Raw genomic sequence first — 267,302 nt, 5'->3', positions numbered from 1 at the left:
TTTGCTGACAAAGGGAAATGAACCAGGCCATACTTCAAAATCTCTTGTGTTTTCCTTTATCTTGCAGCCCTAGCTACCTTTCTTTAGCAGGGTGTGCTTCACTGCACTCTTTTTGAGCATTTAGACAACACAGGGGCATTGTGAGTACAGCTGCTAGCTGACAAATGATTTAAACGAAATTGTTCCAGCCATATCAACCCCTGTAAATACAACAGTCATAACAAAGCCTTGGCCTCTTTTAGGCAATAGAGAAAACCCAGGGGTTAACTAGGTAAAGGTTCTGTTCGGGATCTGTGTGGATGTACACAGGGAAAAGAAAATGGGAGTACACAAAGCACCTGAGTAATCCTGCATCCTGGGCAGAGCACGGGTGGAGTTAAATCCTGTGTCCTGATTAACATTCCCACAGCTCCTGAAATGTGCTGTGAGCTTGTGCTGGTTTTGAAAACATTCCTCACGCCTGCAAAGAGGCAAGGTGAATGTGACAGTTCCATCTCTGCTTGAGGTAATTTAGGAATGTTTAACAGTTTGGACAAATCAAAACACCGCATAACTTCTAGAGAATGGGAGTTTGCCTTTGGCATTACCTTTCAGAGCAGAGCTTTGTTTGCTCAGCCTTTTATTTGCAAAAGACAGATAAGGATAATAATTATCTGGGAAAAAGAAAAAAAAAGACTGGAGAACTAAATGCACACTTGAATTTGCTGACTGGTTGAACCCCTTCTGTTAACAGAACAGAATATCCAATCTCAGGGAAAGTCACCAAAGTGTTTTCAGTGTAAACTAGCTGGTGGGCTCCTCAGTGCCATGGGAGCTGAGCAGTGCCAAGTGCTATCTGACATGCCGCATCCTCATCAGGAGGAGAACATCTCCATTTTCTCCTCTCTTTTCTCCCTGGAAAATCTAAAAGTAGCCAGAAACACAGCAGTGTCTGTTCTGTAAATCCTCTGGGAAAATACAGGAAAACTCACAAGTAAAACTAGAGTGCAAGAACTTCAAAATAAACAAAAGGGGGTGGGGGGAGGTGGAAAGAGAAAAACAGGCAAAATGTATTGACTGCACTCTTTGCCTGTGTATTAGGTGGCAAGAAGCATTTCCAGTTTAGTTCCAAGGAAAGCTGGACAAACCTCTGTAATTTCAGTCTAACCAGGTCTTCACAACACCAGGAACAGCGTGGAAAAGACAGCCAATTTTTACTTCATAGCTGTATACAAGAGAGACACAGTTGGAGGCTGGGAGGAAGAGGTGAGTGCCTTTGGCACCCCTCTGTTCCTCCTGCACCTTAGCATGTCAGGGAAGGAGCATCTGTTGGCAATTTGCAATGCACAGATGAGGTCTGTCAGCATTGCTTTCACCCAGGGGCAGGTGTCCAAGGTGTCTTCCTTCATTCAGGAAGTAAAACTGAATATTTTAATATGAATTCAGGTTGTTACAGGTCATAGTAAACAGTTTCTTTCATTAAAGATGTCACATATTTTTAAAATATGTGTTAATTGCACGAGCAACTGCATTTGTCAGAGCTGATGACTGGTAGTTTGGAAGGGTGAGCAGGTAAAGGGCCCCAGGTGACTTCTCAGAAAACCCTGGGAGGTTATTATGTATGTTTTCATCTCAGGATACAATGTCCTGGCTATTTACATTTCTGTGTAAGTGGATTCTTATGTGTAATTCAGTCGATTAAAATGTAGGCCGTTCAATATAAATACAAAAGACGTAAATGCTCTCACACTTGAGATGGTGGTTCTCAGGTGGTTAGTACACTGGGTGTTCAGTTTCTCTCCCCACGCTTAATTATGAAAAATTAAATGCAAAAATCAGGTTTGATATCGACTACAAGCATTCACTTTACGCATCTTTTCAGACAGAACACTTGTGTTTACATCATGTTGGTATTAGCTGTTTCCCCACCGATTACACACATCACATGTAATGGGTAAAGTTCTGCATGAAAAAACGTCCAAGGGCATTGACTTAAGTCAGCCAACGACTTAACGAGGCCAGAAGTTCATTTACTACACATTGCTTTGTTGGCAAACTCTGCGTATGAATGTGATGTCATTACACTGTCTCTGTGTCATGTGGTTGTGTTAAAATAACTCACAGCTTGTCAGCATCACCTCCTAGAGTTCTGTGACTGTTGAGTATTTCAGTTTAGTGCCTTGATACTCCCTAAAATGATTTTACAGTTTTGCAATTAATTTCTGAGAACAACAAATCCCAAACTCTTTGGGTTTAAAACTGTTTGGGAATTACCACTGCAGAGTTTCCAAATGTACCCATCATAGCTGCCAATGTAGTCCTGCCAGTACAATTTATCTGTTACTTGTCTGAATAAAGAATAGCTTGCTCATATGTTTGCAAAAGAACAATTCTAACTGGCTCAAGGTTTAGCAGCTTATGTTCAGAGACAGAGAAAGAACAGGAACATTTGCTGGGACTTTAGCAGTAGTTGCTTACCAAACTCCAATATGATGTTCCTTTCAGGATCAACCTGTTTTCTTTCCAAGGAGGCTTACTCTAGATAAGCACCACTTATTTCCTTATCATGTGAATTATGTACTGGAAATTGAAGTGTAAGTCATTTTATCTGCATCCTTTCACTTAGTGTTATGTGCACAGATACAATTCCCTGATTTTGACATCTGTGAAATTATCTTTGTATTTTTTCCTTCCTCTTTCTCTCCAGTAGACTACATGAATGCCAGTTTTGACTACACCTAATTTTTGTAATATTCTGACTTTTCCACAGGCCTTCTGTATTCCAACAGCTTTGTTCGAGTTAGAAAGAAATCAGACATTATGTTTTAAAGCAAGAGCTCTTACTTAAATTCTTCCTGTTTCATTACAATTGGTAAGTAGTTTCCTTTTTTGTGTTATCAGACAAGATGTTACTTACGGAAGATCAATGGTTTTGTCTTTCCCCCCTGGCAACGTGTGACCCATTCTGAAACACACTGGTTTTTGACTGGGAGTGGGTCTCTTGGGGTATCCCCCATTTTTCTATTCCCTTTCTTTAAAGGATAATTTAATTAAGCAAATAGATTATTTTGAATTGTGGGTAGTTCCAGAGAAATAGGCTTGTGTAAATAACAGCATGAAAGGATGTAAAAGGAATACTGAACTTAATTTATAATGAACTGAATTTATAATCCTGCTGAAGTCCATTGCTTTTGTTTTACTTTTGTGAGCAGATTCATTCTCTGAACCCAAATGGTGAGGGCAGGAAAATGAGATTGCAGCTACTAGAATAGCTGGAAGATATTCCTGGAGTCATCCCAATATTTGAAGACAGATAGATTTCATTCCTGGTGCAACATGCCCCATGTCTCTAGGGAAAGGATTTGCTTTTGTTTCTGCTGAAGCTTCTCTCTGGCAAAGATAACACAGGCCCACTCTCATGCATATTAAAAGTAGAATGGGCCCCACTGGTTTAGCTATTTCATCTGGAGAAGAGGGGGTGGCTGTACTGTAGGATGAGAACCCAGCACAAGCTACACAGATAATACACAATGGAAAAAACCTATGGTAATTAAGTTTTGCTTCTTGCCTTCACCACCCTCCCCCACCCATCCCCTCACCCCCCCTCCCCCCGAGCTGCACACTGTGATCACCTTTTTGGTGACAAGCAGCTATTGTCCATAAAGTAACTGCAGGCTCATCTGAAAAAAAGAAAGTAACCTGCAATAAATAGGTGGCTTATGGGTGTCAGGGACAGAGCTGTTCTTCCTTCATGGAGCAGAAGCTACTCATCTGCAGTTCAGTGAACTTCAGTATGGGTCTGGTAGATCACAGTGCTGATGGCTTCTCACACTTCTTAGAGAAGTGGAGACATTTCTTAGTGAATTCTGTGAAGATATTAATCAATTTTTAAACCTTTCTGTAAAGGCCACAGCTCACCTAGAATGTTCCTTAACAATCGTGCCGGGTTGAACATACTGTGAGGACTGCTTTTCTATTCCATTTCAGACATTTTGGTTTAGACATTTTTAGCTTCAGCATTTGAGCTAATCTCGGGAAAGAAAAGTTAAGAGGAATGAGTGATCCCCTTCAAAGGCTGACACACCTTTGGGCAGGGACCAGAGGAGGTCTGGCAGTAATCTAATTCACAAAATATGTGCCTCTCCTACACTTTCACATTGATGCAAGAAGCAAGTTAAAAATATATAGTCTTGATTAAAGGCAGTGTGAGGAACACACTGGTAGGCTGAAAAGGAAGATTGCTAATGCTGCTAAAACAAGAATGAAATCCTGCAAAGCTCTTGCAGGCACCTCTCTGCTGTCTAGCCCTCCCATATCACTGTGGGGTTATTATCCAGAACAGAAACAGTTTAATTTACATTGATGGTTGAACAAATCCACTCTCAAAGATGCAAATTCTGTCATTGATATCCATCTGGGCAAACTGCTCAATGAACTTGCCTGGGAACCCTTGCTGTATGAAGGAAGAGTAATACTTTGCCAGAAATGTAGGTTGCCAGGGTGGCATCACGTTCAGTTTCCTTTGCAGTGCAGTTACACGTGCACTTGAACACTATCAAAAGCACAGACAAGCTAAACTTGCCTCCCCATACCCTCCCCATACGTGTACAACCTTAGATGACCTCGAACCTCATGCTGAGTGCTTTCCTGCTAGTGAGCAGCCCTTGACTTGGGATTTACACCCACACTTAAATTCCTCCACCAGTTCTTCAGCCCCTTGTGGTAGGACTTTAAGTACAAGATAAGGCAATCCTCAATGAGAAGGCAAATACCCAGTGCAGCATGGTATGCTCTCCTGGTATGCTTATTTGGCCCTGGGAGTGACAAATTGTCCAGTTCCGACTCAGTTACTAAATCTGCTAATAATCCAAATCACTTATCTGTTCACAGTTCTAGTAATGGGAACCAGGTGGGAAAGACTAGAGATAGCCTATTAGTTTAGTTAATTCCTTGTGAAACCACATATCTGAAACAGATGAAGAATGACATCTCAGATGTTGATATTCAATGCAAATACTAGTAAATGGGGATGTTTTCTTGGCATAAATAATCAATCCTCATGGATTCAGAATGCTCTTCTTAGCAATGTCAACTTCTCAGACAAATAAGGATAAACTTTGTGGCTAAAACTAAGTTTGGAATCAAAATACGTTTCCTCCCCTGAACACAGGGGATTTCTGACTACATAAATAGCAATTTAGTGTCACATTGGCTGAAAAATGGGAGGACTGTGAATAGTTTGGTGTACACAGGACACAAACTGGAGCATGTCATATGAACAAAAAGCAGAAATCATTAATACGTCACAAAAGTTAATACATTTGACAGGTTCTACTTTAAAGCTTGCCTGTTTTCCCTGAACAGCTGCAGCCAAGTCATGTTTCTGTTCTAAAGGTAAAGTCACGAATTCCTGGTAACAGCAGTTTTGACACTTTCTAACCAATTTATAAATGCTTTTTACTAGACTCTAAGGTTGCTTATATAATTAATGTTTATAAAGTTAGTACCTGAAAACTTCTCTGATGAACAAAATACCCAAATTATTCTAGAAAAATAGCAGGTATCAAAAATTGCTCTGTTTTTCTTTCAGTAGCTTGTAACACCTTCACTAACCTTTAGCTGCTCAGTTAAAATGGTCCAAATGAGGCATGTGCTGTAAATTGACTGCTGGCTAAAGTGTTTCTGCTCAGGATGTTAAAGAACAGTAACACTGATCAAGTGCTGCAAGAAAGTTTCCGACAGACTTGTAGCATAGATTTGAATTCAATAAGCAATTTGCCTTGTATGCCAGAGATGTGCCTTTGCCATCAGTCTTTCAATGTCACCAACTGAGCCAAGCTGCAAGCTTCTGATGAGTGTTACTGATGGGCTGGCCTCAACCCCTGTGGCTTCACTCTCAGTCAGCACACCAGTAACTGCAGCACCCGCTGCAGTACTGCCCAGGATTTGGTTTGCAGCTGCCTACACCTCCCAGGTTTGTCTCACCAAGCACAGGAATCAAGAGCAAGCTCACACAAACACAGAGTGGTTGGGGTGGGCAGGGACCTCTGGAGGTCATCTGGTCCACCCCCTGCTCCAGCAAGGTCCCCCAGAGCCAGTTACCCAGCACCATATCCAGATGGCTTTTGAGTATTTCCAAGGAAGGAGATTCCACAGGCTCGCTGAGCAAAATGAAAGCATTTGAAATAGACAATGTCCCTGTGAAAAAAGGAATGTCCTTTGACTGAGAGGACTTTCTTGCTTCACACAGGTAACTGAGAAACAGGGATGCAAGTTAGACCCGGACATCAGGGTGACTGCTGCATCTGAGTTCATTAATTATATGTGAAAGCCTGAGAAGAACTGAGACTAGAACGAAGAGCTCACAAAAATGATTGTGGAGTAAGGTGTGAGCAAAAAAGCACTAAGAAATTCAGTTAGGGGGCACTGTCATGGCACAACAAAGGCCTGGTTTCCCTGGGCAAAAAAAAAGCAGCTCTATCACTTCCTAATTATATATTGTATCACAAGCTGCCCATACAAACACATTCAGCATATTAATCCAGGCAAGCATTGCTTCTGGAACCTAAATATCCATTTGCAGTGTAAAGAGTTACTGCAGATTTTGTCTGAAGTCTGAAAACTTCAGTGATCTTGTAGGATGGGAGGAAGCTGTGCAACTTCTCATGGCCTTTTACTGCCCTTTTGTAACATGGACAGATACTATGACAATGTTGTTTACAAAACAGTTTAGGTTTCAGAACCAAGGAACATTTAAGAAACATATTCCATTTGTTTGCATTCCAGTGCAACTTATGTCCTATTTAGTGTAATTTTCTGTGAGAAAATTGTCATGCTTTTAATATTGTTCCTTTGGGATTAGCCTGTCTGATCTTCTTTTATTACCAAACTGATACACTGTCTGGCATATTACTGATGTATAGTATGAAATAAATTTCCAGGCTTGAAGCTACAGAATATGCAGTTTGCTAGAGCTAACCTAGTTTTCAGCCTGCTGCATAAATAATGCACCCATCCTAGACCTTCAAATTCGCAAGCATTTCCTGAGAGTTCCTATGGGGCTGGAGCACCTCTCCTATGAAAAAAGGCTGAGAGAGTTGTTCAGCCTGGAGAACAGAAGGCTCCAGTGACAACTTAGAGCAGCTTCCACTGCCTAAAGGGGCCTACAAGAAATCTGGAGAGGGGCTTTTTACAAGGGAGTGCAGGGACAGGACAAGGGGGAATGGCTTTAAATTGACAAAGGATTTAGATTACATATTAGGAAGAAGCTCTTTACTGTGAGGGTGGTGAGGCACTGGCACAGGTTGCCCAGAGAAGCTGTGGCTGCCCCATCTCTGGCAGTGCTCAAGGCTGGGTTGGATGGAGCTTTGATCAACCTGGTCTAGTGGAAGGTGTCCCTGCCCATGACAGGAGGGTTGGAACGGGATAATCTTTAAGGTCACTTCCAACCCAAACCATTCTGTGATCACTGTTGTAGGTTTGGTCCAACAGTTAACAGTGTCTCTATCCATGCTACCACTGCACTCCTCCGTAAATACATGTAGAGGTAAGGGAAGCACAACGGTAATTTTCAGAAATTTGAGTTAGGAAGAACAAACCTCATGTAAACAGGCAGTGTCAAAGAGTTTGATTTAAAACCTGTTGTATTTAGTAGACAACAGGCAAAGCAGTTTGTAGTTAACAGTTTGCACACCACTGCTGTGAGTTGGCATCAGTATATTTAGTATGTATATATTTAGCTGTCATCAGTATGTGCAAAAGTAAACCAAGTTCCTGAACTTTCAAATATGGTTAAACAGATAGTTTTGTGTAAACAGTTGATAAATTTCACCAAGTTAAAACACAGGAAAATTAACATGCTTGAATTTCTGGATTAAAGACCAGAGCCAAAGCAGACTCCGAACCCAGGAAGCTCCTGCTGGCTGGAGCAGGGTGCTCCCCCTTAAGTGGACTCCTTGCTGCCTACAGAAAAAGTACTCAGCTGAAACAAATCAGTCTGGCTTCCATTAACCTCACAGGTATTGAGACAGCTTATATATAATAAAAGAGAATCTCATCCTGAAGATAGACTTTTTAAATACTATCTACATCTACGATATTGGGCAAACAGGCACATATACTACCTGGATTTGACTATTCCGTTAAAGTAAACCATTTATTTTTAAAGCACATACAGCTTTTTGTTTGGTTGGTTTTTGTGGGTTTTTTTTTTCCTTTTCCCAGCTGCTGGTTTTTTTTTTATACACAAGAATCTTTTGTTTAAAAGTGTTCCTCCCTCCCCTGAGTTAGTTACCATTACACACTGATGATTACTTTGGGTAAAGTCATACCCAAAGAACTCTCAAGAGAATCTAATCACAAAACCCAACAAAATAAGGAGGCATGAAAAAGACAAAAAAAAAAAAACAAAACAAAAAAACAAGGGTCAGACAAGGTTCTTGTTCGCTAAAATATGGATACTTTTTAATCCATATAACCTTCTGTTCATACATATTCATATATGAATGTAGCTCATGTATCTTCTTAAATGTTTTCCATCACAAATAGTGCTGTTTACTCTCCTCCAGGAACATCAACTATGAGCTTCACAGGAAAAACAAGGTAAAAACTAAAAGGAAAGCAAGACCCAGCAAAGCAGCAGCCTGGCTGTTTGAATCTAGGTTGCGGCTGGTAGTTACTTGCACAGCTGAATAAAGAATCCCCTCGCTATGGTGTACATTACCAACTTTCCTTTTGTAACAGCAGGCTTGTCCAAGTCCACATGCAAATTTGGTAAAAGTAAGCAAAACCCAGCCTGTCAGAAAACTGCAAGAGGCCACAGCAGAGGTAACAGTCACTTCCCACTTTACATCCTCACTTGACCAGACTGGAGCCTATGAAACAGACATCTTTGGGCAGGTATGACTGACTTCAGCAGAAAGGAGTTGATTTAAAAATATGGTGGTGAAATAGCTGCTACCTCACCCCTCACATTTCAAAGTTGTACTTTGGAACATCAGTTCCCCTTTGATTTCCAGAGGTAGTGGCAAGTCAGAAGACTTGGGGAAGGGAAGCACCTTTGTGAACACAAGTCACTGCACACAGGTTCTTCAGGGGTACCGAGTACGCAGAACTTAAGACAGGCTGTTATAAAAAGTGCCATACTGAAATGAAATAATATCTTTTATCCAGACTCCAGCACCTCTCCTCATTGTGACCCCAAGAATGAGGACTCCAAAGAACAAGCACTGTTATAGCAGCTACTTCTGTTCATACATGCTAGACCACAAGTATCATTATCAGTGAAGGACAGTGTAAAGTTTCTAACCAGTGAGGAATGAAAATATATTCTATTTAAAAATCTGAGTAAAAAATTACAGTAAATTAGTAAAGAAACTGCTGCAGTTTGTTCATCAGAAAAGTCTAGTAGTTCACTCCAATCTCCAGAGGAACTACATCAAGAGAAATTAAAAATCATACATGTAATAGCTTCTTGTTCTACTTTACTCATTTGCTATGCAATACATGACCAACAAAAAAAAAAAAGAAGAAAAAAGAAAAAAACAGCATGGTTTTCTCATTATGGGGTAGTTTGCTTGATTTTTCACCTCTTTCTTGACTGTTTTGCAAAGTAAGATTCAACCTCAAAAAAATCAACATCACAGTTCTTATGTTTGAACTCTCTGGTCTTTACAGAGTGTGTTCAATTCCTTAAGCAAGAAAAACAGGAACGTCTCAAGGGACTACTTAGATGTCTCTTCTGCTTTTGCAGCTATCCAGCAGAAGTACATGCATTTTTTATGCTATGTGATATAAAACTTTAATAAGAATTCTTAACTGTTATTCTACCTAATGTGAAAAACAATCCGAAGAGATACATTTCATTAGGCAGCCATCTGATAGCTTACACTGCAGAATGCAGTCATACTACTCTTAAAGCATTTGTAATCTTAAAAAGCTTATAAAGGAACATACCACTTACACTTTCCTCAGTGTGTGTGTTGCCATATAATTATCAAACAAAACACCTCTATTCCCTACCCCACTAACTTCCACTGAATAAATGTGATTCAGAAAGGTCACTGGTGAAACTCCTTGCTAAGACTGCAAAACACTGTAGGGTAGCTGACCACTGCGTTAAGGACAAATACCTTACAAGCACACGCAGTAGTGAGCTTTTTAAAGATTTTAGTAAGGTTTTAAATAACTCATTCTTAATTCTGTGCATTTTTTTTATATTAATGTCACATTTTATTAAAAAAATAAATTTCCTGTATTTAACATATTAGCTTGCTGTATGTGACTGAAGATTTCAAGACCTTTAACATTAAATGATAATAAATCAAACGCTTTCTTCACAGCTTTGAAAAAGTGGAGGGAGGAAGAAGGAGAAGACAGGAAAGAGGAAGGAAATGCAGGAAGCACCAGGCATTCCTAGCAAGAGAACGTTCTACAGCATCAAATTATGAACCTGCATCACAAACGTTAGAAAATGTAAACCAAGCTATTGATCAAATCTAGATATATTCCATATAATTAGAACACACCATTGAGAAAGACTAGGCTTGGAAAGGATACATTCTATTTGCAATTGTCTCTGCTTGGTATTTCCAATAAATTCTTCTCCTTCCCTCTCTACAAGCCATAGCTGATTTACTTGCATTTGTATAAACTACTATTCCAGTAAATCAGTTGCACTGAAGTCAGATATACCAGAGCCTGCAGGGAAACCACACTATTTTATCACAGATTTTCCCCAGCAACAGCAACCATACTGGACAAATTTGATGGAGGAAACAACTTGGAGGTGTGTACATCACATATTTAATTTGTAATCCAGAAGACTGCAATTAGAAACCCATGTAGGTGCCATCTCTAACATAATGTATGCATGTGGTGCTTACATATTCTCCATGGGGCCTAGGGTCTATGCAAGAGGAAAGAGATGCAGGAACAAACAACTCCCCTAAATCCCACAGGTTATCTGTACAAAAGCTTAGCAGCCTGTGCAATCTATGTGCAATCACTCTGCCTTGGGGAAGGAGCCCCCTTGTAAACAGAGGGTTTCACACAGCCAGTTGGCTATGCAGAAATGCCCTGGTAGTAACATCATTAGCAGCCATGTTTTCAGGGTTTAGTGAGAATGAAAACTCATGGAGAACCTGTATATGGGGTTAGACTTGATCTTGTGTAAAAAAATTGGTCTTCGGGGACACAAGAGATCAGCTAATGAATTCTCTGCTGCTTCTCCGTGGGAGAAGGAAATGACAAATCATGTTCCCAGCAGAAAAATCAGGAGAGAAAATACTTTCTGCAAGGAGGGGCAGAAGGTCCGTCCCTCTCTCCCTGACAGATTTCTTCCTGGGGAGAGACAGTTTCTGGTTCCTTTCAAAGATATCTGTATTAGAAGACTGTGTACGTATACCTCCTTGCACAAACCATCTTTTCCTTTCCTCATTTGAATACCAAAGCCTTTTTTTAACAAGGCAAAAAGGCTGTTTGCAGTTTAAGCAACGATGGCATTTCAGATTGTTGTAAAATCAAAATACACTGGAAATATCCAAGCAAATCCCAACATTAGTCTGACGCTACCTAAAGCCAAGAACAAATCAAGCAATGAACACTGGTATTCTGTTGTGGGTTTTTTTTTTTTTTGCGTGGATATTACAAAAAATATTAATCATACACTTTTTTCTTTTTAAATGTTCATTACTTAGATAAAGCACATATGAATGTAACATTCAGAATCGTAACATAGAAAATGTAATGTGGGCAATTTGCTATTCCAAGTACACTTACCAAAATACAATTTTATAATGAAGAAAGTCTCAAAATACACCTGTACAACAATTGGGATCCACAAAATATGATTTAATAGTATCACTCAAGATCACTTCATTGAAATCACTGTTATAATACTGTTTGAATAGTTATCTCTGGTCAAAGAGCATTCTCCCCCTTTCCCTAGCCCATCCCACTGAAGTGAGGGTGGAATTATTTTCATTGCAAGGCGTATCTTTTAAAACCCAAATCTGAAGCAGTCCTATTAACTATTACACTGCCTACACTTAAGATACTGGGAGGATAGGGATCACCCTCTCTGAGGCCATGGTACACTGAGACACCCACATTATCATTTGTAGCGCAAGCAGAATAATCTTGTAAAGGGCAACTAAATAGGGTCAAAATATGAATTAATTATCTCACTACCAAATAATTTCCTATGTGTTACTTAAGCCTGTGACATTACAACTTTACTGAAAAATAAAAAATTACCCATTTTATCCTATAAATATTTTCTTTATTTGCTTTATGTTTAGAAGTTGCTATTTAAGTTCTATTAACAGAAATACATAACAAAAGCTCCCTAACAAGTGGAAAAAAAGTAATTACAAATGCTGAAAAAATTGGCCTCATTAACATATGTACAGACTCGCTTACTTAATACACATCTTTCTGGAAATTAAAATCATTTTATGACACACATTTATACAGGCATTAAACATTTCCAAGTGACTTTGAGGAGAGAATACGCCAAATCTTTAGTCTGGGTAGACAAAAATGTATATTTCAGTTTTGATTGTGGAGCAAACATGCAACAGATACAACACTCAGTCTGAGCTGCTGTTTGTAAGTTGTTCTGTTTTTTCCTGCAAAGATCTTTCCATTGAACTTGTGTCCTTCTGTCCCCTCTTTTCCTTGTTCTGCTGTTCCTGTAGCTTCAGGATTATTTTTCGTATTTCTTCTCTTTTGGTTTTCATTCTTGGGCGTGGAAACCAGTCTGTTAAGTTCATTGGTAGCTCAAAACTCAGAATGGGATTCTGAAAAGAAAGGTCATTTGGATATTACAGTAAGAAGTTACAACCTAGAAGACTGGAAAGAACTGTATTGGGGAAAAGCACATTCTTTCTCACCTCATTCTATCAGCATGGAACAAAATTTCTATGATTTGGGTACTTTGTACAGGTACAATCAAGGTAAAACCAATCAAGCTATCTAGAGTTGATTAGGAATCAGTGGCTAAAATGTCCTGTTCTTATAAATGACTTTTAAGACCATAACCAACTAGTAAAGTCAGTTTAACATTTCACCCTAAAAAGGAGGGCCTGTGAAAAGCCTCTGGCTACCACCAGCCCTTTCTGTACTTGCATTTTGTTTTCTTGCTAGAGGTTATTCATCCAAGGAATTAAGAGAATTATTATTATGAATCATTATCTATGCCACTTCTGTGACACCATACAACATTTCATCCTAACCAAACAACAGTTTGTGGAATAGCTTTTTCTCTCAAAGAAATTCCTCTCTTTGTGTATTCCAGTTTACATCGAGTGAATCATTCATTCACTGAGTTAACACTAACAAGACTACTTGCACGGGAACAAGTCAATAAATGCCATATACTGTACTAGAAGCATCATTTTACCTTCAAACAGAACATCAGCTAGATAAAATGGCAATAAAGTAACCCCTATGTTGCACTGACTTTGCCAAGGAAGCTACTTAACACCCGCAGTAAGTAGACTTCAGAAGAATGACACTAAAAATGCAGAAAACCATGTGTAAACCCCATTAAATAGGTCAGACAAAGGAGTAAGAACCCGAGTGTGTTAACACAATAGAAAGATATTTTACATTAATCTGAACACGTCCTTAACTAGGGCTTTTTGTTACTGCTCGTAGTGGGGAAGAAGCGCAGGGACATGGGGCAGAAGCCAGCAGTGCACGTAGTACTGGGCTGTCAGGTCTGTCCCCCGGAACTGACAGTGCCCGCAAACCCTGGCGCCTGACGCACGAGCTCTGTGACCTGCCGCCGGTTGTGTCCCTCCGCGTACAAGCACTGCCTCAGGCGGCACCACGGCGCCCCCTGGCGGCGGGAGCGGCGCCGCAGCAGCCCTCCTGACCCGGCCTCCCTCAGACCGCTGACAGGGAACTGCGGAGGGGACTGCTCTGGCAGGGCAGAGGTGTCCCTCCTGGGCCCAACGGCAAAGCTGAACAGGCATGGTGCTGCAGGAGTGCTGGCAAGTACTTGCTGTGAGAGCTGACAAGTAAACTCCTTGTTAAACTACCTACCCTGTCAAACAGTCATGGTTTTAAAAAATACACGTCATGATTTTAACCATTATTACTAAACCCAAGGTATTTTAAATAAATCGACAAACAAGAATAAGATGTGCCTGAATAGTCCACAAACATCAATTTAAGCACCCCTCCCCACACACTCCCATTCAGTTTCCACAGCTGCTGAAAACAATGAGACTTTGTGCAAGTTTTGAAATACATTAGCAGCTGAATAGCAGTACAATAACTGTATGACAGTGAAGGACCATGCAGCCACTGTGGGTTTTCCCTCCCCACCAGTGTTACTTCTGAGAATGCCCCGTGATCTGCTACCTGACACATCTAAATGCCATCCCTATGTGCTGACGGGCAATGCTGCCGCACACTGCAAAACTAGGCAGGAGGAGAGATTTGGCCTGACGTAATTCAGCAATCCATTTGCAAGAAGGAAGGGGATGGAAGGGGATAAGATTATTAAAACCTGGTTGCTCCTTGTATCTCCCAAGTACAAAAGAGGAAGGCGGATGGTTCTAATCTCTCAAGGACTCATTGGTAAAGCAAAAGCTTCTGGTTTTGATCTGCATGAATGCACTCTGCTGAAGCCTTTCTGCCCTCATATGAACGTGGGAAGGATGGAGGAACAGAGAAGAAACAGACACTTCTCCAGGAAAGGTTCAGTAATGGGACAGTTTAGGAACAGTGCTCTCAAGGGCCACGGACTTTAACAGAGTTTGTGTCCAGTACAGGCAACATCTCACTTGACTGTCACTTTCCCCTACACCTGACAGTGTCAACACCTCCACCACTTGTGAAAGACAGAGACAGTTAAAAGTCATTCAGTGTTTAATCAAATTCTCCAGTGAAATAAAGATCTGGCATTCATCTGTAATGACTCCACTTGCATGTTTTCTTGCAAATTAAAGAAAAACTACTTGTATCATATTAATGAATTTACTCAGAATCACAGTTCTTAGGGAGAAAAGAAACAGCTTTTTGTCCTATGTCTTTAGGTTAGATTTAGAACTCAAATTTGAACTCAGGTTCTTACTGGGTTATTTTAAAGACTATGCACAGTAAGAACACAAAAGAAAGACTCTGTATGTATTTTCTTACTCTCTTAGAAAAAAGCCTATTTCAAATTGGTTTCCAATTTCTGATACATATATAAAACTAAAAAGGCTAATCAGTTTATTTCCCCCAAAATATTACGCATGTTCATGTATACACTAGTTTATAATGCATACTCTAATAAATGGGTATAACAGCTACATTAGGAGCCTTTTATAGCTGTTATAATTTAGTAGTTCATCACTGATTGCTGCTGGATACCAAAAAAAAAACCAACAACAACAAACCAGAAAACCCACCTCCAATAGTTACACAAACAGATATACACACCACATACCTCAAAAAAGCTCTCCACATACTGCAGTATGTACACTCCACAATCACTGAAATTGTTTTGTTGTGGCACTTTTGGGTTCGAACCTTTCATGACTTCTTTGGAAAAGCTTCTTTTGTTGCCTTTTCTGACTTCCCACTCCACCTCTAAATATCTATGATAAAAGACCATGCAAATCAGAACTTTTTCTTCTTGAAGAGTTTTGCAGAAAACCAACCCCTCAAACCCAGACATGAAACTTACTCCCGTAGTATTTTCACAACATTTGACCGGGAAGGCCCTCTCAGGGAGTCCATAAGCAAAATGCAGGGCCTAAGAGAGAACACAACTTTTAAGTACACAGTATTTTACAGCAGTTTGGAAAGCAAAATGTTACACAACTGCTATGAAACAGTGGGGTGACCTTGAACAAAAGTAGGTCAATACTATGAAGTTTCACCAGCGCTGCTATAATCCTCTAACTGGGATAGATAAATGCAAGACTGTCGAGATTTAATCATACATTGAGCATACTGTCAGACTGAAAGCGTATGTTACAGGCAAAACTTAGTTGCTTAAAACCCTCTCAGATGTCTAGTACTCTAGTTCTAGATGCACAAGGCATATGGAACACTGGCAAGAGACTAGAAAGTAAGGGTTAGAACCCCAAAATATCCTTCTGCTGTAGCAACTGGAGGGCAGATGGGGCAGTCCATAGCACCTAAGATAACACTAGGTGTTGCATGTTTAATAAATTATTCCAGCCAATGAATCTAAAAATCTACCTGGTAGTTATGCACAAAACACATGTATTCCATTTGAAAAACTTTCAAAAAAATAACATATCCATAAACAAACATTTTCTAGACTACCAAGTTTGCCTGAAGACTTCACTACAAATCCTTACATCCTGTCCCTTGACCTAGAGCATACCACCTCTGCAGCAGCTATAAACAGAACAGTCATATCAGCTGCCTTATATGCCACAGCTGAATTTATACATCAAACCTAACTCATACCAGAGTTCAGAATCTCAGCATTAGGTGCAAGATGTATTTTGAGGGATAAATAGCATGTAAATTAATTTTCACAAAGCTCTGCTTTCTCCTTTCTAATACATTCAGACAAGGTATCCTTTATAGAAACTGGAAAATAGTAAATGCAGATAGAATATCTGCATGCACTTATGTCTAGGTTTGTTTGCATTTATAAATTCATTTACATGTATGCAATTTTTTAGGCATAAGCATATAATCACTTGAATAACATTCACTTTTACTTGTTTTAATTGCTGATTTTAAAAAAGCTATTATTTACATAGGCAATGCTTTTTAAAACGATCAATCCAGTACTTTGGGGGAAGGAGGCTGTTACATAGTAAAGCATTTAAGTGCCCTTAATCACTTTTGATACTTAAGTGCCAAATATCTCATGAAATTTCATCTTGGATTAAAATATTGTCTGGGGAAAGTATTATGTACAGATAATTTGTCAACAGAATGGGACAAATTTAGCCAACCTATAATCAGCAGCTCATAAATATTCTTAAAATTCACAACACAGAAAGATTTTTACCCCTTCATAAAAATGCATTAAGTCATACACATTCCATACCATGTATAAATATGTAATTTTATTCTTATGATGCACCATAAGCATGCATTGTGAAAGCCTTTCTCTTTCTAGCAACCCCTACATACACAAAGAAAATGGATAAATTGTGAAAAAAAAACAAAGGGAACAGTCAGACAGCAATACGAGTAACAATATTTCAGGATATGGAATCATAAAAAGTAAAACAAACAAACAAACAAACAAAAAAAAAACGGAAAAAGTAACTGAATTTAGTACTGTGGGGGTGGTTAAAAACTATATCCATTTTCCTGTACTCGTCTTGAGTAGTTACTAAGGTTTTCTTCAGCATTTAGTTAAGATATTAACCTGCTTTTTGATACAGAAAGCTACATTTGAATATGCTTCTGTACCTTCTTTTTGTAGGAATGTCGAGGAATGTAGGAATGTAGCTATCAAAGAAGAGCCTTATTTGAAGAAACAATCTTCACCTGCCTTGAAGCAGTAGAAGCTTAACAGAAACCCCAAATGCTTCCATATCAGTAGCAGTTTCACTCATGAAATTTTCTGCTCACTGAAGATGATACTACTAAGTATAAAATTCTCTCTCAAACACTAATAACATGCTGATTAAAGTGTTTGAACACTGATGTATGACCATTTCCCATAATTACCATCTTTGGCAATTTCATAAACTTTTATATGAAATCTCCATTTTAACGGTTTTAATACTTACTGTTTGCAGATGGTAGGCTTCAGGTGCCATTGTCCCATTTCTGAATTACAATTATCATCCAGAAGGCCACCATCATCACTACTGTCTTCCTACAGAAGGAAGATATTAACAGGTGTTTAAAAGCTAGTACTGTTTTTCAAACAGATACAAAAGAAATTATTGCTATACTTACCATTCTTATTCAAGACCAATAACACAAATTTAATAAAGAAGTGGTAGCTCTAATCTGAAACCATTCATAGTTTGTAAAGGTCGCATTACTAACTTTTAGTCACATGATTTCTCAAATCCTTGCTGGAATGACACAGAGTGAATGGTGCTATTTATTTAACAACCACTGAAACTAGAAAAAAAGCTGCAACTGACATTTTCAAATCATTGCTGGCTTCTGCATTAAATAATGCATCTCCATTATTTGATTATAATCCAAATTATACTTTCCCCTGCCAATGACTACTAGGAACCTCCTTGGCAGTTTTATGTATATTACATTCTAGATGAAAGGAGACAAAATCTGCCATGAACTCAGAATTAAAATTTTGATCTGTGCTCCAGAATGAACCAACTTGGTTTTCAGGGTGAGGGAAATTAAACCACTGTGAAATTATATATCACGGGTTGCAAAAACAGTCATGCCACAAACCTGGGAATATCCTTGACCTTTCAATTTCAATACTGATTGCTATGAAGGATATAGGAGTTTTATGAACAAAGCCACTAAATTATTGTATCTAAAAGCATCCCAATGATCCATAGTTTCTTTCCCTTCTATTTTCACTATTACTACTGCAGACCATTGTGTTACAGGGAATAAGATGCTTTCAAAAAATGGGAACAGCTGCATCAGCATAATTTGTGACACTTTTGGTGAGAATTGTGTACACATACTAACATGAAGGATCCTACAACGGAAATCTTCATGCTATGCCATGAAGGTGTTCTATTAGAAACTGCTGCCCATTCAGGGAACTCTTAATTGCTACAGAACAGACAGTGAGGCACCTCCACCAGATGAAAACCACAGGATGTTTAGGCAAGTGGCATGACAGGAGAGGTGGGTTCAGTCTGTACGAAAAACATCTTTAGATTTCAACATGAACTAGAGCTTTTGTGTGTGCAGACAATATACATACTATTTGGAAGACATTACAAATAGCTGCAGACTTTGGAAAATATTTTTTTGTTCTGGACTCAGAGGTGAAAACCAGGTAATTCCTAGATAGTATATCTGATAGCCTCCGATTCTTTATTTCAGACAACTTGGAGTCATACACCTGGAACATGAACAGGAGGCTCAATTAGGAAGAATATATGTGTAACTCCTTAGCTTGCTCACGTTGAACTTAAATTGTAGAAGCAACAGGGTGGTAGTATAATACCCTTAAACTCTGTAGTGAATCAGTAAAGGGCATTTTAATGATTAGTTGTTCCACAGGTCTAAAACTTCTTCCAATCTGAACAAGAACACTACTTGATTCATGCTGTTTAAATTTAATTAGAAGCATCAATCAAACAAAACAGCAAAGCAGCACCTACTTATAAATGCGTCTGTTTATGTCCAGGAAATAGAAGCTGAAAGATTAACTTGTTCTTGGGTTTGGTGGGTAAACATGGGAGTGGAAGAGATGAAAGGTAGGAATGTGTTGACTTTCAGAGTTCCCACTAAAATCATTGTCTAATGTTGTCACTTTGCAAAAGACTCACAAAATATTAAATGTCGGATTAGTACAGCAGTTTCCTATTATACAGTTTAAGGAATGAATGTACAATCGTTTCCTGCCAGCTAATATGCAAACTGTCTGTGTAGCCAGTGCTTTGGATTTGACACTTGTAAAGATAACTACTTTCAGACACATTTACAATGTGGACACAGCTTTTAAGCTGCCCATTCAAAATACAAATCAACAATTTACATTTCCCAAATAAAATTGCTGAATTCTTTACCTGATTATCTTGGTCTTCAGAAAAATCTATAAGCTCATCTTCATTTAGTTTACTGCCATCAGCTGAGTCTTCACTATAGTTTAGCCTGATTTTGTGCAATCCATCTGTATCAATCACAGATAGCAGTATATTTAAACATCAAATACTATGCCATCATTGAAGACCAAACCATGTTCAATACCTAAGATTTCTCCAGGATTGTTCACAATAACTGTAATAATGCTGACATACAATATTTTATTCATGCATATGAACAAAAGTGAAAAGTTTCTTCTAAGTAACACAGCAGAAACTGTTCCTTATTCTATGAAATGAGTAAAAATATTCTAAAGACAGACTAAAAACTACTATGAAATTACCCTATAGTTCCATGAAGCCTTTAAAACAGTATAAAATGCTACTGACATCAAAGGTGTCAGTCTCATTTGGATCCTCATATAAGCACTTATTCCTATTCCTTATTTCCCATGGTTCTTCCATGACATCAAATATATCCACACACAACAGACCACACTGAGAAAGACAGTCACAAGCTTGTTATTTTTTACTTGAATCATTTCCTTGATCAGATCCACTGTGCAGTGATATGAGGACTTGTGCTAGTAAGAGGAAAAGGCAGCTTGGGAACGCACTGCCAGGGAGGGTAGAATGCATGATCAGCTCTTCTGAGAGCAGCAGCTTAGAAATGTTTGTGAAACTTCACTGTTTGCTACAGAAAAAAAGTATTTGTAAATTCACTCCCTACCCTCTCTACATATTTAGTCACGTGGGAAACTGCAGCAGAAGATATAAAGTTTACTGAATGTTACAGCTATAACTGTGAAAGAAGCAGATACATAAAGCTACAGGCTCACTAGTCTTAGTATGCTACCATGCAAGACTACAGAATAGATTTTTGAGGTGAAAAATTGAAAAATATGTGGAAATAAGTAAAAAACCAGTAACTCATGGCAACAAACCCCAAAATCTTCGTAAGAAAACTCTTCTTAAAGGGCTCTGTAATATATCTAAACAATCACTAAAATAAAAAGTGTTGGTTACAGTGTCACTGGAGGACATATGTCTTCTTAAGGAAAACCAGGATTTCTGTAAGAACAGTAAATAGGGCAATGAATTAGCTAATGGAAAACATGGCAAAGACCTGATTTTGAAAACACTTAAACAGAGAAGTTAAAGAAACACTTTGGAAAGAGGTTGCCAGTGGAATTCCACAGGGACAAACTTGAGAATTAGCCTTACTCTGTATCTTTGAAAAGACCTTAGCACAAGAAGTAGGCCATACACTAATCTGACTTAGTACTACTCAACTGAACAGCCACTCTGTCTGCTTTAGCACAAGAAAAGGTGGTCTCTTGGTTTCACTGACTATGCTATCAAAGAGGCATCTGCTACCTTTTGAGATATCCTAGGGTATCAAGACATACCTATGGGTTTGGCAGGGTCAAGAATCAAAACCCACACCCTTCTGGAGCAACAGCTGAAGGCTGGGCAGAAAACCCAAGGCTTATATCCCCATCTTCCATCTAACTGAAATGTAAGTTTATATACACATGTAAACTTAGATGCCTGAACATTTATTAGTGTCAGTCTCAAACTGAATCTCACCCTTAAATCATAACAGTGACCTATATAAATGTCTACATTAATAAAAGGGTACATCATCTGCAATAGCTGAGCAAGGCAGTCTGAGGGGTTTAGTCAGACACTGAATGACCATCAGCCACCAATACAATCTGTACCTGAAAAGAATCCAAACCTTGCAGTGAACAGTGAAAACAATCTTTTCCTGTTTCCTTAATCTGCCTTTAAAAGTATGTCAGCTCACTTTGGTACAAATGCTGCTCCAGAGCACTGAAATCAGCCTCCACAGCAGTAATGCATGAAGAAAACCTCTCTAAATGTAACACAGAGGTCATGTGAGTGATTTTTTTTTTCTTCTTTTTACGTATCTTCTCTCAGGGCATTACAAAACCTAACAGTGTTGAAGCAAAACCTCAAATGCTGGAACACACTGGAATCAAGGTTCCTGACACAATCTTAATTCAGCTCCTCCATGCACAGACATGGGGATCCATAGTCAACTACTGTTCTTTCCTTAACAATTGCAGTCTTAAGTGATACAAAGTGGTATCTACAAAATTATTTGTGTGAACAAAGGTCACACAACTGAAAACTTAATCTGATTTAGGAAAACAGTTTTCCATCTCCAGCCCTTTGCCATGAAAGTTATGTCAACAACCACAAAAACACTTAATACGCAATGGCTATAAATTACTTATATTGCAAGTACTCAAATTTCAGCACGTACTGAACTTTCAAAGTATGAAGTTTACACAATTGCAGAAGTAGTAACAGATGTGAAATCTCAAAATTTTTAATTAAAATGTGTATATTTTTACAATTACATACCCATAGATTGGCTAGCAGTTGTGAATTCACCCTGTATACCATTCACGTCCAGAGTCCTATGGTCTAGTTTATGGCATGTTGATTCCACAGTGTTAGGTTCTTCCACATCACTGTCTATTTGATTTAGTTTTTTGAAAGCACTTTTTCCCCTACAAGGACTTCTTCTACAACATGAAGACTCACTGTCCTCTGTGTCAGTGTTTGGGTCAATTAAAGCTGTATTAAACTTTTTGGTCAACATTTTCTTTGCTGTGGATTTGGAAGGTGAGTTTTGTGCATCTAATTCATTTGGCAAAGGAGATGATGTGTTGCTCTCTCCATCTGAAGAGGGAGATTTTAGTTGTGTTGCAGCATTTTCATGATAGTGGGGATTTGGTTCATATTTGGGTTTTTCTAAACCAGGAAAACAGATGACAGCCAAAAACCAGTGGGCACTGAAAAGGAAAAAATACATTAAAAATAATTAATACATTAATGCTCATGTTAAATCTGGAGTTTGTAATAAATAAACAAAATACTGAGTGTCCCTTATGTGCACATACACACAAAAACCCAAACCTCCCATAGTTATCAAGGATAGATTGTAACAGCTGTTTACTTTTCTGGGAAGGTTTCACTCAAGCCTTCAGTCTTCTCTAAAGCTAAGATTACTCCATTCAACCAGTCACAAACTCATTAATATGATGCAGTTAGTTTATTTCAATTTGCTCATACTATTTGCATTCTTTTCCTTCTTTTAATTAAAGTTTGTTTAATCTTTAACATTTTCTTTATCACTGCATGAGACAGGGATTGTGGAGTTCATGTTTTATGGCTCTATAAAGTTTTCTGGTAGTTCAGCACTAGCAACACTAGTCAGATCTAATGGCATAGCTGAATTGCCCATATTCTTTTGCCTACGAGATCTTCCAATTGTATATGACACTTGACATTTTTAATGAAATCTTGTCAACAGTGAACTAAAAAAGGGGAGAATAGAGTATCTGTAATGCCATCACCACAACTCTGTTGTCCTTCCTTTGTTGTCCCTTTGACTGATCCTTTCAAAAAACTGACATTCTAGCCTGTTCAGGACCAAAAATAGTTATTTCTCCCAGAACAAAGTAAGTTTTACCCCAGTTTCCTTTTTATCTCCTCTTCAGACTTCACTGACTTGCCACTCCATCAGAAATGGAGCAGCAGCAAATTTAGGGACTGAGGCACTGCAAATAGATACTGACTGACCCGATTTAGAAATTTTCTGAAGGTTTTCTGATTCCCTATAGATTCCCTACAGCAAATAGCAAAACAGAACCTAGCTATGTATTATGCAGGTGAAGACTTATTTCAATGTGGTTTAGGAAAAGAAGAAAAACTGTATTTAAAAATGCATGTCTAACAGACATATTAAAAATTAGACGATTACAAAGCCTCAATTCTACTGAAATTCAAAGGCAGTTAAAGCGGCCTCTGAAAGCAGCATATGAAGTATGGAAGCATTTTTTCTTGAATGATTCGCCACAACTAATACATAAATATATAAGCATTGCCAAATGCTAGAATTTGTGTGCATTCTATTAATATAGGCTTTATGTACCAATTATGCAAATAGACTAGCAAACTAATCTGGATCTAAAGAGAAAAGAGCTTTTAACTTTTAAAAGAACAACCTATTTCCACTGGAGACATGAACAAAAAGGACTGTACTGTCAAAGGACATAGATGCAGTCACAGTTGTATCAGCCATATTCTTCTGAAGATAATTCTCCTCTAGACTCATTCTGCTCACCTCCAGTTACTGCAGTTTGGTAACTTGTTAGATGATGACCCTACACTCCCTAAACTAGTGGTTATGGGAGAGTCTGGAAAGACTTTCTGGAACCTAAAAAGGGGGAAAAAGGAAAACTAGGGAACTATAGGCTGGTCAGTCTCACCTTGGTGCCCAGCAAAATGATGGAGCAGATCCTCCTGAAAACTATGATAAGACACATGGAAAATAATGGGGTGCTGGGCTTTGTGTTCTTCTGTAGGTAGCTCCCCAGCCTCCTCTCTATCCTGTGATACCAGTTACAATACTAGGAGCATTTCACTGTTGAGTCACCAATTCTTTCCTAAATGTTAGTATCTCACCCAAAAAAAGTTCAGCTTTTTGTTCCTCAAAACTGAATGTTGAATTTTGGGGCATGGGGGAAGTGACATGTTCGAGGGGATACAGAATTGCAAGGTGCATCCAAACAAAAATATTAGCAGCTAGTAACATCAATAAATAAATAATTATAACAAAAAGATCTAATTTGTGCTTTCATTGCCAGAAGGCAGTTCAAAACCAATAAAAAACAAACCACCAGCACCACTATTTCCCAATCTCTCAAACCACAACTTTCTCATCTCCCTGGATACTTGTTTTTTTCTTCTCTGCAATACTGTACATATCAGGAAACCACTTTTGCAAAAGAATATCCTACTATCACCACTTACCAAGTTTCAGTTCACACTGAAGGACAGTTCCAGAAAGTGTGAATGGCATTGCTTCCAGAAGAAAGATGTACACCAAAAGTATGATGAATCTATGAGACCAAGCTAGTCCAAAGTAAAATCCCCAACTCAGACATGGTATGAACATCATGCCTTCAGCACAAACTTGCAAATTCACTTCTATGGACCTGCACTACTTGCTAAGGTAGACATTGCTTTAGTTCCTTATCAGTAAATGAACAAGACAGTGGAAATTACTGTGTTAAGATACTAGCAATATAACTAATTCTTGTAAAACCACAGAACTATTTTCATTTTCAGGTGACTTCTAAGTCACACTCTTATTTGCAGCATTACCAGTCTCATCTATCATTTCTCCTATGCAGATGTGTGAATGACACAAGAGAGGATGGTGGGAAGTAAACTATGCAACAAGCTTTAAAGCAACAAAAAATTAGGTGACAGAGACTTAAAAATTATTGTACTTAAAGCTTCAGAGGAGAGGGACAACAAGGATGAAGCCTGAAATGGACAGGGAGAATTATCTTGCAACTGAGTCATTTTTACCACCTAAGGGCTGGTTGACTTCCCATGGCTATGCAGCAATCATAGCATCTCAAAATTTGAAGTCCATACTTGTAAGCAGCTTTCTAAAGCACTTTCAACTTTACAACAGATCTGTGGTCACTTACCTCATAACTGCCTCTCTACAGCTAGTCTCAGAATTCAGACAAGGAGGAGAAATTTTCCTCCCACTGCACAATGGCACAGTATCTAGACACACTTCCTTTAAGACAGTCTAATTAAAAAAAATCCAAACTTCTTTAATTACTGAAAGTATCATTAGGTATGCCTATGATATGACAATTCTCTTGTCTCTGTCCTTTACTTATGTTTTTATTATATATATTTTAAATGCAGCAGTTTAACATTCCTAAATATTAAGGACAGCTTAGATTCTATTCATGAAACATAGAAATGTGTTTGTGACAACTTGTTCTGATCTTAAAGAATGCAAACACCATTAAAACTACTTAACAACTATTAGGATGCTACCTGTCTGCTTCCTGACCCAAGAAACTTATCAGGACAAATAAATATAAAGAAAAAGAATAAAGTTCTAAATATAGGGCAGTAAAGATTTTCACTTGCATTTTCTTCTGATGTAGGTCTAATATAACTACAGAATGATTGCATGTAAACCATACAGATCCCATCAGAACAAAAAGTAAGGGTCAAATAAATGTAAATCCAATTATCAGCAATAACTGCTTAGAAGAACAAATTTCAGAGAACCAGGTAAAACTGATTCTCTGAACTGGTTCAGAAGAAGTACTTAGAAAAGTTCATTTTTTCTCAGTCTTTATTCTGAATGATACTTCTTAGACTACAACAATGAACTTAAAGGTCTTACATAACTGTTTTTTTTAATCACCTGGAAAAGTATGTTTGTTTTCTTAATTTTTAGCTTAAATTCACACTAGTAACTTTCAGTTTCAGAATGAGAAGGCTTAAACCTTTACTGACTGAGATAGAAAGGTTCATTTACTTACGCTTCATTAAGGGGAACAAAAATGAAATCTTTCTGAAAAATGTCAACATGTCGTGTCCATGTTTTTACTCGCCCATGTCGTTTTTGCTGTATTCTGCAAGAAAAACACATGATTTGTAGGGTGGCTTATTTTAAGTGAAAGACTGCTTTTCCAGATATTTTCACCTTAACACCTTCTTAAGATTTTCAAGCTGTATTTTATGTTTGTTATAGGTCTGGATGCTTCCTAGAGTTCTGCTGGTAACACAATACTGTCTGTAAGACTTTTACTTCTGTAAAGCATCTCTTCTTGTAGTCTTCCCTCTACTTAGCTCTTAGTTAAACTGACTTATCAACAGACTTACGAAAGGTTTGAAGTTTCATGAATATTTCTCCTTTCCCTTTGATTAAGGCGTTTATAGAAGAAAGAACTGAACACATGTATTCTATCAGCATCTTCTTTTTTCAGTTTTTCAAGTACCAAATATCTAGTTAGTAAAAAAAAGGCAAAAAAAAAAAATTCATGGAGGTGAATTCATCAAAGTATTCATCACAAAAGTAAAATGGACTGCCAACAGTGCTACCTCCCCACCACATTGTTACAGCCTTTTGCAAGAGATAAAAGAGTATTAGAGCTAACTAACCACAGGAATTAATTAATGCAAAATCTGTGCCAACATTTTAAGATACTAAGTCCTCTGTTTAATCAACATATTGTTTTGCTTGCTGTTTATATCATGGCAGCAAGATAAATTTTCAATTAATATATTATATAAAAACATAAAGAATATATATAAAATCTAGGAAAGATTCACAGTCTGTAACAGCCACTAAATCTCCAAACACACCCAGAGTGATGCATTGATCTTCCTTTTACTTCTAAAATATTTTAGTAGACTGAAAATTATAAACGTGCTTTATGTGTAGCATAAACACAGCCACACATAAGTAGCTGTAGCATCAGTGACATAAAAAAAATAATGTATTATGTTAATCAGAACAAATGAAATTCCATGGAATACAAATATTCAGGAAAAAAACCTGAACTTAAAAAATGCCTTTTTTTCTTTTTTTCAGCTAAAATTCCTCTTCAGATGTTAAGAAATTCTAAAGAACTTTTCTGCCAAGTGAGAACAATGTCACTGTCAAGCAGGATAGCAGAGGAACCAAAATTTCTAGCAAACGCACAAAGCAACCTTTTAAATTAGAGCTATACATACTTGGAGACCAAGTGTTAACAACTGACTTAGGAATTTTTAGTGTAAGAATTTTTCAAGTTTCAAAGACAACTAAAAATTGATTTGAAATAAAACTTACTTTAAATAAAAATCAATAATAACATCATTTAAAAACTCTCCTTCATTTAGACAATGGAGGTCTTCATTGGTCACAGAAATGCCACCTTTAGCTGGAGGAGGTGGATAAACTATCAACCTGAAAAGAAAAAAACAAAATATAATCAAAGTATGGCAGGCTGAAAAAATCCTCAGAGAATCAATACAGGGCAAAGATAAGCATCTTACTTTTCAATAGGACCAATAAATACTGTATGTGGTTCTCCAATTTCTTCATCATCATCAAAATATGGTAACTGTTTATTTCTCTGCTGCATTTTGGATTCGGAAGCAACCTTAAAAGAATAAAGTAAAAATCAATTTGTATAGTGTGCTCAAATTTACGAAAGAGATAAGAAAGCTTTAAGAAGTCCAGCAGTGTAATACCCACTGCTTTTGCAAAGACTTGTTTGTTTGGTTTTCTCCTTTCCTAATTAATTTCTTACATTTAGGTCTGTTCTTATTCCTTGCAGAGTCACAAACCTTTCGCATTCTTTAAGAGGAAGTTTTGTTTAAAGAAAGCACTGATTAAATTTAACTACAACACTGCAACTTAATTTGTTTAAAATACTACCATTCTACCAGTAGATTAATTTGGAAACATTTTTGTTGTCTAATTATAGTAGAAATTTCTCATCTCTTAGTAATTTTTAAATTGCAACACTTCTTGTGGACCACACTAAAACGTATTGTGAACGTACAGAATATTTCCCATAGTTTCATAACCCACCATAATGCTTCTGAGAATCCTCATATAAAAGCCAGCAGAAATTGTTGGTAATTTTGGGGTGTTCTGGTGACTAGCACACTACCTTTAGTGTATTTGTAACCCAAATAATATAATGACTGACAAAAATGTAATTACATTTTTTGTTTTGTTTTCTCTGTGAGATGGGCTTCCTTTGGAATTGTCTTCCAAGCACTTGGTAAAAGCAACAAGCCTGCCATTGGCTTCTTCAAAGGAAATTTTCACAAAGAAGTCAGAAATATTATTTCTAATACCAATGTCAGTAATAATTTTTTCAAATATTGAGTTTGCATGAGGATCAAGACCAGTTTCAAAAATCAAAATTATATACTGTTCTTCTTGACCTACAAAAAAGCAGAGAAAATTATCATTTAGAAACAAAATACGTTGCAAGAATGAACAGATTTCAAAGGCTCATGGCCCAAAACTCGCATACACTGTTGACAATATATGCAAGCAGTAATACAGATAGAAGAATTAACTACCAAGTCCTTCTACCTATATTTGCAAAAGAAGTGCATTGAGCTTTTGCCCTAATCTAGAAATATTAATTATTACACCTGACAGACTTTTAAAAGACACTGAATGAAAGCCAAAACATATTCTGAAATAACAGCTTCTCTGCTTAATGACAGTAAGACTCTGCAATCAATACTTTTTCTATTTCTTTTTTTCTTTATTCTTTATTTAATATTATCTTCTTTATTTTTTCTTATTATAGTTGTTTTTCTATAACCCTACTGTTTCAATACAATTCCAGAAATTACGTATTCAGCATAATTTCCTCTCTATATACAGAAACACCATGCCCTAATTTCTCCTAGGTCAATGCTAAAAAGTCTAGAGCAACTCTCAAAAAAAACAAACAAAAAACCAAAAACCAAATCAATTTGTGATAGATATATATTCATCTGTGGAAATTTATTAGAAAAGGAGAACTGTATTAAGAACATAGAGGGGCTTATGTGGTCTGGCTTTCATATACATAACCCCTTCAACATCTACATGCTGTTTATTTTAAAATATTTCTGCCTGGTTATCTCCTACTTTCAAATAGATGTGATTACAAAAGGGAAAGAAAAAAGGGAGAACTAAGACAACATATGCTAAATAAAAGAAAAACAGCATATGAGACCACATGATTCAGGTAGATTCATGGTCTGCCCTGATCCTAGAAGGTCACATTATCGCATTTTGAAAATCTTACATATTAAAGTCACAGCATATAAGCCCAGAGGTCCCTAGCCTTTTAGCTAACACAGTCTACAAGAATCATTTTTACATGTATATACAGCACTGACATCTACATGTCAGCTCTTTCAGACAATAGAGATTGTGAGAAACAGTGACAGATTGAAAAAGATACTGCTTTAACTTGGGGCAGCTAGCAGGTAGGACACAAAACTCAAAACCACTGCTTAGAGACTAAATGGAATAGAATACTGAGGAGGGAAAAAAAGTACATTTTTGAGATGACTGTTTCCAGACTTAAATGGGAAAATAAGCATGATGTTTTTTGAAAAAGTGGATATAAACCATATAACACATTAGAGGCATCAAGTCCTAATAAAACTACTCTTAGTGATTCTAGGCACATGTTTTGGTTACAGAAGTACGTAAACCTGTAATGGAAATTTCATGAAAGAAAGTTCTTTTTCTCTGATCAGATTTCTGTCACCATAGAAACAGAAATCTCTTAAGGATCTCAAATCCACTAGCAACCAGTTTCATTTCTAAGAAGTAAGCATCTGAAGAAGGAAAAGAATTGAAAATGTCACAGTAATCAAAATCTTCATCTCCTTACACAGGTAAAGAGATCTCACCACCTAGAAAGAGCAAAGCCCTGCTTTCAGGTCCTGTAACAAACAACCAAAAACCTCTCTGCCCGTGGTGAACATTCTGTGAGCAGAATACCATATTCTCTCATGCTTACTCCTGGTAGCCGTAGTAAATCTGGCATATTTTTTGGTACAGTGGCTTCAACAGGTCACCCTACCCCTTTACCAAAAGTTGGAGAATGTGCATGAGATCAATCAGCTATTGTGTAAATATCACCTATTCACACAATCTGACAAATAAAAAAAAAAAGCAGTAAATTGCACTAGGAGGATTTAGACAGTTAGACACAGGAACAGGATTCAGGCTGCAAACCCGTCTCACATAGCTGGCTAACTCAGAGCAGCAGAGACCTGTTTTTCTGTAAGCCAAGAAGAGTCTCAGACATCTGCACAACCATTTCCTTTTGGTTATTTTTAACTTAGCATGCTAACTGTCCCAAAAAATAATTCTTCAGTAGCATATTTCCCAATTCACCAACTACAGGATTTAGGTGGATAACTGGGTTTTGAGAGGTCCTATTTTGGGAACACACAAATTGCCTACACAACTATGGATTCAGGCTTACAATAATTTCACTGCTTACAAAGCAGATCACAACAGTCTTATGACAAAGTACTCCTAAGCATCAAGTAAAATAAAGCAGTTGGGTATAAAACTAGCTCAGCACCACAGTCTCAGAGGGAAAAGCTAGGGAGAGAAAAAGGCAGAGAGATATGAAAGGATTTCTCTACCCAGACAACTCAGGAAGCTTTCTTTTTTCACTTGTGAACACCTGTGTTCGCCTGGGGTCTAATGCCTACTCCCGGGGTTGTCTCTAGCTTCCCAGCATGCTCTCTAATTACTTTGTAATTATAATACTCCTTACAGCTCATACTTTTTATAGGAAGTGGATGAGCTTATTATAATAATATTATGTGTTGGAAGCACACAATTCTGAGATTGTTGAAAGCATTCTTCCTCCATTTAAATGCAACATATAACTATGAAGCTGAGTGCAAGTATAAATAACCACAAAATTTAACCTAAAGAAAAGCCTATTTAAAGGGAAGAGAACTATGCTATCTTAGAAAAAAATAGTGTACATATGAACATGCTAGACTTTTGAGGAAAACTATGTTGAACTTAATGTTAAGATACCTGAAGACAACCTACTTAGTTTTCAAGCAGGCATTAGTCTACATCACAAAATCACTACAAGTATATGGGGAAAAACAACAAACTAGCTCGCATAGTTTCTACTTAAACTCAGGCCTGTAAGCAGAATAGCACAGAAAACAGATGGAAGTATAACCCAAAACTGTCCTATAAACATAAAGGCTCAAAAGCTAAAGAGACTTGCTTTCACATTCAGTACAAATATTAGTGGAAAAAAGTTATACTAAACTGACTAACTGCTGTAACTAGCATATATCTGGACAGACAGAAGACTACAGTTTTGCCAAGCTGTTCTGAACTGTACTCATCAGCCTGGGAAGGTGATAGTCTGGAAAAACATGACACCTGCCCCTCCCAACGATGCCAATTTCAGTGTTTTGTTCACTGTCATGATGCAAAACTTTAAAAAGCAATTTAAAGAGAACAGTAGACTAAAATTGTTTTACTTACTGTCTCCTTTACATTCGTACCAGACATTATCTTTACTCATTTTCAGTTGTTCTCTCAGGCTACTACAGGTTGATGGTACTGTTTGTAAGAAAACTACTGGTAATTTTCGTACACTACACCATTCACACTTGGTAAGTTCTGAAGTTTTCAAGTTAATTTCTCGGATATCACTTTCTGATTCTAGAAGAAAATAATGACATTATATTAAATTATAGTAAAAATACATAGGTTTGCTTTGCAATTTCTCCCTTGATTTTAACAAAGAATCAGTATGTGCTCATTAACTTTATAAAACACGTTCTAAAGTCTGAAATTAACCCATATTCAGGAAGCAATACCTATTAATACCTTAAAAGACAAACTGAACTCCACTCTCACCTGTCAGGAAAGTAATCAAAAACAAAGTGTTTTCTTCTCACCAACTTTAATCCAGTTTTAATTCCCGAGAAAAAAACACCATTTCCAGTGATGTAAATTCACAACTATTGCTGTGTTATATTTTACAACAATAGGTTTGTAAAACTTTCTTTGTAGACTTACCTTTGATCAAGCTCCCTTACGAAAAATAACTTCAAAATTAAAAGAATGATGATCATTAGAAAAAATGATTAATGGTAATCAGTTAAAACTTTATTTAGTAACAGCCTCCACCGCAGAGGCTATGTAGGAGCCAAACCATCAACAGGATAGAAAACAGGAGCCAACATAAAGTCCTTCTAATAAAAAAAAAATCAATGCAACATGTCTGCCTCCTCCTCCTTTCCCTGTAAAAGGGAAGAAACACTGTAGGGAAATCCTGAAAATACTTAGGCTTTTATTCAGTTAAATTTGTAAATATAACTTGGTCAGACAGATGGCAAGTGAAAATTAGTGGAACTATTACCACCTAATCTGCATCACCCTGAGCATAACTGCAGAAAACCATATGGTAAAAAAAAAGTCTATATATCCTCCCTTCTGTTGGCTACTGAATTCACCCCTGTGGCTCCCATAAAGGGAGTCTGCTGCTTGTACAACCAAGGAAAATAGTTAAACAGTTACCAAAAGCAAGTATTCACTGGCTGTAGACTGGAAGTGGCGGCCAACAGAGCTTCTGCACAGCAAAGCAGCCCTCCTTTCTTCTAAATCTCAAATACCTCTGGTCCCACTAACCGGGGAAGAAGCAGCCCAGCTCTAAGACAGGCTGCAGCAACAACATACTCCCTTCAAACCCACTGGGCAGCAGAAATATGGTACATTATCTAACTAGCCCATCTCCTTGCCCTGATTCTCCTTTCTCTCCCTAAGGACTTACATAGGAGAAAACAAAGGTAGTAAGTAAATGAAAATCTATAGATGACAATTCATTTATGAGTCTTTCCTTCCCTCTTTTGTGTTTAAAACAACAAAAAAATAGTTTTCCAAAGCTAGGCTGTAATACCTCAGTGCGTATCATAGTACTTCAATTTTTAATCACAGAATACCAGGTTGGAAGGGACCTCAAGTATCATCTGCTCAAACCTTTCTTGGCAACAATAGTGAAGACTACATGTCCAAGCACCCCATACAGCTGAATCTTAAAAGTGCTCAAAGTTGGGGAATCCACCACTTCCCTGTGGAGATTATTCTAATGGCTGATTGTACTCATTGTGAAAATTCTTCCCCTTGTGTCCAGTCAGAATCTCCCTGGGAGTAACTTGTGCCAATACCCCATGTCTTTTCCATGTGACTCCTTGTAAAAAGGGAGTTTCACCTACTTTGTACCAACCCTTCACTGGAACACGGTGATATGGTCTCCTCTGAGACTTTCTATTTAGGCTGAACAAACCCAGTTCTCTCAGCCTTTCCTCACATGTCAGGCTTCCCATCCTTCGATCATCTTTGTGGCCCTTCTCTGGATACTCTCCAGCTTCTCCACATTTTTTTTTTTGTATAGTGGTGACCAAAACTGAACACAGTATTCCAGGTGTGGCCTGAAAAGCACTATGCAGAGTTGGATAATAACATCTTTATCTCTGCTGGTGATGCATGTGTTGATGCAACCCAGCATCCTGTTGGTTTCCTCTGTCACAGCTGCATCCTGTTTACTCATATTGAGCTTGCTGTCTTGTCAGGACCCCAAAGTCTTGGTCAACAGATCTGCTCCCCAGCTGGGTAGATCCCACCCTGTGCTGCACACCTAGATTACATTTTCCCAGCTGTAAGACCTAATACTTCTCCTTGCTGAACTTCCTTCCAGTCTATCCAGGTAATCCTGCAGGGTGGCTCTCCTTTCCAAAGTGTCTACTTCCTCACACAGTTTGGTATCATTAGCAAACTTTGGCAGGGTACACTAAATGCCATCTTCCAGATCACTTATGAAGATACTAAGAAGCACTGGGACCAATATTGATCCCTGGAGGACACCACTTGTGACAGGTAGGCAGTTTGTGAAGGAGGTATTTACCACCATCTTCTGGGTACGGCCTGTCAGCCAGTTTTCTCCTTCCTAAATGAAAGCACTTAATTCACTTTACCTAATTTTTCACTTTCAAAAGCAGACTATAGTAATGACAATTCTAACTTAAACCCAGATTCAACTTATTTAACTGAAGCATATAGGTCCTTCTAACTGTGTCTAGATAGAGAACATTGCCAAAACATGACCTAGCCGGTCTCCTCGTGACTGTTTACACTGAGACGAAGCATACTCCATTTCCTGCGTGTGGAAGACTGCCTACTCTTCAGATGAAAATTTAAATTATATTTATTTTGCATGAAGACAAGCATAACATATTTTACCATAAATGCCTTAACCTGTGAACAGCATTTCCTGTAACACTGACGTAAGACAGACAATAGCACTTATCCATTAAAGGCAACAAGAACAGGGGTTTTAACACATTAGAAAGCTGTTGGGAGTTGCAGAAAACTGAGAAGAAATGTGAGGAAAATTTTGAGAACTTGACATAGATTTATTTATGTAAAAACAGGCTCAAGACAGGACAGTACTACTATTTCTACAGCTGTTCAAAGCATTTGCCTTTCTGTGAAAAAGCATGACCATTGTAATCATCCTGAAGAAAACACAGTAGGTGTCATTTTTATTTTGAGACCCTTACTTGTATTTAAACAAATCATGCTACGATTATGAAGTTAACCAAAATGGAGCTAGCTGGGAATACATCCATCTTCCTCCAGATGCAAAACTCAAAAAACCCCCAAACAGCAAATGTTCCAATAAATGCAAAAATGCAGCGTTTAATGAGTTGCCATTTTTATGCTATTGAGTGATCAAGTCCCATGGAAATAATTTCACCAAGCAGCTGTTCTGACTAAAAATTGTCAGATATTTACTATAAATTTTAATAAGCTTTTTAGTGGTTTGGGGTGGGTTTTTTTAATACATTTAATACATGAAAAGTGGTAGTTTCTATGCATCTCTATTTTAGACGCAACAGAAACTTAAACATTTCAGTTAGCAAAGTATACACTTATCTTTACAGGTTGTCAGACACCTTTTTGCATATAAGAATGTCAAAATGCAATAGCACTCTTTTACAAATACCAACATATAAAATTCAGTAGGACTGCATCTTCATGGAAACTTAAGATTAACAAAAGGAGGCAAAGCTTGTTTTCAGGCTCAAAGCAAAATCCTACAAGAGAAAACAAAGGAAATAGAGCAACAGTTGTAAGCTCACCATTTCCTAAACCATGTCACTGCATTTCTTCCAGTAACATGAAATATACTAAGTTCAGGCTAGAGAAGAAAAAATTTGCAAGGGAGATATAGACAGGAAAGATCTAACACAGCTGGGTGGGTTTTATAGCCTACTTAAGCATCTCAAAAGAAAGAACTAGAAAGTGTTAAAGAGGTAACACCTTTTATAGGAGGTTACATTTGCCTCTTGTTAATCATTTTCAAGAAAACCTTTGCCAATCATCACCACAATACCTACAGCTCTTCAACTATGATGAAGGGGAAAAACTAATAACCCAACTGGAAGCACACCACAAATTGCTAATTCCTGCTATCTGTGAATTTCTTTCTGTCAGTAGAAGGCAGAGATGACGCAAAATCATTTTGTTTAGGTCAAATTTATACTCCCCCTTTTTCCCACCCCTCCCCCCACCCCCTACATATTTGGGTACAGGCACCCAGTATAACTTATTATGTACACGACAAAGCAGTATCAACATTTCACTATGATTCACTCGATAACTCATTTCACTTGATAATTCCTTTTTAATAAGTTTCTTCATTCAGCATACATATAATGAGTATTAATAAGGAATGAAAGATGTGCTCACCTTCTTGACTTTCTAGGCGTATTTTGATATAATCCAGGCAAAACTGTGGAAGACAACACAACAGTAAGATTTCACACCTCCTCCAAACCAAAACTGGCTTAATGCCTTTTAGCTGTTAGCAAACATATTTCATTTGACTAAGTACTTAAGTAATGAAAAAATTAAAATAAAAATGTAAAGTTTAAAAAAGTTTGTATTTTAGCACAACTCAACAAGGCAAATAAATCTTTACTAACTATTCAGTGTCTCTTTCAGTCATAGTAACTGTGCAAACCTAAGATTTAAGTACTCCATTTTCAAAAAGGTTTAAAATACTCTGAGAAATGCCACAAATTATAAGGAGGAAAAAAAAAATCCTCAGAAGAGAATGTCACCTACCAGTATCAGTATTTAACCAAACCAAGCAAGAGGGTTTTGCAGAGAGGTGGAAAGAACGATCAATACCTCTCTGCTATTTATGTGATTACTCCAGCAAGAAGTATGCATTTTATCTTGCTTACTGAATACAGCTAACATTCAATGTCTCCTTGAAAGTGCCCATGTAACTTAGAAGGCTAACAAAAATATTATTCTATAGAAGTAAAATTATTCACCTGCAAACGTGTTTATATTCCTGTAGCTATTGTCTTCAATGTTCTTAAATGCACACTCATCCATAAGCCCCTCCCCAAGCACATAAACAGGGTTTTCAAGAGGTTTGAAAGCATAATGTTTCTATTAAACACCAGAACTAGATCATATGCATTAGTACGTAACAGTACTTGGGGATTCTTTGGGAGTCACAGCCTCTGAAGTTAGAGAAACTTACTAGTCCAGGAAAAGGCAAAATATGTTATTTAAGTATGAAAATAACAATGCCCACCAGAAACTGATCCTGATTTGTCAAATAACAAGTTTACTTACAATCACAGGTTCCACTACCATTCTTCGTAGTGTTCCTATTCGTATACTTCGACAGTTCAGAATGACACTTTCACAGGAATTTTGATAACTTAGTGGTACAGTCTCAGGTAGAATCTCTTGAGAAGTAACTTTACGACGTTTTATTGGAGTGTTAGACACAATGTTCCCAAACTGAAAAGTAAGTGTCAAAATTTCAGTATGTCTCCCTAAGATTTATTGCTAAAACAATCCTGTTAAAAATTAGTGACTTAATTTTCAGTACCTTCCTGCTGGTAAACAGAATTATTTACTATAGCAGCCACCTCAACCATATACAAAAGGCAAAAAAAATTCTTAAAAGACTTCTTGAACCACCTGAAGTTGTTCTTATTGCTAGATTTAAGAAAAAAAAAAGCAGCAGCAAGCTGGCCCTTGTAGACATTTTGTTAATAATTCCAAATCACAGACAGCACTTCTAAAATTGCCAAAACCAATTTAGTTTTTGTCATTTTGAAGCACTATGCAGCCTGACAAAACAAGGTTATTTTTAATATAATTTATTTGTTTATATACATACAAAACCCAACAATGCTGTAAAAGTACCATAATGATGGTGGCTTTATTTTTTTCTTTCAGTTTTTATTAGTCTAAGGTTTTGGTGACTGAAAACATTGAGTAATTACTGAAGTACAGTGCATAACATTAGCAGGAGTGCAATCTTGAAGGAACTTAAATAAATAAGCCCAATGAAAATCCTTAAAGCAACTCTACAGAACTATTGAGATGTTTTTAGGACAAATTCCAGGGCCAGAAGACTAAATGCTGAAAGAAGGTCACATGGAGTTTGGCTCCAGTTCAAGAAAGTCTCTAGATACTGACTGAAGCTCTACTTTCAATGAAGTCTTCTATTTGCCAGCAGAACAGTATTTTAAGAAAGTATTAAAATGAAGGCAAGCTGGGTGATAGCTGTCAGGTTAACGTATTTCTTGTATCGCTTATATTGCTCTATTTTGTTGAAGGATTGCCTATACACTAGTCTTTTCTTTGGTATTTCTTTCCAACCCTAACTATTCTATGATTCTATGATTTATATTGTTTCATACAGATGTCCATTAATAAACATTCTTTTGAATTACAAAAGACAAGCTCCCAAAAAAAATATTTTAAGGTATCTAATATTTTTATTAAGACTAAATCTTGACAATTGTGCTGAAGTCCCTAATCCCTATCTTGGCCATAATGCAAAATACACTTTTGGATGTTTCATCTAACTATAGTGGAGAAGGGAGAGATTCTAAACCCCTGTAAATTAAAATACTTTCCTAATACTCTCATTGAAGACAGCTTTTCATTTTTGTCTGCTGAACTAGCTAAATATTATTAGAAACTCAAAACTCAAATTACAGACAAACTGTAAACCAGAAAACATTAAAGTGTTTCTACATTAAAGCAGCCTCTTCAGGAAATAATTAATAAATATTTTGAGAGAAAAACAAATGGCTTCTTAAAGCCTTAAATCATTTTCTAATACATCTATTACATTTTCTATTAAATCAGCCAATAACTGAAATTTTTGGTAGTTTCCTTGAATCAATACAGAGTTTGTGTTAAATTTCACAAAAAAACCCCACCAAAACCCAAAAAACACACAAAAAAAAACCCAAAACCCAAAAATCCAAACCAAACCAAAAAACCCAAACACAAAACCAAAAACCAAAACAAACCTGTTTTCCAAAGCAAACTCTTGCCTATTTTTGACTATAATATGCAGTTAATTTCCAATTTTACAACTGGTTCTTGAAGACTAGTGAACAGGAACATATGGATATACACAAGAAATCATTCTATGAAACATTTGGGAGAATTTCAGAAGTCTTAGACACCAGTGCCTTCACAGTGTAACGTGTTCAATTAATCCAGCATATAAAGTCCGAACAACTGAAATTCGAAAGTAATTATCATCCAAGCTTTACTGCAGGCTAAGGGTTCAAAAGCTTTATATTGCTAGTGGTGACCAATTATATACCACATTATGAACATCCATAATGGCATCAATTACAGCACTAGAATGCTGACTTCTGAATCTCAATACAGTATGAAAGTTTTGGCATCATTACTTTAGCATTCTTAACTCAGGAAACACGAAGGATTTCAGACAGCAGGTGGAAATCTGATTAAAAACCAAACTTGAAATAGTGAAACTGGACAGGTGACCAAAACCTCGTTTCAATCAGCACTATTAATTCAACACTAGTTGCCACAGGGAATTTATTCTTCACAATGGCTTACTGTTGAAAGTGGATAAGATTTTAAAATACTGTGAAAGCTGTCCCCTTTGATGGCACTTAAGTTCATGGTGCATTTTTTGGCTTTGTTCAATTCTTGCAGTGGTACTCAACTAAAAAACAAAAGTCCCACAATGAAATCCCAAAACTAAGTGATATTAGTTGGGACAGTTGTTAAAGTATTTTGATTTTAAAGGGCCACTCTTGTTCCCAGTGTCTCTTTTTGTGTTTAACTCTGTAAGTCCAAAGTCTTACCAGGCAACAGCCTGTACTGACATTCTTCTGCAAACTATGTAAGGCCCTTGAGTTCCACAGAGATACCCCACCCCATTTCAAAGAGTGTACATTCAACACAGATGCGTTTATGTTAAAATTAAGAATGCTTGTAAAAATACAATGAACATATTTTCATGTTTCCAGTACTACGTAAGCAGAGATTAAACTTGATGAGCTACTAAATAATAGAAGCATCAAATATAGTCAACTTCTGACAACGTAAAACAAAGCTTTACATTTTCCATTTATGATCTGATTTTGGTTTTGTTTAAACAAAGCATTAAATAGTACCTGATCTTTCATTCTTGCTTTTCTTGGTAGTGTGACTGCAATTTCTGTATCTGTTGTTATACTACCTATTCTCTGTTCTATTCCACAACTGTTTTCCTTTAATGCTGCTTCCACCTTTCCTGTAGAAGGAGCTGGGGAGGAGCGGGCTGAATCTGCAGGACGAGGTGAAATGCTTTCCATTCTCCTAGTGCTGCCACTATCCTCCTCCTCATCATCATCACTAGACAAAACAACTAAACAGAAAATATTAAATTCTCAAACACTACATTTTTCTGTAACAGATATTTCAAGCAATAGCTTAAAAGTAATTTACGTAATTGTCCTGCAGTGCCAAAAACAAAAGTCCACATTTATCATTATATTATGCTTTTATTACTGTTTATTTGGAATCTACTCACAAGTGCTCTCTCCCTCATTTTTTATTTCTCACAACTGACTATACAAGAAATGGATATCATTAATTCGCCTCTAGACACAGAAGCAAAGCCATACATTTCTTGGTGCAATCAAGCATGGACAACAAATAATACAATTTCAGAGAAACTGACAAGAGAAATTATGAATGAAATTATGCAGATCAGTAAGACAACATGGTCTAGTAAACTAAGCATGGAACTAGAAACGTAAGTTCCCAAATTCTTGTTCCTTCCTGCTTATAAATTAATTAGAGTTTACACAGAGAAAGCAGAAAAAATGACATTTTACAAATTATGAAAGATGGAAAAATATAAAGACTCAAAGACTGCCCCTTTGAGAGAATGAATGATAGAATTCTGCTAAGAATGCTTTTTTAAAACTTATAAAGTATAAGTCTTTTTTAAAACAAAAAAGATTCATAAAATAATTTTTATTTTCCTCAATGTAGATCTTCCTCATAAAGTACCTCAGTATATAAAAAAGAAATTACAAAAAGGTTTGTCCCACCTTCCCGAGAACACATCCACAAAACAATTCCATATAAAATCAGTAATATATAAACCTGCAAGGACAGTTCCTTCATTACACAATATTTAGGGTTTCCAGTTTATGACTATAGTCATAAAAAGATACTTACTTGGATCATTTAGTTCAGATGGCCTTGTACTCCTCTGTCTTAAGCTTCCTGTAATTTTAGGATTTTTTGTCCCAGTTGTAAGACCAACTTTTCCATTCTGCCGCAACATAGAATGTCCTACAACTTCATTACTCAGTAGAATATCTGTTGGACCCTTCCCAACAGTAGAACTATAAAACTTCTTTGTGCTGAACCCTGTACCTGAAGATTTTTGCCCTGTTGAATTCTGATGTATTGAAGAACGTGATAAAGGTCCCACAGATTCACTTAATGACACAGTTTGTCTGGAGACTCTTTGCAGAGAAGCACTTTCACAATGTCGGCATTTGGTCTGCTTTTCATTCGCCCGCCCGCAATTTGGACAATTGGTAGAATAATCAGTTTGTTCCAAAAGCTAGAGAAAAACACACACAACATCAGTAACTGGGTAAGTATAGTGATACCATTTTCAAATTTTGCATTTCATTTCTATTCAGAATGAAGGCTGACAACACTATATTAGCATTTACGAGAATGAAAAATGTTCTAACACGAACAGATGTAATTTGTGACAAGTTTTTTAAAGTTACTAATGTTGGACAACTCAAATTTTCCTTCTTGCCTTTTGTCTTTCCATATGTAAAAGGCTGCACACTGTTCAGATACATATATACACCAGCAGGAAGGTCCAGTTATATCATTTCTGTAAAAACTGTTTCATTTGACAAAAATAACCTAAGAATACATACAGCAATGCTAAAGAGGACTAGAAGAAATGTCCCAGGTCATGAATTTAATTTATCCTCCCAAGATAACAGCCTGGGAAAGCATGTAGAAAAATCACTCCTCTAAGGAAAAAAAAACCCAAAAGCCAGGAGGGAGGGTGTGTGGAAATGAGAAATACATTGTTCGACTTGAGGAGGAGTTCCCAAAACTTTCAAGGGCCAAAGCAGGGTCCATAGTGGAAAATATGGACAGTGTATCCTACCATGGCAAAGGCATGATTTTCCAAAACACAGCCATCACCCCCAGCCATGAACTAACAGTTATCCAATAACGAGGACTTCCTTTGATGTGGGATCTTCAACCATTTAAGAAAACCCCAAACAAATGTAAACACATATAAGGAGTACATATTTTTTCTGCAGTTTAAAAAAGCTACACATACAATAGCAAAGCAGATGCAAAAAAAAGCCCCAAAGCCCCACTGTATAAAATGTATCAGACCTTCAGCCTTTAAAACCTGAGTGGTGAGATAAGATATGTAGGTAACATGAAAATCACTGTTGTACCTCAGTGCTCAGTTACAGGATGCAGTTTTTACAAAGATACTGCATTGAAGAATTTCAAATCAGACATTAAAATACTCAACAGAAGCTACCAATTGTACCTGAAGGATCTTAAGCACAGAATAAATGCACGCCTCTATTTCAACTACACCCCCAAAACTTAAAACCAACTTCCTTTCCACAGTTTGAGAGCCTACATCTTGATGGTAGGGGTAGCAGTGTTTAATTAAGAGGAGCATATTCTTTCTTTAGACTTTAACATAACTACTTAAATAGATCAGTTCTACCTAAATGTGAACGCCATATAACTTGTATCATACAGCATTTTTTTAAACTCTGAAACCTGTAAAACACAAGCACTATATGCCCTATAAAAATACTCTGCCCTACATCTAAATGTTTCAGAAACCAAAGATTTTGTTTTTCAACTTTTATTTTAGTAAGCACATATGATGAAGAAAATCCTCTTTCCTTTAAAAGTTATGTACACTTTTAGTCATTGAAAAGTGCAACCTGTTATAGCCTAATAAGATGAAAACCATTTGCATATTGCCTGGCAAGCAACTGGTTGTGTTTGTAATTCCTCTGGCACAAAACCACCGCTAACACTTTCCAATTGTTCAGAGGTTCCATAAACCTCCAATCAATCTTCTGCACACTTAAAACAACTCACGGCTCATGAAAATGCACACAGTTCCTGACAAAAAAAAAGAGTTGTGCTAGCGAATTCAGTCACAGCAAGATCTGTTCTATATCCAGAAGGTGTATCCTCAAACTATACAGTCTTATGGGATCATAACTACCCCACGGGACTGAAGGTTCATCTAGCCCTGTGCTGCACTTTCAGCAGTGGCCATTGGTAGATAGCTGGGAGCACAGTGAACACAGGAAGGACATATTTGATTTAATTACCAACTTAAACATTTCCTGAGTCAGTGGCTGAATTGAAATAAACCTGTTTAATGATGATGTAGCCTCACAATTTTTATCAATCCCTTCTCAAAATCTCATAATACATTGTGTGAAAAAGATGGAGGGTTACTTTTCTTCAGCTTACTGCTGGACAGCTTTACCACAGGCACTCAGCTCTAGGGGGTGAGAAAAAGTAACTGGTTCCCATTCACTGCTGCTGGTGTTCTCAACTTTACAGATTTCCAAGATATGCATGGGAAAAAGTACCAGATGTAATTGTTAAATACTGCTTACAAATGCAGTCTGTCTGACGGCTTTGCAAATTAAATCATGCCTCTGGAACAATGTAATCTAGTCTGACAGTTTTTTATCAGGGAGACACAGAACAGCTTGTTGTAGCAATGTGGTCAGCTACATGCAATCTAGCTCAAGGACACGAAGCTGCTGACGCTTCTACATGCAACTGTGGCCTCATTTTCCACATGTATACCATCAAGGAAGTAGTTCTGGCTTTGTAATAGTAAGGACTGTGCTCAAAGCACACCTTGCTCCAACATGTAAACGGTTTTCAAGTTAGAGCAAGGAGTTACTGCAAATGGCCTACACTGACCAAAATCCAGCCAGCAAATGATGGGACTGCCCCCATTCCTCTCATGCTAATTCACGTAATTATAAGGAAGACATAAAGGTGACATTTGTTAGGTCTTCAGACTCTTGTTTTTTAGTTTTGGTGTTTTTTTAATGCTCCATTTATTTTTAAATTGTTTTATTCAATTCTCATTTCAATCTAGAAGATTGATTTCTTCTTTTGTCCCGTACAAGAGAGAACATAAGTTAGGCTGTGCTGAATATTTTACTTTATCAAACAACATAAATGGAGTTATCAATGTAATGCTTAATACAAACTCCACAGAACTATGTCTGTTGCTTCTAACTGCTTTGTTATTTCATTACTTACCTTATATATTTCATATCTATATAGATATTGTTGTGGTTTAAGATCAAAACTTCAGCTACTCGAATTTCCAAATAACATCATATTAATTAACTAAGTATGTAATGGAAATGTGTAAGAGTACCACTAAGTGTTTCATCCTAACAAAGAAATACAATCAGACTTGGTTTCTAATACACAGGAGCAAACACAAGCTGATTATATGCAATAATCAAAGATCTACTTTTTTTTTAAACCAAGATCTCCTTACAGGAAGCTTTGCTTTCATAGACATGCAGTGTGACCTGCGTGTAGGCACTATGAATCTTCCACAGTAACCTGGGGAGATGGTAACAAATACAGAAAGCCTTATAGGAATTTTCAAAATATCTTACATCTGATGTTCGAAAAAGTTCCAGACAAAACATCCTGGTTGGCTGCATCCAGACCAGGGAATGCCATTTGGATACCTGTGCTAGTTTCACTGGGAAGGAAAGCAGCTTAGGAAGAAGTACTTGCATCTCTGCAGTACCTCTATTGTTATCAGTACCGAAAATCTTGACACTAAAAATGTGAAAGACACCAACATATGTCAAAGAGTAAAATCACTTCGCTATTTCAGACATTAAATCAAAATTATCAGTTGCTGGTTTACCAATCAGCCAATCAATTTAAATACAGGTTCTTTTGCTTTCCAGTGCAGCATGTTTGTCTAAAATCAGAAAAATCAACATACACACTTAAATATCTCCATCATGTTTTACATGTTTTTAAAAATCTAATTTACATGTTTTTAAAAATCTAATTTACATGTTTTTAAAATCTAACCCACCTTTAACTGAGTTAAGCATTTTTTCGTAGCAGAAGATAGAGTGAAGTCAGATTGATATGAATTACAGTGACGTTTCTGTTGCACCTTTCTCTTAATTTCAGGTTCCGATTCTGATTCTGACTCTTCTCTGTTTTCCATTATACTGTCTAGGAGGGAAAAAAATACAAAAATGTTAACAAGAAATTCTTACTCATATGCTGTTAAAATTATGATCAACTTAATTTTTAACATATACTAACTTGAATTACAAATAAACACATTTTTAAACATCCAACAAACTACATTGTTTCAAGTGTCTCATGATTTTGTTGTATGAATTAAAAAAAAAAATCCCTGAAGTAATGCTGGTTTATTAATACTATTTCAGTTTCTCTTGGTGACAATTTGTAGCTCAGTATCTTTGGAGGAGACTCTGGACTTTAAAATCTACATCTGCTACTGAAAGCAGAAGGGGATCTGCTGGATTATGCTGGTGGTAATTTTCACTAAAGGACTGCTGGTGGATGCACTTAGAGTAATTGGAAATGTTGTGTGCAGTTAGGATTTATTCCTTCAACACAAAGACTCTGGAGTACAGTGAACTATACCGCCACATTCTGTTTTATATTGGGGCATTCATTTAAATACTGGAAGAGTACAGGAACACAGAAACCCATAAATTAACAATGTACAGAGTGAGATTTTCTACATAACATTAACCTGAAAAGGCACAGAAGTGTAACTGGCCAATGCAGAGGGCTAAAGCAGCTGAACAGCAGGTTTACAGATTCTACCTGCACTGACAAGCTCAACCAAACACAGTTATTTTTCTCTTCCAATTTCGCAGTTTCCACACCTCAAAGCAAACAATATTTTCTCCCTTGTCTCTCCATCAACAGTCCACAACCAATGATACAAAAGCATGCTTCAGTAGAGGTACAGAGCAGTGCTGACACCAACTCTTCTACTCACTAACTCAGTCCATGAATATACTGGATACCAAGTGTTATTAACCATGAATGGCACATTTTGCACATACTAACAGTGCTAGAGGAGTTCCTCATGCATAATTCAAGAACAAGCTGGAGGCTTGGGCTCACATTAGATGATCTCCAGAGATCTGTTCCATCTCCAACAATTCTTTGATTTTGAATTTCCCAATTTAGTTGTTTCTAAAATAACTGAAGTTAACTTAAACCTCATTATAACATGACTGAATAGGTTGCAGAAATCACTCAAAAAGGGCAAAATCCTCCTTCAAGCACAAAATTGTACCAATCTAGAATAACATAAGGATACAAATAGATATACTGAAGGTTACACAACGATTGGTAACACACACTCCCAAAGCAAAAAAAAAAAATATTATTCTGCTTAAAAGAAATGAGAGCTCTAAACATAACTTACCCACTCTCTGAGACCGTGGTAATCTAATGTGGTCTGCTTCTACCTTCTGAAGCTCAGGGGGGTATTCTTTTCTGGAAAATGAATTAGGCAGACAGTTGTTCTTTTGACAGACACCATTAAAATTCAGCAACAATTATACATGGACAAAATAAACCTGAAATGCATCTTGAAAGCTACGAGTAACTTCTCCTCTTACATGCTATTTGTATACTTAAGTATAACCAGAATCTTAGGAACAGCTACTGTAAAGGTCTTAGAAGTGTTTGTGATCTAAATCCCTTTTGATTGTAATCAGTAGTTCAGGAATCTCTCACTTTCAGACCCAAGTCTTTGAAGGTTAAAGCCTGTATCTCCTCCTCACTCATTAAGCACAAGATAGATACTTTTAAAATACAAAAATAGAAACAACTATTATTTTAATATTAAAGTGGATTCCACAAGTTCCACAATTAAAAAAAACAGGAAGAGAACATGCAGAACAGAGGAAAGAGATCTGACATAAAAAACTGTTATGGCCAAAAATGTAAAAGAACACGGGAGAAGGGATAGCTCCTATGCATTTGTTTTTGAAAACATAAAAACATAGCCAAACTAGTGGATGATAAAGGTTTTGTTGGTATAATTTGTGTAATATACATATCACATTTTTGTGCAAATTAATGCACTATAAAACATCAAAGATCTGAGTCTCCTGAAAAATTTAAGTTTACAAACAAGTGTGTCAAATTGGCTGTTACTGAATTTAGACTCCTGAAGCTCACTGCATCTCAGCTACTGTTTGTGGCAATTCTCTCTCAGCTCTCTTACTCTGCTCTGCAGCTGAACATTATGGTTTCTGCTATAACAGAAGATGGCACACACCTGAAACACAGGAGGCCTTGCCAGCAACTTCAGCAGAAACTGTTTCTACTGGCAAATTAAGCCAGAACAATGGGCTGCAAATGGGTCACACATATCCCATACTGATACATCTGATTTACAAGCACATTAATCAACAACAAGGTGATAAAGCAAACAGCTGAAGGCAGTAACATCTCAAACTAACAGCTAAATTTTGATGACCCACCAGACAAAAATCTGGCTCTGACTGAAGCAAACTTCAGCAGTAGGCATAAATTTTTATTTCTTTCAGCACAGAATTTCCCAATACATCAGATTATAGTCTTTAAATTTTCTGCATTCCTAGGGTAGTATTTCTCAGGGTTTTCCCTGTTCTTTCAAACAAGATTAACCTACAGTGCTCTCTGGGATACTTCACCCAAACACAAACAAGTTTTACTGTCTTGAGAGGCTGCAGCATGAAGGAAAACTGGGGCAGAAAGAAAGACTGAGAAATAAACGAGGTCGGATTGCAACACAGAATGTAGAGACCCCACAGTACTTAACCCTGAGTGCCCACAAACATGTCACAGATGACGGATTAAGCACTTTATTTGTTACTAATTGTGTCAAACGTATTTCTGAAACAATGCTGCTCCCCCAAAGGATGATTTTTTTTTTTTAACTTCTGCACACAAAAATCCTGAACAAAAAATCAGAGGGGTAACATGAATGTTTGTTAACAAAGTATATGACTTTTTGGAACATTTTCTTAAAAAAAAAAAAAGAAATTCACAAGGGATTACTTTAAAAGCACAATTCATGGAAATGTAAGGCAGAGCTCAGATTAATCCCTACATAGTGAGAAGCTATTACTATCAAAACCAGTGATAATGACATTCTAAATGGTAGAAAAAAAACCTGTAACACCATTATAGGAGATTTAAAAATATATAAACTTTGCAGTAAGGATGTGTGAGCTGTTTTCTGACATGTTATAATTATCTCCCAGTAGTATTTAATAACATTGTCTTGTTTTGAACACAACCACTGTTTGAAAAAGTATTTTCTATAAAACATTATAAATAGAAAACATTTAATCAATATTTATGATAAAAAATATTACAACTACTTGACATTTAATTGAAAGCAATGAAAACAATATGGAGATTTAGAATACTAAAGTATCTTCTAAAAATAAGTTTGATGATTGAAGGTCTCTGGACATTTTAAAGTTATTATTTTTCTTCTAAAAATCATATAGGTTTGTGCTACATTTTTAACACATAACATGTATTTATTGTTTTAAGATGGTAATTTGCTTACCATATATCGCTGAAGAATTTTTTTACAATAAATCAGAATACAATAGCCGTATTTACCCTTGTCTGAATTTTGTGTTATCAATATAGACTTATTGACACTTACTAAATGGCAAAACACTTGCAAGAATACACAAGTGCTAGCATAAAATGAGTGTCTTTCTTCTCCCACAATATGCTTTCACTTGTGTGCTCACAATGAACCAGTGACACCCAAGCCCATGTTACAAAAAACAGCTCCAAGTCAACTGAGGCTTTCCAACACAGTTTAACTTGGTCAGCAATTCAAGGTCAGGTTTGAAGTTGCTCTGAGTTAGAAACAAAAGCAAAGACAACTTTTAAGATTACTTAATTGGAGATTTCATCTGAAAAAAATTGCTTTCTTGGAGATAGGGACAGCCCTCCCACAAAGGGGCAGCAACCTGAAATGCCTCCTACTAGTTTCCTATCCTGAAAAACCCACACAAAACCAAAAAGAGCCCAGAGCAGAGCCCAGCACCACAAAGTTTTTACAGATGACAAAATGAAGGCTCCCCTCTCAGCACAGTGTTCATTGACATTTGAACAGCTGCAGATCCATTAATACCTTCTACTTTACTAAGTACACTGAGTGGTTTAATTGTGTGAGTGCAGAAACAGGATGGAATGGAAACTCTAGTTTTTTTCTTAAATCAAACATGACACTATCTTTAAAGACTATCTAAAAAATAAAAAAAAATTTTATCAGAGAATAAAAAAAACCATGCAGCACTTCCAAACAAATGCCTTCTTGCTGTTAAATCCATTTCAAAATAAACAAATAAATGAGGGATCAAACAGCCAAACAAATTAAGATGCAAGACTACCTGACTACTGTGTTTAACAGAAAAAATACCACAAGAAATATAATACTGATCTCTGTTCCTACCATCCTAACAAATATTAAAAATACACTTTTTTTTTTTTTTTGGCCTGTTAGGTTTCCCAGAAATACTTATGTGATTTAGATTTTTGCTTGAAGAACAAGGTTTCATGCTCTGAGATTAAATCATTTTAGGCATCTCATCTCATCTCATCCATTATAAGCAGTTCTGCTTTTAATACCTTAAGTACAAGGGAGGTAGACCAGTATTTGATAAAAGCAATCTCAAGAAGTAGCAAAGCATCAAACAGCAAAAACATTAATTACAGTACCAAGACAGGTCAGGCTCTTCCTCCAGCATACATGACCAAAATACTAAGGCAGTCCGGACTGTGGAGAATCCTCAACTTTTGACACATCTTAACAACTAAACGGTAAGACATTCTTCATTAAACATATTCTGGCCCAAGAGAATAGTGTCACTGATTTAGTATCTTCAGCATATATTGAAAATTATTGCCCTATTCCTATGCTAATGGAATTGAACCTTAACTATCTTCATATTGGGCTGGTACACAGAGCCATGTGACACTCTCTAGTCAAAGTGAAATTTTCATCTAAAAAGTTATTCTCTACCAAAAAAGAAATAAGGGGGGTTTGAGGGCTGGGGCACTGAGAGGTGGTGAACACAACACAGAGGAATAATAATTTCTGTCTGTGTCAGAAAGGAATGAATGTAAAGAAAAAACTGCATCTAGGAATTTAGGATACAGTGCTGTCTTAGATCAGAGCTTTCAAAACTACCCACAATCTGGTACCATCAATTTGAGAGAGGCTGCCTTAGTCAGCTTTTCCTCACTCTGCCTCTGTATACTATTATTTGGAAGTGTAACACCACAGCCAAGCCGCTGGTTTCTCCATCACTACACAAAAACAGAGTGAAGCATGGTAAGATAGGAAGCACCAAGCTGCTGAGGTGAGATTTTCCTTCAGCATGCCTTGTAGGAAAAGCAGAGTACAATAGTCAAAAGCTGAAAGAGAGAAGCAGCAGCACAGAAATTTGGGGGTTTAGTACACAGGTAAGTAGCCCCATCTAGCCCAGAAAGTCAGGAGCTGCAATTGCACTTACCATGATGGCAATGATTAAAACTAAATTTAGGACCTTCTGCTTAAATCACATTCCCCCACTCGGACAGCAACAAAAAGGAAGGAAGGGAAAAAAAGAACATACCCAGTAGTACTGGACTAAAAAGCAACAGGTGTTCCCAAGGGAAAATTAAGATCATCAGCATGGAACTCAACCCTATTCTTTTATGACATTCACTGCCAAATTAAAAACATTAACTGCTGAATGGATAAATAATAACATAAATGCAGCACAAGTTTGAATGGGAAGAAGTACTCAAACTCAAAGCCCAGACAGCAAAAATACAATCAAATCCCTTCTTAGAGAGCCAACACTACTAACTGGTGAATATATCTGAGATTTCTTTTAAGAAATAACAAAAGGCAGTAAAACAAAAAAGGCTCAATTTTACTACTTAATCTAGAAAATCCTGAATTCACAAAGAACAGATCTACATGATATTCCTGCGTTATTTATATCTTTATTGGTTAAACATTATATACACTGTTTAAACAATTCAACATGATACCTAGAATATACTATCAAAACCACCTACATAGACACAATATTCATAAAACCTCAATGAATTCATTACTATCAACTTCTCCACTAATATGCAAGTTTAAACTATATAGGAAGAAAACCAAATATATTCCCTATCACTAATGAAATATTAACAGCAATAAAACAGATGCAAAATGTGAGAGAAATGAGCCTGAAATGAGCAATGAAAAACCAGTATGCCTGGTTTTGCTATACATTTTCTGTTAACTGCTTTAAGACATACAATTCATGAACAGAATATACACAGTAACCCAATAAAAATTTTCAATGCTATTCAAACCAAGCTGAGATGACAGACTGAAAGCTGTTAAGCACCCTAATGGGACATACTTCAGAACCATTCTATTGCACAAAGAATATGAAAAGAATTAGCAAATTCTTAAATTCTGGAGAAAGTTAAAATTTATCTATTTTCATATTGGTTAAATAAATAGGTAAATTACCAGCGGAAATGTACCCAAAGTTGACGTTAACATAGCATTTACAGATGCTTGGAAAGATCCTTTTTTGGTAAAAGGGAGTACGTGAATCACAAAAACAGAACAAAAACAACCAACCCCTATCACACATGAGCAGATATGACTGACTGGATTGAATATTCTTTAACTAGAATTATAAATCACTCAAGCAGTTAATTTTCTTAATGCTCATCGCCATGCTCATTTCATCAACAGTAAGCTTACCTTTCCTTTCGATCCAGATTGCTTAAAATATGAAAAAAGAAAAAAAAACATAAGATGCAAAGCCCCACGTGTTGCACATCACTAAATTCAAAAGTTATTCAATATAAACTATAACTGTTTCATTGTCTCTTGCGCTCACTTGACTAGTTTTCAAATGAGCATTACTATTTTTCACAGCATTTTTGTAACAGTAGTTATAAATACAATACCAAATATTACTTCACAGACAGCAATGGTCCAAATACTACACTGTCTTGCATCTTTTTCAACATGTAAAATGTGATTAATTCCAAATTCAACCTGGCAATCTCACATAATTTACTGCAATGTAGAACCTGACATGACAGAATCCTAATACTTGAATTAAGATCAAGCCTCAGTTTTAACCCCTGATTACCATGCAAAACATGATAAAAATATTTACGTGTTTCAATTGAGAGAAAAAAAAATAATCAGAAAGCACTACTTAAACAGTTAGGAGACCACATGCAATCAGCTAATGGACAGAGAAGGATAAACAGAAGCAACCAGCCTCCTGCAGAGGTTTTGGCTAAGAAGAACCTCCAAATATATTAAAGAATTAGGGCTACTAGTTTCAGGAGCGTCTCCATTAACATCAGTGCACAGAGCTGATACTCACAACTCAGGTCCTTTGTATACCAAGCCCGAGATAAAAATAGATCTAACTAAGCACAGCACAAAGGCAACTTGAGAACACTGTTGTTATCTCTCTTGCCTTTTCGAAAATTGCAATAAAGAATGCTGTAAGCTTTTAATCTATGTGGCTGCTCCTCCCAAATATCAAAAACCTAACAAACTTCTATCATATATGCATTACACTAACAGTATCCTAAAAAAGAACAAATTCAAACTGTTCCCTGTTTTACTGCAGTCAAATTAAACAGCGTGATGATATTACAGGGCAATATAAACTCATTCTCCTTTCCTTTTCACAAACAGAACACTCACAAGAATAAGGCAAACTGTTAACCAAAGGAACAATACTGAAAGTAGACCAGGTAAGAAGGCAATCCTGATAGTCCTTACAGACTGCAGTATAAAAACATACTTAATCTCCATGGTGCTCGGGGAAGAGAGTAAAAGGAATTCAAAACTGAATGTGACCATTGCAACTTTGACTGAGATGAGGGTGATCAGCTAATCAGCTAATGCTGCATGAAAATGGTGGAAAAATTGCTTCCAACTGGAGCTGGCCTTTACAAACAAAAAAACCTGTGTTTTTTGTAGGTCACATCTGAGTTTATAAATCCACTCTGATCCAAACCATGTCCAGATGGAGCCAGATCCAGTATCTTTGTATCCTTGGCACAGTTAATATGTAACTTGGATTAACTGTTTACAGGTGCTGTAAAAAGTCACACTGTTACGAACTGTAAACTTTAATGCTAAGAAAACTAACAGCAGGAAAAAATTCCAAAATGCCCAATACTGTACATTTTCATTACATTAGATGCCTCGCTTGTTTTAAAATTGCACATTAATAGAATGCATTTTAAAAAACTTTTACACCTCAGAAACTTTAAGAAATGAGAATCCTGGACAGACCCAGGAATTATAACAAGCAGTGTCCCTACAGATTGCTTCATGCAGCTCATGTCTTAAACATGTTGTACATACATGCCGTTCCAGTGCCAAGTCTTAAGAGAACAGTAAATCAACATCATAAGAAAAAACTATGCATCCATTAAATGAAGCAAAATAGTCTGAATCAACTACAACACTAGGCCAAGCCATATCTGAAAATCTGTTGTATCAGAAGTGAACAAATTTTAACGTCACCCCCAGACTGCATTAGAAAACCATTAATATTATTTATCAAATTATTTTGAAACGCCAGATTTTGTTTACTGTAAGCTTATATTTTACATATGAGTACAACAGATACTCAGACAAAATTTAATAATTAACATGCATGTGCAAAAATTTGAAGAGCTGAGAAATAATAAGAATAAGCTCCAAATTCAACTTGATAGAGATTATGACTGAATTTCATAATTAGTCTGCCCTGGGTGACATCATCCCCACACAAACAACCCAGTATAAATAACAGAATCTGTAATGGCAAAGACAGAGAGTCAATCTGCTCAGAGCTAATTTAGTAATGGTTTTATTTTCAGTTACCCATTCAATAATCCACTACAGATTCAGGAACAACATATTAGGTTAGTTAAAACTGTTTTCCCCATGTTGTTTCTGATCACCATACCTTAAAAAATTTTTATAAATGCAATTAATGTAAAATAACACATCTTTGGGTTGCTTGTAAATTCATATAGGAAAAAAACCCCAATACCTTAGAACTCGATTCCCATGCGACTAGCTTCACTTTGTCTTGTGTCTAATTGTCTAATCTTATTTATCTTTATATATACCTAAAATTTTACTCATGGTCTGCATCCCACATTTCCTGCTTATAGTCCTTTCTGAGAAGACATAACCAGAACTTACTTTTAAACTCACTACTGCGTAATGTCAGTAAAAATTAGCAAAAAAATTAGAGATAAAAAATCACGCATAACTACAACCAAAAAAATACATACCCACTTCATATACATTGGAATTTTGTGTTATGAACAATTTTCAATAGTTCTATTTTACTTATTTTTTCCTAACTACTGTCTTCTCATTAATAAATCTGTATTTTCCACATCAAGTAGCCCTGAGATCCCCCTTCTTTTTTAATTAAAAAAAACTCAAACCCAACAGTATTACAGGAGACCACGTTCTATTAATTTTCAAACCTCTACCTCAGAAACAGATTTAGAAGCCTTTAAAAAGTAGCCATTTGAGTCAACTGGCAAAAGATATGGGAATTAAATATCCTTTGCACAGTGCCCCTGTAAAGCTCACCCTCAGTCAATTAGATCATGCTGATTCTGACATCCTCCAGTAGCAAAGCATTGCTTGGAATTGTTATGACTATTTCCTGCCTTTGAAACTCCATAAATATTCTTAGTTAATTGTCTGTTGTTAATGTAAATGAACTACAATAACAACCCTAAAAGAAAACATAGAAATATTCGGGACAACTGATATCCAATTACTTCACACAGTATTCAGCTTACCTATATTATGCATTAGTGTTTCTTCTGCATGTCACATGGAGTTGCTGCTTCTGGGTTTCATTTGCACATTACATTGTAGGCTTACAAAGAAGCAAGTCCCATAGGTGAGACAGGCAAACAGGCATGTCTAGCATACCCTCAAAATTAAGACTCTCCAGAGCAGACTCTCTTGCATGCTGAAGAAGCCTACAGCACTTAACTAGACAAGATGAATCCATGCTGACCAGCTGTTTCAAAGAACCATCCCACAACAAAACTTAATCAAATGCACTACCATTACCGTATCTCTGAATGTTGACCCTAATAAAGAACAGTCTTTCTTTATTTGCTCACTTCAAACTGTTTTAGCTAGCACTACAGGTAAAGATTTATCCCTTACAACAACCAAATTGAAAAAAAAAAAAAAAAGAAAATTAAAGAGTATGAATGCTTGCAGATGTCCCATGCTTTCCCCAATCAACACTGAAGAAAAATATTTTGAAAAGGACTGTATGTAAGAAGGAAAGAGCACATCTGGTTCAGCCCAAACTACACTGGCAAGATAAACCTCTTCTTTCAGTTTAATTTGTGGGAAAAGCTCTGCCAAGCCTCCTTAGTCATCCCTGCCTTGCAGCGATGGGAAGAAATGTAAAGAACAGGGAGATCCCTACTATTGCATCTGCTATCACTAAGGGAAAGAAATGTACATGCTATTTTTCTGTTTACAGATGACAGTCCAGGTTGAAAGAGAAGGGTGCAACAATAGTGTAGGTTCTCAGGGACCGGACTGCAACATCCATTTTTCAGTCTGTTTCTTCAATGCCTGACTACCCTAACACATACTTGGATCATTTCATCCAAATTAGTATATGGGCTTTGTTTTTCAGAAGATAGCAAATCAAAGCGAGGAAAGTGGGATGAAAAAGTGAATAATGTCTACATATGATCCCACCTCAAAAGTCTACACTAAAAAAGCAGACAGGAAAAAAGAGGGTAGAAGGAAACTACAAAATGCTGACACAATGAAGCACTAATGCCCTGGTAGAAATTAATGAAATTCATAAAGAGAGATCTGAATGGACAAAATTTGAAAGAAAATTCCTTAAAGCTAATGCTCATATATTTTGACTCACAATGAATGTGAAAAGCCTGTAAAAAAATATAAACCCCTGCACTTTATAGAAGTCTGATGCAGTTCTAAGTTTTCAAATCAATTAACTCAGCATAGCTGAGTAAGATTCCCCAGTCATTCATTCTAATATTTATATAAATGAAAAACCCTGCTTCTGTTAGAAGCTCCAGTTTATATGTTTCGTGCTGTCTTTACAGACGACATATGATCAACAGATCTATAACTTAATCTTTAGACAGATCTTACACAAACTGGAGTTGCTGTGAATTAGTATTTGAAGATCATATTGTAAGGTATGTGAAATTCTACTGCCTACTACAGCTGTCCACTTCAAAGTATTTTCTACACATATTTACATTAGCAGGCCATCTCCTACTGAATATGTGCCATACTATGCCTTAAAATAAGTAAATTCTGAAATTAACTAATAGTAGTTCCTAAATGGTCTTATGAAACTTCAGTAATTAAGATCAAAGCTCGTGATCAAGAACACACCATGTAATTACTCATGTTTCCTTAAAACACTTTACAGCATAAGGAAAACTATTACATGCAAAACCAGAAAGGATTTCTGACACTAGGAACATCTGGAGAAACAAATGTACTTAGCCTTACCTTTGGGCTGCTGTTTTTACTACTGCTGTCTGTGCATGTGCATGGTGAAAACGTCTACCATGTACCACAGTTACAGGACAAGACATGTTCTGAGCATTTTCACTGCAAACATAGAGAAAAATGGTTTAAGAAAAGACAAAAGGACTCTGGCACATTTGTACTTGGTCTTAACTAAAAGTTTAGATGTTTTGCTTTTATAACACCAACCATACAAATCCAAATATCAACAAAGTATTTCTGAATCAGTAATTCAACTTGTTATGGTCTTTTGACAGGCATAAAAGCATTTAATCCTATATTAAAATAAAACAAGTAAGAAAATACACAATTCAATGATGATTCCACTACCCCCCAGAAGATAAAGTTTTTTTTTTCATTTTATTACCACCTAATGCATTGTGAGCCAGTTCTCCTTTTCCTCCTGTCACTGCAAAAAGACTCTGCCTTTTTAAATTATTACTTACATGCAATTAATAAAATGATATGTAATGCATATTTTATTATGTAAAATACATATTGTATGTTTATATAATTTTATTCATACTTTATTCATACTTCTTTCAGCAGAAGCTTTGCTTTTATTCTGTCATGAACAATGAAAAAAAATGAAGTACCAAAATTCCCCAAAAAGATGGCAACCAATTCCTAATCCTTCCTTTACACTCCCCAAAAAGATAAAAGTGAGCAAACTGCTAGCTTGTCTGTTAAGTTTTTTTCTATTTCAGTTTAGCACTACAAACCCTTTTGGAAGCCTTATGTTGAGTACCATAAGTCAGTATTAGAGCTTTTAGAGTATTTCTGACTGGTCATGACTGTTATGATCTGACATAGCTTAACCATGAACGTAACAGAACAAGATTATCAAAATCAACCAAATGGTAAAACTCTTTCCTAAAATATGAAGTTTAGAAACATCATAAATGTTCTGAGTTCAGTTTGATTTCCTCAAAACTAAACCAATAGCATCCAGTTCTCACACCAACCTCTTGAAAGTAACTCATCCTACATTACTTCTGAGTCAAGACTATGCAACTGCAGCTGGTCAGTCATCATCTAGACTATTGCAGTCAACTTTCTGTTTAGTGTTGTCACCTGAGAAACAAAAAGCTGACAGCTGCTTGCCCTAAATACTTCAGGGTATCCTCTCTGGCTTCCAATTTAATGTCTTTGAAAGAGACATTTTCTTAGAAAAGAAAACACAAGCAGACTGCAGGAATGCCTTCTCAACTACTGAAAACTTGAGGAGTTCAAACAAGCAACTAAGTCTATAAACACACCTATCTCATGTTTCATCATTTTATTTCTTGAATCTGAGCTTTGCCAAGCTATCGTGATTAGGAAACTCTAAGTTTTGTACACCCGAACACAAAAAAATGTTAGACAGCACTCTGCCTTCTGCCTCATGCTCAAGTAGTTAGAAATTCCCGTAGGTACTAGAATAGAATATCATAGCCTGGTGGGTGACCACATTTGAGTCAAAGCTGACTGTTCTAGACGGCACGCTTAAATGGTTCACATGGCGTCAGATATGCTTCCAAGTAGGGCAGCCGTAAAATACAATCTGCTCTATAATCCTGTTCTTTGAATAGATCATACCCAGTACAGACAGAACCAACAGAAAACTCAATCATTAAGTCCTAGCAAGTTGCAAAATGGGCACATACAAACTAAAATCTGGCTTTGCAAGTTTCAGCATAGTTTCAAGAAAATTGACATACAACACCAAAACCAGAGTGATATAATGGTCAGAAAATTTCTTGAAAGGACAAGTGTTCTGTAAGTCTCAAAGGCCTCAGAATATATTAACAATATACATCTCTTCTTGACATGACCTCAGAAACCACAGCATCATTTAAAGTCTAGGCTCCAAGGAAAATAAGTTTACACCATTACATTCTATCAGCTGATCCTAAGAACTTCCTAACACCACAGATTCAAAAGGCAAAGCAGAGTAATCTTGCACTGGTATTTTCAGGAACACAGAACACAACTACGGACCACATTAATTCTACCGTTCATTAAGAAATTTTTTTACAAAATATTACAAAGAAAAAATCTACAAGGAACTTAATAATGTGAGAAATTTTGATACAAGTTATTGAAAACCAGCAAAGAAAAAAGCAATTTAAAGAACAACTGATTAAAAAAAAAAAAAAAACAACAAAACTATTACAGTTAAGCTAGTTTCATACCAGATTTGCTTAACCAGATAACAGATGACAATTTTTGGGCTGGTTTAAGTTTTTGTACATTCAAGTGTATATGTAGAGGGAAAATTTCTTCTCACTGTCCTTGCATATCCCTTCTTCCTATCACTCATTTCCTGAATTTCAGGGAATACTGTACCACAGTACAGCAGCATTACAGTAGCAACAACTAAAAACCACTGGTGTTATCAACGTTGTTCCCAGGCTGAAAGTCAAAAACACAGCACTGCACCAGCTACTAAGACTGAGAAAAATGACGGCTACTGCTCAACCCAGGACACACAATAATAATAATTTGAGTCAAGCCCCACAAATCTGAAGAGTTTTTAACCCCTATGCCACAGACAAAGTAGAAAAAGAAGAGACTTCAACTTTATGATAAAAATCATCATGAACAGCTCACGAATCTCAAATATCTGATCATCTTGTACTTCACCTAGCAACTGATGGACCACCAGTCCAGACTGGAAATTCTGAATTTGTTCCCTGCACCCCCAGATCAAAGATGAGAACAGCAGGAGAGGGTACACATCACATAGGATTTATTTTCTCAAGTGACTCAGTGCTAAGACGGTCCCATTAACCAATAACAGGCCCAACTACATCTATCTTATTAATTTTTCCTTCCTGCAAAGGTAATCAAATTGAATGTACTTTAGCAACATGAAACACTCCCAGAGAAAGTTACATGAATGTACCACTTTTTATTACATAATAAAGAGATTAGTCTGTTACAAGCTAGGAGCAGTAGTAACAAGCAAGTACAGCACTGAATGCTTAAACACTGTTCCTGTCAGCTCTAAAGGCAACTGGCAATCTCAAGCTATTTTGCAGGAGTACATTTATTTCTGAATCTTTTAAAGGAACAGTCCATGACTCCTAAATCGAAGGCTATCTTGCAGTAAGGAAAACAGAAAATGCACATAGAGTTAATCCTGGCAATTCACAGTCATGGAAAGAAGAAATTCTTGATGGGGATGTTAGAAATATTTTTCTACCTGTTAAGAGCTGTATAGAGGAAGCAACAGCATATGCAGACAACACTGGTAAGCTGTATAGAGGAAGCAACAGCATATGCAGACAACACTGACAAGTATGCCAGTGACTGCTCTAACTCTATTTTAATAATCTTCTGCTATTTTAGTAATGTGCTATTTAACAGTTTGGAAGAGCAAAAACCTTAATCTAGTTTTCTACCTTTCTGTGCCCAGAAGCACAGAACAACATAGCTTCTTAAAATGCACAGCACATAATGTAAATATAGTACAAGTTCTGTTCATTTAGCATTGATTTATATCAATGACCAAATAAATAAGCAAATGTAAAACTAAAACCAGTACCTCAGTTTCTTATTATTTCCCATCATGTTGAGGCCAATTGAGTTCCCTTTAAGAAGTCTCAGGCCTCCAGCTTTGCCTCGCCTTGCGTATGTTTTTAAGGAATCACCACTTGTGCCAACAGCTCCAGGCCGACAACGAAGTGACTGTAACAAAAGAATTCACTTCTATTAAAACCCTTGTGTAAAAGGAAAAGATTACTTATAAAATATTTACATATTATTTTGGCTTCATTTTCAGACTGCTTTTGTACCAAATTTAATGTAAAATATACCCTGTCTATACCCTTACTCACTAGGATTCCTTACTTAACAAAATATGACTATTCTCAAAGTATTATGAAACATCTTACAGTTGTAAGCTATTTCAGCATACATTAAAACACAAAAAAGCATGAGTTTTGCTTATGTATCTTCTCCTTTTATATAGACATACACATACACACATGTATATATACATACAAAATTAGGAATCCCACAGTAAGCAATCACGGGACATAACGATTAAAATTAGTGATTAAAAAATATAATCCCATTATGACAACTGTTTAAACTTAGAACAACTTATTCATGTTTGTATTTTCAGAATACTACTCAAACACAACATCTATAGGAGTAAGAGGAACAAAAACATTAAGGGCAAGCAGAGAGCCTGAGCGTATGTTGCTAAATCCACACAGCAACTTTCATTTTGCAATACTGCACAGGTGACTATGCAACATTGTTTAATAACCTAGAAAGCTTTAAAGATTCATTTTTACCATGAGGTTAACAAAGTACTTGCCTTTCTTTCGTCACTGGTACTGAAAGGTCCATCACTGTCATCTATGCTGAGCAGATTTGCCTCGCTACATAGGTGTGGGAGAGAAAAGTAAATACTTCATAATGCAACAGAGCACCAGCAAAATATTTGAACACAAAAGGCTTTATTTTTTTCCTTCACTCTTTAAATTTAAATGCATCACATACACATTATATATATATATATATATATATATATATATATATATATATATATGCTTATAACAGCAGGGACATGTAAGTGGCAACACAGTGACCCAAAATATGATGCAGACTTGAACTTAAATGTACATCAAATTATTTCATAAAACTGAAAGGATGTTATTAGTTCAAAATAGAGAATACTGTTGAACTTTCAATATTGTTATGGCAATGTTATTGACATCATAAATGATTCTATACAATCCCATGTATAAACTGACTCAAGTACTAAATTAAGCTATACAATGCAGTCTAAGTTTGTGCATGTATATCAAGTATGTGGTTTAAAACTGCAAATTTCGTAGTGTTTTAGGAGAAGAACTTATGTATAACTAAATTTTATCCCATAGCAATTACTGCAAAAACATGTCTCCCTAAAAATAGCATATTCAGTTTGGCTCAACTGCTCATTAAAATGTGTATCTTTAGTACTTCTGTGTCTATAATCTTCAACTATTATAATGGGGAGGAAGCTACAGAAAAAGAAACCCAATCCATGATAACTGTGAAAACATACTCTTTTCAGTAATAGGCAATTATCCTCAAATAATCTCCAGTATCTAAATTAAAACCCCAAGAATACATTTTATACTGACAGCAGCTACATTAGGCTAATACATTCTTGCTTCCAGAAGCAACCTGCAGATAATCCCTTCTCATCAGTCCTGATAAGGTTAGTCCTCTCTTGGCTGTAACAAAATAATGTAACTTTCGGCCAACTTGTAATTGCATAGGTTTGGGGGTTTTAATTCAGGTCATTTAGACAAATTAGTTATACAAGCAGTTGTGCCAGGATTTCCAAGGGAACAGCTACACAAGAGAAAAAAAACATAGAGGTGATGGTCGAAATGTTTCTTAGCTACACATGTGACAGGTTGATTGCAATACACACGGTTATTTTAGCTCTTAATATATAAAGTAACCATTCATAGACCCAACCCAATTTCCTAAAAACATCTTCCAGGCACAAGATTTCCCTTAACGCAACAATAATTCCTCTACCTGATGCAATACAAATATCCTTATATCAAAAAAAAAAACAAACCCACAACAGAAAACAAAAACCAACCAAACAAAAAAAAAACCCACAGAAAAAAAAATATTCTTGGCTCATAGGGTAAGAATTGTAGACCCTGAAAATTCAGGAGATAAGATTGTACACACAGCCTTGATATTGGAAGAATGATGTAAATGTCAAGACGTAGCCAGTGACACTGTCATATTTTCCTTGCATTTACAGAGATACGTAATGGTAAAACAAACAATGCAGTGGATCACCACTGATTTCCAATATGAAGCGTCAAAAAGGCAAAATAGCTGTACTTCTATACAAACTATACATGGATATTAAATTTTTAAAATACTCTTAATTTTTTAACCTTTCTTTCAGGATAGATTATCCTTTCCAGGGAGGCTCACAGACTTTTCTTAACCCTTCATTTGAAGATACTGAGTTTAACAATTTCAGACATTTTCCACATCGTACAGAAAAAACAAAACCCTGCACTACAGACCTGAACAGCAACCTTACTGCACCTGTAGCTCTGGCATTTACATACTGTGTTGACCTAGCCAGACCATTTAATCTCTAGATATGTTTTCCTTCTTCAGCTCTAGCTTGCGTAAAAATCACAATGATTTTCAAAATGCGCTTGTACAGTGGCTATACGTTTAGGGCTTCCAGATGCCACAACATTGCAGCCATTTTAAAAAAGGGTGTTTGAATGGGTGAGAGAGAAGAGAAAGTAACAGACTGCAAATGAACATAACACTGAAAAATATCCTTTAATCAAACTCAACCAAAGTAACATGATAAAATTAAGATGACATGACTAGAAAAATATCTGCAAATTAGATATTGTTAAAGAACAATTTTTTTCATTTCAAGGAATGCAAAGTATATGTACCAGTACCAGAAATACTGTTTTTTCAGAGAGCTGAATACACAGCAACTGAGTAATGTCTATTTGCTCATGCATCACATGCCTACAGTTGCCTGATTAAAAGATGCAATTTACACAGACAGGGGGAAAAAACACTATCCCACACTCCCACATAACCAGACAATAACATTTTAACACTACAGAAATGAAATATCAGTGGCCTTGCTGGGAGAAGTCCATGCCTCCATACTTTGTCACGTTCAAGCAGGGAGCCAGGTAGAGAGATTTTCACACTAGAATGACAATTTCTAACTTTTTAATACTTTAATTAAAATTTTGTAACAAATGAAAAGCTAAAGCCTTTACCAAAATTGAGAAAAAAAAAGAGATTAAAAAAATTAGGTAAACAGAGTTCTTTACAAAGGAGAGTTCGTAACCGTGTATCCAAATTTAGGCATTGAAAAAGAAAAAAAAATCTGATTAGTATCTTTAATCACCATTTTTTTAATGTTTTAAAACATTAAACACTGTACAATAGCCAGACGCCTCTATTTAACAGACCATGGGTTTACTACTATCTACACGCAACCCAGGTTTTAAACCTCCCTCAATCACTGAAGTTACACTCCACTGAGCTCCAACCATATTTTAAACAACTACTTAAGTCACATTTCAAATGTAATTAGAATTTTTCTGAAAACTCTTACATATGAAAACAAGAGGCTAACATATTTCTCCTCTAAGTGCACTGTGGACATTCTTGACTTTAAATTACATGGTGGTAGGCAGCGCTTTAAAAAAAGCGCTGGTATCAGAGACACAAGAGAAGTAGTGGTCTTATTCAAGTCATGTACAATGCCATGCTGTTAAAAATAACCTTAACTAAAACTGCTAAAAATTAAGAACTCAGGCTTTGAACAAAAATGTATCAATTTAAAAGCTGTAGTGCCTTTCTAACACAGCCAAAAAGAAGCATAAAACATCTATTGAAATAAAGGTTTTTTTTTGAGAAAGGAATAAAAAGGAAGAAATTACTGGAAATAAAAGCTAAACAGAAATAAAAATAAAAAATAATAATAAAAAAAATCACTGATTTTACAGTCAGGAACACAAGGAAACAAGCAGATTATCCCCTAATTAAAGGAAATAAAAAAAAACCCAAACAAACCTTTTAAAAGAAAAATCTTGTTAAGAAAGCCACAGTGCAAATATTTACTTACCACCCATTTATTTGTACTCAGTTTCTAATAAAGCTATTAGTGAACACATCTCAGGGGAAGGCCTAAACCTGGATTCCTAAAACACCAGTACAACAACCAATACACTGGGCCCACCAGTTTACAAAACCACTGTAGGACACATAGAGACGCATTTCAAAAACATTTACCCAGATTTTAAAAATTAAGTAGATATAATTTCTTATATTATTTTGGCCATAAGTCTGCCATCCTTTCGTGTCTTCTGCTACATAAGAATCATTTAATCATTTATTCTGTGATAGTTTACAAAAGCTTCAGTGTGTTCCATTGACCAACTGGGTTTTTCACCATTGCTCTACATAAAGGTTCCTCTCCCATGGGATCTCCAAGTACAAAGCAAGAAAAGTCTCAAGACACTTGCTATCATGTTGATTGCTCTCCTGAATAATTAATTTTGTAAATCATCAAAAATGTTACTTTTTCAAGTGGACTAAAGATTATCTGTTGGCATTTACTTTGGGATAAGATACTTGTCCACTACCATTTTAAATGTCTGTAACACTAACCATGTCAAGTATCAAATATAGCAGCGTTTTAAAATGCATATATTGTGTTGTGTGATCCTTAATTTTTCCAAATCACCTCCAGTTTACAAATGTTCTTTACTCTTTTTGTGCTCATTACTGGAAACCTTACCATTACAACACAGCTCATGTGATTCCCCAAATAAGTTAACGACACACTGATTTTAAAATAATCTACCTATTCTAAAAATTGCTTTGGCAGAAAGTCACTGACCACATATTTTGTGTTCATCTCACTCAGGAAAGATAATCCAAGCAGACATCCGGTATTGACCCACAACATTATCAAAGGGCTCATGGAATAACACATGAATACAGCTAACTCTTTAAGTGCTGGAATGTTAATGTTATTCTTGGGCCAGCTCAAAACAAACTTATTGTGTGTCTGCCATTAAGAGGGCAAAAAGCTGTGATACTAAAATGCTAGTGCCTCAACAATGACAAGATGCATCCAGATGCTTGCTTCAGATTTACAGCTTTCTCCACACAGAAATGTAGTTAATTACAAGCACTGCAGCACTCCATAGTGAATGACAGTTTTCTTAAATTGCCATAATACATACTTATTATAATAAATTCAAAATACTGTGGGGATGCAAAACTTTATGCTGGAACAATTCTATGAACTAAAGCTTTGACAAAAGTTCTTACTGCTTACCTCACACTTCAGTGAACTCCTGAACTCATTTTTTAATGACTAAAACATCACATTTCCTAATGTTTTTATAAGATTACAGCATAACCTGCTGCTGCAGCCTAAGTGGTTATGTGTTTACTTTCCCATCTCCCTTCCAATGCACAATATTTGGCAAAAAAATTACAAGATACAAATTCATGTAACTATTTTGATTCTTTATAGAGGATTCAGTTTCTCCTTCCTAGAAAACCACAGCATCCTTTCTAAACTTTCAGGTCCTATCGTCCAAATATGTAAAACCAACAAATAAATGCAACACACATTCTTCATGCATGAAACTTGTTCTTCTAATGGGTCATTAGTCTTGTTTAAAATAAATACATTAGCAACAATAAAATATCACAAGGACAAAGTATGTATTCAAACTACACATTATAGGGTTTGAATTTTAGTCAAAATCAAGACATATGCAGTAAAGAAAAAAATGACCAGGGAACAAAACCATCCTTAACTCTACCCAGTGAGATAAGCACAAGAGAGAAATACCTAGTCTGTTAAGCTAAATTTAACTTATGCAGGCCTACAGGTACTGAAGTACCTTAACCATAACTGTGAGGTATTGAGTAGCAGCACCATTAAAGGAAAAGCTGAATCTGATTAGACACCTTACTTTTTAATTACCTTACTTTGCATGTTGGCATATTTCTGGCCTGTGTTCCTTAGACTCACATAGTAGCTCCAAAGACAATTGCAACACTTCTGAAATGTACTACTGTAAGCCCCACGTTGACAATCAAATTTACATTAAAATGCAATTTAAAATAATATTTTAAATAATTTAAAATAATCACTTCTTTGAAACCATTTTTATCACTGAACTTTTAAAATACTACAGATTATTTCTTATTAAGTTACAAAAATTATTTATTTATAAATAGACATTTATACTTTCAATAGCCTAGATAAAAGCATCCTTACTCTTTCTCTGCATCTCCTTCACTTTCTTCTTCATGATCAAAGCTCCAATTACTTTTAAAACCTCCATCTCTCTTGGACTGTGATCTATCCAAAGCTGAAATGAGAACAAGTTAAGATAAGTCTAGATTTCAAGCTGAGTTATTAATCAACACAAACTAGAGGAGTAAACCAGATGCATGTATTTTCCCCAAGTATTTATTTTGTTGATGCTAATGTTTAACCATCATTTAACAAAGTAAATTCATCAGTGCAGTGGTGATTTATTTTCCTAAATAAATACAAGTATCTGTCAACGTCTTGATTACTAATGCAACAAGTTAGCAACCTATTAAAAATTACGATGCAAAGTAGTTTTACAAGAATTTCAACTGCTTTGCTGACACCTGGAAGTTTAGGGGTTCCTTCTCTGATATGAACTATATGCCACACACAGAAAAGGTCCTAAAATTTATTATTTGTCTAATACCCAAACACGTTTAATTTTTCCATATAAAAGCAACAGTTCTGAGATGCCTCAAGAACAATTTCAACATAATATGCTTTTTTTTTAATTCAACATCTGACACTAACTGAAATTTCAGCACTGGCATCAATGAAGCAGAAACTACAGTCACACTACACTAAATTTATCTACTGCAATATCCAACAGTATGGAGATTTTCATATAACATGACAGCATGGTGGTATTCTTAACTGAAGGAGGTCCAGAGCACGGAGACGGCACTCATTAAAGCAAGGCACTGTTCACTCCAGGTCCTAATTATTGCAACTAAGAGCTGTCTCACACAAATTCTGTATGACAAACTATGCAGCAGCTTTGATTTTGTGTAATTTAAATGTCTTTTCTTACTATGTGTTTCTTCACATAGTTAGAAATGCATTTAGAAATAATGAATGCAACTTTATATTTTGATAGAAAAGAAAAAAAATAATCACAACTAACAGATGTCTAGGGTAAAGTACAAACAAGACACACAGAAATATTTATTGCATATTCAACCTCTGTATCAAGGACTTCCCGAGCCATGGGTAATACTTTTGTGTTTAACAGCCTTTGCTAGCCCTTGTCTCCCCACTTGCTTTTTTAATCAAGCCTACTTTAGAGAATCAACAACATCTTGCAGCGATAGTACCTCCGCTCAATTATACATTACATGAGTAAGTATTTCCTTCTGTTTGTCCTGATTTAATCTGGCATTTTTTGCTCCTACTTAGTGCTTTACTCCTCCAGTTTTTGTACTTTGGAAGACAGTAGTAAGTAATCCTTCCCTATTCACTCATGACTGCCTAGGTTTCTGATGTGCTCTTTCATGGTCATCCTTTTCCCAGGCAGAAAAAGAGTCTTCCTAGTTTTTCCTCACAGGCAAGTTGTTTCATGTCTTTAAATCACTCTCAATGCTTCTCTATGAAGCTCTTCTAGTCCACTGTACCTCTTTGAAATGAGAATACCAACACTCTAAGAAATATTCAAGATGCGTATGTGCCATGATTTTCTACAGAAGCAGCAGCATGTTGTTTCTGTTTTATTCTTTATTCCTTTTCTAATAACACTTGAGACTGAATTTGCTGTTTTCATTGGTATGGAGAACTGCACTGATCTTCATATACTAGATAATATCACTTTCCACTCAAGATTGGTACAAACCAGTTCAGAGCCAATAGTTTTCTACAAAAATTCTCTTTCCTACTTCTCATTCATTTAGACTACCTGGCATTAACCGACAGCAGATTTCAGATATAATTTTTAACCCACACAACCCAAAACCTGAGCATCGGCAATTTTCTTTAAATAGCTAGCCATTATACTAATGCAAGTAAAGTCTGCAGCATCTACAAACTCTGTCACCTTGGTACCAAACCCTTTTTCATCTACTTGTACACCAATGTTAATAAAGAACCTTGTGGAATTCAATCGTTTACACCTTCTTTTAACAAAACAAAGCATTTTTGCCTTCTCTTTCCACCCGTTACCAGCTGTTCCTTAGAAAACTTTCAGTTTCATCCAGAGTTGACTAGCCTCTCCAAAAGCCTTTGGTAAAGGCGTTTACAGAGTGAACAATGAAACTAATTCTGATATTCATTATCATTTCTATGATTTTGGGTTGTGTGGTCACAAAGCTCACTCATGTAGTTCCTCAAATACCACCACTGCATTTTAAAAAAGCTGGTATCATACTAGCTACCTTCTTTACCTGTAGCAGAAAGATTATTCTAACCAGCAAGTAATACGCTATAGCCATTAGCTCCTTTATTTCTGAGTTCCTCTTGCAACACTTGGATGAATGCCACTTGATCTTGCTGCCTTGTATATTGCTTGCTTAATGTACTACAGTTTTTCCACTGATGTTTTGTTTTGAGTCATAAACTATCACATTCCTTCTTTAGAAATATTCTGGCATGAAGACATCTGTATGTGTTGTTAAAGTGAATGCAAGCAATTCTGTTTTTCAGCTATGACCTTATATTCTCCAAAGCCACCTTTTACATCTGGGTTGTCTACTGACCCTACTGATACTCCAGAAACTTTTCTGCTGAGTTTGAAGAAACACTTAACAATAGTTTTTATGGCTGCTGGGAATTATTACACACACACCCCCTTTTTTTTTCCTGCCTCATTATGATTACAAGTTAAATACACTACCTTTTTCATTATTCTGTATTTTCATCATTCACACAAATGATGAAAATACAGAATACAGCTTTAGAAAGGAAGATGTTTTCATTCAGACATTTCACCTTACTCGCTGTTTATCCATGCCTTTTAAAGTCTATTTAAATAAGCAGCACGCATGTACAGCAAAACTCCAATATGGTGTCTTTAACTAACTCCCAAGCAGTCTGCAAATATTTTACACCCCAGCTCCATCTTTCAGTTCCTTTTCAAAAAGTTCCTTGAAATTTTTCTGTAGTCCTTTTTTGAATAAAGCTTTTCTGTGTTGAATGGTTTGTCCACCAATAGGGACCAGCTCAGTTGCCATGGAAGAGGAGTCTCAGTATCCCAGCTCTGCTCACTCAGCTCTGGATCAATTTTCTTTCTCTCTAGCATTCATGCAAAAAATGCAAATCTAGAACTATACCATCATGTTAGCAGGACTGCTCATCTGAGTCATTTGATCTGAACAGTCACGTGGGATCTGATTCTATACAGTTTTGTTTTTTTTTTTTTTTAACAAGGAAAGCAAGTGTCTGTCACACAAGCAAAGTTTCTCACTATTTTGTAGTAGCACATTTGGAATCTCTGTGCTGTAGCTTTTACTATGTATACTATCACAGCCATTTTAATCAGCAAGACACATTCACATCCAGAAGGTGAAGATATTCAAATAAGCAGAACTGGCCCTAAGACAGAAGCCAATGACTGATCCAAGTGCCCTTCCTGAGAAAGGCCTCCTCCCAAGAAAGGCAGCATGCTGGAGCAGGTTTCACTAACAATGACAAATCATTTTTCCTCCCACTACAAGCTCTCTTTGGTGAGGTTGTACCAAAGGAGACAAGCAATTCTGAGCCCAAGAAACTAGATGGAATTTTAAATAGACAACTTAAACAGGTAGATATCTAAGATATTCCCAAATGGGAAGAAAAAAGTTCACAGTGAATCTCCGTTGAAGAAGAAAAGTTGTGCATTTACAAAAGAAAAAAAAAAAAAACAAACAAACCAAAACCACAAAAAAAACATCCAAAAAGCCCCCACTAAACAAAAAAAACACTACACCACTTAAGTGACTGAAGTGACTGAAATGAGGAGTGACATAAACAGTATTTAGTAAACTGCTGTGCCCAACATAAGATACCATCTTAGAAGATATTTTTGTGTGTCTTTTACCTCATGCTCTAAGGCAAATCATTCCATATGAATCAGTATTATAGATTATAAGAAAAACATACCTATTCCTTTATTGATTTGAATGTGATGCTGTATTGGGTTTGTATGTCAAAGTTTTGGTAGTGGGGGTTAAGGAGGAGTGCTGCAGGGGTGGCTTCTCTGAGAAGATGCCAGAACCTGCCCCCCATCAGTGTTGGATGGAGCCAGTTCCAGTCAGCTTCAAAATGGGCTCACTGCTGGCCAAGGCTGAGCCCACCAGCAACACTGGTAGCACCACTGGGAAAACGACTTAAGGGAGAAAAAAATGCTGTGAAACAACAGCCAGTAGACAGAAGTGAGAATATGTGAAACAGGTCTACAGACACCAAGGTCAGTGCAGAAGGAGGGGAGGAGGTGCTCCAGGCACCAGAGCAGAGATTCCCTTGCAGCCCATGGTGCAGCTCATGGCGCAGCTCACAGTGAGGCAGGCTGTCCCCTGCAGCCCATGTAGATCCATGGCAAAGCAGCTATCCACCTGCAACCGATATGGGGCACCCCATACTGGAACAGGGGCATGGCCAAAGGAAGCTGTGATCTCATGGGAAGCCCACACTGGAGCAGGCTGCAGGCAGGACCTGTGCCCTCATGAAGAGAGGCGCCCATGCTGCAGCAGGTTTGCTGCAGGACTTATGATTCTGCAGGGGACCCATGCTGGAGCTGTCTGTTCCTGAAGGGACCCATGCTGAAGCAGGGGAAGAGTGCTGCTTTGACATGACAATAACTACTGAGTTATCTCCCTGTCCTTATCTCAACCAAATACTTTTGTCATATTTACTCTCCCCTGTCCAGCTGAGGAGGGCAGTGATAGGATAGCTTGGTGATTACCAGGTGACCAGCCAGGGTCAACCTAACACAGATGCTAGATGCCTTTACTGGCCACACAGAGACAGGCAGGGACACCTCACACTAAACCATGCCACCCAAGGCTCTCTCCAACCGGGCCTTGAACACCAAAAGGGATGAAGCATTCACAACTTCCTTGGCCAACCCATTCCAGTGCCTCATCACCCTATCAGTAAAGAGTTTCCTCCTTATATCCAATCTAAACTTCCCCTCTGTAAGTTTTAATCCATTACCCCTTGTCCTATCAGTACAGTCCCTAGTGAAGAGTCCCTTTCCAGCATCCCTATAACGCCCCTTCAGATACTGGAAGGCTGCTATGAGGTCTCCACTCAGCCTCCTCTTCTCCAGGCTGAATAGCCAGAGCTTTCTCAGCCTGTCTTCATATGGGAGGTGCTCCAGTCCCCTGATCATCCTCATGGCCCTCCTCTGGACTTGTTCCAACACTTCCATGTCCTTTTTATGCTGAGGACACCAGAACTGCACACAATACTCCAAGTGAGGTCTCACAAGAGCAGAATAGAAGGGCAGGATCACCACCTTTGACCTGCTGGTCACTTTCCTTTTGATGCAGCCCAGGATACGGTTGGCTTTCTGGGCTGTGAGTGCACACTGAAGCCAGTGTTATACTTCTTTTTGATAGAAATCTGACAGAGAAATAATTTTTTCAATTGTTTTACTTTCCCCATTATTTCATTAGTCTTTCAGACAGGCTTATTCAGGCATCTATGCAAATAGCTTTTTATCTTTCAGCTTTGATATCATCAGTTGTGGTACATCAATGTAGAACCACAGCTGAGACTGCATTTTCACATTCTGAGGCAACACTGTATAAAAAGGTTTACTCACCCCTCACACTTCCTAAAAGCTGGGGTTTCTTATTCCTGCCCTGCACCCCTCCTATGTCAGCACAACTAAGAGCAAACCTGGGAAATAAAACTAATTCAGGCAAAAATACCTGGAGCGGCAGGGAAGGGGCAAAGTTATTTTTCAACTCTATCAGTTCCCCCCTCTGCTTGACCACACTACCACAGCACAGCTGTGACAGCAGAGCAGAGAAAAGGGGCAGCTGGGAACTGGGATTGTTTTAGGCACCAAAGAAAGCTGCATGGAACCATAGCCTAATCTCCATTTATAAGTACAGATTTAAGAAATCTATTGCTTAAAAGATGCTTTAACTTTCCTCTCCCTAAATTAGCTGCAGATGCAAAAAACTGTCAAAGCCACTTCCAATAACAGGCAGCAAACATAAATGGATAGTGAGATACTACATGAAGACAGATTTCAGCAGTAAAGCTCTATGATGCCAATGCAACGAACACAAAGTATGGACAATCTTTCACATATGGAGGTAATTTAATTTCTCAGATTGCTAGTAAAAAAACCCTGCCCATTCAAGAACGTGATAACAACAGAAAAACAATGACAAATATAGGGCATCCACTCCTGAACAAAAAGTTTGCAAAGAAAAAAGGCAGAAAATCTACATGTTCTGATAAACGACTGGGGGTTTTCTTCAGGATTTTAATGCATGCTGGTTTGCTTATAGTGCAGAATATCATGTACAATGACTGGACTCAAACCCATCAAACTGCTTAAGTTTGCTCATTTGCTGAACTGTGCTTAACCTTTGCTAAGTATTACCAAGTAACAGAGGAGGATAAAGCTTTGAAGTACGTTAAACATTTTCTTCGCTATGTCTTCGAAAGTTTTTCTGGTAAGATTGTGGTGGTAACCACATAATGAACAACCAGCGTTTTATGACCTTTTCTACTGATTCTCCTAACAGAGATGTAGAGGTATTACCCAAGGATACTGCTCTTATGACAGCATCAGAAACCAATGCAGAAGTACTTCATGAGGGCTTCTTTATTTACACCAGCAGCAAAAGGAATGTTACAGAAAACATAGGCCCACTGCTCAATGAGACAGAAACCTAGTGATAAAAGACATGGAAAGCATTGAACTTTTTTTTTTTTTGCTACTCCAGTTTTCACTTGTAAATTCTGCCCTGACCTCCCAGTTCCCCAAGTCTACCAGCACAATATGTGGGAATGCAACACCACCATCGACAAGGAAGATATTATTAAGGAACCCATAAGCCAGTTGTACAAGCAGAAGTCCATAGGATCACAGGATCGGAGAGGATGTATTTTATGGTGCTAAGGAAACTTGCCAATGTCACTGCTGGGCCTCTCTACATTATCTTTGAGGAGTCATGGCATGAGAAAGGTTTCCAATGACCGAGAAAATATCATACCTATCTTCAAGCTGAGCAACATGATGATTTGGTGAACTACAGACCAGTCTGCTTCATCTCAACACCTGATAAAGTTATGTATCAAATCTTCAAGGAATCCATTCCCACCTACATGATGACAAGAAAGTGAACAGCCAGCATGGATTTGCCAAGGGCAAACCTGACTAACCCAAATGCATTCTACAGTGAGATGACTGGCTGTGTATGTAAAGGGAGAGCAATGGGTGTTGCAAGGCCTTTTACATGGTCTCTCACAGGGTTCTTATAGCCAGACTACAAAGACATGAACTGAGTAAATGAATGAGAATGTGAGAGGAAAACCAGCTGGACCACTGGGGTCAAAGGGTTATGACTACAAGTACAAACCCAGCTGCTGGCATCCCATAGTGATCAGTACTGGAGCCAGTACTGTTTAATATCTTCATCAATTATCTGGATACTGGGACCAAGTACATTCAACAAGTTTGTAGATGATGCCAAATTTGGGGAAACAGTTGACAGAGTGGAAGCCAGGGTTACAATTCAGAAGGACGTGACAGGCAAGTGAAATGCGTTGACAAGAACTATACATAGTTCACCAACAACAAATGCAAAGTCCTGCATCTTGACCAAATAAGCAAACTGATCTAGCTGGGCTCGGTTGGGACAGAAGGTTCCAATCCATGTGATTCCAACCAGCGATCAGGCAAAAACAGTGACTACTCTTAGGTACAAAGCATCACTTAAGGAAACTGCACTATCATCGCAAACACTCCCAAAATGAAGTACCTCAGTCACTTTTCTGTCTGTTATCCATTCAAACTTTCCACACAAGGGTCCAACAATAAACAAGAAGAAAAAAAAGAGAAAAAATAAGTAAACAAAAAGTTTGGGTTTTTTTTCTACTCTTTAGCACTATGACTTTATTTCTCTACTTATATAGGGCCTTTATTGCTAGACTGGAGACATACTAAAAAATTCAGAAAGTAAGGAGAAAGTTTAAGATTTTTATATGAAATATAAATATAGGAGAGTTATCTTCCTATTTTATAAGGAAAAATGGAAGATGGATAGGCTAGGGGCAACTTCTGAACTAAGAGTTTCCTCTCAAAATTTGAAAAAGTATATAAAGCTAACAAGCCATTTCAAGGAAGATGACATGCAAACAAGAACTCCAGAACACAATTTGTGTGGCAAATCAGTATGTGATGTTAATCACATATGATCTCAAATTCTAAACAGTGAAAGAGTTTTATAATATAAGCAAAACACAACAGGAAACATTACAGGATATTATACATCTGATTTACACACTTCTGATTTTAGACTCAGCCATACACCATGGGATCCACCTTCCTAAAGAAAAGCTAAACTTGTGCAACTGAAAATATAGCAACACTAAACAATCTATTTTTATAAAGTGCTGAAAGGCAAGGTAAGATTAATAACCTAGCCTAAGTACCTGGAAATTTGACAACCAACATTTAGGCTTCCAGGTTTGCTGCAATAACTAGAATGTCAGGTTGAAATAAAGCACTGTATCTACATACCAAAGGGAAGAAAGAACAAAAAATAAGAATTTGTATTATTTAACACTTTCTGCAAACTTGTAAAACTATAAAACCATACAGAAATTAAAGTCCAGAATGGTTCCATGACTTCTACAAGAAAATAACTCACAAATGTAGGACAAAAGAAAAAACTTTAAAATGTAATTAAAGCCAAAAAAAAGCAAGACACTTATTCGATGTTGCCAGCTGCTCAAAATCCATCTGAAATGGGCAGCAAAAAAAGCACATATAAAGAAAACCTCAATTAAAAAAAAAAATCAATAATTTGCCCAAACGAAAAAGACACACCTCAGAAAAATCTGAATAGGGAAAGGATGAAAGGAGTATGAAAGAGACAATTAAATTTTAAGTTGTGAGAAAAAAATCGCATTTGCTTTTCTGTAAAGGCCAAAGACCTGCTTTCCCCCCCCCCACACACACCATTCTTAGTGACACTGGCAAGCTTTCATACCCAAATGAGAGCAGTCAGCTGGATTAGAACGCTGATATGGCTGAAAAGTAATGCAGACTAGTTCCACCAACACTTCCCCTGAGGATTAGTTTTCTGCCAATTTAGTTCCTTCAGCCAACTCGCCATGAAGCCAGAGAAGTGCTGGTATTGACTCAAGCAAAGCTGTGAGCAAGTGCAGTGTCTCTGGGAGGGGCAGCAGGACTGTCACTCAGAGCAGCACAGAGCAGTTAAGGGGGCCTGGCTGCGTTGTAAATTGCTGGCACAATTACTTGCACGGCCATTCAATATACCCCCATATGTGGGGACTCTAAGAGTTAGAAAATGACCCTACAAGTAAATCATGTCTGGCTGGAAAAAAAAAAAAAAATACAAAACGAAAACAAACAAAACAAAAACCGGAGAAATGCAACACAAATAAGCAACAGCCTCCTGCTTATATCAGATACACTATACACTTCAATTTCCTCTGCAATTAGAGATCATCCATGCAACGAGACATGACGTAATACAACTACGTTACTGCATTAAAATCACAGTATTCTTTGTAATGGAAATATAAAAGTTCACCAGATGTAACAATGAGTTTAAGGAGCACTGACAACTATTAACTAAACTGCAGTATACTAAAATTCACTACGTAGGATTTATTCATAAAAAGCTAAAAAATAACTTTAACATCCCTGGAAAAACAAACATTTTCTTAGTAATTACTTGTAAAGGCAGTGAAGAAGTGATACCAATCCATTTTTAATATAACAAAATAACACATCAGCCTGTTGACTGCTAATAGTTACAAACCTACTTTTCCAGGTAACACTCAAAAGACAGCTGAAGCAAAACATCCAACTTAAGACACCAGCCTCCAACTAGAGACGAGTTTCAGCCACCTTCACCCAAAAATTAAATTATCCTTACCTTGATCTATCAGTTAGTTCGATCACAGTGCACACAGTAAGTAATTCTTCCAAGTATGGAACAGTGCCTTTCCCATCTAACAAAGGCTTTGTTAGATGACAAAGAACTTCTTTACTACACTAATAATAGGTTGCGGTTTTTTTGGTGGTATTCAACAGGTAAAGATTCAGCTATATATAAAATATATTTGCCTAATGGCAGAACTGGTAAGGTCAGTTAAAGGTTTAGTGCCCCACTGTGCCAGGTATATCCATCATCATAACCTGGACCAGAGCAGTCCAACAGAGTAAACTTTTGAAAGTTTATTTCCAGTTGTAAAGGATCCTTACATTACCTCTTGAACAGTAAGGCTTTCTAAAAATACAGTTACAATGGACTCTAGTAAATGTTTCTAGAAGTGACCCTCAGAAATTACAAAAGTAATTGTAAATATGAAAGCTAACATCGATTTCATAGTTAAGGTTCTCATCTAATAGGCTCTTGAATAATCTTTCTGTTAGACTGTTGTATTAAACTGTTATCAGGATATTCATATTTTGCTAAATAAGCCATAAAAATCGGACATGCCAAACAAACACGACACTGTAACCTACATCATTAATAAAAGTACTTCAGAAGAAGGAATTTTAGTGCAAGTGAAACAACTGTATAGCACTGGACAAAAACACTCTCACAAAAATATTTCTGCAGCAGTTTCTTACAAACATATACTTCAAAGATTACATAATATTAATCATATCATGTAGTATTATGCCAGCAAATATTATTGGTATATATCATTCCTAAACCAGCCTTGTGGCAAGTCTTATTAAAAAAAAAAATATTAAAAACTCCAAACAGGGAGACTTAGCTCCAGCTTATATGGTCTAAAAGCAAACAAATAAAATTCAGGAAGTCTTTGTACAGTTTCTGGACCATCACTGTTCTTTATTTACCATCACTAAAGATTGAGTCAGAGAAATATATCGTAGTCAGCAGCTTTCATTCCAAATTATTCTTTCATAGGAATTACTGGGACACTGATTCAGAAATGTTTTCTTGTCTCATGCAGCAGTTGGAGTGCTCACCCATTAACAAAAACTTTTTGAAGGCCTGCTGACCAACCCAGGAATAACCACAGCTTTTTAATTTATTCCCTCCTGTCTCCAGCCTGAAAACTTGTTCTGCACAGAAGTTAACCTGTTATTTAAAATAACTGCATTTCCCTGGGAAGAGTAAAGCTGCTGTTACACAAAATTATTTATTCTAAAGTTTAAGTCACATATTACAACTTAACCTGATTTAACAGGTCACCAATGAGAGATGAAAGTAGGAATACCCTTTTCTCACATGCAGTCTGTCTGCCCTCCTCAGTCCAAACCATTGTCCAGCCTCTCCCACTTATGGTTCAGTGAGCAAATTCAGAGGTTTGGCAAAGCGCCAATATGAGAAAACTGTACACAACGAGTTCAACCTCTCTAGCAATAAACTGGTAAGTCTCAGAGGCGGTAGGACAGTACAAGACACACACAAGACTGCAATCTGAAGCAGGGGGAAAAGGTGGGGGAGCATCGGGAGGAGAGAAGCAGGCATCTCTCCCCCACCTGTGCAGCACAGCTGCAATACATAACTCCCTCTTATTAGTCAATAATGTTCTGTTAGTCCCTATCCCCAAACCAATTAATAATTTTAAGTCTTGCAAAGAGAAACAATAAATAGTTGCCATTCAGCTTTGCATCCAAAATGGAGTTGCTGCATGATAAGATAAAAGCAGCAATGTCACAGTTTGCTGCTTTAGGGAATTCATACACATGATTTATTATTACCCTGTACAAGACAATAGCATCACACCTTAATCATTTTACTGTTCTTCAGTTTATTTTGAAAGCTTTATTTTCAAATTTGCTATCCATGCTGCAAATTGTTACCGTACATTAACTACACATAAGTACTCATGCATTTGCTACAATCCTTTTTAATAGTCAACTATCCTCATATATTAGAACATAATTCCTTCTACAGATTATTCAAAGTTATTTAAACAGCAGCAGTGCCAAAATGCTAATTCCTTAACTCACAGCAGACATTAAACCATAAATCAAAATAAAACATCTTCTCAAAAGTTATTTACTTTTAATCATCCCTGTTAGCTACAGTACCCAAATAACCATTAGCCATTCTGTATTCTGATTTATACTAGACTGTAATTTAGAGACTGAATTCCATTTGGCACAATCCCCAGGTCTGTGCATGCAGACTACACCATACAAGAAAATTCAATAAGTTTTCAGTACTTTTATGACATTCTGTTGAAAGTATTCAAAAGACATCTCAAAAATATGTCTATGTATTAATGAACTACTAAGCTCTCCTTATACCATGTTAGCAGTTCTCAAACGAAGCTTCCAATCTAAACGTGTCATTGAATTAGGCAGTGATTTAATTATTAAAAATACAGTTTGATTTTAACCTGTAATTGAACAACTGGTTATCTTTTCCACATTTTCTAAATGAAATTTTGTGGCCTCAGCAGCAAAAATAAGAGCATTTTTTTTTCATCTTATATTTGTGAGGGATCAAGGCAATAAAGATTTCCAGATAATTATTTCTGTGTCATGATATCCATCAATACAGGCTGCTGAGCACCCACTACTGAAGTGCCATTTACTCCTCTGAACACAACATTCATATGCAACTGACTTGGCCAACATAAGACACCAAATTTTACTTCACCTGAAAATATTATACCCAGTAGGTTGCTGAACACCATAAAAGGAAGTTTAATAATACATGCTTTTAAAAATTGTGTAAGATCAAATTACCACCAGATTTAATTCTACATACACAGTGAATAAGAACTGTAAACTTTTTGCTAGTGCTTTATTTTTCTTAAATGTAAGCACAAAGTAATCCAATACAGAGCATTAGACAAATTTCAACCTATGTAATATCTCAACCTCAAAAACCCTCTAAACTGAAACCAAATAGATGCTAAAACATGAGCCAAAAGAAATTAACTTTCCAAATTACTTCCCCCAATGAAAGTGCCTTTTAGTTTAGAACAACCAAGCTAAGAGAAAAACTACATTTGCTGGTTTACCTCCAAAAAGAATTTGTTGCCTTTATTTCTCCAAACTCCCCCACCACAACAGCTCAATTTTTGTTTATCTTGTTTTCTCAGTCTCCTGCAGCTATTCTGTACACTCTTCTACTCCTTTCTGCAAGATACACACAGATGGAGGCACACACTGTCCTGTGTACTCAGTGCTCTGGCTGTCCTGACCCCAGACTACTCTGCCAATCTATGAACTCATGTTAGAAGCAAACCAAACCATACTGAGGCAGCACTGAAACCTTTGCTTCAGGGACGCCGATTTTGACTTCCCTGTTTTATGGAAGTAAGCAAGTGTCTCAAAATTCCTAGATGTTTACCTGTGAGATCTCTACTCCTCTGCAAACAACAGGTTTAATAGCTGTTACCGGGAAGAGACAAAATTATGCATTATGACCTAAAACCCCCTCATATTCTTATAAAGCAGTATTTAAAAGTGGTCAGTTTAGTGATCAATCTCACAGCATAGGACCTGATACAACATAACACACCTTGGAACCCCTTAGTTCTCTCCAGGAAGAGACACAACTAAAACTCCATAAAAAGTCTGACACTGCACTGCAATCCACCCAGTCTTACAAAAACAACAGTAATAAAAGCAAAAGTTGTTGTTGAAGCCATTACAATAAATAATTTATTACATTTTATCCTTGAACACAAAACAAGAAGCAAAAGACTAAAACATCCAAATAGGATCATCATAAAAGGATCTGTGCAAACAGACATCTGCAAAATACTGGTTTATGCTTGTATCAAGCCACATATTGCTGTAATTACTTGTGTTATTACTATTACTTTTGTATTTCTACTTACATAAAGAAGAGTGTAAGGATCTCTTTTAGGAACATTCTCCCCCCTCCACTAAAATACAGTAGAATTTCTGTACTTTTTCTGAGGAAAGAGTGCCAGAAAATAATCAATGAGGCATCACATACGAGACAGTTACTCTTACACCTGAAGCTTCTATGTCCCACTTCGTGCAAAATTATTACAGTAGTAGCTGTTTAGGCAAAACTACCAAATAATAAATGCCTCCATAATGAAAACCAGAATATTGCACACAGATGCTTTCAAACAGAGAAAGCTGAGGACAAACCTGAGCTTCTAGAATCCTAAATCTCAAAATTAAAAAGAAGATGATGATGCAGAAGAGGACTTGGACACAGGCTATTATTTAAGAATGTGCTACCAAGCATATTACCACATGTGTTTTAGAGCATTAAGAAATAAGTTTATTTTTATCATTTTTCTACGTGTCTTAAGAAGTAGGGTGCCTTACTCAAAAGTCAGATAGGCACATATTAAAAAATAAGACAGAAAATAGTCTCACTTTGAGAAACAGTTCTCAGCAAGTGGATTTTGGTCCTAGAATATAATCTATCATTGAAGTTAATAAGATTTCTTAGTGTTAAAACTCTGGAAAGGACATCTGAACAAAGGTCTGAAAAGACACAGAGGTAGTGTTGAAAAGAAATTCTGAATGGGTCAGAGACTGGGAGACATAAGCAAACATGGAAAATTCACAAATTTCTCACTTTCCGATCAAAAACTACTCTAAAGAAAGACAGACGAAAGGAACAGAACACATCTGGACATTTACGGGACTGACACAAACCAAAGAATAATTCAACATCATAGAGCAGGAGCTTAGATTATGATAAAGACACAGAACAAAGTGAATGATACCTGAAATATCCCTTCCCCTCATTTTCAAGCTAATACTAATCTCCTCAGCCATAAACAAAGCAGCAGACTGCTCCAGGAATGGTTATAACAATTAATAACTAAATTTCACTGTTAAGGGAAAAATAGAGTCACAGAAGGTAGAAAATCCTCAAGTGTTCTACCTGAATATAAACTCCTCTCTGCCCTCCTAACTTGTATTACTCCTGTCAATGATTTCTCAATATGATCAAAAGACGGGGAGGGGAAGGAAGAAAAAGGCAAGAAAGGCTGATCACTTCAAATGGCAGCTCTGTGTCTATACACCAAGATATAAATTCTGTGTGTTTCTGTACCACTCCAGCATCTCAGCTACCTTTAAGAAAATACACAAGTCTACAACCCTTACTTTGTGAAGGCAATTCTTTACATGTGAGCTGAATGAAAAACAAAGCAGTCTTCTAAAGTCCTCTGACAGACAACTGTGAAGTTTCTGTTGCTGCTGTTAATAGGAAGTCCACACAGTTTTCTCTACTGTTATTAGGAAAGAGAAAGAAAACAGGATGAAAATTGAGCAAACTCCTGTCATGACTAAACTGAAATCTCTCAGCAGCTCTCAAGGTAGGGATCAGCAACATTCCTTAGGAAAGAGATCCTCAGAAAGAAAATTCAATACTGGTTCTCAGTATCACTACTGTAACCATCAGGAGACTGAAAAAAAAAAAAGGCAGGAAGGAACAAAATGCTTCTCCTTTCATCAGGAAAATAGATGCATATAGGAATACTTGAAAGTTTGTCTGTTATCAACTGCACAAACATGGGGAAGCTTTAAATGAAAGGCTGGTAAAGAGAAATTACAACTTCATTGCAACTTGGCAATACCCAAGGAGGCTGAATATAACACAAGTTCTCACAATTTTTCTCCAGGGGGAATGATTAGGAGTCTTCTCCATTCCCACATGCTGAACATCCCCCTGTTCTAAATCCAAAAAGATTTGCCTGTCACTGTTTCTTATTTTAGGTGTGACTATCAGTTCAAAAACACAGGAATTCCTTCAAGGGGGAATCACTAAATTCCTACTTCTCCAAGTCAGGAAAGAATTCGCATGCCACAGGGCTATTTGTTATTGTGAATTTCTGCATATTCTGCCTATAACTTAGAAACCTTACTTTAGGAAAGTAAGTTCAGAAAAGTTTTACTAATTCCACGTGCAAACTAGCTTAAATAACAAAAATAAGGTATTTTCCACACTTCCAAAGTCTAACAGTCCTGACACTTCATGAAAAGTAAACACACAGACCATGTATATCACTGTATACAACATATTGACTACTAGCACTACTCCAGAAGGGTAACAAATGCAGCTTTGGGAAAAAAAAAAAGTCAAACATTATAGTTCTAAGAATCTTTTTCACATTTTCCATTGAACAGTCTGTACAGCACAGATAAATAATGATGACACATTAGATATGCAAAACTGGACAAAAAACATGTACCAGTATGAATCACTGTATTCAACAACAGCATTACCAGAAAGGCAACAGATAAATGACTCAAGGAACACCCTTCCAGAAAGACTGTTTTATTTTTATTGGAGAAGAAAATAATAAAAATATTAAAAGGAAGCACTTTAACAGCAGAATGACAGCCACATTTCTTCATAGTAACGTTTGTTACACTAAATGAGTATCTTGCTAGACATGTGGAATCAAAACCAAAATTCTGAACAACCATCACACTTAAAAGCAATTTATTTAATTTACCTGTATGTTTATCTTAAGTCTGACTGATATTCAACATAAGCATGACAGGATCAGAATTTTGTGTATATATACGTATACACACATACACATGTAGGTACATATTTAAACAGCACTGTTTCCATTAGACTGAATTTAATCAGTGATGGATCTAACATCTATTTGGCACATAATTAGTTTTATGCTTTAACACCAGTGATGGACAAAAGAGTCCTCCCCTTCCTTTTTACCAGCCTTTAATATAACACTTCCAAAAACATCAAGTAAACAATTTTTGATTGTTGCTTACATAGAGTTCAACAGAGTTAATGAAATATACACAGACTACTTATAGATGTAACTATAGGTTCATGGATTAACCATCATCTTGCAATAGAAGTTGCCATATTTCCTACTCTATACACTTTTATCCCTGTTTTTGTCCGTGTTACATTTGTTTCACAAGTCTAGCACTCTTGCACTTGTCTCACCTTTGGATAATGGTGGTTCTAACATCTTTAGGTGCATCTAATGTGCTCTCAGCTCCAGATTACAGATTGCCAAAAAATCCTATAAATATATATATTCTGTGACTTTATATTTTCCTATAAAGTCAACATCCCTAATAAGTACATCTCATCCCTCTCAAACAACGTCAGAAAGCCTTATTTTTCCTTTGTTTCAAATCAGTACAAAGTTTACCAGCTCTTACTAGATCTGGTATAGTACTACCATCCCATTTGGACTTGGGCCATCCTCAGAATTTTTTTGTCACCATCCACATTAGTTTTGCTTCACACATGCATGCGCACTCACACACTATCAGATCATCAGTCCTAAAATTAACACACCCCCAAATACTGGGGAAACACAAAACCAGCTGATAACTCTATTCACCAGCCGTGGAATACCAAAGATTCTAATGGGGATGCTACACAGTGTTGTATTGGTCCTGCTCTTGGAAAGAGATCTCCTAAGTAGAAAACGTGGGTGACATGTATGAAATCTGCCTTAGCCACCTGTCCAAACAACAGATAGCCAAGGTGTACAACAGAAGACAGCGACTAGTCATCATCACCTTGACACTTTTAGTTGTCTGAGCAAAGCTCACTGTATTCTGTGGAGAGAGTTCAGGAAGAAACAGTGTCTGCATTTCACCACTTTAAAGGTAGAAGGGAAGTAACATAATAGCCATTGTTAAGCAGAAAGAGTTTCTGAACATCAGAATTTCAGATTAATTACACAAAACAAGCAATATTTTTGTTCACACAGTACCTCTATTCCAAAACATCTAGGAATAAAAAACAAAGCCCAACATACTGCAGCGAGAGAAAACCTGCAAGAGATGTGTGCTCTGTGTAATAAACATACTGCAAAATCTCCAATGCTAAACTTAACCCTGACTTGAAAAACTCTGCTTATGAGGAGTAATTTATTTCATTAACATGTATTTTTCTTTGTTATCATCATGGTAATTTAGCAGAATTTAACAGGCTATTGGCCTATGTCATCAGGATATGTGCTTATAGCAATTTTGTAAGACTACAATATCAGACTTTTTTTTGTATTGGTGAAACTGAAGTCTCAACAATTAAAGCATTCGAATTTCAGGAGACTTTCTACATTATAATTAATAGCTTTATAGCAAAAAAAAACCAAAAACAAAAACAAAAAACCAACACCCCCCTCCCCCAAAAAAAGCCAAACAAACCACCGAACCCTTACATCAAAAAAATTACTCTAGGCTTTATATACACTAAAGGTTTCTTTCACTTGCTACAGACAAATTCATCATCAGCCTCGTCTCATAAATGCAAGGATGATCCCCCCTCCCAAAATTAACCTCAGTCCCAAACACTTAAAACAGTATTTTAGAAGCACACGAGCCTCATTTTATGGTGGGGTGAAAGGGTACGCGCTAGGCCGGGGCCTGAGAGCCGGCTGAAGGCAAGGCAGTGCAGCGGGGAGGCGGCACAGCAATCCTGGCCTCCCCTCCTCACCTAGCGCTAACCTTGCCCGGCCGCTCACCAGCCCACCGACCAACCGACAGAAGATTCCTCCCGCTGCAAAACCGGCCCTGCTGCACCAAGCTCAGGCTACTCTCAGACCTCAGCCCCTACAAAGAAACCACTGCACTTCCAAAGCCCCGGAACATTAAAAGAAATAAAAGAAAAAGGAACAGAATCACCCTAACTAACCCCTCCCTCAAAAGCAGGTCTCTTTTCACCACATCAAACCACCCCTTAACGGCACCCACCCTTCCCCCACCACGAAGCCACCTCTCATTGTCGTCGTCCCCCGAAGGGGACCCATTCCTCCCCCTCTACCCCTCAGATGCATGCACACACATACACACGCCCGCCCGCCTCTCCCATTCCCCAGTCTGTACCGTGCCCCTTACTGGTTGCCAAAAGGGAAACGCAGCCCATGGGCCCCATTCCCCCCCTCTCAGCCATACACTCACCTTCCAGAAACAAGCTGTCTCTGCAACCACCGCCGCTGCCGCCACCGGCCATCTTCCTGCTGCCGAGCCTCGCTCCCTCACTCACTCCATCGCCCAGAGAGACGGCGGGGCCTGGCCCTTCCCCCGGCCTGCGCGCTCCGCCGCCCACCCCCACTGCGGAAGGCTGGCTGACCCGCAGCGGCGGCGGCGCCGCCGAGGCCCGGCCCTCTCTCGCTCCCAGTCCGCGCGCACGGCGGCCCGGGCCGCGCTGCCTTCCGGACCCCGTGCAGGAGGAAGCGGCGGTAGCGCGCCCGCTCCTCCCTCACCGAGCCTGCCACCAGCAGTCCCCCGAGCGGTTGCCGACTAGGTCTGGCCCAGCAGTCGCTGATGGCGCCCGGCGGGGGAGGCGGGCCTGGCCGGGTCGCCGCCGGCGGTACCTCAGAGCACGCGAGGAGGATAAGGGAACGATGCGCGTCGCGCTGCCGCCCCACTCCTCCATGAACGGCGCGGTGGGACCTCACCGGCACACCCTTGCCAGCACCCCCGGTTCGCCCGGCCCGGCACCCGCGCTGGGGGCCGCGGGGAAGCCGCGGCCCCTAGACGATAAAATGGCCGCAGTAAGGCTGCGCCCGGTAATGCCTCGGGCTCTCCCTCTCTCCCCTTGATCAGCTCGGAAGCGGCAGCTTTTGGGAGGTGAGGAGGTGGATCGGTCTGCGTAAAATGAATGGACTTTCAGGAGCGTGGAAGCCCATGGCGCAACTCTGGGGCCCGCTCGTCTATCACCGTGCTCACACTTGGGTTAGAGGCCACGCAGGTATTAGGAGTTCTTACAAATCATAAAACCTGTGGCCTAATCAAGGCGTATTTAAATGCAAAACTGGATTCTGCAAAACGAACAGCGTTGCCAAGCCAACTATACAGAAATTGCAAGTCATGCTCTCAGGTGGATTTGAATTTAAAAGCCCTTTTTTTAGTATGTGAGGTTTTACATTTTAAAAAGATTTCTTGTGAAGCCAAAGTATGAAAAATACTTCTAAAATCTGGGAGGTAAACTGTGACAGTCTTGAGGTAGGGAAAAGTAGATCCTCCTTTCTTGAATGGGTGCCTTCATCTGCATTCTCCTGACCCCATTTTTCCTCCAGAACTGGGGAATTTTTATGTCTAATTTAAAGTAGCTAGTTCCAAAAATTGCGAATGCTTGAAAAATGAGCTCCCAAAGATGCTTGAACTTGAGAGTGTGAAGACTTAAAGTCCTAAATTAGGTAAGTTCAAGTACCTAGTGCGTATGGAAATTAAAAACTGAATTTTCCTTATTGACACCAACCATAGTCATAAGCCAAAGTGTTTAAAAATACTGTAAGTAGGAATGCTCAGATTTTACACGAGCAAGAGGTACACAGAAGCAGATAAAAGAGTGCAGAACTGGCCTGGAAGAAAACACCATGAGACGTCAGGCTGCTCCCCAAATGCTACTTCACACCACCAGAACTGATGAGTGATTAGAAAGAATTCCAAAAGCTGGAACAGTACTGGCCAACATGCCCTGATCTTCAGAATCACCTTAGAAAAAAAGGCTTCTGAATAAAATATTTCATTTTAATAAAAAGAAAAAATAATAGGTAAAACTGGTGCAAGGTAATTATACAGAAACCACGAGACTTCAGTAGAAACCTAATTAAAAAAAACCAACAAATAACAAAACAAAATCCTAACAGCAACATAAACCAGCCCACAAACAAAAAACCCCAGAAAAATGGAAATCTAGAATCTAATTTTCAAAAAGTATCCTATTGTATCTCAGAACATTGTCTAGATGGAGTGTTTACTGCAGAGGTTACAGCATTAATTCACAAAACCAAGTTCTTATGTACAGTTGAGACCAGACTGCTTCATGTCTACTCAGTTATTCGCTATTTTTAAAAAAAACTAAGGATTATGAGTTTTGTGAATAAATGTGTGATACACAGTAGTGTGCTTTTGTTGATCCAAGTCAAGGCATCAAATATAGCTTATTTTTAGTGAGCTGATGCACAGTGTAGATTATGATACCTTCTAAACTAGAAATGGCAGGTAAAGTTACCAATATATATCTAGATGCATGGTTGATTTTAGACTTCTTGATTGGTAATCTTAACATCTACTTTTCTACAGAGAAGAGCTACCTCAAAATTACATCTGACTGCAGTAGTATTTTTTCATTTATTTTGAAGCTTTTGAAGGATGCAAGAGAATAGCGTGCAGTCAAATCTCTTGTTCATCTGTTTTTCATTAAGCTTTCATTAGTAGTCTATTCTCAGCCTTAGAGTGGCTTAAACTTTACATAGAACGAGAGGATTTTCTTCATGTTTAAGAAGTAACTGAGTCATCAATGACAAAGAGAAAATCAGCATACCCCCTTCCTGTTGGGGGAAGTCATACAGAATTTACTGAGTTTTCTTCCTGTTCTCAGCCAAACTGTTAATTGCATTCACGGGGTAAGATTCCAGGGATGAAATGCATCAGATCATTACTACCTGGCCTTTAGCAGCCACTACATGTTGACTGGTTCCTCTGTTCACAGGACACAGTCTGAGATCCTGAATTTTACAAACGCTTACATGTGCACAGCTCTTTTGGCTCAGCACTGCATAAAGTGAAAAGCTGATTAATTCATTAGGCAATGATGAAGTCTTTTTGTTTCACCCTAGAAATATATTTTTTTCCTTCCCACAATGAAAAAATCGTTATTAATGACTATGGCTTAGATTATTAAGTACTGAAATTACAGGGGAAAAAAAAGACTTTTTTTTTCTTTCTATTTACAATTCCAATTATTTCTTGCTTCCTCTAGATTTTTTAAGGTTTGTCAACAAAATGGGGTTGGCTACTCCATAGAAATTCCTGTTTGCTTGCAAAAGAAATAAAATGGAATTGGGATTGCACTTTTGCAATTTATATAATTGTGGTAGTGTACATAACTTTTTTTTTTTTTTTACTGCTACGTAAATTGCAGATGTTTAAGTTTAAGGGAATTTATAGGCATCTTGACTTTTTTTTTTTTGTTATTTACAAGCCCTGAACCCATTCCATAGACTATTAATCAGTGCTCTTTAACAGTCCTACCTTTCAGAAAATAACGGTTGTGGGCTAATTATTTTTCACTGTTTCCCACTGGTGTTCTTAGAACTGTCCCTTGAATGCATTGATGATGCACAATCTACATATGTCCTTTGTTAAAAAAAAAAACAAACCAAACTAGAAACCAATTTTGTTGCTGTCCTGATGACCTGATGCCTGATTTTTTGCTGTGCATTTTAAAGCGAAGTCAAATTTATCTCTTGTGCTTGCAACATCTTCTTGCTATTAAAGCTAATGTTTTAATTTTGGGGTGGGCGGGGTTACCTTATTTTATCCCAGGATAGCTCACATACTACAGTTAATTCTTTGGTAACATCCCAAATGGAAAAGTACCATTCATTTATGTGCCAGGACTTACAATACATCAGGATGTGGAAAAGTTTTATATTAAGTTTTGGTATCAAAGACAGCTTGTCAAGTAGGTAGCAGATAACTACAGATTACTTAAGATCACTGTGACTTTGTATAAAATTTTTTTGTAATTCCTTCCTTGAAGGAGGCCTGCTTTTTAAATCTGGTCAGCCTACCTCAAACTGCAATACTGGGTGTTGGAGAATAGCCATAATAAACAAATAACCTATTAGGTTCCCTGCTACTGTAATAAATATAAATTCATTGCTGTGACTGCCTCACTGCACTATCTCACTGCATTATAACCATTGAAAGAGAAACAGTTTTGCTTTAAATCTGCAACTTCTCTTGTTGGGCAGTGAGGTCAAGCAACTCTGGCTAAAAAAATTATGACTCATTAAGTATCAAAATGAGATTTACCGATATAAAGAGTGATGTGCTAGCACTGTTAGCCACAACACAGCATTAGTTATTGCTTTTGGAAATGAAACAGTTTTTTTGTGCAGGGTCTGGGCTACACCTGACCATTTTTTGGTGCGCAGCCCATAACCATTACATCAATGACCTCTCCTAAATAGAAGCATAATTATGATCCTAAGAAAAACTATAAAAGAGAGTAATTTAAAATATATGCATGGAATCATACTAAAGAAGAAATGACCAATTATAAATCAAATATAAAATATTCCATCTGAAAAAACTTGGACAATCTTTTATATTAATTTTCCTTAGTAATGTATGTCGAGTAATTACTTTATTACACATTTTGAGGCAAAATTGATCTTTAACTAAAGAAAAGCAAAACTGTTAATAGTTTTGTAAGTGTTAAAAGGGGAGGACATAAGATTCATGATTCTGTGAATATACTTCCCAGTGTATGATCAAAATTTCTATGTAAAAGATACTTCATTTAACTGTTGCTTTGTTTCACTGATATTTTGATGCACTTTATAATAGTTGCTGTAAGCTTCCTGAAGTAATTGATGGTAATCTGAAATAAACTTTTCTTTTTTTCTTAATATTTTTATGGTGATTCTGTAATGGAAATATATTTTTATATACAAACTGATGAAATACATTTATCAACTGCAGTCCAAGCTTTATGGTTAGGCAACAGTGTTGTTTTTCAGCATAGCTCTTTTAATAATTTCACTAATAAGAACAGAAGTTCTAAATGATTTAAAGGAGGAAAAACTAAAATCAAAGACTGTGTAATCAGGAAAATAAAAGATTATTTTTACTGCAATAAAAATAATAGCGCAGCAAGACTCAGACTGTTGCTTAAGGCATGCCAGGCATCCAAAAGCATCCAGCATATAAAACATACTATGCATATATGTACAGGGTCAGCCCCTGTCTCTAATCTCATGCTTTTCAAATCAATGGAAAATATGCCTAAGTCAACTTCTGAAGTAGTTTTAAGCACATTTAATAGATATTGAAACTTTTTTGGTATGAAATTATACAGAAATCACTCTCACAATCACATGGAAGGAAATGCATGTTCTTAATTGCCAGCTAGCAGAACTTGCAGATGGTCTTTATAATGGTCTCAAACCATCAGAAAAGGAAACTGTTTTGTAGCTGAAATCCTTACAGATACTTTGTCATTAATCGTTAGAATCAAGATCTTTATGTTGGTAGAGATGTCTAATTTAAACAAATACATGAAAGAAACAGAAAATACCTAATTGAAATTGTTTCTAAAGGGTGATGCATCTTAGAGGAGCACCTTTTCTCTGCCTATTTCATTAGATAACCAGTTTGTCTAAAGCTTTAAGAATGCTTGTGTTTCAGAGCAATTAAGGCAATCTTTTATCAAAAGTTATTACATGTTTCCTGTAGGAAACTTTTGTATATATCCACTCATGGTTATAAAAATAAATTACACCAAGGGCATGCAAACCAGCAGATATTAACCCATGTGCATACAGGCAAAAATACATACTAAAGCAAAGAAAGGTCAGGTTTATGTACAAGGGATTGTATCATAATCATAATGAAAGCAGAGGCAAAAAATCACTACATCTTACCTATAGACAGTGTGCATGACATACTCCCCTACTGCTCATGCTGCTGGCACAGGTATTGAGTGTGTTTCTTTAAAATTCCCCTTCTAATCAGAACTTCCAAAACCTTTTTCTCAATATACGAGGGAGATTAAAGATCTAGACGTGCTTCTGTTTGTGTACTTCAGTTGTTAAGTACAGTGGTGTACTTGGTGTCATCTGTGAAGTGGAACCAGTAAGAACATATATAGGAATGACAATACTGCAGAGAAGAGAATCTAACCAATACAGGCTTTGAAAGATGTAAAGGACACATTTAATTTGTTCTTCTGCATAGAGGTAAGTTGTAAAGATGTAAAATGTCATTGGCATATGACCTTAAAAATCTCAATTTAAGGTTGATCTTCAGTCACCACAATGCATTAGAAAGCTGGGAGTTTTTCCATATTAAGCTAAATAATATTTTCTAGAAATAAGTTTCTTCTGAGTTAGAGTTCACTTTGCACTTTTGAATAACTTTTCTATACTGGGATATTGCTGATGTGTTTCTCTGTCTTTTCTACAGTTCCTTCAGTCTTCCTTCATTTCTTATTTTTAATCTTTCTGGAGTCTCTTTAACTTGTCTGTATTTTAAAGTGGGATATTCAAAACAGGATGCAGTACTAATATAGGTCTCTCCAAAGCTGAATAAAGCAAAATTACTCTCTTCTGCTTCTGACATACTGCAATTCTCTTTAATAGATCCTAAAATACTTGTCAAAAAAAATCATAGTTGGATCGTGGTCATTTTGTAATCCTACATAAATCGCAGGTCCTTTTCTGTACTGTTTTTCCCTAACCATGAGCTATATCTCATTTTGGATTAGTTCAGTTGATTCCTCCTTCTGAAGTGCATGATTTTCTACTTGTCTTCATTGTGTACCATCTTGCTCATTTTAAATAATTTTTTTTCATTTATCCAGATCCCTGTGAACTCTAGTCCTGTCCTTAACCTCGGAAGACTGGAATACGATTCCCAAAGATGTGTAAGAAGACTTTCATATCTGTGTAAAAGTCCAAAGTTCTTCTTAGTCTTTTTCTTCTTTTCTACAAGATGAGGAACGTCATTCTGAGATATTACTTCCCCTGCTAGAAGGATGTGGATGTCCACTGCTATTTTTGAAGATGTCATTTACGTTCTTTAATGGAGGTGTATCCTAACAGCACCAATCCACATGAAACAGAGTAATTGTCAAATGGTGGAGTGCGTATTTAGAAGGCTCAATGCAACATGAAGTTTTCAATGCAAGATGAAGTTTTCTCGAGAATTATATGGATAGCCAAACTATGATTAGTAAGATTCCTATGAAATAAGAGCTAAGAAATACTCATGGAGTCATGGCCTCAGCCCTGATAATCTGTAGAAAACTTTGGATAAGCAGTAAGAGCCCTGAAAGAGGGGAGGTTAAAGAAATGGGAGTTGTCTTGTATAATACTGTATAAGGACATCTCAGCGGGAGGGGATGTTCTAACTCATAGTGATTTGTGAGTTCTGCAGGATTTGTTAACAAGCTGTCCCAGTTTATAAAGTGGCCTATCACAAGCATGTGTTGTAACTTTGAAGATTCTCTAAGTCTTTATGCTCTTTGATAAATGACAGTGTTATGTATTCTTTCTTTGATTCATTCCAGGCATATATAATCCTTATCATTAGCTACATGTATAAAAATTAGATTAATCTGGTTGTCATTGGTGTAGTATTCCTAATGGGTACCATCAGGTTGTAGCCTCTTTCAAGTAGTCACATGTAGCTGTTAAAACAAGGAGGCCAAGAGGCCTTGAGACAATGGGGTCAGGGAATAGCTGCTACCACGCCAAGTCCTGTCAGAAATCATTGCAGCCTCTATAATAACACACTCATGTCGCATAAAAATGTCTGTAGCATTGCTATTAATTTTGTCAAAAGCTAAGGAGATGTTAACTGCTCTGAACATAACCAGGGTATGATCGGCCTGTAGATTTTTACGGGAGTGGGTTAGACTGGTTTTAGTGCTTCACTCCTTTTTCTGTGAAAAATTCTTGAGAGTCACTTTGGTAGTTATTTGTCTTTTTTGGCTGCATGAGGTCTACAGGAGTTTTTAAACATATTGTGAACATATGTAAGCATATTACTCAGACTAGTGCTCAGAAAAAAGGTAGTCTTCCTTTTAATATTATGAAGACATTAATCACTATTTCTTTTTTTCAGAAAACCCTGTAATTTGTGATTAAGTTTGCTTGCTTTAATATATCGAATTATGTAAATTTCTCTAAAAGGTACTTAGATCACAAGCACTGTTTTCTTTAATTTTAAACAAAACAAAGATAGAAGCTATGAAAACTGATCAGTTTTCTGCCAGTTTGAAGATGTATGTACTTTGACTGAGGATTTATGGTTGCTAAAACAATGTGAAATTTTAGCAGCCTGTTTAAATTACAGTTACCGTATGAGGACATTTGAAATGGAGCTGACCTATTATTAATGTCTGTGCTGTTTGCTGCCTTGTAGTATTGAAGCTAAATGTATTGATTTTCAGCATAGAAAAGTTTTAAAGTGCTGTATCAGTTTTCATCATAAAAATTCCAGACTCTGTACCACCCACAAGGATGAATAGATTGTAATCATTCTAGGGAAAATTCAGCGAGTGAAATAGAATCTTCTTAAGAATAGATTGTATAATTTCAGGGAAGGAAAACTAAATCTTATTCATTACTCATAAGTAGTTTTCCAAGAGAAAAAATTGCCACTGAAATCATCATCATGACACTTGAAATATATTGGGAAGAAATTCGGTGTTGTGGAAGGTTTCCTTTATTACTACTTGAAACTCTGATCCTTTCATACAGTGGAAGATTCAAGGATGCCTTAGAACAATATATATGCTATTTATATTAAACTGTATTAAAGTGGTTTTGTGGTTTCTGATTTGCAGGATCTGATTAACAATGTTTTCATAGTTTTGAGATATTTTGAGTTCTGCTACTGTCCTCATCAGCTTATTTAATAGCAACCCATCAGCTACCATCTTCTCCTCCACCCCAGACAGACTTAACCTTGTTTTCATTCTCTATCCAGTACTGTCTCACTTCCCCCTGTGACTCCTGCACTAAATGCAATCCTTCAGCTTCTTGTCTGTCAATATTCAAGTTCTTCTCTTCTTTATCTCTGGCTCTTTTCCTTTTATTCAGTTTCTGTTTTCAGCTTCTTTCCTCCTACTCTTTCAGTAACAAAATCCCTCACATGCTCCAACAGAGATTTCTACAACCCTTTTCTTCCACAGTTGCCACCCCATTCCTGCCTTTTGTTTTGGTTCCCTCCCAGTGCTACTTTTACTGTATTAGTTAGGTTACATGATCCATATTCAGTAAGTTGAGGATACAGATAGCTGAAATTTAGCTAGATGAATAGAAAGAAAATCTCGTCCCTATTTCTTGAGTCTCTTCTAGTGTTGTAATTCAGTGTGGTAATAAACAGCATTCTTATTTTCTTGTATTAGCTAGCACATGTCATTTTGTTTTAAAAATGTTTCATACATACATGTAAGACTGAAATGGCAATCCAACAAATCTCATATTTAGTGCAAGAACCTCAAGAAAAATATAATTAATGCAACACAATATTTGAGATTTTAAGCCCAACAAAAGCCAGACCATTTAGAGCTAAGGTTCCCATAGCAACCTTACACTGTCTCCTCCTGTGTCTGTGTGATAGGGCCTTTTTTTTGCATGACCACATATTGCTATAGAACGTGCTGTATTATTCCATAAATAGAACATCAGTTTAATAGGTGATTTAACTACACAAGGATTTACAAAATTATATATGTGTTTTAAAGGAAATTGCATCAGTGTGGCTTGCAGAGGTACTGTACATGTATAAATACTAGAAGAAATTTTCATGTAAGCTTCAACATGATGTTATAACATCATTAACATCCTGCATTAACATTACACAAATGAATTTTTGGCATGTTTTTAGTTTCCAATTATCTATTTCCTTGTATATATACAAAATATAAAGGCTAAATAATTATGGGAGGAAAATCGTTGGTACTTCTTAAAAATAATACCAGGAGAGTTGAAATTTTACGTGATTATTTTCCAGAGTAGGGAGCTATGTAAAAGCATATGGAAACTCAAAAGAGGAAGGCTTTTGTCAGACTTCAGGGCCTGAAATCATCCCATTTAACTGTAAGTACTTAAATAAATGGGGAAGTTATATGTACCTTGTAATTTCTGTACAATTTAGGGAGGCAGAAGAGCATCTCCAGAGAAAAATTTAGTTCCCTGGAGATGTGAGTTCCCTTTTGCCTATCTTACTCTACTGAATATAAGGTAGGTCTGGAGAAACCAGTCAAGATTCTTCCCTAGCCCAGTTTAATGCTTAAAGTAGGATAAATCAGCTGCATTGTCTAAGAAAAAGGAATTTGATTTTCAGACAATTCTGAGTACTTTATGTGCCTTATGGGTTAGACACAGGAATCTCCCCAGCCTACACCGATGTCTGATCAATGTTTAAATACATAACTTCACCTTCACTTTGCAATATGGATGTGGCCTGAGTTCAACACAGACCATCTTTTTTGAGTAGCTACAGAACAGCACTGTGATTAGTCTGGGTTTACATTGACTGTAGAAAGACAAATTATACCTTATTTGACCAAATATTAAAATGATGCAGACAATATTACTTAATTTATACATAAAGAATGCTGGAAGAACTTCATTTTTTTGTGTGTATTTAAACCAGCAGAATGACTTAACATTGATTCAGCCCTTTACATTCTTCAGCTGAGACATTTTTCATAGAGGACTGTCTCAGAGAACCTGGGGATATATTTTTAGAGACATTGGATAAGGTACCTCAGCACCCAACTCATAAGTTTTGATTTCTGCTTCTGGATGCTGGGTTAGACACTGCAGCTGAAAAATAATTAAACTGTAAGTTTTTGTTGGATCTAGATCAAGGTGACAAAGTTGAGATCTCTGGTAATTTATCTATACCCTTGAATGTCTGTTTGGAATTGGAAGGGTTTTGCATGACACTGATACAAAACTCTGGCAAACCAGATGGCAATCAGTTAATTTGGAAAGGATTTTAAAACAAGAATAATACAATGAAGAAAACCAAGGAATAACACAAAGAATTACTCCTGACAAAAAAATGTCATCCACTTCCTCAGCTGGGCTGCAGAATACGTTTTCCATATTAGGTATATTTGTAATAATAACCTACAGAGAATACCTGGTGAATGTTCTGACAATTGTTAAAAGCTAAGCAAGTGGATACTGCTGGTATTCAACCACTGCTAGCTCTAAAGAAATCTGACACTCATCAATTAGATGACTGGCAGATTCATGAAGTATCTGCTTTCCCATAATAATATATAGAGAACAATGAGACAATGTATCCAAATGAAAGTGGGTAGCACTCTGAAATATTGAACGGTTCCCCAGAGAAATAATAATGAGGAACTATTCAACTATTATCATCTTTCTCACAGGGATATTAGAAAGCACTAACCGTATTGTGCTCTGCTGGATTAAACTTTGTTGGAACTACCACACTTAATTGTAAACCTTCATTTAAGATAGAGAAAGTTAAGGTTTGGGGTTTTTTTCACCCAAACAAAAAGCAAATGCATGAGATCCTAGAGGTCTGAATGCTCTAAATGAAAAGCTTTCATCCAGATACAGCTCACGGAGGCAAAGTGGGGAAATAGCTCAGCTGAAAACATTTAAACAACATAGAAACATAATGGGGAAAAAAGCTTGAGAGTTTGAAGAGTAAGAGTGTGTGACTGCTGTTAGATGTCAAGGCTTGTATGTCAGAGCGCAGGCTAAAATGGTTTCTGATGCTATGAACAGGGGAACTCTTTAACTAGATCCTGTTATGCCCAGGGAAGGAGAGCCTTCCAAATTCTCTTGTACAAGCAGTAGCAACAAGAATATTTGACCTCCTTACCAATTTGTCCTTAGCTGATACAGTTCACAGCTCTCTATAGTTTAACCTATGTTACAAAGTTCAGAGACAACAGCATTATTATTTCTTCTTCTAAGACGGAAGTTACTTCAGCTTCTCACTCACTAGGAGATCAGCATCCAACCACCAGCACTGGCCAGCATGTGAGGAATGCCATACACTTGGACTAACTGTACCCTGAGACAAGAAACAAGGTAGCCCTGAGGGTCCACAGGCAAAGTGTTGTTTTCTTACCAGGTTTTAAATTGGTTATTTTTAAAAAAACTTGTTCACACATGGTTACTTACAGGCCTGTAGCAACTGCCTGGAGGAAGCGGATTTTGAAAGAGGACAACAAAACATCTTTCCTGCGTTGCCAAGGCAAAGGCACACGTGTCGGTGAGGAAGGGAAAGCTTTCAAGAGCGGAAAGACCGAAGCAGAGGCTTCTGGTACAGAAACAAAAGTAACCTGTCGGGCCAGTCTCCAGCGGAGGTTTCCTGGGGCAGCTCCCTCTGCCGGAGCCCAGAGTAACGTCTGCAGCAGCCCGCGCAGTTGCCGGGACCCAACTAACGGTCTCTCCAACTGCCGCCACCAGCCACGGCCTCAGCGGCAGAGCTCGCCGCGGCCCGGCCCGGCCCGGCCCGGCCCTGCCCTGCCCTGCCCTGCCCAGCCCAGCCCAGCCCAGCCCAGCCTAGCCCAGCCTAGCCTAAGGGCTGTTCGCCCGGCTCTACTACTGCAAGGCATAGCCTCGCCTCATGAAGTAAATGCGGGTAGTGGAGCGGTCCCTCAAAGAAGGGTTTCTGACGCATTCGTGTCTATGTCATGAACAGCTACAGTTAAATATAGCCACTGCATTGCCGATTGCTGTGTAACTCTAAGAAAGCAATTTACAGTTCCAGTGAACATAAGCATTATTTTCAACTGGAAAAGTCACAAGCCTTTTAATTTTTTTGTTTGTTTGCTTGTTTTCAGGCAGTGGGTCAAACTGGTGCTGTTTTGCTCCAACTATTTGTTGCAGACTTCATAAACATCTACATTATTCACCATGTACCATATTTGTAAGTATACTGGTCATAACACTTAGGTTAATATATTAGTCTTGCAACACTGAGATTGATATATATATATATGATGCCACCACTGCAACTAATAAATGTAATATTTAAATTTCTGTAAAACAGTAGTAACCCATAATCAAAAACTGTACTAAAGTGTATGTTGAGTTACCCATAGTCTATGTGTATATGTAAGAACAGCCTGCCACCAAGGGTAAGCACAAAGAGATAAAGTTAGTTTTGTCATCAACATTTGCCTTTCTTGGGTCATGAAGGTTTTCTTGATGCTTTTACACTTCACGTGTATCATCTGCAAGATGTCTGCAAGCCATAATGCCATGGGATGTGTCAACATGTAAGAAACCATAGAACCATTTTGAAACAGTGTAATGGCATTCTGATATAAGTTTCTCTCTGGTTTAAGAAATAACCACCACTACTGTCTAAGTTAGAAAACTTAGATGAACTCACAAACTGGAAACTTGTATTTCAGAGGTAAAAATTTGTGAACATCTTTCTGCAGCAGAGATAGTGTTATTTTGTTGGAGATCTGCTATCTACTGATTGTCTTTGGCATGCCTAATTCTTAATTGTAACTTCTGGTTTGATAATTACTATTGTATTTGCAGCAATATCATAACTTGTTTTCTCATAGATCCAAACAGCAAAGGCTAGCAACGAAGTAGCAGTGCTGCAAGGTACATTAACCTAGCTGAATGAGATAAATTAACACTTAGATTACTACTATTTTGTTTTGATGCACCATTAACAAAGTTAAGAACCAGCAGTCAGGTGGGGAGAGGGAAACCGTTTTACTCTTGTTCAATTTTGAATTGATCACTTACACAAAATCTTGAAAGAAGCTGATAAAGGTAATTCATTCAGGTTTTAGACAGACGCTGTTTAAGAGCAGCCCTTTCAGTTATGGAAGCAAGGAATCTGAAGTGCTGAAAATAGTAGAGCTCAAGCTGAGAGGGGAAAGGTACTGAGGATGAGGCTACATGAGGGGGAACAAATCAAGCTTTTAAATCCATCAAGCAGGATCAGCTGGTGAATATTTTGGAGAATTGGTCAATTTCCTTGAGCAATTAAATATGAAATCAGAAAATTAGCCCTTGATCTTAACTTGTATTTTAGGAAACAGCTACATAATACAGACAATGCAGACAGATTATTTAAAACATGCAGATTAAGCAGGTATTATTAAGCACAAAAATATCTCACATATATGTAATCTCAAATAACCTAACCTCAGAGGTAAGAATTCTTTTATAAATGCTGTTACAAAAATAAATTTCTGTTACAGTTACCTGCCCCATGAAAAGTTAATGTTTGAACTATTCGCTGTTTGTAATGCCTTACAGTTCTCCTAATGAGTTAATAAATAGTTATCCTTGTTTAAAGGTACATAGACACAGAGAGTGGGATTCATCTTGTCTTTAGATGAATGTAGAACTATAGTCTCCATCTGAGATAGAGGTCTGGCATTCTGTTATGTTTAATGGAGAGGAATAGGCACTTTTAAGGTATGACTCATTTGAGATATTTTTAGATATTTACATTAAAATGAGGTGAATTGCTCCCTCAAATATACTGTTTCTTCCCATTAACCATAAAGGGTATCTAGATGTCTAGCTTAGACATACATTTCTGTAATATAGGAGTCCCTTTTGACTTGATGAATTATATCTTGAGAGACTTACCGGAAAGTACATGCTGGATATTTGAGTTCCAGAATCACACATACATCCCTGCTCTTAAAGAGGAAAATACTGGATAACGTTACATTTCAATGCCCTGTCCATGTGTCTCAAGATTATTTTTTTAATTTCCTTCTGATTTTTCTTGCCTTCTCTAACGTTTCTGGACCCCAATTTATGTTCAGAATATCCCTACATGTTGTGCTGTGAGTAGACACAGTCTTTCTGTGCTGGTGCTGAATGCAACCCCACACTGCAAGTGTTCTGAGCTAACCAAGAGTGTGTGCACTCTGTGCCTGACCCTGGCTGATTAACCATGCCGCATAGCAAGCTTGTTAGCTTTGGCATGGTGTGACATTTACCGCACTCACGTGTCTCTTAATCAGCACAGAACATAGGCAGGGTGATCTGGGGCCTGTCAGAAGTAACCGAGTAGACAGAGCTGCAGAAGAGTTATAGCCCTTCCATCTGCTTTTTTGTAGCTGTGTATTCTGCTTGTCATCTGATTAGGATTATGATTATGTAATAATCACAGAGAAGACTGTTGCATATAAGTAAAATAAAAAATTGGTGAATTATAGCTTCTTTCTTCTGTGTTACCTGATTGAATAGACAGCTCTAAAGATTACCCAGTCTTCTAAACAGGAAGAACCAAAATTCAGTGTTGCACTGGTGTAAATGACACATAACTAGCAAGAACTATTTTTAAACTTGCAGTCAGAGTAATTAACATCAGAGGACGTCCTATCCTGAACAAAGAATATGATGTACAGTCATTGAGGTGTAGGTAAGACTGAGATTCTCAGTGAGATCTCCTTTACTAAAATTATGTGTTAATCTCTTCAGGAAATTCAGGCGGCAATTTAACCTCATGCAGTCTGCATCTGTAATCATTGCATCCACAGTATTATTCTCCCCTTTTCTTAGCTTCATCACTTAATGTGGAAACAGCTATATGACACTTTTCCCTTAACTGTTGTGTTATCTCCTAGGAACAAGGAACTTTAGAGAAAATTCTTTTTTATCCTCTCTCACACAGATGTCATTTTACTTGTGCAAGCAGCACCTTTAATCAGTTTTAGTTAGGACTTCTCTCTTCTGTAATTTCTGGAATGAAAATTTCTTCACAACTTTTTTATCTCATGTAATTAGGTTGTTATGGCAATGTTTGATGAATATAAATACTAGTTTTAAGCAAGCATAGGAATTTATAGACCTCTTGTCCATGCTTCAAAGTAAAGTGTAACACTGTCCTTCTACAAGTCATTTTCAAAGTAAATAAAAGAATTATGTTTTCATTCTCTTATGAAGTTGAAACTGAATAATTACTCTTTTTAAGTTCTTGAAGGAGTGTTCTAATTAGTGAGCTGAAGAACAGAACCTATAAATGTCAATAGCTAGGCAATCTTGGCTTTTTAAACTGCATACGTGTGGTAATAAAAGAGCAGGTATCCTTTAAAATTACTTTGTCACCTTTTCAAATCAAACTTTTAAAACTATACTTTCACTCAGATGGATTGCAGTTGAAAATATTTCATCTTTATGAAGCTAGTCTTGACCAGACTTTGTGCCATTAACATACCTGTTGTTTATAAAACAATAAAGAGTCCCTGTCTTGACAGTCTTAAAAATAGGCTAAACTAACTATGAAAGTATGAACATTTCACTCTTCAGAGGAATTTACAAATATTGTAAAGTACCCTGCTGTATCGCTGAACACAGAGTGAGATAAGGAACCACAATGTTAGGGTAAAAGTAGTCCAAATTGGTAGAAGACATCAAGAGGTATAGCACTATTTTAAGACACCTCTTCCATGACTGTCATTTAGCAAACACATTCTAGTGGACTTCTAGAGGACTGCATTTAGTGATGCTGTATTCTCCCAACAGCATCAAGAAGCTGTCATACAGGCAGCCCTTTGATTTCAGTTTCACTTACTGAACTCTCAATTAATTTTTTAGTGTAAAGATTTTATTAGTGTCGAGATTTTATTGATGTAACATTTTTTCTTAGTCTGTCACAAGGGGGCAGATTAGTACTGTTGAAGTTTATAGCGTTTTTTTTCCAGCCATCAGCACTAGCAATCTGCATGAGAAGACACATGTGCAGACTTATCATTTGAGAAATTTTGAAATATATTGTTGCCTACAGTTTGTTTTTCTTATAAGTGTTGAATAATGAGGTTTTTATTTGACTGTTTCAGTCACAGAATGAACGTTTGTTCTGGGGAATTGTATTTGTAACTTTTTAATGCAAGAAATAAAATTAAACAATATAACATAGTGGATTTTTCATTCTACTTGTCTCACAGCTCACACAGTGTTCAGTCAGACACTGTAAATGATTAGCTATTGCCACTTTTGTAACTTCTGTAGCTTATAAATGCAAATGAGACAGATTTGATTTCTAACTCTTTCACAGATTCGGGTAATCATGTGATAACACCCTGTAGTACTCCTTAAAAAAAATTATTTATGAAGGCAAATTAAACCAGTAGAAATTTAGTTCCATAAATACACACCTTTCCTAAAAAGCAAACATTTTTTCTCTTTTACCCTTTATTCTTCAAACAGTATATTTTTACCTGAAACTGCATCCCTCCTTGTTTATTTGCTACAAGCATAACTCAGTAGTCCACCCAGTTGAAGGACCTGTAAAAGCAACCCACCTTTAGAACTATCAGGCCCCTTATGTAAGACAAGACACACCAAAACACTGAAACCAACATCTTAGTTTTAGCAGAGTTGCAATCGGTCTTTACTAGGAGATGGCAAGAAAATTTTGCTGAAATAAAATGTCTCAAACCAAATTAAAATAAACTGAGCCTGAATATGAGATCACGTATTGGATAGGGCTTAGAGCAGCCTGGTATAGTGAAAGGTGTTTCTGCTTTGTCTTAGGACAGTGGGGTTTGGAACAAGATGATCTTAAAGTCCTTGCAAACCCAAACCATTCAGTGATTCTATGCTATAGAAAATTTCAGCTCAGATGTTTAAAGTATGAGAAAACTATAGGAAACAGATTCTATCTAGTAATTTTTCATGCTATATATATGTACATATATTTTTGTATAAATATATATGTATGTATCATGATAAAAGCTCTGTCGAAGGAAATGGCATTTGACTAAAATATTTGACTAAAATATTTGACTTAACTTATTTGACATGTTTAATGTTAAAATTAAATGTTAAATAAATTCTAAAAATAAAAAAAATTATGCCAAATTCAAATACAATATATTTAAATTGATTGTATGTTTTCATATGTATATATAAATGCATTTTCAGATGCCAGGCTTTGTTACAAATAAGCAAATGCTTTCGATAATCTGTTCTCAGTCTGCAGGTTACGTGTGTGTGGGATGAAGTACAAAGTGGTGATTGTTCCATGATCTAAAGACAGGCGTTTAAAAGCCTCGCTGTTGAAATTTTTCTCTGTTTTTAAAAGAAAAGATGACAACTTGCCTTTGCTTTTTTCTATGTCAAAACAGTGTTATTTAAATTTCTATAATTACTGTGTATACTTCTTGTGATTTTGAGTGTCCCATGGTAGTAGTTAATGAGAGAAACAGAAATGTATTTATTATGCCAAATATTTATTCCATGCTGCCATTACTCCTACTAGTGAATCTGGTGTGTACTGACCTTATTCATTGTATCCAGGACATTATGTAAGGGAAAAATATGCATAATGTTGTTGTGGACAGCACATCCCACACTTAAATAGAATCAAAGTACTCTTTAAGACATTTTCTAGAATCTAACCAGTGACACAGACTAGATGGCAAACTTTTAGTGTACTGTGTTTGCAAATTTTAGCTGAGCTCTCTAAGAAATCTCACTGGATGTGAATGGGCTTTTTATTCTTTATGCACTTTAAAACATCATTCAGGATGTGTATTTGATCTTTTCTCTTTGTTTTTGAATGCAGGAACAAAGTAGAATGTCCAGAAACTTTTGGAAAACGGTGACAAAAGTGATGGTAAGACAGTGTTGGCTTTTAATTCAGTTTTATGTTACAATATTCCTAGAATAAAAATGTTGGAAAATTAATTTTTGATCTTAAGTCAGTGGATAAATGGGTTCTATGGCTTAATATCTTTTTGACCCCATAGCAAACAGAGTATGGAAGAAGACCTGAAGTAATTTATGCTATTGCTAAAGGTTATGTTATTTGACTTAGATTTTTTTTTGTGATATATATTTCTATATACATATGCATATATGTAAGGTGTATGATAGTGAAATATTTAGGAAGTTTATTACGGTTAGAAAATTTAGGTTTTGATTTTTGGGAAGGTATTTTTATCACTGTTTTACTGATCTCATGACAAAAATTTATACATTTCCACAAAAAGGCAGAGGGCATACAACTGAATGGGAACTATAGTGTTTAAAAAAGTCATTAACAAACTGAAAAGAGCACCATGTGCTTTACAGGCTACTCAATTTTGCAGTGAAAATAAATAGAAATACACCATCTTTAAACAAAAGCTTAGACTGACAAGGGCTGCTTAGGAAGCATCATGTAACAAAGCATCAAAACTGCACACTCTGTGATCTCTTTGGAGACTGCAGGGTGCAAGTGGAAAAAGGAGAATAGTTTCTGAGTATGGTTCGTTTTATCCACCTACTTTTATATTATGATCTAAGACCAAAAGAGTTGACAACTTCTTAAGAATGGGCAATGAGAGATGGTTGTAGCTCATGCATTCAGGACTGAAAGAACAGCTATGAAAAAATGGAGAGTATGTCTTTACCAGTAAATTAAGCTGGTCCAAACTATGAGCCTGAGCATTGACACAGGACCATTCTTTAAATTATCAGAACAGAACCTGCAACCATTTGTTGTTTGTGCCAACCAACATTTTCCTACATGTTGCCTGGGAAAGGTTCAAGTTAGCACAGGCCAAGGTCTACTCACAGAAGTAGGCAGTCTGGAAGGGGATAAAGTAGAGCTATGTGACCACATTGTTGTTTACTCATATAGGTGTAGCCAGAGATGGTGAAGCCAGAAACTTAGTCTCGTGTTAGTGAGGCTGGTAAAATGGAGACATCTAAAGGCTGGTAGGAAATTATTTCTTTCTAAAGGAGTTATATAAAGGATCCAGTAGAATAAGAGCCCCTGTGCTTCACTGCGCTTCCCAAGTGGCTGTGTACCACATGGCCCATTGAGCACTGACTCTTGACCTGAGACCTTTGTAAGTGGAGCACGCTAAATGTGATGAGTTATAAATATATAACCACATTGTTAGGTTTTGCAGTGCACCTTGTGTTTTCTTTTTCTGATAGCTGAAATATATTTGCATCAGTCATGATAATGTGTGCCCTCTATTTGTTCTGAGACTCAAAATAACTAGTTAGTTATTGTGCCTGTTATAATTGATAATAATACAGTTTGAAATCTAAATGGATTATAATAAGCTTTGAAGTCTTTAAGTTTACATGATCAGTTTATTTTAAGCACCAAAGTCATAATTATGATGGTTTCGGTCACAAGTCTCACAATTAGACATAGTAAGTGACGAACAAGCTGAATTTAGTATTTTCAAAAGAACGGAAGCCCTCTACCACTAGATGGCATTATGTACTAATTTAGGAGCTATGGAAAGGCGCGCAGTAATAATAACCCATGCAGATAATGTGAAAACTGATGTTACTGCACCACAACAAATCTTTTTGTTTTCAGGTAGAAACTTCTCAAACAAATAAATAAAAGCATCTCATGCAACTTTCAATGGTATCTCTTTAAAGGCTGAACATAAGATATGGTATTTAAATATTGGTTTGTAACAGCATGCCAGTAATTGCTAGCTTATTAAAACTCAGACTAGCAGTATATAGACACTTAGAGTGATCGCTGGAAAATGTAATAATATTAAAAATGGGGGCAGATGACAAAGGTACTGTGAGTGCAGTGAACTCACACAGTGTTTCTTCTGCAGTTCCTCCATTTATATCCAGCCTTGACTTACAGCTACAGATGGGTTTCAGTTAAAACCCTGAAGATGAATAACCCCAAGCCCTGATGATGTTCAACACTCATTTCCAGTTAGGAATTTTGCAAATGTTCCCCATGTTTAGAATGGGACTAACTCCTGGAACCAATTATTCATGAACTTTAGTATGCTTGAAATCTAGTCTCAGATCCAAAATTTGCAGCCTCAGTGTATCTCTACCAAGAGTTCTGCAGCCCCTGGGACTTTTTTAACAAAGCCTATTCAGTTTACCAGTCACTATGATGGCTTCATAATGAGAGAAAATATCCATGAGAAACTAGTTTTCAAATGCAGACAATGCCTGTAGCCCAAAGGCTTCTCTTATTAGTAATGGACCAAATTCTCACCACTTCCCTACAGGCATATAGCTCTTGTTGATTCACCTTTATAATTAAGGACAAATTTAGTCATTAAATTTCTCATGAATATTTATAAAAATTCAAATATTACTTATCTGTAAGTCTTGTTTATACATGGTTTTAGTAAAAGTTCCTAAAAAATTTTCTTATTTGTGACCCATGTTAATTTTCCTGTTGGTAATGATGTCAGCAGGGAGTGGGGAGCCTTCAGAGCTCTTCATGGTGGGAAACCTCAATTTGTGGCACTAGTATCTTCCAGATTCAGGCGGCTGCCAAAGTTTGCAGGGGACTCTTTTAATAAATGTCTTCACTGAAGAACCTTTCCATCCTCTATACTTCTAATATTTGTCATTAAGATATGTGGGCATATTAAAACAGATGTTAGTTTGAGTTTTGTTATTTTTAGGATTAACCCAATAAACTTTTATTCAAATACAGGTATGATAAACATAATCTGTTCTTTCACCAGTCACACTCATTCACTCTACACTGGATAGTAGAGTAACAGAGCATCTACTATATAGTATACTGGGGCATATCTCTACAAATATAGCCAACTAATATAGCACGGTAATTGTGTCTGCTATCAACCTAAGTGTGTCAAGGCAGTTTAGTTATTTTCTGGTGCTTTTTTTAGTTTTTTGTTGTTGTTGTTTTGTTTGTTTGGTTGGTTTTGTTTTTTATTACTATTTTGCATACACCGAGTATGATGTATTTATAAAGATCTGATATAAATAAGGCTTGGATCAGGCTCATTAAACTTTCTTGGGATAAGCAGGATGCTTTAAAGAGATTTTGGGTTTTTTATGCTATGCCCTTACTTGTTTATACTGGCTTCAGCTGATGTTAGAATGACCACAGAAATAGTTTACACCAAGCTCAAGTTCAAGTAGAAAAGGTGGGTTGAAACTAGGACGACAATATTATTAGCTTAGCTAAATGCATTTATTCCCAAGGTACATATCTTTCTTGACACTTAGTTAGGAAGTCTTACAGTCTTCTCTGTCTGTGGCTGATTTTCTGGCTAGACAGAATGGCTGAAGAAAAAATGGGAAACATAAGGCTGCTCAATATAATGAAGACAGAGAACAGAAAATTAGTCTTTTAAAATAGCAGCATAATGAGAGCTTCAGATTTGTGAAGGAAATGCAGTTTTTCTCCATGGGTACAGACAGATACCTGAGATCTCAGATCAATAGCTAGGATGGTAAGTGTAAGAGTCATGTCATCTAGTTTCAGATGTGAGGGACATGTGATTTAACCTCAGCATCTTCTGATCAGTGGAGGAAAAGAAACACTTCTAGGGAGTGATTTCACTGACTGTATTAGTAGGAGGGGAGCTACTCTTCAGAAATGCTTGTTTATCTCAACAGCCCAGGGAGACTGGGCAACTAGCTCAAAAGCATTCATGAATGCCAGAGCTTTGTATGTTAGTACAGCTGAATCCCAAGCTGATCATAATGTATATGATCTGTGGTATGAATATCATAATATAAAGATGATGGGGACTCTCTGCTCACATCAGAACATGGGAAAAAGAGCCTTTTGCCCCTGCTTGCCCCTCCTTCCTGTAACAATTCCTCTGGTTTTAGATACAAAACTCAAACCAATTATTGTTTGGTACCAAATTAATGAACTGGGGAATTTTTAAGCTTTCTATTTACCATGTAATACATAGTTATCTCAAGCTCACTATGGTTGTGTTTTCCTTCCATTTAATGTGAAGCTCATTGGTTAAAGCCCAAAGTTACAGAAACTTCCCTCAAGTTTTGTTAGGTGGGAATACCTAATCTGAAGCATCTTCTCCTCAGGTACCAGATTTCTCACAGCCACACTCCCTATATGAAGAGCAATTGTGGGATTTCTTATTCTGACCAGTAATAAAACAATGCATTTCTGTGTAACCACTATTTGTATCTTAAATTAGCCTCAGAGCTGTGGGATAGAGTTTGAGCAACACTTTCATATTCCAATACACTTAAAAGTTGCAATATGCAGTTTGTTAAACTGACAGAGCTAGAAAAGTAACAAAAGTTAGTCAGGGAACTGCTGTGCTGGGGTTTTAACAGAGAGTGCATTGCTGTTTTGCCATGAGGTGTGCCAAGAAAAGAATGAGAAGCTTTAGAAGGTGTTGGGCAGTCCAGGGAATCTGTATCTCTGTGATTTCATTGTTTGCAAAGGTCAGGTGAAGGCTGACTTAGTTTTGTCAGTAGCTGAACAGAAGACAAATCTATTTACATACCAGAGGAATGAATTTTGTGATTGTGATGAAGTCAAAGAAGAGGAATTTGGGAGGGTATGCTCATTAGTGATTTTCCAGAACATTTCAGTGCTCCTCCTTTTCCTTTTATGTGCTTTAACTTACCTGTTTTTATTTTATTCAGGTAGTATAGAAAACAAAAATCTATTGTCTTTGTTTCTGAGGTTGTTCTTTATAAATCAGGTTTTCCATAGTGCTTAATCTGTTGTAACATGGAAATTTTGTAATATTTATAAAATTATAATTTGTAAAGATAATGATGTTGAAGAATTATTGAAAACATGAGAAAATATTCTGCTGCCTTCTTTTGTACTTAGTTATGCATCGAAGAAACCTGAGACAAGATTTGGGATGTCAGAAATATTTATGTAAAAGAACAGGGAGATGTTCATATTCAGTTCTGTTAGTGGGTTTAAAGCATATATGACCCATATATGTTTGGACTAGATTTTGTTCTTTGTGGAATCTCTCAAAAGTACAGATCTTGGTATTTGTGGAATAACCTATTTTTCCACTCATTCTTGTAATGTGTCCAGGAAAATCTCTGGGATAAAATGAAAGGACACACTATCGCTAGGATTGAAGAAAAAAAACAGGGAATCAGTGGCAACAAAAAAAAGAGTGATTAAACAGTCAAAAGGGTATTCACTAAAACCCCTCCAACTTATGTCCATGACCTGAAGACAGTAGTGTAAGGACTTCTTCTCACAGTGCCTCTGAGCTTTTACAGGTTTTGATGGAGAACGATCTCAAAGTAAGGAGATACTGCTCTTCGCTGGGAAATTCAGTGATGCACTCTTTGGGGTACAATGTTTTCCAGAGGGCCTGTGTCCTTACAAGCACAGTAGAGGCTCTCTCTTGCTCTTTGTGCAGTCAGTGCTACTTGTAACTTCCAACCCTGGCTATCCTTTGCTTTTCTGTGAGTCTACTACGCTCAGCTATTGGTAACTTCTTTATATCCAAAAGGAAAAAGGGGTAGCAGGGAGCTGGTGAGGAGCCCCATCCTAATAAAACTCTATGTAGCTCTCATTCTCAACCAAAGCTATCTCTGGCATCCTGATGATTTGAGATCCGTAGTTTGATTGCCCAGAAGTGTCATATAGATTACTATCTACACTTAAATACAGTGTTTGTCCAGGTTTGCTTTGTCCCACCAGTTCTAGGTGTTTACAGGGTGTAGAAGGCCTGTGATGTGCTGCTGTACTGTGGCAGGTTCCACTTACAGCTCCAGTGACTATCTCTGTGCTGCTGCCTTGTGCACTCTGTTATTCCCAAGACCTACACCAAACATGCTGTTAGCAGATACAAACCAGTTATTTTCTGTATTTTGCTTTGTCTATTTTGCTGTACTTCCTGAAGGATTGCAGAGAATATTTCCTTTTCAGTTTGAACACGTTGTTTATGCTGATCTAAGAGTGACAAGATGTGGAAAGCTTATATGTGTGGAAACAGATGGAAAGCAAGCACTCTGCCAGCCCGTCACCTTTATTGTGCACAGACTGAGGCTGCCCTCTCTTTTAGTCCCTTCCAAAAAGAAAATATTTTGAAGACACACTGTTTGTGAAATATTTGGCCTTTTAGAAATGAACATTGCCGTTAGATGAGTTTCAGCATCTTGAGTTGATGTCTTTCTCTCAGGCCTGACTGAAGCTAGAATGTTTACAGTAATCTGTAATTCTTCACAGAAAACTACTTTATACTTCAGTGCAATAGTTAGATAGCTCCTATTATCAGCATAGAAAACTTTTAAAAATCCCTATTTTATTTCAATTTCTCATCATATTTCTCTTCTGATGTTATAGTAATCTATGAGCATGTCCTTTGCTTTAATGATTGCTAAAGTTCATTTAGATGTTTGAGGCAAATTAGCTTATTCTATGTCTTTGTATGACCTCCTACACACACACATATATATATATATGTGAAAAAAATCAAATCCCCATGTTTACAGCTAAAGGTCTGTCTTGGTGACAGTCTCTTGCTCTGTGTGATGACCCCTGTATTTTCTTTTGAATGGTAGCAATAAATCTCAGTGTAGGTAAAGGCTTGAAACTCATACTCCTACTAGAGAATTTATTACTCGTGGATTTTGGAGAGGCTTACATTTAAAAATGTCTATCAGCTGGCAGTTCAGATCAAACTGATTTCATAAAACACTCATCTATGTCTAGTTAAGGTTCATAAATTGGCCTCATCACTGAAACTTCTATACTCCTGCTACAATATATTGGGTGCATTAACTGTCTATCCCACCATTTTACTGGTTTCTTATCTGCATGTTTCAATTTCCTTTCTGGATGGATTATTTACTTGGCTGTTTCTGAAGAGCTTTTTCTCTCAGATTTGTCAACTTATTCCTTAAGATGCAATTCCTACTAATATTTCAGGTGAAGAATACAGAGTTCTCAATCAGATTTTGTTCCTTAGACTAGCAAGCAATTATTTTGTGTTTGTTTGTTTAGGGTTTTTTTGTCTTATAGAGCACTACAGCTGTATGTGACAAACCAGCCATACCCTTCAGCTACAGCAGAACTAATCTTTTTTTCAGGTGCTCAGGTGCTGCTTCAGTACTTTGTAACTTTCTGTTAAGAATTATTTGCTTTACTTCTTTTGCAATGCTTTTCTGATTTGTCTTGGTTTTAACTTAAAATGGTCATGTTGTTCTATTCTGTTTAATTCCCTGCTATTTCACTATGGTCTGGAGGGTAATATCTATTTTATTTATTTTTATGTATAACTTGTTTTCTGAAGGTTAAACTAGTCTTACTGATGGTGCCCTAGAAATTAATTTGCTGGAATTTTTTTATATCCCATCCTTTCATACACGCAACATTAAAAAGTGAGCAATACCAAAGCACTTAGTGGGTGATCTGAAGGGCATCCTTCTGACAGAAGTATAGAAGAAGAGTTTGAGATTCACAAGTGTCTTCTTGAGTTTGTAGAAGGATTTACTTAGACCTAAGGGAGAAAGAAAATCTGCTTAATATGAAAGACTTGTGGGGAATACATGACAAAATAAACTAAGCCTCAGTTTTTAAAGGTATATATGTAGGAGGGAAGCACAAAACACTTAAAAATCTTGGCTTCCTGCCTCTGTAAAAGGATGAATGTGAGGGTAATATTTGCCAAAAAGAGATCTGTTTCTGGTTTAAGAAATCTTAGGCTTAATAGAGATTCTAGGAATACAACAGAAGTAGCACAAAGTGCATCAGCATTGAATATTAATTGAATCATGTATTTTCTCAGTATCTCTTAATAGTTCAAGAGATTCCTTGGGCTTCTCTTAGCTCATCAAACTCTGACTTTTGAAGGCAGCTAGATACTGTGCTCTTCAGTGTTGAAAGACCTGTACCTCTTAAATAACCAGGAAAGCAATATCAGTGTGAAGAATCAGCAGTGCAGCTTGCTGCCTGGCCTTGTTTTATTCAGCTAACTATGAAGACTTAGGTATTGACACACTAGAGTCTAGAAAACATAAAAATAATCAGAACTTCATGAATTTCTGGTGAAAATAAAACATCTGATGTATTTACTTTTTTGTTGAACCTAAACTTTATTTATATCTTAAAAATATGTTATATAAACTAGCACATGAAAAATACTACTAAATACACTCATAAAATAATACAAATTATTACTCTAGAAAGATGATAAATATAAGATGTGGAATTGTGCTTCAGTTTAGATTCTTCTTACCTTACTTGGACTGTCCAAACATGAGTTGGATGAAATTACTCACTTTGACTATAGAAGAAGCATAAACAACCAGCTCAGATAGTATACCTAACTCCATGGCAAATTTAAGTTTGATAGTCTGCTCTGATACAATGTTCATTTTATGTATTGACTCCATCTTTGACAATATTCAGAAGCTGTCTGGGCATGGTTCTGGGCTCAAGATCACCTTGCTTGAGCAGAAGGATTGGATAAGTTGACCTCCAGAGGTCCCTCGCAATCTCCACCATTGTCTGATTCTGTGACATCTTTTAAAAAAGATGATATTGTAAGTAGAAAGTAGCAATATTGTTAATTTGTAAAAAGAAAAATGGCCTAATAAACTATATATATTATATAATATATAATAATATAATATAATATAATATAATATAATATATATATTATATAATATATATAATATATGATATATGATATATATATGATATAATTTCCTTACAAATTTGTTTAGCCAGCAGTAAGTCTTGCTTCTCTGCTCAGCAGTCTTTATGCTGTTCAGCTTTTGAGTACTGAAAGAATGGATACTTAGGAATTAGCTGAATATAGATCTGCTTAAATTATCAAGGTAATGAAAAAGAAGAAAACATACATGGCTATCAGTGGTGATTGTTGCTTACATTTGACTTAGTATGTTCCTCCTTCTCTTGAGGTTGTCTATACCCTAAAGGCCAATATTTTAATGGGTGCAGAATGTTTAAAATACTTTCTCCCTTTCATTTTCTAGGAGGAGCCACCTTGCGAGGAGGCATTCCGCAGTGCTATTGCTACTGCAGGTTCAGTTTCCTCTCTGTATCCCCTCTTGATTTCTGCACTGTGCAGTAATGCATTTCCATGTTACCTAGGGTTTCCCCATCTCACCTCCCATCTCTTGTTTGGTTTCTTTAAAAAACTACATTCTTATTTACAGGGACTAATAGGAACCTCAAGTAGTTTCTTCTAACTTTGAGGGTTTTCCTCTCAGTGATTTCTGTTAGTAGACAGGTATTGGACACCAGTCTGTAGTGAGATTATTAGACATTCATTGTGGGTTTTGTTTCAGATGGATTTTCTAGACAATTGCATAGTCACTATCTATGGAAGAAAAGGGTTATATTTGCCAGTTTGCTCTTTAGCATTGTGAGCATATGTTTTAAGTCAGTCACGTACTGGTGTGATCCTAGTCTCCTTTTCCTACTTCAGTGCTAAATTCTCCCATGGGTGACATTCTAGCATGGTGCTTTGTAGTCAGAGTGAAGGTGACAGATTTTATATTCAGGCCAAACATGTTGTAGATTAATCTTTTTCTGTTATTCCAACTGCTGACTTAATGGTAATAATGGGAGTAGCAATTTTGTTTTCTTTACAGAGAATGTTTTCAAACAGATAGATATGTTTAAAAATACAAAAATAGTTTTAATGCCAAACTATACAGGAAGTTTTTATGCTAATATGGAAAAATTAGGGCAAGGCTGTTCTTAAAGCAATAAATCTTTTTTTTTTTTTCATTTTCCTATTTTGATTCTTTCTTGTTACTGTTAAAAATCTGATATCCAAATTCTTCTGCCCTTTCAGCAGTCAATAAAAAGGGAAGAACAAGTCTCTTCTAACATGCCCCAGTAAACTGTATTTTTGGAGAACTGTTCTAAACATCACTGCTTAAAAACAAGGCATTTTTAAAAGACTGTTATTTTTTACTATCAAACACTGGTAAGCATGTTTCTTTATGCAAGTAAATGGAACACCAATTTAACTGAGCCTTCTTCATTATTGTTTACCAAATTCTTAAATAATAGGAAATAGAAAGCAGAGTCGTATTCCCCGCATCTGTGAAAGTAAAACCACAGTGTGTAAATTATGGCAAATATTCAGAAGTATCTGGAGTGCCTATTGTTTGCTGAACAGTTTGACAGAAGTAAGCTATTTTGCATATATCCTCTTTTTCTTTAAAGTGGCATGGTTTTGATATTTCATGGAGATTATAATCTTGAATTTCAAAACCCTGCTTCTGGCCCCTTGCAAAGATGTTCCCCAAGCACGGAATTGTGCCTGGATCTAAATACCTTATCCCTTCCCTCTTGTTCTCCTGCTCAGTATACACAAATTACACTTGCAAATGCTGTGGCTGTGTTTGAGAGGTGTATGTGTACAGTTTGGTCATCAGACAGGAGACAGTTCTGCATCAGAAAGTTAGCTGGAATGTTATTTAAATCTGGAGTACCTCTGTGGCTCATCTCTGGTGTATCTTGTCCTGAGGCTTCCAGGAAGAGAAAATTAGTAAAGAAGAGAAGATTGAGAGGGGATCTCATTAATGCATATAAATATCTCAAAGGCGGGTGCCAGGAGGATGGTGCCAGACTCTTTCCAGTGATGCCTAGTGACAGGACACGGAGCAGTGGCCATAAACTAAAACACAAGAAGTTTCACCTCAATATGAGAAAACTTCTTTATGTTGAGGGTGACAGAGCACTGGAATAGGCTACCCAGGGGGGTCATGAAATACCCCTCTCTGGAGACATTCAAAACCCACCTGGATGTGTTTCTGTGTAACCTGCTCTAGGTGGCCTTGCCTTAGACAGAAGGGTTGGACTGGATGATCTCCAGAGATCCCTTCCAACCCTAATGATTCTGTGATTGTGTGAAAGTAGGGTATAACCAGTCAGAACTTGAACTGAAATGTGTAAAAATGGCACTGAGTTGATGTTGGAAACCAGCATCTTATGAGAAATGCATCTGCAGCCTGGGGATGTGCAGGAGAAGAATCCTCCTCCTAGCCCTCAGGAAATCAAGCAAGGAAGCAAAGGATAGTGCGGAATTAGGTGCAAAGACTACAGCCCCCTCTCCACATCCTTTCTCACCATCTACTGTGAATTAACCCTAGTGTATAGATAAGTGGCACTGTGCTCTTGGAGATGTCAAATCAAAACCAGAACTTCACCTCCTATGGACATCAAATAGTGTATGACACTCTTTGCAAGGACAATGCTCTTGGTGCCTTAGGTCTTTAGGTGTCACAGCTTTAATAATACAGACATTCTGTATTAGTTTAGAGAAAATATTCTATTACTTCTGGTCTACTTATCTATTGTGTACTATTCTTAGTTTATGAAGACTGCCACATTTCACTTCACTGCTGCATTTCATTTGAAGATGATCCATTTGTATGGAGAGGAGAGATCTGGCAAAGAGCACATCTACAGCAGAGGGATTCTTACCAACTTCTGTCAATATCTGTACAGTTACATAATTACAATAATGGAATTGATATTTGATGATTGATTGAATATTTGATAATTGTACTTTTCCTGAAAGCTGTTGGACTAATGAAGACAAAACAGCAAAAAGAATTGAAGACATTTTAAAGGTAAATTGCCAGACCCTCCACTGATATAAAATAGATGTTGATTACTGACTGCAATTATGCTACAGTTTTCTGTTTCACAGCTTGTTAGACTTTCTGAAAAGGCTGGGCTACTAAGCCTGTGGAACACAATTAACCTGAGCTACAAGGAGAAGAATGTTTTGTTTAGTCTTATTCCATTAAAAGTGGAAGTGAAGTCTGTGTTTGATTGATTAAGAGCAAATGTGTATAATATTCTTTGCATGTGCAAACTACCTACCTGCAGCTGATATATTCATGCTCCTTTCCAGGTGTTTGTACAAGACTATATTAATTCAGTGCAACATATCATGGCACTATTCATAAAACATATTCTATGTGTCTTTTGAAGGAACTCTTAAGCACTAAAATAGTATTCTATTTTTATATGTATTTACTAATTTTTATCTGATGGACAATCTAGTGTCACAAGATTAGACATGTAGAATGCTTGCATATTTGCTTGATTATTTTTTAACAACTGTAAGTAATCTAAGTGGGTTCTTTCATAATATACAAATATTTGCTAAGGGACAGTGAGAAGCTCATTATAGCCCCTACAAGTCTGATAATGTTTTTTAATTACCTACTTAATAAAAAGTGGTCCAGGGACATCTGTACTACTTCCAATGCAGGCACAAAACCCAAGAAAAACACAGCTAGCTAATTTTTCTCTGCAGGGTTGTTAGCTTCTAGCCCATGAGATGGCTAGTCAGCAGCCTTCAACTTTTCTCAATTCATTCAATTCTAATAATGTTCCTGTAGAGATTAAGGTCAGCCAGCATCAAACTGATAATAAATTGTAGTTTCTGTTTGCTTGAAACAGTAAGGATAATGAACTGTTGGACTGCATTATACATTACTGTGGCAAATTATCCATATTTTATTTATATAATCTTTCTAAAAGGTGTGCTTTATTAATTCACTGCAACTTGCTGTTTTGCATGAGAAAATTCCACAGCCTTTCCTGTGTAGGAGGCTGTATTAGATTATAAAAATAGTTTATCCTGCCCTAAAAGCAGTTAATCTATGTTCAGCTCATTTTATCATAGTCTTCGGCAAGTTGCATACCACTCCTGGGGTGTGGCAGTAAAGCAGATAAGATGTTTTACTTCATTTGCAGAGATCTGAGTTGACACTTTCCTTGACTCATGCTTCACACTGTCTCCATTTGACCCAACTGTGACAGCCAAGCTCTGGGGATTTGAACTGAAAAGTGTCCAAACATGATTCTAGTTATCACTAATTTTTCTTTCTTTGTAGACAGTGTTGTGCACCTCTAATTCTGATGGGCCATCTGATGCTCTTGATGTGGCTATGTCTTCTAGCTGTCTCAAATCATGTTTGAATTGCACCACACTTCATTTGGAAATGTATGAAATGCCAGTTGTTTTGTTTTTGTATAATGGAGAAATATAAAATTTAAAATAACTGAAATGGCCAAATCATTTAATATATTTCTTTCATTAAAATTACAAAAGGGGGGGGGGGGGGTAAAGAAGCCAAAAATGCTTGTTGAAGACAGAATATAGATCAAGACAACATATAGAGGATCAAAATAAAAGACACGCTATATTTATTTCACTGATAAAACTTGCAAAACTGTGACAGGAAAGACTATAAAACTCCTGTAAGTGTTCCTGAAAATTTGTGACTGTGGCAATGATATTCAGGCATGATTTTTTTAAATTTTTTTTTTATATATCTAACATGTTTACCACTAGTAAAATTATCACTTGGAGTATTGTGTGCAGTTCTGGTGTCCTCAACATAAAAAGGACATGGAACTGTTAGAACAAGTCCAGAGGAGGGCCACGAGGATGATCAGGGGACTGAAGCACCTCCTGTATGAAGACAGGCTGAGAAAGTTGAGGCTGTTCAGCCTGGAGAAGAGAAGGCTGTGTGGAGACCTCATAGCAGCCTTGCAGTATCTGAAGGGGGCCTACAGGGATGCTGGGGAGGGACTATTCATTAGGGACTATAGTGACAGGACAAGGGGTAACGGGTTGAAACTTAAACAGCAGAGGTTTAGACTGGATATAAGGAAGAAATTCTTTACTGTGAGGGTGGTGAGGCACTGGAATGGGTTGTCCAGGCAGGTAGTGAATGCTCCATTTCTGGCAGTGTTCAAGACCAGGTTGGACAGAGCCTTAGGTGATATGGTTTAGTGTGAGGTGTCCCTGCCCATGGCAGGGGGATTTGAACTAGATGATCTTGAGGTCCTTTCCAATCCTAACTATTCTATGATTCTATGATTAATGGCATATGTTTTGCAGATGTCAAAAAAGGGAGTAAACAGTGTAAGAAAAATGTAAATACCAGTGTTAATTACGCAACTGGCTTTTTAATTCTACATAGTCTTCTCAGGAAAATAATTTATGTATCTGGGAAAATATTGGAACACTGGAAATATGTGGAACATCACAAAGCCTTTTTAGTTTCATTAATTTGGCAAGATTATTAAAGAGACAACTAAACTGAATCTATGAGCTAGATGGCAGAAATGTGTATTTTCTTTGGTTCTAAAAAAGTAGGTGCTTGAGCTGAAGATAGAGCAGAGCTGATGTCCAAAAAGCAATATCAGCTTTTATGAGGTGCAGCCAAGATCAGATTCATCAAAACTTGATCAAATACCCTCTCTTCCAATGTACTTTAAGGCAGCACAAGTTATACTGTAAAGGCAAAACAAAGCTAAAAGCAGTAGTGCAATCTAAAATAATATAGCTGTTCTGGAAGTGAGCAGTAAGTATTATGAAAATAGGGTGTCAAAAGACTATGGTGCACTAGCCTTCAAGCAAATGAAAAATTAATTTTTTAGAAATTAAAATACTGATAACTTACTTCAGTGTATTTTAAGGAGCAACTAAGTGAAGTCAGTGATTGCTCACACAGAAATATACACATAGTAGTGCTCCTCAGGACATACAGTTAAGAAACTCAAAACCCATTTAGATATATTTGTTTCTAATACATTGGTCCAGTTAATTTTGATGTAAAATATTTAAAAAATACAAAGGTAGAAGGTTTTATCTTTAGATATCTCTATGACTTAAGAGAATGAGATATACACTACAGTGATGAATAGTTGAGACAAAAGTTATATAGTAACACTATTGTATGTGTTCCAGAAAAAGCTTACTTATAGTCACACATTTTAAAGTCAAGAGGAACCAGTAAGGTCAGAAGAAGCAGTCTGTTTTGATCTTCTCTGTAGAAAAACATGGATTTTCTGCCAGCAATTTCTGCCTCAAGTCTGGAATTTCTCTGGAGCAGCTCAGGTCATAAAAATTTTTCTTCCATTTTCTAGTAAAGTACAGAGAAACATGATAGTGTGAACAATGACAATCCCTCTTCAGTATCTGTGGCTGACATTATCTCCAAAAGTGGCAACAGGTCCTGCTGCTGCTACTGTTCACTCCCTAGTGCCCCATTTTGTTCCTTTTCACATTGTTCTGGCATTTGGAGTTTTGATTGAAATAAGGCTGAGAGCCTTGGTTTCCCTTAAAATTTTTCTTAGAAGCATTGACTTCAAACTTTAGTATCCTGGTTGACTAATTAAGACATAACGTAAGTATAAGAAATTGTAAGAAACTAACATTGACATGCTTTGAGGTGGGCTGATGCCAGCCTCATGAAGTTTAACCATGCCAAGTGCAAGGTCCTACACCTGGGTCAGAGCAATCCCAGGCACAGCTACAGGTTAGGCAAAAAGGAAATTCAGTACAACCCTGCAAAGGACTTGGGGGTGTTGGTCGATGAGAAAATGAACATGAGCTGGCTTCAGTATGAGCTTGCAGCTCAGAAAGCCAACTGTATCCTGGGCTGCATCAAAAGAAGCGTGACCAGCAGGTCAAAGGAGGTGATCCTGCCCCTCTACTCTGTTCTCGTGAGACCTCACTTTTAGTATTGTGTGCAGTTCTGGTGTCCTCAACATAAAAAGGACATGGAACTGTTGAAACAAGTCTGGGAGGGCCACAAGAATGATCAGGGGGTTGGATCACCTCCCCGATGAAGATAGGCTGAGAGGGCTGGGGCTCTTCAGCCTGGAGAAGAGAAGGCTGCATGGAGACCTCATAGCAGCCTTCCAGCTTCTAAGGGGGCCTATAAGGATGCTGGGGACAGGGACTCTTCATTAGGGACTATAGTGACAGGACAAGGAGTAACGGGTTGAAACTTAAACAGCAGAGGTTTAGATTGGATCTAAGGAAGAAATTCTTTACTTTTAAGGTGGTGAGGTACTGGAATGGGTTGCCCAGGGAGGTTGTGAATGCTCCATCCCTGGCAGTGTTAAAGGCCAGGTTGGATGAAGCCTTGGGTGACATGTTTTAGTGTGAGGTGTCCCTGCCCATGGCAGGGGGATTGGAACTAGATGATCTTAAGGTCTTTTCCAACCATAACTATTCTATGATTCTATGTCACTAGGACTTAGGATGATGCTTTATATTGACATTAGGACCTAATGTAGGATGCCAAGCAAAAAAGTCTCTTTTGTGGTTCTGTTTTTTTTCCCTATTCTCTATCCTCCACAGCCTATGTATTTAGAATATTTTTTTTTTGTCATTTGGTAGGGAATACTTAGATGTGAACCATTTTTATACCGCACAAATTTAAAAGTTTTACATTTCCAGTAATACAGATTAATTACACTCTTTCCTGTGCTAGAGGCCCTTATATTTTCTTTGATTCACTTGCAAAATCTTCCATTTTCCCCAAGTTTTTGCTGAAATTCCCACTGTGTTACAGAATTAGTATCTATGGTGCACAGCTGGGGAGTAAGGTTGCAAGTGTACAAGAATTAGCAGACTTGCATCAGCAGGTGACTATTGAAACCCACCCACAAGGGCTGGCAGCAGTTTGCCTCCTAAGAAGTTGTATTGTTTTGCACTCAGTGAATGTGCCACTAACTAATGGGAGAGAAATGCTGAGATTTGTTTGTTTTTTTTCAGAGATTTATGAGCACAGTAATCTGTTTTGTTTGCCTGATTTATTATAGTTTAATGGATAAAGTACTATTAATATTGCACTCTGAGCAAGAAGTTAAGGCCAGGATAGTCAAACTGTTACTCATTTGATTGGAGTACCTCAGTTTTATATGGCGGGACAAAATTAGATGTTCTTTTTAGAATGTAGATATATGTAACTCCAGTTCAAAGTGTAAGCACGTAACACCAAACTTTCTGCCAATATATTATGTCTCTACAATAATCTTCCAAATAGTTGTTTCTGTAAAACAGAAGTGTTTCTATTTTTATACATTCTAGGTATTTTGTCCAAGTCAGATATTGAAATGGACAACACAAAATTAGTGATTATTTATTGGTCTCCAAAATAAAATATATTTGACATGATGGAAGTGTTTGAGGCACTTACAAATGTGTCATCAACGTCTAAATATCAGTTGTTTGACATAATACCTAATATTTAAATAATTTTCTCTTTATAAGCTCCTTGGGAATGAAAGTATTTTTTCATTGTTTCTTCCTTGTTTAGACAATGACACAGATCAAGAAGAAATCATTCCAAAGACAGGGTCACAGTACCAGGCTACAGCTGATTCTACAGCTGCTTCCTGTAAGGGCTTGTACTCATCCACTGGTATCTTGTGTAGTTGTGGCCAAATAGGTTCCTGCATGTTGAAATTGCCACAAAGAGCATGGTACCTTTTGGCTGCTGCCCATCTTACTATTTACACAGTGACACGGCATCACTGAAGGGTACTGCTACGATTTGCTTGGATCTTCTTTTGCTCTGAGAATTTGGGGTGTCTCCACATATAAGTGTCGGCAAATTTGCTAGCATTTTTCTACCTTTTTTCTTCCCTTTCTTGTTTCTTTTTTTTCTTCCTCTTCATCTAACCCTAGATGAATATTGCAAGTCATCACCAGGGAAAAGCTTCTCAAAGGAGGCACATTCTGCATTTCACTCTGAATCACAGTTCAAATGAGAACAGAATTGTCAGGATAAGGGATTTTCGTTGCCAGAGATGTTTACAGGGTTGCTCTGCCATGAGGTTATGGAACTTTGCTCTGGAGTCCGAGATCTGCAGCATCTTTGGAGAATCTTGGTATGGTGGTTTTGTGGGCTGAAAACTGCCCAATGTTACTATTGGTCTCTTGATTAAGAGATGTATGGCTTAGAATTAGGAACAGTAATTAGATACAGAATCAAGTGTGGATACATCAGAATGTATACAGCCTTTAAGTAATGTGTTCCTAATACTCATATAAAACAAGTTGTGATTTGCGTGGCTTTTCTATTCTTCAGTGACAGAGTAGGAATGACTCTAGGAAGCTCTTGGTCTGGGAGGAAAAGGTTGTCTTTGGAATACTTTCCAGCTTAAACCTTTGAAATACTTTGTGACAAATTTCCAGCTTAAACCTTTCATTAATTTCTGTGTCATCTTAATATATTTGAACTCTGTAAAAAATCATGCTGCAAAAAGTTCTCCCCACGTGTAATTTTTCCTCAAGTGAAGTGCATACCTTTCAAATTATAAACTTCCCACTTGTCCTAGGAAAATCCTCACTGTATAAATAATTGAACTCATCTGCTGTGAACACTAGTATTCTTTTTCTAGCAGTCTGAAACATATGCCTAAAAACATATCTTGTACTTAGTGCTTTAAATAGTAATTACTCCTGTGAAGTCACTGGAAGCCCTTAAAAGGATTTGACAGTTTCCCCACAATCTTTCAGTGAATGTAGTAGCTGGGCTGTGCAGTGCTACATCCACTGATAATTCAGCAGCTGAGGAACTCGGCAGAGCCTGCTCCAAACTTCTCAGCTGTTGACAGGCTTGACTTGCTGAGAACACTGGTTAAATATAGCACAAGCGAGCTGAGCTCAACAAAGTCATTGCTGTAACACTGTGTGAAGAGACCAGAAGAGGGGAAATACAATCTGAGAACTAAACTGCCAAAGCCTAACACCACCTAGCAACAGTTGAAAAAACTTTTAAACAAAAGTCTGGGTGAGACACAGACAGAGTATACCTCCTACTTCTGCCTGGAATTTCTGCGAGAAGCAGCTCCGGTCTTCTGTTCTCTAAACCATTTCCTTCATTACTTTAGCTGCTGGTAGACCTACAAAAGTGGGAAAAGTTTCCCTCTTTGTGTTCTCCTGGGCTGGATGAGTCTGCTACTGTGGTAGTGCTGTGGGACGAGCTACTGCGATCTTGTGGTGTGAAGGATATTACTAGATTTGTGCTGCTGACAGGTAAGACTGAATTAACCACTCCAATGCATTCTTTTAAAAAGAAGTCATTTTATTTTCTAGTGACTATTGCTTCTTTTATGAAAATCTTCTGCATAGTTTGGAAGCATCAGTAGATAAAAGTGGGGATAACAGGTTTAGATTTTTATTGTAGACTTTCATTACAGAAAAACATTGCTTAAATAACTTTTCTTAGAACGAGTGTAAACAAATGCCTAGTAATAATATGAAAAACTGTGTATAGAATTTGACATGTATCTTGCTTATATCTGCTTACATGCTGACAGAAGACAAACTAACATTCAAGAATAGAAAACATCTCATCCCTTACCAGTCTAGCAGCTATTAAAAGTGACAGCCTGTGCAAGAAGTAAGGGGAAATAGCTATTCACGTTCACTAACTAAATTAACTGAATACTTTGTGACCCAGTGCATTTGTACTTTTTGTTTCCTTACTAACTTTTAGCACACAGGCACACCTGGTGCCTTTCATACTATCCTTTTAACATGAGCTCCTGGTTCTTCCTCTTGTACTTATTCATATAGAACAAATACGTATCTCTGTTTGATTGATTTGTTGTATAATGCAGCTGTCCTAAAGATTGACCTTATGTTTATTGTAGCCAAGCATGCTTGAGCTAGATCACTGTTGTTAAAGTACTTGTTTCTTTTAGCAAAATACATGAGAAACCAGTGCTCAGATGTTTTACACTTACAACAGAATGGAAGCCTGTTTGTCTGTTGGCAATGCATATCCGATAGTCCCATAACGATCATGTAATTTAAGGGAGGAATTGCTTAGTATGATTTGCTTTGTCTAAACTGACAAAAGCTGTTTGGTCAGTTGAAGAATGAATCCCCCCCCCGTCCCACCCTCCCCCTGCAGTCTTTTAAAGCAATTTTCTTCAAACAAAAGAAAATTAGTATGCATGAATTTTTAAAAGATGTACCGATTATGAATTCACATGCAATATGAATTCAGTTATGAAGGCAAAGATTTAAAGAATGCACTTAACCCATGCAAAAATCCTGTTCACAGATTTATGTAGTATTGTTTCAGATGAAAAAGATTTGTTCTAAAGAAGGAATGGACTGAGTGAGTCTCTGCTGACTGTCTGTGGTGTTTGACACTTAGTCTGTGGACTCTGTGACTGCCTCAGGGAGATGAGAAGGTCTTGCTTGCTAAATAATTCTTGTTTCATCTCTGCATACTATATAAATGACATCAATACCACATCTTAGCAGTGGCATACTTACAGATTTGATGAAAATAAAATACTCTGAAGCAACTTTGACTTGATGGCTAAGAATGTAACTGCCTGTGAAACAATGAGATAAATGGAGTATTAGGATGGAGGGAAATTCTTAAAAGTAAAAACAATATAGTTAACATTTTATTTCATAGCAAGGGGCACATTACTTAAGCACTGAACAGGAATACTTTTTGGTGGCCATGATTTAATGTGATAATCATTACTGTGGAATTACTACACCACTGTGTTATCCCATATCTAAATCTCAAAAGGAAGCTTTAGTATTACTTTTTAATATAGACATATCTGGAGAAAGTTGGATTTTTTTTTGTTTGTTTTTAAGAAAGCTGTACAGCGAGAAATAAAACTGAAACAGTATGATTTGTACAGGTTTTGTCATCTTGACATTAGTGTGAATATTACCACTTCTTTTCACTCAATTAATTGGCAAATAATAACCTTTGGAGAAAAGGATAATTTGACCTTCTGAATATGTAGGCATGACAAAACCTGGAAAATGCTATACTAATTATCAACTGCTTTTTGCTTTTAGTTGTTGCTCAGCATAATATATGACTTTATAATTTTACTTTTCTTCCACAATTTACTTTGAGCAAAGTTTTTAAAATCAAAAGGTAAATTAAGTCTGATAACTGCCAAATAAAGTGATTTTTGAACAGTCTGATAGCAACTTCCAACTCTTAACATGTGGAGTTGTGGTTTCACATACATCTGTCTTCCTTTCTACTTTAAAATGGAGGAGGAGGCTAAAATTACTCTTCTCAACAGGTGTCCACCAAGAGGCGCTGGGATTTTCCAATCAAATCTGTGGGATATGTAACGTGTCTATTCCACAGATGGTTTAATATATTAAGAATAGCCAACTCTACTAATGACTCCAGTGAAACCAAGCTCAATTTTATATCAAATCAAAAAGTAATTTAGGTTTTGGCGATATATCCCATTGTAGAGATTTTCTTGGAAGACAAGTAGACATAGCATACCCATTTATTTTCCTTATTAGATATTATTCTGATTTTATTTATATTCCCATAACTTTGGAATGAATGGAGCTTTTCATGGTGCTAAAGGCTGTGTATTCTTCCAGATCTAAATCCACTTCCAGATTCTGGCTGTGGCTTATTGTTTCACCTTCATTGGGTCGATATTATAATTTAGGGCATCTTCTAGCCAGTATAGCCACAGCTAAAGTTATTGTCTTAACTGCTTTGTTGTCACTTCAATCTTTCAATCTCATTATAGAACATGTGGTTCATTTTAGCACCAAATTCGAAGACTTGAAATTAATCCTCAAAACTCATCTTCACATGTGCCCTGATTTTCCCAAACTCCTCCTGCTCATATCTGGTAGAGTAATACCTTTGGCTCTGGTGTTAAATGCTCCATCCGCTACACTACTGGCTTTATCAAGCTTGACATTGACCTAATGACATGAGTTTTCTATAGTGCCTTTCACTGTAGCACCCGCCACTAATGTCATGGAAAGACTAAACTTGTCTACTAACAGAGATATGTTGACCAGTGTAGGGTTCTGACAATACGGTTGTGCCCATAAAGCAGCTTATGGACTAAGCATAATTACATTGGGAAATCTTTACTTCTACCTGTTTTTTTCCTCTGGGATACAATTTCACCACTGTAGCCATTTCCATACTGACACAGGTGTAGCAGTAAAACTCCTCCTGATACAGGATCTTTCTGTTGGCACAGATTCAACACATTTTTAATTTAAGACTTTAGGTAATCTCATCTAAAACAGTTGATGTGCCCCCCAGGCATAAATTAAGAATGTGCCTCAGAGCTGTGCTGAGTCAGAGGCCAAGTTTATGCCACTGAATTCAGAATGAGATTTCCTTTGAGTTTAATAAGAGCAGATCTTTAATAATTAACATATAAGTTTACAGTTCCCTCAAGAGCATTTAACAAAATGCATCATGTGTATTGCTGTCCAAATATTTTTTTCCAAAGAGATATTTTACTTTTTCTCTAATTTCCTGTTTCTTCCTGTCTCAAAGCTTGTTAGTTTGCATACTATTTTAATATATAAACTGAATTTGGGGGCAAGGATTTTGTAGTTCTACGTGTCTAAAATGCCATTTTGAGAAATAGAGCTATAAAATTTGTGAAGAAGCCAGATGACACAAGACAAAGGAGAAGGAACTCCATATATTCATACTTCCTATTTCACAAAAAATATTTAGTGTGCAAAACCTAAGATAAGAACTGAAAGCTAGACAAATAGTGTATGTGATAAAAAAATGTGAATATGTTTTATGGAAAAGTTTAAATGCTTCTTTACAAGAAGGAGAAATACCTATACTTCTCAGAATCATCTTATTCTGGTGCTTTTCATTTTTAGCCTTTTCACTTTTCATTTCTCACTGGTTGCTACTACAGGTTGTTTCCTAATTTTATACAGAATACAGAGGATTATTTGGGGAATACAGGCTTTTCTTGATACTGGAAGATATTGAATAACTGAGGAAAACAATATTTCATAAAGAATTAAGATTTCTTAACCTTTCTGTTTCTCCTCTAGTAGCTAATATTCGTACCAGGTTAGTAATACTAGAAAAATAAGGCATTTGTAACACAGTCCCGTAGTTACTCTTTGACGTATGGTGTCCAAAGGACAGGAACAATTGTGCCTATTGCTTGTTCAGGAGAGATACTGGGAGTCTCTAGTCATGTTGAAGATTGCATGGTGCCTAATGTATTTGTGAAAATTGCGCCTTTCTGGATACTTGATGAGCTTTTTCTTTTTATTTTTGGGTCTTTCTACCTACCCCTACAGCTTCTGCAGTTAGTCTGCATTTTCTGTGTTGCTTTTTATTCTTACCATTACAGCAAAAATAAGTGCTAATATCAATGCAAACACAAAGTCTTCCTAAACTGGGACAGCTTGGGTTTTGTGGTTTGTTTGGGGTTTTTTTAGTTCAAGATGGCTTCGCCCTATCATTCTCATTCTGCTTTGGCTGGACTATATCACTATATCTCAGAATATTTTCCACAAGTAAAGCGTACAAATTCTAGCTGTAAAGATGATATGTGAGATTACATTGATTGTGGTCTCCTCCAAAATGCTTTGCACGCTTCACAAACACAGCACAGGAGTCAATTTCTACATTTAAAAACATATATCCTCAAAGTACTATTGCATTTTTATTTTGGAATCATTGTTCTGTAGATACACAGCTGTTAAGATGCGTGGTTTATCCTGGGCTGTTTAGTGAGTAGCGTTCCAAGGCAATGGAATGGCATTGTTCCCCCCTCCAGTTAATAAATCCCCCCTCCAGTTAATTGCTATATGTGATACTATAAAACTGAGGAGAAAATAAGAATTCCAGCATCCAGTTCCTTAATTGTGCAGCTCTATGAGAGCTGAAGCTTAGTCAGAAATGTGCATATGTATGTGCACGTGTGCATGCCTTTTGTAAGAAAAGAAATGCTTTTTGGCATTACAGAATACATTGCTGAAGGAGTGGGACAAACACATCTGAAGTACAGGGAAATAGGCTGGAGCTTGTACTTTTTCCCTTAAATGGGCAACCCATCTAGTTGCTCTTAGCTGACACAAGCAAAGGGGTGTGTGGATCTAAAAGATTGCTGTACATTGTCCAAATTTGTTTCATTTCAAAGCTGATAAAATGGCAATTAAAATCTTCTTTATCTCTGATGTGGCCAGACTCGTTCAGATCTAAACCAGTGGGGTTTCAGAGGAAAAATCTAGATGAATTTGCAATAAACTTTTTCATTTTTATTTGCATACTTTAAGAGCTCTTTAATGCAGTAAGGATTGCTTTCTTTGCTCTTCCTTTTTGGGGAAATGGCGTCAAAGGGTATAATGTTTTGTGATTTATGCTGTTCAAAAGTTTGTTCCAGTGCATATGTAAAAGTAATATTTTGGAAGTTAAATCTATTTTCTATGTAAAGTCCACAGTATTTAGAGGGTTGTAGGCTAAGGGGGAGGAGGTAACTAACTAACTAGTGTGTCATGAGAGTGGATAGCAAGAGCCACAGCTTCAATAACAAACTTAAAAAAAAAAATGAGAAAAAGTGGATTCTATTCTAATAAAAGAAATGGAATTTTTAGAAACTGCTTTCAAGGCTGCTGTTATTAGAAAAAATAATAACAATTGAAAATGAAAGTCTGTGTGTCCTTGGGACAAGAATTTTCATTAGAGTTTATCAGACTGCTTGCATTTTTCAGAAAATATAAAGCAAATGAACACAACAGAAAGCAGGAGACTGCTAACATCAGTGTAATCAAACTGCTGCCAACTTGTCTTGTTTATCTAAGAGATCTCTGTGAAAATAAGGTCTTTCCCACACTTGCATGAGTCATAGGATGTAATGGGGCTAAGCAGACTTGCTTCAGCTTTCTAATGTGTGCATATCTAAACTAACCTGTTTTAGTGCCTGTTCCTGTAACTAAATGAGAACTAGCTTGACAACAGGAAGGGAGAAGTGGTGGTGAGTTCATGATGCTATTTCAGTGCAATAACCTGAATGCTAAGGAAACGATGCAATTTCCATTTATTGGGAAAACTGCAGTTACTGTGACAACAAATACACACTAAAAAAAATATACAATTTATTCTGAAGTTCAGATTTGTGAACATAATAGGTAAGGTATTCATAAAACCTCACACTGTCAAGTTATATGACTCAAAGAACATTCTTACTTTAAAAATATATAATCCAGGTTGTTGAAAAAATATCCCCTTAAAAGCCATAGGCAAGGACATAAATGAAAGGGTGGCAAAGCACATGTAATTAACTGTGACTGCTTTGGTGTAGAGCTGACTAATATTTTTTTTTTTAATTAGGCATATATTTCTCATGCTAAAGCTATTCAATTCCTATGTCTGTCATTCATACTTATCCCTAAAGATTCACTTGTCCCAACATCTGTAATCACAAAACCTCTTGGATCTAACTTTTAAAGTAGACAGTAGTTCTTCTATAGCGTTTCAGTTCTCCTACTTTTTTTTTTCTACAAGGACTTCTGTAATAAAAAGAAACATAAACAATATTCCAGTAGATAAAGATTTCAGTTCTTCAATCTGATAAAATTCTTTAGAGGAAAAATAAACATTCCAATGTTTGACTCTGGGTAGGAGTCAGAAGGAAGGGAACAATGCCATGCTAGATGTCCTCAAGCATGTCAAACATACTGGAAAACAAGATGCCCCTTCTGCATGGAGGAGCACACATGGCCACAGAGCTCCCGAGTGCCAGAGGAACCATGTTATGAGGCAGCTGGCTATGGCAATTGCTGCCACTAGCCAGAAGCTAGAATCTAAGTCAAAAAAGGCATCACTTTGCAAATAGTAAAGGCATGGTCACAGGGGTATGTTCTCTGAATGAGAGGTCCCACTTACGGTGTTACCGAACCAGACTTAAAGTGGCAGGAACTGATGGAAGCCATCCAGTCTCATTCAAAGAGGGCTAACTCCAGAATCTAATCAGGTTGCTCAGGGCTTTGATTATTTACAGTTATCTTGAGTATTTTTAATCTGTAGTTACTCTAAGGCCTCACATTTTATTTGGACCACAAATGTTTGAACATGGCTGGCTGAGGAATATTTTGCCATTGATGATAATCACTTTATCAAAATCCATGTGCTGAATAGAAGTTGGCAAGAGCAACAACTAGTAGTAGTATAAATCACAGGCCTTTGGATCTTTCAAAATTGCAAAAGAAGCAATATTGATGGGGGGGGATTGTTAAATTTTATTATGTTTGAGGTGTTATATCTAAACTAAGCATAATAAGAACAAAAAGTTTTGTATAAAATTTTCTACCCTAGTTCACTCCAGCTTTTAGTATGGACACCTTCCTCCTCCCTACCACATTGTGTTTGAAAGCCAAACATTTAGAATTAGGATGCCATTAAGGTGCTATCTCTTTGAAAAAGAATTCTGAAAATAAAAGGTTGAGTATATGCTATCTTTAACTTTCTAGGAAGTCCAATAAGATGAAAAACTAGCATTGAGATTGTAAGTAATAAGCAAATAAGGAAGGAAAACAGTGATGCTGGTTTTGAGGAAGGAAACCCTGCAGACCGCTTCCACTGCTGAGTCCACTATTCTTCCTGAGCATCTCCTTTCAATTGTCCTAATCAGGAATAGAGAATGATGCACATATGGCAAACAAGATTCCTAGATGGAGTTCTGGTTGAACCAACCTGAGACTAGCTCTTTTGGTTTAGAAAAGTCCTTGGTTGCTCAAGCATCTAAATTTACCTGGTGGTGATTACCATAGCATGAAACAAGGACAAGGTAGTGGCCTTGTGGCACTCAAAGGGATGTAGCAGGCAATGTTTCCATATATAATTTCTCATACCTGTTAAGAATAAACTCTTAAGACAGGTATTCTTCTCTTTGGATATCTCAGCAAGTAATGTTCCTAGAACTGGCTTCTGTAACTAAAATTTTGTCATCATCAAAGGCTGGGGAATTCTCACAGTGCAGGAGTATGGAGGTCTCAAATCCCATTGCACTTGTCTAGAGCAAATTCAGTGCTTGCTGCAGAGAGGAACTTGAGGAGCTAATCCCTTGCACACATACAGGTTATACAAATAATTGCTTCAGCAGGAGGACAGGAAGCTTAGTGTTTTAAAGCTAAGGATATCTAAACCATGGGTTAACCAGATAACAGTATCTTTAACTACCCTGCCTTGAATCCATTTGTGCAGTGGTTTTAAAAGAACTGATTTTCCTGCTTTCAGAGAATGTGTTCTTAAACCCCAAATTATTTTGGAACAGCTTTTTATTAGAAAGATGGAGGGAGTACAATGTAAGTACCTTCGGTACAGAATTTGATCTATTTGTAAATGGAAATGCACAACGGGATTACTGTGGTATTTGGGGGCCCAAGAGGACCCATTCAGAGCCCCTCCCTGTGACAGCAACATAGCTGCCTGGCTCCAAAAAAACAATTTCCCTGCAGTGATACTATTTTCTAGCCCCTGTATCACTACCAGCCGCACAACCTGTATCATCACAGGTCTCTGAGAACTAACGAAGTGCTAGAAAAATATGTGATGTTAACTATAGGCAGTGTAATGAGTTTCTCCTTACCTTAGATAGCACAAAGGAAACATATGAAAATATCAGAAATAAACTGAATAATCTGTGTAAGTGTTCAGTGAATACTCTGAACACAACAGTTTGTAAGTTGGTTAAGGAAGTCAGACAGGAACAATTCTACAGGCTACTACTGTCTACTCAAAAAAATCCCTCCAAGTCAGCAAGTATATAAAAAAATGAGGCAAGCATAACTTCACACAAGGAAGGTTAATTTAGATGCCTTCAGCATTAGTTGTATAAACAGCAACTAAATTACACTGCAGGGAATAATAGGCTGTAAAAGTGGCAGGACATCTGATAGATTGCTTATTAATCAGGAACACTTTGCTAAATTCAGGTTCCCTCTCCAGAATATTCATGCCATATTTGAATTTTGTTGTTTATGCCTTTCAAATAATGTTAGCTTAAACTCTGAAATGCTAAGTATCATACCAGGAGAGAGGAAGGCTGGTTTAATGACTTGCTTTCACAGCAGTGGCTCCTTGTACGACTCTCAGCAAGTTATTTACATCTACACTTTTAATAACACCTGGGATGTTACAAGAATAAATATAGTAGTGACTGACACCCTGAGATGTTGCAGTATTGAACATCATGTCAACAGCTTTGAATAAGGAGACTTAAATAGCCCTCCTTGGAAACTAGATTCTGTTGGGAGAAGTAGGAATAGAAGTTAAATTAGTTTGAATGACAAGAATATGTATTTTTAGAGAAACTCCCCAGAGGGAAGCAGATTTGTGCCCTGAGTTGTGAATAGCAAGAAATCAGTTGTACTGGTAAAAGCACAGCAGAAAAAGGAAAGAGGAGGACCAGGGATGTGACCAGGAAGCTGCAGGAACAAAACTATACCAAAATAGAAACCAAACTAATATCAATACTAAGATATTTCAGGAAAAACAAGACCATTTCCTCCAGTTCAGTTGCACCAGAAGTAATTCATAGGGCAGAGTTGGCACTGTCAGCTTGTGAACTTGTTATTATAGGAGTGCACATAAGAAGCTGAACTGGTACAGGGAGAAGGCATCTGAGGAAAAAAACAGCTTGGATCTAAAAAGACCACTGAGGGAAAGGGTGGGCAGGTGACTACTTTGAGTGACCGCCCAAATTAGCCTGTTATGGGACACCCCTGGAGTCACTGTGGGGCTGAGAGAAGGCCACAGTAACTCCACATACTAGCTGGAGGAATATAGAACACCTTGAAACCAGAAATGTCCTGCAATGCTGCCTGTCTGCTGCAGGCTGAGCAAATAACCAGGGCCTCCAGGTCTTCCTACTTTGTTAAAGCAATGGCAGCAACTCAGGTAGCTGTTCTTGGCAACTGAGATTTTTGATAAGGACTTACCCTCGGCAATTGGTTGCCATTGTATGAGTCTCAACTTTAATTAAGAGCAGAGACAATCATTAAAAAACAATCCTGATGGCTTCAGGAGAATTGACATTTATGAGCTCTAGATGATCTGATGCCATGATGTGAGGGTGTCAAATCCCCTGACACGCAGTTTTGGAAGATTATCTCAAGATTTTGCATGTGTGTGATTGGCAATACCAGTAAACAGAAGGGACAGCTAGTCTGAGAGCAGGGCAGAATCCCACACTCATGAATGTGTCACAGAACAGAAGAGGAAGGACAAGGCTCACAGCCACAGCTGCTGAAACACTAACTGAAGGCAATGCAGGTCTACCACATCATGCTCTGCCATGGTGTAATGGCAGTGGCAACGGTGAAGGCAGGTCCAAGGCTAGTCCAGATCAAAGTAGGAGATCTGGAAATTATTTTTTACTTTACTTGAAAGCCTTTCCAGAGGAGGAAAGAATGGGATAATAAATGACCCTTCCTTGGATTTTGTGAAAGGGAGGTCAGGTCTTTATTTTGAGAGCTTCCCCTGATAAAAGGTCTGAAATGTGGAAGTCCAAGCAGCCACTCATGTACCTGGACAAAACTCTGCATGTCCTTCCCTGCTGAGAGGCAGTGAAACCTTAGTCCTCCCCTGGGGCACGATGCAGGGAATGGTTGAGAGAAGGAAAACAAACCTACCAAAAAAGGGTGGGGGAGAGTAAAAAATTAAAGTCTCCTGCAGTGGTTGTGTTAAGCTGCAAAAAGGGGGGGTGGAAAAAACCCAGTGTCACGCTTTTGTGTGATTTCTACTAGTTTTAGGAAACCACTTAATTTCACTTGAAAAATAGGGACCTACAGTGAGAACATTTTGAAGTCTTAAAAATTGTTAGGGAGTTGCACAAGTACCATAGTTCTGTACTGAAAGAGCAGCATTTCAGCAACTGATTTAGCATTGTGGAGAGTGGAGCATCCATTCTCTTACAAAGTCATGCCATTCTTTTGTAGCATCTTTTTTTTTTTTTTAAATTTAGGGATTTTGTTTTTGGAGAGGGTGGTTTGGTTTTGGGGTTTTTGTGTGTGTGTGTATGTGTTATGTGGTTTTTTGTTTGTTTGTTTTTTTTTTTAGAGTGAACAAAGTTAAACCCCCAGGGGTTTGGACCTACTGTCTCAAGGCTGAACTTAATATCTAATCTCTATGGCTCTCCTGAACAGCTTACTTCATTCTTGTTTTCGTGGTGTGAAAACAAAGGACTCTGAGAAACAGGCAGCTAGTGACTGCGTTTCAGGGTGGTCATTTGCTTGCCTTTTGAATCAGGCAGCTTGAAATGCTTGAAAACAATTCAGTGTATCTCCCCCAGAGGATACATATACATCACATCTCTGATGTGTCTAAACTCCCTTGGCCTCTGTCCAGGAACATCCAGATTTCCTGACTCATGGCAATGTACCCTGTCTGGTTGTACTTCATTAGCAGCAGCTCAAAAATCAGAACAGTATTCTGCTATTGCATAAGTTTTTCCAAGCAGTAAACAATAACACCCTGCCACAAGCTTTATTACATTTATCTTGGAATTCAGGAACCAAAAGAGGCTGCTGCTTATTATTTTCCTTAATAGCAACCCAAAAAGACTGCAAGATATTATTCTTTAATAAATATTTTCTGGATAGCTTAGTATCTTATTAATTAAATGGTCTGAAAAGGAAGAATAAATGCTACGGTAACAATAATAAACCAATAATTTTTCTTCCAACTGAGAAACTTGGTTAGGGTTTTTTATTATCATATCAGTTTTATTTTTATATCAGCACTTACTTATACACTAAGTGGGTGAGGGTATAATTAAAACTACAAAACATGAAAATAGCTATCAGGAAAAGTTACATTTTGTATGAGTAGTGCCATAACTTTCAGTAAGTGTTATTCTAAATAGCTTTTCTTTACTTGCATCTCAAGTATTTGATTAAACCATTTTAAAAGCAGTAGCATTATCAACTGGCTCAGAGCAAGTTTGAAAATAAACAGTCCATGATTATTACTGGGGTTCGTTAAAAGGAAACTCAGTCTGACTCTTAAATCTATTTGGAGATACAACTGCTCCACTCCCCTGCTTGTGGCATGATGCAGCTGCTCTTTCTTTAATATTTTTGCTGACAGCTACAGCTGACAGATAACATTTCAGTTCACCCCAACATCAACCCTATCTCAAGGCTCCCTTACTTAGTCTGAAAATGCTGCCTTATTCATGGCTTTACCTGCATCACAGTGCAACTCTGTAACTATGCAATTATTCATACTGACCATTTGTAATGGAGTGGCAGAAATAGGGCTGTAGTCCACTTACCTGTCAGGGGAGCACATCAGCCATCTCACAGTTACTAGTGGCGCAACAACAGCTCCTCTTCTCTCCCCTGTCATATCCTCTCCATGATCTAAGAAAATAGGCACCTGAATCTGGGAACAAAAATAATATTGCACATATAGCTTTGCAATATGTAGGTTGATATTTTACATTAGTTATCACCTTATATCTTGAGTGGAAGACAACTTCCTTCTACACGTAATAGAGGAGCTGACAAGGAGAGGTGCCATGCTTGACCTTGTGCTCACCAACAGGGAAGGGCTCGTTGGAAATGTGATGCTCCAGGGCAGCTTTGGTTCTAGCGATCATGAGATGGTTGAGTTTGAGATCCTCAGGACAGTGAGAAGAGCATGCAGCAAGCTCATAGCCCTGGACTTCAAGAGAGCAGACTTTGGCCTCTTCTGGAACCTGCTTAGCAAGGTTCCATGGGATATAGTCCTAGAGGGCAGGGGGCCCAAGACTCTTGGTTGATATTCAAGGATCACCTGCTACAAGCTCAGGAGTGTTGTGTCCCAATTAGAAGGAAGTGCAGCAGGAGGGCCAGGAGACCTCCTTGGATGGATAAGGAGCTGCTGAGAAAAATTCACTGGAAAAAAGAGGCATATAAAAGGTGGAAGCAAGGACAGGCTGCCTGGGATGAATACAGGGATGTTGTCCGTGAAACTAGGGTTAGGAAAACTAAGGCCCAGTTAGAATTAAACTTGGCTAGGGATATTAAGGATAACAGGAAGGGATTCTATAGGTGCATTGTGAATAAAAGACAGACCAGGGATAACGTGGGCCCTCTCTGGAAGCTATCAGGAGAACTGGCTACCCTCTATTTGGAGAAGGTTGAGGTTCTTAATGACTTCTTTGCCTCAGTCTTCACTGGCAAAGGCTCTGACCACACCACCCAAGCCTTGGAAGGAGGACGCAGGGACGGTGAGGATGAAGACCTTGGGCCCACTGTAGGAGAGGATCTGGTTCGAGACCATCTTAAGAACCTGAATGTACACAAGTCCATGGAACCTGATGAAATCCATCTGCGGGTCCTGAAGGAGCTGGTGAATGAAGTTGCAAAGCCACTGGCCATCATATTTGAAAAATCATGGCAGACAGGTGAAGTTCCTGATGACTGGAAAAAGGGAAATATAACCCCCATTTTCAAGAAGGGGAAAATGGATGACCTGGGGAATTACAGACCAGTCAGTCTCACCTCTGTGCCTGGCAAAATCTTGGAGCAGATTCTCCTGGAAGGCATGCTAGGGCACATGAAAAACAACAAGGTGCTTGGTGACAGCCAGCATGGCTTCACTAAGGGAAAATCCTGCCTGACCAATTTGGTGGTCTTCTATGACACTACTACGGAACTGATGGACGGGGTGGAGCAGTTAACGTCACCCACCTGGACTTGTGCAAAGCATTCGACACTGTCCCACATGACATCCTTGTCTCTAAATTGGAGAGACATCAATTTGATAGGTGGACCACTCAGTGGATAAAGAACTGGATGGATGGCTGCACGCAAAGAGTTGTAGTCAACGGTTCAATGTCCGTCTGGAGACCAGTAACAAGTGGTGTCCCTCAGGGATTGGTATTGGGAGCGGTCTTGTTCAACATCGTTGTCGATGACATGGACAGTGGGATTGAGTGTGCCCTCAGCAAGTTTGCTGATGACACCAAGCTGTGTGGTTCTGTTGATACGCTGGAGGGAAGGAATGCCATCCAGAGGGACCTTGACGCGCTTGTGAGGTGGGCTGATGCCAACCTCATGAGCTGATGCCAACCTCATGAAGTTTAACCATGCCAAGTGCGAGGTCCTACACCTGGTTTGAAGCAATCCCAAGCACAGCTACAGGTTGGGCAGAGAAGAGATTCAGAGCAGCCCTGCAGAGAAGGACCTAGGGGTGTTGGTTGATGAGAAAATGAACATGAGCCAGCAGTGTGCACTCACAGCCCAGAAGGCCAACTGTATCCTGGGCTGCACCAAAAGGAGCATGACCAGGAGGTCGAAGGAGGTGATCCTGCCCCTCTACTCTGCTCTTGTGAGTACTGTGTGCAGTTCTGGTGTTATCAACATAAAAAGGACATGGAACTGTTGGAACAAGTCCATAGGAGGGCCACGAGGATGATCAGAGAACTGGAACACCTCCCATATGGAGATAAGCTGAGAAAGTTGGGGCTGTTCAGCCTGGAGAAGAGAAGACTGCGTGGAGACCTCATAGCAGCCTTGCAGTATCTGAAGGGGGCCTATAGGGATGCTGGGGAGGGACTCTTCATTAGGGACTGTAGTGATAGGACGGGTTAAAACTTAAACAGCAGAGGTTCAGATTGGATATAAGGAAGAAATTCTTTACTGTGAGGGTGGTGAGGTACTGGAATGGGTTGCCCAGGGAGGTTGTGAATGCTCCATCCCTGGCAATGTTCAAGGCCAGGTTGGATGAAGCCTTGGGTGATATGGTTTAGTGTGAGGTGTCCCTGCCCATGGCAGGGGGGTTGGAACTAGATGGTCTTAAGGTCCTTTCTAACCCTAACTGTTCAATGATTCTATGATTCTATCTTTATTTTAGTTATATTTTTTTACCATGGTCAATATAAAAAGAAACCAACAAACCTTATCCATCTTATTGTATAATCCCCTAGCAAACAGAATTTGATTTCTTGGTTCATAAAAGTTTTCTTGTAATAGTCGCTCAGTAATTCTGTGGTGATTCACCCACAAAAGGAAATTTTCATGACAGCACTATTTTCCTCCAAGAGAGAAAACAAAATATTTACAATGCTCCCAGTTCTGTCCCTGAACCTCTGAAACTGCAAGAGAGAAAAAGGTTTCAGAAGCAGACAGCATATAACAGAGACCCAAAATAAAATTGGGAAGGAGGCATTGCTCAGTTAGTACTTCAAATGAATTATCAGGAAAAATAATTATGATTAAGACTATACCTATATATGTACTTTTTTGTTGATGGCTGAATCTAAAAATAAATAAATAAATAAATAAATAAATAAACAAACAGGTGCTTTGCTATAGTTTTTCAGGATTTGCAGTAAGACACATTAGGTTTTGATTAGATTAAATATTTTACCAGACTGCAAAATACTGTTTTTATTATGGGACTGTTCTAGCAAAATTTAAAGAGCAGCAAGACAAGTAGGAGTTTGGAACCATGAAAAAAAAAAACGAAACAACCCAGAAAGGAAAAGGTTAGAATACTTTATTGCTACAGTATAAGGATTACAGCCCAGTCTTTTACTTCACAGGAAGATACTTAAAATACAATGTGTTCTGAGATGACTGCTTTACTCTTTGCAGGGGGAAAAAGGAAAGTCTACTTTATATTAGGTGCTTTAAATACTCACTGGACCAGGAGCTGACACTTGGAAAGACCTGAAGTTACATGCAAAGTCACAGAGCTCTTACTTCCTGTGCCTCAAAATTCACTTATTTTTTGTTCAAATACCTATTTTGAATAATGCAAACAATTTGAGCATTTTTTTACTGTATAGTAAGAAAAGTAGTGTTTACACACTACTGGCTTTGACAGGCAATTGGGACACGTGTCAAAAAGAGGGCAGAGAAACCATTTCTCATTTTTCTGCTTCACTCTGATAGCACCTCTGACTTCTTGTGAGCTTAGGGGAAAAAAAGATCTGAAATGGCAAAAGGAGCTGTTTCTGCAGTTCATATATTCTGTTTTCATTTTTTGTTTCTCTGAAACCTTACACAGAATTTGACCCACATCCGCTTCAGAATAGACAAGCCCCTGCTTTTAGGTGGGATTCATTGTTAGCTGGAATAAACTGCCCAGCACAATTTCAGCTATAGGCTCTAATCAGTGTTCTGCTTCCAGTCCTCCTGTGGTGGGAATCCCCAGGGGACAAACCCTTGGCAGCAGGATGGATGTGTAACTGTAACACTAGGGTCTAAGTGAGAGAATCTTTGCGCCTTTAGAGACTGTGCAGGTGTCCCAACCTTTCTCTAGGACACAAGAACTGATTTAATGCTGGAAAATATTTATATTAACCTCATCTTCCCATTTCTCTGCATAGAGAGAATGTAACCAAGCACAAATCCATTACTGAAAAAAAAAAGAAAAACAAACAAAACCCTGCAAGTACGAATAATAATATGGTGTCACTGTGTTATGAAGAAAGCAATGAACCTAGGTTTTGTGTGAGCCCAATGATAATACTAGATTATGTAGCCTTTGAGAGTTTATGAAATACCTAGTGTAGACACTGTTGTGTTTTAATTTTGTATTATTTTGTCTTCTTCGGTACAACTCCACTGGCTTGTTTGATACAACAGCCACTTCCCCGCGCTTCTCAAGGATGGCAAAAAAATTTGCAATTCTGACAGCCATTCAGTGAAATCATCTGGAGTGTGACTCTCAAGGAGTAACATTTCATCTGTATAACCCTAAAATCAAAACAGTTTCTTTATGGAAACAAGCCTGCCTTAAACAGCTTGCATTAAAATGTTTGTAGTTAATAGGTCAAAATTCCCAAGGGCATCTCAGAAAGGTCTGGCAGAGTGTCACATAGATTCATCTTAAGAATGTTGTCATACAGCATTGCAGCAGGAAAACATAAATTGCAGACATTGTGTTATTTTTATATATTTTCAGAGTGCTTCCAAAATACGATATTTGCAGATCAAATAAAGGAAAAAACAAAACAAGTTTGGCTGAAAATATTATAAGGACTATTTAGAAATTTCTTAGAGCATCTTTGGGAAGGTGCTGTGTATGTCAGCTCACTGATCATGACCATCTTTTTTTTTTTCATATACTCTCTAAGAAACCGTGAAATCCACTGAGAATAAGATAGTGAGAGTTTTCTTTACTAAGAAAAATATGTGAATGTATTTCATTAAATCTCTGGCTTTTATTTTTAGCATCTTTAAAAATGCCTGGTTTTGAACACAGAGTGGAGGGAATGGGTTTGTTGTTAAGCAGTCTTATCAACACAGGTACATTCGGAGTCTCATCTGTTTAATTCTTAGAAAAAGTGGCTTTCTCTCAAATTTTGTGAGTTTTTGCTGAAAGTAATGAAAAAACTGGGAAAAATCAAGATATTGTATCCAGATACTTTTGTGAGGCTGACACAGATTTCTGTCTAGAAAATAATCTGAAGCTCTGTTAGCAGAGGCATTTGAAGGATTTCTATTAGCCTCAAGTTTTGTCATCATGTTAGCAAAATTTAACTAATCATAGAATCATAGAATAGTTAGGGCTGGAAAGGACCTTAAGATCATCTAGTTCCAACCCCCCTGCCATGGGCAGGGACAATCAACTATGAATTAGCAATAGATGCAAATGGGAGATATGAGCAGATATTAAACGCTATATTAAAAGTATGCCAGTTGACTTACAAATGTGATGGTAAGTTGCGACATAGAAGACATACTACAGAGCAAGCTGATAGCAAGACTCCTAAGTAATTTTGCCTGACATTTTTCATTAAAAAAACTAGTCTGTATGAAGCCCAGTTGTTTACAGCTTTGCTAACCTTCAGTTGTTCAGGCTGGATATCTGGCTGAGTCTGAATTGGTTTTGGAAGTTTTAACTAGAACACTTTCAGCATTTCCAAGAATGAAATGAGAGAAAACTGTTGTTTGTCCATGTAATAACAGTCTCATAACCAGTTTGCTGAAGAGCTTTAATATCTCCACGTTCCAGAGTGATCTACTCAAATTCAGTGAGGAAACTGTTCTGTGGCAGTAAATTGACTTTTGCCATCCCTGTGAAAGTTATGCCAGTTATTCCAGTTACTGGAAAAAGCATTTCACCAAGGGTACCTAATGTAGATTTGTAACTAACTTGTCAGAATAGCCCACATATGCTGATGCTGTCCCATTTCCTCACATCTCATGTGTTTGCAGCTGGTTTATGCACATGCCACTTCCAAAGAGTACTTCTGTCTCAGGGTTACAGCATCAAGCAATACTCTTCCTACAGTTACTTCATCTGATGCTACAGTACTATAGCACAGGAAATGAGGTGAAGACTTTCTTTTTATCTGTTTCAACAACACTTCTTTGGCAAAGCGCATGCCACAGTGAGAAAAAATGTGTGAACAGCATGATTGTTCTTGCTGCTAGGAAGGGACATTGGAAAGGAATAGCGCTATCACAAGCCCTTGTATGAAAACTTTGTACCTGTCAGTCAGGATCTCTGCCAGTGATAGGTATTGTCAATCGCCTTATGCCATGGGATTATCCTCTTCAGGAAGGCAGAGGATAATCAACAAGCACACTTGGCTAGTGTGAGTATGCTTTTGTTGGGAATTTATCTGGATCTTCAACTGATTCATTTGGAGTCAGAATTATCTTATTTCATGTATCTCTGTGGTTTGAGTTTTGTGTTCTGTTTGGCATTTACCATTGCCTGCCAGGTGAGCTGGACTTCTCTTTGGGTCCCAGTGTTCTTCCAGCTGTGAGTTTTGGAAGTGATCATCTTTGATCCTTCTCTAACAGCAGTAACAGTTCAGAGTCCAACCTCACCCATCTGCATGGCACTACATTTTCCTGCAAAGCTGTCCTTAGCTCTTCCCTTTGGATTTTGGCACAGGGCAGGTTCCTGAGGCAATTTGCTCAACCTGCTTTACTTTCGTAGAAACAGCTATGGCAGCTGCTCTTCCCATATTTTTGCCATGCTCACTGTTCCTCTTCTCTCTGCTGCACTCCCCCTCAGGAATTCCTTCCATATGACTGTGCCATCTGTCTGTGTGCTTCTCATTTGCTTGCATTCCTCTCAGAAAAATCAGGGCTTTGCAGTTCTGCTGTGGTTTGGTAGGGCAACAATACCTGTTTCCGCTTCTCACAGTTTTATCCTTTTTGAAAGCGATGTGGTAAAAGTGCCATACAGAAAGTGTTAAAAAACTATGGGTGCTACTTTGACTATATCTGTTGTCAGGAAATTAAGCAATGCCAATGCTGGTTCCCTGAACCTCAGTCCAGTTGTCACAAGCTGGTCATACCTACATTATTGAACTTCCTTAGCCTTAAAACCAGGCTGGCTACATTCAGGCTACCACCCCCTGGCTAGGCTGGTCACCAGCCAGGATTAGTTCCTGAACCATTCCAGGAAGACCGCTTGTTAGTCTCTACCAAAAGTTTGACCAAATCCTGGCACTGTTTAATCTCTTAGTTTAGACACAATCCTCATGTTATTCTCATCTGAACACATCAAATGCTTGGGATCATCTGGGCAATCACATAAAACCCTTTCTGTGTTATAAAGATATATTTTATTATTATTGAGTCAGACTTCTCTAAGATTACAGATAGAGTGACTGCTTTCCAAGCATATTTTGAACTTCCAATGCTGGAAAATTCTAGCACTGGAAAAGAATTTGTGGCACATGTTTAGACTGATTTTTTTGGGTTTATTCTTTAGGCATTATTTTAATATCTCCTCTGCATGCACCTTTGTTTACTTTCTCCTGTTCTGCTTCAAATGTCTGTTTCCTTGTTCTCTTTTCATTAGATGATAAAAAAAAAGCCCAAGCAGACAATTTTAATAGAGCTTGGGGACCAATGTTTCCACCTGAACTATTGTAGTTAATGAGCACAGCAGATGATACTTTGGTCAGATGAGTCAAAACTAATAATACTTCACTGGATTTTAGTTCCTCATGGACAAACACTGCTTAGCACTACAGGCACAATTGTGCACAGGATTTCACAGGACTATCTCCTTCTCAAAAGGAAATATGTAAAGAAAAAAATGCCCAGAAAAAAAAGCTTATTTTAACCATATGTGGTTTTGGAAGACTGTCTTTTATTGAACAGCAGTTCAATGAGTAACATAAAAAACTCATATAGGCGATTCTAAGCTCTGTCAGAGAAGAGAATAAGGATTTCTTGATGCATCAATGACTAAACTGTAAACAGCCAACCAACCAACCAGAAACTCAAGTAACCACTTTGAACCCTTGGCTTCAGCAGAATGGAGCACACAACTTTTATGCAGTGGGAACATCAGGGTATACAGAGCTTTCTACACTGTTCCATGGAGAAGTAGAGCACTGTGGATTGCATCAGCTCTTAAGGATTTGATGCTGGCTGAATCCCTCAGCCCTCCTTTCCTATGAAAGGACAGTGGTGGTACCTTAAAGCCCCAAGAGTTGTTCCTTCTGTTAGAGAAGCAGAACCTCCTAAAGTGATAGCATGAAGTAGAAAAGACCACCCCTCTTCTTGCACTATTTTCTAATGCTCATGCACAATGCATGTTTTGTTAAAATTATAAATTATTACTATTATAAAGCAAACCAAAGGGACTTTTACCTGCCAGCATCCCTGTTCAAATCCTTCTCCAAGAGCTGATGAAATCATCTGACATAAAGCAGAGCAAGGGCTGCATTCTTTACAGAGACTTAAGTGATGCATATTTTACCAACTCATCCATGAGAAAGGGATTCTTGAACAAAATGGCTAAGTAAAAGATCATTTAAAAATATGCTTATGTGGAATTTTAGTCGTGACATGCATCATAAACATTGCTAATGATTGCAGATATCAGACTATGCTGCAATTAAGAAGCAATTCAATAAGCAGCTCTGAAAACGTAATTTATGTTTCCAGTACTTTTATCCTAAATAGTCTTTCTGGCTTAGAATAAATTAGATACAGATTTTTTGAAAATTTATAACTCCAGCACTATGAAAATTTTCTGAGGAGCAACTGTTACATCTATAAGCATAAATCTCTCAATATAAGTAAGATTAAGATCCTTCCTCTTCAAGATATTCACCTTTAATTTTAGGCGCTTGAGACATTACTGAAAGCCTAAAAACATTGCTGAAGAGAGTGCTGTGACATCTGAGCCATGGCATGCAACTCATTCACATACCCACTGACAAACAGCATGCTCTGCCCTTCTTTCTGTCCGTGAGAAGAGCTGATTTTGGATTTAATTTAAGGGTGAGGCAAGCGCTTTTGAGATAACATTTTGCAGTCCCCTGCTGTTCTGTTCTTATTTGCAGGCCCATTAAAAACTGTTTTGCAAGAAAAGCTTTCTTGATGTGAACTGCTCAGTAATGACAACAAATTTTTGTTGTTTAAGACTAACATAAGCTAGTTCTAGAGGACCTGCTGGGAGATACGATTTTCATGTACTTCAGCTGAGGATACAGTTAGCTTATGTTATTGCAAGGTATGAATTACAGTTTTTCTTCTAAAAATAGAAGTCTTTTGCATTCAGACAGTAAAGGAAGCATAACATTTACATGTAAAACAATTCAATAAAGGCATTCTCACTGAGATAACAATATGCTTTTGTGTCAGACCTACAGTGGGATAAAGAAGCCTGCTTTCAAGGGCCCCTGCCAAGCCACAGTAATTTAAAATAGGTGAGCATCAAATCCTTCTGTCTCTATGTCCTGTCATAAGCAACTGGATGAAAAGAGATAAGTTAGCAATAAGAAATTAGTAGTACACCACTGACTAGTTTTCCCAAGGTGAGGTTTAAGCCTTGCACTCTCTCTGTGCCAACCCCTGCTATTCAGTCAGCTACAGGGAACTCCACAACATAATTTGTGGCAGCTGGGGACTGCATTTGTGCTCTGCCCAGGCATGCAGACAAACCAACCAACACAAAACCAGTGGCCAAAAGCAGCTAGCAGGGGAGAGGAAGTGCAGGGCAAGGATTTGAAACTTCCCCCAAGAACTCTGCCTCCCTCCAGCTATTTTCAGTTCAAGAGATGGCCAGAACCTGATGCGGTTTATCTGGTTAGCAACCATAAGGATTTCTTTCAAGTATCCCTATTGTCTCCCTCCAACCAACGTTAACTTCTGCATCCACGGAAAAGTCAGATCTGCCACAGTTCTGTAGATCTGCTGTTCAGTGTGTGAAGAACCAGCCTGTTCTGTTTGTTGGTGGAGACTGCTTCAAAGCCTGTGTAAAGCAAGAGTAACCAGCCAAAGACAGCAGGTGCCAGGACATGACAGTAGTGTAGACAAGTCTTCTACTAGAACTTCATGGGTTTGAAAGATGTCAGTCACCCACCTTTTCCTGGGGTTCCTTCCCAGACACAGCCTGGATGGGAGACAGTCAACACAGGAGCCCTGCGGAGTCCAGCTCCCTGAGCTGCAGACAAGCAAGGAAAGGTGAAGGCAAATGCCCTCTTCTGCCATGAGGCACAGAAATGATCTGATAACTGTATGATTCTTGAGAGCAGGTTTATCTCTCTCAGCAATGAATAAAAAAAACCTGCATATGAAAATGTTGCCCAGGGGTCTAGACCTAGAATGAGTCCTATAAACTTTCCAACTACCCCTAGACTGTTTTTCACTAATATTTCAGAGGAGCGCAGAAACCAGCAGTCCTTAGGAAGGCTGTACTATACTTATACCAGCCATTACAGAGACTTAAAACTTACAGTGTTGGAGATTCCTTAGTGCAGCCATCCCTTGCACCTGATAAATAAACCTGAACAAAATAATGTGGCTCATTAAGATTTTCTCAGAGTTACTGTTGTGTGAATTCAGAATCTAGTGTCAGAAAGTACATAACTTTTCTTTTTAATATGGAACAAGTTTTCTCTTAAAAATAGTGAGGACATTTCCCCCCATGTATGAAAAATGTTTTCAGCCTTCTGAAAAATCATCAGTCTCCAATTATGCATGACCAGTTTGTGTCTGAATGAGTTCAGAACACGTGGACAGTTTCTGTTCAAATCAAGATCTATTTTTTTGCTGGAGAGAAAAGTAGCAGTTTAAGTAGGAAACAAGACTGTTTTGATGTATATACATCGTGTATATTTCTGAGGTAAGGATTCTGATTGAATCGTTAAAAATATATAATCATGTCATGGTTTAACCCCAAGCAGCAGCTAAGCCCCACACAACCTCTTGCTCACTCTAACCCCACCCCCTCAGTCGGATGTGAGGAAGAATAAGAATAATAAAACTGAGAAAACTCATGAGTTAAGATAAAGGCAGTTTAACAGGTAAAGCAAAAGCTGCACACACAAACAAAGCAAAACAAGGAATTCGTTCACCACTTCCCATGGGCAGGCAGATGTTTAGCCATCTCCAGGAAAGCAGGGCTCCATCATGTGTAATGGTTACTTGGGAAGACAGATGCCATCACTCCATACATCCCCTCCCCCTTCTTCCCCCCCCCCCCCCCCCCCCCCCCATTCCTTCCCCAGTGTTATATGCTGAGCATGACACCTTATAATATGGAATATCCCTGGAGTCAGCTGGGGTCAGCTGTCCCAGCTGTGTCCCCTCCCAACTTCATGTGCACCCCCAGACTACTTGCTGGTGGGGCGGTGTGAGAAGCAGAAAAGGCCTTGACTCTGTGTAAGAACTGCTCAGCAATAGCTAAAACACCCCTGAAGTATCAACACTGCTTCCAGCACAAATCCAAAACATAGCCCCATACTAGCTACTGTGATGAAGATATAAAGCCAAAGCCAGCCCAAATGAGAATAGTAACAGAAGATGTGATGAAAATCACTAACATCATCAGAGTCAAAAGTGAAACTGTGATTGCTTAGTTGAGAGAAAAAAAGTGTAATCAAGGCATGAAGGAAGGATGTTGTATAAGAAGAGTCTAGAGAAGATGATTGCTCCTTCCCAGTACGAGTGAATGTGCATACAGTAAAAGGAAAAGGCAACAATATCAAAATGGAAAAATACATGCAAAGCTATGTAGACAAACACATGTATAAATGAGTTCTTGATTTTCAACGTTTCATTCAAGCCAGAAATATAGAATGCTTTCAGAAGTATTTTTATTCAAGGTAGAAAAAGGTATTAGAAGCCAATAGTTCAGTCCTAACCCATCCATTAACTGATGACAATGGAGAGATGTTTTCTATTCTACTAGATCCTTTCTTCCTGAGCATCTAATGCTGAATCTGAAAAGCTGTAATTATCATTGTTCACAAGAAACTGGTGAGGGTTTTAACTTCACCGATTAAGAAAGCCGACTGCTAATAACAAAACCAGCAAAACCAGTACTATGTTTATGAAGCCAGTTTAGGTGGGAGCAGAGTGAATCAGATTAAAATACTATTAATTGCCATAAAATGTAATCTTATAGTAGTATTTTGGGCATCTTCATAGTAAAATTTTCCTTCTCTGTGCTAGGACACTTAATACAAAGGTTCTATGCTGGTACTTCTGTCAAAATTTCAAATAGGAGCTACAGAAAAGTGAAAATATGCATAGTTCTGTCATGGCCATAGTTTTGTCCCATTCAGGGGGGTCTATGTGTATGTGAATGTGTATGCATTCAGAAAGAAATACTTCTTATAAATGATGGATTTTTATGTAAATACCGCATTTGGTGAAAGTAGGGTTTTTTTGCCAAACTTTTCTTTTACCCAACAAGTTTTCTGCTTTGTACAAGTTCATGGGTTTCTACTTCAAGCTCAGCATAAGCAATCTTTTAAGCATGAAAAAAAAATAAGTTCTATTAAGTATCTATCTCCAAAACCAGATGGCTCTATTTTTAACAAAAAGTCTTTCCTCTCACATGTAGAACCCATGCTATGACCAAAGTAAATGAGAAACAATCTTAATTCTGTTCCTTCGGCTATATCTTTTGGATACCCTCCAACATAAAATGCATTAGCACAAAAATGTACTTGTCCTTAATTAATTTATAGCTTAGAGCAGAATACCATAAATAACAGTTGAACTTCAGCTGCAAAGGTTTTAAAGTTCTGAATAAAATATTGTATAAAACTTGTAATAAAACTTAAACAGTGCTAGAGGACAAATCTAACTATCAATAATTTTAGGAATTTCAGTGATGGATAGCTGAACATAAAAGATGTTTATTTTGTAATACATTTGGGTTATATTGAATTTATTTGCATTGTGGGAAAGAAAATTATTAAAGTTTTACCACTACCCTGAACAAATACACTTACTAAACTGAATCAATTTGTTAGGAGGTTTGATTGGTTTTATTTTGTTTTTAAATAGCTTGAAGCATATATTGACATATCTTATTCTGGTTGAAGGCTATAGAATCTACATGATACCTTGTACCTTGTACCTTTATACAGGAATACAGGACTGGAATGGGTCATCAGTTCTATTGTCCTAATATTGCAAGAATCCCATTTTATAATCACCTTCATAAACTTCTCAAGTTCCACTAGTAGAGTTAGGATTTTTACTGCTGTTACTCCAATTGGAAAATTTTTCCCAAATGTCATTTGTCCAACTGAGAACTTGTTTCTGGTTTCTAGCATAGATTAAATTCTGGTCGATCTTTGCCTATGGGTTCCCTTGCCAACATTGTCATTTACTTTAAGTGGCTCCCCCATCTCTGATCTTTGCCTCCATGATGTATTTATAGACAGCAACTGGATCCCTTAACAGCCTTATTTTGCTAAGCTAGACAAGCCACGCTCTTCATTCTGCCTTCTCGTATGATAGATTCTCTATTCCCCTGGTCATCCTAGAAGTCCATCTTTGTACCTGAACAAGTCTGAGGTAATGTGCTACAAATGACAATGTACAAGAGTCTTGTATAATAGCATAACAAAAGAAACTATAGCAAACAGAGTAATAATTTCAGGCTTGCAATGATATGCTGTGCCAAATATTTAAGAGATTGAGTAAAGCTTTTGAAATCTTCTAAGAGGATCTTTATCAGAAATAATGAGTTTTTTTTCTGAGTTGTTGATTGAAATTGCAGTATGAAAGGTTTTAGGGTTTTAATCAAGAGCTGGGAAATCAAAGAAATTATGATTTAGTTAAGACCTTCAGCCAGCATGGTATGGAGTTGATTAGATTTATGACAGTAATCATCAAAGAAATGAGTCTGGCAATTTGAAAGTTTTTTTAACAATGACAGAAAATTCCTATGAACATTCTACTATGTGATGAGTCTTTCCTGGAGAAGTCACAGTTGTGTTCACATAGAATCATAGAATTATCGAATGGGCTGGATTTGAAAGGACCTTAAGATCATCTAGCATTGTCTTTGTATTTTAATGGCAGAGCTCAGGGGGTTGGTTCCTGGAGTTAGCTTTGCAGAATGCTCCTGTCAGTGTGAGCCACTGGAAAGCAAAAGAGGCTGGGGAACAACCAATCCCACTGCCTCCTAGGACCACAGAGAAAAGGGTGTTTGGTCAAACCCAGTGTCCCCTGGTCTCCTATGCCATACCTTCTTGGAAAACTCCAGACAACTCTTGACTTCCAGCTGTTAAGATTATGACAGAAGTCTTTTGGGGGCTGTTTTGTTTCTAAACCTTACTGGGCAGATAGTAGAATCAAGTCTCAAGAGAAGCTTCATACAAAAACTTTTTTCCAGTCATGCTGAATCTGCATCCCAATGCTTGGAGTCATGATCACTGGAGTGGAGGCTGCCTTTGCTAGTGTGGAGGAGAGACATTGCTGCATTGGGGGGAGGTGCATTTTTTTCTACCACCCTTATTTTCTCAGGAATAAATACACTAAATTCTTTTTCAGTTTTTCTTTGTGCTGTAACATAAGAAAAAAAGAACTTCAGTAGGATGCTGTAGGAAAAGAAAAGCACAAATTTAAGCTGATACATGTATATATGAAGATCAATGAAAATGAAAAGCTTTTAAAGTACAAGCTTTTTCTTAAGCAAGAGAACAGGGAATTCCAACTGTGATTACAAGCAATTAAATACACAATTAAGGAAATACATGTCAGGGCACTGCATGGGTGGCTGCTCCCTGGGGTCTGGAGGAAGGAGTTATCTCCATGAGGACTAGTGAGCTGGGGGCAGCCCCACCCTTAAGTATCAGGCGCTTCCCTGGGGATTGGACAAGGTCAGGATGGGCCATGGGCACAAAAATGGGTCCAGCTCAGTAAGGCCCATGGCCAAGCAGGGCAGGGCTGTGGGGAAATGGAGACTGGCCCTGCTGGGTGAGGAGCTGATGGTCCCACAGGGGCTGACATGGGGTCCTGGGCCCTCTGGGCTCTGTCAATAAATTAAATGGAACTGTAATTCTAACAAACATTTCTGACAGTAATAGTCATCATCAAAGAGTTGATTTGATAGTGAAAACTGTCTCATGCTGCCTGCCCCCCAGTGGCCTGTGGGTCATGGGAAGTAGATGCCCCTTTAAGCCTCCTGAAGCCTTCTCCTGTGATGCTGGTGGGGCATAAGGTACTTGCCAAAATCAGCTTCAGTTTGTGTCCTATTCTGACTAATTGTGCATAGCCAGACTTTCACAGTGCCCACCAGACTGACTGTCCAGAGGGACTTGCTCTTCATTGCACCATCCCCAGTGTGAGAGCTGGAGCTTGGAAGTGCAAGAGAGTGAGAAAAACAGCTTTGAAAGCTCTTTGCTTTCCCTGGCTGTTCCTTTGAGGCTCCTGGCTTGTAGACCAATGGGAATATAGGGACTTTCACCAAAGCTGTTGTTAGTGTATCTTGGCCAACATGCCAAAGAAGCTTTCCTTCTGATAAGTTTGGTTCCCTGATCTATAGTGGAATGGCGGAAAAGGGGCATGTGTATGTGAAAAAAGAAAGCTGAAATGTCTTCTTAAAAGAAATTCTACAGAGAATCAATAGCTTCATATTACTGTGCTGAGAGTAAAAAGCAAAAATTATTCTATTTAGTATGTGATTAAAAGTCTCAACAACTGGCATGGGAAAAGCAACCCAGGAGGCATCCTGCTTTGCAAAGGGCTGTGATATTACTGTAGCCCTGTTAGGTTAAAGATGCTAGTGAGGCAAAGTCTGCAAGCTGCTATTTTAATTAGCCCAATGAGTGGTTAGAAGGGTTTTTCATATGGCTGTGAGTGAAATACCAGCTTTATTCAAGTCAGTGGCAAAATCTCAGGGGCTTACACAATGTCATATCATGGAAAGTATTTTAATGTATTTTAATTCAATACAGTGATATTCTGAGTGTTTTTTTTTGCTCACCATATTTATTGTAGCATCACTTAGTTAAAGTGGAGAATAAGGCACATGTATGCATAAATATTATTTCAAGATATTTTAAAGTTTAATGAAGAAAAAGGTTTTCCAGAGTAGTGTAAAACATCTATCTATCTTGCTGCTTGGTAAAGCACCAGAGGATCTAAATTACTCAATTCTGAAGTGTTCCAGCATATCTCCTCTTGGAAAGATTTAGGTGTAGTTACTGCATTTATGACTTTAAAGCAATAGTGGAGAGAAAGTGTTCTTAAGGGCCTATTCTTTAACCATGTTTCCTGTGAACAAGGTTTCTGCAAATTATGAACACTTACACTTTTTTCTTTTTTTTTTTTTTTTGCATTCAGTACATCAGATTTTAATCTCGTTTAAACTGATGAAAATCCAGAGTAACTCCTTTAAACTCAGAAGAGTCAAGACAGATTAAATCAGGATTTGACTCATTAAACCTTGACCTACCCTTTTTGTAATCTTATTAATTAATATGAGCTGGTATTGTCAGAAAACTCTACTTTCTTGTATTTTGTGAACCACTGAAATTGAAGGTCTTTGCAAACACATGGCTCACTTTCTTTTATTAGCTCTATGTAGTTGCACATTAGCTTTTTAAAGACAATAGTCTTGATCCTTCCCCTGTTAGAATTAATAATAAAAATCTCACTGACATTTTAGAAGGAAAACGTTTTTGTAGGATGAAGAATTAATTCCTGTAAATCTTATGTGTCTCATATAAATTATCTCTACTTTGCTGCTTGTAACTCTCATGCCAGACACGATTCAGAGCTTGTGGGTATAACAGTGTGATAACCTGAATTCTTGCACTTGTAGGAAATGTTTTCTATTATTAGTAAGAAAATAAATAGATGGATAATGGATCAATTTTATCCTAGAACTAGCTGCTCAGGACTGAAGTTTCCTAAATGAGTTTTAAAGAAAATTAACGTGTTTATAAATAAAATAAGATGGGGTTTTTTTCCCCTTATAAGGTCGAGTTTTACTTAATGTGTTTGCACCAATTTACCTGTGGTTACAGCTGCTTAAGATTCCATTATTGTATCTATCCCGGTATTATTCATCGTGCAATAAATTTTATTATTTCAATCCAGAGCAAGGATGAAAAATATCTGCACATACCAAGTTGGTATTTACTACTTTGCAAGAAATCATGTACAGTTTGTTAAGAAATAATGGGGAAGTTTGCCATACACTGTTCTGTTATTAACTTAGGCACCCTAGTAGTCGAGCTTTATTCCTTAAATGGTAACATCCCTAGTAGGGCTACATTGTTATTAGGAGAACTATATAAATTATTTAAGTAACAGTCAGTGTATAGGGTTGAACAAAATTGTTACTGTTTTCTTTAAAAAGATCACAACTTTCCAGAACACCATGTTCTACCTAACCAAAAGTTTTGCCATGGTCTCTCAGTCCTCAGAAGGTCTTCGGCACTGCCAGTCCTGCCTCTGGGCCTTCCGGGGCACATAGCTGCTCAGATCCATTGGCTCTGATCTTTCCATGCTAGCTTGTCTCTGAAGTGGGTTTGACCTACCAAACTGCTGATACCATAACCGTGCTGCTCAGTTGAGGAAGTCAGGGCAGAATTCAGGAAATCCACAAGATGGATTCAAATTCTGTTCATTTATGCAAACTAATCTAATGCATGAATGAGCTTTCATCAGCATGAGACCTTGCCTTCTTTCAGTTCCCCATATACCTTGCAACATACCCAGCTTTCCAATAACCAGTGCTCCAGTTCCCTCCATGTCTGGTACTATCTCCATGGTATGTGGATTTGTTGCCATGTCCGCAGCCTACCTTTGTTTTCTTTGTGGGCTGTGAAAGAAACTGCTCTGCAGGTCTTGCCACTGTGCTGTGGATTGTCCAGCTTGACCAGCCAAGGGAGTCATACGTTTTCACTGAGCAGCCAGAATTCTGCAGACTACATGCACTTTGACTAGCAGATGGGCCAAGCTGGACATATTACTTCTCTGCTGTCATTTCATCATTTCATTGCACTGCATGGCATTGCACATATTCTACAAAACTAATCTGCTAAATGAGGAACCCAGCAAAGTACCCACCAGCTTTTTTCTTCCCTCATATGGCTGCTTTTCTGAATGGAGGGGGTTACTTGGTGTTGGTTGCTAAATTAAAGCAGAAAGCTGCTGCCTCTAGTACCAGCTCTTAGGAGACAGCAAGAGCAAGAGCTTTCACCTTGGGGGCTGGTATACTTTATCATACCTGAAAACATGTCACCTAGTGTATTCTGAATTCTTCAGGTTACCATGCTCTATCATGGCTTTGGAGACACGTGGATAAGTCAATGGGAATAACTAAGCTAAAAAAAAAAAATAGCCTTTTCAAACCACTTTAAGTCTGGAAGTTGTTTTCTCGCTATCTTGGCTAGCAGGTAAAGCAAGCAGAAGATGCTGCTTCTCTCTTTGTCCTTGCATGCAGCCCCTGAGCTGTATCTTTTCTCTAGGGAGCAGCAGGGACCCCAGTCAGCCGCAGGTGGGAGCGGCAGAGTGATGGCACAGGAATACCTCCATCCTCGACTCCCTCCTCCCCACTCCGGACCTAGATTCTAGTGAAGCCCCTGCTCTGGAAGCATCCCTCGACACAGGTATTACTGCACACCATGGGCTGTCTGGCTGATACATGGGAGCTTTCAGGTGGAGCTGTGCTTCTAAATTAATAATATTCAAGAGATGCTGTTGCAATAGCATGGCTGGAAAGCAGCACTTGAGCTTCCTGCAGATATCAGCTCCAAGAGGAGACTAAAATGACTTATGTCATCTGTTGTCTTTCAAAGTCTCTTCTGAACTGCAGGGCTGTCAAAGTCCCCAGGGACTGTTAAGGATTATCAAGGACATCCTGAAAGTACCTTATTTCCCCTGATTATGGTTTTTGCTTAATGAGTTAGTAATAAGCATCCTGAGTTAAAAATTTAGTGTAATGAGGAACTCTTCAGCAGGCACTGCTGACTTTTATGACCTTACTGAGTGTCTCACAATATTTATGTGGGATTTTGCCTTTTAAAAGCCCCACTGCCATCACATTTGTTATACAGTAACAGTTTTTAAAATGTCTCATGGTGCTGAAACATACTTTTAAATTTTATACCCAGCTCAAAAACTGGAAGACAATCACTAACTGATTTTATAAAAATTTCACAACTTTAAACCCAATATCATATAATATTTTAAGTGTCTGACTCAGTTTTAATGCTTGGGATTGTCTATACTAATTATGGTCCCGGAAGATCTATCTCAACGTAAGAAAGCAACTCCATTTGTAGTCAAGGACTGCAAGCACAATCTTCCTGGAACTGAGAGTTGTACATTGTGCAATTTTTATGGCTTGTATAGCTTTTCTACTTTTAATTGTTTGAAACCTGCAATACATCACATAATCCTCCTTAAATTGTTATTGCAAATTTCCATTAACTTGGCATAAATAAGTTTTTATTTCTTAAATTTGTATAGTTACTATTTTGCCTAACAATGTTACACAAACAAAACTTTATTTTTCCCTGATACAAAGTCAACATGAGTACAAAATCCTACTGATGAGTTTCTGGTTAAGGAATTTTAAAAGCAAATTAGAAAAAAAAAAATATTTTCTTTTTTGTTAAAAATATGCATGTGTTATGAAGTCCTATAATTGCTCCATTACTTCAACAAATCATTTATTTACTCCTCCATCTTTATAGGCATTTGGAAAAGTTTCCCTGAGGTTTGAGAAAGCCTAATGAAATTGCGCTGTCATCTTTTTTTAAGATACAATGGGAAGAATAACTGTGGGTTTTTTCTTTTATAGAAATTCATCTTCAAGAGAGATCAGTCAGTGACAAGTATTTATACAGAACTCTCCAGCCTTGTTCTTGCTTACTTAAATAGAGATAATGTCATGAAATTGTTTGAGCAACATTACTTCATACCCTGGCTGAGCAAAAGGCAGGGAGCTAAGCCTGCTTGGCATACCCGTTCATGGTGTCTGTGCTATAATGCTAAATGCTGCATTTTGACAATGCTTTTATTTTCCAGGCTTTCCTATCCCTCTAATTATAATCCTTTGTCTTCAACACATGCTTATTTCAACAAGTCTGAGGTTTGTTGAATACTTGGTATTTGCTGCTTTCTGTGGGGTATGACCAGATGATTTCTAGTGCTGGGAAAGCTGGTGCTATAGCTGAGCAATGCTACCACACTGGCATGTGCTTCCAAGCATTTTTCTGTGCAAGCTTTCGGTTTTCCTTTATGCCAAAAAGTGATTACATTTGTATCAGTATGTACAATCATGAGATCTTTTTGCAAGCATGACAGCGACCTTAGGTCAAGCACATGGCAGATGCCCAGCTCTACAGAGATTCTCTAAATATGGCCATTTCATACCAGCTCAGTTTTGCAGTCCTAGAAGCAACTGACAAATTGCTGACTGATTTTTAATTTTGCATTTAATTTATGTTGTTTGTTTTGCATATAATCAATGATGCTGTGTGGGATGAATTTAAGAGGTATAGTAGGATACCAGATTTTGAAATGAACTTTGATTAATGAGTTACAGAACTTAATATGGAGGCAGATGGGTTTTCTGGGTTTCGACTGAATTTAGTAATTTCTCTAAGGTGATAATATACAAATCCTAAAGTACTGTGCTGTTAAAAGCAAATCTGAAAGTGTGACTGAGTAGAAATGGACATGAACTAATGAATTTAATTTAGTTTTCTAGCTGATAAATATATTAATAAACAAAAGTAGGCATTTCTCAAATTACATTTAGTTTAGCAGAGTCTCTCAGGTTTATAGATATAAAATACTCTTCATAATTCAGTAAAGAAACATTTATTCAACAGGAGGACTTTGTCCTGGCTTTTCTGAAAGGTTCTCAGTATATATACAGTGAAGGCTCAGCTGGTAGGTCAGAGCTTGGTTTTTCTGGACAGCTGCGCTTACCAGTCAGCTACTGGGTGCTCTGGAGAGCTGCCCTTTAGCTTTCAGGTGGGCAGGTCTGAAAAAGACTCTTTCATGTCTTAAATCCCTACAGTGCATATGTGGACAAATACAGACAAGAAAATGCTCTTATCTGTGGTCTGTGCAGTCAATATTAAGAGAAAAGAGGTGGTACTGAAAGTTCACTTAGACATTGTCACTAGGGATAGAAACTTGCGTGAGGTTTATTCTCACTGGGAATAAAATAGTATATGAAATGGGAAATGAGCATATGAGAATACTTTCTGTCACGTCTTGTGTCTTAAGATAACTAAATATAGCCCCTTAATAAGGCAAGAGGTGAATTTGCATCCTTACAAGAAGAAAGCTGGTTTATCTTCCATTTCCCAAACCACAAGTGGGAAGCTAAAAAGCAGTAACAATAACACTTTGAGCAAATCAGAGGAAAAACTACCCTTATGACCATAACTAGCATTTACACCTAAAAAAGCAGCTGCCTGGGCAGTGCAGGGTCCGGCTTGCTGCCCACAGACCCAAGACATGATGGGAGCTGCCAGCAGCGACTGTAGCAGGTCCTTGCCAACACCATGGGTTCACCACATATGCACAGGAGAAGCAGCCCAAAGTAATTTCTCGGTCATCTAAACTTCCTTGAAGGCAGATGAAAAATATTTAAGTAAACAAATAAGTAATGCTGAGACATTACATAACTGCTGGGTCAGACAGTTTTTCATTAAATACAAACAGTAATTTCTCTATTTATATGCTGCTTTCTTACCTGGTTTCTTACTTGCTTTACCAACCATATACCATTTGCATATGCCTCCCCGCTTTTTTGGAGTGGTGACCAAACTTTTTGGAATTGTTATGAAAAGTCAAATCATTCTAAATTTGTATTGAGAGACCCAGTGATGCCTTAATATTTAAAGGAACACACCAATTCATTTCAGCAACACTGAGACCCACATTGCTTTCCTGTCACCTACATCCTCACAGGAAATAGAAACTTGAAAATTTTATGATTAATTTTTTTTTCCAGATTTACCTTAATTATTAAAAATTAGTCTCTTGTTTCACTTGCTCTAACTAAAAGGAAGCTAACACAGATCCATTGTTTATTGCTTTCCTTAAATTAGTTGTTTGGGGCAATAATCGCCAAATTCTCCCCACTTTTCCTCCCAAGTAACTGTTCAGCACAAATTAATTGTGTCTGAAGAGTCAAACGAGCTCGTTTCCCAGTTAGGTATCTCAGTAACAGTGACCTTTTGACTCCTTTAAGTACTTTTTAGAAACACTGTGTTCTCTGTTCCTCCTGGCCAGAAGTGTCCCTGAAGCAGTGGTCTGTGTCTGGCAGAAAATCCACCCCAGCAGCACAAGCCACTTGAGGTTGAAACTTCATTAAAACAAAGTTGGGAGGGTTGGTTATAGAATGGACTGTGAGCGGTGGACACAGTCCCAATAGCCTCTGTCATATCCTTACATTTACCACCAAGTGTGGCACTGTGTCAGATGCTGATAATGAAGTGCCAAATACCTGTTATTGCCTCCCCACCCAATAGCAGAATCAGCCTTTGTGATGATGTATTTATGGATTCAGGGCCAGTTTATCAGTTATTTTACTGATGTGCCCAAATTAAGGGCACACCCTCTTTAGAAAGGTCAGTGGTGGCTCAGAGGGGCAAAACTGAGACCTCCCAACACATCACAAGGGCAGGATGCAGTGGTGTCCTCCAGCCATGTCCTCTCACAGGGAGGCTGTAGCAATACCACCCTCTGCACAGCACCTTTTTTCGTGGAAAGAAAATCAGGAGGTGCTTCTGCTGATAGACAGGAGCCATGGTGGGTTTCAGCCGTGGTCACTGGAGCTGCATGACTGAAGATGAGGGCAGGCCTGAAGACTTAACATAACCTCAGAGAGCCTGGGTCCCATTTCAAAGATGCTGCAGATTATGGATGAAACCTAAACTCCTAGCTCAGTCGCACAAGTGAGATACTTAAAGCTGAACAGTATGAATTTGTGCCAGTGCAGATAATTTTAACTTCATGTAGCCTTGTAAAACACCCACTCCATTTGTAGGAGCTCTTTTTGATATCTTTCCATGGCTCTGAACTGAAATTACTTTCTAAAAAAAGCAGCTAAGATTTTTTTACTTTGTCCTAGTGGAAAAAAAATGCATCCTTTTTAAAAAACTTCAGTAAGGTTGGGTGTTTGGCTAGTTGCAACAAGACAAACACAATTCACTTAGATTTTACCCCTGATGAAACTGGATTTTAAGGAGTCACAGACATTAAAGCAACTTGAATCTGACAGCAGTTAATTCCAGTTAATGCAAGACCAAGCCCATGCAAAGATATCTATTTGCTTCTTCCTTCTCTTTTCTTTCCCTTCTCAAAGTAGCTATGCTATGTTTTCATCTTAGCCTGACTTTTTGCTCTGAACTAAAAAAACAATGTTTGAGCAGATTAACATTGACAGGCTTTTCAGAAAAAAGATCAAAACCAGCTAACCCTGTACATGCAGGGTAATTCTTTAACTTCATTCTTTTCGAGTGAAGAAATTGTCTAGGGATTTTGAAACCAAGACATTAGAAGAGGCACATAAATATGGTTTATATAAATGAAAGCTATTAAAGTGGATGAGGCCTTTTTCAATGCCCAGGTGAGGTATCTGAAGTTTTTGCGTGGCTCCCTGTCAGCATGAGGCACTGGTATTATTTAAATCAGTTAGGCTGACATTTACTTCTTTACTTTCTTTGCCACAAATTCTGAAGTCAGTGGAAAGCCTGCATGATTACTGGGAAATAATGACAGTCACTGAGCTGGCACTGCCAGGAATGAAGTAAGACTCTCCTTTACTTTTACCTCTTTACAAATAGTAATGACAAGTTAAGGCTGGGGCTTTGAATAATGCAGGGGACATTCTGAGGCCTTGAAGAGTTAGTCCTCTTATCAGTGATAGGAAGCGGAAGAGCTCAAAGTTTGTGCCATGAAGCCCAGCAACAGCCAGGAGAAGCCTAGTGTGAAGCGGGATGTTGTGCTCTGCTTCAGCTGCCCTGTTTCTTCCTGATCCCTGCTGAACTGCACTATTTCCAGACTACTCTTCAATAAAAATACACCTCTAAATAAGTAGAAGTTGCCTTGACCTAACGTATATGAAAAAATACGGATCATTTCTGTTTTCCCACCACCCTCCGCTTATTTTCTCTCTGCAGACTGTGTATTTATGGTGAGTTGCACTTTCCCTTTGCACAGCTGATTAGTTTTCCATTTCCTTTGTTTGTAAAGGAGCAGGCTGTGGAAAGGAAAGGCTGTAAATTAAACAGTGCCATGGCATGAGCATGGATATTGGAAGGTGAATGGCTGTACTCTTATTAAACCTTTGGAGTGGTCCCTGGCACACTTTTGGCCAGCTCACTTAACACCTTCCTGAACCATTTGAGATCATGTTTCAGGCCTCAGCATGGGCTAGGAGGAATTCCCAGTGGGCAGTGTGGATGCAGCCAGCATGTTATGGATGCTAAAAGGGCTTAAAAGCCTGAAGGATTTTCCAGGACAGCTGGCCTCACAGTCAGAGCGCAGTCCTGGACATGGTTAATCTCCAGGATACACGTAGCCAGAGAATTCCTTTTCTTTTTTTTTCCTCCAACAGGAAAAATATTATTGTAAAGCCAACCAAAATTGATAGCGAAACTCAAGGGTAGGTTTAGTATCAGAGACGACTTTTAACTTCTTGTTTTGAAACCATTCAAACTTCACAGAGAAGGAACCTTCTGTGAGGTGGAAGGCAGCCTAGCCTAACGGAGGGGGTTAAATTCACCTCTCACCGAAAGACCAGGCATTCATGTGCAAGCTGGTACTGTGTGTCTATCAACAACTGAAACTTCCTACAAAGGAGTCACTGAGAGAGATTTGGAACTTGTTCTCTGTTTTGGTTGACAGCTGAAATTTGAGATGCTACAGATGTGTTTTTACACTGTTGTCTCTTGGAGACAATATTTGTAGAAGATACAGGTCCTTTGTAAGATTTTTTTTCCCCTTGCAAAATCTGTGAAGGTATCTACATAGGGATTATTTTTTTTTATTTGCATAAAACAAAAGAAGGATAAATTAGTGAGTTGTAAATTTTAGGTACATCTGTTTATTGGTTCCAGGAAAATCAGATCTGTGCAAGTCATGGCTACTGAAGATTACAGGACTCATGATTCATATCTGGTCATCAGGAGACAGCAAAATACTTCCCTTGACCCAGAGCTTGAATTTTGTTTTTGGGACATTGAGCTTTTTGTCTTGTCTTACGTGTGTTAAAAGACAAGTTAATTTTGAAAGAAAAAATAATTTTAAAGTGAAAAGTTGAAAGAGATTTTGTAGAAAGCTAATAAGAGTTAGTTTCCCCATTTCCTAACTGGATTCCTTATTTGCCCCATGTTTCATTCCTAGTTTAAAGTAGGATTGCAAGGACCACAGAATGACTTTACTTTCCATGCTGTGTTCCCTTAGTGGTATAACAGGTTTAGGTATTTTGGTGGGTCACTGTGAAGATAGGGACAAGGGACTCAAGAGCAAGAGCTGTAATAAGCCTGCTCCTGCCTATTGCTGCTTTCAGCAGTTTCGTGCTATTTTAGAAGCAGAAAATGCATTATAGGAGCAGTGGTCTTTAGAAACTACTTATGAGAGTTATCGCGGGTTTCATAAGCCCACAGTATATTTGATCTTGCAGGTTATCAGCTTGGTTCTATGGTGTCAACAAAAAGAAATGACTAATGCTTACCTAACACCAAAGATCTGCAGGAGTGAAAAATCTTTGGAAGGCCAGCTAATCTGCATCACCTCTCTTACCATTTTCCAGGCACGTTCCGGCTGTCAGGTGATAAAACAAATGTGTAGTAAGTTTGGCCTGAAACTAATGGTGACATTGTTAGCTTTATCTTTATGTGAAGTTCACAGTTGGATTTTCAATTGCAATGGCATAACTCAAAGGGGCAGAAAGCTGTAAAACAAAATGTGAACAATCATGATAGGGCACAGTGTTCATCCAGCAAAGGGTGGCTCTGTCAGGGTCCACCAGCTGGATGCAAGGTATGCAGGGCTAGGAAGCAGTGGCATTTCTTTCCTCCAAGGATCAGTGCTTTTCCTTCAAACTGGGAGTACTCCTGGGCACAGGACACTCCAGTGGGCTGGAAACATGCTGGGAAGAGGGATGAGTGGAAATCAGCCTACTCCCATGTGTCCCAGCCCAGATGAAGTGTGCTAGAAAGGCTGCATCACAGGCAGTTATCACTCCTGCCACCTACCTTCCTCCTGGGCAGTCCCTTTCAGCCACATGGCCACTCTGGAGAATACATCCTCATCAGACCTAGCGGCATGTTTGTCTAGTGGTGTCAGCTACTTGAGCTGTCTCTTCTCCATGACTCCTATTTGTACTTTCTAGCAGCTGGGAAACACAGTAATCAAAACATGGATAGAGCGATATATAAAAGTCTATTTTTTTTGACTGAATGATGATCTAATAGCTTATCATTCTTCATGCCTCATGCATCCAAGATGTTTTTCCAGATGAAGCCTGGGAAACATGAATCTTTGTGAAACAAGTCTATGTTACTCCTTAGTTGGTCAGCATGCATTACTCAAATAAAAGTATTCCAACTGAAACCACAAGTTTTCCTGAAAATGACAAAATTAATGGAATTACACCAGCATAAACTCTGCTCTTTGTAAATCTACGCTATAATTTAGTCAGAGAAGAGTTTATCTTGGAATTAAGAAAATGGGGTTAAAGCAGTATAAATCTGTGTTAGTGATGACTGGGTTTCCTTTCTTAGTTTTGTGAAATCCTTTTCTACTTTCACACAGATTATACTTATTCAGAATGGCACCCGGATATGGAATTTTCAGAAACCTTTTTTTTCTTGAAAACACATTTATGCTTATTCCTCTTATTTCCTTTTTCAAGGAAAAGAACTGTTGTTGATATATAATCCTTGGTGCACATAATCCAGGTGCTACTATGCTCCACTGTTATAAGAATCAATTTTAGAAGCCATAAAATAAATCTTTGATAAAACAAAAAGGCTGTGCTGATTTTCATGCTGTACCTGAACAACTGTGTCTGCTGTAACTTTGCTACTTTTCTACACTACTTGCAAGCAATATGAAAAGTTCTATTCACCAAAATACATGAGGGAATAATGAGATAGCAGTGACCTGATAGAAGAAAATAATCTGTGTCTTGCATCTTAAACAGTCACTGCATATTTGCCAGGTGCCCATAACAAGGACAAATTGTCCTTCTTTCTCAGTAATTAAAAAGACTCAAGTTTCTTTCACTGATGAGACTCCATGTTAGGGTATGACAAAATAAAGGAGGTACTGTGACATGCAGCTGCCATGGGGCAGTGTCTCCTTCCTGCATGCACTCCTCTAAGCAATGCTATGGCCTCTCTCCCTCACTTGAGTTCATGCAGTGGAAGCAGCCCAGGGACCAGCCCAGTGCGCTGCATCTGGGAAAGGGTTTACAGGGTGGGAGGAAGCCCACACAGTAGCACTCACAATGGAGGTGGTGCAAATCCTGCTATGAAGGCAACATCAACAGGATGATATGAACGTTTCTTCAGTGTGTGAGGCTCAGCATGTGTGCTTGGGCATTGCTCCTCCTAACACCTGTTATGGCAAATGATTTTCCAGGGCAACAAGCATACCAGGTGAAAAGATGAAGGCAGTAGTGGTGTTATGTAGCTTGACTAGCCACAAGTCCTCTCCTAGTCTGTATAAGAATAAGCCTTATAGCTTGTTTATTCAAGATGTTCACAGAGTAGAGAATTGTCTTGATCCATACAGTATCCATACTTCTGTTCCAGTTCTCCAGCAACAAGGACAAGCAGTTAACATATGCTCCCACAAAAGCACATGGGTAATGTATAATACTGTCAGAAGGAACAAAGACCTTTTCTTTTTGCTATTGCAGATAAGTCATGATGCATAAGAGGGCAAGAGACTGGGGGAGGATTAGAGAGAACAATGCATTAGTGCTTTAGGCGTGAATGTTTAGAAATTCAGGAAACTCCAGAATTGCTAAGGGTAGATATTCATTCCATTCTTCATTGTATTAGTCATTTGGTTTAGCACTCTCCTCTGACCAGCATGACTGAAACAAACACTGGAGTCATCTGCAAAAGCAAAACCAAGAATGAGGTCTGCGTTCCCTTGACATGGCGTTGTTCAGCTCTCATAGTCTGGAGTCTGACACATGTCTGCTTCATGCAGCATCCAAGTCCAACTGGGCAGCATTGCTCAGCACTTGCCTCTGCACAATGACACCATCAGTTCCTACCTGGTCCTACAATAACCTCTTGGTACTATGATTCCTTTTTATTTCTTCAGGTCAGACAAATCAATTATAACTAACATTCACAGAGTCCAGGAAAACAGCCTGGAGTAAGTAATAATAAGGAATAACTTAATAATAAAACTAATAATTTAATCAGTCTCTAAGGTGTTGTGAAGAGTTGTATTTCTACCTGTTTGTCCTGTGAAAGCCACAGCATTGAGGCTATGTAGCCTTAGTTAGGGCTACCAGAATCCGTTGAGGCTAAAGTCACCTATCCTCACCTAGGACGGTCCTTGCTGAAGACTTTTAAACCAACAAGGACAATTTGGTGTCTCTATCTTCCTTTCTTTCTGACATATGAGAGGGTGTCTTCTTTCACTGTATTTTTGTTTGGTGTTTTTTCTTGGTACTCACTACTTGTAGATACTGATTCGGAGAAAACTCCATGAACAAACTCGCCAACAGTTTCAAGTTGACAAGCAGGTATTCTTTATTGCGGCGCCGGGAGACACGGGGGATAGCTCCTCCTAAAGTGTCTCTCCGTATTGCTCTACAGGCCATCCTTATATGGTCACCGGGCATATTACATCATTTCCAGAAAGTTTCCCGCATTCATACAAAAATGTGATGGTGATCTTTAAGGGTCGTTCACTTTTCCCAGCTTAATTAACATTACAGACATAGCAATCATCCTGTCCTTCTACTTATCAGCTAGTTTAACTGCTCCCATCCTGGCTATCAGCTAGTCCCAGATACTCCTCACCCCCAGGTCCTGTTTTCCATTCTGCTTTTCTCACACCTTTTGTACTGAGGTTCTGAGGACCTGAAACTGTGTCAACTACTTTCAGGCAAAACGGTTACTTTCCATTGCAAAGCCATCAAACTTATCATTACTTAGAACTGATTACATTTTGTGCCTCCTTGTTTCAATACAGACTGAAAATACTTTAAAAAAGAATTGCAGTTCTCTTCCTCATTTAAGGGGGTGTTTAAGAGCTGATGGAGGTTTTATATTATTTGGTCTCCATTTTGAGTATATTTTAAATATTTTTTGTTCCTGGTCATATGCACTGATTGCTAACCAATGTGGCTTGCTCAGTGCCTGAGATCTCCGCAAGTTCCCCTGTGTACCGCGCACTTCTGCACAGTCCTTTCCTCCACTCCAAATGCCTGCACAGTGGAGCCTCTGAAAGATACACTTCCCAAAGCCACAGCTGAGAAATAATTCCAGTTTTGGCTCACTAATAACCCAATTGCACTGACCCTACAATACATTGCTAGCCTGTCAGAAGCCCAGAACTTTCATGTGATATCTTAATCAGTTAGATCTGCAACTGAACTCCAGACTACAAACTTATAGCCAAAGGCAACAACCATATCATGGCTGTAAATCAACTTTTGTGTGTGTTTGTGCATATTATAGCATTATTATTGTTGTTATTTTATTTTAAGGGAAAGCATTACAGAGCCAAAATCAGTATGTTCATTTAGCAGGAGGGACTACACATTAAGTTCAAAGAACACTTTTGCATTATCTGATTCTAATAGAGCTATTAACAGAGCGTAATCTAACCTGTCATTTCAAGAGCTATAGGGAGAACAAATTGCCGTTGACAGGGGAAGGGTTTGGACCAGTATGCAGTCTGTCCTCTCTTGACATCCTACTCAGCAAATTCCTTACAGATTTCCTTCTGATGTCAGTAAAACTGACATGAAGGTTATTTCATGAAATCTTGTGTGGGTTGCTAACTTGTGAAAACCAAAGGACCTATGCCCAGAAAAACAATACAGACCTAAGTAAATAATCATAGCATTTGTCTTTTGTGCTTAAAGGTTAACAAATGAGTGAAACAGAAAAGAGGCTAAAGTGTTCCCATGCCAAGTACCAATGCTGTGAGCACATATTGAAATAAGTAGCCAATAAATGTCGAAATCAAGGTGACTGATCATATAAAGACTTATTTGACTGAAGACTGTTTCCAGTTTAATATGCAGTATGGTGAGTGGTGGGGGAAAACCAAAAGCAACAACAAAAAACAACAGTAGATTTAAATATTAAATGCTAAAGTCATTATAAATCATACCAGCTATTTCTTCAGGGAACACAATCCTTTCCACAGATCAGGAATGCTGTAAGAGATATAGACTTGATCAGTGCAGACAGCAGAGGTCATTTGTTACCAATGTTAGATTGGCAGTGTTCCCAGAACAGATTTTGGAAATCTGGTGAAACAACAGATAGGCAAGGTTTGGGGATTTTGGTATTTACATACTGAAATGATTTCATGCAACTGGCCAAAAACTTTTCTTCTTTATTGTGATGCCATCAGAAATACAGATGAATGTCCAAAAAGATAATGCTAAGCACTCCTTTCCAGCACACAGTATTTCAGCCAAGATCACTGGTATGTTCTGGCTAGTTCACGCTGCTCTAATTAAAACTCAGTCATCCTTACAGCTGTTTTGTATTCCTAGAGCACTGCACAACAGCTGGATCATGCCGTTGATTTTGGCCCTTAAAATTCTTGGAAATTGCTGTGTGAATAACAAAACTCTGTCCCTTTCTGTCATCATTTAAGCTTGACTTCACCTGCATCTCTGGCTTCAGCACACACCACCTTTGCATTTGGATAGCATGTTGGAAAAGTGTCAGCATCATAACAGAAGGCAGAGTAGGTGTTGGAGTTACACTGATTTTTGCAGGCTTTTACTCAACGAAAGGCTGTCAGGGGCAATGTCTCTGCGAGTGACAGGCTGTCTGTCACACTTCCAGTGATGTAAGACTTGATGCAAAATAAACCTACAAGTTTGAAAGAAATGTTTTAAAAGGCCAAGTTTGACTTCCTTTAGTGACAATAATATTCTAACTTGCTAGCTGATACAAAACTCCAGATGAATTGGTTGGACTGCTCTGCTGCTGTATGAATGAATTTTTTAAAAGTAAATTTGCATCTGTCCTTTATAAACCTGCATTGATTTACATCAAATAAAAACACACTTTAAATATGAATTCCATATTTCTCTGTTAGTGTGCTTAGAAACCTACAGTCAGCTACTCAGCTTTTACATGGCTTCATGAATTGTTATCTCAACTGCTGTGGAGACAGATGGATAGATGGATCAAAGTGGCTGTCTTGAGTTACAATGTAGCAGAGTGACACACCACCTTTTGTGTAGTCTAGCGTTTCCAGCTAAGTACATCTGTTTGATTATGCAGTGCTTGAAGTGTATGATATGTCTCAACTAGTCATGAGTTAAATTTAATTGTGCACCTTCTGGTCTAACAAACAGTTGTGTCATCTTACTACAGAGAAATCACTAATGCAGCATGTTACAAAGCAGAATATACTGTAATGTAATAATCTGTTTTCAATTGGAAACATATGTAAGAAAGACAGTTTGCAGTATTTATTCTTAAAACATGTAGGATGTTCTAGAGTCATGAAGCCATTCACCATAAACCATGAAAAATACGTTTGGTTTAGAGATGAGAGCGGCTGGAGGCTGTGACCCACAGAGACTCAGAAGGAAACACTTAGAAAATAGAGACAGATTGAGTCCCTAGTGCTCTATCCTGAAAGGAAGCATGGTTGGAAAGTTTAAAACCCATTAAAGCTAAACAAATTGAAAAGCCCTATCTGAAAGGAAACATAGTGCAATGTTTATTTTTCCATTACAAACCTGAGACCTAAAAGATTTCCTGAGGTTCACAGGTATTGTTCATGCTTATAATGGAAATCTGTTTTTAGAAAGCATAATTCATGTGTTTAATCCAAACTGCTTGATGAAAAACATACTGCATAAGCATTCAGGAAGTTAAAGGCCATTGTATACCTGTATTGCATATTGTTTGGATAGGAGCAGACCTACAATGCAAGGAATCTCATCATGAAATTCTCTCACTTGAAAACATAGGGTCTAATTCTCTCCCCATTTATACTGCTGGATGAATTCCACTGAATTAATGAAGTTAAGACATGAGTAACCAATCATAATAAAAAGACAATCTTCCTGCTGAGTGTGAAACTACCAAAATGCAAGGCTAATGTGAGCAAGAGATTTATAACAGTGGCCTGAGTCAAGTAAGTAGCAAGCCATAGCAGGCCCAGTGTAACATTATCCAAGCTGATTAGACAATGTATTTTAGGTTTTACCCTGTCACTAGTGAATTGCTGGTCTGAGATCCTTATCAGAAAAGTGTGTGATGTTAGTGAAGTTGAAAAGCATCTGTTTGACTAATGAACAAACTGCAAACTAAATCCAGAGATGAAGTTAAGTAAGAGGAAAAATTTGGGAGCAGAAGATTATTCATTAAATCTACTGGTGGAAAAACTGCGCAAGTTTCGTCCACACAGACCCTTCAGCTTTCTTCAGTCTGTTTGTTCAAATTGTAGCTGATGTAAAGCAAGATAGTGCTCTCTGCAGATTGTGCTTTCTAGTATTAGACTATCTTGGGTAAACTGGATTTAAGTAAAAAGTTAAGATACTAAAATATATGGTCAGATACAAAAGTAAATTGAAGTAAGGTAAGAGTAATTTTCTGGTGATTTCTCTTGTCATACAAGCAATTTCAAGTAGAATGAAGAATATCTGATTTGTAGGAAACCAATTTACCTTTTACATCTCAGTTTGGCCCTGAATCAAGCCTAAATTCACTATTGCCTTTGTATTGTTTATAACAAATATCTTTTGTCATAATTTACAAATTATGATTGTTAGATCATGTTAGATTGCAAATAACAATCTACAGTTAAACACTAAAAATAATTATAAAGACCTACTTCATCTTCAAAGAAAGGTGACAATACTTCATCTTCCAAGAAAGGTGACAAAAAAGGATAGCAACATGACAGGATAGCAATATATGGCCATGTATAAACATGTCTGAGTATCCTGTGCACATCTGTTTGATGATGGTAAGTAACAAAATACACACTGATGAACCCATCCTGTCTTCTGTGCCATTGCTAGTCAATGACACAGGATAAGGCCTTACACAGTAAATTGGATTTTAAGGGCTAGCAACCTCTCTGGCCAATTTGCATGGTCAAGAGGAAATAAAGGAGAGAGATATTCACAGAAGACAAGAGACAGGCAAATTAAGCTAATTTTAGTGGAATGTGTTCTGTGGATAACAACTTGAGAAAGGCTGATGGGTAAGAAAGAGAACTGTGAAAAGATTTGAAGATAAAGGCAAGTGGTTTATTTTGATATTGCTGAATGACATTCAGCAGAAGGAATCAGAGAAAACTGTTGTTTGATGAGGATGGCACACAGGAAGGATGATTTTCACAGTTTTGTGTGACACCAAGGCTATGTTACTCGTGAACTAAACAGAGCCAGGGCCCTCATTCTGTCCCCTTGGGTCAAATAGCACAATCCAGCCATGTTTACACCGCTAAACTCTCTTCCAGAACAGGGTGACTGCATCTGTACCTGGTCTGAGTTACTTCTTCCTGAATTGTGCCCAGGAATTATTTGGGAGAGTGGTAGTTTCCCTGGACCAGAAGTGTGCCACAGAGTGTGCTATAAATTTAGCAATACTGTAGGTCAAGTGCCAGAGCTTGGGAACATTTGCCATCACTGTTTAATTTCCTATGATAGATATAGTCTAAGAGTGTGATGTAGATGCTTAAGAGATGTGAGCATTCAGTAACCATAGCCTGACATTTTTGAGAAACCCTGAATCTTCTAGAAGGACTGTGATGATCCTCTTAGCAGTTTCATTCTCTCTATGCTCATTTTTCAAACTTCTTTCGAACTTTCCTTTATGACACTTACTGTCTAATAATCCCATGCAGTATTTAGCTTAAGATGGAGTTTAACACTTGATTTACTCTGTATTCCTCATTTTTTCTTGGTTACATGGAATAAACCCATTGCTTTACTCAAAGAAACTACCAGGTGACCTTTTTTGTCATGCATTGTCACTCCATTCTTTTAGAGAATTTATACTCAAGGTATACACTTCTCTAAAATTTAATTAAATTCCTGTCTCTCAAACAAACCTCAAGTTAAACTAAGATCTGCTTAACAACCTTCTTTGTTTTGTAGTGATGAATTGTGAATGGTCAAAATGTTGACTGAAAGGGAAACATTAGAAAATGATCTTTATAATTTTTCTGCATCACTTTTAATATTTAAGCTCATATCAGCATCTTGGCATGCTGAAAAAGATGGTTACCCTTACTTTGCAACTCTCTTAAATTTATAATTAATGTCCTTGATTCCCTGGCTGCCACACACAGAGTTATTGAAATGGTTGAGCTTTCTGCCTCTGTCTTTCGAGCATGACAGAATTTTTCAGTTTTTGGAAGATTGCTGTTCTTCCAAAAGGCAGTATTTCCACTGTGGCTTTTTGTAAGTGTTTTAGCTTATAAATGCATCTCTATATTTGTTTCTTTCTAGGTAGGGATGAGATCCCGAAACCAAGGTGGAGAAAGCTCGCCTAATGGGCATTTCTCCAGTTCCAAGCCTGTCATCAGCCATGCAGAGAATGAAAAACTTCAGGAGGATGCCAAGAAAAAGAACAAACCTCATCGGAAGGAAGATGAGGTCATGGTTTCAGCAACTGTCAAACGGCACTCAAAATCACCTGGACCTACTGAACGAAAGAACAAGAAGTCCATAGAGCTTTCTAAAGAGGACTTGATAAAACTCCTCAGTATAATGGAAGGAGAATTGCAGGTAAAGTAAACATATTATAAACTATATTTTCTTGATACCTATTGATTTTTAGGTTGTCCAGAAAGTTTAGCTGACAAGGACATGCATATTTAAAGCAAAGGACCATAAGGTGTTTAATAGAACAGTTATAGTTTCAAGTACTACTTTATTTAACATCTCTATCTGCAGCTACCAGAGCAAAATCAGAACTGATGAAGAAAGGGTTCTGATGAGGAAAGGGGAATCTGGAGGTGCTGAACACTTACAGAGAGGCAGAAAACAATCACAGGGTAATCATTTCAGGGGTGGGGGAAAGACAAGCAAATATAGTGAGCGCAATTACAATCATTAATGCAAATATTCAAAAGACAGAACTGTAAGTCACCAATTCTGAAAAAGGTCTTAAGATGGTCCCTGGTCTTTCTGCATACAGGGTTCAGTCAAAGCTCTGCCTCCAGCATCTGGCCTCCATCACTCTGCACATTCCCTTCCTTGCAAAGACAAATTAGTTTTGTTGCTACTGTCTTATCCAATTACAAGAAGCAACTCTTCTGTTAATTTCTTTGGTATATGAGTCAGCTGAGTTGCACCATTACCACAACTCTGAGATTTCATATCATTAAGAATCATTAAGTATCACTCTTCCTGTGCATAATTCACCTTCAGTTTGTCAGAAAGTACTTTCAAGTTTCATTAAATGTGCATTCAAGCTAAATAATTTTTTTCATAAAGGCAGAGGACAGCTGTTTTGCAGTGAAAAACTGCAGGAAAAAGGAAGAATTATTGAACTCAATTTTGAAAAGAAAAAAAAAAATTATCATCACAAAACAGTATCCATTTTTATAGTGCTTCTTTTGACTTTATACAAAACCCTGTATATGTCATTTCCTAAAAGATGGAATTAGCTTGCAGCTTCAGTGGTGAATAGAGCCAAACCTCATTAGAAATTTATCATGCTCATGTAGTTTAGAAAGATTTACCTTAAAGTCACCTTTGTGGTCTGGAAAGGGGAGGTGAAGAAAATCCCTAATTTTTCCTGGATGGCAATAAATGTGCTCTTTATTCTTATCTCTGAGTAATTCTCCTGTTCAGTACACTGAAATGTGACTATTTACCATAGTCTTTGGGGGGGAGTTACACAATGTATTAAATCTGCCCATGTTCTCATTATCCCTATGGGAATGATGAGGATAGCTGCCATCTGCACTGTAATGTGGGCTGAAACTCCTCACCAAGATGATACATTTTCTGGGACAATACTCTTAAGGATATTCATACAGACAGACCCACAGAGAATGTTAGGCAAGTCTAAAGTTTCCCAGAATCACAGGAGGCTATAAAGACAACCATGCTGGTAGCCATAGAGTGTGTCTGTTCTGCTCCTTACTACCAGGCAGGGAAGAGAATCGTTATTTTTTTAATCCCTATGGGTTTTTCATTTCACTTCAAAAAAACTCATTTTAGTTATTTGCCTGATACCTATGTTGAACCATTATTGAAGCAAGCAAGCTATGGCACTTTGGCTTGAGATGAGAGCTTGGCTTTGACACCACAAAGAAAGATGAGCCAACGAAGACTCCAGCCAAAGCAAATACTCTGATATTACCTCCTGGCTGTCACAGTGACCTAATGCATTGAGTCATTTCATGGCTTTTCATTTTCAGATCAGTTTGGACATTTCTGGTGCCTGGCTGGCATTTTGTTGGACTGACAAATCTGTCTGTGGGTTTATCTTGAAGCCATTTCAATACTGGCAAGGCAAATATTATATAGGCATATGTAAGAAGACTTTGTTTTGAGAATAACAGCAGGCTGTACCTGTAGGGAGATCCAATATTTTTTGAAATTGAAAAAAAGGTAAAATACCATGACTGTTTACTCAGCAGCAATGAATAGGGGGGATCTTATGCCTGCATTACCAAATACAGAGCAGAATGACACTCCCTTGTAAACCCCAGCCAGTAAGCTCAGCCACAGGAAGTAATTTGGTCATGACAACCACAGCAATAACAGAGTAAACTAGTAATGTACACATATGCTTCATATGCTTAGTTCACTGATGACCATAGCAAAGATAGACCTGTGCCATGTTGCTGTTGATATCAATTCTGAGTCCTTACTCTGGGGCTTTTTGAACGTGAATGTGCCAGTTATCCGTAGAGACATGGCCTGGCAGCAATGTTTATATCTTCTTTTTTTTTACTTTTCTTTATTTTGGGGCTTTTTTTTTATTATAATGACCTAAGGTAGCTTGCCTGTGCTTTAGCTTTTAAGGCCAAGTTGGACTCAGCCCTGCCTGTCATCAGATTTCCTGGCAGAGCCCCGTGCACTTACTGAATATAGAGAAGGAAAGGTTTTCACAAATGGCTGAGGTCACCATAGCCTAGGCCTTATTTTGTAAGAAAACAAAAAGGGAGAAAAAGTATACAGAAGCTGTGGCAATGAAAACGTATCCCAATATACATGTCAGGAGAGCTCTTAAGCACAACCTCTCTGAAAGACAGTGGGAAACAAATGAACTGATGACAGGGATTGATTTTAAAGACCTTATAGCTCAATAGAGTGTCTTTTAGCTTGTGAGAGCTCACTGCTCATATAAAAAAACAGTGATTACATGATCTTTAAACACAAATTGAATTTATAGGGACTAAAAATCCATGAAGGATTTCTTCCTATACCTGAGGGGAAAAAAATCTAATTTTTAAATACTGCAAAACTGATTTGAAAAGAAAACCTCAAACACCAGTAGAATAAATTGGACCATGAAGGCATGGCATTTATTTGCCTGGATTTTACAGTGATTTCAGTCAATTTGGCGTGAGTATTATTAATTACAGAACAATACAGGCAGTGTGGATCTTTACAATGATGATATGAACTTACCTGTTGTTCACAGATTTTTGTCCGGTGGCCTATGGCTTTGTTGTAACAAGAGTATATTCCCTGTGCACATTCTGAGCAGCAGCGATTAATCTCCAGCAATATCAACACTGATTTTCAACATTTCCCGATTAGGGGCTGAAAAGAAAATGAAGAGCAGTATTCTTACATGTTTACCATTCACTGTTCCATTGCATGTATGGAAAAAAATCACCACAATAATGAAAGTAGATTTATGAAAACAGCATCCGACTACAAATCATTGGGGTTTTCAAGAAAAATGAATGCTCACACAAAGTTTCAGAACTATAGCTTCCCAGGAAGGATGTCTCTCCTTGCCTGGCACCAGGCACTGCAAGATGTGCTCCCCCTATATCTTGGTCTTAGCTTGAAGCTAACACTTCTTATAACATCCAGTTTGATTTCGTCTCTCTGATGAGGTTGCCTGTGAAAAGATCATTTCATGACTGCCAGCCTGGGGCTAGTAGTTTAATTGCATTTTTGCCACTGACTACCAAACTGCAGGTTGCACTGATGATTTCATCCGCTGCAAGAGGGGTTGTTGTAGGAGAGGTACAGGGGGCTGGTTGCTGGTGACTGAAACATGACAGTCATGGGGGAAAGAGCTCTCTCATCCAGAGCCAGGAGGAGCTCACCTTCAGGTGCGCTGTAAGACTTTCACTTGACCTGGGTGTATCAGGGAAGGGTTAGCAGAAGTGAGTGAGGTCTGTGTTTTTTGTTCTCTCTGGTAAAATCCTTATGAAACACTTAGATAATTGCCATGAAAGAAATCCTCTCTCTCAGCAAACTCAATTAAAAGGTATCCACATGGGTACAGGTGATATACTACCCATTGCATTCTAACATTTCTAAAGGTATTTTAGTATTTTACCATCTGTCTTTCTATGAGAAGACTAAGTTCGTAAACATAAAGGAATGAAGAATTCTTTACTGTTTCCATTTTCTGCTTTCCTCTTTTTTTCCTTTTTATATAGCTACATATTTTATTAATACATTTTATTCTTTAGTCATTCTATTATATTATTTTTCTTAATATCTAACTTTCCCTCTAGCTTTGCTCCCTCCTTTATTTCTCTGTTTGTGACCTTTTTCCTTATTCTTTTGTTACTTCCAAACTCAGGCTTTCGTTATCCTCATACTGCAGCTGCATTGACTGAATCATATTCCTAAGAATCCTGGACATAAAATTGTAGAAGATCTGCTGTAAATCAAGTCCCAGCAGCAAATTCTTTCGAAAACACTTCATTTAACCTTTGTCATTAATTTATGAAGCTGTGTTTTAAGATTGGGTGGCTTGTTTACCTTGCAACTCTTATTGGAAAACAGTTCCAGAGCTGAAAAATTTAACATTTAGCAAAATGTCTCTTTTAATTTCCAGTGCAATTGTAATTAGGTTGAGTGAAACCTTTATGACATTGTGCTATACACCTATTGTTTAATGCCTGATATATTTGTAGACAGCAGTCTTGCATCCTCTGAGCCTTTGCGGTGCTGTGCTAGCTGTGCCACATCCTTTTAATTTCTTCTAGCAAAGTAGGCTTTCCATGTCTTCATCACCCTTTGATCACCACCAGTTACACCCTGGGTTTATCTTTCTTAATGTCTGTGGCTGGAACTGCACACAGTGCAGTAGGAGAGAGCTCACTGGTGCCTTCTATGTTGGGTTTAAAGTTTCCCATTCTCTGCTGACCTGGCCTTACTTGGCCTTCCCATCACTTGTCAGATTTCTGTAAGTCAGAGAGTTTGACTCTGTAGCTGAGACTGTGATGTGTTTTTATCTCTCTCTTCCTCCTCTTGCTGCAATGTCTAAACTTTCATGTAATGCCTTAAACTGTTTTTGTTTCAAACTTTGCTTCCTGAGATGCTGAAACAACATTATGATAGCTACCTCAGCACTGGTTGGTTAAAAACACCATACAAAACCATGTATTTTTTTCTTCAGTGCCTTTCTTCATATTCTTGCACGAATATTATTAAATACTGAGCTACCTGCAAGCTCAAGTGAGGAATATGTGTTAGATAAGTGGGTGGAAAGAGAACATTTTTATTTTGGGTATATTAATGTATAATTATAATATAGTAATATTAAGGTAAGAAGAGAAAGTTGGGCCTAGATGCCTTGGCACCTGAAGAAAAAGTACATAACAGAGTGAAGAGAAAGAGTTTTCAGACGGTCATTAGCAAAATCTTGGTTTGAGAAGCTGAAGAGGAGACAGAGTGGAAAGCATTGGTAAAGCCAGAGAACAGTGCATGTAGAGTAGCTTTGCTAAGTGTATAGAAGTGTAAAGTCTTGTTAATTAGATTAAAATGGTTTAGAATTTTTTGAGCATATCATACAGATGAAATTCAAATTCCCTGAGAGAAAAATCTTGGCACAAAAAAGAGAAGATAGGGTTAATGTGAGGAGGGAGAGGTGACTTAAGGAGAATGGAATGAGAAGAAAGATGTTAGGCAATAGAAGAAAAAGAGTGTAAGGAAAAGGGGAATACAGCAGGGATAAAGAGAGCCAAGATAGAGACATGGAAAAGGGATATAGAAAAGGCAAGACAATGAAGAGAAGGATGTTGTCTACACTGTAGCAGAATGAGAACCTAAAAAGCTCCTAAAACTGTCTGGCATATCAGTACAATGAATTAAAACTTTCTCTCCTTTCTGACTGAACCCTTGTTTTTTGCTTTTTTCTGGTGAAGCGAGCTTTTGCAGGACAAAAAAATGAAGATAAGGTAGACTTGAGACCACAAATGCCCTCTTTTATTTTCACTGAATAATTTATATCCAGAGCTGAATTTTGTGCAGAATAGTATATTTTTTTTTTTCTGTAATTTGCAATCATTGCTATGCAAAGTGCAGGAGATACTATGGGTAAGCAGGGCTTGTCTAGCTAGCCCCAGAATTATGAATTTTAAAACAGAGCCCTGCTGTTTTATGAGAGAGGAAAAAGAAAAAAAAGATAAGGTAAGGTAGTATATTGAAATGTAGTTAAATTGTGCTAATCAGGCAGTTTCCTGATCCCTCTGAAATTAAGGGCAGAGGTACTGTCAATGATAGCAATGAGAACCATCTCTTTGGTAATAAAATTGCTTTAGATTTATGTTTTGCAAAGTAATTATCCTCAATAAAATATCACTGTGACTGGGCAGCTGTAGGCTGAAAACCTCTTTCACAAAGACTTTTAAAAATTCTTCTCTGATAATGCGAGAGCTGTACCTAACAGAGCTATATCTATCATGCTATATAGGCTTGGAGGATCAAAAGAGAGGAACAATTGGCTGATGTCTCAGATCCATTTAACATCTTGTCTAAAGAGGAAGGAAGAGTATGAGCAACTTGTTTGTTTTCCACAAAATTCTTGGTCTTCTGTCCAGAACAGAACAGTAAGGATTGCCTCCTATCAACTTTCAAGTTTCAGTCTTATTCCCACTGGGATCAGCGTCTTTAACTGATTCTCCTTTGCAAATTTTTTAAATAATTTAATCAACTGATGTAATTCAACTCTCTTTAAAAATTATTATTTACTTAATAGAAATTGTGTACTCAGAGCAACAGTAATGAGAAAGCTTGTGTCTTATTTTCTTGAGAGAAAGCTCACTCTGTGGGAGAGGACATGGCCAATGCTTTTGTAATGCTAAATGCTAGATGCATGGACTCTCTGGCTTTAAAATATCTGGGATTCTTGGGAAAGCTTGCAATGAGCATATGTCTTATGTGTCATAATGCTGCCCAGTACTCTGAGTCACCAGTTGTTAATTTAATACTGCAGTTGTAACTGACTCTGGTTTTATTAACTTTGCTGCCCCAGTTGAATATTTATTAAGTTTGTGTCTGCTGTTCTCCAACTGAGGATCAAATAAGCTCTTGAGAGCAAAGTAGATTATTTTCCATCCAAAATGAGCTTCAATAAAAGCAAATATAAGTATTTGTATAATAACTCAGAGAGCATGGCTAGCTGAGAATGTCTTGTTTCTAGGGTTAAAGGCTCCACCTATTGGTTAACTAAAATGAGAGAAATGTAGCGTTTTCACAGAGAAAAGTGCTGGCGCTACTGAACATCCTGTGTCTTGCCACATCTTTATGAAGTTGCTGTAGAATTCAGTGTACAGTTTTACTTGATGTCCAAAATAAAATGAGCTCAGTGACTTATTTCTTAGGGCTGTGCACATGCAGCACCCAAAATGATACACTGCTGAGAATAAAGGGAAGTCCTTTCCTAAGACAGGAATGGTTTGTATTTTGCAAGTCTTTCTTATCCTGGAAAGGAATGTTTTTCTTTGCAAAAAATCAGCATAAATTCTTCCATGGCAGCAAAATGAGTGGAACTGACTAACCCAAGTACAGTTGCATGGTAACTTCCAGGCATTTGTCACTTTCAAGTATAAGCAAGTCAGAAACAGATGTATTGATGCGGTCAGCTTCATAATGAAAACCCGTTTCCCCAGTATTGGTTCAGGCAGTCTCAGCATTTGAGGCAAAATGGCATTTTGATGGGCTTCAGAGTCATTCTGGGAATGCAATGGGAGGGTGGAGAGAGGAGAAAATGTTCAAATGGGGTACACGATGGAAAGGGGAAGGACAGACACAGGGGAGGATCAGGGGGATTTCAAAGACATTGGAGGCTATAAAGGCATCATGGGCACTGCCAGGAGCTCTCACTCTGCACCTTTTGTTGCCCACTCTCTCTATGTCACTTCAGTCTAAGAGTTTGAGCCACTTCCCTCGTTTCCTCTGACAACTCCTCTGTTCAGATAATTTGCTACGCTGGTGAGTGCTTGCTGTAGTGCAGTCCTACTCTTCTTGTCCATTCATCAGTCATCAGAAACTTGAATGCACATCCATGTACCACAAAGCACTGAAAAACAGCTTGTTGAAGTCAACAAAATGTTTGGACAAGGGAAAGTTGTGTATACAGTTTATTACACATGTATACACATTTATGTCTGTTGATATCCCACTCTGAGTTATGCTCATGTCTCCACAGAGGAGGCAGAAGGATTTCCTCTGAACTTCATCATTGTGACAGCTATGGTCCCACTGGCACCACCTTGTCTCTTGTTCCATCCTGCTCCACACATGCTCATTCCTGCCAGAAGGGACCTAGATCACAACAGAAAAAAAAATACCTTGGCTAGTTTATTCCTGTTGGAGAGGTAGTGCTTACACCAGCAGCTTCAAGTGCCTCCCTGAAGTTCAGGTCAGAGCCTCTAATTTCAGATGCTTCAGTTCCTTATACAGCCAATGAAGCACTTTGAAAAAGCAATTTAGACAACCTGAGTTACATGTGTAATGAAGATACTTTTTTAGTTTCCACTGGATTTCAGCAAATTGGAGGATAGCACAGAAGTACATAAATGTGGAGGAAATAAAAGAATGTAATGCATGGAGGGAAATGAATAGGAGAGCAACTGCACTGATATTAGTGTGCTATATTTTTTGTAATATTCATCACATTAGTACATAGATCTTATATATGCTTATGAATTAAATCTCACAGCATTCCTGGGAAGTATTATTTCCATTATGGAATGGAAACTGGAGTATGGTGAGGTTAATTTTATGCATGAAGCACAAGAATGAGGTCCATGAAAAGAACATGGATCTCTTGAGTTTCAGTCCAGACTGGTTAACATAGATTGTACGATTGCAGCCCCGAACTGCAAACACAGTCATTCCTGTGCTATTGTTAATGATTCATCTTGCTCAGGTGTCCAAGAAGGTGTTTTAACAGATGTTCCTTCCTCTCCCCACTGGCTGGTTGGATCAATCTGTGGTCTCTGCTTGCTGCCAGGCTTCAGGTCAGGTGCAGTCTGTTATTATACTGTCATGTTGGCTGAGATGTTTGCCATATGACTGGATATGGCAAACCCAAAGCAGTAGGTTTAGCCATTGTGATGCATTGCTGAACCATGTAGAACATATCCCAACATGCAGATTCATGTGTATAACTGACAGGAACCCCTCATATTGGTCTCTCTGTGCTGACTGGATCACGGCACTGTAATTCTGTATGTTACAGTAACTGCCCATGGTTCAATAGTATTGAGAAAAGCACTCTTTCAGTGTGAAAAGACAAGACAGGATACCCCAGACCCTAATAATTCTGAAAACATCAAGCAGTGTGGAGTTAATACTTCTCGGGGGCCTTGCCATGGGAATTTTCTGGCTATGGCCCAGACTACAGATAATTAATTATGTCAGTGAAAGACTCTGGTGGCCTGTTTTCTTCAGAAAAAAAGTGACATCATCCATGGAGCTCTCTGGCAATAAAGCAGAACAAAGCTGTGTGGGCAGGAAATAACAGACAGATGTCCTCTAGTGCTCATTTGATCTGTTTTGAAGCTTGCTGTAAGAAGTAATACATTGCTCAGTGCTGCTTCTCCTCAGCTCTGAAATCTTTAGGGTGGACTTTTTTAAACAGAAAAGTCCAAACTAACCTCTGATGTAGCTTCCTTTTGGAGCTACTTCAGAGGGTTTGTGTGGTGGATGAGCTGGTCTATCATGTGTGTCTCCTCCAGTACTGATTTTAGAAGGACTTTCTATATTATTAATGTAAGATAATGCACAACAAAGTGAAATATACTATATAGCTCCAAAATCTTCATACAAGGCCAGAAAGTTCTACCCGGTGTAGAACAATTCTGTTTCATTTCCCCAGGGTCATGAGGGAACACTTACATTTCTAGATATATTTCACTAAATTTTTGTATAAAACAAAACCAAACCAAACCCAATGATGGTCACTTTTCATCATTGAAGATGCCTCCTTACCTTCAAATTAAATCATGTACATATGCCTCAGTCTAGAAATGCTAAAAGAAATTCATGTAAGTAAACTCCACAGTTTCAAGTGTTAGGAAACTAAGCTAAGATGAAAGGCAAGAAAGCATTTTGCTGTTTGTCTTCCTTGAAAGAAAAGCGATGTGTACATGTCATAAGCCAGCATTTCACATAGCTAGAATAACTGAGTGATATAAACAAGGCTACTTCAGATATCTGGTGTAGGAGAGAAAAATATTTCTTGAGGTTTTAGCAAAAAGGAGCCTTGTACATTCTCTATGCAGTGGAGCATCTAACTTCCCAGCTTCAAAGCATGCTTTGTACGCTGAGTACATCTGAGCAGGAAGATAAATTGCTAACCAATCCTCAAATATGGGGATAGTTTGAGGAATCAGGCCTTTAACAGAAGTTTCATTCCAGTAGGCAGGGGTAATTTTATTATTTTCTCTATTCATATTCATAGTATCAAGACACAAAATGAAGAAGGTGCTCTTTCCTTTTAATTATTTGAATTCCTTCCTAAAGTAAGAAAGGAAGTGAAGTCACTGAGTTTAAATAGGGATTAGTGGATTAGTGTTAGGAAAGTTTTGCAGATACAGGTTTTTGAGTACACTTGCCTGAGAGGCTTTCTTCATTAAAGTGAACTAAGTGAATGCACAATATTCACTTTCTGAAGTGTCTAATGGGAATTTTGAGAAATAGGTCTATTTCTGCCCTGCAGTGACACAGCATGAGCTTGTTCTGGATCATGCAGTGTGAGAATATCCTTCTGATACCCCTCAGAAGAATGCCTTGAGTGTGATGTTTCTTAGCTCTAGGTGAAATGTTTGTGAAGTCTACTGGAATTTAGGAAATCAGCCACTGGTAAGACCACAACGTTACATGGAGAACCTGTGACATTATCTAGTTTCTGATGCAGTACAGAGCAGCTGTTGCACTATAAATAACCTGAACTGTGTGCAATGCAAGTAACAACAACATAAGTAGGAGTACAGGTTCTTCTCTGTGGTTTGATAGTTATTTCTTGCCATTAATCACTGGCAAGAAAAATATGACTTCATAAACATTAAATCTCCATTATGTGCAGGCATAACAAAGTGTCAATTATAACTGAAAAATAAACAGTCAAAAGCTGGGAAAACCAGATCTTCCAAATATAACGTGTATTCCTTGTAAATACCTCTCCTGCTCCCAAATTTTCAAAACTCTTTTCTATCAATTGAAGGGAATGTCATCATGTTATTGAAATATTTAGATTGCTCTGAAGTGGATATATGGAGCAGCAAACATGAAGCTATGAAGGAAATAATTCCTGGTAGCCAATTTTGAGAGGCACACTGAATTTGTGAGAAGGTGACTTACAAACAAAATTCAGAATGGCATAGAAGATGTGCTGGCAAAGGATCTTGACGTGGGTTTTACGCTCAGCTGACAGTGATTACTTTGACTCCATTCATCCCATCTTGAGTACAACTGATTTTTTTTCCGATTTAATAGATGCCTTATATGAAACAAGTTTGATCAGCTCAGTCCCATTTCCCAGGTGACAAATTGCCTGTGGCAAAAAATCCCCTGTTTAGTGGCTGCTGAATTTTGCTAGCAGTCTCATGGGAGAGGCCAAAGACTGTGGGAATGGGGAGAGAAGGCTGTAGTAAATTGGCAGGGCAGGGCACGAGGTGGAAGCATGTCCAAATGCCGGGCTTGTGTAACAGTCTTCCCATTGACCAAGAATTTGGTTGCTAGGCTGCCAGTTCCCTTTTACAAGCAGCAGAGTCATGCTATTGTTTCCTAAATGGTTTCAATTTTATGCAGGGACCTCTTTACATCCCTTCTATATAATTTAAATATTTTACTAGGCACATAGTAAAGCAAGATTTGAAACTCAGACCCCTGTTCTGCTCAAGCTGTCGAGGAAAAGAAAGGCCTTCTCTTTTATTCTTCCAGAAAGTGTTTCAGGGTAGTCCTGCAAAGAGTGGACTCACATCAGCCTTCCAGATGGGCAGCTAGCATGCTCTCCTTAGGAAAGGGTGGCATCGTCTCATGTTCCCCAGGTAGAAACATAGACCCCAGCATCTTAAAAAACTGTACTAATCAGTAAGTAGTAGAAAAGAGGGAAAGAGTGGCCAAAGATGTGTGGGACTGCAGTGCTCCACAGCACTTCAGCCCCTCCATGGACATACTCAAGATCTGAGGTCATCAGCCTTTAGATTTTGGCACCTCCAGTAAGTATAAAACAAGACTCAGATACAGTTCCACTTTGCAGTTCTTCTATTAGCAGGGAGAGCTGAAGGAGTTAACTGTGTCCACTTCTAGTCCCCACAATTCAACAGAGATGCAGACAAGCTGGAGAAGGTCCAAAGGAAGGACATGAAAATGATCAAAAGGCTGCAGAACCTATCTCATGAGGAAAGACTGAAGGAATTAGATCTTTTCTCCCTGGAAAAGAGAAGGTTTGGGGGCGATCTTTTTCATACTTAGAGGGCAGTTACAAGGAATACAGGTTCTCTCTCCACAAGGGGTAACATGGAGAAGACAAGGGGCAATGGCTACAGGTTGCACTGGGAGAGGTTTCTCTTAAGAAATATTTTTTTTTACAGTGAGAACAATCACTGCAACAACCTTCTCCATGGATGTGGTAGAGTCCCCATCATTTGAAGTTTTCAAGACGCAATTGGACATGGTGCTAGATGATGTCCTCTAGGCTCCCTTTCCCATGAAAGGTTGCACCAGATGATCTTCTGAAGTCTCTTCCTACCTGAGCTGTTCTGTGGTTCTGTGAGACTGATGAACAAGGAGTCTGTAAACAGGCTTCGCTCCCGAAGAACATGAGTGTGGAAAAATACCTCCCAATATATGTGCCCTTCTGTGTTTCTTACCTTGAGAACATTATTGGAGGTAGTGTGTCCTCTTCATTATTCTGTTGTCCTGGTTCCTACTGTTTAGAGAATCAACTAGTTGGGGACACTGAATTCACAGAAAAGTATGTTTATTTTCAAGAATCCACAGTCTGAACAGTATAGAGAGTTAGCTTGAAATCTTCTGTAGGACAATTTAAGTATGAAAAAACAATAAAAGTAAATATATGTGTTTATGAAATTCTGTATCTTGACTTTTAAGAGCTTCTCGGACTAATTACAGTCTTTTGGACTTACGCAAATAAGTTTCATTGTGTTACAAGCTGTTGCAATATGTGGTCTTCTCATGCTTGAATACTCTCCCTCATCAGAGCATCAACAAAACAAGACAAAAAGGACTTGAGAGATGGCTTTCCTGTGCCAAACACCATGTTCCCTCTACCAGAACAGCTAACAACTTTGTTCTGGGATTTATGTACAAGTTTACTTCCAATTTGAAATCTCTTCCTTGTGTTTGTCTCCTAGTTTAGGATTTATGTCAAAAAACATTGTGTTTTGAGACAAGGGAGGCACCTACAATAGTGTCCATCAGTAGGAACAGCTTGCCAGTATGGTTCCCTCTTCTTAGCTAGGACCTCTCACTTTGAGCCTCTCTTACCTCTTTCAAGCTATGTGTGTTTAGGTAGCCCAGCTGTTCCTACAGGATTATTCTGATTCGTTTTCTGACAATGGTCTGTATCCCAGTTTAATATAGTGATAGCTGTTCATCCTCCATTGAAAGAGAGCATTTCAACATTAGTTCTTTTATTTGTTGAAGTGGAAAATTAATCATTTGGAGAAAACTTGAAAGCACAAGTTATATAGGCCTGCTGTTTCAGCTCTTTCCCTCTGTATTATCCTGAAGAGTTTCAGAGAAGCTAACTGGAGTTTGGAAATCCTGAGGCTGATGGGAGTTCAGGATGTTGTGTGAGCCCCTCTCTGATCTAGGCTGGCTGTGATTCAGAATCTTCCTATGCTGGGGCTTGTTGCTGACCAATAAAAGCAAATTTGTCTCCAGTTTATTATTAGCATGAGGCCCTCTTTTTGCTCCAATGCTTCCTAGCAACCTGAGTGTCTGTTAGATTGTCTTTCACAAACTGTTATCATAAATCCATTGAAACAAGACTACTTGGTGAATTAGCTGACACCCTTGTAAAGGTAATGATAGGAGCCATGGGCAAGCCAAGAAAAGGCAGAAGGCGCCTTGCCATGCTAACATGATCCAGATCCCAAGTGCCTGCAGGGCATGGAATGCCCAAGAAGGGGCATGTGAGTGGGGATCTGCCTGTGCTCTGGGGATGGTGCCACCCAGCCTGTCCCTGGGCTGGGTACCCTCCCCTGGGGCTGCAGTGAGGGGTTTTCAGGGCTAAAAGCCCTGCTCTGTCCCCTGGAGTTACCTGTGTTACTGCTTCCTCTCAAAGATGAAGCAATGAACAGTTTCCTTCAAAGCTCTGAACAGAACCTGGGCACTTTTTTTCCTGCTGGGGGTGCCAGTTCCTGCTTTCAGCATCACTCCCCTGGCTCAACTTCTGCTGCTTCTTGGGGGACTCAAACCTACATTCCAGAAACCTTTCTTCGCTGACAAGTTATAAGCTGTTTCAGGGACTCTCATTCTCTCCTGCTAAAGTTGCTACATTTTAATCATCAGTGATTAATGACTAAGAGGCTGGAATTACGCATGGCAGTGCACAGCTGAACAGGGGTTCGGGCACTCACTGGGAAGCGACACATTTGGTTCCTCTGTCAGCTATTACTGTATTAAATAACCATTGCAGGGATAAGAGTCCAGATCTTTTACTCTCTCAAGCCACAGTATTATATCATGCAGTCTAAGCTGTCTCTGCCAGGCCCTGTCAATGTTTGATTATGCCATCTGGGGCCTGACAGGCCCAGCTTTGGCAGGAGAGACTGAACTCATCCTCCCCTCCGAGATAGCCTAGGGTCCAAGGTGTGCCTGTCCCTGAAGGAAAGGGGCATGTGGGGCCAGGAGCTTTCTGTGCTAAGGACCAAAATGAATCAAGGTTTCAGAAGGCTTGGCTGCAGCCCTTGGTGCAGAGGGTAGAAGAGGGCTGCCCCCTCATCCTACTGTTTTTCAGTGTTCTTTTGCACATGGTGCTCCTTTGTGTACTCCTTTGAGGTACACAGTGGGACACCAAATTCATCCATTGGGGCAGGATGCAGATATGGCCCCAAAACTGCCTGTTCCTAAAAGGATTTAAGACAATGTGTCATAAAATCTGGGTATTTATAAATTCACCCCAAACTCCCATACTATCCTGTTTAGTTTTTTAAGGGCTTTTTCTTCAATACAGAAGCATTAGCCTCATAGTAACAAAGGCACTATATTAACTGTTATTTTTAGAGAGATGTGAAAAATTATATTTTCCTGAACCTCTCTAAAACTTTCCTAAAATAACACTATTTCTGTACTGAGAGTGGCATATTCCCAGGACATGATGTAGTGAGGTGTACATGCTCTTTTGGCACTCTTTGGGACTATCTCACATAATTCACTTGTAGTTTTGACATGCATGAGTGATGCACCTTTCCCACACTCATGTTGAAACAACATTAATATCATTCCAGCATGTATTTTGCATCTTGCACACATGTGCAAAGCTTTTATTTAGGACTGCAAAATGTTGTACAGAGTAAGCCCCTGCAGCTAGCTTTTTATAATAGGGGTGGTTCTCAATTGGATGGCATGGTCTTTGTCTCAAGTTCAGATTTTTTATTTGCATGTTGCTTTATTTTATTAAATATATATATATATTGTTATTTGCTGAAGTTATTTACTTGCTCATTCTAAAAACAGATGATTTTGTAGAGCTGCAATGCCTCTGTGGTACTGGGTAAAGATGGATACTACATGGATAATGCAGAGTGCCATTATGAACATTATGGGAGCATATGAAGCACTGGTCAGTTCATAAATCCTAAACAGTTATTGTTTACATAGGGGTACTGTATGTAAAGGATTTTTGCTAAAATATTCATAAAACCTTCATTAGATCTTAATTTGCTTCCCAAGCTCACATGGGTTGAGTGTCAAAAGGGAAGGTGAGAGAAAAATTGTTGTCGGTACTTCTCTGCCCCTCATCCTTTTGGGCTTGTAAAAGAGATGCTTTCGAGGGAAACCTGGGAGCAGCTCTGTGCCCACTGAAAACTTGTACATTTTATAGCCCCTCCCTGGATCCTGGCCTTGTAAACCTGCCTTGAAGGACAAGCAAGTGCCCTGCCCCCATTTTATTAATGTCTTAACAGATGTTGGAAAGTGTCATCATAAACAGAGCTCAGGATTAAATGTTTGTCTGCAGCTTAGCCCTAAAATGCCCCTTATTCATAGCCAGGTGGCCTTGCAGAGCAGTCTCATCATGCTTGGATGCCTGATCACGCTGCCTGAAACTGGGGTCTCCCACCCAGGACACTGACCAGGAGCTGGGAGCTGCACTCTGCCCAGTGACAGGAGCACCACTGCTCCCAGGTATGCTCCCTGCTCCAGTGTCAGCAGCCCTCATGTGCCTCTGGGAAGGTTTGCTCAGCCTGTTTGGGTCTGCTTCCAGTTAGCCTGGTTAGCCAAGGTCTGCAACCTTTCTAGGGTTTTCTTTAAACAAACAAATTAGAAAACCTCATTTTAAGTTACTTGAAGAGATTTTAGTCACAAAGGCAGTTAGGAAATTGTTAGGAAATACTTGATTAGAGGCTGTCTGAGAAATATTAATTCAGCTCACTTGTGCTGCTTGTTCTACTCATCTCCTTACCCCAGTCAAGGGACAGAATGGGAGGTGAATAAGATGAAGTATATGAAGAATAAGGATGTTCCCTGGATATAGTTGCAACCCACATAAAAACTTATAGCATTCAAATGTAATGGCAGGCAGGAATAGAATAATATATGCCTATAAGGATGACACCAGGATTGCACAGGACATGTTTATTGTGATGTCTCCCAAAGTTTTCATATTGGCATTGGCAGCCTGGCATTTTTCTAATTTATTTTATTATTGTGCATACAGTCTGTACATATGAAATGCCCCTGTTTTCACTGTTGGTTAATAGGTTGGCTTATGGTAGTGATTTGCAACGTTACAGGCAAGGGAAGATGTGATCCACATGCTGAAGACAGAGAAAACCAAACCAGAGGTTTTAGAAGCTCATTATGGATCTGCAGCTCCAGAGAACGTGCTCCGAGTGCTACACAGGGATGCCATCCTTGCCCAGGAAAAGTCCATAGGGGAAGATGTCTATGAGAAACCAATTTCAGAGGTAATAACTTATTGATTTTTGTCATTATGCAGAAGGAATCCTAACTGGAAGTGAGACTTCACATCTTTTGGATTTGTGCAAAGCATGCAACAAGATAAGACAGCATTTGTACGAATGATGAGAAATCAGAAAAATTGAATATTCTTGTCTGCTCAACTGCAGCATAAATTGGTAGCAAAGTCACTGGGTTTGATGACAGAAAATAAAGAGCTTGTATGCTTCTTAGGGCTGGTGCTGTTAAACAAGAACAAAATCTGCAGGTATTACATTTCTGGTTTTTAAATTCCTTCAATTACAGGCTCTAACCTCTACTGCTCACAGCACTGGTAAGCACTCGTTGATTTTCTTGGCATACTAGACCACTATCATGTGGGTAGCTAGCAGAGATTGACCACATTTATGGGATCATAAATCTGTGACTCTTTCATGTCACTTACTTAAGCTCTAGTACTGCAAAATCAGTTCAGCCTCTAAAGGAGGACTGTAGGACTTGATCCCTTGCTTTAAAATCTAAGTAGTAAATGAATGTAGGATAGACCTGGGAATGTCTGAGGCCAGCATGAGTGCCAAAATAACCAGCCATGGCTCATGTTTATAGATTAATAACAGTCCAGGGCATGGAGAACGAGCATGGAGTAACATATAGTATAATATACTGTATTGCCTACCTAAATCTTCACAGTTCCTCCTATTAGAACATTCAGTTTTTTTCACCACGAATTGTATCTACCATGGGATATCTTTATACTGTGCATTCTCATTGAAGCATCTTCTGCAATTTTTGGGATGGTAGTAAATAAGAAAAGCAAACATTAGCATTTTGGAGCATTCATGAAATACTGCTGAACAAGATTAAAAGAGCTTAGCAGTGTTCTGCCTAAACAAGCCGATAATTTGACAGAAACCTCAGTGGAAAACTTTTGTCATGTGTATGTCCACTGGGGTTATGTTTGAGCTAAAATAGGATGATGATAAAATTTCATAAGTGCAAAAGATCTGTTCTCAGAGTAGTTCAAGGCTGAACCCAGCCTGGCTCCTTTATAAAATGCAATGATTGTTTGACTTTGCCATAGTCAGCTTCTGGAGGGCAAGTCACCATGGCCCTCCAGTTCTTACCTCCCTCAGTTTGCAGAGACACCCTGTGAAACAGCAACTGCACAGTGCAGCTGGGGCTAAGGAAAATGCAGTTCTCGCAGGGTAAGGCCTGGGTGTGGCAGGGCATGGGGCAGGCAAGCAGAGAAGTGCCAGGGCTGAAGGCTGCTTTGGCAGGGAGGAGGATGGAGTTTGTCATCTGCTCCCAATAAACAGTGAAAGAAGCAACATGAATAGCCATAATGGCTTTGCAGTGCCCTGGGAACTTCTTAGACACACCTCCCTGGAGAAATTTCTGTCAAAAACAGGCTCTGAGGAAAACTCTAAGGCTTACCATGAACTGTATTTGATAATATAAAACTGAATCTATACTGAATCTAAATAGTTTAAGACTGTATCTCAGCAGTCCTACTGGTACACTGAAGATGCAGTCTCAAGCTTATACCTTACACTCCATATGTAGGTGACTAGTCCTCATCTAGGTACATGAACTCAGGCTCTGCCCTGGCATTTGCTACAGCTTTTCCTGTGTAAAATGAGGAAAGTGTGCACAGCACTTTGCCAGAGAGGAAATCTGCACTGGAACAATATTATTTGTTTACTCTAAAACTAGGTGAAGTTCTATCCTTTGTGTATCTGAGAACTGTGCAAATGTTCATTGCACATATGCTGTCCAAAGAAATCACTACTTTTACAGGACAGTTACTCTTATTTCCAGTCACTGCTTTATGTAAAGCCCAAGACATAAAATTATGGGACTTGCATTTACCAAACACAACATTGTTGGTTAATAAATCAGATGAAGTAAGCAAGGAGACCTTTAAAACAGTATACTCTCCTTTCCTACATCCAGCTGGACAGACTTGAAGAAAAGCAGAGAGAGACATATCGGCGCATGCTGGAACAGCTTCTCTTGGCAGAAAAGTGCCATCGCCGCACAGTTTATGAGCTAGAAAATGAGAAACATAAACATACAGATTACATGAACAAGAGCGATGACTTTACCAACCTCTTGGAACAAGAGCGAGAGAGGTGAGTATCCAAGACAGTGCAAAGAGTATCCCCGGTATTCCAGAGCTTGTTAGTTCAGCAGTGACATGGTCTGATATTTTCTGTGTTTAAATGACACTAAACTCATGTGTAAACTATTTGTAAATGTTAGTCCACTCATATTACTAGTAACTACATTGCTGTGCAAATCTAGAGCTGGGGAAATACCATCAAATATTTGTATAGGGTGCGCTTGAATTAAGAAACAAATTTGTTTTGAATTACTCATGCCTGTTTTGGGTTCACCTTTGGGTAGCTTTTGATCATATGTCATTTATGTTGGCTACGTTTGAGGCTGGCATGCTTAGCTAAGTGCTGCATTTCATGAAGGACAGGGCAGTGTTTGTCACAGCAGGAGGACAGAGTAAGGAAAACCACAACACACATTAGGATACTGGCACACAACTGGTAGGGATTTTGCCATGCCCTTCACATTTAGGCTTGCAAAGTCACAAGCCATTTGCATTATTTTTCATATTTTTGGAGCCACATGCCTCAGGCAAGTTCTGTGTTCCCCTGGAAGAAATTATTTTATGTTTTATAAAACATGCCCAGCCTACAATGGACTATCTGCACTATTTATCTCACAGGCTTATATGATCCAGGTTTCTTTCTTCCAGTGTTTGTACTCCTTGTGGGAGTAATTTGTTCTCTGAGGCTCTAAGAAAACAAAAAGCACCCACTGTATGTGAAGAATGAGCACTTGCTAACAGCCTCAGTTCCTCAATGTGGAATTTTCATGCTCATACCAAACTGCTTGAAATCAATCCACAACTTTTTTAAAAAAGCTCTGAGAAAAATACTTAAGGCAAGTTCAAAGAAGAAATGCTTTTGAGGAAACCACAGTCTGGTGGTGGCAGGGATTTGCAAAAAGCCAGGAGCTAAATTGTTTAGTGTATTTCCTGAGCACAGTTCAGTGCCAGCTTTGAGTAGGTGGCACATGAGCTACAGTGACCATATTTCCTGGTTTAATAGCTGCTGGTTTTCTGTCTCTGTTTTCCTGGGTTGATTGGAAAACTTTAAAGGACAAAATTGTTTCTGGATCTTAGCAATTTGAATCGTTTAGCAGAAAAATAAAATAAAGAAAAAGAATTGTTCTATTTCCAAGGAGCAATTTCACATCTGATTCTCATAGATGTAATTTTTTTCTCTATGCAGAATATCTGTGTATGTGTGGACATTTAGGCGACTAAAATGCTACAAAAGTAAAAGTGGTATTAAAATACCATTTACATCTGTCTTTATATTTTATATTCACTTTAATTTGACAGTTATTGCCATCTTATTATTCCAGCTCAATTCATGAAGGCTGCTATGTAACCTCAGATTATGACCTGTTTTGAACAGACTTCCTTCAATGAATTGATTGAAAATCTTTTTGTCTCATATTCCTACCACTGAAATATCAAGTCCCATCTCTGTGGGCATTTTCTGATACTCTTTCTGCTCTTTTGTTTCTTTTAAACTTTGGGTTTTCTTCATTCTGTAAGTTTTGTAAAAACAGCAATAAAAAAAGAAGTATTTGAGTTCGAACTTCTATTGAAAGCAGATCTTTCAGAGCAACTAAATCCCCTGGCTTTAGTTGCCAATGCCTCTGTACTAGTGGCTGTAGGGGAAGAATTGCAGTGCTGAAGCCCTTTGGATTTACGCTGAGTGACACGAGGAGCCTGATGTTTGCTATTTAATCCACTCTGTCTAAGACACTAATAAGAAAATTCATTTCAAGTTTAGTAGTGGCCAAGCAGGGAGAACATGGCATGTAGGCAAACACAGAAAACCACTCATGCCTGTCTGTCCCTCTTCAAGGTCCTCCTTCCAGATCACTGGCAAAACAGATTAGCAAAGTCAGGATAGTCTGGAAAGCACACACTAGTGTATAGTCTTAAATGATCTCAATGCCTCATCTTTGTTTGCTAAGTGCACATTAAACTGAGGCTGCACCCACATCTTTGTAGGTCTTAAAAAGTGGAAGTATCACTTGAGAGATATACTCATGAGAAAAGAGAAGGTGATAGGATTACTTCTCAGGAAAGCCCCACAGTAGTAATCAGCAATAGATTTTTGTCAAAAAGAAGGAGTTTGTACTGGAACAATTAAGTTAAAGCAAATTAAAACATACAAAAACCCCCTCCAAATATTCACTTAATCTGCATATTGGGACAGAGAAGCGACCTGCCCAAAGGCATTTCTCAAGGATCCTGCATAAGCATTCTTATTTTATAAGTACCACTATATATAATCTATTTTACTGTGGTGCTGTGAGGCTTGGGGCTTATTTTGTTAAGAGCTGGACATGTAGTCTCCATGAAAAAAAAAGGGACACCAAGGTGAACTTTGCCTATCAGCCCCTCTGCTGCACTCACAGTTACAGTGTTAATGAGATAGGGTGAGGCGAGGAAGAACAGTCCTATGGGACAGCCATCTCATAGCAGTCTGGTATAAGGAGAGCAGTAATAATTTCTATCCTAGACTTAAGTAATTAATGTAATTTCTTTCCTCACAGTATTTTACCAGTCTTTCCTGATCCCTGTTGTCCACACCAGCTTTTACAGGCCACATTTGCTTTTGCTGCTCTGTGAAAGTCTCAATGAGCAGAAATATGCGTCAGTTCTAATGTATTTCTAGCACTCTCTTAATGTATTTACTTTGGAATATTGTTTTTTTACATACACTTTCATACATTATCTCTAATCCATCCACAACAACATGATATGAAAGCAAACAGTCCTTGTGAAGGAGCAATTATTAGGTCACCCTTGCACAGGAAGGAATTAACAGGAAAACATGATTTGTCAAGAATAATTATGCATAAAAAAAATTGTACACAGGATGTTCAAAATGTAGACACCTAGGAGGGGTAAATGGAGAAAAATGTCTGTTGGTGTTGGCTCTGCAACACCAAGTGCAACTATGCTGCAGAACGGTTGTGGAAAAGGTTGGCATGTTACAGGAAGAGAGTAGCAACAACTGTTTGCCAGATGGAGATGAAAGAAATCTGGTACTTTTAGTGGAAGGTGCTTCTACAGACATGGTGGCTGTGCAAAATTCCATATGGTATTTCGTAATAATATCTAAAAATGGGAAGTTTTGAAAGTTAGGGACATTTTCTATTTTTATCTTTTGACCAACATTCCCATATTCCATGCTTGCCCATCTCAGCTGCTGTTCCTGTAACATTAAGTTTTCCTTGGGCATCTCCAACCCTGGAAATGCAAAAGCAGCCATCTTTCTGAAGCCTTCTGATGAGGCTGAGGAACAAGGAGAAGAGCTGGAGGCCCCTGTCCCCCTTCAGAGACTATTGGTGGCAGATGGTGGGGTAAGGAGTCTCTGGTCTGGCAAATGGAGAATGAGGGTCTGGCTGGAGTTGCACTGGAAACTGATCTTTAGAGTCAAGCATAAACTTTTTTATTTGATTAGATGGACTTTGTGGCAAAGGGGAGAGCTCTGTGTAATCTTTGCACTGCTTCAATCTCTTAATTGACCTAGGAGATGAGGCTTAAAATCCTGACATTTTTAGAGTTGTTAATCTCTGAAAAAATTGTCTTGTACTTTTCTTTTAATCCTGTTTGTTGACAGCACATTTTACTGCTATTAAAATCACTGGAAAGCTCCCATTGATTTTAATGGTTCAGAAACAGCCTTAGGGTGAGAGCCACTGAGCCAGTCCTGCAGGACAGAGGGCAGAAATAGCCTGAAAGCCTTCAAAAATGGGGGGGGGGAGTTTCTTTCGTATGCATGGGACGTGGTTTGCTGAACAGAGGGTTCAATGTGGCAGAAAGGCTTTGATGGAGCTCGGTAAGGGAGATTTGTGCAACTGCTTCTTGAGTAATTTGATCATTTCCAGCACAGTCCCTGGGACTGCTCAGACTTGTTTACGCCACCACAAAACGTATCAGTAAATATACACCTAGTATCTAATGTATTTTCTGAAAGCATCAATACTATGTTTAGTCACATCTTATTGTAAGACTTTATTTCGTGAAGTGATGAGAATTTAAAATTGGCTCTTTCCTTTCTTCAAATTATTCTTTACAACCACAGTGACAGTGTTCTCAGTGCACTGAAGCATTTCGCATTTTCCTCAAAGGCAAGGCTGGGGATTCAGTCTGTACTTCCTAAGCAGTGCCCTGCTAAATCTGGTTTTAGTTAAACCCTCTTTTTGAAGTACATGGCCATAATTAGATCTGCTTAGAGGAGACAGCAGGACTGTGACCCCAGATCTTTTCTCCACAAAGTTTCCTTTCAGTCTTTGAGTAAAATTGTCTCCTCTCTGCCTCCCCCATTGCAGCACCCCCAGCAAGGAATGCACTGGCAAGTCTCTCGGAGGTCTGTGATAATACATTCCTCTCGGCTTTGGTCATCCTGGCACCAAGATGCTCTTGGCTGCTCTGATGGTGATGTAATTCTGGGCCCGCATCACCTGCAAAGGAAACTGATCTGCGTGCAATAAAGCACACAGCCGTCTTGAAACAAAAATGGGAGTGTTGATGTTAGCAAGTTTTTAAAATCTTCTTCCTCCCCAATTCCCTTTTTTGCATTTCTGCTTTTATTACCAAAGCTTCTCTTCTCCCTTTTCCCACAAAATGGCAGTACTAAGCCTTTCACTGGGAAGTGCTTGCTTTGTTTTCCTTTATTTCATGGACCCAAGCAAGTGTAAAGGCTGGAGTGAGACATAGCTTGGAGATTTTGTGTATGTTACCTTTTCAGTTTGCATTCTCTCTTGATTTTTATGGACACTGTAAAATAAAGAAGTTGGCAGGAAGACAGCAGGGCAGAGTATCTATCAATTACTTCTTTATAGAGAACAGTCAAGCCAAAAGTATGAAGTGTTCAGGGCCAATAAATCTCTGTGATTTATCAGTTTAAGGGAAATTCTGTGGTAAGAATAGTCCCATACAGAGATCTTGGGGTGAGGTGCAATGATGCAAACATATAGCACAGATTTTAGCCTGCAACTGTGTAATCTGTTGGTGATTCCTTTTAAGTCTGGAAATTCAGTTACTTTACAGAAATTTTTTTGCTATTTTTTTTGTTCCTTTAAGAGTTCTTAGCCATATTTGTACTCTGGCTTTTTTCTCATATGGTGGCTGTTTCTGTGTCCTGGTTTCCAAACTGTGACCCAAAAAAACGAAAATCCAGCCCAGTGGGACTCTGGGAATTCACTATTGCCTACAGTAGTTACTCGTCTTACTGCACATTACTGGCCAAAGTAGAACACTGAGTCACTGTCTACTTTCCAGTAAGTGCATCTCTAAACTTTTAATCTTATAATGTAGAAGACAAGGACAACAGTACAGTTTTATTCTTTTCTTTTAGGCTGACACACTATCTGTATGGTTTGGAAATGCTGGCTATTTTCTGCAACGTAATACATTCACAGGATCACAGATCACAAACTCTGTAGTAGTCTATTAAAAGAAATAAATGAAAAAACCCTGGAAATGACAAATACAATTTCTGCACAGTTAAGTAAATTGGAAGGTCATCCATTTTGCAGGTGCTGTTTAACAGCTTTAGCTGACTGGAGGGCAGCAAGTGCTCAGAGTTTATGTTTTAACCAATGAATCTGGTCCCTAGATGCAACAAAACGGCTCCAAAGGTAATTTAAAAATGAGAACAAACAGCCACATCTGACTGTGGAGAAGCAATGTGAAAAGTACTGCAAGTTTTACAGAATGTGAGGCTTGCCATGAGCTGGGACTAATCCAAATCCATCTCTTCACACTTGGATAGTCCTCAAAACTGTCCAGTCTTTCAGTCACTTCTGGGATTATATAAAATGGCATCATGTGTTGTTTCAGCTATTCGTCCAAAACTATTTCTGAGTAGGCATCAGCTTCACAGCCCTTGAGAGAGAATTATAATACAAAACTATATGTAATTCATTATTTCTAGCAAGTCTGCTTGCTAAAATCATCAATTCAAATGCTTCCAGGGTCAGGCAGGGGGAAAAAATGACTTCATTCAAAATCTACTCACAAACCCAAACTCTGTCCAGGGTGCAATAGGTAACAATTTTAACGTTTAAGAGGCCTTTGGCGTGTTTCAGAGTTATTATACTACTGAAATAAAGATCACTTCACAGCTCTACTGAGGACATCTTTTTAAGTTGTCATTTTTTAGGCAAAGAAAACAAGAACTGAATCAGGGTCATGTAGGGAAAATTGCTTCCTCATTCAGAAAGATTAGAAACAGGTTTCAGTTGAAGTGCCAGGTTTCAGTGAATTTCTTAAAAATTTAGAGGACACTTATTTACATGTATAAATCTGTGCTAATAAGAACTTAAGCTTGAATATCTTGGATATTTGCTTTATGTTTGCATGGAAGTTTACCTATATGGAGATAAAAAGACTGATTAGCAAAGAATATGATTTACTAGTTTGATTAATGCCCTACAAGTATTCAAGACCTGTTCTATATGGTCAGGTAACTTCCACTAAATTCTGTGAAGAACCTCAAGATTTCATCTGTCTAGGAAGGTTATTCTGACTCACTGATTCTACACAGAAGCTTTTCTAACCCTAAACAGATGCTTTTGCATCTTCTTTCCCAAAAAGTGTGCTAAGTTCTGCATCTCTTCTCATTCCTGCAGTATCTCTACCAGCAGAGTTTTATATTTGCATTGTTTCAGTTTCCACTTCTTTTTAAGGGTTGTATGTGGAGGAATCTTAAGGCAGAAGAAAAAAACCTAGGGGGCACAGAAATCCAAATTAAATGTTCTTGTGAAATTTGCCAAAGCTTGTGTAAAGTGAGGGGGAAGAAATGCAGAACACAAAATACATAATTCAGCACATATTTGTTTACGCCTGTGATTATAATATTGTGTTGCCATAGTTAGTGTTTTGACTAATTATTATCAATGTCATCAAAGAAAATCTGATTACTTAATTCAGAAGACCAGCTAGTCAAAACACCTTATCAAATAACCCTGTGATTGTGCTGTTAACATGGTCCATGGGAGACTTTCAATCCTCCCATCAATCTGCTGGGATCCAAATCCACCTTTCTGAAGAGGCCTTCTTGGTCATGTCATTGGCTCTCTTGGTGTCTCTGTTCCTACTCTTCTCAGGTAAAATTGTTCCACTTTTCCACATCACTTACATACTTTTTGAGTTATTTTCACCTAAGGGGTGAAAATATTCTTGTAGGTCAGTGCCTGGGTATTCAAATTCCCCCAGACACAGGAATTACTGGTCCAGGTCTCTCCATCTTCCAAAAAAGCAAAATTTTTTACCTGTTGGTTTGGTGAATGGTCCCAAGATATGGTCCTCTCTATTTGTTACTTTTCTAAAAAATGATGAAGATGGAAATTAAATTACTTATTCAAATCAACAAATTTTTCACTGAAATTCACATGAAACTTTTTTATTTTTTACGCAAATGAGAAAGAAAAATAAAGCTGTTTTTTTTCTTTTTTTTTTTTCTTTGATAATTACTTATTTAATTTTTGGTTCATCTCTGAAACTGAAAAATCAGTTAGTCACACAGTTCTGATATCCAGCTGCTTATGTTAGGGAATGATTAATAGTAACATAGCTGAGTATGTAATGCCCTAATGAGAAAAGATAAAGAAATGAGCAGAAAACGAGGCTAAATTATGGTAGAGCGACAGCAATGCTTTTCTGATGATAGCAGTTATGTCATAGGTGAAAAAGTATCTCTTGGTGACAAGTGTATATATTACAGGATAAAAGTTCCTGTACAATTCCCCCTGAAAAGGGGTAGATGTATTATCTTTTCTCACTTAAATATCAGGCTGTTCCTAGATTACTTGTTTTAAAATGATGTATAACATTCAACATTTTTTCATTTTGAAAGTTACTGGCTGGGATACAAACCTGGTTTCCAAAAGCAGTAGGGGCAAAACAGTGTTCATACTGGTGAAAGGCAGGTGGGTGGTGTGGAGGATAGGGCACTGCTGCCTGCAGTTGTTGTACAGCTCACACTGTGGGCCCTGCTAATCCTACAACAGAGAAGAATGTGTCCTAGTCTGACTTGCTCTTGTCCTTATCTGACAGATCAAGTGCTGTTGTTGGTCCAACTTGCTTTTGATGGCAAGCAAAATGGCTTTGTGCCCATCATTAACACACTGAACTCTCTACATCCAGCTTCTTCAGGTCCTAAGAAATAACTGATCTGTAAAAATGCCACCCTGATGCTGGATTTTATAAGCACAAAGTTGGCATTGTTGCAATTCCTTTGAATAGCTCTTCTTGATTAATGGGACTAATGAGAATCAGGTATAGAACTCTGAAAATGTTAAAACAGTGTGTGCATTGTACCTGTAGAAGTATACCTAGGAATATATAAATGTATTACATGCAGCAATTTCTTAAGTGGAGTTTCTTAAGCTTCATAACAGTTTGGTCTCCAGAAAAATAATTTATCAACAATATTTATTTCTCATTTGATTCTATTTTCATATAACTTCTATATGCCAGGATGCACAAGCCCTGCAATTATTCAGAGGGCAACACAGGCAGGGCAGAAAGAAATTTTAAGGCAAGCAGAGATAAGAAGAGTACATTCTAATTCACACTTAGTGTACAAAACTGGCTTCACCTTGCTTGCTCTCCAACTGGGTACATGTATTTTCCCTGTCCTTTCCTTCAGCTGGTCAAATATGCAACAGGCTGGTGGTTATGATATTACCTTGTAAAAGGGTAGTACAAGCTGGAATGGCTTCAGGCTGAGGAGAGAAATAAAAACAGGTATGCAAATCCTGGGCAAGTAATGCAGCTCACAAGTGCTGGTGCAAGATGCAATCCTCTTGCAAGTCTTCCTTTGGATGGAAGCACCTATGGTTCCCATTCTTGTGTGATGGCTGTGTCAGCCCATGTCTCCATGGTCCTCAGATGAAGCCCCTCATTGTTATGTGTGTAAAGACATGTATTTCATGAGGCCCGGATAACCTCAGGTGGAGAGTGTTTGTCTCAGGCAAGATGATGGGACTTCCAAGGACGTGCAGCATACAAAATACAAGATCTGCAAGATACAGATCTTCCCAAAAATCAGATTTGTATGTATGTTGGTTTTTCTATCTTTCCCTTTTAAAATTCTTCATTAATTGAATTCCACAAATCTATGTGTCTTTCTTTTTTGTATCCTGTTATAGGCAATAAGTAGGAGGTTAAAACACCAGGCTCAAATCCTGGGAGAGTCTTATCTCCTGGGTTAGTGCTGTGGGGTGTACAGTGGGGACAGTCTCTTCGATAAATGCCTCTCAATAGACAGAAATCTTCAAATGCAAGCAGCAAAACTAAGAATTCACAGTTGTGGTGGGTTTTGTTGTTTGTTAGGGGAGAAGAGGTGTCCATTTATGCTGCATCTCTGGAAAACTAAAGAACTAGCAAAGGTCAAGTTGTGATATGGGTATGGTGGGTAGGTTGAGGGCAAGAGCTGAGGCTTCTGGCATGAAAATTAACAGAAAATACTTTCATAGACTTTCAGATTGATGGTTGGAACATAGTATATTAGAATGTGGTGTGACTGCCAGTATTACACAGTGCTGATGTTAAAATCTATCAGTATCTTTTTAGTTCATAAAATCAGCTGCTAACTGCTCTTTTACAGCATTTGATAATTTTACTAAGGATTCATCATTTACCAGATCACCAAATATGGTGTTCATAGGAAATCATATCTAAAAATCAAGAAAGAATCTTCATGAGATTATTTACTTTTCTCTGCTTTTATAGGTGTGTATTGTTTTATCCTTGTGTCAAGATGTGAGTGAGGTGGCCAAGTATGATATAAACCAGTGTACACATAACCTGTATTTCTAAGAAAATCTGCATTGAGGAAAATGGAGTTTTAATACTGACTCCACTTGAGCAGACTCTTTTTCTCAAGCTGCATTGCTGTTGTGCAGCTGTGTGAGCTTTTCCATGCTTGACTAGCCCCATGCATGCAATTACACGAATGATGCTACTTCCTAAATCCAGATTTTAAAGCTCTTCACTCTTATTTTTTTAACACTTTCCCATGTTTGAAACCCTGTCATGGTGACTCCAGACACTGTCACTTGTGTTGCTTGGTGCTGAAACAAAACAGCAATTCTGCAGAGCCTGTTTTCTCTTGTTTTTTCCTGCCCACTTGCTTTATTCACTCTACCAAAGACATTTTTTCACTAGCGTAGCAAATGGGAAGCAGTGAGTTGGATGTTTAGTTTTAGGTGTAGGACTCAGGTGCCTGTTGTTCCTAGTCAGTTACTGGATCACCTTGCTTTAAGGAGGAGTCAGTAAGAAGCACAAAAGAAAAGGAAGTCCAGAAAAGCTCATCGGAAGTTAAAGCAGTGGGGCAAGAACTGAACTATTAGAACTGGAAGGTAAAGGGCAAAGAATAGCAAAGAGGCATGTTTAGGTCAGGGGATGGCAGAACGTGAGAATATAGGAAGTGAATCTAAATTATGAGATTAATAAGAACAGAGGGAGTGGTGAGGGAACTAGCTGTTGGCAAAAGCAGAGAGCTGTAGAGCCTTCCAGTTGGATGGCAGAGAGAAGGAAGATAGCAAAGAGATGAAGGGAGAAGATAGCCTGAGCTGCAAGCAAAGACATATATATAAAAATACAGCAAAAATGAAGCAGAAGCCATCATATTGATGATGTTGCTTGATGCAATATAGCACAGGCTCTGGGACTTCCTAGAACTTGTTTGCACCAACAGATGATACACTTTAGGAAAAAAAGTAATTCTGCTTTAATTTTCAATTTCCAGTTAGGGAATATTTAGCACTGTTCATTATGAGTTACTTATTGACACACCTAAAAATGTGACCATCTCTAGATGGAGTATTTCTGTTCTATAAACCCATACTGAGAGAAATCAGGTGTGAGGGAGGCTGCAGAAAGTGCAAGGACAGAGAGCCAGCTGCCAACAGACAAGCAACACATGGGTGAAAATCAGTCAGGCTTAACTCATGTCCCTGACCCAGCATGAGCAAAAGAGGCCAAGACACTGCTAAAAGACTCAAGCGTCTCCTGGTAAGCTGAGAAAAAACAGCTCTCAAAGCCTCAAGTTCCCTCTTCCACATCATTTTTCCCAAAAAGCATCTAGCAAATCGAAAGTGAGCAATTTAGAAAATCAAGCGTGGAGACCAGATAGGTGAAGATAGTATTAGCGGATGCTCTAATAAAGCATGGATATGTGAAGTAAGCAATGCTAAAATTGGCAGGTCCACAGGGGGCAGCAAGGAACCATTCTGCCGTGTGCACTTGCTTGTCTGAGGTCCTGGACACCTCTTCCCTGGGCTCCAGAGATGCTTTGGTCAAAGGGCAACAGCCTGTTCCTATTACACTGTTTGTGCTTGTTCACAAAGCAATGATCTAATCATACTTTAAAAGAGTATCCTTGACATAGACAGGTCCTACTTCAGCTGTAATCACTTTTCCTTCAGGGAGTCCCACCAGTACTGGAGATACTGAGCTTTCCCAGATATCAGAAGGATACACACAAGTGTTAAGAAAAGAAAAAAAACAAAACCAGAAGGGGGCAAAAAGTCGAAAGGAAAATAAAGCCAGAAATGCTTTTGTTAAACTTCTGAATCATGTTTCCACAAAAGACAGCAGATCCTAACAGGGCAATTTTCATGCTGCAAAGAGAAAAAGAATCTGAAATCTAGGGAGCATGACTTATTTAGAAAGATCTGAGGAGTAATAAAAAAGCCTATGTGCAAATGTGTGTGTGTGCTTGCACCGTTTCTTTAACAGCTGCATGAACAACCTGTTTTAAATAAGATCAAAGGTGAACAAAGCCAGTTGTCAGTGCAGCTCACCAAATGAAGTCTTTTTAGGGTGCATGACGTATGCCATATAAAATGTATTGTCTGAGATATAACAGCACAGAGTCCAACTTGAAGTCTTTTTCTCAGGCTTTTCCTACAAAATCATGTTTCAAAAATTTGCTGCATTTATCTCCATTACTTATTTGTCTGCAAAAGGCCTGATGGATCACCTTCTTCACTAGATCTTCAGCAGCAAATTAAAATCAGCCTTTCCCCTCTCCCAGTATTCAAAGTTTTCATGCTCTGTCAAATGCTACTGAATGCATTAATATTTGTTATGCTCTGAGTATGCAGCTGGCTAAGTAGAAAATAGAGGACAGGTCTGACTTACCAAATGAGTTTGACTTAACAAATGAAGGAAGAACCCCACCAAAATAATGATCTGCAGTGCTTTAGAGGTGTTTTGAACAAAAAAAAATCAAGTCTGGCAAACAGCACAGCATAATTTTTCATGTACGTAAGTAAGCAAAACAGAAATATCTGGGCTTTTTGTAACATGTTAGAGAAGTTGGAAAAAGCTGCAAGTGCTGCTTTCGCTCTAAATGTTACATGTGTTTCTTCACTGAAGATAAGAGCCAGCAGAGAGCAGAGCAGCCTGCTGGAAAGGTTACAAAGCCTTCTTTACAGAGAATTTTAAAATCAGGCAATCATCTGTTAGAAATCCCTAAGATCAACAAGAAGAATCCACTGCTGTGCAGAGGTTAGTGGTTTATTAAAGAGAGCAACTTATCGAATAAATGTGTAGTGTATTAGCACATCATTAAGTAGTTAAACCAATTCCATCCTTTGCTTCCCAGTTACTCTCCTCTCTAGCAGACAACTGTTATATAGCTATATATCAATATATATATATCAATATATTATATATCAATATATAGCTATATATAACATCAACTGTTACAGTTATAGATACATAGCACAATCTCTGACTTTCAGAGATGAGCTGGAATTTGGTATTCCTATCTATTCCCTCCCCTGCTTTTATTTCTTGGTGGTTTTCTTATCTGGTCTTACAAAGTTGCAAGTGCTGCTTTACTCAGGAATGTGTTTCTTCAAATACGTCATCACAATGAAAGCATAAACAGAAAGATTCATGAAATTCTGGGGAGCAAGTTCGATTTTCCCAGCCTTTTATGAGACTTAAAAGTGAAGGTGCTCTTGAGAAATAATGATACATGGAGTACCTTACCATAGAATCAGGCAACGGTTTGGGTTGGAAGTGACCTTTTAAAGATCGTCCAGTTCCAACTCACCTGCCATGGGCAGGGACACCTTCCACAGGCAAGGACACCTTCCACTAGACCAGGTTGCTCAAAGCCCCATCCAGCCTGGCCTGGGGCAGCTTTTCTGGGCAACCTATGCCAGTGTCTCACCACCTTCATAGTGAAGAATCTTTTCCTAATGTCTAACCTAAATCTCCCCTCTTTCAGTTTGAAGCCATTCTCTCTTGTCCTGTCACTACATTCCCTTGAAAAAAGTCCCTCTCCAGATTTCCTGTAGGCCCCCTTTAGTTACTGCAAGGCTGCTATAAGGTCTCCCCAGGTCTTCTCTTCTTCAAGCTGAATAAGCTCAACTTTCTCAGCCTGTCTTCACAGGAGAGGTGCTCCTGTCCTCTGATCACCTACATGACCCCCCTCTGGAATCACACAAACAGGTCCACATCCTTCTTACACTGGGGACCCCAGAGCTGGATGGCAGTACTGTGATGGGATCTCATAAGAGCGGAACAGAGGGGGAGAATCACCTCCCTTGGCCTGCTGATCATGCTGAGTGTTTGGACTTCATGAGAGTGATCATTTCTGTCCTGGAAACCCATTGTCCCCTCCCTTCCTCATGTCATATCTTTATAAACCTGACTGCTATAAACTCACAGTTGCCTTCCTAGTAGAAGAATTAGGATCCTCTTGACATCCGTGAAATTTCTGCTGAGATGAGACCATGTGTGGCTTGCAGTTCCAGCCTGGCCCAAGCACAGCATCACAGACAAAAAAAGAGCCACAGCAGATATGAGAGGACATCTAGGAGGGTTGTGGAATTGCAAAAGGTGGGGGTTAGAAATACAGCACAGAGATGAGGAGGAGCCTGGGACCAAACGGTGGGTGCAGGGGTGCTGGATGAGCTGTGCAACAAGCAGGATGGGGTGTGTAACCAGATGCCCATGGGATGGGGTGTGTGAGCAGAGACAGCACTGACAGAGGCAGAGCCTTGCTCTCAGCTGCTCATCTCAAACCTGTCTGTCAGCACAGAGTTTCCAACCTTGCTTGCAAAGTGCTATATGCCTTTTTAGTATCAAACTGCCTTGAGGCTGACAACCTGCTGTTGCTATCAATTATTTTGTTGACTTTTATGCAGGCAATCTGAAGGATCTAAACTCTTCTACAATCTCACTAAGTGCCAATGCCACATCATTAAATTTTGATAGTGGATATCTGTTTTAGTGTTTGCTGTTGTGTGTGCAGTTTCCTCTTTTTTAAAGAATATGTTCTGTTCTACCAGAACAGTTCCTAGGATTACAAAGGACACAGTAAGTAAAGAAGTGGAGTAAGCAGGCCATTTGTCTGTTCAATGCATGTGATCATTTGTAATTGCACAATCAGGCACAAGTTTTGTACAGAAACCTCTGACACTGGAAAACCAGAAACTTATTAAGATGCATCAGTTTTGCTCACAGGAAGCAACAATTTCTCTGTAGGACCCCAACTTCATCTTTTGGAAAGTATTTAGTACATGAGGTAGGAGAATATAAAAAGGGAGAGAATGATTAAGGCTAGTATATGTTTCCCTGGAAAATGTGACTCTACCCGTTGAGTTTGTGTGACGGATTTCCTACATGGCACTAGTTAAGTCATGTGAAGCTTATTTACATGGGTTGTGAATGGTTTTTACTCTAAGACTGATTCTCGTTTCGGGAAGCTTGTTGGAGATCTGGGCTCTGACATGAAGGAGTCTGAAGCATGCACTACTGGGCCGGAGGCAAAGAGGGCTGTGACCTGAGCACCTGTAGCACTTACCCTGCAGTGCTCTGAAAACCACATCCTGCACACCCCAGAGCAGGTGTCCCAATCAATCCCTAATCCCTTTGTGTTTCTGTCTTCTACCCAGAAATGAATATTTCTGTTCTCAGCGGAGTCTTAAGAGCATGTGGTAAATAGGGCCTTGAATACAGAGCATAAAATCAATCACCAAGCTCCTGCTTTTCAAATGAGCACTGTCCAGCCTGCATGGTGAATGAGGCGAGAGTCATAAGGGAAAATAACACAAAATAAGGTGCCTTCTCAAGATACAAACACACACTGGTCCATTTTTATGTGTCGTATTTGACATTATATGCTTTCAGTGGTTTTAGTTTTTTAAAACTTCTTAAGAAAAGAGGAAGGTAAATGGGAAGGCAAAGAGAAGGGAGAAAGGGAAGGGGAAAGAATAGATGAAGGAGAAGGAGAAAGAAAAAGGGAAGGGAAAAGGTAGAGTGGGTTCTCATTCACCTTTTAAAGACCTGAAAAAGTGACTGTGGGCAATCTAGGGAATCATTAGACAAATAAGAGGAGTTCCCAAATTCTTTTATGTTGGTTTGGGAACAAAAGGGCTGACTTACAACTTCTTTAAACAGGGAGCTAGCAGAGTGGTGCTTTTCAGACCTTCAGTTAGGCTTGCTACTATGCATGAATTTTCAAAACCAAATATATTAAATATATAATATTTATAAATAATATATTACATCTACTATATATTATACATTATTATATGCTATTTATTATATTATATATCATGTATAATATTATATAAGTATATTAAATGTATAAAGAAATTAAATATATTAAATTAAATATATTAAATCCAAGGGGGATTTTCTTCATGTAGTCATGCCATTACCAACTGATCTTAAGATCAGCCAGTGCTTACCGACAGTGATACTGTCGCTTCAAACACTGGGAAGACAACAGAAAAGCAATGTGAACTTCTCTTGAGTCAGAGGAACGAACTGGCAACTCGGGCTGGAGAGCATGGCTTTTGTGCATCCTAGCTTAGCTACGCGACAGCAGCTCACATGCGTTCTCGACGGTCATATTCCTTAATCGTTAACCTACAAACTGTAAGCCCGGAGGGGTCTGTCACTAATCAACTCCGGGGAAGCGACACTAAAACGAGGCGCTGGCAGAACCGAGCAACCGAGCCACTTCAACCCCTTCCACTCCTCTGCCCCGCCGAGCCGCAGCGGCGGCTCCACCCCTTCCCTCTGCCCCGGGAGGGAGCTCACAATGCCGCGCCGACGGTACGGCCCCCCCGACCCCGGCACAGCCCCCCCGGACCGGCACCGACCCCGCGGCGGGGCGCAGCCGTCACCTTGCGGGGCCGGGGGACACCACAGCGGCGTGAGGCGCCTTCCCTACGGCGGAGGGTGAGCTGGCGCGGACCCTTTCCATTGGGTTTGGGGCTTTTTTTTTTGATATCTTTTTTAAGAAAAGGTCTAATTATAAGGTAAGATAACTCAGTTGTTGGGTTTTATTGTTATTATTATTATTGTTATTATTATTATTAATGTATTAATCTGAGCAGTGCTAATTGCTCCCGTACATGCGCACTGCACCGGTTAACCGAGAGTGCTGGACACAAGGCTGGAGTGAGGTCTGGGGGGGAAAGGGATGCCCGGGGCAGCCCTGCTCTCGCCACCGCGGCTCCTGCTCCTGCTTGAGCAGAACCGCACTAAGGGGGCGGGAGGCCCCGAGCCGGTGCTAGTGAGTGCTTGGCTGGAACCTGGGAGCTGCTCCCGGTGGGGTCGGGCTGCGGGACTGCCGCTCCCGGACAGCGCGTCCAGGGGTCAGGGAAGGATAGCCGCAGCTCGGAGACAGGTTTGGCAGATTCCATCGTTCGGCTGAGTGCTACTGCTTCGTTTCCTCACAGATGCTGTTTGCATGCATTCTGCTCATCCCTCTTCCCCTCCCCTGACCTGCGAAATTAACGTGGATATCATAATCGGGGGGCTGGGAAAAAAAAAAATGTCCAGTGCCAATACTGTTCTGTAGGCTGAATGCGTTTTGGTCTTTTGTTCTTAAAGGACTTTGGTGCTTTTCATATGTGAACATATGTGAACTCTTTAGAGTTACTAGAACCAATAACTGATTGTTTTTACAAGTTTTCATTTGTTTTCAGAGTTGACCCTGTGATAAACTGAACAGCAACTCGGGAAGTTCTGTAACAGGGTCAGTCAAATATTTTTCTCTGTTCCCTGCCTTTCAAGTTTCATGGATAGAAAGGAGAAAGCAACACAGATGTGCTTTATTCTTTGTCTTGCTATGGGGTCTGATCTAATTTACATCTTTTCTCCCTCAGTTGAGATGGATATGAGGGGAGGACTACAGCTGATGATTTGAAAGTCTTACCTAATTTTGAATTGCCCAGCTTGAGTGTTAGCCCTGATTGTTTTGCTTCCTAGAGAGCCTGACCACCTTTGGTCTCTCTTTGATTTTAGCTGAAATACTAAGTGCTCAGAATCAGCGAAATTCAGCCCCTGGGTATCTCAGCCTGGCCCCAAACACAGAAGCACTCGGAAGTAGCCCTGGCATGCAGAGGATTTCCCAGTGGCTGTAGGAATAATCTTCAAAATCAGCTGCTGTACATTAAACAGGAAAAAAAATGAAGAGGGAACTCCTTTCTTAAGTTAACCACCTCTTGCTGGTTTTCATTGTCCCAGGGCTCTAGCAAGCAGCCTCGCACATCACTTTTATGGGCAGCAGCTTTCTAGCTACCACTAGGAAGTTACCCAGTCTCTGACTACATTTGCAGTAGCAAACTCTCTAGGGCTGAAGTGGAAATATGACCTTGTGTAAGCATTTGCTTTTCCAGTGCTTCCTTGGGATTGCTGTGTGAATGGCAGAAATGCTGTTGGGCCCTTGGGAGGAAGCAGCCTTTATCAGTCAGCTCATCTTTAGAGTAACCAAGTCCTTCTTAAGGCAGTTCTCTTAATCCCCACCTACTGGCCATCCACAGAATAGGATAGAAGTCATTACATCTCATGGCAACGCGCATTTCAGAGTTTAAATGACAAAATAAGGTACTATAGTAGATAATAAGGTACTACGGGTACAGGTAAAATAAGGTACTACAGGTGCTACAGTAGATCTGTGATGGCTTTGTGTGAGAGCAGAAATGAGGAACTCTGTGGACCTCCAGGCTGTGTATGAGCTCAGTGAAAAGGTCCTCCAGACCTTTCCTGCTTTCCTTTTTCCCATCCTCTTCGTTTTATCTACTGTTCCTACCGCTGCCCCTCTCCTGGTGGCAGAGGGAATAGCTTTCCACCTCCAGTCTGCCCTCCATATTAACTCCTCCTTTGAGTGCTGCTTTAATCACCGTGAGACACCTTGGGAAGTGTGGCTTAGGCTGTTCGCAAAGCAGGGAGCTAAACCAAGCCAATACAGCTGAACTGTTATGCCAAAATGTTCACACATATGCAAAACTGCATAGGCAGTTCATGTCTTTTCAGGCCATCCTCTGGCTTGCCTTACCAGGGTTTTCTCACACAGCTGAAAGCCCATTTCTACACTAGAGATGAGAAGCATCTTATTAGTATTTATGATGTCTCACCTTGATGGAAGTACAGATGGAAAGGACAATGCAAACACTATTATAATTTTTCAATAAATGTGTTGGGGGCTTTTCACTTTAACACTCGCTGCTTAAAACTTTCTGAAGTGAATGCTTTTTTGAGGGGAGAGGTGTGTTTTTGGAAATCACTAAGCATCTTTCCCCTGATAACTGAAACTCCTTCATATTTTCTTGAAATATTGTAAGCCCCTTTGGAGAATGGCTTCTCATATCAGCTATCAGTCTGACAGCTGTGGTTTTATAGTTCCAATTTGCTACATTTACTGTATTTCAAATGTAGTCATGAAGATTATGATCCTTTAGGAGGCAAGAAAATATCTACTTACCACTATTTGTAATTTCTTTTGTAAATGTAGACAAGAAGTAATACTTGATTTTAGCTGCTGCTACTGCTTTTACCATTTACAGATAAAATAAATCCCATCTAAAATCTGGTAATGTCCATTGGAGCTCTCCAGGTATGAAACTATTGCAACATCTTTCAAAGCACAAAAGCATTATTCTCCAGCTGTAAGTTATAAATTCATGTTGAAGTCTTGCTTTGGTCTGAGAAGAGACATCAGGAAAATAGTACTGTGCATCTCCATGGTTGAATTTGACATATGCAGAAATAGAATGGGAAGCACAGTGCATGTGGTTAGTGAAGGCTGCAGCTTTATTGATTCAATTAACTGATCAGCCTTATAGGGACTGTTAAACCACTCTGATGGCTAACCAGCAGACTCCAGCAAGAAGCCCTTCAAGCACTCTGCACTTTTCATTGGAAGGAGCAGGTACTGCCATCCGTGTTCTTTGTCACATGTCCTTCAGGGTGGACTCAGGGACTCACCACAGACCAAAGCCCTGCCTGTGTTGGATATGTGTTTCCAACATGTGCTGTTTTACAAACCATGTCTATGCTGTAACTCAGAAGTGTCTCTTATAAATACATTGGTGCAATAACTGGACTTCCTGGCAGCTGGAATGTGCCTGGGGGCAGGGGGGCACAGTATGGTATTGGTCAGGTTTGCCTTAAGTCAAAATTGCCATCCACACCTGAAGGAGTGAAGTCTTGAGCAAGGCAGTCAGCACAGGAACACAACCATAATAAAAGAAATAAAGCCATATTTCTGGAAGGATAGGGATCAGCAGCTGTCAGCATCCTGTCGTGCATCTGATGATCAGTCTGAAGCTCAGAAAAGGGAAGGGGAAGCAGAAAGATGTGCACTGAAATGGGTCAGCACCAAACCCAAAGGAAGGATGACAGGGAGGATCTGGCTGCTGCCGATTCATTCCCATCTTCCTCTTTGCTGGCGGCTTCCAGCACACCATTCATGAAGGATGTCTGGGGGTGTTTGTTTTTGGCTGAGGCAGTTAACAGTTTGCACATACCCACACCTAAGGGTTTGCTATTTTATTTATCCAGTATACTGCCATGGGGAGTGTGACTGTGTGATCGTATGAATGCTGGACAGTTGTAGGGCACCTGTTCTTCAAATCCTGTGGGGAGGACACATAGCAAGGAGAGGGAGAGACTGCACAGACTCTCATGGCAGCAGAAGACCATGTATTCAGGGAATGAATTGGGCTGCATGTTGTGACATGTTATGTGTAGTACACATGGGGAAAAGAGGTGCGCAAACCTCAGCAGAAGCTGGCGGTACAGCCCTCTCTCCACAAGGAACTGAAGCAGATATGCTTTCCTGCTGTGGAAAGCAGGAAATACACCAGGCCCTTGAGACTCTTCTTGAGGAACGCAGATTACCCTGTTGTGTCTGAATATTTCTTCCCATATCTAAAAAAAAAAAAAAACCCAAACAAGCCAAGGGTGCAGTTTCTCTGGATAACACATTGTCCTGTGAGTCTGAGGTGCTTTGTGTACTGCATTGGAGCCTGTGCAGGTCTGCGTGATTTACCAAACATTAGCAGCAGCTGCAGTCAGATGAGAAGCCTAACAATAAATCAGTTGTGAGCATCAAGACCACATCACCCTATAGTCCCTGAAATTCCAGTTTAGCCCCTGAGGTATGAGAGTTGTACAAAGATGGAAAAGCATGGGCAAGCTTAAACTCAGCTTTATTTTAGTGTTTAAAAGTAACACCAAAAAGGTGTACATTTTGTTTATTACTTTGACATCTGCACAGATTTGAATGCTGCTTTCCTATCTATCCCTCGCAGAACCGGATTTTAGCAGCAGTTTTCCTGGACATGGCAAACAGAAATATTGTCAAGTATCTCCTGCGAAAGTTCACTTGTCAAATCTAGGACAGTCTAGTTTCAACATGTGAAAGCTGAGGCAGGATAAAATGCTGCAAGGTGCTTCCTGCCTTGTTTGGCACGGACACATTAGCAAATTCACCTCCTTGTATAAGCACAGTTACAGTGTTTTATTTTTCACTTCTCCCAGAGAGGCCAGGCCAGTTATTCCCCACTACTAGCTCTCCTGCTAGGTAAGACAAGGCAACAAAAGTGCTAATATGCTCTCTACTCTTGCTCAGTCTCATCCCTGGCATTTCTTTGTCTTAGTTTAATGGATATTTGGGTGTTCTTTCAGTGTCTTTCTTGGCAGTATTCACCAGTAGACTCTTGGGTAATCATGGTGGAATGTGTGGCCAGTGAATTATTTCTAACTCTGTTTAGAAGCCTGGCTAGCATGTACCACCTGTAGCAGCCGCTGGGTGAAAATCACATATGTCCTTTATGAACAACCAAAGAATTCAAAATCATAGGCAGTTTTCAGAGCATCTATAGATAGGCTGTCAAGTGGCAGAAGTGGAAAAAACAAAATACTGTCTTTGGGTTTGATTGTTGGGTTGTTTGTTTGTTTGTTTTTTTTAATTTATAGGGGTCATCTTAAAGCTTCTTGTGGGACAAGGGAGGCTGGAAACATTCTCTGTTTTGAAGATCTCATTTTCTTGCATATATATATATGTGTATATGTTCATGACTTTGTGAGATGGGTCATTTAGAGCACCACCGTAGGGCACATTATTCTGTCATGGTAAATAATATTTTGTGGAAGGATGCATACTATTTCTTTTAAAATGTAGCCTGGGGGAAATAAGGGAGAGTTCTTGGCAGAAGCTCTTGTGTGAAGCAGTGTGATAGGGCAGCCAGGGAACATATTGCATGCTAATAAAGTTCCTTCATCAGTGTGAAAAGTGCATGCTCTGTGAGTGGCAGCGGGTCTTTTTTTGCCTTTTGACACTCTGGTTTGACCCATAATGAGACATCCACCAGCACGCCCTTTCAGCGCTTTCCAAAGAGCTGCCAAAGCTACAGAGGTTTTTTTGAGAATAATCTATGACCCAGCAAGGTTGGCTATAAGTTTTGTTTGTTTTTCTCTCTCCTGCTGGTTCCTACTATTCTCTTACTCCCACAGCCTATCTGACTCTTGTTTTCAAATGCATTCTTCAGCCTTCTCCTTCCCTACCTACTGCATCCTGTGTTCTGCTTTCTGACTTCCTTCTCTTTTCTTACAGCTTTTCTTTCCAGTTCCTGTTCATTCTGTTCCCCAGGAGCAAGGAGTAAAACATTAACAGTTGCATATTAACCAAGTTAATATGGCTGTTGTTACGAGTTTAGAGGTCAGGTGAGGGTTCTGGGAGACATCCTTTGTATACAGCTTTGTGCCTCAGAGCTCTTTGCACCACTTTGTTGCTGGGGCAGCAGAGAGGAATGTATATCTGTGCTTCACCCACCACCAGTTAGTCCAGCGTTTAAGATAAAAATACTTATAAAAGTGTTCAAAAGCTTCAGACATAGGGTTAGCAAAACAAGTGGATTTGAATCATCACACGTTGTGATAAGTGAAATGGGATTTGATACTTCATCAGTGGTTTGAAAAACATGTACATTCACAGTAAATTCAGCATGCATACCCATGTCTTTTCTAAGTTGTATTGCTACTTTTGCAATAAGGCTCTTACATTAGTAGCTATATCCCTGTGTTACCTGTATCTCCTGATCAATTGAGGATCACCATCCTTGTAAATCTGTGCTTACAACATGTGCAGGGACTTCCTGCAGTGATGTCAACATATCCTGAATATAAATCACAGATAAAAATTACTTACATTACTAATACTTTCTCCATTGAAATGTTGCATGAGTAAGGCTGGAAAATGTAGGTCTTCATTATCTTTATGAGGATACACTTAATTTGTGTATTGGGAGCTTTTATACTGTCTGAAATCAGCTCTACAGACCATATAGGTTAGTTATAGCCAAAGGTTTGATTAGTCTGATCCTTGCAGTCCATGAAATCTACTATTGTAAATGGAAATGTGCCTGGAAGAAGAAACCTTTTAATGTAACAGTCACTGTGCTGGCAAATTTGTCTTCCTGCTAATTTCTTATGTCTGTGATGCCCAGATGGTTATTAGTTGTGTGCTAATGTAATCTTCTGTCCTGCTGGTTTATTTATAACCAGGCTTGATTCATTTGTTTATGACTGCATATAGCAATTAGTTTTCATTTTCTGTCTTATTTTACACAATTTTTGCATATGCAAGACATAGAGAGGAATCCACCTTGTAAACCAAGTTTGGTATAAAATGGATTGGTAAGTAGATACACCTGTCCTGTTAGGATGTGATAAACCTTTACCAACATCATCCTAACAGAAATAAATGCAAAGAAATTGAAATCTGATGTGTTTTTTTCTAGCAATGTAAAAAATGTCACTGCTTTTCAGATTTCTAGATGATTTTATATAGTTTTCAGTTAACTTTTCTGATTTAAAGTACTTGGTTTGGGAAAGTAAGTGTAGCAGGTAGTTATTTCTTGAAAGACTACTAGCTTATTAATGCGGGGAAAAAGAAAATGAATGTGATTTTAAAAGTGGAGAAATGCACCTATATGTATCTCTAAGTATTTTTGTTTCTCTTCTTCTGTTTCAGGTTGAAGAAACTTCTTGAGCAAGAGAAGATCTATCAAGCCCGGAAGGAGAAGGAATATACAAAAAGACTCAATAAACTAAGGGAAGAACTAGTCAAGCTCAAATCATTTGCACTCATGCTGGTGGATGAAAGACAAATGCATATTGAACAACTTGGTCAACAAAGCCAGAAAATACAAGACTTAACCCAAAAACTAAAGGAAGAAGAAGAAAAGCTTAAAACCATTAGCGCAAAAACAAAAGAAGATGGACAAAAACTGATGAAGTTAGAGGCAGAACTTGAACACAAAACTTCATCATTTTCTCAAGAACATGAGGAGATGACTGCTAAACTGGCTTATCAAGAGTCACATAATAGACAGCTAAGGCTTAAGCTAGTAGGGTTGACTCGCAGAATAGAGGAGCTAGAAGAAGCTAACAAAAATCTTCAAAAAGCTGAGGAGGAACTTCAAGAACTAAGAAATAAAATAGCGAAAGGGGAATGTGGGAACTCTAGCTTAATGGCAGAAGTGGAAAACCTCCGCAAGCGTGTGCTTGAAATGGAGGGGAAAGATGAAGAGATCACAAAAACCGAATCCCAGTGTAAAGAGCTGAAAAACAAACTGCAAGAGGAAGAGCACCATAGCAAAGAACTGAAACTTGAAGTGGAAAAATTGCAGAAAAGAATGTCAGAACTAGAGAAGCTGGAAGAGGCTTTCAGTAAAAGCAAATTTGAATGCACCCAGCTGCACTTAAACTTGGAGAAAGAAAAGAATTTGACTAAGGATTTGATAAATGAATTGGAAGTGGTGAAGACTCGAGTGAAAGACCTTGAGGCATCAGAAAGCAAGTTGGAAAAGGCTGAAATAAGCTTAAAAGATGACCTCACGAAGCTGAAGTCATTTACTGTAATGTTGGTTGATGAACGAAAAAATATGATGGAAAAAATAAAACAGGAGGAAAAAAAGGTTGAGGTTCTAACCAAGAATTTTAAAGTTGAGCAAGGGAAAGTTATGGATGTAACAGAGAAACTGATAGAAGAAAGTAAGAAATTTTTGAAACTGAAATCTGAAATGGAGGAAAAAGTGTCTAGTTTGACAAAGGAAAGGGATGAGGTAATTAGCAGGCTGAGAGGAGAAGAAGAAAAATCCTCTGAACTAAGCTGTAGAGTTGACCTGTTAAAGAAAAGAGTTGATGGTATGGAGGAAGTAGAAAGAGAAATTACAAGAGGTCGAACCAGGAAAGGACCAGAGCATGGTTGTCATGAGGACAACAAGATTAAAGAACTTACCATTGAAATTGAAAGACTGAAAAACCGTCTCAAACAATTGGAAGTGGTTGAAGGAGATTTGATGAAGACAGAAGATGAGTATGATCAGCTAGAGCAGAAATTTAGGACTGAGCAGGATAAAGCTAACTTTCTTTCTCAACAGCTGGAAGAGATGAAACTTCAGATTGCTAAAACCAAAGCAATAGAAAAAGGTGAAGCAGTGAGCCAAGAGGCAGAGCTGAGGCACAGGTTTCGTCTGGAAGAGGCCAAAAGCAGAGATTTGAAAGCAGAAGTTCAAGCTCTTAAGGAAAAAATTCATGAGCTGATGAACAAAGAAGACCAGCTTTCTCAGCTCCAAGTTGATTATTCAGTTCTGCAGCAAAGGTTTATGGAAGAAGAAAATAAAAACAAGAGCATGGGTCAGGAAGTTCTGAACCTAACAAGAGAGCTGGAGCTTTCTAAGCGTTATAGCCGTGCTCTGAGGCCCAGCATAAATGGACGAAGAATGGTTGATGTCCCTGTGACATCCACTGGTGTGCAAACAGATGCTGTAAGCAGTGAAGCAGCAGAAGAAGAAACTCCGGCGGTGTTTATAAGGAAATCCTTCCAGGAGGAGAACCACATCATGAGCAACCTGCGGCAGGTAGGTCTGAAAAAACCCATGGAGCGTTCTTCAGTGCTCGAGAGATATCCTCCAGCAGCAAATGAACTTGCAATGAGGAAATCTTGGATACCATGGATGAGAAAGAGGGAAACTGGAGCTCAGACAACTCCTGATAAAGGGGCCCGAACTCATGGTCCGGCGCATCCTGGGGAGGTTGTCCTTTCACCAAAGCAGGGCCAACCTCTTCATATCCGGGTGACACCAGACCATGAGAACAGCACAGCTACTTTGGAGATAACCAGTCCAACCTCAGAGGAATTTTTTTCAAGTACCACTGTCATTCCTACTTTGGGAAATCAGAAGCCACGAATAACCATCATTCCCTCTCCAAGTGTTATGCCACAAAAAGGAAAAGGCAGTGAAAGTCCACTGGGCCGAGATCGTTCTATGTCTCCAGTCACTATAACAACATTCACCAGGGAAAAGTCCCCAGAGGGAGGGAGAGCACCATTTGCTGACAGACCCGCATCACCAATTCAGATTATGACAGTATCAACATCCGCAGCACCGGCAGAAATCTCTGTCTCTCCGCAGTCACAAGATATGACCATGGGGAGGGCTGTCTTCAAAGTCACACCAGAAAAACAAACCGTCCCAACTCCAATCCGCAAGTACAATGCCAACGCCAACATTATTACAACAGAAGACAATAAAATCCACATCCACTTAGGTTCCCAGTTTAAACGCTCTCCCACTGCTGCGCCTGATGGTGTGAGTCCTGTGATAACAGTCAGACCGGTGAACATAGCAGCAGAGAAAGAAGTTGTGACTGGCACTGTCCTTCGATCACCCCGGAACAATGTGTCCTTGCGACCTGCAGCAAGCAAGGTGACAAGTACTATCACTATAACGCCTATTACAACATCTTCAACCCGAGGAACACAATCAGTGGTAAGCAGCATAGTCTTGTGATACAGTCTTTATGGTAAGGAGAAGGGCAACCATAGGTTGGGTTTGAAACCCCAGTGGGAAAAAAGGGGGGGTGAGGAGAAACTCTTGACTTCCTTATATTTGTTTCAGGTACGAGCTCAACTATAAAATCAGAATTTGCCCAATTCATATATTTTTGTACCAGTGCTGGACAGTGCATTGTCACTGGCATTATACTCCTGGCATTATCTCCCAAAGGGGTAACTTTTAAAAGAAATCCCTTCAAAGTTCCCTTAAAGTTATTTTCATAATGGCAATCCTGTAAAATTGATCCTGTAAAATTGCAAGTGAGAGACAGAGAAGGACAAAGAATGCTGGAGATGACAGAGCAAGAAACTGTATTTTTATTTTTGGTGAGTGCAATTTCTGACTTCTGAAAATACTCACAATGATTTCTGGCCCAGCTGGCAAGCCTTTAGAGTCTGATCATGCAGACTGGTATTTCTTTGCTATAATCCCATTCTAGCTATAATTAAATTAGTAAGTGCTGTAATACTGAACTCCAAAGGAATAAATAGGCAGACATGGTATCATTGCTTACAGCTCCAAGCCTCTTTCCACCACTGAATAGTAGGGCTGTTTCTGTTCCTCTGAAATTCTCAACTTCTATTAAGTGCTGTATTACAATAGTGCTTCTTCTGAAGGAATATTTACTGCTATATTCTCTCTGTGCTTCTGTGGTGGTACCCTGGCTTCTTTTTCATACTAAAATAGGCCTCCCCCAGGTTTATTACAGGACATTGCTTTGTGTTGCTTTAGTTGAAAATACACTGAGAAAGAAGAATTAAACCAAAACAGAAAACCTGCAGTACTGTATTAGTCCAAAAGATTATTTAGCTAGACAGAGCCTGCAACATATGCTTAGAGGAAGGTTATTTTAAGTGGGTAAACACACAGTAATGTTTCCCTCAGTGTCTGTTCCCAGTTTTTGGCAATAGGTGGGTATTTCTTTCTGAACCAGGGCCTGTAGCCACATCTTTGTGTTTAATAGACTGTGGCAGCATTTTCTTCTGTTTATTCTTCTAATTGCTTTTTGAACTCATTTATACTGTTGTTTCCACAGCATCAGGGGGCAGTGAATTCAGCTGTGGGCTCTGGGAAAAATGCTCTTTTGTTTGATACCTTCTATGCAATACCTTCATTGGTTACAGCCTCTTTCTTGTATCTTGACGAACACTGAATAGTCATCCCCTGTTCATTTGGCCGTGCCACTCAGGAGTCTGCAGACCCTTACAACACTGCTCTTCAGCCACTTCTTTTGAAGCTGAAATGTCAAAGTGTATTTAAGATGTATTTCCACGCTTCTGGAGAGAGGCTGCCATTGCTGTTTAAGCCCTCTGATTTAAGAAAACTTGCATTCGTCATATGGATCTATCTGGGATTACACACGCACGCTCTCTCTCTCCCCACATATGTAATGTATTGTAGATACTTTACAGTGTTTTCTGATATATTAGAGGCAACTGTTCATGATTTTTAAGTCTTGAATTAGTTCATTGACAAGCTCCTTTGTCTCTCGGAAGCTTGGAAAACTTTTTTGAGTTCCTCATTCTTTTTTACTAGATATCTATCTCTACTGTGATGATGCACTGAACCGTGGCAGATAAAACTTTTCTGTTTTGTTTTCATCTGGCTAAAAAGTGGCTTCTTTCTTCACTTCATTCTCCCTGATTTGGAATGTAAGGAAATACTTCAACCATAGGATTTACTTTATCTTATGCTTCCCTTTGTTTTTCAAGATCCCTGGTTAGATGAGCAAGGAACTTTGAACAAGCCTTAATATGCCTTGTCCTCCCTAATCCCCTGAAAAAAAACCAGAAGTTGTATATTCACCATCTGTTTTGCAAATGGCTACTTTGCAAACACATTTTAGTATCCCTAGTCAGAAGAAACAAGCTGTGATCATTTACTCAGTAATCTTATGTTGTGGTTTAAGCCCAGGTGGTAACTCAGAGCCATGCAGCCGCTCACTCAGAACACTTTAGAACCCAGGACACCTTAGAATAAACCAGCATTGATATAATTTTGAGAGTTAAGTTCATAAGCTCAACAAAAGCAATCTGATCCACAGCTGGTTTGTTAGCTCACTGGTTTTGTTTTTTCCCTTAACTCTCCTCATCCGTGATGCTTTGTGCAATGTCCTAATGCAGTGCCAAGCTACGCAGGGGAGTATAATTCTGAAACTCCTTGCTCTTATCTGTTGCTATAACAGATTTGCAGTCACTTTCATATTTGAAAACATTTAACTTCTTCCAATCTGAGTTTATAAAGTCACTTTCAGTACTGCAAGTGAAATTAATTCTAAGGTGCCCACATGGTACTTCTAAAGGGTCAGACCGAACTGTGCTGTCTCCCTGCACAAAACCAGAGACTGTGGTTTCGTGATAGACCATCATGATTTTTGAATCCCATGAATCCAATGGATTAAAAGGTGTTAGAAAAAAACAAACACAACTCTTTGCTGGTAACATCCTTCTGTATGGTAGTCTATGGATTTGGGTAATTACCACAGAAGTGGAAAAAGTGTGGTTTGGTCCTCCTTAGCTCGATAGAGTCAAACCCACTCCCAGGAAGATACCTGGACTACCCTAGCAGACCAAGCAGATATTTTATTTTGTTTGTTACAGATGGACCACAGCATGACCAAAAATTAAAGGCTATGAGACCAGAGGATATGCAGATCAAAACAAGCCTGAAACTGTAGCCTGGTTGTTAGTCTTGCCTGAGCACATTAGCCCAAGTCCTTGTTCCCAGGACAGTTCATACAGTGACAGTAAACCTCTACAGAATAAAAAAATTATATTATGTGGGAAAAAACCCACAACCCTGTGGTGTCTGTATCCTGTTTTTTGATTTATACCTTATCTTTGGCTGTAGGATTTTGGATCTTGTTTGACTACCAGGATGGGTGTCAGTTCTGTAATCAATTCAGCTCTGTGCTCCCTGCTTCCTGCAAGCCTGACATCTAGCACCAGTTGCTTATCATGCCAGGGTACATAGTGAATCCCGTGACATGCAAATCTGGAGGGAACAGAGGAAAACCCAGCCGCAGCAGAGCCAGCGTAGTGGCACAACACCAATCATGCAGAGCGTCCTGTGATCAAGGCAGGAAGGCATGGCTGAAAGGCTGTTGGGTGCTAGAGCCAACTGGGCACAGGCTAACATAGCTATAAGACTACTTTCATTTCGGCAGCATTTAGCTTGAGAGCAGCATCTAAATTTAGTTTGTTGTAGGTGTCCCACACCTGCTCTAGGATTTTGTTGGAGTTACTAACAACCCAGGGCTCAGCTCACTTGCTGGTATAGAGATGCATGGTGCTATCTGCATGCCCTATGGCAGCTGAGACATGTGCATGAGGCTGGTAGATATTACATGGACCTGTACCTTTCTGTAGTGGATGCTGACATGATTCCTCAGATGGCACAAGATGCCTCAGTGCAGGAAACTCAGTCAGCCCCTAGTCAGTTCCTAGTCATCAGTCCCCTTGTCAGCACTGAGCCCTGTGTGCTGACCTGCTTGCTGAGACCTGCTTGCTTCAGTGTGAGCTGGATTGCCCCACTGGTCTCCACTGATGGTATTGACTGGATATCAAGTCCCACACTTTCAGGATTCAGTTGCCTAAACACACTTTTTTAGTGTCATTTTGAGTGCTGTCAAGTAGACTGCCTAACTTCCAGCTGCTTTATCAGAGGTTGCATGTCTCCTTGGATCCTGTCTGAACTACCAGACCCTGTAGCTTAAGTAGACCAGGGCATCTCAAATTGCACTAGTTATCTGTGTCAGACACTGAACCAAAACATTTCTATCTGGTGCAAGCTAGTCCCTAATCTGATGGGAACAAGTACTGAAACTTTGTTATTAGAATCTTCCAAAAGTGAATGTGTGCATGAAAGCACTTTTTTATTTTTGGGTAGCAATAAAATGCACTAAGCAGGTTCTGTTATAAACTACTAAAAAAACCCTGCTAAATGTGCTGTACACTCAGATTGCTTTTCTTCCTTCAATGGCATTGTCCAATTTTACTGCAATCTCTCAGCTTGATATACCTGCCAGTGTCTGCAGCGAGTGCTAATTATTGACATAACCAGCTTAGTGGCTGAATGTATTTATCTTGTGCCCAGTAATGTATTTGCTAACCTTGCTTTGACCCCCTGTGCTGTTCAAGCACCATGTACTGCCAGCTCAGAGCCAGCCAGCATCATTCTGCATCCCGCCGGGCTGTGTCTCTGCTGGCTGCATACGACTTGGTTTCTGGTTGGAGCCACATTCCTGTATCAGCCAGAAGACAGCAGCCTACACACAAACAGGGCTGGAGGGAATTGCTTAGAGCTTGGTTCTTGGAAGAAATGACCAAGAGGCAGGCGGTCATGTAGGTTCTCTGCCACAGACACTACAGACACGTACCAGAGTGTCCTCTGCTTGCTTACCCCGTCACTCTTGCCAAAGGCTTGCTGAAGAGCCACTTTTGTGCCATTTCACTTAGCAAACACAAAATGCTTTTGCAGCTGCAGCTGCGTGTGAAGCAGGCATTAGCTTCCATATGCTCAGCAAGTTAGTATGCTGTAAGGAAGGCTAAGAAATTTAAAGCAAGATAGAGCTCTTTTCAAAGTGTGCTTGAGTGATTTAGGCTTGAAATTAGCAACATGAAAGCACCCAAATCCTTAGTTAATAATTTACATGTGAATAAAGCTGAAGAAATGCTTGAGATTCCAGCTACTTCATTTGATTGCCTCATGTTTACACACTGTGGAACTCTTTCAGGGAGTACAAGATGTTTGTCATTTGGGTTCCCTGGGATGTTGACATATTTTCCAAGGCTGATGGAATGCATTTGCATGTTTTGCCCTACAGAATTGTATGGGCCTAACTTGTTTTGACATCTACATGTGAGTTCCATATTAGCCTTCAGACTGCTATTGTAAATGTTGCTTTTAGTTATTGAAAATGGCTTCCTTCCTGCCAGGCAGACAGCATTCAAGTTTTCCAATTGTGATTTTTTTTGTGTGTGTACACATGGGGTTTTGAAACTGTTCTTAGAAGATTCAGGAATGGTTTTCCTTTGAATACTCAGGATGCAGACAGAATGCTCTGATGCTACTGGCTGGAAATCCTTCAAGAGAAAAAAATGCTGCTTCGTGGAGCATTTTTAAAGAGCATTTTTAAGTAAATGTGCAAATACATGTTGCATTCGACACAATCCCTAATCCAATCTATTTCAGCAGTTTAGCAGTTTTATTTTGCTTACATGTCATAAGTTGCAGAATTCAGTCATTTAGCAGACGGGTCTAGCTAGGATGTCAGGATCTTATGAGAAGTGTTTTCTTTTGTGAGATCAAGTTTTTGTCCATTATCAGCACAGAAAAAAGCCACATAAGAAATGCAGCTGAAGACACTGAAGTTGTCTTCATTAATATTTGTGTCTGTATTGCACACTGCAAAAGATAAAACACAGTCTCCTTTCAGAATTGTCATGGTTATAAGTATTTTCTTTAGGTCATGGTCCATAAGGGGTAGCTTCCATTTTTGGCCTTGCAAGAGTATGTACAAGATTATCTGACCAATGGAGAGAAAATAGCAGTTGGCCCTTTGGAATCTTTTCTGTCTTATCCAGGTGCTCCTTGTGCATTTACACAGTGGGATTCAGTTGCCTAAATGTGTGCACTGATTGCATTTTCAATCTATAGGATAGCCAGCCTGGTCTGCAACTGGTGCTCCGGAAGAGCACATATTGCTAATAGGAGCTGTGTTGGGTCTGCCAGCCCCATGCTTGGCTCCTCAAACACTTGGGCCATTTTTAGTTTTTTTTTTTAAATGTATTCTGAATTCCACAGTTCAAAGCAAAGTTTAATTTTGTTTGTAATGCTGAGAAATCTTCCCCAGCTCTGGAAACACAGCTGTTACTCTGAGTTCAGTATTAGCCTCATGTGGCTGTACTGTTTTAAGGCCCCATGCTAATTGCTGTGCAAGATGCTTATATAGTACCTGTGTGACAGCTAAGGCAGTGTAGCCTCTTCAGTAGCCTCTAAGGCTCTCTTGTTCTGCATCATGATGTGAAATCAGTGTTGCAGGGATTTCCATCCCTGTGACATCTTGATAAAAAATACCCAACCTCAGCTCTGGGAAACTCATTTGATCCTGCCTGTACCTTTGCCCCTATTCTACCAGTATGTGCTCCACCCAGGTTCCAAATGTGAACATTAATTTGCTAATAGGTGTGATCTGGGACATCATTGTTGCTGAAGAGGTAACTGAAGAACCAGTGAGAAGCATAAGATAAGCATATATGAGAAGAAGTAGTGCTCTATTCATGTCATTTCTGTCTGTTTCTCTCTGCAGACTGGACAGGATGGGTCATCCCCGAGACCTACACCGACCCGCATTCCTGTGTCAAAAGGTATGAAAGCAGGAAAGCCAATAGTGGCAGCCCCAGGAGCAGGAAATGTGACAAAATTCGAGCCTCGTGCCGAGACTCAGTCTATGAAAATAGAACTGAAGAAATCTTCAGCCAGCAGCTCTGCCTCCCTGGGCGGGGGTCAGGGCTGATGGTGGTGGCTCAGGGGGTATGTTCTGCAGGTTTTACTGCTACCATGGAAGTCAGCCCCCTGTCTGTGTAGTTGCTCACGTTTGCCTGTACTAATGAAGTTGTCACTTCCAACAAACTAATAAGTGTGTGCAGTGACTACTTAAGTAACAACATCCTTCTGTTTTCTTAATTAAGTTTAAAAAAGAAAATTTACAAGTAATCATAAGGCAGTTGGACACCAGGAAGATTTTCAACCTTAGAAGTGAGAATGAGGCAACTGCACTAGATCAGTAACCTTGCTCAGGAATTGTTATTGGTAACCTTAGCCACTTTTTAATAGATCAAAGGAAGTTTGGTCACTTTTACTAAATTATCTTCCATCTTAACAAGTCACTTCCCTCTTTTGCTACCACATGGGGCACTTACCTTCCTGCCTGTGATCACATTGCTGAGATGCCACATTGCCTGGGGAAGCAATGCCAGGAGACAGTGCACTTGAGGTCCTGTTTTAATGAAAGCTAGTACCTCAGGGGTGGGAGGGAGGGGAAGAGTGAAAGGATAGGCACTGTGTGACCAGCCTTCTCTGTAGGAGTCTCCATCCAAATCAGCGTTTCTCAGTGGTGAGCTGCTTTCTGAAGGCAGTTACAAAATTCAAGGGGTTAGGGAGCTTGCACAATATTCAGCAGCAGCCAATGCTAAACAGCAGCTGTTTCTTCCAGAGGGGGTTAATGCTTGTCAACAGTACTTACAATCAGGTCCCTGACTTACACACACTGGGATATTGCCAGCTCAGGGGTCTGATGAAGGCAACTGAGCCAAAGGTGTTTGGTCTCTAGAAAAAGCTTGAGAAAACACTCGTCTGACTAAAATCAATACAGTCCATTTGAGCCTGCTCCAAAGACCACTAAAGGCTATGAAGCAAGTCACTCCGTTGACTTCACTGGGTGTTCAGTTTTCCTGGCTGGGTGAACTTGCGCTATTTTTAAACCTTAGTTGCCAAGCATCCTTAAGTCTTAGAGGGCAAGTCAGCACAGACTGCTATTGGCAGAAGTTGCTATCTAAAGGCACAGCTCAGGTACAGACAGTGAAAGAGAGGTTTGGTATGGAAGTTGCTCTCAATTCTCAGTTTGAAATATTTTGTCTTAGACACAGACTGCCTCACAATGTCATGGTGATTCATTGTTTTTCCTTCCCTCTTTATGATTTCCTCATTTATATGTTTGCATTTTTAAGCATGTATTAAGGAATTGTTCCAGCATGGAAATGGTGTGGATGCAGATGATTGTTATGATTATTTAATAACAGTAAAGTTATGAAAAGGCATTTCCAGTAAGTGATCTATTTCCACAGAACAAAGTCACAACCAAAAGAAATTGAGTCAAGCAGATTGATAAAGGAGAGTTTAAAATGTTCATAATACCTCAGCCACCACAGCAAGCTGTAAAGGACCCAGTGGCTAGGAACAGCTTTCAGAAGGCGAGGCAAGAAGACCACCAATAAGTAATAAATACAATTCACAGAAAAGAAAATGCACCAGTGGGTGAAATATTAAATGGATTTCTGTCAGGGAGAAGAGATTTGATGGAAGAATCTGCTATGGAAGATCAACAAAATCATAGTCAATCCAAGTGTTGTTTAGTCTTCAGTCTGCACTTTGCGTTCCTTTCCAATTTAAGATCCAGATATGGCCATTATCCCAGCATAAATGTGGCATTTCATTATTCACATGAATTCATCTGTGTTGTAAAAGCTGTTGCTGCATCAGAAAAGAAGTCGTTTTCAATTTTTACATGTGCAGCACAAGCAATACCTGTTAATGTTTTGGTTCCTGTGACATCTGAATATCAGATTCGTATTAGTAGCATTGTTCATAACATTCAATTCCCATTATATCAGGTAAAAATTGGAAACTGGAACTAGCAACCAATGGCACTTACTATGCTAGAAATACATCAGATCCTCTCAACTAATCCTTTTATGTGTTATCACTTAAAAGCTTCAATTTGTCAATAAATTGTTGCCAAGATCTTACTGTTCTTATTGTAATGTAGACTTTTAAGCAGATGTTTGAAGGAAACACATTAAGAGCTTTTTCTTTCCGATATTTACTCTAAATACTGGCACTGAAGCAAGTCTTCAGGTCAAAACAGACATTTAAATAATATTGTGAACATGAGCCCCAAGCTAATGTGGCTTGATACAGTGATGAACTACAGCTGCCTTACGCCTTCCTTTTCAGATCCTTGCTTCAAAGAAATGCAGTTCCTTAGTTAACTGTTGTTATATCCAAGGCAACATCCTACATGTGCCTGTGGCTGAAAATTTGTTTGTGTTGCTTGAGATCTAAGAAACAAATTCACCTGAAGAAACAAGTCAGCCTTAGTGGTACCTGAAATCCAGGACACACAGATCAGCACAACTGAACCCAAATTGCAGGCACAAGCTGGGGATTGCTCTTGTAGAGGCAGCAGAATTTTGTGAGATGGACATGATAAATTCCAGACAGGTCAGACCAAGGATCCTATTATTTTTCCTGGGGCAGCACAATTAAAAGGAGCTTTTGCTCCATAGCAGGAGCCTAAAGAGCTGGAAATCAGGCAACTGGTTTAAACATTAGCTAAAAATAGGTATTTAGTTATACTCATCATTTTTAACACCTGTTTCAATTGACCTGAGATTCTTGTTTCTTAAAGATAAAAGAAAGGTAAGGTGAAGCAAAAAGAATGCCTATAGTTCAGATGTCTTAAATGTTGAAGCATAACTGCCTTTATTATACAGGAATTTCCTCTGAACTGAAGACAGTTATGTTTAGTGTCTATAGCAAGATTCTCCATTCAGTAGGTCAGCTCCAGAAGGCAATTACGTCTAAACACAGTACCTAAGCCCCAGATGCATCCTGAAGATCTTCCTGAAGTTCTTCCACTGCCCTTGTCTAGTCAGTGTTTCAGTTGTGACAGAACTAGCACTGCAGCCTCTGAACCTGACTAAGATCCATAATCTAGGTATTTCCTCTTAAGGGCTTTAAGTCAAGCCCCAGTTTCATGGTCACTAAAAGTCAGGATGTAACCCCACACTGGAGTCAAAAGCTGTAGTCCTTTCTTTGACACCTCCAGCCAAGAAAGTACTTACTTCCATGTAGCTGTCCTTTGAGCTGTCACAAGTGTTTGAGCTTAACTGAGGAACTGATCTGAACTAAAAGGAATCTGGCAAAAAAGGCATAAAGGCTTTAACATAGCTTAGTTCCAAGTTCTTGGGCCAGAAAAAGAAAGAAGGAAGGTGTAGGAAACAAGTGACTGTTTTAAAGTGCCTGTGGTATCATGAATGCCTCCTAGTAGATCAAATATTACACAAATGTAGGGGTAGTGCTGCTTATTTTAAGAAGCTTTTGACTGAAGCCTTTTTTCAAAGGCAGGAGACTGTCCCCCTTCTCACCATTATCTGAGGAGAGTCAAACCCACATCAGCTCCAGCCAGGTTCACCAATGGCACTGACAGTTGAGAGGGAAGAAGGCAACATTCTCATTCCCTCCTATAAAGGCTGTGCTGTGCTGTATGGAGGGCTTCTGTGTTCACAGAGCAGGAACAAGAGAGGGGTTGAGCAGTCAAGATATTGAACTAGAAGGAAGGAGCCCCCTGGATTCTGGTCCCTGTTCCAAAGGCTGCCTTTGAGCCTGGCCTTTTGAGAAAAGAAGGCTTATAAGATGAAATGTCTGGGTTCATCTATCCCTCCATCTGTCCTTCGCTGATGAATAAGATTGAACACATCAACCAATTTCAACAAAACCTGACAAAGTAATAGAGGTCTCCAGAATATGAAGTTCTTCCAGTTTAGTGAAAAGGGTGACAGAGAAGAGGAACAAGACCTTAGCAGTACCCTACTGCATGGAAGAATGTAGCATGAGCTCACCTTCATTCTTCAAATGAACAACATGAAAGCATGAGCACAAGAGAGTGATATCAGATATAGCACAAGGAAAGCTTTGTTCAGACCTCAGATTTTACTAGGCACCAAAAACCTGAACCCTGATACACCAATCCATAAGAAAATATTAAGACTTTTATTTACAGGGCTTCTTGTGTATTCTACATTACAGGAGTACAATGCAGAAACCATGCCTTCCTCTGATGAGGTGATCATCTGAATGACTCATCTTCATGCTTTTTGTTTTCTACCTTTTTCTCTGTATTTTAATGAAATGGAACAGTAGCAAATTTCAGTAGCAAAACTTCAGGAGCAACTTAAGGGTAATGCTGATAGTTAGAGTGATTAATCAGAAACTGAACTGGCTGAGAACAAATCTTTGTATTTTTGGTAGGGTTTGCTGCTAGTTGACTGTGTGGCCATATAGGAAGTCACGATAACTCAAGCCCAACAGTGGGAACATATGGCTTGGAACAGCAGTAAGGTGGAGAAGGGGAAGAGCAGGGAGAATGCCAACCCATTCATGAGCAGCACATGTGGACTGAGAAGGTGCATCCTCAGTTCTCAAGATGATCTCTGTGATTTTGAGTGACATGGTCTAGTATGTTGTCCCTGCCCATGGCAAGGGGGTTGGAACCAGATGATCTTAAGGTCCTTTCCAACCTTATTCTATGATTCTATGATTTTAAATCCAGTTCCTAATAAGAAACTTACCAGTTTTCTGCTGCATTACCTAGATTAGATCCTGTCACCTGAATCACTATTACATACAAGTGTTGCTAATGCAGTCATTAGCAGAGCAATACATTTGAGTAAGTGTGACTGAAAATGAGGGAGCACAAAACTTCAACAGGACTGCGTGCGGCATTCCTCTCAGATCATTACATGTGCTAAGTAAATAACAGCAGTTACACTGCGATTTTGATTTATTTTGCCCATCTTTTTTCCTTTCATGACATCCATTAATGTGATTTTTTCACAAAACAGATTAACACTTTGTGGCTCATCAGAAGGTGCCCATACAGTTTGCATGTCACCATAGTTAAACCTCAAACCACTTACAGGTCGTAGCAATTAGCATCATGTGAATCGTCTCTGGAGTCACATTAGTATGTTGATTCATGCCACCTGGACACCAAGTCATATGTTACTGCCTGAAATGTGTGACACATGCTAAAATGTGCTCAATATTTACATGAATATTCAGTAATTCAGATCTGGAAAAGCAGGTCTTTAAAGAGAGTAAGCTACTGTTCTGCTGGGTGTCAGGTGCTTGGCACAGTCAGGACAATTTTCAGACCAATTATATATTCCCATCACACATCAGTGGCCAATTTCATTGAGTTACCTTGAAACCTGTGTTTTGCTGGCAAGGCTTTCTGTGAGCTCATCTTTCACACTAGTTTTCATTTAGGAAAATGTTTTGATTCTCTGTGTCACTGGGAGTTACCTTTTTCCCCTTAATTTTTCTCTCTCTGGCAAAACTATTTGCAACATTTTTAATTGTAGATGTTAACTTCACTTTGAATCTTACTCCCTACACACTGCTCTTGGATTTTTGGAAGATGCAGTCAGGGTCAACAGCTCTCAGATGCAGAGCTATCGGCTCTGAGAGTCAGGTATGAATGGTTCTTCACTTCAGAAACTCTCTTCAGGATTTAAAAAATAGAAATACTGATGTAAAATTCTCTTTGTTGCTTGGACGTGCCTTGTCTGTGGTACATACGTTTTTGTATTATCTGGTATTATTTGTTTGTATATATTGTAAGAAGAAATTAAACTTCGTATGTTAAAATGTCAATTGATGTGCTTCATTATATGAACTGGTATTTTTCATAGGCCAGCTGTTAGTGATGTGTTTCCTGGAGAAGTTCTGATTTACATCAGCAGGACTGAAAGCAGAATTAGCAGTTTTACATTAACTTTGTATTCTTTTCCTGTCATTAAAATAAATTGTTCTGTTTAAGTAAATTCATAGCTCCTTGAAATATTGATAACTATAACTCTAGGGAAAAATACGTAATTGTATCCTAGAGATCTACTAATATTCCTATAGAGGTTGGTCAAACAGAACTCTGACAAAATCTGTCCTGCTGTAATTTTAGCTTAAGAACTGCTCAGACACCTTTTAGTAACCGGAGTGTGTGTGTGTGTGCGTGTGTGTGCATGTGTGTGCATAAATACATATATTTTTACGTATATAAGCATTTCAAATATAAACAGCCAATAGACAAAGTAAGAGCATACATACATGTGTGAGAAATGAATGAACAAATGAATATGAGAGGTGGAAATTACTTGATTTTTCTATTATTTCTCCTACTGTTTTCTGCATCATTGCTGTTCTTGGTCTGTAGGAAGACGACTGATTCAGGAGCCTGCTGCAGTTTTGCTGTTCATTCAGTGACTGAACCTTTACAAGGAGCATGATATTTTCTGTTACCCATTTAGTTTTTAGAATTTTGTATCTAAACTATTAATATGTAACATATATAGTGAATATTAAGGAAAAAATTGTTTCATATAGAGTTTGCATGACTCCCACTAAAGTTAATGGGAGAGTTCACCTGAGGTTGCAATCTATATTATAGAAATGCAGCTTTTTACATCATATTCTGCAAGTGCTTGCAGTTAGAGAACAGCACTGGTTCAAAGGTAAAATCCTACTGTAGATCCTTCACATTCATTGCTCAGATTTGGTAGAACTAGTATACATATCTGGTTGAAAATAATTTGTTATTGATAAATTATAGGTAAAATAAATACTTTCTATTTAGAAAATTCTATTATTTCATTTGCCTTAACATACTGTCTTCAACGTTGCCTTAATCCTGCTTTTCTGAGTCACCGTGTAAGAAAAGCACTACTGGAATCTGCCATCTAGTGGCAAAATTCTGGCATTAAGAGTACAAGGAAAATTATTTTTTGTGGTTTTTTTTTTTTAGATTTTTTTTCAGATTTTTTTTTTCCCCTTCTTATAATGTAACTTAATCAAACATCTTGCAAATATTAGTTAGGAAACAGACAAAGGCAGAAATCAAATGTGAAAGGGAATAATTATACAATTAGTGTAATTTCTTGGGTCGTGTAAATCATGACAAATCTTCAGATTATTAAGAGAGGAAAGAATCTTAAAACTATTTTCAATTAAGAAAATAAGTATGTCTAAAAATGTATAATTGCATGTTTCTAGTTAACACTGGTACCGTTCTATTATTTGAAATGCACAAATTACACCTTTGCAAAGAAAAATGTCATTGATAGCTATATTCTTATATTAAAAAGTTGACTGTAAGAACAGTGTATATAGATAGATGAAGAGGAGAAAGGTCATTAGTATTTTGGCAGAGCTCAGAGATTAATCAGGATGAGGGATCTCTTATGTTACACACAAGGCAAAGTTAAACCAGGACTTTCAAATACAATGCCAACACTTAGTTTTGCATACTGTTGCTGAAATTTATCCCCACTAAAGTCAGTAGCAAAATTCAAGCAGACTTGCTGAATAAAGCCAGCACAGGTTTCTAACACAAATTTAGGTAAGAAATAACCCCATACCTCTTCCTCACCCCCATTTCAAAATTGCCAGCAGGTTTATGATGGGTTTGATTAGAGAGGACAGAAGAGATCCATATCCAGGTCTTCTTCGGGTGTGGGACTGGAACCTGTGTGTCCTTGTGGTTTAATCCATTCAAATGTATTATTATTTTTCCCTATGGACAACCAAATGATGGTCTTGACATAGAAGTGGAAGCCAAGGCCCTCTAAGCCATAGCCTGGTACTAATTTAATTTCTCTTTGTAGCATTAGCCAGGAGAGTTTTATCAATCAGTGAGGAGCAAATCTGTGAGAAAATGCTTTGCAATGCCATTGTGTTCTTTAAAGTAACTTGTAAAGTATTTGCAGTTTCATAAAATCAAGTGTTGCTCTCTTTTCTTCTAGAGAGCGTCATCATTCACCAGTTGCGCATGAACTCTAGATGAGTTACTGCCCCTGCTCTATGCTCTCTGTGTGCACTACCCTCTTTGCCAGATGGAACACTGTAGAAGCCTTCTGCCATCAACACCAGGGTCACTTGTGCTACTGATTATTTGTGGAAGTATTTATTGCTTCCATCAGATTTTATATATTGTTTCTTGGTAGAGCTTTAAGAATGAAGGGCCTTGCTGGTATTTTGAAAGTACATACAAAGAGAAAGAAGCAGTCTTTCTGCCAGCTGAATTTCACTTTTATTTGCAAACCCTAAGACACATGCTTGATTTTGTTTGATGTTTGCCATATAATTTATTTTTGTAATACACTTTGTAAAGTAACTGTCCCAAAGTTGCAATTCCTGTTGTTCATGGCACATTTATTTGTAGAATACACTGTCAAATTCACAATTTGATATTTTTGTAATAAAGACTATGTAAAGAAAGAAAAATTTAACTTCAGCAATGTTTTGTGTATTCAGCACATTTGTTTTTGCCACCATGAGATTCTGTGAGACTAAATACTCTGAAGCCTGCTGTATGGAATTTGTACTATTGCAGAATATTTCTTGCACTGTGTGATGGTTTGGCATAAAATTAAGTATTAAAGTCCAATGCCTTGAAATGCAACCAGATTTACTCATTTTAAACAATGTAAGCCAGTTTTTAAAGCTGTGATTTTTTTTCTATATAATGTATGTTTTTATTTCTGCCTGTACCAAAAAAGTTAATTTTCACTACACTGTAACTAATAAATTTTCACAACTATGCAAATGTAACCAAGTGTTTGTATTTTAACTCTGATTTCTTAAGTTTGACAGTACTCATGTATATTTTTTATAGGGACAAAATGTATGGCTTTGGAAGTTTCTTTTTCTGACTCATATCTCACTGTGGTATCAGTGATGTACATAGTTAAATTGATTCAGATGTTAAGATATGGAGGGGAATCTATCACCAAGCACTTAAATGACTTCATGGTCTCTAACCTTGTCCTTTCACTGCACTGGCAGAGATAAACATCTCTGGTTTGACTGTATGTTCAGAATATTTAGTCCTGAACTAGTATGACTGTAGAAATGAGGTGCTGTGCACTCTGGCTTACACGGAAGGGCGTATTTTACACAGGTGGCTGCAGCTTTTCAAATAGCATCCAGAGAGTTCTGTGGCAGCTATACTTAAAATGATTTTTGAATGAATTATATATAAAGCTGGATACAACCTAGAGATGGTAATTTTTCCTTATACATTTCATAATTGATGATTTTTAATCTAAGTCATTGGCACATACTTAAAATACTAAAGATTTTTGAATTGCAGAAGTTACTGGGAGAAACAACTTTTTGGAAGGAAAATGGTATTGTTTGCAGGAGATACACTTTGAGATGCCAGCTTAACATGGCATCCCACTGAGATTACTAGGTCAGTTCATCTTTGAAGCTGTAGTATCACACTGCTGTGTAGTCAATTTGATCTTTATGGGAGCCATGGGACCTGCTTTTCCTTCTAGACATAAGTTCTGAAGCAAATTCGGACACTGTAGAGAAGCAGGATATTCTGGGACCTGTATAAACTTTCTTGGAGTTCATCTGCATTGCAAAGAGTTTGCTAATTGAGCTATACTGAGTAATGGAAACAAATGCTGCTTATCCATGCCAAACAGTCATTTTGTTGGTATAACTTATACTTTACCTGGTACACTGAGTTTTTTAAGAAGTGGTCTTTTTCCTTACAGCACATAATGTATGCCAATAACATAACTATGTCTGTAGATCATATTTTAGAGCAAGCCAAGAAGAATTACAGCTCTCAGAGAGTAATACAGCTGAGGTGAATAAAGTTTAGTATGTGACACATTTCAATTTACTGCGCAGTAGAACGAACATTGTAATGACCCAGATCTCCTATTTTCAAAGCACTACTTGGATATCAAAACCTGTCCACCTGAGAACTACATTAAGTTCACCTGGAATGAAAATGATGACTATTTGAAAGTGACAGTGACATGCCTGCAATAAACTTCAGCCTTTAAATATCAGTAAGATATAAGTAAAATGTTACTCTGAAATTGAGTCTAGATTTAAAAGGTCCCAATGAATGTAGAAAATATTTTTTGTTGCCTAGATTTTAATATAAAGCTAACTTCCATATGTAAGTTTTTTTCCTTTTGTTTTATTTATGGTTTTGCAAAATACATTAAGTTTTTAAGCTTTACTAAATAAAGGTTTGTTTAAAGCATAAATACAGTCATGGTGCATTTGAAATAATAATCCTGATCTGACCCCTGGCAATTAGCTAAAGTATTTCATAGAAATGCCTGGAGGGTAAAACTCAGGTGTGTAAAGGGTGCTTGGATAGGTGTATTTAATCTTCAATGTAGTTATGTTCCTGGTCAATTTTTTACATTTGGATATGAATCTGAAGCAAGTAAGTAAAGGAAGTGCATTAGCCACATAATTAGTCTATATTTTGGGCACACTTGGAAAGAAGTCTGTTAATATAGACTAAAGATGTGATTAATTTCTACAGGTATTGTCATTTGAAAGGAATTAATCAGGAAGTGCTTTCAGATGAAGATAATGTACAGGCTATCTTGGGCTACAGATATCAATAGCTTTTAAGCAGTTGAAAACAAGTACAAGATCAACTTTTCTCTTAAAGATCTCTTACAGTCTAAAGAGGATTGAAAGACCTCTGGGTATAGTATATGGTATTATTATTAGAATACTACATATTGTATACTATATATTATACAGTATGCACCCTAGTATAAGTATAGGTGATAAAATATGATGTTTCAATCTATTAAAAAAATCTCAAATACTTTGATTTCCAAAGAAAAACTCTACAGCCAGTGAGTTTCCCTTTTGCCTCATTGTGAAACATAATTGGACCAGAGGAGACAGAAGTGTTCTGTAGAACCATCTCTAGTGTAGAAAAACAGATGAAAAATGGAGGTTACAGCCCTGACTGTTCCACCTCCTACTGTGAATTGTTAGGTTTTACCTCTTCTTCTGAACAGTAACATTCAAGTTGAAAACTTTGTATTTAATGCTTTAAGTTTCGTAGATTTGCTCCCTGAAATAATCTATTTGGCCATTAATGAATTTTATTTGCCTTCCCTGTTCTAAATATTAGCGGGTTTAACTGCATCAGTTCCTATAACTAAAGGTGGCAACTGAAAACCAAAGATGATAAAGGGTGAAAACAGTAACAAGAGGCTTAGCTAGTAGGAGACAGGTAAAGGTAGGGCTCACAAGATAATGGAAAAGATTAATTAGGAATGAGATACAGCTTTAGCACAGATTCCACAAGGAATATGATTTTTTTAACCCTATACAATTATTTAGGCACCAAACCAGTCCTTAAATTTTAATGCCCAGATTTCCTACGCTAATGAGGAGACTCTTTCGAGTCTGCACAAAAAGTCGGCACAGCCACAAGTCACTGCTCCCCCCAGTGGTCTTTGGTGAAACTTGGTTCCACAGACAACTGAAGGGCATCTATTTTAGGGATTGTTCCACAGGCAGCTAGAAAGTCTTAGACTGGATTACACGCTTACAAAGTTGGTTAATTATATAGCTTGGGTTCGGCTGTTTGTTGTTTTTTTCCATAAAATTAAGAAAATACATAAATACTGGCTAAAAGTGCATTTTGGCTACAATCTGTAAAATAAAAGGGCTAGAGAGTCTTCACAAAATAAACTTTAATGTAAAGGAGCCAATAAATTGAGAAACATGGACTTTGAATGTTGCATTGGCTTGAGCAGTAAATAAATGTCTTGAGCCTGACAAAGCAGGTAGTCTGGGATACAAATGCACACTGCTTTCCACAGGGTGACTATTTAAAGAACTGAAGCAGGATTAGCTCCCAAGGGAAATAAAAAACAACTCTGACAGCAACATCTGTATGTGCACTCACGGCACTCCTCTTCACTCACATACCTCCTGACAACAGAGACGGAAGACAGTGTAAAAATCTCTCTATAATGACGGCTACTATGAGCAACTTCATTAAGATAAGCTCTCACAACCTTGCTGTGTTACTACACCGCTACGCTGCCGCTGGCGCTGTTCCTATTTATGAGAGCAGGAAGCTGAAGTTAACGTCTCCATTTTCCACCCCATGGGTGCTGCCTTTTCTCAGCAGCCCTCTTCAGACGCTGTGGGAAGGCAAGAGATGAGAGGGCTGCCCTTGACCCACACAGTGGGGGTCACAAAGCTGCAGGCTTCCCGGCTAGGAGGTGGTTGCCGCTGCCGGCCGGGCACAAGGAGGCCACAGGGCCGCTGCGGGGCCCCTCCCACGAGGACCGAACCGCCTCATGGGGCACGGCAACGCCACAAGGGGGCAGTGAAAGGCTCCCTCCACCGCCCGCGCACCGAGCGCTACTGCGCATGCACTCCCTCTCCCCGCCCAGGGCTGGCGGAGAGCGAGGAAGCGCGCACGCGCAGCTCACCCTCACTGGAGCAGGGGCGCCGCGCTTTACGCGCATGTGCACGGCTCTGTCGCGGCTGTACCAGGGAAGTTCGGCCGTGTTATCGCCCGTGCGTTTGCCGTTTCCTTCGCTCTCTCTGTCCGACCCTCCGCGGCTGAGCGCGCAGGCGCGGTGCCCTCCGGTCACGTGCAGGGCAGGTCGCTGACGGTCGCGCGCTATGGCAGTGAACTACAGCGCAAAGGAGGAGGCGGACGGGCACCCCTCGGGCGGCGTCGGGATGCCGGGCGGAGGAGCGGGGGCCGGCGGCGCTGTGAAGACCCGCAAGCCCGACAACACGGCCTTCAAGCAGCAGCGGCTGCCCGCCTGGCAGCCCATCCTGACCGCGGGCACGGTGCTGCCGGCATTCTTCATCATCGGCCTCATCTTCATCCCCATTGGCATCGGTATCTTCGTCACCTCTAACAACATCCGCGAGTACGAGGTGAGCGGCGGCGGGGGCCCGAGCCTGGCTATTGGGTGCGTTAGGCCGGGTCCGGCGGGGCGGGAATGTTTGGGACGTCTTCCCGATGGCTGGCATGCGCCTCCTTGCGAAATCTGCCGCCGTCTCTTCCTGCAGGTGCTCGGCGGGACGTGGAGGTGGCTTCTGTGATGAGCAGACACCTCGCCCTGGCTCTTCCGGTTCAGTTTAACGTCTGTTCTTCTTACCAAGCCATCCGTTAATTACCCAAGCAGGCCCTGAGCTTACAGGGTAGCTACTTTCCGCACAGAGTGTAGCTTTGCTTGTTCTAAGTGAACTTCCAGGGAGCTTAAGGCCGGTATTTAAGCAGCACAGCCCGATGCAAGGTTCATTCTCAGCTCTACAGGAAATATATGTGCATCATCCTTGGGGTAGCTTGTGGATGAGTTGTGCATCTTCAGATGTTCCAGAGTAATTGTAGTTTCAGGACAAACTTTTGTCCTGAAATACCTGGTGAAGGTATTGCTATAGTTCGTACATGTGCTAGTGATTTAATGTTTTAGATGCTCTACAGGAGACAATGGTGTCTGGATTAAGTTTAGCAAAGATCACGGAGTGTGGCTTTTTAGAATTATGCTTAAAAAACCTGGATTATTTACATCTGATAATTAACCATACCACTGCTGGAAAACTAGCTGAGCATTACCTGAAAACTGAACTGTACATCAGTTAGGTCCATTTGATAACAGAATCACTTTGTGTGGTAAAGAAACAACCTACATGGCTTAGAACCAGCCTTGGAAAGCACATTGACAGCTATGATTAGTTTCAGGTAGCTAATGCGACCAAGATTGATTGCTGGGGGGAGGGGAAGTGTTGTTTGATGGACTGCTATATGGCAGAATATGAATTCTTGTGGATCGAATCATTCTGGGTAATCAACATAAGCTGTCACTTTTGTGTAAGTAATGTTCATGACAGTGGCTTGGCTAGTGGTATTCATCTGGCAGTGAAGCCCCATTAACTACGATAACTAGGGAAATTATGGGGCAGGCAATGAATGGTGTTATATATTCATATTTCTGTTAAAATGTGAACTATGTTAAACGAATTTAAGGTTCCCTTTCGTACTATATTAAAACTAAAATTAGTCAAGGAGAAAAGAAGCATAAAAACCAAAGCTGGAGTGTGTTTTACAGTGTCCAAATATTGCATGTCAGCATATTTTTGAAAAGCAGTTCCTTCTTGAGGGTAAGCAGAACATCTGAAATTTGATACAAGTACCAAGTTGTCCTGGGCATGTAGACTTTAAAACTGCCATGTTACAGTCATATTTAAAGTAAATACAATCCCATGTTTTTTAACAGGATGCTCAAGGGAGAGAAGTAAAAAAAAAACAAAACAAAAAAAACAATCCTTGCTAACAATGTTTTGTTTTGGTTTTTTTTTGTGGTTTTCTTTTTACAAAATTGCATTTAAAATAGCCATTTCTGGTAAAGCAATACAAAGTCTTAGTTTACAAACTAATGTTTATATGGTAAATACAGTTTGATCAACATATGGCCTTTGTTTTTTCATTATGACTGGCTCTTCCTTGATCTGTAAGGACAGGAAATGCATCAGTTTCAGGGGTCCAAAACCAAGTGACTTCTTGTGCCTATATTGCTAATATATAATGCGCTACATTTATGTTACTGTGTACTGCATCTGTGTATGGAATTTTTATATAGCATGTTGCTAAGCATCTTGGTGATGTACTCCTGAAAAGCTCCAGTAGGAGGCAGAAACTGGATGTTCCTACCTAACCTGCATTACAAGAATCTGTAGGTGACATGGGAGTGTGACTGATGCTCCACTGTGCAATGGGTTGCATGTATAAAGCAATAGTAGCAGTTTGTATTTGGAAACCTGTTGGCAGGTGCTGGCCTTCCACCCTTTCTAATTTCAAGGTATTCAAGTTTAAAAAGGGTTTATTTTGTTTTACTGAATGGGTTCACTCTTGTATCACCCACCTCACATGAAGCTCTCCCAAGCCATACTATGAGGTTTTTGTGAGGACAAGAGGAACAGGATGCTTGACTTTTGAGAGTACGATCAGACAGTTGGGTTATGCAGGTAAGAATGGGGAAATTTGGGTTCTGTTTTCTGATCCTCATGCATTGTTTGACAAATGTTATGATTCAGAGATCCAGAGATTATCATTCTAAAGGCAGCTGAATTTTGGAGGGGGGGAAAAAAAAAGGCTTTACAGTTGCAGTAACAAAATGTAGATTAAGCATTTTAAAGACCAGTGTTTGGGCCCTAAACACCAGTGAGGGATACAGATTAAGACACTACTGTCACCTGTATGTTGAGCTGTGCCCCTGTTAGTATGCTGGATTGTTAGTAACCTCCAGATGTTATTCATAAGTAGCTGTAAATTTAGCTCTGGGAGACAAGACATCTAGAATCTGGGTGCAGTGACTAAGCTCTTTTAAAAATGTAGTTGGGGGAGGAAGCAGAGGTATTTACACCTACTTTCTAGACAATAGCATAGTTAAGTGTATGTCTGTACATAGATATTTACCTGTAAACTTACTGTATTGTAATTGAATAAGAATTATGCCCCTGAAATACGTATTTATGTACAGTTCAAATCACCCTTTCCTGGAACTAGATATTGTAGCCATCAGGATCTCTGTGAACTGTACTGTTCTTGTGCAGGTGCAAGGACTGAACAGCAAAATGTAGCTTTTTCCATTGATTTCCTTTATAAACTCGCTTGAATTCAAATGTGGAAGATTTCCAACGGCTTAAGTGAATTATAGGGGTTTTGTGCTGTTTTTTCTCTAGCATTTTCTCACTGTTTGGAAAGGTATAAACAACCATTTTTGTGGTTCTCTCATGAGAAGTAGTTCATTTGGGTTGGAAATGAGTATTGCTGTGTAGATGTGTCTTTTTGTCCTATTAAAGGGGAAGGGTGAGAGTTCTGTATTTCCTTTTTTTTTCTTTAGAAAAAGAAAAAATCTTTTTTAATAAGTTTTTGTTTTGTTTTTAGATAAGTTGGCATTTATCACATGCTAATATGTGATAAAAATTGAGGAATATCCAGAACATTAACTGTGTGGGAAAGAAATCTTTGTGCTGTGACTACTGCTGTGGAAAGTGTAATCGTATTTAAAAAGCCAGATGGACTTAAGGCATGAACAGGAATGAAGAACTGAAAGGAAGCAATTGACTGTTGCATACTTTTTCAGTGTTGAGTGCGGTTCAGGTAGCCCTATCTCAAAAGCGATACAAAACTTAATAGAGGACCAGAATTACTGGACGCCTTTTGTACAAGAAGTTGCTAGAGTAGGATAAATATGTGAAATCTATAAAATCATAAAGGGTTTGGAGAATATATATATACACATACATGTATGCAATAGTCATTATTTCTATACTGCAAACATGTAAACAGACTGAGAAAGACAGCAGCTGTCTGAAAAGCCATTGGTGCTGGATAACTTGGATATACCCAATGTCCTTAGGTAAGAGGTTGTTGGGAAGGGCTCTCTCTGTGTGAGTTCGTCATACTGAGCTAGGGACACAATGCTCGGTCAGGTGGGTTCCTGCTGCAGACCCCGAAGTCAGTACTTTGTATCTCAAGGTCCTGGTTTTGTTGTCTTGTCAAGAGATGAAAACAGGTACCTCTATCCTTTTAAAGAAACACTATATTGAATGTAATCTGTAAATGTGGATGCAGAAAAAAAACCACTTGTTGGCAGGTACTGTATGGGGAAGCTCTTGGGTAGCATTGAAGCTGATTGCAGTGGTTAAAAGTGTGGTTCTGTGTCAGTATATATCCATTTTATGCTCCACAGAATTTAGTCAATCATATTTTTAAAAGTGGTGTTTAGATCTTTTTTCAACCTTGGAGTGTTTGAGTTTGTTCTTGAGCTAAAACTTCGCAGACTGGAGATCTAGCTCAGGAAACATATTTAAGTTCTTTTTAAGTGAATTGCTTACTTAAGCTTATTGTAGCAGCAAAAAAATCTGTACTAACTTAGCCTTGAACAAATGAGCTTTGTTGTTTGTTGAGAGCAATGGTGGTTGGTCAGTCTGCTGTAGCTACACAAAGCTGTTCAGGATTGCTGCTATTTCTAGATCAGCATAAACTCAATACCTTGCTCAGCAAAGAAAGCAGAGAGTATGTGATCCTGTCTGCCAGCTAATAGCATCTGAAGCTGACTCGTTTGAGCTAGGCTCGTTAGGGTGTACGTCTCATCTGTCAGAAATCTGGCAGCAGAACAGATGCTAATAAAGGTGCTGAGGGAAGAGTTGCAGCTTAATAGATGCCGAAGACATGGCAGGAAGAGAGACCTTGAAGAAGATCCAGAGGAAAATAAACTTCAATTGTTCCCTGAACCTTGAAACTGCATGTTTGTTTTTGCTAACATTAATACTAGGACAGATCATAAATCACTGCAATTCTTGATGCATTTCACTGCAAACATAAATCGGGGCAAACAATTTACAGCAGCTTTTCATAAAACCATATAGGTGTTGTAGTTTAAATTATAGTGCTGTTAAAGAGCTTGTTGCCATAACTTGGTATGTGTTGCGTCGACCTGAGTCTAAATTCTAAGTAGGAAGTTCGTAGTAAATACAGAAATACATATAGGGTAAGTTCATGGCCAGGAATATGCCGTGCATACTGCCCAGGTAGCCTGTATGTACAGGCTTCAAATAATGGCTTTTTTTGAACTGCACTGTATAAGATTATATTGTATAAACCAGATTAACACGGATCATCTTTCTTGTCCATCTAGTATTTTACCATCCCTGGCAAAATAGTATTAGTGTCTTAATCTTCCTTATTTAAGACAGTTCTTGGACATAAAGTAATTTTTTTTTTGTTTGTGGTTGGTTTTTTGTTTAGTTTGGGATTTTTTTAATCTTCTAATTGGATTGCTAAAAATGGTCAGCAAGACAAGTTTCCTAATGCAGACTTTTTCTATTAAATATCTAGACTTTAAAAATTTTAAGCTCTCTGGAGACCATGTAGAAGCTCAGATCTGCTTGGCGTAGTGTGTGTATGCGTGTGTTCGGAAGCATAATGTTGTCTGGAGCGTCTGCTGCTTGTGTTGTGGCATACATGTTTTGTTTTCACACAGCAGTAATGGCCTACCTCAGAGTTAAATTTGCTTGAGGCTGAAAGTGAGTGTGTAGGTAGTATCACAAAATTTTTCAGCTTGGAAGGGACCTCTGCAGATCATCAAATAGGCCTGAATGGGCTTTCGGTGTTAGGGTATAAGGTTGCAAAACAACTGCCACATCAACTTATTTTCTTTCCTTTCCCATTGTAAAAGAATGACTTTTTTTTTCTTTTTTTTTTTTTTTTTCCTGTTACAGATTGACTATACAGGAACAGAACCTTCCAGTCCCTGCAACAAATGTCTAAATGTGTCCTGGGATAGCACCCCACCTTGTACTTGCACCATCAATTTCACACTGGAACATTCATTTGAGGTATGCTACCCTGTATCCAAAGTGAAATTAGAACAGTTTGCATGGGTTATTTCCTAATTGGTAGGAAAGCTGTATCACTCTTAAGTCTTCCTTTTTTTTCCTCCTTTAAAGGATTATTTCTAGTTTTCCTATGAACATGGATCTGATTTTTGTGTGCCTTTTCAGTAGCATGGCATGATATGGCTTTAGTCCCTCTGTTTATGTGGAAATGTACAACATTCCATTTAATGTTTGTATTTTACACATTTACGTTTACCATACATGCCATACAGCTGGTGAGTAGATCAGTTATTCCTGCACAACTAACAAAAAATAAATCCAACCAGAACTGGAAATACTGCAAGTGCTTTCTGAGGAATTGGAGGCACATAACGCGGTGCATGTGCTTAACATTGGACAACATTGGTGTTGGGTGCTGCTGAATACCATTCGGATAATTAATAGCATGTTTAGACTGTTTGACTTCATGATGCCAGCTCGTGTTAGGATAGTACTCTTACGTACTCAGTGTTAAAAAAGTATTGAGATTCCTACTTAATGAATGTTGCTGTGAAGTAAACACAGAGTTTAATAGGTTAAAATATAAGTTTTGTGTTAATGAAAACCCCAACTTACTTCTTGTAGAGCAATGTATTCATGTATTACGGACTTTCCAACTTCTATCAAAACCATCGTCGTTATGTGAAATCTCGAGATGACAGCCAGCTAAATGGAGATAACAGTTCACTACTTGTAGGTATTTATGCATGGATATTAGTAAGCAACTAACTTATTACTATTACATAAATCACCATAGAGCAGTATTTATGAGACATTCAGGGTTTTTTTGCATAACAGAAGATCAGCCATAGGGAATTTGTATTTTATTTACAGAAAAATGTGTATAACATACTGTAAAATTTCATGTTTGTAATTTCATTACACAAACAGCAATGCAGTGTTCCAGTCACTGCTCAAATTTGAATAGTTTTAAGCTGTCTTGTCTTCAGTCAGTAGTATCTATCTGTATCCATTTTGTTTGAAGTTTTTGCTTTCAGTATAAAATATCTGGTTGCCCAGCAGTTGGCTTGAATACTGCAGCTAAATGCATCCATTCTGTAGACTTTGGTTCAATACTGAATGTCAGCGATACTGGAAGTTATCGGTACTGTGCATTCTGTTCAGGGTGCAGTGTGATGTTTAGGACCAGACCTCTCCTTTTCCTTCTTTTTATGAATAGCTGCGTTCTTGCTGCAGCAAGAATGATTCTCCCTTTTTACCAGTAAACTTTAAAAAGTGGAGAGTTTCAAGAAGCTGTATGACTGACATGATGTTGGGGGAGTGAGCTTTTAATGCGGAAAACTATTTGGCATGCTGTTGAAGTCCTTGCAGCCTTTTGTTTTCTATGTTATGCTTGGTTTCTTTTTATAGTCTTATTTTTCTATAACACTAATGCATACTTAAAACACCCTGCCTTTAATAAGAGAATACTCAAGTACTGCATGTTGGAAAATTGTTTCTATTAAAAGATAAAAGGAAAAAAAATCTAATAGCTTCCAAGAAAAGCCTTATTTTTAGTATGACCACGATGGGATTCTGACATTACTCATGTTTTATTTAGATTCTGTTCCTGTTTGTAAAAGAAAAATCAATCATGCTAACTAGTATTGAATGCTGTAGTATTTGTAAACAGCCTGACTTGTGAAAAGAGTATTTTGTGGTACACTTAAGATGTGCACATTATTGAGGTACTGCAGTAAAGAACAGGTTAGTTGGTTAAACTAGCACAGACTCATCTGCCTTTTTTCATTTTTACTAACTTTCAGAATCCCAGTAAGGAATGCGAGCCTTACCGCACAAATGAGGACAAACCCATTGCTCCTTGTGGAGCTATTGCCAACAGTATGTTTAATGGTATGGTAACACTTTGAAGTTATCACTTAGATGTTTTTGTGATCTAATGTATGTTTTGTGTTATATTGCAAGTTGTTTGGAGTAAAGACATCTTGGGCTTTTTGTTTCAAATCAACACATTTTCATTAATAGAATTAAATAAATATCTTGTACTGCTGTTGCTTTTTCCAAAATTTCTATGGGAACTAATTTAATCTGATAGCAGACAAAGGATGGAAATACCTGTTCTGAGAAGCTGTTACTGCTATGAGTAGAAACATAGATAAAATATGTAGATAATACACTACTGTCTCAGGTAGGTTGGTTCTTATAGAAAAGCTTGTGCTTGTGGCAGGCAGGTAATAAAAGCCTTGTCCACTTCTTGCTTTGTTCTCCTGGAAATAATACTTTAACTGCCTGTCAGGATCATCTGTTTAATGGAGGCTTCCTCAGCTGGTTTTCTAATTTGATTTTCTCTTTAGATACATTGGAGTTGTACCGCATTGATAATGACACAAGGACTCCTATTACTTTGATTAAAAAAGGCATTGCATGGTGGACAGATAAAAATGTGAAGTTCAGGAATCCTACAGGAGATGGAAATAACTTAACTGCGCTTTTTCAAGGTAAAAAAAAACCCAAACAAACAAACAAAAAAAAACCTGAACATTTTAAGAATAACAGAGCTCTTCAAACACAGTTTGGTTCAAATGAGTTTTACCTCACTGACAGCATTGTAGTGAATTGTCTTAATAAAATATTGTGGTTCTCTGAAGAAATCCAAGCTAAGGACTGCTCTGCTGTCTATAAAGGTTGTCTTTAAATAGTGAAAGCTGCAAATTTCACATGGAAGTGTGAAAGTGTTTTTTATCTCTACTATAAATTTTTTGTTTAGTTTTTTCTCCTTGAATACTGAGAAGAGCCCAGTATCTGCACTGCTGTCATGGTTTAACCCCAGCTGGCAACTAAGCACCGCACAGTTGCTCACTAACAGTGGTGCCCCTGCCCAATGGGATGGAGGGAGAATAGGAAAAGTAAAACCTTGTAGGTAAAACTCTCAAATTAACAATCCCTCCTCCCCCTTCCCCCCGCCCCCAAAACATACCAAAATCTTAACCCCCACCCCCCAAAAAAGCCACAACCATTGAATAGAGAGGAAAGTACAAGAAAAACAAGTGATGCAAAAGTAAACAATTGCTTACCTCCAGCTGAGTCCCAAAGCAATGGCAGCCCCTGCCTACCTCTACCTGCCCAGTTTTATTGCTGAACACAATGCCATATGGTGTGGTGTATTCCTTTTCGGGTCAACTGTCCTGGCTTTCTCCCTTCCCAACTCCTTGTGCACCCCAAGCCTACTCACTGTTATGATGGAGCAGAAAAGCCCTTGAGGCTATGTAAACACTTAGTAAATTAAAAACAGCAATAAATTAAACATCAGCATGTTACAAACCCTGTTGTCATCACAAATCCAAACCACAGCAGGATGCAAGCTACTGTGAAGAAATTCTAACTTTGCCCAAGCCAAAACCAGCACAACTGCAATAATGCTTGGATTTAACTTGAAATCTTGCAGTTTTTTAATCCAGCTCCTCATACAGAGATTCCATTTAAATGTTTCTACTACTAGATTGTGCAGTTTTCAAAAAAAAAAACCAAAACCCAAACCACAAAACAAATTAATTTTTATGATTAGAAGTGATAGATATGTGTCTCATTTGTTAGGTTAAATACAGTTCAGTAAGTCAAAGTTTTCTTTGGCTACAAATGTCTGAAAATAATCTTCCTCAGGGCTCTGAGGTGTGTATGCTGTGTATACAGTAATTTCAGGCTTAACCTGACATGGTTTGTTGCTTAGTCACGGCCAAATTGCATGTTACTAATGCGATGCTACCCTTGGGAAAGCAGATAACTTACCCTAATATAATGTAGAATTGTATTTCCAATAAAATTAGCAAAAGTGTTAGTATGACATAATCTAAAATATTGTACATAATTTTATATGCTCATGGTCCAGGAAGTGGTGGTCAGACTCTTTAACGAGTGAACAGGGGAGCAGTCATCATAATGGAGAACTATCTCACTAAGTAATGTTTTGAGACAAGACTTCCTAGCTATATAAATGTGTAGGGGAGACAAAGAAGTGGGCAGTGCTGTCATGAGAGTAAATTAAGACATTTGTTTATTTAAATTAAACTATTTAAGCTGCAAATAAAGAGTTCTTAAACAGCCCCAGTGTCTTGAAATAGTACTGAGTTAACCTGTTTATACTGTTCAAAAGCTAATGCGTGTTTTTATAATACCGGAATGAATTTTGATGAGCCAGGATGTTACTTAGTCCTATATTTGAAATACTTCAGTGTCAGTTTGTTGGGTTTTTGTTTGTTTCATCCTAGGCACGACAAAACCTGTAAACTGGCCCAAGCCAGTGTATATGCTGGACCCTGAGCCTGACAACAACGGCTTTATCAATGAAGACTTCATTGTGTGGATGCGTACTGCTGCTCTACCAACATTTCGCAAGCTGTATCGTCTCATTGAAAGGAAGAACAACTTACAGCCTACCTTACAGGCTGGAAAATACTCTCTGGATATTGCATACAGTATCCTTTGAAAAACCTCTGAAAGTGGCTGAGGGCCTTAGCTGGATTGCACAGGCATATATTTGTGCAAGTTCAATTTGAACTAGCCTTTTTTCTTTTAAAAAATGGTATTGAGCAGTGATTGAAAACTGGTAGTGAGAATATGGTAGACTATTACCATCTTCTAGTTCTGTGGGAGTTCTCTTAGAAGTAGTAGCTTCCTAATGAGAGAGGGAAATCTGATTGCTTGGGTGCTGTAAAGGAATTGAGAAGCGTAGGAAAAATAAAAGAACAGAAATAGCTGGTAGGCTAGAAATTTGAGAATTTTACCTTCAAGGTGTAAAGACAATGTGTAATCAAGGGCAGACTGACTTTGGAAGTCGGAAAAATGGCAGAGGTGTGGATCAGGTGGAGGTTCCTCATTCTATTTTGGACAAACTAAAGACTAGGTGGGAGTGCAAGAGACCAGAGGGTTGTCATGGTTACCCAATTCTTAAAATTCAGAAGCGCTTAATGATCATTATTAAATAGCTACTGCAATGTTCTCCTTTGCTGCAAACCTCTGGGGAGTGCACATAAAACTGAATGAACATAAAGAAAAAATTTGTATAAAAATATATTCAGGAACTAAAATTTAGATTTTCCTCAATTTGTTGAACCTGCTTTCAAAACCCTACATAATTGTGCATTTACTCTTCCCTTAAAAAGGGTAAACATCATCGAACATGGTATTTGTCTTGGAGTAGCTGACAGTGCCCATATTAGTCTTGACCTAAAAGAACAACTAAATGTATCACGTTTTCACTTCCAATATTCAAAGGCAGCAGTTTGTAACCTGAGTGAAATGATCCAAAATTTTAATGTGCCCAACCACATAAAGCTAGAATTGGAAATGTGCTGCTTGTTTTCCTTAATGTTTTTCAGATTATCCTGTACACAGTTTTGATGGACGAAAAAGAATGATCTTAAGCACCATCTCTTGGATGGGAGGAAAAAATCCCTTTCTGGGAATTGCTTACATCACTGTTGGATCCATATGCTTCTTCTTAGGAGTTGTATTGTTGATCATCCATCACAAATATGGAAATCGAAACACTAGTGCAGACATTCCCAATTAATGTTGCATTCTGAAAAGAAATGTACTGCATGTGCATCAAGGCCAGTCCATAACGGACCCAGTTTTTGAAAGATAAATGTCTGCTTCTGTCACTTCTTGACTGGGTGCATAATTTTTATCTAAAGCTCCCCTTTCCCACACTGTGGATTAACTCTTGAAAATGATGGGTGTACAATTGGCTGTCTTGATTGTATCTCTGCCTGTGTCAGAAACAACTTACCTGATACTTCCCTCTAACTGGGTAGGCCACATGATGCATATAGCTCCTGTTCCCTTGATGCATCTGCTGCTTGTTCATGTGCTGCATAATGTTGATATGATTCAGTACATTTAGACTGTGAGGAGAAGGACTGTTCTGAGATACTGTAAGTTGTTGAATTTCCAGAATTCAGGTGTCAGTGCTGTTGAAAGGAAAAGTCAAGTTGTAAATGTTTTTTCAGTTTACTGTCTTGTGTGCATGGGCTTTTATATTTCTTGCTGAGATTTGAATATATTTATATAAGTTAAGTATTCTTCCCATGTCCCACACACCTCTGTTACATTAAATCCTTTAAGTGCTGTGTAAATTCCAGCATCCTGGATTCTTTGTTTATTTACAATATATGTGCCTGGCCAGTAAACTAGCATCCTATGAAGATACCAGAAAACCTATTTGTTAATTATTTGTGTGAGTCCCTTCTAAAGATTGTTCTAAATTGGGAAATGCTTGATGCTGGTACAGATTGCTTTTTTTCTGATTTTCTTTGCTTTAGGTCATATCCAATACTAGTTTACCTGTTATGCTGGCTAGTTCTTTTTATAAGCAGGACCAAGCATTAATAAAGAAGAATCTAAAATGTTTTCCATTCACAAATTTGAGTGAATCTCTTTTACTGGAGGAGTTCCCTAATTTTCTTGAGGCATTATGTATTCTGAGCAGGCATTGCTGCAAAGGAATTGTCATATACTTTATTTGGAGTGAACACAACGTTTTTTGCAGTGTTAAGATACAGAAGTTGAGATGGCAGTAACCCCTTGACATGCAGGTTGAGCTTGCTGTGAAACCTAATTAAAATATAGCAGAAACATGCTGCAGGTTAGTGTCTCAAATTACAGAAGGGTTTGGTTTTAGGTTAATTAAAAGTTATCTGTAACCTGTAATATATTACTTTTTGGTGACTTTTATTTTAGATGATACACAGAAACTGTATATGCTAGAGATCACTTTAAATGCAACTAGCTTGATAAAGTACTGAGTATATTAAAAAAAGCTAATAAATTCTGCAAACCATTTAATAAGAGATTTTATTCTTGAACATACATTTATTTTCATCTGGATGAAAAGACATTCTTTTTGAATTCAGTTTGAGTGAGCTGTATTTCTGGGATTACGTAATTGTTGCAAGGAGTTTTTATTCATGGTCCAATAGTTTGATCTATGAATACCACAATTTATCACAAAAAGATGACCTTTTTTACTGAATTACTTGTGTAATCTTTTTAAGTTAACAGTTCAAGTGTGCAAGTCTGTACAAACTATGGAAGGAGGCAGTATTTTCCATGTGCCAGCTTTCTGTAACCCCATGTAATTGTTTGAATAGTACAGTGTGGCAGCACAGGGCTTTCAAACAATCAACTTTAAGATTTTATTTACAGTGTTGTATTGATATTGCTGGAATTACAAAAAATAAGGGCATGTACCTTTTTGTATTGGAAGTCAGAAAACTCACACATCTGTAGAGTAGCTGCTAGTCCGACAATACAGTAAGCAAGTAAGGGGTTGTCTCCCAATTCCTGGTTATTAAACTATTTTGATTTTTAAACTTTTGTGTTTATTACTTGAAATGCAAATGTGTTCTGCTTCATTCATAATCCATTTTTTTTCTCTCGAGTTTGAAATGCTGCTTTTTGAGCTGTGTTCAGTATTAAAACCATTTACACAAACAGCACAAACACAAAGCCCACAACACCCCAAACTGTACCACATATCGAATATTTGCATTGAACAGCCTGCTAAAGTTCTAACTTCCAAAGTAGGAAAAAACTCTGAACATCTAAGCCAAGTTTATTCCTGCTCTTTTCTTAACAACATGGTAAGTTTATGGAAGAGGCTGTTTCTAGCAGTGTGAAAATGGAAATTTCTAAGGTAGAAAACTCAGTTGCAAAAAAATTTTGTTTGCTTTTTTTTGTTTTGTTTGGTTTTCTTTGTGGGTTTTTTGTTTTTTGTTTTTTTTTTTTTGTGTTTCTGGCTTTTTTTTTTTCTTGTTTTGTTTTGTTTTCATGTAAAAATACCCTACATTCTAGCTTATGGAATCTGTTCCAGTCATCGTATTGCCTTCTGTGCCTAAATATGAAGTCTAACCTTGCTTGACAGTTTCAGTTAAGACCAAAGTCCATTATAAAACGGCCTGATAAGCATGTCCTTAGATGACATGAGTCTCAAATAAGAAACTGCCTTTCCTGTAAGCCTCTCATTCCAAACATGCTGAGCCTGTGTTTGAAATAATGCTGTCCATCATCTGAATTACACAATTTGCTGCTAGAAAGTCTGAAATTGGAAAACTATCTTTTTCATTTCCTGTTGGAAATGAAATAAAGAAATAGAAGTGTAAGTCAATAATGACTGAAGCTCAAAAAGTAAAAGTAAAATTGGAAGTACGTGGAGTTCTTTCTCACTGGTCCCTGATTTTGGCTTCAAGCAAACTGGACTCGTGAGTTATGTGCAAGTTTAATTGAATTTGTACCTGAGGATTGTGCCCAGGTGTTGTGAAATGAAATAGTGAGATGTTTTAACTTGAGTTAGAAGGCTGGGAATGAGACCTCACTGATTCTGTTATGAAACTAGGAAAGATTGGACTGTGGCATTGGGAGAATTGAAAATACTATTGTTTCTAGGCTCGCCTGCTAAGGCGTGGGTTTATGTGGTTGAAGTTAGTGTTTGCTTCACAACAGATGCTTGTCAGCTTCAAAACAAATCTTTGTGCTGTCAGCAAGTTCTCCTAATGCAATTTTAGTGTATTATAAAAATTGAAAAATGCTTATACCAAGATAGCATACAGCGTGTTTTCTCTCTTCATACACAATGTAGCTTTGAACTGGCTTAGCTGATAATTTTGTTTGCAAGAAAATAATTAAACCACTGGGCAGGCAAGACTGAGGAGGAGGTGGTTTAAAGAAATGGTCATTTTCAGCTGTCCTGCTGCACCAGGGGCTTTGACTTCTGCAGCTGGGTTGAATGTTAACTCAGCTGTTTGTGTGATCTCTTTAGCAGGGTTTACATACCCTTCGATTACCGATTTCAGAGGTGAAACATTTTTTGTGATAAATGCTTTTTAACATATAGATTAACAGCCCTGTTTTCATTCCAGTTTAAACAAAATTGTTTAACAGTGAGTTTTTATTAACAGTTTTATTATTCTGCGATGCAATACATGCACAGGTTATCCAGTTAGGAAAAAGCAGTCTGAGTTTGCTTCTAATGAAATGCCCTCAGCCAGAAGCTGCAGGATGCCATCTCTCTTTTCCTCAAGTTTTCATGGCTTCATAAAATAGCCAACACTGAAGACACTAGCTGTGCTTTCTCTGAGCAGCCATCTTTTAGCTTTGCTTGGCACATAACCCTACATGCCAAGCTGTAAGTATGGTCTTTCTGTTGTAAAGTGTATTTTGACAGACCATAGCACTGAAGCTCAGGTTCAGACCTGTCTGGAAGTGATCTATGCAGCAGAAATTAATCAGTAATTGTTTATCTGGGGATTATGATCCTTTCACCAGTATCTACATATAACTGTGTATAAACATCAGATTGCAAATATATGTAGTTATAAGAGGAAAGATTGTAAGAGGAATGAATGGAAATCCATCTTGCAGTAGTAGTTATGGATTCTATGTATTATTCTGTAATAGCATTGGTGAGTGTTTGGAAACCATTTGTTAAATAATGCATCCAGTTTCCTCTGTTACAACACATCGTATTTCTCCATGACCATGCTTTCTAAATGGTATTTTTAATAATTCCAAGTCAGTTAAGGCTATACCTATTAATGCTTCATCTTTGCATTTTCACTTTCTTTCTGGGGCAGCCCTTCAGGCTGGGAAGTGCTATGCTTTGAGACATGATCCTTGTTATTTCCATACTAGATTGAGCACTAATTTGCCGTGTTTGACACGCATTATTCATTATGAGGTTTGGCACCAGTGCAAAAGCAGTGTAACGCCAGGAGCTGAGTGCACTGCAACTGCCGCAAAGCCAGGAAGCAGTGTTCCTGACAGCGTTGTATTTCAGCTTTTTAAAGCACAAGAAGATGCAATTATAGGGCTAGATCTGCAATGCAGGAAAAACCACAGGCTGCTCACAGTGCTTTTCTAAAGGGCAAATAGAGGCTTCCTTCAGAAGTGAATAGGCTTGCATTTCCTACAAATCTGGTGTTGATTCACTGCAATTATGTATTGTAAAGCATGGAGCCGAGGTTGGGTTTTGTTTTCTCACTTCCGAAGTACTCAGTGTCCCTGCCACTAAGAGAGTTTAAGGCAGCGGCAGATACGTATTTTAGGGTATTTTTCTGTGTGTGTAGTGGCTGAATGAGGGATGCCACATCTGTCCCAAGGGTGTAGGACACACCTGGCTGGACCAGGCTGTGCCCGGCTCCGTGTCCTGCCTCCATGATGGCCAAAGAGGATGGGTGGCGCGGGAGCCCATGGCGGTACTCTTCTGGGACGCGCATCCAGCCCTCTGCAGGTCTGGAACAGGTGGCAGCTGAGGGATGTTTTTGTCACGGATGTGCCAATGTGCCCTTTGAAGGCAAGAAGTGGCCACAGGGTCCTGCGGCAGCAGTTTGCACTCTCTTGCGCTGCGGTATCGCCACCGCCGTTGTTTTACTGGGGGAAGGCTGTCTTGGAAGTGGGAGTGGAACAGCCTTTCTTAGACCGCCAAACACCTGTGCGGCAGCCGTGCCCCCCCGCTCCATCCCCGCCTACCGCCCTGCTCCCCGTGGAGGACTGAGGCGGCTGGCTGAGCTGGGCGGCGCTGCAGGCTCCGCTGCGGCGCTCTGGGCGCGCCGCGGCCGTTTCTATTGTACCACCGGTGTGTGTGTAGGGGCTGCTTCCGCTTCCGCTGCCCTTGCTGCCGGCGGGAGGTGATGGGACCAGGAGCCGGGATGTGGCGGAACCTGCTGGTGAGGCTGCCAGGCCGGGCCAGGCCGAACCGTAGAGGAAAAGGGAGGGGATGGCAGAGCAGCACAGCCCGCTGAGGCGGCGCTGGCAGCCGAGCCTGACGCTGCAGGGCGGGTGAGGAGGGTTATGTAGGGACTCGGCTCTATCGGGGCTGTCGGTGCCCGCCCGGGCAGCGGGACTCGGCCCTCTGGTGGTCTCTCTGCCGGTCGCGGCCGCCGGGTGCTGCTGGAGAAGCCGTTCGGGAGGAGGGGGGGAATGGGGAGCAAGAGGAGAGGAAGTGTTACATTTCGTGTCCTGGCCCGCTCGCTCCACCTAGTGCCGAGCTTTGCGTCCTTGAAGGGGTGAGAGTTGAGTCTGGGGCAGACTGAGCCCGTCTCAAAGGAGGTAAGTTTGTGTTAGGGTGGGTGATGGGGGGAGGTGCATTTTTTCCTTACTGGCAACCGGCATCACCCGGATGTTTGCGCTGTGGCCGCCTTGTTAGTGGCGGTAATCCTGTGGGGGAGGATCGGTGCTGCCCGTGTAGGCTGAAGGAGACTGGGCTGCGGGCAGCTTAGAGGTACAGCTGGCTCTTACCTTTGAGACGTGGCCTGTTGCAAAAGTAGACCTTGAGCCACCGGGAGGATTACGGATCATTGGATTTGGTGGCCTGACCGTGCTTACTGCCGCCCGTGTGGTCTGCCTATGGTAATAGTTCCTGGCTGAGGACACCGCAGGGTGCCTTTAAACTGGGAGAGGGGGAGAATAAGGGGAGAAGTGCCTTCTCCAGCTCTGTGAAGATGAGCTCCTGTGCTGGTGGCCAGCAGGTGAACTGCAGCTGCGACAGGAGATCCTTGTCTGTGCAGACGTGTGTCTTCAATATGATCCCCATCGCTAGAATCAGACACAGTAAATGGTGCCTAAAACTGAGATGTAAGCCACAGAGGTAAAGATTTCCCGAAAGAGGATACTAATTATGAAGGCTATGCTATAGATCCATAAATCTGCTGTATCTTATTGAAAGTAATTTCCCTGTGTTCTCCATTTTTAGATAATCAGTCCTTTACATAGTCTGTTGAAAAACTGAATTTGGAACTGGGCTGGGGGGGGGGGGGGGGAATGGGGGGGGTGGTGGTGAATTTTTCTTGCTTGTGTTTTTGAGACCTTCTTCCTCTCTCTTTGACTTTTATCTTACTTTTAAAGGAACTATTTCTACCCATTTTGGATGTAGGGGAAAAATGACACTGTTTTTAGAAAACTTTATCTTTTATTTCAGGGTCTTCGCCAGATTTCCCAGAGGACCATAAGCACTGCTTCACGCAGGCAGCTTATAAATAGAGTTCCTGAGAAGCAGAAGCTTTTTCAGGTATGGAATGAGCACTGATAGCAGGATAATGTTAAAAGAATAACACTGCTTTAGTAGGTCATCATTGTGTGTGTTTTGTTTAAAAAGGACTGTTAGTAGTCCTCTTTACATCTGAGAGGGGAGCTTTTGAAATCGATAGTGTGGCTACTGTGCTTGAAATCGGCAGTTATTTCCTACAGAGATGAAGAGTATTTGTGCATCCATACTTGACTTCTGACTCTTAGGTTATTTTACTCTGTGAAATTATTTGTACCTAAGTTTCTTATGGGCAGTAGGTACTGTACATAAATAGAGACAAAGTACTCTTAAATGAGATGAGATGGGGGAATATGTCCTAAGAACAAGTAGTGAAAAACAGCAAGTGAGAGGACAGAAGTACAATGAAAAGCCTGCAATCTAACAGCTATATCCATAGCTCATAGATGAACCTGAGAATTCTTAATGAGGATGTGGTAATATTGTACTTCTCTGTTGTAAAAGCAGTAAAGGTCTTAAGGGATTGCATTTGCTTAAAAAAAATTGACTCTTTAAATATAACTTCTGAGTTACTCTTTTCCTGATTGATAGGGCCACCTAGTGAGAACCAGTGGTTCTTCAAATGCCAAAGGAGGGGATACTCGAAAGCATACTCCCAGCTATGAGCCATAACATGGAGCAGTAGCTTTGTACTGAGGATAGACTACACTGGGCTTCAGCAATGTGAAAGGGTTAGAAACCTCAGTTTAATAGTTTTGTGTCTTGTTGCTTTCCTTCCAAATGAAGGAGAAAGTCAGTCATGTTGGGACACTGCCTAAGGAGTACAGTGTTCATTGCAAGCCAAGAGGAAGTGGGATGTTGATGATGGGTGAGGTCAAAGGTTCTGTTTCTGCTGGAGGAGGTCTCTTCCTCCTCACATTTCCTTTCTTGGACAGCAGGATGAGCTGGGCTGGCTTGCAGGTTGCCACCATTGAGGCCAGCTTCAATTCCAGAGCAGTGCAAACTTGCTGACAGGGGTAAAGGTCACATAGATCCAGTGTTTAGGCATTTTACTTCAGGTGGAGAAAAACAATTTGCTGTATGACAGACAAATGACAGCAGGTGACAGTAGAAGCTCCTACCCTTGTTGCTCCCTATAACAGGGATTGACTAAGCTGGAGATGGGAAGTTTTTATGGATGGTAGTTGTATCCTGGCGACTGCCGTCATAAGTGTTTAGGCAGAAGTGTTTAGGCATCTGTCAGTCACTGCTTTAGAGGTGAATGTGCATGTCAACTATACTTCTCTAGTGAGTGATCATCTGATACCAGAGTGAAAGTTTGAAAGACAAAGCCGAATCTAAATCAGGTACAGTGTCTTTTGGTTGTTGGGAAGAAAATTTGGGGAAGTAATTGCTGTGCTGGATAATTGTTGTTATATGAACGTGATATTGCAAGAACTGTATTTAAATAGTTTCTTTTTGCCCCTTGTTTCCATTAGGAGGATAATGGCCTTCCAGTGCATCTCAAAGGTGGTGTAATGGATAATGTGTTGTATAAAATCACCATGGGTCTCACAGTTGTTGGTAAGGCTAATACTAAAATATTTATGCTGCTATTAAAGTACTTTTTCTTTGGTACAATCTCCAACATGACTGGTGTTCCCTCTGTAAATAGTTATGCAGTTTCTTCAGTCTATTCTTCAGAATATGAAAAATGCATGTAGAGAGGGGAAAAACCAAACTATGTGGTTATCCTATATATATTTATCTGTGCTTTCTCAAGTTCAGCTTTTCAGATTGCTTTTTTCCCCCCTGACTGATAGTACTATGGGCTGAATACTCCTTCAGAATTCATGTATGGTGTTACGGAAAACTAGAATTACTTGCAAAGCTTATTCTGAAAGGAGTAAAATGTAATTACAGCACACACATACATCAGGTTTCTCGCTAGCCTAACTTAGAATCATAGAATAGTTAGGGTTGGAAAGGACCTGAAGATCATCTAGTTCCAACCCCCCTGCCACGGGCAGGGACACCTCACACTAAACCATATCACCCAAGGCTTCATCCAACCTGGCCTTGAACACTGCCAGGGATGGAGCATTCACAACCTCCCTGGGCAACCCATTCCAGTGCCTCACCACCCTGGCAGTAAAGAATTTCTTCCTTATATCCAATCTAAACCTCTGCTGTTTAAGTATTAACCTGTTACCCCTTGTCCTATCACTACAGTCCCTAATGAAGAGTCCCTCACCAGCATCGCTGTAGGCCCCCTTCAGATACTGGAAGGCTGCTATGAACTTCTTTCAGTACTGGGTGATACTTGATGTGCTGAGACTTCACATGCTGTGAAAGCTTGTGGAATATATCCAGGCTGCATGATACTGCATATTTTTAACCCTTGCTTGTCAGATAATTTTGTGGTAGCCTCTAACTTAAATGCATTGATATGATAGATTTTCAGTTCATTTACTTTAAGAATGAGTAACCATTACTTCATGATTGTCTGTGTAGGTACCACAAGTATGCCTCTCCCTCTTTATTTTCCTGTTTCTTTATGCAGTCCGTGGAGACGTATTTAAGGATTTTTTTTTTTCACTAAAACACAAATTGTTCGCACTCCTCCTGAAAAGTAAAAGTTGTGAAGGCTATGGAAATGTGTTGTGTCTGAATTCCAGCTGTTTATTGTCAACATTTCTTTCTGGAAGAAACTGGAAAAAGAAAGCTGACTTGAAAGGAATTCTTTTACCTCTCTGAAGATAACCTTTCTGTGTCTTTTTTTCAGGAACAGTCTATGTTTTTTATGTTCTAACTGTTGCTTCAATGCCCAAGAAGCAGAAATGATTCCAGTTCAGGATGCCTCAGTGGCTAGCATCTCTTCGTCCAATTCCATGTGACTACAATGGCAGCTTATAAGCAGCTGGCTTAAAGCTTGGGATCATAATTTAACTGTAACATGTTAACTGCAATCAATAAAGCAGTTTTACATGGTGGTGTGGTGGTTTGGACTGTATCATGTTTGTGAACATCTTTGGTCATAGGCTTGCCATGCTGGTGGAGAGGGCTTTAAACTCAGGTTGCTGGGGAAGGCAACTCACCATCCCACTCTTACCAATTTGATGCCAGTGCCAGAAGCAGACACCCAGAGCCTGGAGTGGGATCACAGGTCAGCAGGAGAGACCTGAAGTGCAATACAGAGGAATTCCAGTCACTCTGGCCAGTCAGTCAGCTTCATCAGGGACCAGCTTAAATGCCTCTATGCAAATGCACATAGCATGGAGAGCAAACAAGAGGCGTTAAGAGACGTGCACACGCCTGCAGGGATATGATCCTGTTGGCACCACAGAGACAGAGTGGGATGGATTCTATGATGAGTCTTGCAATGGAAAGTGCAGCCAGGCTCTACTGTGTAGAGATAACACTGTCCTCTGCAGCTGTGAGTAGTCTGTTGCATTCAGCACCTTCATCTAATACACTTTTTTTTCTGGAGTCTTTTCTCTGCTACAGCTTAATGGAATGTCATATTTCGTGAAAAGAATGCAGATTTCTAAGCGTGAAGATACAATTAGCAAGTGATGATGTGTTTATCTCCCTGCCCATGAAATTAACAAATATTTTAGTAAGGATTAAGATTTGGTAATCTTTCAGCATTGCCTCCTGGCTAAAGCCAGCTTGTTACCAGTCATTAAGGTAAATAAATAATCAATTCATTTGTATAAAAAAAGTTTGAGAATTTGAGGGTGTTCTAGAGCAAATAATAAAGTGGTGGAGGGGAACAAGAAGAGTAAATACTAAGTGTACTGATGCAGTGCTAGAACTTCTCAATTGAAAAGGTTTACAGTGACTGTTAATTGTACAGATACTGTGGCAGCTGACTGCTAATTTGATGAAGCTGAATGGACCCTACTAAGCCAGAAATACTGAAGATATTGAAGGCAGTGCTTATAAAATCTTCAAATTCTTATTAATATTTGTCAGGTTTAATGCTCTTTTGAAAGAATTTTTCCAGCACTCACTGTAAATTCAAGGATAGGCTAAATATTTAGAGAGACTTCTGTCTCTGTGAGTTGTACTCTTCTGTAGTATAAGCACTGCCCCATGCCAGTAGGAGCAGGTCTAGTTCATAAGTACATACTAGGTTAAGTGGATTAGATTTCAAACAATTCAGCATAATTCAGGTTGGAAGGGACCTTTGAAGGTCAATTGGTTCAATCTCCTGCCTCTTCAGAGCTGTCCTGGGCAACCTAGCCCAGGGTCTTGAGCAGTCACATGGAAAGCATCTCCAAGGACGGAGGTTCTAGAGCCTCTGCATAAGCTGTTGCAGGGTTTCATTGTCCTTTCTGTGAAGAGTGTCTACTTCTCTGGGACACAGGAACATGTGTCCCTGAAGGATGTCTGTTTGCATTCCTGTAACACAGCTCTGAATGAAGCCACAATTTTATTTGCGTACTTCCACTTAGATGACCATGAATGTTACAAACTTAAAGGGCAAGCAGGAATCTTTCAATGTGTTAAGACCTCTCAAAGAAAATGAGCAAAAGCTGTAGGCATGGCTGAGTTTTAGGTTGCTGCTACTCTTTTGTGTCAGGGTGTTGGTAGCTGCTGCTTCTAAAACTCTGTAAATGCTATGGTTTCTGGGATTGCTGTCAGTTCTGCTCCAGTGTCATTATTGCTGGGTCGTTCCAAGGTTTCTGGCAGCAATCTTAACTGTGTGCCTTAGGTTATGTACCTTAACAATAACGTGGTTGAGGAGTGTTTGCCAGCAGAGCTGTGACAGCTCCTTGTGTATGCAGAGACACAACAAATGGCTGATAACACTAATGATTTGATCATGATCCTTTCCAAAGTTGTCTTCTTTCGTTAGTGAGGGCGTGTTTATTAGCTTGGTATGATACTGACAACCACAAATACAACTGGAGAGCCATCATTGTCTCTGGGGGAGAAAAAACTGGTCTAGAATTAGGCAGGGATACCCAGTAATAACTATTAGCTGCTGTCATGTGCTTAGGAACAAGCCTTATATCTGAAGCAGCTAGTGTTGTCAGTGAAAATGCCTGCTCTACGATAACTGCTTCTAGGAAGTATTTTTAAGTTGATGAATATGAGAATTACTTGTAAGCTACCTGGATGTCTCTTACTACTAGTTTAACTATTGCAGTTACTGTGAAAGGACATCTCTGGAAACCAGTGTTAGCTGTGCATCCCTAGTTACGTTTTATGTTCCTAACACCATTGTGCTTTTTGTAGCCTTTCTTCCACAAGTTGCTACTTGTGGGTTATTACATTATAAGTCTGGTGTTGACTCTGTAACAAATAGAGCTTCTAAAAATAATCTGAGAACATCAAAATAATCCTTTTGTTTCTCTTCTCCAGGAAAGAGTGGGTTTTCCAAAATGTGAAAATTAGCACAAAGATCTAGCTTCCCACTACAGCACTATTTTAAGCCTTTTATGGGTTACTTTTGTTTAGAGCTTTCAATTGGAGAAACCAGATTATGCTTGTTAAATTTGAGGCAAACTGGAAGAGAAAGGCCAGTGTACTCAGAACTCTTTAGAGAATCAAGAATCTTAAAAAAAGAAGAGTGGGGGGGATACCTGTGATGGTAGACTCTCTGCACAGGTGGGTTTGGCCAGCTTCATGACCAAAAGAGTAAGAACTGCATGGATGGAGGTCCCAGAAGAAGGTCTGGGACATGGGGTACAGTTTACCCGGGAAGGAGCATTAATACCTGAAAGGAAGAGAAACCTCACAGCACAGTGAGCTGTACTTCACAATATGCAAAATAATCAGTCTGTGACACTGGTAAGGCTTCAGCTGCTACCACCAAGATGTGGATCAAGTGGTGGGCATCTGAAAGGCAGTGTAAGGAAAGATCAAATCTTTAAAAGCCTATATCATTTCCCACAGGAATTGTGACAAGTCTTGAAAGAAGAACAAATGTTTAAATAACAGAAACCCTGCGATGAGCTGGGTGGTAAACGTGCATTTCTGCGTGCAACTGAAGCAGAACGTGCAGCCGCTGTTCTTGCTATCAACCGCATCTTAGAATCTGCTGTCTCAGGAATGTGCTGGCTCGCAAGCTGTGCTGTAGGCAGCAGCCCTGGCGGGAGGGCACATGGGGTAAATGCAAGCATTTAAATGCTATTTAAATGAGTAACAAATGACAAAAAAACTGCTGTGCTGCTGCCGAGGGCTCATGGGGTGGCGTACTCAAGCCATGGGTCTGCCAGCACGTCTGGATTTTTTCTGCTGCAGGAACAGTAGGAGGACAAACCCAAACAAGACCCACAGTCAGCTGCTCAACACCATTTTCTGGGACTGTGTTACAAAGCTAGCATGGAAATTCCCATCTAACTGTTCCCTCTATATGTGTAATTTGTTGCAGGCATGCCCGCATCCCAGTCTGCCAGAAGGTGTAAACTAAGTGTCTATATTGCCTGTGCTGTCTTTAGGAAAATGCAAAAATAGGGCTATGCATCTTCTGTAAGGCTACAATTAACATAAAGTGTTTGGAAGTATCTGAAGGTCTTCAATCTCCTTCCTGGCATTTTATGAGAAGCAGAAAATAAAGCAACATCTATTACTCCTTGCTAATGTGAAGATACATTAAAAAAAATGAAATTGTCAGTGATCTGAAGTCAGAGACTGGTAGCAGTTAACACACCCAAACTGTGAGTTCTTCTTGTCTGATTCTACTTCTGTAGTGCTCAATTACCAGCCTTAAATCAATATTTTCTGGAGTTAGGTGTTATGCTGATATACAATATTGCTCCCTTACTGCTGTCCTACTTCTGATTTGTCTTTAGGCAATACACATGGTATCTTCCCCAAAAGGCGTTTCCTGTAAACTATTTTCAGATTCATGGAAAATTTATTTTTCAGTTACTTTTATTAGAAATGATAGCTATGAGTTTTTTATATTTTGCTTTAAAGGATGGGAAAGCCTCTTGGAGCTGAGGACACATGAATGCTGTCCTGGCTTCCTGAGCTGGGTTGTTTTAATTGTCACCCCAAAAACATGGGGGGAATTTTCTGCTAGATAGGCAATGAGTATTCCATCTCTTCCACTTCCTTAGCCTTCCTATTTTGCATTATTTAAGCTTTTAAAGTTATCTGGCTTGAGGGTTAACAAAGGTTATTAATGTGCCAGCTTTGGCAGAATGGAAAAAACCCAGCAACTTGTTTTTGCTACTGTAAGAGAAATAACTATTCAAACAATAATCAGATTAAACAGATAAAGATTAAATCCTCAGTATTGCAGTTCTAGGTTACACAATCCTTTCTCAGACTCCAGATGTACAGACCATGGCTTACTTTGTCCCTTTGGAAGGTAGCTCAGAACTATCTGCTCTTAGAACTGTGCCCTGGGCTGCGTTTTCTTGGCTGCTGAATATAAGTGTAGGTCCAATTAGCCTGATGTTCATAAACATTTCCCCAGTAAAACTCTGAGGATTAACAATACACATTATCATAGCACCAGCTTCCTAAAACACACTATGAGAAAAGTTCAGAAACTCTCAGAAGTAAAAAGAAAACACTGGAGAGGTCTCAAAGAGCATGATGTTACCTGTACTTTATTTTCTTTCTTTTTCGAGATCTCAGAGTAAAACCACCGCTTTTCTCACCTTTGCTGTCAGTGCTCTGAGCTATGAGGAAGTGTGATGATAGTGTGTTTTTGCATATTTCATATTAAGCAGCTGTTCCTTAATCACCCAGGGTTTCCCAATCCAGCTATGCATCAAAATGCTGGAGGCTGACCTTCATAGCTACTAGGGTGAATCAGACTTTCAAAGGCAAAATCAATCTGATCAACCTTACTTGACCCTAAAGAAGGTAGTCAGGGGATGAGTATGTCACAACGAACGTATCTTTTCGTGTGCATGCTTGTGCAATTGTTTTTTTAAGAAGTTCCTTTTAACAATAACAGCACCTTCTCCGGTCTGACTTGTCTGAGACTTTCCCCTTATTTTTTCAGTACTCAGTCAATTCTGCTGTAAAAATAATGGTTTTTCCAGAAGTGCAATCTGAGGAGAATCCCTTGGCTGCGCTGTATTTTTACTGAATGTGAATATTCAAGTCTTCGAACTCGGTGGGCAGCACACATGGAATGTGATCTATTTTGGTCTTGTCTCAATATTTCTCAAGAGTTGCTCTTATTTTCTATCAGACTAACTGCTCACAGGCTTCCCTGAACACACATGCGAAGCTAAAGCACATTGGTATCTATTTTCTCAGAAAGAGATGTCCTCGCAAAACCAAAAAAAGTAAATGGCCCTGATTCCTGTTTATAAATGTTGTGGCAAGCCAGATTCACTCCTGGGGGCTGGGAGGTACTTGAGAGAAGTGTGTTATCCCACTGAGTTCCCAGTCAGGCAGTCCTAGTTTTAGCTCCTTGGGGAATACCAGTATCTGTAGTCAGTTCACAAAATACTCCCATGGCATAGAGCCTGTTGTGTCCTGCAGAACACTGCCAAAGAGGAATGAAGTTCTACTTTGGTAATGTGTTTCTTTCTTTGAGTTCCTAATCCACCAATCTGAACTTTCTGAAACATAAGGATCTTTCCTGTGTCTGGTTTATGTGGTGTATGTAACTATCTTTTCTCTCCCTCACCAGTATTCCACTACTTTATTGTTATGTTACTAGCTTTGGTATTTTCATTAGTGAAAAGGTCTGTCTCCTGTCTTGTTGAGTCTTTGCTGGATGCAGAAAAGCAAGATGCTGTCCTGTGGGCACGGAAATAAATTGGAAAGGGATGCTGTCCTAAGATCTGGTAATGTTTAAGCTTTACACATACCAGAACATGGGAAGGAACTGCAATGGAAAAGACCACAGGAGGTTCCTACTCCCAAATTAATATTCCTGTAAGAACTTCTATACAAATCCCCTGGAATCACTCTCATTGATGTGATGGTAACATTATGCACAGATACTCAGAAATGCTTTTGGGAAGGGAAAGAGGTAGATTTGGTGCTGGCAGAGCTTGTCTCACATGTTGAGGCAGTTTGTTCCCAAGAGCAGCTCATGTTCCTACAGGTGTGCAATGAGGAACTTGTTATTCAATCGGGACCTTTAAGCTACAAATGTGTTCTTTAATTGAGTTATGTGTGTTTATTTAATATCTAACTGGTTCCACATTGTTTCATCTCCACATGAGCACTTACTCTGGATGACTAATGCCCTGGGACCTGAAGTTCATAATGGAAAGGCTGTCACACACATGCAATCTTATCTACCATAACAGTATGCAAAAGGGAATTATATAATTAAAACATTTTAATCATCTCTATTGCTCAGTGGGAAGTTACAAGTCCCAAAGGAGCCAGGCCAACTTCGTTATCGAGGTTTATTCAGTTGTCTCTTAGGAGCAGTAGGGCACATTTTGCTAAATATAGTGCATTTGCTAATATGTGCCATGTGTGGAGCATTGCACTGGGACCACTGTGCCACAGATCTGGAGTGCAGTGCACCAGGAAGTTAGTACACCTTCTCCCTTTGGCTGGGACTTTCAGAAATAAGAGCCTAAACTTAGACTCCTAAAATCCACACCCAGACATTCACACAAATAGCCTGATTTTTCCAGAAGAGCAATACCAAGAAAGTCTCTCTACTAAAATCATAAAATAGGAAAAAAAAATCTTACAACAATAAGAATGAAGGATTTTATTATTTCTGGAAATAATACTCAAATATATGGCCAGATTAATGGGAAAAGAAGAGGGGAGACACAACTTTTGTTTACTCCTGCTAAATTAGTTATGGGGTGCAAATGCAGTTTCAGAAAGGAAGTCACAAAACTTGGGAGTGGTACAGGAGAGACATCAACTATATGGCTAGGCAGTAAAAGCTGCATATGGTGTATTTTACAGAGTTAGGCAGGAACCTCTGTCACAATCTTAACCTCTCCGTTCAGGTCTGAGAGCGGAAATCACTATTATTTAAATATCTTTTGGTCACCATCAGGCCCATTTGCTGGTCTCATTCTGGTTCCCAGTAAGCAGGTATTTACATGGGCTAAAGAGCAGCAGGAAACTTGGCTAACAAAAATGGGAATTTGAAAAGTAGAAGTGCTCAATCCAGTTGCCTAAACTTTGGTGTCTAGCACCATCTCAGGCTATATTTGAGGCACTTGATTGGGGCTGACAAATACAACAGAGGAGCTTCAGGAGACTTGCACCATTGTGTAATAGCACCTGGGAGCCTGTGGCACCCAAAACAGCACTGGGCTTTGGGACCTAAGTGGGTCCTTTTGGGTCCACTTCAGCTTCCTAAGTGTCTAGGACAGTTCAAGATGTGTGTATATGGGTCCTCAGTGGTAGCTGGCAGGTTCACAAGAGGTCTCAGGTGCTACAAGGTGCTTAAACAGCTCTAGAGCCCAGTGTGAAAGCAGCTGAGCCAAGCCCTGCAGATGATGGGTAGCTAAACTGCTGAGGCACTGCTGAGTTCAGTAACTAGATCTTCATCAGCCAATTCAGAAGTTTAGATGCTGGGCTCACATACAGGCACCTAAATGTATCTTAACCCAGAGCCAAATGCCACGTGACGTGACCAGGCAGGATAGAGTAATGGGTGCAGCTGATGATCTCAAGCAGTAAAGCTGTGATGGTGGGGCATGTCAAGAAACACAACCCCTGCCTGACTTCTTGTCTTCTCTGGAGGTTAGAGCAGCAGATTCTGTAGTGTTTATTAGCAAATAAGGTCCTAACAACTACTCCTAGCATAAAGAAAGGGACCTCATCTTGCAGCTGCTGCTGGTTTTAACTGGGAAAGAAGATCATGGTGTAGTAAAGCCCCATGTTGTGATGTGCCTTAAACAGCTTGTTATCACCTAAATACATTTCAAAGAGCAGTGGGCAGAGAGTAAAGGAGCAGCAGGTCATTCACACTCTAGAAAATGGAATAACAAAGGATGGAAAGAACCTGGGTGGTGTCTGAGAGTGTAATTTTGTGCTTTAAAAACATTTGTTTAAAAATTCTAGGCAGGTTTATATATATATGTATGTTATTTTTTTTTTTTTTTTTTTTTTTGCAAAGCAAATAAGAGGCACTGGAGTTAGCAGCAACTGTGTTTCCCCAGAGACACATATATTATAATGGAAATCAGGACAATGCCAAAACCAAGACAAGTTCAATAAACTGGGTGGCTAAAAACTAACAGAGTAGTGTGGCCAGCTGGAAAGCAACCAAGAGAGCAGAGAAAAGGGCATATGAAAAAAGACATTTTAACAGCTTCTTGTGAAGCCTCTCTGCAGGCTGTAGAGGTGATGATACACAAGAAAGACACTGAACTCCAACAGGTGAAATAGGCTGTCAGCAAAGAGTGGGTAGGAACGTTCAAGTCATTTTTAAGAGTAGAAAAAGCCCCCAATAGTTTTCTGTTTACACAACAGAGTGCTTCTGATACTGACGCACAGGGCAACATCTATTTATAATCCAAATAAATCTTATGTTCTGGTATTTGGAACGATCAGCATTCAACATACTGGAAAGCAGCAGCCACAAGGCTTCATTAAGAAATGCTGTTTAAATCTGCATTGTTTTGCTCTGTGTTTTCCTCTTCAGTCACTATCCAATCATGACTTGTGCAAAAGAAACAAATTTCTTTTTTAAAGTTAGCTCATGTGGAGTTCATAAGTGTCCTGAAAGGTAATCCCTAGGCAGTGCTCTTAATGACCACAAACTACGCTCTTGCCTGACTTTTTTTTCACAAGACCTCAAACTTTCCATGGGTCCATCAATACCTGTGATAGATGACATGCATGAAAGTATCTGCTTGGGCCCTGTGTATTTGCTGGCCATGTCCTGGCCCAAAGTTTGCCTCTTGTGCCCTTTCTGTTGGAGAGGTAAGAGTTGTGGTGAATGCCACAGCCTGCCAGTCTGAATATCAAGGCACTGAGATTGGGAAGGTGGGGGAACACAGGGGAGCAGGGATGATGATGATTATGGAGTCCATCTCTCCTGAAGTTTAGAAATGGTCAAAGAATTACACGGCTGTCAAGTGCAGACATACTGTAACAGCAGTATGTGTTTAGCAAGACTGATGGGGCCTGTATGTCTGGAAGTCACATGTAGGAAGGAATCTCCCAGTCCTGGTTCTTTGTTCCCAGGGAGAAAATTTGCAGAGATGCCAGTGAAGCAGACAATTAATTTTCCTTGCTAAACTGAGACTATTTTTGTGGAATTATCCAAACATACAGGCTTCTCTGGTGTAGGTTTCTCTTCCTAAATAATTTTTTCTTTCACTTCAGAGTAGACTTTTACTCTGTTGATCCACCTTATTTCTGATGGCTGTGCTCATAGTCCTGCTATGGACAACACGCAACTCACCTAGAACAAGTTATTATCTGTTGTCAGCCATTAGGAAACAGTTCTCCAAAGTATGCTGCTAGTACTTCAGTGTGATATTGAGGGTTTCTCTTTGAAGCCCTGGTGTACTTTAAATAAGGGGGGGATGAACTAAATGGCCTCTTAGGATCTTTTCCATCCTCATTTACCAAGGTTCTGCACATTTGTATCGGATTTGCTTGTCACAGTGTTTAAGCTTTTGAATGTTTGTCTTCCTGAACTGACAAGAAGTTTGGGGCTGAACTTTACATCCTCTAAGCCTTCTTGGAAAGATGTATATGGGGAGAAAGTGAAGCAGCAGCTAATTATTCCCCCTTCATGGCTTCCCTCTGACCTGATCCTCAGGGAATCACAGCATGCTCTATACTCAATGCTTTTTGTGCCAGTGGGGCAGAGAAGGACAGCATCAGGGGTTGGCCTGATTAAGATTCCCTCATTATCATTTATTATTCTACTGTCTGCAACAATGGGAGCAGGTCACTCATTAACTAATACAATTTGAACTTTTAGCATCTTTGGATTCAGGCACAAGCTTATCTTCACCATAAGCCTACCACCTAAACAGACCCCGCTGTCATAATATATAATATATAATAAATATATATTTTATGACATAGAAGTACCAAGAAAAGTTAGGAAAATGTTTCTATTCAGAGCTTGGCACTCCACCATTTCAGACTTTGCTGCTGATTAATATTGTTGTGCTTCTTTGTAGGGAATAATTACATTGAAATAGTTGAAGGGTTACCAACTGTAGGGGAACCCCTGGCTATTAACCTTTCATCATATGTCGAATCCAGTTAAGTAGTCAGAGAACACGGTGTTATAAAGTTTTACAAGTAGCAGATAGTGACTTTTAAAAGTGTTTTGATTTTTTAAAATGACGTGTTTCCTCAGTGTATATTCTTTCACTGGGGACCCCTCAGCCACATGGAGAAGAAGAATGCTTAGACCAGCATCTGCAAGTCTCTGTGGCTAGTCCATTGCTCTGATGGGAACAGTTGCGTTAAGACATAATGTGATACCTGATAAATATCCAGGGTCACTGTCTGCAGTTAATTTATTTTCTTGCCCTCTTTAATCAAGCAAGATCTGTACTGGCTTCATTAGAGAAAACTTACTAAATAGATCAAGATTCTGTTGTGAAATAAAGAACCAGCTTCTTTGAAATAAAGCAACTTAATTTAGGAATGTTTTGATATAAACCATGTTTGTGTGTATATATGGAAAGCACTATAAAATCATTGCATCTGTTTTTTTTTTTCCAATTTCAGTATTAAAGATCTAATATCTTTAAAAAATGAAGGCCTACAAATTAACTGGCTTTTGTAAGACCAAATAATATTAAAGGGCCAGTTCTGTTCTATTTATACCTCTGCTTTTTAATGATTTATTTGCTTTTCTAGTTCTATTTATTTGGAGCCACAATAAATTCTTACTTTCAGGGCATTACATGATGGGAAAAATCAGTTAGAGAAATTAAAGAAATAAATAGTTGCTAAGGAAAACATACCTGGTGAGGCAGATAATTATTTCATGGCTGTAACACTCTCCAGGGACACAGCCTCCATAGTTGTTCCACTGAATGAGTAGATTTCAGATAGGAGTAGTCCTCTCTGAACACTACTAATATGTAAGAAGCCATTCCTCATTATAAGAGGTCAGACTAGCACTACTCTCTGAATGCCAGCTCTGAAATGAAATTATCCAAACAAATAAACACCAGACTGAGTTCCTCTCATGCCATTGACTGGAAATCTCTTAGAGAAGGGCAGGACCTGGAGAAAGCCATTTGCTATATTTTGTCCTCCATTTTATGGATGCAGATACAATACTGTGCAATATTAACTTTATGACTGATTTAATAGGGTATATATAAAATACACTGGAAAACTGTCGTTTGTGTTGTAAGGAACAAATGGGCCTCCTAAATGACTGTGCTAAGACAATGGAAATGATATTCAAGGTTTACCGTGCTGAAATGCAGAACATCCTGTTTTATTCTGTCCTGGCAATGCAGCCTGAAGAAACAATAAAAGATGCCAGAAACACAAAGTAGCTTGAATTACTCCAGATCCCAAACCAGCTCAAAATTTCTAAGACATTCCAGGTTACCTGCAATACTAATATCACATACCTACACCAGAAATGGTCAATATTATTAAAAGCATAACTATTAATTCAAAACTTGATTTTTGTACTTAAATTTGTCACTGTTTCAATTTATTCAGCTTAGATAGCAAAGAAAATTGCAGAGTTGGAGTGCATGGTCTTAATGTGTTTAACACTTGTCTAAGAAACAAGCAGACAGGAGAGTGTTAGTAAATGTTTATGCATTTCAGAAATGCCTTCTGCATCACATACTATGTACTCAGACTATGAATGTACATAGCAACAGAGCTGATTGAAAACAACCCATTTAATTATGTTGACGTATGGAAGGACACACTTTAAATGCAATTCACTGGTGTATTTTACATGGAAAAAGACTTTAGGATAAATATAGTTAGAATAGTTAGAACAAAGAGTTAAAGACAAGAACGAAATCCTGCTGCCCTTGGAGCCAATGCATTATTTGCTCTTGGCAGCTCTAAGTCTTAATTCACACAGGGAAATTAAGCATAGCTGGTCAGCTGAGAGGAATGGGAGATGGTCCCCTCAGCAGCCCTCAGTCTGTGAGGGAGGCTTTATGAGATTATCACACCCCTGACAGATCCATTGTTTTCAAAGTCTTTGCTCATATAAATACAGTTGTAGATTTGTAGCAAACTATTTAAAGATTTAAAAATAATTGTTCTGAGGGATTTTTAAATAGAATAATACATATTTTCTTCTCCCCTTGTTATTTGTATTAATTGATTTTAACTATTGACATAGAATCTCAGATATCCTATGATGAAAAAATCCATGGTACATTGTAAAAAAAATGTCTTTGCAGTGCACAAGTGATAAAAATACCTTATTTGCACTAATTAAGTTCCTATGGAAGGATATTTCATTGTAGCCCCTTCTGTCCATTTTTTGGAAACTATTGTTCACACCACATTTATACTGGTTTTCTTGGTGGTTTCATTCAGGAAATTAAATTGAAATTTAAAATAGTATTATTTCTTAGAAATAATGCTTTTATGTATAAAATCTGGATAGGAAGAAATTAAACTCATGCTGAAATGCCAAAAGAGAAAATCCAACTCAACAGCTGGGCAAGGGGGTTAATAGGTCAAGAGTATTTGAAAGTTTATCAGCGAATGAGATGTTGCTTTTGGAAAGTGCATTTTATCAATACCAGACAGCTGAAGCTGTGGCATGTTCCCGAGAGTAGCTGACTCACTTCCAAAGTGTCTGGAAATGCCAGTGCGGGGCTTCTGGTGGATACTTTCTTTCCAGCGTTTGGGTTCTCATGCAGATGACTGGCTTGGGACAGAAAAGAAGACAACCTTATTCAGCACAGGAGAGACAAGTCCTCCCCTTGACATGTCCTTAATCTCTCAGTCCTGTGAAAAAATGCCCCGGTAAACTATTAATCCCCACTATCTCACATTTCCACCCAGGCTGAAACTTGCCCTAATTGCTCTGCAACTCATGTCTGTGCTTGAAGCTGACACGGGACCAACATGACCCTGAAATCTTACCGACCTCCCCAAACAGGGGCTGGGGGTTTGTCCGGTGTTGCCCCCTCCACAGCCTTCCTGGTTTTGTTTTCCTTGCCGCCCCTTCCCCTAGTAAACTGCTTTCCAACGCCAGCGGCCCGGGGAAACCTCGGCAGGGGTCAGGCGGGCGGCAGCTAGTGCTCTCCGTCGCCGCCGGGGGGCGCCCCTGCACCGCGAATGCCCAGGCGGCGGAGCCGTGAGGTACCGCAGCGGCTCCCCCTGCATCCCGCTCCAAGATCAACTCCGCATCCCTACTGTGCCGACCGGCTCCGCGGGGACAGTGACACTCCCTGCTTTAGCCCGAAGGGGTCCCGGAGGAGCCTATTCTGAGAGCGCTACAGGGGATGCCGTTCCTCACGGGTGCGGGAGCAGATCCTTAGGGCTCGGAGTCCCTGGAAGCCCTGTCTGGCTCCGGCGGAGCCACCGGGCAGGGGACAGTGTGTCCTGCCGCGTCATCATCGGGCACAGCGCGCTGCAGATGCCAGACCGCGCCGGACGCCGCGGGCAGGCTCCCCGGAACAAGCGAGGGGAAACCCTCGGGGAGCCTCTCGCCTAACAGGCTGCCCGGTTTTGGAGGGTGCAGTTTCTTTTGGAAGCATACAGTTTCAGGCAGGGACCAAGGTTTGTCAGCAGGG

At 38.6% G+C, this 267,302-nt stretch overlaps 4 protein-coding genes, 1 long non-coding RNA gene and 1 pseudogene across 9 annotated transcripts; 5 read left to right on the top strand and 1 right to left on the bottom strand.

Moving 5' to 3' along the window:
* Window positions 1–11,587: 11,587 nt before the first annotated feature.
* Window positions 11,588–85,070, bottom strand: SENP6 (SUMO specific peptidase 6). Of its 2 annotated transcripts, XM_031052638.2 has the most exons (24): window positions 84,790–85,070; window positions 65,955–66,048; window positions 60,456–60,519; window positions 59,676–59,818; window positions 56,129–56,230; window positions 51,317–51,337; window positions 45,962–46,032; window positions 44,576–44,721; window positions 40,630–41,023; window positions 39,576–39,808; window positions 36,745–36,915; window positions 35,842–35,884; window positions 31,570–31,749; window positions 28,243–28,469; window positions 27,567–27,673; window positions 27,361–27,477; window positions 26,409–26,531; window positions 26,066–26,158; window positions 22,059–22,492; window positions 19,650–19,753; window positions 17,706–17,794; window positions 15,662–15,730; window positions 15,422–15,572; window positions 11,588–12,779 (listed from the first exon to the last, which is right to left on the bottom strand). In XM_031052638.2, the coding sequence occupies exons 1-24, from the start codon at window positions 84,839–84,841 to the stop codon at window positions 12,570–12,572; spliced, it is 3,438 nt and encodes a 1,145-aa protein (XP_030908498.2). In that variant the 5' UTR covers window positions 84,842–85,070; the 3' UTR covers window positions 11,588–12,569. The 2 variants fall into 2 exon arrangements, with proteins under 2 accessions (XP_030908498.2, XP_005153362.2); XM_005153305.3 differs by lacking the exon at window positions 51,317–51,337 and having other exon boundaries at window positions 84,790–84,978.
* Window positions 85,071–85,109: 39 nt separating this feature from the next.
* On the top strand, window positions 85,110–93,173 carry LOC115947187 (uncharacterized). The gene is made up of 2 exons (XR_004081135.2): window positions 85,110–85,461; window positions 91,208–93,173. It is a non-coding gene; the product is annotated as an uncharacterized lncRNA (long non-coding RNA).
* A 28,279-nt stretch (window positions 93,174–121,452) lies between these two features.
* Window positions 121,453–230,388, top strand: FILIP1 (filamin A interacting protein 1). Of its 4 annotated transcripts, XM_031052669.2 has the most exons (7): window positions 121,453–121,906; window positions 168,522–168,800; window positions 185,438–185,611; window positions 187,557–187,735; window positions 211,016–213,818; window positions 220,195–220,252; window positions 228,245–230,388. In XM_031052669.2, the coding sequence occupies exons 2-7, from the start codon at window positions 168,528–168,530 to the stop codon at window positions 228,283–228,285; spliced, it is 3,528 nt and encodes a 1,175-aa protein (XP_030908529.2). In that variant the 5' UTR covers window positions 121,453–121,906; window positions 168,522–168,527; the 3' UTR covers window positions 228,286–230,388. The 4 variants fall into 4 exon arrangements, with proteins under 4 accessions (XP_030908529.2, XP_030908528.2, XP_030908531.2 ...); XM_031052668.2 differs by lacking the exon at window positions 228,245–230,388 and having other exon boundaries at window positions 220,195–220,401; XM_031052671.2 differs by lacking the exons at window positions 121,453–121,906; window positions 168,522–168,800; window positions 185,438–185,611; window positions 187,557–187,735; window positions 228,245–230,388 and adding an exon at window positions 203,979–204,011 and having other exon boundaries at window positions 220,195–220,401.
* On the top strand, window positions 143,337–143,522 carry LOC115947209 (uncharacterized; annotated as a pseudogene).
* Window positions 230,389–232,717: 2,329 nt separating the features above from the next.
* TMEM30A (transmembrane protein 30A) lies at window positions 232,718–245,079 on the top strand. Its single transcript, XM_005153161.4, has 7 exons — window positions 232,718–233,189; window positions 238,542–238,658; window positions 239,283–239,390; window positions 240,464–240,551; window positions 241,013–241,156; window positions 242,924–243,130; window positions 244,034–245,079. Exons 1-7 carry the CDS (start codon window positions 232,926–232,928, stop codon window positions 244,225–244,227), a joined length of 1,122 nt encoding a protein of 373 aa, XP_005153218.2. The 5' UTR covers window positions 232,718–232,925; the 3' UTR covers window positions 244,228–245,079.
* Window positions 245,080–249,254: 4,175 nt separating this feature from the next.
* COX7A2 (cytochrome c oxidase subunit 7A2) lies at window positions 249,255–253,668 on the top strand. Its single transcript, XM_005153162.2, has 4 exons — window positions 249,255–249,379; window positions 250,630–250,719; window positions 252,174–252,258; window positions 253,460–253,668. The coding sequence occupies exons 1-4, from the start codon at window positions 249,344–249,346 to the stop codon at window positions 253,516–253,518; spliced, it is 270 nt and encodes an 89-aa protein (XP_005153219.1). The 5' UTR covers window positions 249,255–249,343; the 3' UTR covers window positions 253,519–253,668.
* Window positions 253,669–267,302: the final 13,634 nt, after the last annotated feature.

This window comes from Melopsittacus undulatus, chromosome 3, assembly GCF_012275295.1.
Source record: "Melopsittacus undulatus isolate bMelUnd1 chromosome 3, bMelUnd1.mat.Z, whole genome shotgun sequence".
Lineage (NCBI taxonomy): Eukaryota > Metazoa > Chordata > Aves > Psittaciformes > Psittaculidae > Melopsittacus > Melopsittacus undulatus.
The sequence above is the reverse complement of the archived record's forward strand: the minus strand, read 5'-3'. Positions and strand labels throughout refer to the sequence as shown.

What these genes read in the sequence shown, in the direction of transcription:
- SENP6 (XM_031052638.2), bottom strand. Translation starts at nt 84,841, where the DNA reads ATGGCCGGTGGCGGCAGCGGCGGTGGTTGCAGAGACAGCTTGTTTCTG. An exon ending in GTACCAGTGACGAAAGAAAG is followed by an intron (nt 59,819 to 60,455) that starts GCAAGTACTTTG and finishes CTTTTGTTACAG; the next exon opens with TCACTTCGTTGTCGGCCTGG. An exon ending in TGGTAGTGGAACCTGTGATT is followed by an intron (nt 35,885 to 36,744) that starts GTAAGTAAACTT and finishes TGTCTTCCACAG; the next exon opens with TTTTGCCTGGATTATATCAA.
- FILIP1 (XM_031052668.2), top strand. Translation starts at nt 168,528, where the DNA reads ATGAGATCCCGAAACCAAGGTGGAGAAAGCTCGCCTAATGGGCATTTC. An exon ending in ATGAGAAACCAATTTCAGAG is followed by an intron (nt 185,612 to 187,556) that starts GTAATAACTTAT and finishes TCCTACATCCAG; the next exon opens with CTGGACAGACTTGAAGAAAA. An exon ending in TTGGAACAAGAGCGAGAGAG is followed by an intron (nt 187,736 to 211,015) that starts GTGAGTATCCAA and finishes CTTCTGTTTCAG; the next exon opens with GTTGAAGAAACTTCTTGAGC.
- TMEM30A (XM_005153161.4), top strand. Translation starts at nt 232,926, where the DNA reads ATGGCAGTGAACTACAGCGCAAAGGAGGAGGCGGACGGGCACCCCTCG. An exon ending in CACTGGAACATTCATTTGAG is followed by an intron (nt 238,659 to 239,282) that starts GTATGCTACCCT and finishes TACTTCTTGTAG; the next exon opens with AGCAATGTATTCATGTATTA. An exon ending in CTCTCTGGATATTGCATACA is followed by an intron (nt 243,131 to 244,033) that starts GTATCCTTTGAA and finishes AATGTTTTTCAG; the next exon opens with ATTATCCTGTACACAGTTTT.
- COX7A2 (XM_005153162.2), top strand. Translation starts at nt 249,344, where the DNA reads ATGGGACCAGGAGCCGGGATGTGGCGGAACCTGCTG. An exon ending in AGAAGCAGAAGCTTTTTCAG is followed by an intron (nt 250,720 to 252,173) that starts GTATGGAATGAG and finishes TGTTTCCATTAG; the next exon opens with GAGGATAATGGCCTTCCAGT. An exon ending in CATGGGTCTCACAGTTGTTG is followed by an intron (nt 252,259 to 253,459) that starts GTAAGGCTAATA and finishes TCTTTTTTTCAG; the next exon opens with GAACAGTCTATGTTTTTTAT.